The sequence below is a fragment of the Ornithorhynchus anatinus genome, chromosome 17 (assembly GCF_004115215.2).
Source record: "Ornithorhynchus anatinus isolate Pmale09 chromosome 17, mOrnAna1.pri.v4, whole genome shotgun sequence".
Classification (NCBI taxonomy): Eukaryota; Metazoa; Chordata; class Mammalia; order Monotremata; family Ornithorhynchidae; genus Ornithorhynchus; species Ornithorhynchus anatinus.
The window spans coordinates 12,464,655-12,741,233 of NC_041744.1; the positions used below are offsets into that span (position 1 = coordinate 12,464,655).

At 42.9% G+C, this 276,579-nt stretch overlaps 2 protein-coding genes and 1 long non-coding RNA gene across 4 annotated transcripts; 2 read left to right on the forward strand and 1 right to left on the reverse strand.

The window, feature by feature from the left end:
* Positions 1 to 7,056: 7,056 nt before the first annotated feature.
* Positions 7,057 to 48,117, forward strand: INTS2 (integrator complex subunit 2). The gene is made up of 25 exons (XM_029082138.2): positions 7,057 to 7,150; positions 8,654 to 8,960; positions 9,339 to 9,477; positions 15,409 to 15,511; positions 15,815 to 15,928; positions 17,766 to 17,896; positions 18,140 to 18,313; positions 20,362 to 20,588; positions 23,501 to 23,626; positions 25,226 to 25,297; positions 25,382 to 25,496; positions 27,702 to 27,770; positions 31,239 to 31,373; positions 32,803 to 32,979; positions 33,683 to 33,791; positions 35,562 to 35,666; positions 38,318 to 38,482; positions 38,566 to 38,767; positions 39,317 to 39,442; positions 40,801 to 41,002; positions 42,383 to 42,634; positions 42,963 to 43,070; positions 43,227 to 43,332; positions 45,800 to 45,976; positions 46,087 to 48,117. Exons 2-25 carry the CDS (start codon positions 8,659 to 8,661, stop codon positions 46,254 to 46,256), a joined length of 3,606 nt encoding a protein of 1,201 aa, XP_028937971.1. The 5' UTR covers positions 7,057 to 7,150; positions 8,654 to 8,658; the 3' UTR covers positions 46,257 to 48,117.
* Positions 48,118 to 52,152: 4,035 nt separating this feature from the next.
* Positions 52,153 to 165,619, forward strand: BRIP1 (BRCA1 interacting protein C-terminal helicase 1). 2 transcript variants are annotated; one of them, XR_003765703.1, is made up of 21 exons: positions 52,153 to 52,240; positions 54,263 to 54,385; positions 57,556 to 57,667; positions 59,689 to 59,865; positions 60,097 to 60,227; positions 61,915 to 62,034; positions 82,713 to 83,003; positions 90,923 to 91,144; positions 92,415 to 92,614; positions 94,297 to 94,429; positions 95,054 to 95,208; positions 97,659 to 97,824; positions 97,939 to 98,079; positions 100,310 to 100,471; positions 133,393 to 133,552; positions 134,973 to 135,094; positions 153,028 to 153,140; positions 157,307 to 157,389; positions 160,355 to 160,678; positions 161,516 to 162,343; positions 165,251 to 165,619. XR_003765703.1 is itself a non-coding variant. In XM_029082166.2 (20 exons), exons 2-20 carry the CDS (start codon positions 54,293 to 54,295, stop codon positions 162,244 to 162,246), a joined length of 3,636 nt encoding a protein of 1,211 aa, XP_028937999.1. In that variant the 5' UTR covers positions 52,153 to 52,240; positions 54,263 to 54,292; the 3' UTR covers positions 162,247 to 162,468. The 2 variants fall into 2 exon arrangements, 1 of the variants encoding a protein (XP_028937999.1); XM_029082166.2 differs by lacking the exon at positions 165,251 to 165,619 and having other exon boundaries at positions 161,516 to 162,468.
* On the reverse strand, positions 153,138 to 203,311 carry LOC114817890. Its single transcript, XR_005660972.1, has 6 exons — positions 203,081 to 203,311; positions 197,819 to 197,935; positions 175,633 to 175,805; positions 162,717 to 162,869; positions 155,739 to 155,856; positions 153,138 to 153,499 (listed from the first exon to the last, which is right to left on the reverse strand). It is a non-coding gene; the product is annotated as an uncharacterized LOC114817890 (long non-coding RNA).
* Between the last annotated feature and the right edge of the window lie 73,268 nt (positions 203,312 to 276,579).

Genomic DNA, 276,579 nt, shown 5'->3' on the forward strand with positions numbered 1-276,579 from the left:
TTCCTCGAAAAGGTTTGTATTGTTGAATTTGAAAAAAATATGCAATAGACGTTGATGCCTCCTTCCATCTTACATCATTTTAACAGTCAATTTGCACTGCTTCTGATTTGCTACTGCAGTACCATCTTTAAATAAATAAAAACGACTGAACACAATATAAGGCTTCCTCTTTTTGTATTCACTGCTTACACAACCTTTCTGCAATTTTTCGCTTTCAGGAAGCTAACCAAATCTATGCGAACCCGGACCAAGTTGCCAAATGTAAATGCTTTAATAGCTGTGTATAATACTATTGATTGTTGAACTACTGCAGGGACTGCTTTTATTTTGCTTAAACTACTATGGAAAGTTGTTCATAATTGGAGTAGTGTGGTGAGTGTTATTGTGTCTTCAACGAAAAGCAATTTTTCAAATCTGCATGAGATTGCAAAATGAAACCACATAAATCTTACTCTCTGTGAAAGACTGAAGATTAAAAATAAAGTTAACAGGTGGTAGACTACTTTAAAGTGTAATGATCTAATTTGAAATGGACATTTTTCTGGAAGTACTTTGGAAGTGGGACTAATTTTCTGCGTAAGACATTGGAGCCAATATGCTTGCAATGATTATTGTAATGGGGGTGGGGATGGTGAGTTTTTGAAAGGAAATCTGTGTTATCACTTTGTAGGCGTGATGTTATAGGAGGGTACAGGACCCAATACCGACAGTTAAGTTAATAAATAACAATAAATAACTTACTAAGTATCTTAAATGTTTCCTTTTCTGTACCAGTTCTCATTACATTTTCAAATTTAAAAAATGCTTCTTTGGTCAGCAGCCAATCTCCATGGCCATTTCACTTAGAATATTTTCCTCTTTTAATGTTTCCTGATTCTGCATAATTTGACATCTGTGATTCAATTTTTTTTTCTTTTTTAACGAGTGACTTAACACTGACCGCGTCAGGCTACCAAGAGATGCAGGCGAAATGGATTAAGATACTACAGATTATCCAAATAATTTTTGACTGGGTTTTTTTAATTGCCCCCTAGAAATGCCATTAAATCCGTAGGATTACAGCGTGGTAGGTTGAAGAGGAAGGTTGGAACCTGAATGAGTGTTTTGATTGAAAGGGAACTGAGGTAGCTACTAGCAGGATATCAAGGATAGGTAGTGTTTTGTAGCCAGGAATTCAACATTTTGCTCCTCTACCTTCAGAACGTTATAAAAGTCAATGCTGATTCAACCTTAAATGCGTGAAATTCCTAAATACATTTTATGTTTTTCCCTCCAACATTCCTCTACGACACATATACGTGTCGACAACTGTCAGAAATAGCCTGCCTTACGTGGTATTCCTTCCTTTTGTTCATTTTAAAGAAATGTGAATTTATAAGCAATTTTCAGGCTTCTGGGTTATTTTTCTACCTCTGAACCTAAAATTCGTGGATCTCTGGGCAAAAGCTACAATGACTAAAAGTCTGATTTGGGGAAATAAATTCACTTATATCTGCTTTGTTGGTTTAAAATGGATAACTGGGATTTTAGTCTCTTCCTGGTTCTAAATAAATTTTCTTCTCCTTGTTGCACAACTTGTGAAGTATCTTTTCTTTGAATCATGCTTCTGAAGGAGCCAGTTGATGTGTGAGTTTGAAAGGGACCAAAATGGCTGGCAGGTTTCATGCCAATAAGGATGTAAGTGATGTAATTGAGTTGTTACGCTCCAATTTTTATCATTCGATATTAGTACCCCATGGGTTAAAGAGATTAAATCTTCCATTATCTTCATGGAACTGGGTCGTGAAACTATACTAGGAACATCCAGGCCAGAGAGAGGAATAATATGACCACAGAATAATCTTCTTACTGAGATATTAGAACTTTTTTTTCCTTCAGGTTTGGGATCTTTTTCAGGTGGAACAAATAATTTGACAGGTTGGGGCCTCCAGCTTAAGCCATTCCCGGTTACCAAATGGGCAAATATTTTCTTTACAAAGGTTCCAACCTATTAAACTAATAGGCTGCTTCGATTACATAAGTGAAATGTGGAAAACACCATTAATCAAGATGTCTATTGGAAGGGCTTCAGGAAATTCTGTGAGACCCGATATGCTAAAATCCCATCTCCAAGAAACCTTCCCTGGCTAAATCCTCATTTCTCCCCATCGCCCTCCCTTCCATGTCACCTAGACATTTGGATCGGAATCCCCCCAAGCGTGATCTTCATCCCACTTTCAGCCATACGTATCAGATGTATGTCACCATTTTTCCTATGTTGTATTTACATGTTCATCACCCCTGGTAGCTTGTGAGCTCTTCACTCAGAACAGTGCTCTGCACCCAGTAAGCCCTCAATAAATACCACCGTTTTACTGAATTAAATGATGTTTTTGTAACATCAATGCAGTCCTAGATCTTTGACGAGCTTCTCATGGCATCATCATGGTACCAGACTGAGGCTGCGGGGGCCAAGGCCTATTATTTGAGAGGAGGTTTTAGTAGTAAATTCAACAGCCCTCAAGGCCAAGCCAACATTTGCAGAGAGCCCAATCCCAATTCGTGGGACTAAGCAATTGTGAACTTTGAATCTTTTAAAAGTCCTATGGGCCACAGAGTATAGTCTGAATATACTCTGCCTTTATACACTGACTCTGTAAATCTAAACATCTAAAATGTAAATGTCACTAACAAATGCCCTGGCATTTATCAGTGAGAAGAAGCATGGCGTGGTGGGTACAGCATGGGCCTAGGAGTCAGAAGGTCTGCTACGTGTCTGCTGTGAGACCTTGGGCAAGTCACTTCGAGAGAAGCAGCGTGGCTCAGTGGAAAGAGCCCGGGTTTAGGAGTCAGAGGTCATGGGTTCTAATTCCAGCTCTGCCACCTGTCAGCTGTGTGACTTTGGGCAAGTCACTTGACTTGGCGGTGCCTGAGTGACCTCATCTGGAAAATGGGGATGAAGACTGAGCCTCAAGTGGGACAATCTGATTGCCCTGTATCTACCCCAGCGCTTAGAACAGTGCTCGGCACATAGTAAGCGCTTAACAAATACCAACATTATTATTACTTCTCTTTGCCTCAGTTACCCCATCTGGAAAATGGGGATGAAGACCGTGAGCTCCACCTGGGACAGGGAGTGTGCCCAACCCGATTTGCTTGTATCCACCCTAGGATTTAGCAGAGTGCCCGGCACCTAAGAAAGCGCTTAACAAATACCGTAATTATTACTGTTATTATCAAAAGCAGCCATTAAAATATCATACCCATTTGTGGATTTCCATGTAGCCACGGTGTCTGGAACCATTTCTCCTGTTGCCGCCTCTGTCACTTTAAGTAAGATGGTTTGGTTTACAGCCATTGCCCAGAAAAGTCAATAACCTCCCCTTTGAAAAAGATACCTGAGGGGGAGAATGTGGTGGAGGGGAGTAGAGACCCAACTTTCAAAACTACCACACGAGCAAGACATCAGCATGCCGACTCTGATTCGCAACATTTTGTGCTTTTCCAAATCCTAGTCCCCTCCCTCAATTCGGCCACCCTGGTGGTCTTCAGAACAGACCCTCGCCCCTCTGGATGAGAGCAGCATGGAGCTCCCAGGATTCTCTTCCAATAAGCTGCCAGTAATTTGTATTCCTGGCCACATGAAGAAGTGTTAGAGAAATGCAAGTCGTCTGACAGATGCAACTCAGTCCTGAAGTACTAATTTATATATATTTCATATTTATATAAATTTAAATAATAAGTTTATACAATATATATTTGTACATTTGCCCTTAATTGATCAAATAACTAGCCTCCACTCCTAAGAGATAGTCACTGGGATTTAAGAGTGAGACCCCAGCCAAAGGAATAATGTGCTAAAATGTCTGTTATCGAGATTACCCATTCCTTGAGGGGAACAAAATGTTGCTCTCTTGTAAAATGGTGAGTTAGAAAATAAATGGTTTCTATTAACACATTTTGGGATATCAGCTTAACAGAGGTGATAAGGTTATGCTACTGAAAAATTTCATTCTTGTAAAATCAATCCCATGAAATGTATCTCTAGACTCAATTATTGGACCCCATGTTTTCGCTTAGATGAATTGCTTTACTTTGTGACCACTGCAAAGTGTAAATGCTGTCAATTTTGCACAATGGTAATGCTTTCTTTTTTTCCTCATGTTTTGTACAAATGGTAATGCCTTCATCCAACCCTGCTTAGATACAGGATGCATTTCTAATTTCCTTTCCTTTTCTTCCCATCATCTGTCCTCCCTTTCAGTGTTTTTTTCCTGGTGGTCTCACTCCGCCACACCTCCAGTCACTCATACACCTGCTTCTCTCTTCCCTGTTGGAATATTTTTGTCTTAGTCATTATATTTGAGGCCACATTTGTGCCATTTTGTGGTAGTTCTATCAACTGATATTATTTCATTCAATTATTCATTCATTCATTTACTTATTGAGCACTTACAGGGTGCAGAGCACTATATTAAGCACCCTGGAGAGTAAATAAAGCAATAAATGGGCACGTTACCTGCCCACAACGAACTTGCAGTCTTTACTGAGTGCTTACTGGGTGCAGAGCACTCTATTAAGATTTTTGGATTGATTCAGTCGTATTTATTGAGTGCTTACTGTGTGCTGAGCACTGTACTAGGAGAGTACAGTACAACAGGAGGAGCCAAACGAGAGGCTCAGGGCTCCAGTGGCTCCACTTGCAGATGTTCAGAGGTTCTCTCTGTCCATTGCCCCCTCTCTGAGAAAGAAAGACCAAAAACGGCAGTCAGAAGGACCTGGGTTCTAATCCCTGCTCCACCCCATGTCTGCTGTGTGACCTTAGGCTAGTCACTTCACTTCTCTGTGTCTGTTACCTCAACTGTAAAATGGGGATTAGAATTGTGAGTCCCATGTAGGACATGGGCTGTGTCCAACCTGATTAGCTTGTCAACCCTACAGCACTTAAGTACATTATCTTTAAATTATGTATTATGAATTATTTATATTAATGTTTGTCTCCCCCTCTAGACTGTAAGCTCATTATGGGCAGGGAAAGTGCCTGCCAATTCCACTCTATTGTAGCCTAAAGTGCCTGCCAATTCCACTGTATTGTAGTCTCCCAAGTGCTTAGTACAGTGCTCTGCACATAGTAAGCACTCAATAAATACGATTGCTAATAAATACCATAAAAAATGTACATACATAGTACAGGTATAACAATTCACATATTCACTTGTATCTGACATTTCGTAACAGCGTAGACTAGACAGTAAGATCATTATGGGCAGGGAAGGTGTCCACTAATTCTACTGTATTGCACTCTACCAAGTCCACAGTTCAGTGCTCTGCACATAGTAAACACTCAATAAATACCATCGATTGATGGATTGATTGTGTGTTCTCTTACTGTGTGTGGGGCTCACAGTCTTCATCCCCATTTTCCAGATGAGGTAAGTGAGGCCCAGAGAAGTGAAGTGACTTGCCCACAGTCACACAGCTGCCAAGTAGCAGAGTTCAGGATTCGAACCCATGACCTCGTATTTCCAAATCCGGGCTCTTTCCACTGAGCCACGCTTCTTCTCTTAGTGTCAGGCACATAGTAAGCACTGAAAAATGGGGATTGAGACTGTGGGGCACAGGGACTGCGTCCAACCCCATTTGCTTGTGTCCACCGCAGCGCTTAGGACAGTGCCTGGCACATAATAAGCGCTGAACCAATACTCCTCTGGGCCTCAGTTTCCTCATCTGCAAAATGGGGATTGAGACGGTGGGGCACAGGGACTGCCTCTAACCCCATTTGCTTGTGTCCGCCCCAGCGCTTAGGACAGTGCCTGGCACATAATAAGCGCTGAACCTCAATAAATACTATTTATTGAGAAACAAAGCGCTCAATAAATACTATTGAATGAACCAATACTCCTCTGGACCTCAGTTTCTTCATCTGCAAAATGGGGATTGAGACTGTGGGGCACAGGGACTGTCTCCAACCCCATTTGCTTGTATCCGCCGCAGCGCTTAGGACAGGGCCGGGCACATAATAAGCGCTGAACCAATACTCCTCAGGGCCTCAGTTTCCTCATCTGCAAAATGGGGATTGAGACTGTGGGGCACAGGGACTGCCTCCAACCCCATTTGCTTGCGTCTGCCCCAGCGCTTAGGACAGTGCCTGGCACATAAGCGCTGAACCTCAATAAATAGTATTTATTGAGAAATAAAGCGCTCAATAAATACTACTGAATGAACCAATACTCCTCTGGGCCTCAGTTCCCTCACCTGCAAAATGGGTATTGAGACTGTGGGGCACAGGGACTGTCTCCAACCCCATTTGCTTGTATCCGCCGCAGCGCTTAGGACAGGGCCGGGCACATAATAAGCGCTGAACCAATACTCCTCAGGGCCTCAGTTTCCTCATCTGCAAAATGGGGATTGAGACTGTGCGGCACAGGGACTGCCTCCAACCCCATTTGCTTGTGTCCGCCCCAGCGCTTAGGACAGTGCCTGGCACATAATAAGCGCTGCACCTCAATAAATACTATTTATTGAGAAATAAAGCGCTCAATAAATACTATTGAATGAACCAATACTCCTCTGGGCCTCAGTTCCCTCACCTGCAAAATGGGGATTGAGACCGTGGGGGGACAGGGACTGCCTCCAATCCCATTCGCTTGCGTCCGCCCCAGCGCTTAGGACAGTGCCTGGCACATGGTAAGCGCTGACCAAAAGAAAAAACCCGTCATTATTTATGAATTAAAAGCCCCGCCCCCAAATGGCGAGGAAAACTCTGCGAAAAGCGGCTCCTCCTCCTCCTCCTCCTCCTCCTCCTCCTCCTCCTCCTCCTCCTCCCCCTCCTCCTCCTCCCCCCCCCTCAGCCGAGCGATGACGCGCTCTGAAGCCCCGCCCCCCACGGGAGGGGGGAGGAGGCGCGCGGGCACAGAGCCCTGGCGCGCATGCGCCCACTGGAGGGGGGGAAGCGCGCGCAGAGCCCTGGCGCGCATGCGCCCACGGGGGAGGGGGGGGAGCGCGCGCACAGACCCCTGGCGCGCATGCGTCGCCCTCGGGGAGGGGGGAGTAGGAGGGCGCGCACAGAGCCCTGTTGCGCAGGCGCCCCCAAGGTTTCGTTTCTTCGTCCCCGGCCGCCCGTTCCCCCGTACGGTGGCCGAGCGGAGCCCGTCGCCGTGGATGAATGAAGGTGCGGAGCGCCGGCCCATCTCGGCCCCTTCCACGCTCCCCTGTCCCGGCGGCTCGGCTGCCCCGTGCCCGCCTCGTTTGGGTTTTTTTTTTTTTTGGTTTTATTTTTGGCTCCCTTCGTGGGTGACGGGAGCCGGGGGCGCGCGGGGGTGGGGGATCGGCAGCCGCCAACGCCGCCCTAGGCCCGGGCCAGTCCTGCCCTCGGCCTCACCGGCTTTTCCTGGGATTGGGAGGCGGAGGGTTCCCGGGAGACCACCCCCCCCGCCTCATCTCCCCATCCCTTGTTTCCTTTTATTAATAATAATAGTAGTGTGCAGAGCACTGTTCTAAGCGCTGGGGGGAGATCCTGGGTCATCAGGTGGTCCCACGTGAGGCTCACAGTCTTCATCCCCATTTTCCAGATGAGGTAAATGAGGCCCAGTGAAGTGACTCGCCCACAGTCACCCAGCTGACAAGGGGCAGAGCCGGGATTCGAACCCATGACCTCTGACTCCCCAGCCCGGGCTCTTTCCACTGAGCCACGCTGCTTCTCAGCCGCCCCCCCCCCGCCCCCCCCGAAGTAGCATTGTCTCCCCCCGACTCTACCAGTCTGGTCCTCCAGGGAATGTGATGTTATAGTGTCCTCTCCCAAACGCTTAGCCCAGTGCTATGCACCCAGTAAGCGCTCGACAAATAGGATTATTAGAAGTAGTAATAGTAACAATTCAGATGTTTGAACAGCCTCCCTAACGTTTGAAGAAGCGGATAGCGAGGAATAATGATAATGATGGTATTCGTTACACACTTACTATGTGCAAAGCACTGTTTTAAGCGCTGGGAAGGATACAAGGTGATCAGGTTGTGCCCCACGAGGGGCTCACGGCCTTCATCCCCATTTTACAGATGGGGTAACTGAGGCCCAGAGAAGGGAAGTGACTTGCCCAAAGTCACACAGCTGACAAGTGGCTGAGTCGGAATTTGAAACCATGACCTCGGACTCCCAAGCCCGAGCTCTTTCCACTGAGCCACACAGCTCCCCGTAGGCTTAGCCCACACCAACAACTCCCAAACCATAACTTATTTTGGGCAATGCCAAAACCATAACTTATTTTGCTTCCCTTCATTCGTTTCAGTACTTAGAACAGTGCTTGGCACAGAGTAAGCGCTTAAGAAATACCATTATGATTATTCAGGCTGCTCCACGAGGAGGCTTTTTTTTTAACCTCACTCCTCCTGGCCTCTTGGAATACATAATTGTATATTTTCATCCAGGTATACGATGGGTATTTTACAGTGCATGTAATCCCCAGTTTCAGGGAGGGATAGAGATCCACAGAGTAACTGATCTGCCTAAAGCCACTCAACAAATCAGCGGCAGAGTTAAATTTGAACTTCAACAGCCCCAATTTAGGCTCCTCTTCTTTCAGTCTGCTGGCTGCATTTTCTCAGAGACTAGTGGGACGTGAAATTCTTCTTTCGAGTGGTCTAACGCATCGTGCTCTTGCTCGTGTTTGTTTCTCCTTAGGATAAATGGTGATAATGACCGAATGCTCCAGCCTTCAGTTTGTCAGTCCTTTTGCCTTTGAGGCAATGCAAAAGGTGGATGTGGTGCGCCTGGCATCGTTAAGTGATCCCGAATTAAGACTTCTGCTGCCTTGTTTAGTGCGGATGGCCCTGTGTGCCCCAGCTGACCAGAGCCAAAGCTGGGCCCAGGATAAGAAACTGATTCTCCGACTCCTTTCCGGTGTGGAAGCCGTTAACTCCATCGTTGCATTACTGTCCGTGGATTTTCATGCGTTAGAGCAAGATGCTAACAAAGAGCAACAACTTAGGTAAAAGCGTTTTTTATGGTGATTATTGGGGAATTTGGGATTTTTCTAGATGTGCACATGGGGAGGAATGAAGGATTTTTTTTAGGCCTCTGGGATTTTCCAGATTACTTATTTAGCTCCTCTCTGTTGGATGTATTCCAGACCTGGGGTTTGTCAAATACACCATTTTGCTGATGCAAAATTATCAGCTATTGGAGCCAATACTGAAGCATGGAAAAATCTCAGAATTAACAAAGACAACTTAGTTTTTTCTTAAATTCTGTCATTGATTCTAGTAAAAAAAAACCCAACAAACTATTTAAGTTTTTTCCTCTGTCTATAGTTTCCATGATTCTACTTCTTCTCTTACATGATTTTTCCTCATCCATTTACCAATAGGCATAAACTTGGAGGAGGCAGTGGAGAGAGCATCCTGGTGTCCCAGCTTCAGCATGGACTGACTTTGGAATTTGAACACAGTGATTCCCCTCGTCGGTTGCGTCTTGTGCTTAGTGAACTCCTAGCAATTATGAACAAGGTGATTTTTTTCCCCCTGTTTGTTTTTTGAAGATACATATGAATTCTGTGTCTATGAAAATTCAAGTCTGGTAGTGTTAGCGAGAACCAGGCAGGCAATCTGCCTTAATTGTGCTAGTTATCTTCCAGTCTGTCAGTTCTTCATCTTCCAGACTGACCGTGCGTATCCGAACAGCGTTAATAGCCTCTCCTCCTCTTCCTGAAGGGTTCCTAACCTGTTCCGCTTCAGAGATTATTAGTAGGATTTATTAATCCTATAGGAAAAGATTGACCTGTGTTATTTAGTGAATTTTACCACTATTTGGGAGCCTACAAAATATACTGAAAACATTTTCATTCATTCATTCATTCATTCAATAGTATTTATTGAGCGCTTACTATGTGCAGAGCACTGTACTAAGCGCTTGGGATGAACAAATCGGCAACAGATAGAGGCAGTCCCTGCCGTTTGACGGGCTTACAGTCTAATCGGGGGATACGGACAGACAAGAACAATGGCACTAAACAGCGTCAAGGGGAAGAACATCTCGTAAAAACAATGGCAACTAAATAGAATCAAGGCGATGTACAATTCATTAACAAAATAAATAGGGTAACGAAAATATATACAGTTGAGCGGACGAGTACAGTGCTGTGGGGATGGGAAGGGAGAGGTGGAGGAGCAGAGGGAAAAGGGGAAAATGAGGCTTTAGCTGCGGAGAGGTAAAGGGGGGATGGCAGAGGGAGTAGAGGGAGAAGAGGAGCTCAGTCTGGGAAGGCCTCTTGGAGGAGGTGATTTTTAAGTAAGGTTTTGAAGAGGGAAAGAGAATCAGTTTGGCGGAGGTGAGGAGGGAGGGCATTCCAGGACCGCGGGAGGACGTGACCCAGGGGTCGACGGCGGGATAGGCGAGACCGAGGGACGGCGAGGAGGTGGGCGGCAGAGGAGCGGAGCGTGCGGGGTGGGCGGTAGAAAGAGAGAAGGGAGGAGAGGTAGGAAGGGGCAAGGTGATGGAGAGCCTTGAAGCCTAGAGTGAGGAGTTTCCTTTAGCTCAGTCTAGGAAATCAGGTAAGAGCCCTGATTATTAGCAGTAAAAGTTTATGGACTATTAAAACATAATGCCAGTCAGCTCCCTATGTTTTATTTAGTTTTTTTTGTTGGAGAAGTCAGAATCCATTAATGGATGAGTAATGAAGATTATTTTCCAAATATTTTCCCGTGTTTTCCCACAGAAAGTATTTGTAATATAGATTTCTTCAACAGAAACCCATGCGTAACTTGTGTGGTTGTAAATAGGCCATCTTACCACCTTACCATTTTGGGTAATCAGTTTCAATCAAGGACTTTCAAACATTTTATCAATTTTTATGAAAATCCTTTGGAAATAGGATGTCTGTATCCTGTTATTTTAAGATTATTTATGAAGCTCTCAGTAATATTACATGCTTGTGGTGGGGGGAAATGAGAATATAAGTTAAGCAGCAGCAGTATGTCAGGGTGAAATAGCTAACTACCCTGGCCCCTCGGTCTCTTTTACTGACCCTTTGCTTCCCACCTCTTGATTGTGACTCTCCATCAAGATTGAGGTATGGGTCATCTTCTCATTGTATACTCACTTCTGTTGGGGAGCACTTCTGCTTTCATGGCTTCAGCTACTGCTCTGTGCCAAGAAATCTTGAATCTACCTCTCCAGCCCCTATGTCTTCCCTTCACTGCAGTCTTCCGCCTCTGGGACATCTGTACATGGAAGATCTGCCAGCAGCTCAATTGTAACATGTCCAAAACTGAACTCCTCGACTTCCCTCCCAAGTCCTTGCCTTCATCTAATTGTCCCGTCATAGTGCAGAATACGGCAGGCTCTTTGCCTTCAAGGTGTTTGTCTTGGCGCTCTCTTTGACTCCTCCTCTCTTTCAGCCTTCGTATTCAGTCTCGCACCAAATCATGTCAGTTTTTCTTCCACAGCATCTCCAAGATCTGCCTCCTCTTCTCCATCCAAATCACCACCAAGCTGGTCTGGGCTTGTTGTGTTCTATCCTGGCCCGACTACTGCATCAGCCTCCTCACTGATCTCTCTGCCTCCTGTCTTGCTTCTCTCCAGACTCTATATTTCATTCTAGTCTTTGGATTATTTTTTATTACTATTACTACTAATAATTGTGGCATGTGGTAAGATCTACTTTTGTGTCAGACACTGTTTTAAGGACTGGGGAAGATACAAAATAATCAGGTCAAACACAGTCCCTGCCCCATATGGTTCTCCCAGTTTAAGGGGAAGGGAGAATAGATATTGAATCCCCATTTTACAGATGAGATTACTGAGGCTCAGAGAAGTTAAGTGACCCAAGGTAACACAACAGATATGCAGCAGAGCCGGAATTAGAACCCAGGTCTTCCGACTCCCAGGCCCAGGCTCTTTCCAGGAGGCCAAACTGCCCCTCTCAGGATTGCACTTGGGGAGTTTCCAGTACTCTACTAGTCTTGGCTACGGGAGGGAAAGTCAAGCAGAGGCATTTACCCATTACATTCCTAACGTGGGCAGTGGCTAGTGAGTGGAAGGCAATCCGCTATAAGTCAAAACTCACCTGTGCTGGGCAGCAGGGGCACGGGAGAGAGTCGAAGATGGAGACTCAAGTTTACTGCACAGAAGAAGGCAGTGGTGAACCACTTCTGTATTTTTGCCAAGAAAATCCAATGAATATACTACCAGAACAATTGCAGTTGGAGGTGGGATATTCTGGGAGAAATACGTCCATGTGGAGTCGCTATGGGTCATAATTGACTAGATGAGATAAGACGACACTGCTCCTCTAGATTGTGTCATTCTGTATCCATTCTTTATCCATCATTCTGTTTCCCTCTCTTTGCTCCTCTAAAACATCCAGTGGTTATCCATATTTGTATGTATCAAGTCAAAATGCCTCACCCACTTTGAGGCATTTAATCAACTCTCTTCTCCCACTATCAATCACTCAGTGATATTTTTTGAGTGTTTACTATGCACAGAGCACTGTGCTACTCGCAAGGTAGAGTACAGTGCAACAGAATTAGCAGACACGTTCCCTGCCCATGATGAGAGTAGTCTAGAGGGGAAGGCAGACATTAATAGGAATAAATAAGTAATTTATAATATATGATTTAAAGATAAGGGCTTTGGGGTTGGGAGTGAGGTGAATATCAAATGTCCAAAGGTCACAGATCCAACTGGATAGAAGACAAGGAAGGGAGAGCAAGCTGGGGGAAAAGAGGCCTAATTGGGAAGACCTCTTGGAGGAGATGAAACCGTAATAATACTGTGAAGGTGGAGAGTGTGGTGGTCTGGTGTATGTGGAGGAGGAAGATGTGGGAAAGGGATCAGGGTGAGATAGGCAAGATGGGTGCACAGACAGTAAGCTGGCACTAAAGGAGCGGGAGTGTAAGGGCTGGGCTGGAGTAAAAGGTCAGTGAGGTGAGATAGGATGGGGCAAGCTGTTAGAGTGCTTTAAAGCCGATGGTAAAGGTGGTCTGATGCAGAGGTGATTGGCCAGCCATTGGAGGTTCTTGAGGAGTGGGGAGACATGGACTGAACATTGTTGTTGATAAATAATCCATGCAGCAGAGTGAAATATGGGGTGAGGTGTGGAGAGACTACATTACATTCGAGTTCGCAGTCTTGGCTCCTCTCAGGCCAACCTACGTACTGACTTACATTCAACTTATGCCTATCACCAACCTCTTTTCCCTTGCCTGGCACCCTTGTCCCCCTCAAATCTGACACACCAGACCTCTCCCCTTCTTTGGAACTGTTCCCCCCCCCCCCCCCATCACATCTCTTTTAGGATCTCTTCTCTGATGAATTTCTACTCTCCCCAGGTTTTGTTTTCCAACTGCCACTTCAGCACATGTAAACTCAGAGCCTCCTGGAGTACTTATCAACCTACTGTACATACTCCACTTCTTAAGTATTATCTCATGTACCTATCCCGTTTTCTCTTTACTCCTATCTGTAAATTATTTCCGTGTGGGTCGCTCCTGCTGGAACGTAAACCCCTTGAAGGTAGGGATCAGCATATCTAAGAACTCAGTTGCACTCTTCCAGACTCTTAGTACGGTGCTCTGCATGATAAAGGTGTTCAATACGTATTGATTGACATAATTTAAGATACATCTATACATTTATATATATAGTTATTCTTTGTATTAGAAGGCATCACTGTGGTGAAGTTCATCAGTCGCTGATAAGGCCAATTTGGGATCCCCAGTTCTGGCCACATTATGCATACAAAATCATTGTCTCCTGTATGTGTTGTTGTTATCTCTAATCTGTAGTCTATTCACAAATAGTGATGATGGACCTAATATTCATAAATGCTAAAGGTAGTTATTGGGCTGAGGTGTCTTGGGGTGTTTTGAATTAACTGAGAAGTAGAGAAGTAGTGTGGCACAGAGAAGCAGTGTGGCCTAGTGGGTAGAATGCGGGCCTGGGTGTCAGAAAGGCCTGGGTTCTAATCCCGGCTCCTCCACTTGTCTGCTGTGTGATTCTGGACAAGTCACTTAACTTCTTTATGCCTCAGTTACTTCATCTGTAAAATGGGGATTAAGACAGCCCCACGTGGGAGTTGGACTCTCTCCCATCTGATTTGCTTGCATTTATGCCAGTGCTTAATACAGTCATAAATGCTTAACAAATGCCCCCCGCAAAAATCCTAAAAATTGGGAATTTGGTGGGAGTTCCAAGCCAGTAGGACAGTATTCATTTGTCTTTGATATGGAAAACTTTCTAGTTGAGTTGTTAGTTATAATAAAATAGATGATTGGTCATTCTCCAGTTGTGAGCAGTTCCCAAATTTAAAAGTTAAATGATACATGAAAATGGGTGAATGGAAGTAGATAACTATCTGGTAGAATTTGAATATTGAATGGAATTTATAAAGCAATCATTAATGTTTAAAGATAGGGGAGAATGTGTATTGTGGTGCAATTAAGTATCCCAGACGTCTCTTATATGAGAATCTATCTCATTTGCTATTATAAAATTGAACTTGAATTTGATCATCTTTTCATAGGCACCAAATGGGTTTCCACCGTACTTGCCAAGGTTAAAGCCAGCATTTTCTTGGCAAGATGCTCATGGTTTAGTGGATAGAGCGTGGGTTCGGGAGTCAGAAGGTCACAGGTTCTAATCCCCATTCTACCTCTTATCTGCTGTGTGGCCTTGGGCAAGTCACTTCACTGGGCCTCAGTTACCTCTTTTGTAAAATGGGGATTGAGACTATGTGGGACAGGGACTCTGTCCAACCCAATCTGCGTGTATCCACCCAGCACTTAGTACAGTGACTGGCACATAGTAAGCGATTAACAAATGCTATTATTATAATAATTATGTTATTATTAGTAATACTAATAATAAAACCCCTATGTTGGGCATTCCTGGTCAATTGTTTTAACATATCAGAATGTGTTTGTTTTTGTTTTTGTTTTGTTTGCTCCAAATATGTCTCTATACTACATTGCAGTCTTTGAGGATGGTGCAGCCTCAGCTAAACAGTCTTTTGAATTGGTTTGAATCGAATGACTATTTGAAATAAGTTTTAGCAGGACTGAAATTGGTGTTATTCAGATCAGTGTTTCTTTAGAGAAGAAGGGTTGCCTAGTAGAAAGAGAATGGGCTTGGGAGTCAGAAGAACCTGATTCAAATCCTCGCTCTCCCACATGTTTGCTGTCTGACCTCGGGCAAGCCACTTAACTTCTCTGTGCCTCAGTTACCTCAACTGTAAAATGGGATTAAAAGTGTGAGATCCATGTGGGACATGGTCTGTGTCCAACCTCATTAGCTTGTATCTACCCCAATGCTCAGAACAGTGTCTGGCATGTTGTAAGTGCTTAACAAATTCTATGTTTTTAAAAAAAATCTGGCTGAAGGCAACAATACCTTCATTTTAATTTACATTAAGATCGTGAGTCTTTTTTTCTTTGTAGGTGTCTGAGTCAAATGGAGAATTTTTTCTCAAATCTTCTGAGCTGTTTGAGAGTCCAGTCTACTTAGAAGAAGCAGCAGATGTTCTCTGCATTTTACAAGCAGGTGCTGTATACTGAGTTTTAGTAACCATTTCAGAAGTCTTTCATTTTATAACTGAGCCTGAAACGTTGGATTATTTCCAGAATCAACAAATGGGGGAAAAAAATGTTTCGATGTTTAGTTCTGATCATCAAGACAGCTAGATCTTTAGGCATTGAAAGAAAGGCTAATGAATTAAATAAGTTTAGAGTATGACCACATAATGTCAGGAGAGAAATGAGCATTGCAGACAACTCTGCTTAGTATATAATAGTTTAGTATTTCATCAGCTAGTAATTTTGAGACTCTGAAATTGTTTTCTTGCAGAGCTCCCTTCCCTGCTTCCTATAGTTGATGTGGCCGAAGCCTTGTTGCATGTTCGAAACGGAGCCTGGTTCCTGTGTCTCTTGGTGGCCAATGTTCCTGATAGTTTTAATGAAGGTAGGTGATCTTCACTGTTTGATGGCTGAAGCTGCCTCCTCTCTATGAATTATCAGTGGACAAGAAAGGTAGCAAACAATCGATTGGCTGGTAGGGCAAAGGTTTGTTAGCTTTGTTTTTGAGATGTGGGGAAGAGGGGCAGAGGAGTAAGGGAGAAAGAAGAGCTTTGGACCCCCGAGGTTGTCCTAATTGCTACTGCTGCTTAATTTTCAAAGCTCCAGAATAAAATGTCCCTCTCCCCCATTCTTTAAGGAAAGGACAATGACTATAACCTGGCAATCGACACCCTTCTCCCCTCAGAGTGGTTATTTCAGGGTGGCCTAATTCAGGACATCATGAGAATCTTGTTTCCACTAAGGTTTTTAACAGTCTGGATTGAGGTAATGCTGTTTCTTTCAATATGAGAGTCTTTGGGGGCAACTCTACACAGTGGAATTGGTTGTGACATTAAACTCCCTATTCTTCTGTCGTCACTCTGTCCCATCAATTAGTGTGGGTACACTCGGTACACTGGTGTAGGTACAATTGTATGTCTGTATATTTTTAGCATTTGAGGATGCCATTAAGTGCCACACGAACAGGAGTGATTGAAAAGACTTAATGTCTGACTGACAGTCCCTTTCCCCTTGTGAACCCTTAAGGATTATCCCTGGCTGTACCGAAGCTCACGCCACTTGAAGTGCTTTTGGCTTCTTTCAGTTCTGCCTCTACTATTCCAATTTTTTTGCAACCTCTGCCAAAGGAGAGCCATCCCCTCCCGATTGCCATGTGCCAGTCATTTTAGGGGAGGGGTATTCTGGGAGTGGGGAACCGAGGAAGAACTTCAGGAGATTGTATGGTGAAAAAAATTGAAGGATAATGTATGTCAAGGAAGTAGTGAATGTTTATAGAAAACTCAAGCAAGAGGCTGGGAATTTAAAAATGGATGTTTACCAAGGTTTGCATGGATAATAAGGAAGCCAGCTGGCTCAACTAGATAGCTTAACTAGATAAGAAGTCATTTACCTCTATTTCATGCAGGTAATGGCCCGAGAGTTGTTTCTGTGTCACCCAGGCCTCTGTGAAATGAATTGCCCAGTGCAAGTCCCTGCTAGAAAATGAGTCACATTTGGTTGTCATTTGTGACTAAGGTGATCTGTGGTTGAGTTGGGGTTGAGATTATCCACTGAAATGTCTAGTTTCCCTCACTTTCCACTTCATCTCTAGGAAAACCTCATTGTTCTCATTGCCTCCATGTCACTTTGGCTGCCAGTTGCCAGCCACTTAAGAGGCTGGGAAATGAGCCATGAAGATTGAAATGCCTTTCTAATTCTTAGAATAGAGATATAAAATCCAGGGCACACACATCCAACCAATGGAAGGTTACCACATGGAGGTGGTACAGCTTGCAGACCCTGCCCCCAGTATATAAAGGCCTAGTTACACCCCTCGAGAAACATTTTGTAAAATGTTATGTAGTCTAAAGGTAAATTTGAAATTGATCCTGCTGCCATGAAGACAGGGCATCATCTGGTTAGGGCTAGGCAGGGCAGATAGGTTCTGATTGCAAGGATATATTTGGTAAACAAGATCTCCATTCTTTAGGCTCACAGTTCTACGCATTTTCCCAACAACCTATAGTTTAATTGAAATTTTGTGGGATTAAGAATGGGGGAAGTGTGAGGGAACAAATGGACAGCTTGATCAAACCAGGCTTCTACTGAGAGGAAGCAGTATTTTTGTTGCCTGTTTGAAGCTGGATTTAGGGAAGAGCCAACAGTGATTCCCAAAGCTGTATTGTCTCAAGTGATTTACTCGTGAGAGGTTCCAGAATTGATAGAGGCCCTTGAATATTTAGTTTGTAGAGGCCTGATTAAGAATGGTGAACGACAGGACGAAGAAAGCTTTGGAGGACGTCGCAGGACAGATGCACTTCGCTACCTGTGTAAAATGAATCCTTCACAAGCTCTCAAAGTGCGCGGCATGGTGGTAAGAACCTGCTTTTTTTTGGTGGGAGACCAGGTTTGACATCTAAGCCCTCCCCAATCTGAAATGGAGAACCTCTGCCCATGGGGATCTGAGGATGACTTAGGGTGGAGAATATACAATGAAAGTGTCTTGCTTCTCTCTGTCTTTCCAGTGTCCTCTTGTAGGACCTCATTGTTCTTTAAAGCGTCCCTTCTCCTGTGTTCATGGAACCGACTAGGATTTCTTCCCCATGTTCCCTGTTAGGTGGAGGAATGTCACCTGCCTGGTCTTGGAGTGGCTTTGACATTGGATCACACTAAGAATGAGGTTTCTGAAGATGGAGTAAGCGACCTGGTTTGCTTTGTGAGTGGCTTGCTTCTCGGAACAAATGCGAAAGTTCGGACTTGGTTTGGAACGTTCATCCGAAATGGACAACAAGTGAGTGAAAAAAACGGCTGGGGACTTATGAACAGTTAAATAGAAGGGAAAGATAGAGGAGTTCAAATGGTTGAGTTTTTGTAGTGGCTAACACTGTTCATAATAATAGTAGTAATATTATTAATGCAGCACTCATGTTGATTGGTTATCAGAAGCACTTGTCCATATGCTGGAGTTTCTGACCAGCTGACAGCCTGCGCTTAAGACTGGGAGAGAGCTGGGCTCTGAAAGCATCAAGGAAGAGTGGTTCAGGGAACGTTCAGGTCCTTTACCGATCCTTCCGCCTTTTCACTCCCCGCAGGCTTCCCTAGGTCAGCTTTCTCTGCTCATCTTCCATGTCGGTTGTTATTGCTCTTCCTCTCCACCTCCGTCAGATAATGGGGCCAAACACTAGGAAGCATTATTGTTATATTACATTTCTCTTGCATTTTTATACTTACAAAATAGTTTATATTCATTTTTTGTGATTTCTCATAAAAATGGCCCATCAGAATTCAACGCTGAAATATAAATTAAAATGAGTTGCAGTCAGTAAGTGGAGGATTAGGGTTCGCCGTTCTTCCAAACCCCTACAATATTCATTAGGTCACTGAATCACATGGCTTCCTTTTTTTCTTGAATTGTCTTGAATTATTCTGGTTTTGCTAGAATTTTTAAGCCCATTCATTTAATCAAATTGTTTGCTGTGTTAGTGGTTTTCTTGGTACTACACCACGTACAAGGGTGAGCAAACTATACTGCGATGTTGCATTTAAGGTCTGGAATATAGCATATGAGTAATTGGTCCACTTTCACCTTGTCACAGGTCACGTCGTAGTTGCCTATCAACTTAATGTTATTTCATTTGAACCGATATCATGGAACTTGGGTTTTTTGATTTGGTTTAGTGACTCAAGAGATTTATAAAATGAGAGCCTGCAGTTTAACCATTCAGTGGTTCCTTTTCACTTAACACAGTATACAGTAGAATAGTCAAATTTAAAGGGCATTAGGATATTTTCCCAGTGGCCACGGGATTAAGCTATGCACTTTGTTTACTATTCTAGAGGTACCTTGGAAGCAGTGTCACTTCAGAACTGCCTCTAATAATGTCACACAGGATGTCATCAATCTCCAGATGCTCCTTCCAGTGGCTATACTATACTATATTGACCAATAATAATAATTGACCGATAATACAACACTGTATTGACCAATGCCTTCCTCTTGCTTTAGGATGGCATGTTTTCTAGAGGTTTCTGCACATCTGTTTTTTGTTCTTTGATGTCGTTAAATACATAAAAGTCAATTGATATATATATAAAAATATGTGTATTTATAATATATATTTATGTATATATGTGTACACACATACATATATACATCTATATATAAAATCAACCTCAACGAGGTGGGAAAAATAGAGATTGCATGATTTGAACAAATATGATTTCTTTTGCAAGCGAGGAGGCAGAATATGGAAGCCCTTTAGACTTCCTTAAAGGTAATCTAGCTTCTGGGGACCAAGTTGAGGGAAACTTTTACTAATCTTCAGTTTCTTCTCTGGATTTCATTCTCTCTGTCCCACTCACTGTGTTCTCTTTCTTCCTCTCTACTTCTCCACACACACATTCCTGACCATTCTCATTTCTGGAGCGGGCATGTTTAAGGGATGATTGGAATTTGAAGATTCCCATCAGCTTTATGTAATTTGTATTTTTCAGCCAATTAGGTGCTGAGTCACTTGTCCCTGCAACCCTGGTCACCAAGGTTACCACTCCTCTTTAGTCCCAAAGGGTAGTGCCAATGTTGCTGTCGAGTGTGTAGCTTTCAGAAATGATGCTGAATCTGTGGTGAAAGTATATTGCTGCCTATGGGGATGGGGTGGGGTTCTTATTAAAACTGAGAAATGAATTAATCTATAGCTGATCTCTCTCCTTAAAAAAAAAACCCTTTAAAGTCTAATTTAATTGGGACACAGTCAAGTGTTTTGTAAATGAGTCCTTCAAGTGTTTAAAATCTTAAAAAAGGCTCGATGGTTTCCTTCTCTAAATGCATTTTTCTTACAGAGAAAAAGAGAAACGAGCAGTTCCGTCCTTTGGCAGATGAGAAGGCAGCTTCTCCTGGAGCTGATGGGAATTCTACCCACAGTACGAAGCACACGCATTGTGGAAGAAGCTGACGTAGACATGGAGCCCACTGTGTCTGTGTATTCAGGGCTGAAAGAAGAGCATGTTGTGAAAGCCAGTGCATTATTACGTCTCTACTGTGCTTTGATGGGGATCGCTGGACTCAAGTACTCAACCTTTTGATTCTTTCCTTTTAAATTTTGATTCTCTACTTTTTAGCCCTATAAATGTGACAAAAGGCCATCCTCTGAAAGATTTAAATAGCATGTTGTGACTCTCTCCAGGAGTCCTCATTACCTCTGGTGATTTCAGATCATATCTCTTGAGACAGAAATGCAGACTCAGCATATGGATCGCTTGCTTGAGGAATGAAACTAGGACACTTAGTGGACCTTCCACCAGATTTTATGCCAAGACACAGTGTGTAGTAAAACCTGTTGTAGCATGACATATTTTTGAAAAAAAACTTGGTCTTCTGAAATATCAAGTTAGCGAAATGGATTAGGTTTCTTTAATCCATATGAAAGACACGACTCAAGGCCCCAAACCCCTGTTTCCCATTGACTTAATGATTCTAATCCAGAGGAAAAGTAAAGCAAAAAACTTAATCTTGTTATGAAGTCAAAGCCTCAATTCAGAGCAACTTAGAGACGAACAACTGAGGCCAAACAGATCAAAAGGCTAATTAGATCAAGTATGTGGAATTCCAGCAACAGAGTGTTGAATTGTACATGGTGCAACATGTACTAATTAGGGAAAAGCTAATGAGTATGAAATAGCATGAGTTCCAGATTGATATAGTTCTTTGGAGTTCAAAGATTTGGATCCTGGAGGGAATCAGGGAAAATTAAACTTTGAATTTGAGAAAATATGAGGGGGGCAGATTGAACTGTCCATTAGATAGAGAAATAAGGAGAGGTGAAATTCACCATAATGCAAATGTTGCTACATTAATATTAGAAGTCTCAAATATACGGGAAAATTGAAATGCTTGTTGCCTAGTTGAGGGCTGTGATAAAATTGACATTTTGAAAACTTAATGGAGGGAAGAAAACTCAGGGGATAAAGGTGCTTTCAAGTTATAACTGCTAGAGAAATGGCAGGGGTAGGTGCATAAGCAAGGATATGGCACTACAAGTAATAGAAGTGAAAGTAGGTAGTCAGCATTCTCCTCGCATGCAATGCAGCATACTAAGTGCTTGGGAAAGTACCGCCGAAGCATGCGACAGGTTCCCTCACCACAAGGAGCTATCACTCTAACAGGGGAAAGAGACATAGAAGTATTTCCAAATAGAATCATAAAGATAATGGTAATAACAAAAATCTCTCTCCAGTTAGGAATACTGTGGAATCTCATTTGACTAGAAATTGCTCACTTGAAACAAAAGTATTATATCAGGGCTGTTCCCAAGACCACCCTATCAAGAAATGTTAGGTAGGATTGGGGAAGTAAGCGGTAAAAGTAGTCCAGGTAGTAATAATGTGAGACTTCCGTTAACTCTGTTGGGGTTGGTTGAATTTCTCAGAGGGTGAGAAGTTCAGGTAAGATTTCTGGCTAGATTAAATCATTTTTTAGTCCAATTAGTCTTGGGAACTCAAAAGGAAAGTTAATATATTTGATTTAATTCTAGATGGCAAACCAGACCTTAGTTTAGAGCCTGCCGAGGGAAGCGATCACATGTTTTCTGAAAGAGAAATTGAGCTTCACTACTTCTCGAGTTGAAAGGGTCAATATGTATAGAGAGTAGATGAAACAATGGACACAATATATGTAGATTTACAAAGGGCCTTGGCAGGATTCTACTCCTCTTAAAAAAAAAAAAGCACACATAATAATGTATGCGTTAAGTGCTTTCTATGTGCCAGGCACTGTAGTAAGCGCTGGGGTGGAGACAAGCAGTTGGAGATGGACACAATCCCTGAGTAAGCATGGGATTGGAAGAGTGTTCAATCAGAGGTTAAAAAAATGACTGAACTACTGGATGCTAAGGGTAGCAATAAATGGCTGCTTTTCAGAATGGAGGAGTGTACCTAGCGGTGTCCCTCAGGAAAGGGTACCAGAAACTGCCAAGCTCTGAAATGCTTACCTAGAAATCTTGAAACTTCCCAGCAAAAAAAGTTGGAGACTGGGGATTGTGGATGTGAGTAGAAGTTCCTTTACTTCCAGCTGCCGTTCATACAAGATTATCTACACGCTCTGCTTTGCTTCATGGCCGCTGACAGGACAAGCCGTGTGCATGAGGGGGCCACTTTGGGTTCGTAGAAGGAGAGTTAGGGTTTAGGGATGAAAGATCCTAACCCTTCTGGTGGATGTCAAGGTGGGCAGCCGTTGCACTGTTCCTTCAAACATCTGTTTGCCACCGACTGAGACAGAATCCTGGACCTGATGTGTCATTGGCCTGACCCAGTAAATGACATTACTTCTATTCTTAAAATATGCTTTCATAAAGGGGAGTGAAAGATGTAGAATAAATCTCTAGACACCCATTCTGGGGGCTGTAGGGAGTCAGGAGCATCTCTTGAAACCTCCTGGAGGTTGGATCCACAATTTGGATCTTACCTAGAATCCTGCAGCTTTGTTATGCCGGTAGGAAGTGCTGCAAGGGAGCCAGAGTCAAGCTGAATTACATATCTGTCCTTTGGGTCACCATAAGAGTTCAGATCTGCCACCTCCCTCCAGAAATAAGATACAGTATTTTCCAGGAACTGCAGGCAACTGCAGTTTACAGAACAATATGTATTTTAGCTTCTACGTAGAGTTAAAGTAAATTTGTTTTGCTTAGTTCTTCCCCGAGAGGCTCTTGTGGTATTAACCGTTGATTATAATTAGTTTTGTTTCGTGCCTGATGACTAAAAATGTAAGTGGCGGGGTTCTTCTTTAACTACTCACCCCTTTTCATTTTAATATATGCAGTTCATATATGCTTTTTAAGGTGGAACACATTTTGGGTTTAAAATATAAGAGTTTCACATTTGGTTTTGTGTAAACAGTTCTTGAAATCCAGTTTTTGTAGTTGAACAGGCTTTCTTGGCTAGGGTAATTGGTTGCCAAAGCACTTATGATTTTATTCTCATTTAGACCTACTGATGAAGAAGCTGAACAGTTGCTACAGTTAATGACAAGTCGTCCTCCTGCCACACCAGCTGGAGTTCGCTTTGTTTCTCTTTCCTTCTGTATGCTGCTGGCCTTTTCTACACTTGTCAGGTATCTTGGTTTGAGACTGGGTTTCTTTAACTGACTTAGTGGTTACAGCCCCTGTGAGTTGCAAATGGCTTGAGCTTTTGGTCATCCATATAAAATGCAAGTTTTTAGCACTTAACGTGTATCCTGGGGATGCTCTGACTCCTTGCACATTCATTCATTCATGTCGATCATATTTACTAGGCACTTACTGTATGCAGAGCACTGTACTAAGAGCTTGGGAGAACACAAAATAACAATGAACACATTTCCCGCCCACATCGAGCTTACAGTCTCGAGCACATCTGATCAGTGTAAGGTTGCTCTGGCTAGAAATATGAATTCTGACCATTGATTCAACCTCTTCCTTCTCCCAGAGAGGACTAGTCTTCTTTGCGTAGTCAGATTCATGCAGTTTCCTCTCAGTTGATGTTTGGTCTGTAGTTTTGTCTTCATCAGTGTGGGTTAAAGCAGATGCCCTCTGGCTGGTTTATACTTCCTGGGACATAACTATTGAGGCTTAGGGGACAGACCTGGGTTCTAATCCCAGCTCTGCCACTTGTGCGCTGTGTGACCTTGGGCATGTCACTTCTCTGTGCCTCAGTTTCCTCATCTGTAAAATGTGGATTCAATACCCATTCTTCACTTTATTTAGACTGGGAGCCCCATGTGGGACAGGGACTATGTCCACACCTGATTAACCTGTATCTACCCCAGCATTTAGAAGAGTGCTTGACATGTAGTGAGCAATTCAATAAAAATAAGAGAGTAGTTTCTAATCCCCTAAAAGATTCTTACTTTGGTATTGTAGGTACTACCAACCAGATGGGAAGTCATGTTAAAAGCAAAATAATAAAATGTAAGGGGTGAAGAGGAGAGTTTTATCATAGGATCCCAAAAGCCCAATCAGTCAGTCAACGGTATTTATTGACCACTTACTATGTGCAGAGCACTGTACTAAGCACTTAAGAGAGTACAGTGCAATAGGGTTAGTGGACACAGTCCCTGCCCTCAATGATGTGTGACCTTGGGCAAGTCACCTTAATTTATCTGGGCCTCAGTTCCCTCCTCTGTAAAATGGGGATTAAGACTATGAGCCCTTTGTGGGATCAGGTCTGTGTCCAGCTTGACTGTCTTCTATCTACCCCTGAGCTTAGAACAGTGCCTGGCACTTAGAAAGCACTTAACAAATACCATAATAATAATAAGGAGTGTACAGTCCAGTGGCGTGAGACTGGCCTTAAAAGAAATTAGAGGGAGGAGAAACAGCGGAGTTTAAGGATATGATCCTAAGTACTGTGGGGCTGGGGGTGGAGCCCCTCGACATCAACTCCATTTAAAAGAGGAAAGTGGGACTCTGAGCAGTGACTCCTCGAACTTCATACAGTAATCCAAGGGCGGAGGCTATCTGTAATTGCTTCTTCGGCACCTTAGGCAGTTTGTCTCTCCATTACCAACAACTAAAATTCAAGACTTTTTATTTAGCTGTCAATATTGGATGAGTGAAAGGGAAGATCATTATGACCCACTTCTATAGAGCTGTGTGTCCTTTTCAGAATGCTGTCTTTAGAGTGACATACATTTTCTCAGTTAAATGTTCAGAGGCTGTTCTATGTTTTTCAGTACACCTGAGCAGGAGCAGCTAATGGTGATGTGGCTAAGTTGGATGATAAAAGAAGAAGCCTATTTTGAAAGGTAAGACTGCTTAATTTTCCAACTAGGTGATCGTGTCTATTTCTCTTGCTTTGAAAAGTCATTATCATTTTTCTGTTCTTACAGTACTTCTGGAGTTTCTGCCTCCTTTGGAGAGATGCTATTATTGGTAGCTATGTATTTCCATAGCAACCAGCTTAGTGCCATTATTGATTTAGTCTGTTCAACTTTGGGAATGAAGGTAATTTCTCTTTTACTTCCTAACAGAAAGTATGTGTATGTGGGCCTTTTTTTAATAATGTTAAGTAACAAAACTTGGCCCTGGAGTTTGTCATGTTCTGTCTTAAATATTTATTGAGCACTCATTATGCTAGGCTCTTACGAAACACATTTACCCTGAGTTATCTGCTCTCAAGGAGCCAGTGTTCTAAGACACCGTGGTTCACGTCCTTCATATAGTGTTCATTCATTCAGTTGTATTTATTGAACACTTACTGTTTGCGAAGCATTGTACTGAGCACTTGGGAGAGTACAAAATAACGATAAACGGACACATTCCATGCACCCTAGGAGCTTAAAGTCTAGATAATCGCACCTGTCACAGTCTCTGTCCCACATGATGCTCACAGTTTAGGAAGGAGGGTGAAGTAGTATTTTGACCCATTCTACTGATGAGGAACCTGAGATACAGAGATGTTAAGTAACATGAGGAAACTGAGGCACAGAGATGCCCAAAGTCATCCAACAGGCAAGTGTTAGAGCCGGGACTAGAACCCAGGTCCCTTGCTCTTTCTGCTAGGCCGGGCTGCCTTTGAACCTTGTAGGCCTACCAACTCTGCCGTGATGTACTCTCCCAAGCGCTCAGCACATATTACCTGGTACATACTACGACATATGAGTATTATCATTCAGTACATATATCAACGTATAAATGCCAAGTAGCTATATACGAGGTGAAGCAAAAGTCACTTGCAGTTGCACAAAGATAACTTCAGTAGAAAGATTTTGATATTTGAATTGACTATGACAGTGAAAAAAATATGACAAAGTCAAATATCTCTTTTAGAAGAGTACAATTTATTTAAGGGCATCTCTAATAGTGATTTGCCTTACTGTGCGTATCACTTCTTAATTTTCCACTTTACATAATTTTTATTTTTCTGTTTTGCTTAAGAGTTTTTACAAAAATAATTCTTTAATGCTTTTTTAGGAGTAACATTGGTGAAGCATTTACCAGGTGCCACGCGCTGGGGCAAGTAGAAAATAATCAGGGCATACGCACTCCCTCTCCCATGCGCAACTCACGCTTTAAGAGGGAGGGAGAACAGGTATTTTATCTCCATTTGCAGATGAGGAAACTGAGGCACAAAGATGCAGAGTGACTGCCCAAAGTCACACACCAGGCAAATGGCATGCTTGAAAAATTACTATATATTCTTCATGGAGCCTCGATGACCAAGACAGATGCTTATCATAGTCTTTATAGTTTATGCCATCTCTCCCTTACTTAAGGGAGGTTAGTCAAGAAATGCAAAATGAAGTTTGGGTTTTACTATCCACATGGCATTAATCATTATTTGCCTGGTCATATCCCAATTCACAAAAGCGAGAAAGTATGAATAGTCACCAGAAGATCTAGTTGAAAGAGACCTCAAGTATAAGCATATCTGTATATTAAATAGGAGGAGTAGTTGTAATATTTATATTTAATATTTATTATTAGATGCAATGCATTTTATTAAGCATTTGGGAGAGTACAACAGAAACATAAGACACATTTCCTGCCCCTAAGGAACTCTCAGTCTATATCTGTCAAGTCAGTGTGTGCAGAGCACTGTACTTAACATGTAGGAGAGTTCAGTTCAGTCGAATTGGTATGCACAATCCCTGCCCATAAAGAGCTTAACTATAAGCAGGGGTTTGTAATGTGAAGCAGAGGGAAACAGGATGGTCTAGTGGAAAGAGGCAGGCCTGGGAGTCAGAGGACCTGGATTCTAATCCTGGCTCCACCACTTACCTGCTGCATGACCTTGGGCAAGTCACTTAACTTCTCTGGGTGTCAGTTCCCTCTACTGTAAAATGAAGATTAAGACTGTGAGCCCACGTAGGACAACCTAATTACCTTGTACCTTCCCCAGTGCCTAGAATGGTGCTTGGCACATAGTAAGCGCTTAACAAATACCATCATTATTATTATTCATTTCTCTGTGCCTTAAATCCCTCATCTGGAGAATGGGTATTCAATACCAGTTCTCCCTCCTACTTAGGCTGTGAATGCAACTTGATGATGTTATATCTACCCCAGCACTTAGTAAAGTGCTTGGTGCATAGTAAGCACTTAACAAATACCACAGTTACTGTCATTGTTGTAATATTTTTAATATGAACAAGTTATATAGCATGACACCTGAGCTTGATTGCAGAACTCTGTCATTTTATATTTCAGATTGTAATTAAACCAAGCTCCCTGAGTAGGATGAAGACCATTTTTACACAGGAGATTTTTACTGAACAGGTACTCTCCTTTATTCTTGAGTATCTCTTTTACCCTTTTACAGTACTATGTGGCTTGTTTGGTCGATATTGGTGGTAATTTTCTGTTGGGCCATATTGACCGCAAGTCGGGAATCTTGATTGATTTGAACTGGAATATGAAACACTTCATTGAAATTTTACTGCAGAATTTCATAAAATAAAATGTCAACTCCAAAATCATCGTTTGGAATGGTTTTTCATTTTGCCTTTTATATAGACAAAATGGCAAAATAAAATTGGGAATCTATCAAAATAGAATATTGATAACTGAAGTTGATTACTGAAATGCTTGGAAAAAGAAATCATTCAGCCATTTGGCAGGAGGTGGGGGGTAATATTTCATAGTTGCTTGAATTCGATGGACTGTCTTATTAGAGGCCTGTTAACTCTTTTTAAGGAAAATCAACACTTGAATGAAAGAAAATGCCTTCCTGAATGTTCTATCATTCTTTTTTTAATCACACTCCATCTGATTTTCTGATTTCTCTGAAACTTAGGTGGTTTGCTTCATTGTTTCATCTCTTGGAAAGAATATTCTATTTAAAGTAGACCTCATGTAAAGCCACATTATGCATCCCAGGGTCGGTTTTAAATGGGCCACTTTCCCATTATGTGGAACTGCAAGGGGTGACCCTGATGTCAGGTTAAACAAAGTTGACAGATTTTTCTGTTTTTATTGATGGTAAAATGCCCTGTTTTGTTAGCTGGCTAATGATAGGGGTCTTGGCACCTAGCACTTTTAGTAGCAAATAAGTCCATTAGGAATGGATAATGTCCCCAAAGAGAGAAGGTAAAATTGCTGTGGAATTGTTTCCTCATGTATGCGTTCTGCCTGGCCTGTGGCCATGCATGATTTACAGCAGTTACCTTGGGTTGCAAATGGGCTCCATTCATTCAGTCGTATTTATTGAGACTTACTTTGTGCAGAGCACCATACTAAGTGCCTGGAAAGTACAATTCGGCAACAGTTCTCCACTCTCTAAGCAGTTTTCCTAGACTTGGGGGATTCTGTAAAGCCAAAGAGAAAGGCCGAAGGTTTGGGGTTTGTAGGGTTAGAGTTTATGGAAAAGTCTGATGTGACCTCTGATAATCAATTTTGCCTCCTGGCATGAGGGTTATTATTATTAATAATGATAATGGTACATGTTAAGCGCTCATTATGTGCCAAGCACTGTTGTAAGCACTGGGTAGATACACATTAAGTGGTTTGGACACAGGTTCATCCTGATGTGGTGCTACCCATGTTGCACCCTTAATTTAGAAGACCCTGGGTTCTAATTCTGTCTCTGCCACTTGTCTACTGTGTGACCTTGGATAAGTCACTCACCTCTGTGCCTCACTTACCTCATCTGTAAAATGGAGATTAAGACCAAACCCTGTGTGGGACATGGACTGTGTTCAACCTGATTAACATGTATCTATCCCAGTGCTTAGATCAGGGCGTGACACACAGTAAGCACTTAGCAGATGCCATTAATAAGAAAAAGGAAAAAAAAAGTTGGCAGTGCATCATGGAGAAGCAGCATGGCTCAGTGGAAAGAGCCCAGGCCTGGGAGTCGGGGACCTGGGTTCTAATCCCCGCTCTACTACCTGTCTGCCGAGTGATCTTGGGCAAGTCACAGTTCAATTCTCCGTGCCTGAGATCCGTCATCTAAAAAATGGGGATTCAATACCTGGTCTACCACCTACTGAAACTGTGAACCCCATGTGGGACCTGTTGATCTTTTATTTATCCCAGGGCTTAGAGGGCTACTTGACACTTAACCTTCATTCATTCATCCAATGATATTGATTGAGCACTTAATGTGTGCAGAGCACTGTACTAAGCTCGTGGGAGAGTACAATATAACAGTAAAGAGATACATTCCTTGCCCATGATGAGTTTACAGTCTAGAGGATGAGCTTACATACAAGTTATTATCATTATTATTATTATCTGATGTTGGCTCTGCTAACATCAGTTTTGTCTTTAGGGTTCATTATAATTACATTGGGAAGGTACTTAGCATAGAGCTATCTTTTGCAGGTATGGAACAAAACAAAAATGTATTTTGCAGAATTCTCTACAAATCATTCTTATCCATGCAGATCTCTCCCCTGAGAGTGTAATCTCAGTTGCTTGTCGACTAACTGGGGAAAGTCACAAAAAGTCATACATTTTCATTTGCATAAAGAATAGCCTACAAGATGCTTGGTTCTTGTTTCTATCTTTTGACCCCATGATTAACAGTTTTGTATATTTCCCACTGAATCATAGATTAAACTTTTAAAAAATCTTGTCTCGCTGTTGTATTTACGTGTGCAGCCTCAGCCTTAATGCCAGTATCTTCAAGGAGATCTTGAGGATCAATTTCCATTATTGATTATCTGTTGCCAAATTATACTTTCCAAGCGCTTAGTACAGTGCTCTGCACACAGTAAGCGCTCAGTAAATGTGATTGAATGAATGAATATTCCTGCCCTTCTTGATTAGGAGAAGCAGGAAAATTAATTTATTGTCAATTCCTTGTTTCCTTTGTAACTGAAGCATTTTTAAGTGTGGGAAATATTAGACATGTCCTAAACTGGAGACCATTCTGCTCATGAAATCTAGGCTTGTAATTTTTCGTGCTTTTGAATGACTCCTTTAGAACAGTTATTGCATTATATATTTAAGTAATCTACAAAATTCTATAGCAATGATAAACACTCTAAGCATTGTTTCCTGCATGTGGACATTTAATTCTTCGGTTAATTCATAGTGACACTTTCTGTCTCATGGGATTGTCAGGTAGTATCATGAAGTTTTGCCAATGGATCCAGGTTTCACGTGCTTCTCTGGTTGTGAACAGAAGACGCCACAGTTACCTGCACCATTCTCAAAGGAGTTTCTAAAATAATATATTTATTTTCATGATTCATTCCTGAAGATCCCATCATACCTGATTTACCTTGGCATTTACTTTCCAACCAGTCAGTCAGTAGAATTGTAATGCACCCGAAGACTCCTGGGCAGTTGGAGAGAGGACAGTAGAGGCCAAAGTTATAATCTCTGCCACCAAGGAATTGATGTTCTAATGGAATCTGAAGTTTGCCTTCCTCCTGTATGGAAAAATCAACTCTAAATGGGAAGGCAGTCATCAGATGTTTCCTAAACACTCTGAGAGTGGCATAGTGGATAGAGCAAGGGCCTGGAAGTCAGAAAGGGTCATGGGTTCTAATCCCAGCTCTGTCACCTGTCTGCTGTGTGACGGTGGGTAAGTCACTTCACTTCTCTGTGCCAGTTCTCTCATCTGTAAAACGAGGTTTGAGACAATGAGTCCCAAGTGGGATAGGGACTATGCCCAACCCAGTTTGCTTGTATCCACCCAAATGCTTAGTTCAGTGCCTGGCAAACAGTAAGCACTTAACAAATGTTACTATTATTTATTTCCCTTGAACGAAAATGATTTGGGACCTTTTCCTTCAGGTTGTCACAGCCCATGCGGTTCGAGTTCCTGTAACGAGCAACTTGAGTGCCAACATCATTGGATTTTTGCCCATTCACTGTATTTACCAACTTCTCAGAAGCCGATCCTTCACCAAGCACAAAGTATCTATAAAGGTATAATTCTGTTTCAGAACTTTGCAAAGCAGTTAAACTTTTGTTCCATCAGTGTTTTCTGCCATTTTAAATTATTCGAGCTTGCCTTATGTACTTCTGCCCAAATACATTTCTTAAATGTCATTGATCAGGTTTGAGATTCATCGGCAAGAAGTCTTAGGCTACGGTAGCGGAAAACATGAGGTATCGGTATGAAGGTGTAGTAGAAAAGTCATTGGGAAAGACTTCCTAGACTCCTTCAGATATTGCACAAGACCATGTGCATTTCTGTCCTTGGTTTTGTAAATAATGGGTTTATAAACCTACTGATTTTTAACTGTCCAGCAGACTAATTATGGGTTTAGTTGCTCTTTGATTTTGAACATTCCATCTGTGAACTAGCATTAAATCATTTTTTCCTTTGTGATAAGAGCGTATAGGAATATTCTCAAAAGTGAAAAATGGTGTCCTCGTGGGTGGGGGTAAATATGTCCTTGTAAAAATGAAGTGAAAAGCAGTTGTAAAAGATTCAGGCACTTGGTTTCTGAGTGAGAGCTCTGTATCTTTTTCGTATTCATTCAACTGTATTTATTGAGCGCTTACTGTGTGCAGCGCACTGTACTGAGCGCTTGGAAAGTACAGTTTGGCAACAGGTAGAGACAATCCCTACCCAGCAATGGGCTCACAGCCACTGCTCGGGCTTACATTGAGATGGTCTTGATTCTAAATGCAGATTGGGGTTAGTATCATAAACATTCCTGGAAACAGAATAAATATACTGTCCTCTGGAAGGATTGGAAATGAAGAAAATATTAGTTTTGGACCTGAGGTACCCCCTCTGGTAGAATAGGATTTGTCATTTTGTTTACATATAGCTGTGAGCTAGCACAGGACCTGGGTTCTAATTCCAGTTGTGCCACTTACCCGCTGTGTGACCTTGGGCAAGTCGCTTCATTTCTCTGTGCCTCAGATGCCTCATTTGTAAAATGGAGATTAAGACTGAAAGTCCCATGTGGGACAGGGATTGTGTCCAACCTGATCTGCTTGTATCCACCCCAGCGCTTAGAGTTCAGTGCTTAGAAGAGTGCTCAGCACATAGTAAGTGCTTAAATACTATAATTGTTATTATTACAGTGCCTGGAACATAGTAAGGGCTTAACAAATACCACAATTAATTATTAAGAAAATTCCTTTGCTCTGTTTTATGATGTTAAAAAAGTACTGAAAGACCAATAATCATCTTTATGAATACCAGGGTTCTTATTTCTAGATTTAGGGTAAAAGGATGATTTTATTCATAAAGCAAGCTGTCTGGACTAATTTTCCCTGAAGAATTCAATTGAGATCTATCCATAAATTTGAAATTAAACAGAAAGTCTGGAATTTTATCACTTTTATTTTTCTTTCTTTTGTGATTTCAATTGACTATGCTTATCACTTGCTTTTTAAGGATTGGATATATAGGCAGCTGTGTGAAACTTCCACTCCACTTCATCCTCAGTTACTTCCTCTTATTGATGTCTACATAAATTCTGTGCTTACTCCTGCATCTAAATCTAACCCAGAAGCCACAAATCAACCAGTCACAGAGCAGGAAATATTGAATGTTTTTCAAGGACTCACTGGAGTAAGACCTGTTTTTGTTTTGTTTTTAATACTAGTCTCTTTAGAAAATGTCTTTTCTCTTTTTCTGGTAACTTCATTTGGAGTACTTTCTTCTTACCTTTTTTTGCTTTGTTTATAGGTGAGGGGGGAAAGGGAGGCTGGGAAGAAGAAGGGGTAACAGTTGGCTTCTGGTGATAGAGAATTCGGTGCACGGAGTAAATTTTCTCTAACTGCCTCTATACTTAGAATGTGGGAGCCAGCCCGCTAAGTAGCTCGGATGTCAGTATCCAAAAACCAAAGCATATTTGTAAGATTTATCAATTATATTAGGAAGTACTAGAGTAATAATTATGGTACATGTTACGTGCTTATGTGTCAAGCACTGTTCTAAGTGCTGGAAGCAGTACGGCTTAGTGGATAGAACCCCGGCCTGGGAGTCAGAAGGACCTGAGTTCTTATACTAGCTCTGCTACATGTCTGCTGTGTGACCTTGGGCAAGTCATTTAATTTATCTGGGCCTCAGTTACCTCATCTTTAAAATGGGGATTAAGAGTGAGAGCCCTATGTGGAACAGGGACTGTGTCCAACCTGATTAACTTTTGTCTACCGTAGCACTTAGAACAGTGCCTGGAACATAGTAAGCGCTTTACAAGTACCATTAATGTTGATATTATTGTTATTAGAGCATAATTTTTGGCGGGGGGGATTTTTGATTTCGCCTACAGGGAGACAGCACTCGCCTCAATCAACGTTACAGTATCACAGCCCAACTTTTGGTACTCTACTATGTTCTGTCTTACGAAGAAGCCCTCCTGGCAAACACAAAGACTCTCGGTATGAACGCGTATTTTGCAAGATGTGCCTTATTATGTTGAAGCTTTTAATGATTAACCACGTGTCTACAGATGTTGAATTTGCTCATCTCAAGCACGAGTAGCATTGTAGAATGGAAATCCTGGGGAAAAAAAATCCCAAAATACAGGAATAAATCTGGTCTTATATCTAGTTCTCTATTTTAAAAAGGCCCTTGGAAGAGGTGCGTTAGTTTTAAAATTCCATTAAATTCACATTTGAATAGGTCTTTTTAGTATTGCCATTTCAAATAACATCAGGGGGTCAAATTTTCCTAGTAGTCGTCAGCACAAATGTAGAATGTTTTTCTGTAACCAAAAAAGAAAGAAATCAATTCACATCTATTTTAGACTGAATGACTAAATGTCTATAATTTTGCATGTCTTTTGAATATTTTAAACTATCAAATGGCTTCATTAAACAGTTACAGGCAGTGAGTTTATCATGCAGGGACATTTCTTTTGGTATTGTTTGAGGGGGAGGGACATGTAGGCACAGCTGAGTGATTTCTTCTTTCTGAAAAGCTGCTAATTTAAATCCATTTTCAGTGTTAGGCCCATCAGCTCTCTTAGTTTCTCTGAAAAATTGCGTTACAAGCATAATGTGAGTTTTGCTGCTGCTGCCTCTTTCTGCAGTAACATCCAGCATTCTCCCGAACACACCTTATACGTGCGAGTGTAGCTGACATAGTGTGATAGCCACATGTCCAAACCAGAACTCCTCATTGCATCCAAAGTCCTCCCTCCCTCTGACTTTCCTATCACTATGGACAGCACCGCCAACCTCCTGGTCTCACAAGCCTGGAACCTTGGCATTATCCTCAAGTCATCTCTCTCATCCAACCCACACATTCAATCTGTCCCGAAATCCTGCCGGTTTTAGCTTCGCAGCATCTCTAGAATCAACCTTTCCTCTCCATTCAGACTGCTACCATGTTGATCAAAGCAGTCGTCATTTTCAACCGTGACTACTGTGTCAGCCTCCTCCATGACCTTCCTACATCCAATCTCTCCCCACTCCAGTCCGTACACTTACTCTCCACACCTAATTCTGCCGCCCAGATCATTTTTCTTGAATAAACATTCAGGCCACGTCTCCCCACTCCTTAAAAACTTCCAACAATTGCCCAGCTGACCACCCCATTCAAGAGAAACTCCTCTTCCTTGGCTTTAAGACACTCAATCAGCTCTCTCTCTCCTTCCCCACCTCACTGCAACCCAACCTGCTCACTCAGTTGCTCTGACACCAACCTGTTCACTGTACATCCATCTCATCTATCTCACCACTGACTCCTTGCCCACCTTCTCCCTTAGGGTTAGAACTCCCTCTCCCTTCATAGCCATCAGGCCTCCACTCTCCCCACCTTTGAATAACCTCTTAAAATCACTTCTCCTTGAGGGGCCTTCCCAAACAAAGCCCCTTATTTTCACTATCCACTGACCCCTCTGCATCAGCTATTAACTCGGTTTTATACCCCTTAAACCTTTTGATACCTCATCCCCACAATACTTGTGTAAATATTCTTCTGCTCTACTATTCCCCCATCCTTAATCAGTTTTAATGTCTGTCTCTCTCTGTAAATTGTAAGCAGCTTGTGGGCAGGGATTGTGTTTACCAACTGTGTTGGACTTTACCAAGGGCCTAGTACAGTGCTCTGAACACTGTAAGCGCTCAATAAATACCATTGATTGATGTTTGGGTGACTGTTTATGGCACTGAGAGTTCCTCTCCATCTTTATCTTTGACTGACAGCTGCCATGCAGAGAAAACCCAAATCGTACTCTTCGTCTCTGATGGACCAGATTCCGATCAAATTTCTTATTAGACAAGCCCAAGGTCTACAGCAGGAGTTGGGAGGTACTGGTTTTATCTTTAACTGTTAACATACGTTTACGCGTAGCTCTAAAGAAAAGCTAGGGGATATTCTGAGGCATTTTATACTTTTTGAATATAATCTAGAGGTTTAATTGAATTCTGTAAAATATGTGCAGTTGAGATCTAAGAGATTTGTATTTGAGCTCCTTTTTCATACACAGTTTTTTCATGTATCAAAGAAGGGAAGAATTTAAAATATGACTCGTGTTTTTTGGTGTTTCACATATTTATCCTTGGAACTCTCGTGTGAGATTAGGAAGCAAATATCCCCAATTCATAGAAGTGGAAATAGACTCAGAGCAGTTATGTGATTTGAATGATGACTGAGTCTCTGAGCCCATACTAAAATTGAGATCTCCTGTCTCCCGTGCTATGGCTTGTTCTTGGAGGACGTGCTACTTCTCTGAGTATTATAACTTAGTAGGGCTTTATTGGAGAAAAGTGATGGATCACTGAAAATAGTGTTTTGGAGTAGGTTGAAAACAGTCCGTTTCGACTGGGACGCGGCATACTAAAATATGGGTCTTAAATTGCTGATGCCTAAATCTGAAAGTGTTAATATCAAACCAGAATTTCTCAAGCAGTAAGATGATTCGATAGCTTATGTAGCTAGAAAGGTTGTCTCCCTGTGTCCATAGCACTGGGCTTAGAGTATAGCAGTTCTCCTATAAACATCCTTGGGCTGTGTTCCCGACGAACCTCGTGTTACAGAAAACTCACCTTTCGGTATTCAGATCATGTCCGATGCTCTGCACGTGCACAGAATGGTTTCTTCTGATACCTCGTTGTGTTGTCGGTAGGACCTGCCGTAATTCCTCAGCAGTGTTTAATTTCAAGCATCATGAAAAATTGGGCCAGCAAGGTGGTGGCTCCCAAGGGGCCTGTTTTCTTTCCACTGTCACTGTAAAAGCGAAGGTCCCTGAGGCAGCCTCATTAGGGTGCAGGCTTGGCAAGAACCAGCATAGGAAGAAGGGAGGACAACAGCTAGGCAGAGGAGTGTGTGTATAATGCATGCATTCTTCCATGCTAATAATAATAAAATAATGATGGTATTTGTTAAGTGCTTACTATGTGTCTAGCACTGGGGTAGATAGAAGCTAATCAGGTTGGACAGAGTCCCTGTCCCACATAGGGCTCACAGTCTTAATCCCCATTTTACAGTTGAGGGAACTGAGGCACAGAGAAATAAAACCACTTGCCCAGAATCACACAGCAGACACGTGACGGAACCAGGATTAGAACCCAGGTCCTTCTGACTCCCAGGCCCGTGCTCTATCCACTAGGCCATGCTGCTTGTACATGCCCCGGAAGGACACATAGCTGTGCGTTCTTCCGGTCGCAACGGTCGGGCGCTTACCATCAGCAGGAAAGAGATTTGGAATCCTCTACCTTCCTCTAGAGAGTCTTACAGCAGTGGCATTTTATCAGGGCGAAACTGCAGGAACCCTCCTTCTCAAATCTGGCCTTTCGGATGCGATGACTGCTAGTTTGGATCAGGGGGAGGAAATGGATACTGGTAGGAGCGGAATACAGTGCCCCTGTGTCCCCTGAGAAAGTTTGAGGGGCAGGAGAGGGAGAGGGATGGGATGAAGCTGAGAGGTGGGCAGAAAGGGAAAGAGGGAAAAGGAAGCAAGAGGACTTGAAGAGAAATGGGGAAATGACAGACAGAAGGGATGGGGAAGTGAATGGGGGAGAGGCTGTGAGGCAGTTAGAAGAGGACAAGAGAAGAACAAAGGATGACAACATTAGATAAAGGCAGGAAGGAATAACAAGTGGAGGAAGAAAAGATAAACAAACAGGGAGAATGAGGAGAGGCACACAGTGGAGAGAAGAGGGATATAGATTGCAAAGAGCCGGCATACAGTCAGAGAGAGCTACTTAAGAGATATACAAAGAAAAGTCCAATAGAAGAGTTAAGGGCTCTGAGGGAGAAGAAAAATGGAAGAGAGGAGGAGAGGGGGAGAGATTTCCAGGGAGAGTGGGGAAAAAAAATGGACAGGGTACTGAAGAGCAAGAAAAGTGCACTCCTTAGAAGTGTTCAAATCAAAGACAAAATATCTGTTACCGTCTCTTACCGCCAAATGACTCCTACATTTTTGTACAGTGCTTACCAGATCGTTGTTTTTTTTTTTAAATGGCATTTAAGTGCTTTCTGTGTACCAAGCACTATACTAAGCACTGGACCAGATACAAGGCAGTCAGGTTGGAACGAACAAGTCGGATATTATTATTATTATTATTATTTATATATTATATTATTATATTATGTAATATAATATTGTTATTGTTATTTTGGAAAAGTGGAAAAAGGATGAGTTTGGAAGTCAGAGGACCTGGATTCTAATACCAGCTCTAATACTTGTTTGCTGCGTGACTTTGGGCAAGTCACTTAACTTCTCCGGGTCTCAGTTTTCTCAACAGGAAAATGGGGATTCAATACTGTTCTCCCTTCGTCTTAAACTGTGAGCCCCAACTGGGACAGGGACTCCATCCAGCCTGATTAACTTGTATCTACCCCAGCGCTAAGAACAGTAAGAGCTTAACAAATACCGTAATTTACTAGTATTCATTATTATTATAAAATCCTGTGTGATTTAAGATATGACAATTCTAATGTATTTTGCTTTTTCAAGGGTTACATTCTGCTTTGTTGCGTCTCCTTGCAACCAACTACCCACATTTGTGTATTGTGGATGACTGGATCTGTGAAGAGGAAATCACAGGGACAGATGCTCTGTTACGGCGGATGCTTCTGACCAACACTACTAAAAACCACTCTCCTAAACAGCTACAAGAAGGTGTAGTAAGGTGGTACCTCCTGTTGTGTTCACTCCAGAAGCCTAGTGAGATTCTGACTTGATTTTTTTTTTCCCCTCTGTAGCATTTGCAGGGCTCCAAGTCAACCATACACAGGTGATGCAGATTTTAGAACATTTGACATTACTCTCTGCCAGTGAGTTGATACCTTATGCAGAGGTATTAACATCAAACATGAATCAGTTGCTGAATTCAGGGGTTCCCCGGAGAATTCTCCAGACCATTAATAAACTTTGGATGGTTCTTAATACTGTGATGCCTAGAAGGTAATTTCATTTGACTTTTACTTTGGTTGTAAGCAGAGTGTTTAAATATTCAGTAGTGGCATTCTGGGTTGCCCAATTCTCACCTTTAATTTTCTTTTCTTAATTTTCTTACTTATCTAAACTAAAATATTATGTGTCCTAAGACTTTATCAATTGATAAGAATAAAATGAACTGTATTATATCACGAGCAGATATTTTAAAAAGGTTATTTGGCATTCAAGAATGGTCCCTAGTTGACATGTATTTATTGCTGATTGCTAAGACTGAATAGTGGATTCACACTGGAGTTAGATTATGTACTTTTTCGTCTATTTTGATGTCTACTGTCAAGATGGTAGCCCATATTTTTTTAAAAAAACGAAAGACAAGTAAGTTTAGAATCCACATTGTTGCACTAACCTATATTGAGATTTTTGAATATTAACCAGGGAGGTAATTTTTTCCTCTACTTAATGAAGGGTTTTAGTATTATTTTTATAGAATGTAGGTTTGGGTTTCTTTTGCTGAGGATGAAGTAATAGAGAGAGTTTGATTTGTTTACCTGACAGGCTTTGGGTGATGACTGTTAATGCACTGCAGCCTTCAGTGAAATTATTACGTCCGCAGAAATACACCCAGAATGACCTTATGATCGATCCTCTCATTGTCCTAAGGTGTGATTCAAGGGTTCACAGGTAAGGTCATGTGGGGTTCATTTCTGTCAAAAGAGTGCTCTCTTATGAAGCATAGGGTGTGGGGTTTTTTCAAGGTTTGAAAAGTTTTAGTTTAGGTCACAGTCCTTATCTGCGTTTTTGGAGAAAAGATAACTTTGACAGCGCTGCCATTTTTAATGTCTCATAGCCTGATACATCTGGGCAAGTTTAGCAGTTGCTAAGCACTTTAGAAGTCAGAAGGAATCCTGAAAAGCCATCAAGCAATCAATAGGGGGTATTTACTGAGCACCTACTGTGTGCAGAATACTGTCGATTTCATCTCGTGTGGTTCTCTGAGAACAGGAAGGCCAAATGGTCATTTCCTTCTTCATTAGAAACCCTTTAGATATTTGAAATCAGCGGGTTGTTTTTCCCCCAGATTTCCCTACTTTTACTCATATGACCTATTTTCTATTCTTTTAATCATGTTTATTGATCACCTCCGGTTCCTCTTCAGTTTCTCATTTTTCTTTTTCCAGTGTACTTGCAATCAATTAATGACATTTATTGAGTGCTTACTGTGTGCAGAGCACTATAGTAAGCGCCTGGAAGAGCACAATACAGTAGTCTATAGTCATGCACCTGCCTACAAGGAGCTTTCACTCCAGTTATCTCATTTTTCCTTGCCACATTCCTCTGACTTTGAAAAAGAGGAGCATCATAGTCTCTTCCTCTGGCTTAGAGTTCCCTTCCCACTTCAAATCTGCAAGACTACTGGTCTCCATATCTTTGAAATCCTTCTGAAATCCCTCCTTCCTTAGGAGGCCTTTGGTGATGATAATATTTACTAAGTTCTTACTATGTGCCAAACATTGTACAAGATAATCAGGTCAGACATGGTCCCTTTCCCACCTGGCCCTCAGCCTAAATAGGAGGGAGAACAGGTGTTGAATCCCCATTTTACAGATGAGGAAGCTGAGACATAGAAAAGTTAAGCGACTTGCCCAAAATCACACATCAGGCAAAAGTGGCAGAGCTGGTTTTAGAACCTACGTCCTCTGACTCCCAGGCCTGTGCTCTTTCCACTAGGCCATGCTGCTTTCTAACATTTATCCATATTTGAATTCTCTTCTTCCTCCTCTCTGGAATTAATTTGGTAACTCTCTCCCTGTTAGATGGGAAGCCTTAAGGGAGTCTCTTGTGTGCCCAGCAGTGTCATGCCACTTGTATTTTCAGTCATTTCTACCTCATCAGTCACCAAATTCAAAAGACAACTTTGTATCATGTACACTGATTAAGGAGTTGTAGTGGGAGAAGCTTCGTTGCCCTGTTGAGCTTTCTCTAATTCTGTCTGTCAGGTTTTTATCTAGTTTATACCCATTTCTTTGTGTGCAATGTAGGTGCCCCCCTCTGATGGACATCACTCTGCACATGCTAAATGGATATCTTCTTGCATCAAAAGCCTACCTCAGTTCCCACCTGAAGGAAACGGCAGAACAGGATATTCGACCATCTCAGAATAATACAGTTGGTTTAGCGGGACAGGCTGATGCCCCAGAAGTTACCAGAGAGGAATTGAAAAATGCACTACTGGCTGCTCAGGTAATTCGGATTCAATGCCCGAGAACTTGAAAGGCATGAATTTAGACTCTGTTTCAATAAGCTATTTTGTTTTCTGCAAAGGCACCAGAGTTGACTTATTCCTTGGGTCAGGTTATATTTAAATGACATGGATATTGATGGTGATGATGGACCCCCTCGTTGTAAATCATGAATGTGTCTTCGTTCGGTTTCAAAGACTTTGGCACTGAGAATCTGTACGAAAGAATTGTTTAGAGCACTGTTGGTTTATGCCGTGCTGTTCGCCCTCTGGGGAAAGGAACCCAAGTAGCAAGTAGGTGGGCAAGGATGCAGCATAATTAGTAGTGCGCAGAATAACTGTCTGGGCAAAAGCCATTTTGGGCCAAAGTGGCCGGAGTTTAGCGTTGATGAAACTCCATTAATATCTGAGACCAGCAGATGGTTGGTTGTGATAGTCTCCATAGCCAGATGTGAATGGCTGAATTCTGTGGTATAGTTTCTATTGAAGGACACAAGCTGGATTCTGCCTAGATTCTCTCTTGCTGGAGAGAACGTGAGCTAATGAGCAGATTGGTTTTTGAAAGGCTCAGAAGGAAGAAGCAGTATGGCAAAAGCTCCATGATTAGTCTCTAAGCAGTAGAAAATCTAACATGTTCTGTGGGCAGAGCAACTTGTTTGAGGCCTTGGAGCAGAGCTTCCAGATGTGGGCCCTGGTGTCATCAGCAAACAGATAAATATTCAGTTCCCTCGAATGTTCCTTTTTTTAAAAAAAAATAAAAATATTTGTTAAGCACTTACCGTGTGCTAAGCACTGTTCTAAACACTGAGATAGACACGTGGTAATCAGGTTGGACCGAGTCCATGACCTTTATGCGGCTCACAGTCGAAATCTCCATTTTACAGATGAGGAAACTGAGGCACAGAGAAGTGAAATTACTTGCCCAAGGCCAAACACAGCAGATAAGTGGCAGAGAGCTGGGAGTAGAACCCAGGTCCTCTGAGTCGCAGGCCCGTGCTCTTTCCCCTAAGCCACGCTGCTTCTCCTCCTGGATTGGTAGTCCACACAGAAGGTGAACGGCCTAGTATGTGGAAATCTCCAAAACGAATGTGGAAGCTTCAAACTCCTGCGTGGAAATTAAGCAGGGGTTCTTCTGCTCCAACTTGGAGATTTATCTTTGGCCAAAGGGAGCCTTCTTGGGCCCCGAAGAGTAGTTTGGCTCTACGGGTTAGAAATGTGCCTCTTAAAAAAATCACATTTCTGTTTCTTCTAACACATAAATATCTCTAGTTCTGGTGAATAACGTTTGCCCGGGTATATAGTGATCAAAAAAAATTCATTGAGATTAAGAATGGTGTTTCATCTTCCTAATACTCTGTTATGTGATTTTTTTTCTTTTGCAGGACAGTGCAGCGGTCCAGATTCTTTTAGAAATTTGCCTACCTACTGAAGAAGAGAAAGCTAAGGGTATCAATCCAGACAGCCTGCTAAAGACTGTTCAAAGTGCTATTGCTAGTAATCCTCAGAATAAGGGGATAGTGGAAGGAGAGGACAGTCTGCTCTGTAATCTTCGAGAAGTTCAGTGCCTCATCTGTTGCCTACTGCACCAGATGTACATTGCCGATCCCAACATTGCTAAACTTGTTCATTTTCAGGTCTGTTTTCAAATGATCGCCTTTATTCTCATTCTTTATTCCAGCTGGAATAGGTAGACGTGGAAAAAGGTGAAGCAGTCTCCCTTTTTAAATCCCTTTCTGGGACTTCATTTGCTCTGTATGGCAAAACCCCAATGCTTTGTAAATACAACCAATCTCTTCTCCTTAATGTAACTGCACTGGAAATGCTTCAATGCATTTAATGGAATGTAATAATCTAAACTGCTTTTAAAAGAAAAAATAGATGCCATATTGGTAGTTAGGCCACCAGTTTTATTGCTTTGATTTTTCTGCATCTGATTTTTCGTTTCCGTCCTTGTCGTAACAGGGTTACCCAAGTGAACTTTTGCCATTGACAGTGGCAGGCATTCCCTCCATGCATATCTGTCTCGATTTCATCCCCGAACTTATTGCTCAGCCTGAACTTGAAAAACAGGTAATGAACATGCTGAAGCTGTGAAGAAATCTGATGAGAATTTTGATTCATCTTCCACCTCTTTGTGGTTAGATTGTTCTCTCCGCTTTAGAATTGCATTTTGCAAATATTTATTGCTCTTTAGATACATTTAATGTTTGGAAATTTGTCTTTCAGATATTTGCTATCCAGTTGCTCTCTTACTTATGTATCCAGTACGCATTACCTAAGTCACTTAGTGTGGCTCGTTTAGCTATCAACGTCATGGGGACGTTGCTAACAGGTACGTAGCCATAAAGAGACAGTATTTAAATATGCAAAGTAAAATTGTGGCCATCCGGGCCACCTCTTCCAAAGAAATTGATGACACTTGCATAAGAGATAAGGAAAAATTGACCATAGGTGTCCATTATCCTATGCACACAGTAAGCACTCAAAAAATACAATTGAATGAATGAATTATCCAAGGAATTGCCAGATTCTTTACAGAATGAGAATGGAAACCCCCTTAACAAAGTTTGTTGCATTTAAAAATGACTAACTCTACAGCCGCAAATGCACATGCATGTCAGATGTATTGACAATTCATCACACAAATGCAGTAACTTCAGTTTTTTGTAATTCTCTTGTTTATTAAGCACTTAATAGTTGCTAAGCACTGGAATAAATCAAAGATAATCAGATCAGACACAGCCTCTATCCCACACAGGGCTCAGAGTCTAGGAGGCATGGCCTTCCTTGATTAATAACAGCAACAATAATAATGATAATAATAATGGTATTTAAGCACCTACTATGTGCATTGTTCTTGTCTGTCTGTCTCCCCCGATTAGACCGTAAGCCCGTCAAACGGCAGGGACTGTCTCTATCTGTTGCCGACTTGTTCATCCCAAGCGCTTAGTACAGTGCTCTGCACATAGTAAGCACTCAATAAATACTATTGAATGAAAATCAGGTAAAACCTGAAAATCTTCTTGCTGTGGCCTACTAACCCCACCATGAATCTTGATATCACTTGACTGATGAATCTGTGAGTTTATGAGCTTCAGCCCTGTCTCCAACCCCTCCTTTTCCTGCTATTCTAGTTGGTTTCAGAAAGTTTCTAGAGTCCAAACAGGCTGGTGTTTGGATAAGGGGGCTACTGCAGCCTCTTTGCATAATAATAATAATGTTGGTATTTGTTAAGCGCTTACTATGTGCCGAGCACTGTTCTAAGCGCTGGGGTAGACACAGGGGAATCAGGATGTCCCACGTGGGGCTCACAGTCTTAATCCCCATTTTACAGATGAGGTAACTGAGGCACAGAGAAGTTAAGTGACTTGCCCATGGTCACACAGCTGACAAGTGGCAGAGCTGGGATTCAAACTCATGAATCCTAGTTGCATGGCCTAGTGAATAGAGCGCAGGCCTGGAAGTCAGGAGGAAAGGGGTTCTAATCCCGGTTTTACCACTTGTCTGCTATGTGACTTCAGGCAAGTCACTTCTCTGGACCTCAGTTACCTCATCTGTAAAATGGGGATTGAGACTGTGAGCCCCTCGTGGAACAGTCCAATTTGCTTATATCCACCCGAGAGCTTAGTTCAGTGCCTGGCATATAGTAAGTAGTTAACAAATGCCGTTATTATCATTATTATTATCTGCAATTGTGCAGTCCCCCACGTCAGGAGGGTTCAGTCAGTTCTCTGATAACCCAGGGGTGGTGTTCCTGCAGAACTTCACGTTCATATAAACTCACTTATTACACCTTGACCGACACCACATTCATATACAGAACTCTTCTGCAAAACCACATCCTTCCTCATACAGTCTGCTGTGTGTTGTGGGAAGGATATTTCCTAATTATTTAACAGCGTTCTAGCCAAAACATGTATAGAATACCCACTTTAAAGAAGAACCGACTGTATGTCCAGGGACATACAGAGAAACAGCAGTTGGTCATCATTATTATTTTCAGGCTTGTGTTAAACTATTAAAATAATGACTAGTAATAAATCCCTCTACTACTTACCTGGGAAATGGAACAGATTTCTGTAGGACTCAAATTAAGAGTGGATTTTGAAAATGTTTTGAACTACCCACTGGTTCTGTCTGGGTTGAATTGGCGGGTTTTTTGAGAAAATTGCATATAGGAAAATGTAGGATTTGTTAGGAATCCCTTTCATGACCTGAAAATGGAACAGGGAGTGATGTTTTCTGTGTACTCTAAGATGACTTTTTATTTACCGTTTCCTCAGTTCAAGTGTGTTGTACAATATCCCCAATTCATGTAATGTAAATTACACTGTATTATGAAAGCAGTGAGTGGCATTCATTTTTTATGGTATTTGTTAAGTGCTTACCTTGGGCCAGACACTGTTCTAAGCACTGGGGTAGATGCAAGATAGGTTGGACACAGTCCATGTCCCACATGGGGCTCATTGTCTCAATTTCACAGCTGAGGTAACTGAGGCACGGAGAAGTGAAATGACTTGTCCAAGGTCACCCAGCAGACAAGTGGCAGAGCTGGGATTAGAACCCAGGTCCTTCTGACTCCTAGGCCCATGCTCCAAAAGGAGATTGACATACTATTGCAGTGACTTTCTAAATACCTGATCTTCTACCCACCATCAAGGACAGTACCTCGAAGGAATAAGGAAGTTCCAATACTGTTTTTCTATTGCCTTTGTTTCAGTCATTAATATCTAGTGCTGGAATAAATAGCGCAGGAACCATTTCTCGTTTAAAAATCTCCATTTGTTTTATGTCACCAGTTTTAACGCAGACTAAGCGGTATGCCTTTTTCATGCCAACTCTGCCAAGTTTGGTGTCCTTCTGCCAAGCATTTCCTCCTCTGTACGAAGACATTATGTCCCTGTTGATACAGATCGGGCAGATCTGTGCCTCTGATGTGGCCACTCAGACGAGAGACATCGATCCCATTATTACACGTGAGCCAGCATAATTTTTTTAAAAATCGATATATGTTACTTCCTAAATCTTAGATGGTATTTATCTGGGTTTCTCTTCCTTGGACTTTTTTCCCCTTGTATTCCTTTAGGTCTTCAACAATTAAAGGAAAAGCCAAGTGGATGGTCTGGACTTTGTAAAGATTCAACTTATAAAAATGGAACTCGAGACATAGGCAGCATGGACCCTGATGTGCAGCTCTGCCAGTGTATTGAAAGTACAATAATTGAAATAATTAACATGAGTTTTAGTGGAGTTTAAAGAAAAGGGATGAAAGCGGAGCGGTCTACAGCATGTACCTAACGTGAATCTGCATACTGCAATAATTGTTCGATTGGATGGGAACAGATCCTGGAATTTCTAAAGACTCATCACAAAACTGTTAAACCCAAGTCTGCAGGGGATCATACTTAGAGAATTCTGCCTACTTTGGAGTGAAAGTTTATATGGCTGTAACTTGCTGGTGTATTTGTCTAGTGGCCGTCGTTTAATTGAGCTCATTTTTACTGAGAGTCTGTCTCAAAACCTGCGGAGCAGAAGTGAGCGCAGCTTTGTTATTTTGTTTTGAAGTAAAGGAGCGTAGACTACTGTCCCCTTCTTTCAGTACTACTTAAAACCCATCATTTCAGCAGCACTGTGTTTTAGCTTTGGACAAAGTACTACAGTGATGACAGAGAGAATGAGGAGTCAAGGGAAAGAGAAGACCTTCAGGGAGAATCGGGTTTAATTTTTTTTTTTTAAAAGAGCAGCAGTAATCCAGACATGTTTATTTTACAAATGAATAAAAGGGGGATATTTAATTTATTAACAATATGGAGAAGATTCAAAAGGATAAATGTTTTATCACTTGTGGTTTCAAATGAAGATTTTAAAGATGCCGAGAATTTGTGTTGACTACTGTTGATGTCTGAAGCCAAATGTCTGAGATGAAATAATTTGGAATCCTATCATATTGAAACGGCTCTTTGCAAAGCAGAATGTGAAAGAATCATGCAGTCTTTTAGAAGTTTATTTTTATAAGATTAAATCACTAAAATCTATAATATATCTAAGCAATAGAGCAATAAAACCCCCTTGAATAAAAAGATGTCTTGATTTTCTTAGGGTGATGATGATTCTTACTTTGACTAGGCCACAGTTTATCCATGATAGGCTCAGGAAAATTGCTGGTGGAAATTCAGCCTTGCTGAGTGATTGCACTCCCTTGTTAAATGGCTGAAAATTTGCATTCAAAATAAGCCCTTACTCCTCTTCATTTTTTATTCAGAGAAAGAATATTACTTTCCCTGTTGTCTTGGTATTGCTGGGTATCATACTTTGCCCCACGGAACTGAACTTTTTACACTCATCGAAGAAAGAATATTAAGCAACCCATATTTACCTTTAGCCTAGCGAAATACATTTAAAAGTAGAATTGGGCTAACGATAGGAGAGGAAAATCAGAAAATTTAATTCTAGCTCTAACACTGTTGAACAGCTACCTAACCTCTCTGTCTCATTTTTCCTTTTTAAATGAGATGATGACCCTACCTCATAGGGACTTTTTAGGAATAGTCTGTAGTATTTTAAGAGCCTATGAAATGCAAAGTAGCTTACTCGCAAATATTTACAACTTTAAGTCGAAGTTACATTTTTAAAAAATAGTTCTTCGGGGGGTGGGTATTTAAATTTTTAAAATTGCCACTCCCAGAGTATTCATATTCTATATTCAGCCAGTACAACGTAGAACTACTGCTGCTATTTGTTTTTTTAAACTATGGCCTTCAAATCGTTCGTTTCTGTATGAAAACTGCCCCCGCCCAGTATTTGGTATTTCATTCTTCTCAGTGAGTTTCAGAAACGAAAGGTAACGCATTACTAAAATAACTCCAACTGAGTAGACGTTTCAGGATCATGTCAGTAGTCGATTGGACCCGACCTTGAAATGTTAATTGCAGGTGCAGTTTTTCATTAGATTGGTGATGTCAGATATTTAAATACAGTGGTAAATTTTCTTCTTTTTTTTTTTTTCAGTTAAGGTAACATTTGAGTCCGTGTATTTTTTTTTTAATTTAAGCAAAACCAGATGTATGGAACTATTTTGAATATTGATTCATAAAGATCCATGTTTTTGGTGAGTGGATTTTGTTGGTTTTTTTCCCTACGGACTGGGCTTTGGGGGCGAGTTCAGGAATCCTACGTCGGAACAGTAGGGGTCAGGGGAGCATTATCGGAGATGGGCCTGCCAAAGAGTGATTATACCTAGGGATTTAATAAAGTAATTAAAAAATGGAGACAGTCCCATCTATTTGATCCTTTTGAAGCAATCTTTTCCCACCTAGCCCTTACTTTCTCTACTGTACCCACTTCAGCTTTTTCTAAACTCCGTATCACAACCACCCATTGCTCCCAAGTTCTCTCGCTTCTCTGTTCTCATCCTATTACAAAGGAAAAAGAATAAGAGATAAGAAGACCTGTTCATCTGAAATGACCTCCTTTTTCCTCTCTGCTCTTGTGAATTTGTCATACGTCTCTTGTTTTTAATCTCTTTTTTGGCCAACCCACTGTCTTTTCTGCCTTTATTCTGTGGGCTTCCGCTCTATCTCACCTCCTCCTCTGGGAAGCCACTGAGTAGAGAGACTGATTCTCGAGTCTTCCGGGCATGCAGGAAGGAGCAAAAGGCCGAGGGCTTGCTTACCTGCCCTCCCAATCCCTCCCCTCAGTTCAGTGGAATTTGGGTAATGAGCGATGTTGCAAAATAAGTTCCAGGAAGAAGCGACCGAGAGGCGGCTCATTCCATCTGGCCAAAGTACCAGTACTGAAGAGAAAGGAAGGGTTGGAAGTCAAGGAGAGGCATGGCAAAAAGTGAGGGTATTTGGTGTCAGACTGAAATAATACTTTCTATGTTTTTATTTCATGTGCTTATCATTATTAACAATAACGGTATTTTTTAAAGCATTTACTTGGTGTCAAGCAGTGTTTTAACCGCCAGGGTAGATACAAGTTAATCAGATTAGACACAGTCCCTGCCCCACGTGGGGCTCATAGATTGTGTTTGAGGGAGTACAGATATTGGAATCCCCATTGTACAGTTGAGGAAACCGAAGCACAGAGAAGTTAAATGATTTGCCCAAGATCTCACAGCAGGCAGTTGCTGGAGCCGAGATTAGAATCCACGTCCTCTGACTCCTGGGTCCATCCTCTTTCTACTATGTTGGTAGTTGTTAAGCGCTTACTATGTGCAGAGCACTGTTCTAAGCGCTGGGGTAGATAGAGGGTAATCAGGTTGTCCCACGTGAGGCTCACAGTTAATCCCCATTTTACAGATGAGGTCACTGAGGCACAGAGAAGTTAAGTGACTTGCCCACAGTCACACAGCTGACAAGTGGCAGAGCCGGGAGTCGAATGAACCCATACTAGGTCATGTTTCATTCCAAATTCTACATACCAATATTCTGTGAAGAACCATTTTTCCCAATTTTTTTCTCATTCAATCTGATAAATCCCCAGAGTATCAGAAATCTTTCATTTTTCTAGTAATTTGACTAAAGGAAAACTATATTGAGAGGTACCGGAAGATGTGGCTATAATGTTCACTTTTGAAAATGTTTTTTTATTTTATAATGACTTTTTTCTGAGAAACTTGGAAAACATGGTCCAAGTGAAAAGTTTATCCTTCCTCTGTTGTTGAAATTGAGGTCTCAAGACAAGGGACTTACTAATTATAGGAGTCTGAGTAGAGGGAGATCTGGGGACAAAATACGCACACATTTTTTTTCCCCTAAGCTTTTGACTCCTTCCATCCCAGGGGTGAGTGGGTCTTTGAGAGGAGTCGCTAACCAATTCTGTCTGAATAAAGGCAGGCGTTGCATGTCAAGGATTCACTCTGTAAACGTTCAAATGTTCTAAGCAATTCCGCCATAGAGGCTTCTGTGGACTGGAGGCTGCTTGAGAGGTCTGGATCTAGCAGGGTGGCGTAAACTTCCCCCTTCTGAATCTCTCAGTCAAACAATCAATCAATCGTATTTATTGAGCACTTGCTTTGTGTACAGCACTTTTCTAAGTGCTTGGAAGAGTACAGTTAAGTTGATAGACTTGATTCTGGCTCTTAAGGAGCTTCCAGTCTAATGAGAGAGGTCTGTTTACTGATATTGATGTCTGCCTCCCCCGCCTCTAGACTGTGAGCTCATTGTGGGCCGGGATTAAGTCTTCATTACTGTTTTTTACTTTCCAAGCGCTTAGTACAGTGCTCTTACACAGTAAGTGCTCAATAAATACGATTGAATGAATAAATTGGATCAGATCTGCGGTTCCTTGGGTGAGGATTCTGGACCAGTCTAGTAATCCCAGGAATGTCGGTCCTAGTTAGGGATTCAGACTTAGTAATGATAATTTATGGTATTTAAGTGCTATGTGCCAGGCACTGTACTGAGCGCTGAGGTGGATTCAAGCAAATCAGATTGGAAACAGTCCCTGTCCCACGTGGGGCTCACAGTCTCGATCCCCATTTTACAGATGAGGTAACTGAGGCACAGAGCAGTTAAGTGATTTGTCCAAGGTCACACAGCAGCCATATGGCTGAGCCAGGATTACAACCCAGGCCCTTCTGACTCCAAGCCAATGCTCTCCCCACTACGACAGAGGAGCAGTGTGGCGGAGGGGAAAGAGCACAAGCCTGGGAGTATGAAGGTCATGGGTTCTAATCCCAACTCTACCACTAAGCCACGTTGCTTCTCTGCCCCTGGGCCTGGGGATGCAGCCAAATCCCACTTGAGAAGCAGCGTGGCTTAATTAATGGAAAGAACCCAGGCTTGGGAGACAGCAGTCTTGGGTTCTAATCCTGCCTCCGCCGTTTGTCAGATGTGTGACCATGGGCAAGTCATTTCACTTCTCTGTGCCTCAGTTCCCTCATCTGTAAAGTGGGGATTAAGACTCTGAGCCCCATGTGGGACAACTGGATTACCCTGTATCTACCCCAGCGCTTAGAACGGTGCTGGGCACATAGTAAGCACTTAACAAATACTAACATATTATTCTAATCCCGGCTCCGCTGCTTGTCTGTGTGACGTTGGGGAAGTCACTTCAATTTTCTGGGCACAGTGTCTTCATCTGTAAAATGGGGATGAAGACTATGAGCCCTAATAATAATAATGTTGGTATTCGTTAAGTGCTTACTATGTGCAGAGCACTGTTCTAAGCGCTGGGGTAGATGCAGGGTAATCAGGTTGTCCCACCTGAGGCTCCCAGTCTTCATCCCCATTTTACAGATGAGGGAACTGAGGCCCAGAGAAGTGAAGTGACTCGCCCACAGTCACAGCTGACAAGTGTCAGAGCCGGGATTTGAACCCATGACCTCTGACTCCCCAGCCCGGGCTCTTTCCACTGAGCCACACTGCTGCTACTTGGGACAACTTGATGACCTTGTAATAATTATGTCGGTATTTGTTAAGCGCTTATTACGTGCAGAGCACTGTTCTAAGCGCTGGGGCAGATACAGGGCAATCAGGTTGGCCCACGTGAGGCTCACGGCTTTCATCCCCATTTTACAGATGAGGGAACTGAGGCCCAGAGAAGTGAAGGGACTCGCCCACAGTCACCCAGCTGACAAGTGGCAGAGCGGGGATTCGAACCCATGACCTCTGACAGCCAAGCCCGGGCTCTTTCCACTGAGCCCCGCTGCTTCCCTGTCCCAGCGCTTACAACAGTGCTTGGCGCATAATAAGCGCTTAAGAAATGCCAAGAGGATTATTATTATTGAAAGAGAATTCGTGCGATGAGTCGCTTTCTGCCATCGCTCCTTAGAGGGGGAAAAGACGGAGAGGCGGCTCGACCGCCAAGCGCCCGCATTGGCCGAGCGGGGCTCCCTTCTCGTCGCTGATTGGCTCCCGCCGCCGCCTCCTCTGCCTGTCCCCGGCCGGGACGCGGATTCCCCGCCTCTGATTGGCCCCGCCCCCCCCTCGGATTTCCCCGCCTCTGATTGGCCCCGCCCCCATCTCGGATTCCCCGCCTCTGATTGGCCCCGCCCCCTCTCGAATTACCCGCCTCTGATTGGCTCCCGCGGCCGGGACGCGGATTCCCCGCCTCTGATTGGCCCCCGCCGCCGTCGTCGTCATCGGTTTCCCGGCCGGCGATTGGCTGCGGGCGGCGTCGCCGCTGATTGGAGCGGGCGCGGCGGGAAAGGCCCGAAGGGGCTTGAGGGGGCGGTGGCCTGAGGGCCCCAGGGCCGGCGCCGCCCGCGCTAAGGCAACGCTGCGGGGGCCGAAGAGGTAACGCGCGGGCCGCGCCGGGTCGGGGGCGGGAGCCCGGGAGGCCGGGGGGCGGGAGGCCGGCGGACCGGGGGACCGGGCCCGGAGCCCCCCAACCGCAGCCCGAGGGCTCCGCGAGCCTCGGGGCGGCCGAGGCGCGCGTAACCTGACGTCGCGTGACGTCACGTGACGTCACGCAACGGCCGCCCGGGGCTGCGGCCTCCTGCGCCCCCTCCATATTTTATTAATAATGATAATCATAATAATGATGATGGCATTTGTTGAGCGCTTCCTTTGTGTCCAGCACCGTTCTAAACGCTGGGGACGGGGGCGGGATACAAGGTCATCAGCACGTGGGGCTCCCAGTCTTCATCCCCATTTTAATAATGGGCGTTTGTTCAGCGCTTACTATGTGCAAAACGCTGTTCGAAGCGCAGGGGGGAGGCAAGGGATCAGGCTGGCCCACGTGGGGCTCCCAGTTTTAACCCCCATTTTAATAATGTGGTATTTGTTCAGCGCTTACTATGTGCAAAGCGCTGTCCTAAGCGCTGGGGGAGGTTACAAGTGATCAGGCTGGCCCACGTGGGGCTCACAGTCTTCATCCCCATTTTACAGAGGAGGGAACTGAGGCCCGGAGAAGTGAAGTGACTGGCCCAAAGTCACCCAGCTGGCAAGCGGCGGAGTCAGGATTCGAACCCGTGACCTCTGACTCCCGAGCCCGGGCTCTTCCGGGCTCTCCCGAGAAGCAGCGTGGCGCAGTGGAAAGAGCACGGGCTTTGGAGTCAGGGCTCATGAGTTCGAATCCCATCTCTGCCACTTGTCAGCTGTGTGACTGTGGGCAAGTCACTTAACTTCTCTGTGCCTCAGTTCCCTCATCTGTAAAATGGGAATTAAGACCGTGAGCCCCACGTGGGACAACCTGATTCCCCTGTGTCTACCCCAGCGCTTAGAACAGTGCTCCGCACATTGTAAGCGCTTAACAAATACCAACATTATTATTATTATTATCTTCCCACTGAGCCACGCTGCTTCTCAATTGCCCTCATTTTACAGATGAGGGAACTGAGGCACAGAGACTAATATTAATGATGACGATGGCATTTAAGTGCTTACTATGTGCCCAGCACTGTTCTAAGCGCTTGGTGGGGGAATACAAGGTCATCAGGCTGTCCCACTTGGGGTTCCCAGTCTTCATCCCCATTTTCCAGTTGAGGGAACTGAGGCACAGAGAAGAATCATAATCATGATGATGATGGCATTGGTTAAGCGCTTACAATGTGCCAAGCACTGGGGTAGATACAAAGTCATCAGGCTGTCCCACGTGGGGCTCACAGTCTTCATCCTCATTTTGCAGATGAGAGAACTGAGGCACAGAGAATAATAATAACGATGACGGCATTTGTTAAGCATTTACTACGTGCCCAGTACTGTTCTAAGAGAAGCAGCGTGGCTCAGTGGAAAGAGCACAGGTTTAGGAGTCGGGGTCATGGGTTCTAATCCAGGCTCCGCCACCTGTCAGCTGTGTGACTTTGGGTAAGTCACTTAACTTCCCTGGGCTTCAGTTACCTTATCTGAAAAATGGAGATTAAGACTGTGGGCTTCATGTGGGACAACCTGATTTCCCTGTATCTACCCAGCACTTAGAACACTGCTTGGCACATAGTAAGCGCTTAACAAATACCAAAATTATTATTATTATTCAGTCATACTTATGGAGTGCCAGCTGTGTGCAGAGCACCGTACTAAGCCCTAGGGAGAGTACACTTCAGCAACAAATAGAGGCAGCAATGCCATGCCTTCCTGCGGGCGATAGTGCACCATCCCTGGCTGCATTTCCTGCCATGGGGGAATAAATGCCAGACCAAATCACGCAACAAACTGTCAAAGTAAATTATTGCAATCAAATCCCAACTGGTTTCTTCTGTATCCTTTCTGCTCTCCTGCCCTTCAATAGTGTTATATATATATATATTAATAATAATATAGACATATGTATATATATATTTTAATGATGGATGTGTTCCCTTTCATTTTATTTTGCAGACCCAAGTCTGAGTTAAACAAGAAAGCAAAATGTCTTCAACACTGTCTGAATACACAATAGGTGGGGTGAAGATTCATTTCCCCTGTAAGGCCTACCCATCACAACTGGCCATGATGAATTCAGTAAGTAGTTTAAAGAACATCAGTTTATTCATGACTTAAGTGAATAGCTCCTGACTCTTCATCATGATTTTTGGTTTTGTTTTATATTTGTTAAGCTCATACTCTATGCCAGACACTGGGCTAGGTGCGGGGGTAAATACAAGTTGATCAGGTTGGACACGGTCCCTGTCCCACCTAAGGCACACAGTCTTAGTCCATATTTTACAAATGAGGGAGCTGAGGCACAAAGAAGTGAAATAACTCACCCAAGGTCACTCAGCAGATAAGTAGCAGAACCGGGATTAGAACCCAGGTCCTCTGACTCCCAGCACTGTCCTCTTTCCACTAGGTCATGCTGCTTCTCTGGGTTATGGTTGTTAGACTATGTGTCCTGACCATTCTGCAAGTAAACCAGGTCTACACCTATCAGCTGAAAAGGAGAAGCGGGAAGGGATATGGTCCAGTGGATTTGAGCATGGGACAGTGAATTAGGATACCTGGGTTCTAGTCTTATCGCAGCAACTTGCCTGCTGTGTAACTTCAGACAAGTCACTTAACTACTCTGTTCCTGTTTCTTCATCAGTAAAATGGAGAGAAAATAGCTGTTCTTTCTCCCTCTTAGCAATTTGATGATCTTGAAGCTTCCCCAAGGCCTGGCACATAGCAAGAGCTTAATATATCTTTTTAAATTATCACTAATAGTATTGTTATTGTTAATTTGTACTTTCCCACCTCCTCCCCCTAGCTTGGAACTCCCTCCCCCTCCATATACACCAAGCCACGACTCTCCGCCATCAAAACATTATGAATGTCACATCTTCTCCACGAGACCTTCCCTGATGAAGCCCTTTTTTTCCCGGTTCTCTTTCCCTTCTGCATCATTTATGCCCTTCAAACTGTGATTCTGGACATTTAATATTTGCCCCACCCCCAATCCCACAACATTTATGTTCATACCCTTATATATTCTAAATTATTCACATTAATGCCTGTCTCCCCCTCTAGGCAGTAAGCTCGTTATGGGCAGGGAACATCTGCTAATTCTATTGTATTATACCCTCTTAAGATCTCAGTACAGTGCTCTGCACATAGCTCAGTAAATATGATTGCTTGGCACAGAAGGAAGTGGGAAAAGAGGAAATGAGGACTTAGTCAGGAAAGGCCTCTTGGAGATGTGCCTTCAGTAAGCCTTTGAAGGTGGGGAGAGTAATTGTCTGTTAGATATGGAAAGGGAGGGTACTCCAGGCCAGAGGCAGGATGCGATTAAGAGGTCAGCAGCGAGATAGCCAGGATCAAGGTACCTTGAGAAGATTAGCATTAGAGGAGCTAAGTGTGCGGACTGGTTTGCAGTAGGAGAGTAGCGAGGAGAGATAGGAGGAGACAAGGTGATGGACTGCTTTAAAGTCTCAGGACCAAGGTTTGTCCATCGTTTTTGTGGGGTGATTCCATCTTGTGAAAAACGGTTTATAAACCGGTGTCAGTCTTGTATTTCCAGCGTAGGCAGTTTCCTGCAAAGTAATGTACTCTGTCACCTACAACATGAGGTACAAAGTTCTAACTGTAATTCAAGCTGGTCAAAGGGACCTTTAAGCCAAAGCAGGCATCACTAGGGTCCCTTTCACCTTCACTCCTTCTCCCGGGAAGCTGCCTAGTCCCCTATAAGCTCACCATACCATCTCGTTTAACGTGAACCGTTCCGGAGTCCTGTAGGCTTCACCAGATAATTTTATAAAAATATTCAGATGTTTTGGAAGTGGGGTTGGCCCAGCTAAACTTCTCAGCCTCCCTCTGTAACCATTCGCTCAAATCCTCTTGCTCATTTTAGATATTTTGATTTTTCACATCTGGAGAACATCCAGTACAGTACATGCTCAGTTTTAGATTCAGGGAATTCTGGGGTTTTTGGTTCAGGTGTCAGAAGGTGCTGGGAAACTAACTCCACATTCTCCTCGCATTCACAGCGAGGCTGAGAGGGAAAGGAGAGGAATATAATCAATCAATCAATGGTATTTATTGAGCGCTTCCGTGTGCAGAGCACTGTACTGAGTGCTTGGGAGAGTACGGTACAAGAGAGTTGAGAAGCCACGTGGCCCGATGGTTAGAGCACGGACCTGAAAGTCAGAAGGACCTAGGTTCTCATCTCGGCTGTGTGCCCTTGGGTAGGCTACTTGATTTCTCTGTGCCTCATTAAGTCTCTGAGCCCTATGAGGGACATGGACTGTGTCCAACTAGATTAGCTTGTATCTACCCGAGCGCTTAGGACAGTGCCTACACATAGGAAGCACTTAACAAATACCATTAAAAAAGACCCCAAAATAGACCCCAAAAGATTCAGTCGTATTTATGGAGCACTTACTGTGTGCAAAGCACTGTAATAAGCGCTAGGAAGAGTACAATGCAACAGCGTAACAGACACAGAGTGTCTTAGTGGAAAGAGCCCGGGCTTGGGAGTGAGAGGTCGTGGGTTCTAATCCTGGCTCCACCACTTATCAGCTGTGTGACTTTGGGCAATTCACTTCACTTCTCTGTGCCTCAGTTACCTCATCTGGAAAATGGAGATGAAGACTGTGAGCCCCATGTGGGGCCACCTGATTACCTTGTATCAACCTCAGCACTTAGAACAGTGCTTTGCACAGAGTAAGCACTTAAATACCATAATTATTATTACATTTGTTCCCTGCCCATGAGTTTAGAATAATATCCTGTTGCTTAAGTTTTCAGCAAAAATCATATTGTCACCTTTCATCCAACTAATTACCATCCTTAGGGAGAGACAAGGAAAGTGAGAAGCCACCTCAGTAACCGTGTGCTGCACCTTAACTCTCCGTGCCTCCTTTCCTTTCCTATGAGCCAAAGAGTAAAGACTTTGGTTCTCTACAAGTCGGAAGAACAGCACGTCATGAATTTATTCCTCCCAATATTTGGAGAAATTTCATTTCCAGGGAGAAAGATGTTTCTTCCTTACTGTCCCATTTCCCTTTCTAGTGGAGAAAAGCAGAGTTAGTACTACAGTGGTTTTTAAGTATTGAAGTGGCACTTTTTGAATTTGCGAAGTTGGTCTCTCTAAATGCTATGTCTGGGAGTGCTTGTTGAAATCTGCTTGAACAAAGTGCATTGTCTTCAGCCACCTGTCAACAAAAGCATGTCGCTGACATTTCCTGATTTTTGTTTTTGTCATTTTTGTACAATAGATTGTTAGAGGATTAAATGGTAGACAACACTGTTTATTGGAGAGCCCCACAGGAAGCGGAAAAAGCTTAGCCTTACTTTGTTCTGCATTGGCGTGGCAGCAGTCTCTGAGTGGTGAGTACCTAGCTGGTATCAAACTAAGATGGCTTGGGGGTTTGTTGGCAGAGATATGGCATTGGAAGAAGCGGTTGCGTGCACGTGTGTGAAGTTGGTTGTGGCATGCCATCAAAGCACTTCCCAGCTTTCTTCCCTCAGCCTTACCGAACCACACTAGGCTTCCGAAACTGTACTGGCCTTAATCTACCGAACCATTCTTGGTGTTTTTGCAACTCACTGTGCTCTTCTTAATGCCGTAAAATAACACATTAATAATAATAATCGTGGGGTTTAGGTGCTTAGTATGTGCCGAGCATTATACTACGTGCTGGGAGAGATACAAGATCATCATGTTGATCACACTCCCTGTTTTCCTTTGACTGTGAGCCCAGTGAGGGAGGGAGAACAGGTATTGAATCCCCATTTTACAGTTGAGGAAACGGGGGCACAGAGAAATTAAGTGATTTGGCCAAGGTAACACAACATGCAGGTGATGGAGCCAGGTTTAGATCCCACATCCTCTGATTTCCAGGTTTGTGCTCTTCCCACTAGGCCATGTTGTTTCCCCGGTGACATTTATAAAAGAACACATTCCTAACAATAATATAGAAATTAATTTTTTGAAAATGTCACACGTCTACCCTTTAGCATATTGAATCCATGGTTCTGTATATAATGTTCCCCAAACATGAGGTTCTGGAGGAATATAACTATAGTGATATAGTACAACTGGCTTTGTTTGAAGGTGGTCGAAACCTGTGAGTTGAAAAGTTCCCTGAGAGAACTGGTACAAAATGAGAAATGTAGAGGGCTTAGAACTGAGCCTTGAGACATTTTCATCTGCAGGGTGAGAAAGGGAAAGAGAGGCAGCAAAGGTAGAGTGGTTAAAGGAAGACTGAAAACCAGAGCCAGGCAGAATTTCTCAAATGAGAGAATGGTCAACCGAGTCACAAGTGCTAGGTTAGAGAAAAGACCATTAAATTTAGCCCGAAAGACATTGGAATCCTTGATGAGCAAAATCTCAGGAGAGTGATGAGGGCAAAATTCAAGCTTGTGTTTGGTTGAGAGAGTTTTTAAGGGGAACTAGAGGCGGAGGGTATAGAGGGCTCATTGGAAGACTTTGGAAAGAGAGACGGCGGAGGTTGTAGTGGAGTCAAGAGAAAAGGATGAAAAATAGGGCATGTTTGCAGGTAGAATGAAAACATCCAGGGGAGAGGTTTGAAGATAGCAATAAGAGAGCGGAGGGGAGTGGGAGTATGCATTTTTCCAGGAGGAGAAGGAATGGAGGCCAAGACATAGGAAGAGAGTTTAAGCTTTAGGAATAAGCAGGACTCTTTTGGGGGGCAAAGGTACCAACTTCTCATTTGAAATGTGGGGGCAGAAGGGACGGGGCAGGAGTTTTAAGGAGGGGGTCAGGACTGGGCGGGGAAAGGCTGAAAAGAGCTAACAGAATAGGACGCTTCTAATTCGTGTCTTTCCAACCGTGATTGGAAGCTCTCAGATCTTATCAGGGAGACAGGAGATGAACAAGTCTGAAAGTTCAGTTCAAATAGCTGGAGGGGCAAATTTTCCCCTCACCCCTGTGGGGGGCGGGAAACCTAAACTTGGGAAGAAGCTAGGAAGAAGGACACTGTGGTTTTGGAGGAAGGAGGAAAAAATAGTAGAAAACTACTGAGTCGAATATGTAGAGGCAGATTATGTGGAAAGTGAAATCGGTAGAGTGGGCTGAAGAACTCATTGATCTGATTCTGCTTTCCAAATAGGAAGCATTTCTGTAGCTACTCCTTGAATTATTTCCCCAGGAGATGGATTTTTGTCTGATTTTTGGTAAGTACTTGCTTAGCAGTGATAGCTCCTTTGCATTGTTTAAACTCATGGTAAGCCTGAAATATTATTTTAGTATTATGGTCTTAATAATTAGAAGCGGACTCTCTGGCTGTTTTCTTTCAACCTTTTTTTTTAATTGTTGGAGTTATAGATGGCTTGGTTTTTTGACTGACATTTGTTGGGGTATATTCTTCATTTTTTTTTTTTTTTAGAGAAGCCAGTGAATGAAGGCTTTGGAAAAAAACCCGAATCACCATTGCCATGCAGCTGTGCCTGCCACTCAGGGAATATTACTCCAGATACCAGCATAAATCAAGGTGCCTCGTGCTCGTTAATCAATTCTTCTAAGCCAGCTTCTCCGAAAAAGGAAACCTCCTCACCTCTCCCAGGTAACTGCTATCTTTTGGCTGAACCGTCAGGCGGTAATGGAGACCGCTGCAGTCATGGGCTTGGGCCGATTGACGTGCCTCCCGCCTTTGAGGGCTGCCTTTCCGAAGAGGTACGGTCATGGTAGGGCTTAGCAAGCCAGCCCTGACCCAACCCGACCCCGCTGGGAGCCGCCTTAATGTTTGCAAATATAGACCGCTCCGGCTAGTTTTGTTTGTGTCTGTCCGGTACAGAAAATGGCCCCAGGAAAACCACATTGGCTGCCAAACTATCTGCAAAGAAGCAAGCGTCTTCAATTAAAGATGAAAACGACGATTTTCAGGCAGAGAGGAAAAGGATTCGTCCCTTAGAAACCGAGCAGCAGGTGAGCCGAGTTTATGGGCAGTGAAATAATCCAGATAGAGTTGAACCTTGCTGTCAAGTATCAATCACCATTTCAGTGTAGGACGGAAAGATTAGTCGGGTCATGCCACAGCCATAAATTAGAGTATTATTTTTTTAAAACCTCATTTATATTGTTACTTTTCACAAAGGGGTCTATTGTTGCCACAGATCATTCACAATAAGATGTCATAAAGACAGATTACTAGTTGCATATGTATAAATAAGGAATTTAAGTATTTTATGGCCCTCCAGCCTCCTCACTAACATTGTCATTCAAATGGCCAAAGTAATGAAATTTGAAGAAGAAAGGATAACTTCTGTGTTTGTGAAAAATTCAAATTGCTGACATACCTGATAGTCCATGAAATTCCCTCATTGCTGAATTTTGATTAGAAATGGAATTGGTTTAATTTCCTTGTCAGGATACTGACTTGAAAACTTGGCATATATTGAGATTAGTAATGCCATGTTCTATGGTTAGTTTGTGCCTGGTAAAAATAAATCATTCAGAACGCTGATTGGAAGAATAATGGCTTGTGCACCTCGTTTTCTTGCAACTCAAGCAGACCCTGCTTCCATTTCATGATGGTAGTTATTACCTGAGTGACAATATGGTGCATTTGGGAACTCAGACTTTTTAAATGAAATTAACATATAAAGCTCTATTTTCACCTTTTGGTTACAGATGTTATAAAATTCAGTGAAATAATATAAAAAAAACTACAAGAAAATTAGCCAGAATTAGGTGATGCAGGGACAGAGCTCTCTATAAAACCTGTTCCCTTGTCCCTCTATTCGCTTTGGTTCCAACATTTTGTCTTAACAGGTAGTAAACAGGAAGGAGTAGCGTGGCCTAGTGGATTGAGCACAGACCCGGGATTCAGAAGGAACTGGGTTCTAATCCTGGCTCTGCCACTTGTCTGCTGTGTGACCTTGGGCAAGTCACCTTGCTTTTCTGTGCCTCAGTTACCTCATCTGGAGAATGAGGACTAAGACTGTGAGCTCCATGAGGGTCATGGACTATGTCCAACCAGATTAGCTTGTGCCCACCCCAGTGCTTAGTACAATGCCAGGCACATAGTGCTTAACAAATACCATTAAAAAAAGTATAATTACAGGTAGGAAATGAGGCCATTGATATTTGTAAAAGGGACTGAAGAAGATGTTGCTTTATATTTTTAAGGGTTTTAAAGAACCTGGCCTAGCTCTCCCTTAGAGACCCAGTCAATATGAAATAATCTTTATTTAAATAAAACCAGAAGCACCCATTTTGAGACATTTAAAAAAAATATCAGTATAGGAAATTCAATTGTAGTAGCTTTGATTCTCTTAATTCATAGTTGAGTAATTTAGATGGGCTCTAAGGTATCAAAAAATATTGATTCATATTGACCATCAGCATTATAACCCATCATGTGCTGAATGTAGCAGTAGTAATAAAATCATTTATTAAGCTCTGTGTGCAGACACTCTGCTAAGCTCTGAGAGAGACTGCACAAGTGGGAATTAGACATGGTCCCTATCCCTTGAGTGAGGGTGAGACGCTCACAATCTACGAGCAGGAAGTCTTGGTAGGACAACTAAAATTCAGAATTGGGTTCTGAGAGAGAGAACTACTCTAGCATCTTCAATATGTTTTGACTTCTGTCCTGGGTGCATTTTTGCAGGTCAGAAAACGTCATTGTTTGGCCAAGGGAGTTCAATGTTTTGACACCAAAGTTCACCAAGAGAAGAACGTAAAGCCCAACTCGCCGATGGAAAAAAAAAGCCTTTTCTCTCCAAAAGTAGTAAGTATTGTGTTTAATACAAAAGTAGACAGTTTGGACATTCCAAGGTCTGTTAAATACAAACTTTCCTTAGTCATGCTGTCTCCTTGAGGAACCCTGAGAAACCATATTTTAATATCATTTAGAAGAAAATGCAAGGCATTTTGATATGAAGAGCCTGTGATGGGGAGAAATGTTCTCATTACTCTCCTTGACTGGGATGATTTTGGTCATATTGAAACTTCACTTTTTTTTCAGTTGAGATAGCTAAAAACTCATGCATACATTCTTTCAAATGCATCTTTTTGCGCATATACTTTTAGCGGGCAATGTTTTTGATAGTATTTTAATTTTAAATGCTGCTTTGTGGTGTGAATGATATTTTCAACTTAAGTTTCTAGGCAAATGAGAAGGTTTTACAATTTGGTGCCATTTCTAATACTTAACTATATTGTTTAATGTTACTTCTGTAGCTCTCCTGTCAATAGTTATTGTTCTTACTAGAACATCGTGCACGTCTATGAAGATGTTGGACATTTTTCCCATAGATTTGTGAAAAATAAAGTCTCAGAAGGATGCTCAGAATGGCTATTTTAAACTTCCATTGCAAGTGAACTTTTAAAACCATCCTAATATGATACTGGGGCACCTGAGTGTTTGTTCACCTGCTGTTAATGGCTTTAAGCAGCTGCACTCAATTGTGCAGAAGGTAGATGTGGTGTAAGACCTCTCACAAAACTTCTATTTGTAGAAGATAATTAAGAGCCTATAGCCAACCCAGTAGAGTACACAAAAATGTCTCTTCCCCCTGGCCCGGGATAGATGGAAAGAATATTTTGTTAGCCAAACTGCTCTACTCCCTTTGTGGTGGGGCAGAGTCCAGGCTTTTAAGGGAGTTGGGGGCAAAGAAGTAAAGCAGTGGCGTGATGTAGTGGAAAGAGCACGGACCCGGAGAGTCAGAGGAACGGGGTTCTAATCCAATCTCTGCCGCTTGTCTGCTCTGTGACCTTGGGTAAGTCATTTCACTTCTCTGTGCCTCAGTATTCTCATCTGCAAAATGGGGAGTCAACCTGACTCTTTCTTTGACTGTGAGCCCCAAGTCTAACCTGAATATCTTATATCCACCCCAAGCACTCAGTGCAGGGCTTGGCTTATAGTAAATGCTTGACAAGTACCATAAAAAAGTTTTGAGGGATACCTGTTCTAGTATTGTTCCCTTCCCTCCTGTGTTACTTGTGTTGGGACAACACTACTTTACTTCCTAATTTTTCTCTTTCTGTGGGTGAGAGCCCAGTCGAATTTTGATCTTTCTTTAACCTGATTAGAGGTAATCTTTGTGTCATGTTTTTCCCTAGGAAAAGGATTCTTTCTTTAAATCAGGGAATTACTTGACCTGGGCACCGAATGAATCCTTCTAAGGTGAAGGAAGAGTAGAGGGGGGGAAAACTGGTTGGATCATTTTCTATTTAGGTCTCTCTTAGGAGGAGGTAGAAGAGACTTTTAAGATAATATTGTTCATGATGTCAAACTTTGTCCTGAGAACCTTGTATATTTATGGGTTCATGGTAAGATGATATGTTCTAGTAAGTGAAATTTCTTATTACTGCAGCCCTAAATATCCGCAAAGTTATTATGACTAAATGAGAATGTGTCAAACTCCAATGAATCTTTCTCATAAAATGTTTAAATCATCTTTTAAAAATGAATGAATGGGCAAAGTGTGTCATGTTTACTCTTTGGTATTAAATACTGTCACAATTTCTTAGATGAAAACTTGGTATTTTTCACAGCCAAGTGACTTATTGCATGTCATAACAATGAAAACATGGGTGTTCGACCATTTCTCTCAATCTTCGAGATTTATTGAACAACCCAAATCCCTCAACTAAATCCAGTAAGCCCAATGATAAACTTTCAGTGCGACACCAAACTTTCTATTTTTATAATGCCTTGAATGATATATGCCACGTTAATTAACACCACCAGCAAATTTATTGGATTAATAAGGTGGCAAGCAGACCAGGGTTCAACTGGTTTCTTGAAAAAACTCTAGTGCATTTCCCACTCACTGCCCGTTGCTGTGTATTGCTGAAGAAATGTCATGTGGTATGAAGGCTTATGGAACTCTGGGCTGTTTTAAAACAAGCAACCAATCTCCCCTTCTTCCCTCCCTTGCAAAATATGCCTGGTTTTAGTCAATTTTAAGCAGGCAAGGGTATTGTTAAAGGGTATGGGTCTGAAGAAGGAAGTAGTTAAAACAAAAATATAATCAATCAATCCAAAAATTTACTTGGAATGAAGTGAAATGGAAGTCACAAGAGAAGGCTGTGTAGAGAATAAAATTTCACTCATATTGCATTTTTTTGGGAAGACTTGAAAAAAGATTTGAAGCCATTTAGATGAAATTTTTAAGATGGGGTAAAACTACAGCTCTTTTTAGTAAAATTTATATTATTTGGAGAAGTTAAGATTCTATTCCTCTAGAGAACCTAAACTTAAAAAAAACCTCCCCCAAAACCTTCCACTTTTTGAAATGAACTGATTGCCATGTTAGGTGAAAGAAGTCATCATGGACACCAGGGAATTGGAAGAGGAAATTTATTAAATTCAGGGGTTTTCTGGAACCCAGAAGAATTGGTTTGCCTGGCTGCATAACTCCCTCTGGAGTTGCTCATTTTGGTTTCTGTTGGATCTTGTCCTCTATTTTTGAAGTGGTGTGGTGTCATTTTCCTGGGTTATTTGAGATTACCAGAAAATTCGCATTACACAAGTGAGATCATTGAGAAGCATTGTATTTTTTGAGTTCTCCCTGGAAAATTAATGTGATATTTATTGTTCAGTAGTATCTTTTTATCAAATTCGGATTTGTATCTCCAGGGAAAGCCTGTGGAGAAAAGGCATTTTGCATCTCCAACTCATTCTTCAGGGTTCTTTTGAGGTGCAGGGACCATCTTCAGCCGTGTTGGTTTTTTAATGATGTATTCACTGACATAATATCTGTAAGCTCGTGGTGGGCAGGAAACGTGTCTGCTTATTGTTGTTCTCTCCCGAGCGCTTAGTATAGTGCTCTGTACACAGTAAGCACTCAATAAATACTACTGAATGAATAATGAGGTGTTTCTCCCCAGCAGAGACACCAGAAGCAACAGGGCTTCTTTGGCTGTGAAACAGAAGCAGGAGGAAGGTACGCGGGGTGGAGAAGGTGGCAGCCGGATCAGACAGGAAGCCCTTGCCCTTACTGACATTCATTCATTCAATCAGTCATATTTATTGAGTGCTTACTGTGTGCAGAGCACTGTACTAAGCGTTTGGGTGAGTACAATATAACAATAAATAGACACATTCCCTGCCCACAACGAGCTTACTGCCGCACCCCAATTCTTGCTTACTCTGGCTGAATTGGAGAAATCGTCTCAGCTGTTCCCTTATCCTATGCCTTTTTTTTTTAATGGTATATATTAAGTGCTTACTTGGCGCCAGGCACTGTACTAAGTACTAGGGTGGTTACAAGCAAACAGGGTTGAACCCTACTGCTTTCCAATCTGCCCACAATTGCCCAGCCACTGCCAAAGAGGCTCTTTGGTGGCTTGAGCCTTCACAAGTGCAGCCAGACTGAGCATACTTTCAGATAACCCCTTGGCAGGTATTGTGCCATTCCTCTTTCGCCGCAATCACCTCCAGCCCGGAATCATCTCCCTGTTCCCATTCGAAGCCCCACCTCTCATTCCCAGTCCCAGCTGTGAGACTGGAGGTGGGAATAGATCGGGGCAGAATGGGAGCAAAGCCTGTATGGTCTGCCAAAAGCAATGCTGACCTCCCCCTTTCCCTTCTCCTTCCTGGCAGCAGGGGTGGGGAAAGATTGGGGTGATGGAAAAAAAAAATTGGAGTGTTGGGGTGAGAAGAGTGGAAGGTGGTGCAGAGGGGCGAATTTGAGAAGTAGCAGAACAGGAGTCTCTGGGAACAAAGAAAGGGAAGGGATGTAGTGAAATTCTTTTAGGACCCACTTTTCACGTCAGGGTGGTACTGAAAGAGAACCCAAACAGTTGCATTTGTAGATGGGAATCATGCCCCTCAGTACAGCTGTTCGTGATTCAGCCACACTTTTGAGAAACATAACATGAGGTATACCTGTATATATTTCTCTTAGACTTTATAAGGTACATTTTTAATAGGGATTTCTTATTTACATCATGTCTTTTCATTTGTGTACAGTATTTGAGAGGTCAAAACACTTTCCAAGGTGTTTGATTAATGATAATAAATGAGGTAGTCGTTAAGCAGGCTCAGTGGAAAGAGCACAGGCTTGGGAGTCAGAGGTCGTGGGTTTGAATCCCGGCTCTGCCACTCATCAGCTGTGTGACTATGGGCAAGTCACTTAACTTCTTGGTGCCTCAGTTCCCTCATCTGTAAAATGGGGATTAAGATTGTGAGCCTCACGTGGGACAACCTGATGACCTTGTATCTCTCCCAGTGCTTAGAACAGTGCTCTGCACATAGTAAGCGCTTAAATACCAATATTATTATTATTATTATATGCCAAACATTGTAATAACCCCATGGATAGTTACAAGGCAGTCTGGCCAGACACCATCCCTGTCTCTTATGGGATTTACAATCCCATAAACTAAGCTAAGAACAACATAAGCTAAGAACAACACAAATTTAATCCTCATTTTACAGATGAGGAAACTGAGGTACAGAGAAGTTAAGTGACTGGCACAGAGTCATGCTATTGCCAGGGCTGAGAGTAAATCCTAGTTGTTCTGATTCTCAAGTCTGTGGTCATTCCTTTAGGTCACGCTGCTTTTATTTATTGGTTATATTTTGGAAGTCGGGGAGGATATTGTACTCAAGTGCTTAGTACAGTATTTTGCACACAGTAAGCACTCAGTAAATATGACAGTGAATGAATGAGTATGGTATGTATGAATTTAATAATGTAACATATGCACTTTTTGTTGTTGTTCAGGTCATTGGTTAGGTTTTACTATGGATTTATTTTCCCTTCCTGCCCCTCATCCCCTCCCTGGGAAGATTTTAAATGCCTATTCACCTTCTGTTTTCTTGATTCAGTAGAGGCCAGCAGAGTGTGCTGTTGATGTTTGGTAAAGATCTCTCTTGTTCTTTTGCCTTTGAAAAGGATTTATAGCTTTTTGTTGTATTCTGAGTTTTTCAATCTTTCCTTAAAAAAAAAAAAATATAGGAGTTTAACAAATCAAACTTGAATTTTAGAATTTCTAGGGAAAACTATAAACTAGGAGATTGCAAGGTGAGATTCTCCCTTATGCAGTACTTTATATCATTTTTAGTTTTCTCATTTCAGTAAAAGGGGAGTGCTTTTTGCGCTTATCATATCATGCTCTCTAATAGTGTTGCTTGTTCAAAATCACACCATTCAATGCATTTTGTCTTTAAATTCAGATGTTTTTAAGTAGGCTCTGCTTATGTAAACTGTTTTACATTGCTTATTCCTCTCACCCAAGGGTCCTTAGTAAGAAGAATAACACTATTGTTAAACAAGTGACTTGAAAATGAATGGAACGTGCCCTTCTTTTGCTCCTGTCCCTGCCACCCCTAAAGTAATTTAAAATCCAGCATGGTGGCAGTGTTGCTCATTTTTCCCATTTAATGAAAAACCTATTCAAGCTATGTTGTCCAAAAAAGTAATTTCATGCACAAGAAGTGTATTCTTGAACTTGTGTAGACCCAAATGTCTACACAACTTGGGTAGAAATACCTTGTGAATACATTTTGGAACTTAGAATTATATAGGGAGAAGAGATGCTCTCTAAATGGTTTTATTGGTAGGTAAATTTTAAAGCTAGTGTTGCACCAGATGTACAAAACTGTGTAATGACTGAACTATTCTGTGAGAGCTTATGGGATACAAATGGATATTTAGACCAGCTGTGAAGGAATGGTTGAAAGCCAGGCAGTCACACAGGAGTGGGTAAATAAAAAGGAAGAATGTTAGGTTTTAGAAAATATATTTGGTTTGCCATCTTACATGGCAAGAAAAATCTTATTGTAAAGCATTTCTCTATTCAGTGGAAAGCTCCGGCATAGCTTGTGCATTTCGGAAAAGGTTTGCCTCTTTCATCTATTTGAAAAGCAAAAGGTACTTTGACCTCCTTTTGAGAGTTTCAGCTCTGCGTTTTCAGTCTTAAGAATCCTGAATTTAAAGGAGGATCAGATTTGGTGGCATTGAAAGAACTAACATTGAATGTAATCCAGTTTACAATCGCCTCCTTAGCATATTTTTGTTCGGTTTTATAAAGAAGTAGAAGAAAACTCAAAAGGTTGAATTGTGTTGACATAGGATAATTGAGAAAGTATCAACAATGCTAAAACTGTGAAATGAGGTTGTTACCTTGAAAAATAAGACGAGAAGCTAAATAATATTGTGCTGGTGAAAGTAGTAATGGAGGCTGAAATAATCTTCCCTTAAGAGTATTTTTAGCGGATATTTATTGGAAGAAGTCAATTCCTTTTTCTCCACATGGTTCTTATGTATTTGCTAAAGTCTCGGAACTAAAGTCAGAAGTAAAAATAATTCCGCAAACTTTTTTTCTCTTCAGAGTCTGTGGGCAAGTTTTGCTTTTTCTAATCTGCATTACAATTCCCTCCTACAGCACTGGAGTCAAAAGATATCATTATATGACATTTTGTTCTTGAACATTTTGCTAAATCCTGAGTTATTTTTCACCAGAATCTAATCAATAGGTCAACTTACACCTGGAGTTAACTCCATAGGAATGAAGGGGACTCTTGCCCCAGTGGGTCACCAACTGAATGGTCAAAGCATTCTGTTCCCATCTCCACAGACTTTTGAGCTGGACTCACAGCGTCTTCCCTGACCAGCCCCAAGACCTCTTAGCGAATGAGCTAAGAAGACCCCAAATTGGAACTTCTTCCAAACTCACCCGACTAGGACTCAGTCAGCTTGTAATAATAATAATTATGGTATTTAAGTACTTACTATGTGCCAAGCACTGTTCTAAGTACTGGGGTAGATACAAGGTAATCAGGTTGTCCACGTGGGACTCAGAGTCTTAATCCCCATTTTACAGATAAGGGAACTGAGGCACCGAGTAGTTAAACAGCTTGCCCAAGGTCACACAGCAGACAAGTGGCAGAGCTGGGATTAGAACCCACATCCTCTGACTCCCAAGCCCCTGCTCTTTCCACTAAACCATGCTGAAGCATCCCCTGCCATTCCTTTATGAGGAATAGAGAATAGAGAATAGCTATAAATAATAAACATGAGTAGTTAAAGCAATAATAAGTATTCAAATGGAAAGAGGAACGAATGATAAAGTGGCTGAGGAGATGGCATGACTGGAAAGCTGGATAGATTAATTGGGGAATGCTTCTGGGAGGGGGGAACTATTCAGGAGAACTTTGGAGGAGAAGAGGGACATGATGTTAAGTTGGTTGGGGAGGATATTCCAGATAGGGGGAAGGGCACAAGCAAAATGGGTCAGATAGAATTTAAGAATGAACTATAGTTAGGTTTTCAAAAATAACATTCTATAAGTTATACAACTCCACAATTGCTAAGTGGGGTTGGTTTTTCACAGCTATTTCACAAGACAGATCATGTCATAAAGTATAGTTTGTTCATTCATGATTTTTGAGGGTTTTTTTATGGTATTCGATAAATGCTTACTCTGTGCCAGGCACTGTACTGAACACTGGGGTAAATTCAATTCAACTAAATTCAGCTAATTAAGTTGGATACTGTCCTTGTCCCACATGGGGCTCACAATCAGTCCCCATTTTACAGATGAGGTAACAGGCACAGAGAAGTGACTTGATTTGCCTAAGGTCACACAACAGATAAGTGGCAGTGCTGGGATTAGAACTCAGGGCCCTCTGACTTAGTTCATCTGATCCTCCTCTATCACTCAGCTGCCTTGAACACTGTTGACCACCCCTTCTCCTTGAAACACTGTCTAACCTTGGCTTCCCTGACACTGTCCTCTTCTGGTCCTCCTCCTATCTCTCTAGTCACTCATTTTCAGTCTCATTCACAGGCTTGTCCTCTGCCTCCCAGCCTCTAACGGTGGGAGTCACTCAAGGTTCACTTCTGGGCCCCTTTCTATTCTTCATCTACATTCACTCCCCTGGAGAACTCCTCGGTCCCATGGCTTCCACTACCATCTACATGGGTATGATTCCCAAATCTTCCTTTCCAGCACTGTTCTCTCCCCTTCTGTGCAGTCTCACAGTTCCTCCTGCCTTCAGGATGTCCAAACCATCACCTCAAATTTAAGAGGTTCAAAATAGAACTCTTTCCACCCAAACCCTGTCCTCCCCCTGTCTTTCCCATTACTATCCTCCCTGTCTCATAAGTGACTTGGCATTATCCTGACCCATCTCTCTCACTCACCCATATATCAATCAATGGTATTTACTGAATACTTACTGTATACAGAGCACTGTACTAAGCATTCAATAAAAGAGTTGGTAGACATGTTCCCTGCCTATAAATTTACCTTCTCTGTGCCACAGTTACCTCATCTGATTAATCTGAGTAATCTCATAGTGATTAAATCTGTGAGCCCCACCTGAAACAACCTGATTGCCTTGTATCCACCCCAGCATTTAGAACAGTGTTTGGCACATAGTAAGTGCTTAACAAATACCATCATCATTATTATTATTACATGTGCCGTTTGTCACCAAATCTTTGTTTACTTTGACAATATTGCCAAAATCCTCCCTTCGTCTTCATCTAAACTGCTATTATGTTGATCCAAGGACTCATCCCATTCCGCCTTGACTACTACATCTTCCTCCCCTCTCACTGGCCTCCCGTCTCTCCCCACTTGAATCCATATTTCACTCTTTTGCCTGGCTCATTTTTTAAAAAAAAAAGTTTAGTCCACACCTCCCCACTTCTCAAGAGTCTCCAGGGGTTACCCACTAACCTCCTCTTCAACAGAAACCACTTACCACTGGCTCGATCAACTCACTCCTGTCTACCATACCTTGCTAATTTCGTACTAAATCCAACATGCTCATTTCACTCCTATAAGACCACCTTCCTCACTGTTCCTCAGTCTCATCTATCTCACCGTGCCCACATCCTCCTCTGGACAGGAACTCCCTCCTTCTCCAAATATGATAGACCACCATGCTTCTTACCTTCAAAGCCATATTACCAATCTTGTAACACCTAAGAAGCCTTCCCAGAATAAGTCCTCATTTTCCCTACTCGCTTTTCTTTCTGCATCACATATGCACCTGGATCTGGACCATTTAAGCACCTGATATTCACCCCTCAGCCGCACAGCACTTTATTTACATACCTATAATTTATTTATTTGTCTTAATGTCAGTCTCCCCCTCTAGACTGTAAGTTCCTTGTGGGCGGGGAAACTGCCACTTCAGCTGTATTATACTTTCCGAAGTGCTTAGTATAGTGCTCTGCACCCAGTAAGCGTTCAGTAAATACCGTGGATTGATTGATAAACTCAGTTTCCTTGAAGTCATTCACATTCAGAAAAACCAAAGAAACAGTAATAAACACTTCAGAAAGCTCGTTTGACCTCATCTGGCTCTTTTGGTTGAGATGCCACTTCAGCTGTACCTGCAGTAATTGAAACATGCTGTGTGGTTCAGGGAAACATGAGAATCTGTATTTCAGTGAAATAAACGTGTTTTTCAAAAATATTCCTCAACTTGTAGATTTGCTTTAAATCTACAGAGCACACTTTCGAGACCTAAATTTTTTCCATTCATGATTTTCTTTTTATTGTGGTCTCATTTCTACTATGTCACCATGATCTATCCACCTTGGCTAAAGAGCTGCTGGGAAATGGCTTTCCTTACTGGCATTAGGGTGAAAATTGCCCTACATCCAAAAAACCTTAGTAAGGATGTGGCAGGTATAGGAGAGACAACTCTTTCTCAATGCGTTTGTGCTGCTGGTCTAGCAAAAAAAGAATAAAGGTTTAGAGTAGGCATAATTCTTTATCCTTTTTTCTAAATTTCAGATTTACACTAAAGTTCCACAAAAATTTCAGTCTGTCACTGAGCATGCTCAAATGTTTTCTGCCTAAAGTTGGCACCATTACAGATTAGGGGCCTAACTCGTTAATTACTTTTTGATTGTTGTTATTAAAAAAGAGCAAAAACATTACCTTGATTCTCAAACTGTTTAATGTTTCCAGTTTTGTTATTTTTTAATAATAATAAAGAGCCCTAAATTGGAAAGGAGTCTAGTCTGCTGTGATACTTTTGGCCATATGGAAGGCAGTGAAAATCAAGAGATGTGGAGGTCTACAGCTGTCAGCTTTAAATGTATGCCAACGAACGCTTTTGCTGTGGCCAAGAAGGCTTGTTACTTTCTAATAATAAATGAAAGTGTATCAAACCAGGAAAATTAAGCCGCCCTCAATTTGATTTTATAACTTAATAGCAAAAACAATGTTAAATCCTACAGAGGTGTCTGTTACTTCAGCAGCAGTGGAGAGAGAGTGAAAGGGAAAATACAGCTGCAGATAACAAGGACCAAATTAAAAAATAGTTTTTCAAATGTAACTCGGCTGAAAATGATTTCTTTAATTTGTTAAAATGAATCTATCCCCCAAAGGGGTAAAGAGGCAAGTCAAAATTGCCAGTTGGGAAAAGAAAGTGAGAGTAGGGATTTTTCAGACCAGCAAAGGAAGGAATTCTGCCCTCAGAGGCCTTCTATGGAAAACTTCGTACCTTTAATTTCACCCCCTTTCAGACCTGGGCTGTGTAAACAAGATCTAACAATAACAAATTACATTCCAGAAAAAGCCCGGAGGAGCTCACGGGAAGCAGTATGGTCTTGTGGATAGAGCACGGGTCTGGGATGCTGAAGGGCCTGGGCTCTGATCCTGGCTCCACCACTTATCTGCTGTGTGAACTTGGGCAAGTCACTTTAACTTTTCTGTGCCTCAGTTACCTCATCTGGAAAATGAGGATTAAGATAGTGAGCCCCATGTGCAACAGGTACGGTGCCTGGCACATAGTGCTTAAAAAATACCATAAAAATCAAGAAGCCCAAGGTAAGACCCTTTAAGAGAAGTGTTTGCATATGAACTATTGTCTAAAGTCTTTCCGCTGTATTTAACCCTGTTAGTACATTGAATTTCCAGGTATGTCCTCTTATATTGTGAGCCCCATGTGCGACAGGGACTTTGTCCAACCTAATTACCTCCTATCTACACCAGTGCTTAGTACAGTGCTTGGCACATAGTAAGTTCTTAAGTGCTAAAATTACCATTATTCAGAGAGCAGTGTAGTCAAGGTTTAAAGGGTTAATGCCTGTTGGAATATTCAGGGGCAGAATTAGATTCTAAGAATAAAAATGAAATATGGCTATCAAGAATTACATTTTCAGTGAATACATAGGGTGGGAATTTTTCTGAAAACAGGTGTAGTATGTTTCTCCTATCTTACTCCACTCAGTAGCCAAGAAGCCTCATTCTTCATGAAGCCTCATCTTCTAAGTAGTCTCTTTTAAGAGCGGGCCCCAAAAGTGAGAAAATCATGAACGACTCCGGAGGAAGGCTCTGTCACTTGTCTACCGTGTGCCCCCCGGCATTTCACTTCACTGCTCTGTGTCTCAGTTCCCTCATTTGTAAAATGGGGGTTAAGACCGTGAGCCTCAGGTGGGGCACAGACTGCCTCCAACCCAATAAGCTTGTCATCTACCGTGGCCCTCACTACAATGGCGGCACATTATAGTAAGTGCTTAATAAAGCCCATAAAAAAGGGTAGGAGGGGAACCATAACTCAGTCCAATGCATTTGATAGGCTAATTCCTTTAACCTAATTTTTAAACTCTGTTCTCCATCAAGAGCTCTGGTCTATTGCTCTTATATTCAATTATTAATGTGCCGAAGGCTGCCGTGTGAAAGTGGAGCAGAAGGGAGCTGGAGCACTGCAACTAGAATTCAGACCATTTGACTTCCCTTCCTCCCCTAAACCTCCTCCCCCAGTTGATGAAGGCACTATCTAGTGAGCCATTCCTTAGGGAGGCATATTCAGAGGGCCTCCAAAACAGAGGCCTTCTCTCAAAAGAAGATAGGTGATCTCTCTGACAGGTTTAACTTCCTTCGACCTAGAGTTTGGGAACTAGGGTTTGTTCTCGAGCCGAGGATTCTTGCAGAGGAAGACTGTCCTTGTCAAAATCTAGACGCCAATTATACCCCTGTGGTTTTCTCTTGGTGAATTCTTCTAAAGCTTAGCCTTTCAGAAACTGGGGCAGCCGTGTTAAGGAATCCCCATTTACACTGGGTAAGAAAGTAAACAGTAAATGGAGAGTAGTGTAACAAACACTTGCGGTATCGAAAAACAACAGTGAAAAGAATCTGTCTTAATGTGCTAGCCCATTGCAGTTTAACATATTGCTTACAACCCTCACAATAGAGTTTGAGTGACTTCAAGTTACACATTCCAGGAGATTGGCAGTCTGTTACAATCAGAGTCCCAACTCTAAAGCGGGCTAATTTTCAGCAATGGGATGAAGAAAGTTGCGGATTTGTGTTACACACTCTCACCTGACACCGTATCCGATCCTTTACCTGCTGATTGACATCTTGAATGAGCTCTTTGAAGCAAGTCCCAGCTTAATTAAAACGTTTGCTTGGTTAGCAGTGATCTGTGAAAGCCTGTGATAAATATTGAATCGGGTTCACCTGCTGGTTACTGTGAGTGGATAAACAGCTGCTTTGTGCAGTTTAATCATGAGACTGTGGCCGCAGAGCCCCTACTCCTGTTTAAAGAGTTTTTAAAAAAGAATACTTGAAAAGCTATAGTTATGTCACTTCTGATATCTTACCAGAGTGTGCTTGTGTGAGATTTCACACACCAGGCATTCAGCACTCTATCATTCAGATGGCTTAGTAACCAGGGAAAGGTAGATAAAGATAACAATAAGCCCTTTTTCTTATGCCTCAAAGATCATAGTGCCTATCGATGTAGTCAGCTCCTTTCCCTTAAACTCTCTGTGCCTCTGACTTTTTTTTTTTTTGAAAAAGGGGACATTTTGCATTTTTACATGTTCATGAATAGCTAAAGGAGAGCTGTTCTTACTGAAGAGAGCCTGGACTCCTTAGATACTTGGTTTTGAGTTCTAGATTCTCCATTTAGTTCGATAGGCGATTAGCTTTTCTCCGCTTTACTTTCTCCTTTTGTAGGTGGAATTCAACTTGACATTCAGATGTAACACCTAACTCTAAAAATGCTGAATTTGCCATGCCCATAGCTCTGGGCTGCACTGACTAATAAATATCATTGAGCTCCATATCTGCCGAAGAGGCAGGTGGGACATAAGCCTGTCTTGAAAGTAAGCTGCAATATCTCTTCCACTCTGTAGTGAGAGTGTCATTGTCATTTATTTTCAGGTTCATATCCCCCTCTAGACCTTAAGTAAGCTTTGTAGGCAGGGAAAGTGTTGTATTATGTTCTCCAAAATGCTTAGTACAGTCCTCTGCACACAGTAAGTACTCAATAAATATCATGGATTGGTGGTTCATCAGTGGTATTTATTGAGTGCCTACTGCGTGTAAAACACTGTACTCAGCATTTTGGGAAAGTACAATTGAAGAAAGACAAATAATCACTGTCCCTCAGGAGCTTACTATCTAATGGGGCAGACAAAAATGGGAGCAGGAGGAAGATCAACGATATTCCATGAGAAATTACAAGTGTATTGGGATGAAAATAGCTAAGTTATGGTATATATCAGTATATATACACAAATGATATATGTATTTTCATTCATTCATCAATCATTTATTGAGCGCTTACAGTGTGCAGAGCACTGTACTAAGCACTTGGAAAGTACAATTTGGGAACAAATAGAGACAATCCCTACCCAACAACGGGCTCAGTATTTAGAGGTGTGCTGATGGTAGGAAGGAAATCTATAAATGCTAAGGGCAGTGTTGGTTGATATTACGGGGGATTTTTTAAGAGCGGAGCTGATAGGTAACGCTCATGATTTGAGGAACTACAAAAAGAAATCCTTTTGTTATGTGTTGTAGTAGTGTTAAAATGGTAAGGAAATAAAAATTTTTCTAGTTCCGTCGCAACATGCATTTTATTTGGTTCTTTACAATGTGTAAGATTACAGAACCATTATAGTTACAGAGTCAGGTTCCTGCATTCAGAGTTTCAGCTAGCTTATGATGTCCCTAAGCAGCATCTTAAAATATAAAAAACTGAAATGTGGTTCTTAATTCAGTCTTGAAGGATTAGGGAATATAGGCCATATGTATTTAAGCTTATTTGACACCATAGAGGTTGACTGTAGGCTTTTTTTTAAAAAGGTACTTAAGTGCTTACTCTGCCAGGCCCTGTACGAAACACTGGGGTAGACAAGATAATCAGTTTGTACACAGTCCATGTCACACATGGGGCTCACAGTCTCAATCCCCATTTTACAGATCAGGCAACTGAGGCACAGAGAAGTTAAGCAATTTGCCCAAGGTCCCAAAGCAGACAAATAGAGGAACAGGAATTAGAACCCAGGTCCTCTGACTCACAGGCCTGTGCCCTTTCCACTAGGCCATGCTGCTTGTGGACAAGGAATGGATCTACCAATTCTGTTGCATTGCACTCTCCCAAGGGCTTAGTGCACAGTAAGCGCTCACAAAATAAGATTGATCGACACCTACATTTAGAAGCCGGGGTTCTATTCGTGCTATAACTAATTCAAGCCTTGCAAGCTTGAAACAGTATGTTCTGAATAACATCTTTTAGGGAGTTAGCTGGTTCTAGATCATATACTTTATGCTACAGAATATGTTGGAAATACCAGTTGTCTATAATAGGAACTCTTAGGAAATAGACTATTCAAAAATTACAAATAGAAAATATCTACTGGAGCACTGCTTAATTGTCTAAAATATTTTTGAAGGTTTAACTTCAATGTATTCCCTTCAGGGTTTGGTATTGGCAGAATGGAGCTAATTAAGTGTAACTGCAGAATCGAGTAGTATCTTTGACATGATGCAGTACTCATGGGAAGCTGTGTCCATTATCCTTTGAATTGGAGATCTCTTCTTTTGAGCAGAAAGAGATGAGACCCACTTATCAGATAATTGCTCTCCATCGGAAAATGTTTGTTATAGTAAAACCTCACTAGTTCAGGCTGAAGGAGGGGAAAGCCAATCTGAACTGTAAAAAATCTGAGTATCTTTAGGATGCTTTTAATAAGCACTGTGGGTATCCCTGAATGTGGCCAAGTTTGGGATTAATTTTTGATGTTTATACTGGTCTGGTTTCCTCTGTCTTTTTAACTCAGTTTAGGAAAGATGGGGAAGTTGAAGAATTAGGATATTTATCTCCCCTCTCCTCTTCCCTACTGCTGCCTCCTCCTACCCCACTTTCCAGCTGTCCTATCCTATTCCTCTTTGCGTGTTTCATAATATTTGCACCCAATTTAGTGTTTTGTTAACTTCAGTAGAGCTCAAACATTTCCTTCTTTAGATCAATATAGAGTAATAATAATTATGGTATTTGTTAAGCCCTTACTATGTGCCAAGCACTGTTCTAAGCGCTGGGATAGATACAAGGTATTCAGGTTGTCCCATGTGGGCCTCACAGTCTTATTCCCCATTTTACAGATGAGATAACTGAGGCGCAGGGAAGTTAAGTGAATTGTCCAAGGTCACACAGCAGACAAAAGGCAGAGCCAGGATTAGAACCCACATCCTCGGACTCCCAAGCCTCTGCTCTTTCCACTAAGCCGTGCTGCTTATAATTATTATTATTATTATCAATATAGAAAAGCAGTGTGCCTCAGTGGTTAGAACTCGGGCCTGGAAGTCAGAAGGACCTGGGTTCTAATCCTGGCCCCACCCCTTGTCTGCTTTGTGGCCTTGGGCAAGTCATTTCACTTCTCTGTGCCTCAGTTCCCTCATCTGAAAAATGGGAATTGAGACTCGGAGCCATATGTAGGACAGGGACTTTGACCAATCTGATTTGTTTGTATCCGCCCCAGTGGTTAGTACAGTTCGTAGCTCATAGTAAACACTTAAATACCATTATTATTGTTGTTGTTATTATCAAAACCTACTTTTAGGAAGAGAAGAGCAGGCGAGGGAGGAAACAGGTGGTCGAATGGTGACAAATTCAGAACCAGTGAAACCCAAATAAATGGGATTCCATTATGTAAGCAGATGTAAGCAGATTTCCCTAAAAATAGCCTTCTGAGAGAAGCCAAGAACAATGTGTCTACTGGTACTTATGTATATAGCAATATATGTAATCAGTAGTGTATAGGTGTCCATTGGTGTCGTCAAGTGGATGTGGTAGAGAAGACTGTTGCATGATCAAAAATCTGTTCTCTCTCATTCCCGCTACATAGCGGTTTTGAATTTCTACCCCTCTAGACTGTAAACTCTTTATGGGCAGGTAATGTGTCTACCAACTCTATTCTACTCTCCCAATCAATCACTCGTACTTAGTGAATGCTTACTGTGTGCAGGGTGCTGTACTAAGCGCCTGTGAGACTGCAGTACAACAGAGTTGGTAGATGTAGTCCCTGCTTACAATGAGCTTACAGTCTAGAAGGGGAGACATTAATATAAATAATTTACAGATGCGTACAGAAATGCTCTGTGGAGTGAGTATAGTACTCTTAGTTTGTATGTATACACAAATATGTATATAGTATCTGTTATAGTGCACAGTATATTGCTCTGAAACTGTGCTTAATATATGTCATTGATTGAAGGATTATCCCAAGTGTTTTCATATTAATTCTCATAATTTATCATCTTGACTTCCCTGTGAGGTAAGAAGAGGGAGACATTTTATCCTCATATTGATAGGGAACCAGAAGCCGAGAGGTGAAGTGATTTGCCCAAGGACCCCTAGTAGACTGACAGCAGGACTGGACCAGCATCCAGGTCTCCTGACTCCTACACATGCCTCCCCACACATGCCTCCCTCCTTGTGTTGGTGTCTTTGCGCCTTCCAGTCAACTTCTAGCATTGTTAGATTTTTGTGCCTCCTTTTCCTTCCTCCAGCCTTAGCTACAAACCTCTGTATAATCATTTTTAGTAATGAGGAGAGGTCCTGATGATGACCAGTCATATAAGGAGTGATCTTAATTCCTGAGAAGCTTCTTAAAGGAGTCAGACTTGTTGAATAATTGCCAAAAATTAAGTCTGCAGATGGTAGAACTCTTCCAGCGTTTGTGTAGAACATGACTTTAGGAAATATATAGTAGAAGTCAAAAATATTAGTCCCTGCTCTTGAGGTGAGAACCCTACAGGCAAGGGGGAGTCAAAACACACATCATCAACACCCAAAGGTAAAAGAATAAGAACAAAGAAATGATCAAGATGAAAGTAAAGAGGCATTATACCATTGTTTGCCAAGAGTGACTGAGGGCATGAAACAGTCGGGGAAAGTGGGAATAATTGGGGGCTACCTTTTAGAAGAAGTGAATTTTTATAGGTGGGCTTTGAAGGTGGTAGAGATGCATGCCTTTGGTGGATTTGAGAGGGGAGAGTGTTCCACACTGTGGGAAAGATGTGAGCAAAGACCTAGAGATGGAAGAGCTAAGAGGTAGACTGTGAGCTCATAGTGGGCAGGGAACTTGTCTACCAACTCTGGTACTGTACTCTCCCAAGCGCTTAGAAGAGCGTTCTGCACACAGGAAACGCTCAGTAAATCTGACTGATTGGGAGGGAGGCAAAATTAGAAGGTGAGGGTGGTAGGAGTGAAGAGTTTGAACTGTGGTGAAGAGGGAGAAGAGAATAGATAGACAAGAAGGAGACACCATATAGAGAGCCTTAAATCACACATCTTGGATGCAAAATGGATAGCCACTGGTGGTACATGAGGAAGGGAGTGATGCGTTCAGGGTATTATTTTTAGAAGATGATGCAAGCAGCTCTATGAAGGATAGGTTGAAGAGGGGAGAGGCTTGAGGCAATCAGTCAGTCGTATTTATTGAGCACTTACTATGTGCAGCGAAGACCAAGACACATTTTGGACATAGGGAAATAAGTAAGGAGTGATGATGGAAGAAGTATTAGTGCCCAAGCTGGCAATGGCAGTCCGACATAAGGCCCCTACTATATTGGGAATATAACCACTGGATTGTGGGAGAAGCAGTGTGGCCTAGTGGGTAGAACCTGGGCCTGAGAGTCAGAAGGACCCAAGTTCTAATCCTGACCCTGCCACTTGTCTGATTTGTGGCTTCAGGCAAGTCACTTCATTTCTCTGTGTCTCAGTTACCTCAACTGTTAAATGGGGATTGAGACTGGTGAGCCCCTTGTGGGTCAGGGACTGTTTCCAAGTGGATTAATTTGTATCTGCCTCAGCCCTTAGAACAGTGTTTGAAACATAGTAAGCACTTACCAAATACTATTATTATTATCATTATGAGAGAAGGGAGCATATAAATAGAACAGTTACTGTGGTGGACAGAATTCTTTGAGAATCAATCCAGCCTTTTAAGAATTCCCTCTGTAGCCACCTGCCAAACACCTAAAGTAACATTACCGTTTCATGAGTGCAAAAGTGTCTGAGTACATCACTTCTTTTTTTTTTTAATGTTTGAATTGAAAAGCAGAAGATTTATCATTTCAGTTCAGCCTTAGGGTAGCCTGAGAACTGGAATTGCGATTTTCTATAATTTTAGTAGTGAAAGTGGGCAGATTTTTCCATGCCTTGGGGAAACCCTGCTGCAATGGATTACTCTTGTGTTTAGAAGCAGTATTTACACTTAGCCCTTAATGAAATATCGAGGCCTAGCCATGAAGGCTTAATTTTACTGCATCGCCGAGAAGAGAAAGAGCCCAATTAAGTGCAACTTTTGAGTCTGGATTTAGAAGTCTGTCGTCGGAAAACGTAAACTGATTCTGTAGCTTATGGGCACATTAATTCTTTTAGTATGTTAATTAGTGTGATCATTTCAAAGACCCAAAAAGAATCGAGACAGAAATATCATGATATAATTTGCATTCCAGTTTTCCGTGCACCCATAAGCTGAGTCGGATATTGCCACATATGTAACGTATACCACATGTCAGCTGTTTCCTGCCTCACTGCTGACAAGAGCCCCATTCATAACTCTTCTTTTTATCCTTTCAGTGAATAAGTAATTATTCAATATAGAAGGCAGGATATTTGGAACCGGCTATTTAATGTGGCAGCATACCGTAATGAAATCTGCTGGTCCTGGCAACCTGAGAGGGGAATGTAACAATTCCAGTATGGCTGTAACTTTATCTGCTTTGACGGGCTGTTTATTTGGCACATCAGTGCACCTTTTATCCTAGTGAGTGACAGCTCCAGAAGGGTCACATTTACATCCCTTCTATCGCGTATTGTAATATTTAATGGTGGACAAGGTTGAGTGGGACTGGGGGTAATTTGAACTTGCTTTTCCACAGAGTAGAGGCCGAGACAGCTCGATTCCCCCAGCATTGTGGTGTAAGACATGCCACAGCTTCGCATTTGTTTATGAAGTATAATCTTACTGATTACGATTTGAAAAAAAAAGTCTCCGAGCCGTCAAGTACGGTATATTTCTCTGTGTGCCATTAAACAAAAACCTTCCACTACAACCTTTTTCCGCCTCGTATACAGTTTAGCTTTTTCGCTCCAGTGGCCGCTTCTACAAACAGTTGAGTTTTTCACAGGCTGTGTTTATTGTTTCAACTTTACATCTCCTTCATGGAATATTTATTCTTGAACCTTCTTTTTAGCTCCTTTCAGCAAGCTGGGACAGAAGAGGATGCTCTCCTTATTAAGGGCCAGTGGGGAAAATTCAATTGTGCCCTCTATTAGGAAAGTTTTTCAGGATTCAGTTTCTATTAACTAGAGGCCATCGTTAGGGAAGAAGTAGGGGCATAAACTGGAGTGTTCATTATTTTACTTTCTGAGGAACATAATTGGAATTTCAATGAAATTGAACTTAAAAGTGAAACATGAAGCTTCAGTGTTTTCATCATTAGCAAAGCATTTTCATGGCTGGCAATTCAGTTTCTCATGGAAATGACAATTAAGCAATTGGCTTCATTAAATATTGACATTTCCTTGCACTGAACTTCTTTTTCTAATAATGGACCATACTAAAATTGTCAGATTTTTGTAGTGTCATTGAGAATTTTAATACCAGCTGCTACCCAAATATTTTTTATGAATTTTTAAAGAAAGCATTTTTAGATTTGGTTTACCTGATGCCATGATAAAACCTGCTTCACTGTTTCCCACAGTGAACAGGAAATAGAAAAGGCTACATGTTAACATTTAATTTAAATGGATGCTAGAACGGTATCTTATTTTTAAATGTAAAACCAATTATGAGTCATATGAGGACTCATGCCTTTCATTTTCATCAAAACTAAGAAGTTGGTACCCCACCCCAGAAAAAGTCCTAAAATGTGCAGTTCTTATTGGGACAGATGATTCAGCATATTCAAAGACCCGGGAAATCTGGAAGATCCGTTTTTAAACTTTTTTATTTGATGTGTGGGGAGAGTGTGCACGAGGGGAAGCAGTCTTAAGCCTCATCAAGTTCATGATCATCAACTTAATTTCAACATAGAGGCTTGAGACACTGTGATATATTCGAAATAGCGTTTAATTGTGAAATTGGAACTGTCAAGTAATGAAATGCTTGGAGAAATCGTAGGAAAATAGCGGCTATTTTTGCTGTACGTGACTCAGCCTTTCTTGTCTTTTTGTTACAGACTTCTGGCCCTTGTACTAGATGTGCCTGTTCAATTAAAAAAGAAAAGAGCAAGGATGGTCCTGGTACACCGAAGAAAGAACATGGAGGAAAATCCAGGATACCCAAAATATTTTTTGGAACTCGCACACACAAACAGATAGCTCAGATTACTAGGGAGCTACGGAGAACTGCGTACTCCGGGGTCCGGATGACCATTCTTTCTAGCCGGGATCATACTTGTATACATCCTGAAGTAGTCGGTAATTTCCACAGAAATGAAAAGTGTATGGAGTTGATGGATGGGAAAAATGTGAGTAAATTTCACTTAAGGAACAAAAAGCATTTGTTTTAACTTTGCATATGCGTGTAGGTGGGAATGTGTGTATGTGCACTAAAGTACCTGAGTAGCATCTTAATTCCCTGTGGCCAGCGTAGTTGGAAAACCAGGAATGGCATGTTTTTCAGTGATTCATTAATTTTCATAAACTCTTTATTCTCAGCATTCTCTTTTCAAATTTTGCTATCCAAGACTAAAACCAACTCCGTGATACTTTTTTTAGCTTATAGTGGTAATAAAGCTTTTCCTTAAATGCTAGTTCCTCTTTATAAGAAAATACTAAATGTATTCATACTTTGGTGAATGGAATTATTTAAATGAAATTAAAGTACATGCTACTGTTTTTAAAATTTTTAAATCTAAATTAAGGACATCAAGTCACTATTTGTAAAGTATTTTTGCCTATTTTAATTGACCAGGAAATTTTGCGACAATTTCATTTAAAGTAAACTATTAGTTCTATGAGAATTTTTGAGGCAAATAGGGTAGATGAGTGCTGCAAAAAAGATTATTGAGCTCTTTCCTATCAACTAATATATTATTTCACCAGATCGTCTAATAATATCAAGGAACCTGCAAATGGTGCAATTACTAGTTAGATAAAGACCTTTCAGAAAAGGAATTACACCTTGAAACAGTTGGTGTAGGCTCAGAAGTTGATAGGGGGGTCATCCAAACTTTCATTTAAGCATTGCACTTACAAATGAAGGCAAAGCAGGTTTGGTAGCTCACAAGAGCCATAGTCAAGACCCCAAAAGTCCAATATCCTTCCTCTGTCAATCTCTTACTGTGGGAATTGGGACAAATTGCTCTACCACTCTATCTCCATTTCTGTGTTTATTAGAAGGATAGAACAAAATGGACCTACTTTAATAGATATATTTAGAAGACTCTTTGGTGATTATAAAGCACTTTGAAAAAATTTGGTACTTTACTCTGTTAATCCTTTGGAGGGATCTAAATACTTGAGAAATTTCAATGCCTTGGTTAAAGACGCAGAGCAAAATATGTAAAAGAAAAGGGAATAGAAGTTGGAATTCCAAGTCCAGAATGATTCTCCAATGAAGCTACAGTAATTTTTACAAACTATTTCTATAAATTCAAAGTTATTTTTATTTTTATTAACAATATATTCCCCTTTAGGCAAAAGAAAGAACTCACATGAGTACAATAGATTTTAAAAATCAGTATCAAAAAGTAGAGGAAGAGGTCTCCCTCTGGCAGAGGTTTGCAAGCTTCCCACAATTCTAAATAGAAGTTTGCTTCATTACCCAAAACTTTGAAAATTTGCTTTGTGGAATCTATACATGTAGGTGTAATGCAGATCTGTTCTTTGTGTTTTATTAATGCTAAACATATTGTATAATTTGCCTACTCCTCTGTCCCATCGGTTGAGTTATGATCTACCCTTCGGTAGGTCATAAACTTGTTTTTAAAACGTTAGTATTCCTATTTTCCCTAATCGTATAACAACCCAGCCAACTTAGTTTTTATTTAATTTTTAGTCATTTTTAATCTTTGATAATGAATAACAAAATCATCATTTTCTCCTAAGATATGGACTCTTTAGTCTCAAAGTTAATGTTTACTAAATGTTTGCTTTTGTGAAGCAGCATGGCCTAATGGATAAAGCCTGAGCCTGGGAGTCAGAAGGACCTGAGTTCTAATTCTGGCTCCGCTGCTTTTCTGCTGTGTGACCTTGGGCAGTTCTCTTCCCTTCTTTGTGCCTCAGTTACCTCCTCTGTAAAATGGGGACTAAGACTGTGCCCCATATGGGGCAGGGATCGTGCCTAACCCGATTAGCTCGTATCTACCCCAGCGCTTAGAACAGTTCTTCACACATAGTAAGCACTTACCAAATAATATCATTATTTTTAATATTAATAGTAAGAACTGTGATTAAGTGATAACATAAACTGTATGAAGGTTGCCTTCTTGCAGTCATGGCTCATCAGTAAATATTGAGTGAGTTACACATGAGTCAGTGGAATATATGCTTTTAATTGCCAAGTTGTTTCCATTGGTGCCATGAATGTAAGCGAGCATTTGCTTTTCTTGTTCTCAAGCCCTTGGGGTAACTTGGTATTGTAATGACGGCCAATTACAATGTCACTGGAGGTGTCTGCATTTACTAAAGCAACACTACCAAAGTGAGATGATAAATAGATACCTGACAGTTTGAGTGAAAAGAGCCTAAAGCGTGATAACACTTCAATTGACAGTCTCCCTTTAGGGTTGTGTTACACTGGTAAAATGGCTGAGCCTTTTCGGGTTTTCCTATCAGTCTGTGCATGAGTGTCATTTAAATGCCCTGCAAGTGGTAAACTTTCTGATTTTTGGCTCCGATCACAAAGGGACATGTGTTTTGTTGGCTGTTTCCTTTGCTCAAGTACTCTTCATCCTGGAAAGAGAAGGTAATTGACCTTTAAAATTAGTTTGAGTTTTGTTTAAGGAAACTTACACTATTTCAAATGGAATCCAGATATAGAAACAGAATTTACTGTTTTCTATACAAGCGCATTCACACATTTACAGTGAACATATCAGTGGCATGTGGTGGATTTGAAAGATATGTAAGAAGAAAATTGTCCTATGATCTAAAAAAAAAAAATACAATTTTTTAGTATAATGTGGAACTTGAGTTTGTGAACAACCTCTAACTGTGAGAAAATTACTTTCTAGTAACCACTAAATGGGAATTCATGGGTGAGAGGTAGAGAAGCAGCGTGGCCTCAGTGGAAAGAGCACGGGCCTTGGGAGTCATAGGTCTATGGGTTCAAATCCTGGCTGCGGCCTCTTGTCAGCTGTGTGACTCTGGGCAAGTCACTTATCTTCTCTGTGCCTCAGTTACCTCATCTGTAAAAATGGGGATTTAGGACTGTGAGGCCTCACTGGGACAACCTGATTATCCTGTATCTACCCCAGCGCTTAGAAACAGTGCTTTGCACATAGTAAGCGCCTTAACAAATGCCAACATTATTATTATTAAATGGTTCAAAGATATCATCATGACGGGGAGGCTTGATGAAAATTCTATAATATAATTTAAGGGCACCTCCAGCAGTATGCTTTGCCCTTTTGCACTCGTTTTGCAATTTCACTGTAAAAATCCTATAAGATGGCAAAAATGCAGAGGCCGGGCATTTTAGCAACGTACGCTTTGACCGATGCCATGCAAGCGAACCTGGTTTCTGCTACACTGAATCTACTCCACGCCCACTTGTGGATATCATAATAATGATGGAATCTGTTAAGCGCCTTACTATGTGTCAAGCACTGTTCTATATCATGCCATACCCAAAGCAGTGGGAATGAACATTCACCAGCTTCTCCCCACTGTCATACCCAAATTGGGAAATAAAGAAGGGCAATAGAGTTGAACTGTCTACGCCGGGGATTTTCCCAACTTTCCTGTGGCATTCTTTAGTAGAGAATTAAACGGTCATTACTGTTGCTGTTTGAACTAATGGTAATGGCTATGTCTGCTGACCCTCTAGATTCACTCCCGATTGGTCTTCCTGCTGCCTCTTCCCGATTCTCAACACCGCCCACTAGAACACCAGGCCATCTCTGCCTTAATCATCAACCCCTTCACTCCTTGGCCCTGTATTACTTCACAATTTCCTCCTCAGGCCCTTAGCTATTTTAGCACATCATGACTTGAGGTCTGTTTTTAAGACTTTCCTTCTAGCCTCATATGCCTTAATATTGTTCAGCTATGTTAGAATCTCTTCCACCAGGTACAGAGTATTCAAGGACAGCTGTTTTTGGTAACAGCTGGTAGAATTAGTAGTTATACTATTTATCGTGCAACCTGCCTGGGTATGGTACACGTATACTATGAGCTTGGGAAACTACAAAAGGCAGAAAGAGATCTGTTCTCTGCCATCTAGGAGCTTGGATTCAGATGAATATATGGTGCTGATTTAATGATCCTGTCCTATACTTTTTCCCGGAAGTGACTGGCCCAAGGTCACAAAGTAAACAAGTAGTAGACAAGTTAGGATTAGGACCCAGGTCCTCTGACTGCCAGACCCATGTTCTTTCCACAAGGCTGAACTATTTCCCTCGAGGATGGAGATTGGAACTCTAGCAGCCAGGGCAAAAGAGCAATAAACTGGGGCCCAGCAGCAGCAAGAGAAAGTAACAGGAATAACAGCTCGGCTTGCTGCTGGCTTGCCCTGAGTTTCTAGTCTCAGCTGCCACTGGTGGTGGCTTCATTCTGCTGTAGTTGGTAAGAGAGTTAGGAGAGGGCGGTTCCCAGACTTGCTTTGTGATTTGTGGGCAGAATGACACAACCACAATTTCTCTAATCACCCATCTGTGCCTTCTCCCAGACCCTTAAAAATATTCACATTCATTTCACACTTTTATCCCCACAAATACATTACGTTATTCCCGCCCACACATGTATACGTTAACCAAATACATATGCTCATGTCTACAAAATTTTCTTCCCGCAAACATATATAGGATATTCATGTAGAATGCATAAGTCCATGCTTCTGCACCAAGTCAGAGCCGCACAATTAAAACTGAAGGGCACATACAGAGAAACTCACATGGCCATAAAGGCAAGATGCCAAATATATACCCTCATACGAAGATAAGACGGACCAAGGAAGAGTTCAGGGAGGTCGAGTCCCAGAGAATGAGAAAATATAGGAGAAAATTAAAGGGAGAGAGTAGAGAAGCAGTGTGGTCAGGTGAAAAAGAGCCATGTCCTGGGGTCAGAGGACCTGAGTTTTAATCCCAGCTCTCCACTTGTCTGCTATCTGGCCTTGAGGAACAGAGAAGTTAAGTGACTTCCCCAGTTTCCTCATCTGTAAAAGGGGGGATTTAGAAACTGTGACCCCAATGTGGACAACCTGATTCCCTTTACCTCAATGCTTAGAACAGTGCTTGGCATATAGTAAGCGCTTAAACAAATACCATTGTTATTATTATTTCTAACTCCCAGGGCCCCATGCTGCTGTCTCTCTGTCCAAACCAAAGACTGAGGTATTTCTGGTAGTACAGTATTGAGAGGCAGGGCAACCCCAAATGAGAACATGTACAGCTCATTGGAAGGAAAAAGTCACACTGAAGTACTCACTCCTAAATGCAGTTTCTTCAATAGTGGTAGCACATCGAGGCCAAACAGGGCTCACTTTGTCAGAAGAAGGTTCCTTAATTCCCTAATTGTGTGCCTATTGGAAAACACGTGTTATGGCAGGGACATTAAGTGTAACATATTGTCAGTTGATCTGTGTAGAAGGGCTGGCGGAGATTACTAGGATGATTGATGTTAGTGAAGGCAGATGGGGTTAATTTGAGACCATTCATGTTTTAAATGGTGAGTTTTCAGTAATTCTGATGAGCCAATCCTAGGATGACTAACTTCATTTCTTTGGCTGCTCAAATAATTTTTCTAAAACATCATTCTACTCCAGTCTCCCTGTTTCCTCAAAAACCTCCAATAATTGCATCAAACAGGAAAACCCTAACCAGTTGCTTAAGGTACACAGAGAGCTTCTCTCCTTTGTCCTACTCACTCTATTCTTTATTCCACAGTTCTCCCCATCTCCCAAGCCTTTCTGAAATCTCCCCCAGGAGGCCTTTCCTAAATTAATTCTCTCCCCAGTTAATCTGCCTAGCACCCACATTTTGCATCCCCCAACTGCCATTTCAAAACTTCAGCCTCCTGTTAGCATATATTTAAATGTCTTTATACCCCGTAACCCCCATCCCTCCCTCATCATATCAGACAATTACTCTGCCCCACTTGGAAGCCTTATTGAAGGCACATCTCTTCCAAGAAGCCTTCCCTAACTAAGCTCTCCTCTCCTCTTCTCCCATTCCCTTCTACGTTGCCCTGACTTGCTCCCTTCATTCATCCTCTCTCCCAGCCCCACAGCACTTATGTACATATCTATAATTTATTTATTTATCTGTGTATATTAATGTCTGTCTCCCCTTCTAGATTGTGAGCTCATTGTGGGCAGGGAATGTGTCTGTTATATTGTACTGTCCCAAGTGCTTAGTATAGAGCTTTGCACACAGTAAGCACTCAGTAAATACAATCGAACAGATAAATTGAATGAATTAATTTTGTATCTTAATGGTGGTGTTCATTAAGCATTTACTTAAGTACTCCTTGGCACATAGTACTCACAACCTCCTGTAGCATTTATTTAAATGTCTTTATACCCTGTTCCCCCCATCCCTATACCCTGGAGCACAGCTTGTTCTAATTTGCCAAGCCCTTCAGAAATCACATCTCGAGGAGGCTATCAATTAATCAGTGGTATGTATTGAGTGCTTACTGTGTGCCGAGCCTTGTACTTAGTGTTTGGGAGAGTATATTATAAAAGAGAGCATATAGACAGTCCCTGCTTAGAGACTAGGTGGGGAGACAGACATTAAAATCAATTCCAGATGGATATGCATGGTAAGTATTGAAGGGCTGGGCACTGAAGGGGAACAAGTGCTTAGGCAAGGAAGGGGGTGGGCTAATCAATCAATTGTATTTATCGAGCACTTACTATGTGTGACTGTGGGCAAGTCACTTAACTTCTCTGTGCCTCAGTTACCTCATCTGTAAAATGGGGATTAAGACTGTGAGCCCCACGTGGGACAACCTGATTCCCCTGTGTCTACCCCAGCGCTTAGAACAGTGTTCTGCACATAGTAAGCGCTTAACAAATACCAACATTATTATTATTATTATTATGTGCAGAACACGGTACTAAGTGCTTGGGAGAGTACAGTCTTATCCAACCCAATTTACTTGTGTCCACCCCAGCGCTTAGTACAGCGGCTGGTACATAGTAAGCGCTTAACAAATACCAGTGTTGTTTTTATTACAACAGAATTAGCCGACACATTCCCTGCCCATAACAAGCTTACAGTCTAGAGGCTTAGTGGGGGGAGTCCTCTTGGAAGAGATTTGATTTTAGTAAGACTTTGGAGATGTGGAGTAATCACCACCTCCAATCGCACTGATGATTTTATCTTGTAAGCACCTTGTGAGTAAGGATCATGTCTATTAACTATTGTACTTTTTCAAGTGCTTAGGACAGTGCTGTGCACACGGTAAATATTCAAATACCAGTGATTGATTCCATACCGTATTACTTAAGCACTAATGTGCATTTACTTCCCTTTTCCTTTAGTGTTTGTCTCCCCTGGTAGATTTCAAACTCCTTGAGAACTGGAATTAGGCATTCCATTTTTGTTGGCCTCACCTAAGTGCTTAGTACAGTGCTCTCCACTTAGATGATGAATAAATACTTTCATCATCATCTTCATCAGTGGTATTATTGAGGACTTACTATGTGCAGAGCACTGTGCAGAGCACTTAGGAGAATGCGACAAAAGAGTTAGGAGACACGTTCCGTACTCGGAGCAGAAAGTCGCTCTTGAGCACTACTGTGAATAGTGCTCTCCACCAAATGTTTAGAAGAGTATAATTAAAGCAAAAGACATGGTCCCTGCCCTCAAGGAATTCACAGTAAGCAGGTTTTCTAGGGCAGAGTGGAAAATATAAGTCTGGTTTATCCGGAGACTAGGACACTTAAGATGAAGGCTTTACAGTTTGTTAGGATTTGGAAATAAACGTAGGCTTTGAAGACGGGAGAGCAGTGGGGATGGAATGATTCTTGATAGAAACGACCCTTGCCGTAGTCTAAAGGGTGGCTGATGGGCAACAGGCTGAAGCGTGGACGATGTTAGGATCTTGTTAAAGTTATCCGAGGCATGTGGTAGTAATCAAAAAATGATGTAGTAGAAATAAGAACTATGAGGAATAAGAAAATCGTTTGGTGATTCTAGGAGTTGATAAAGAAAACAAGCACTAAATTTCTCTTATTCTAATATTGGTTCATGTTTCAGTCATTCATATTTACTTTTAGGGCAGATCCTGTCATTACTACCACGGGGTGCATAAGATTTGTGAACAGCATGCTCTACAGACTGTCCGAGGAATGTGCAGAGCTTGGGATATAGAAGAACTCGTGAGCCTGGGGAAAAAATTGCGTTCCTGCCCTTATTATGCAGCTCGAGAACTTATGCTAGATGCCGACATTGTGTTTTGCCCATACAACTATCTCCTAGATTCACAAATAAGAGAAACTGTAAGTATGTATGTAAGGATTGCTGAAACCATTGTTTTAACTGTAATTTGAGGGAGTAAAAACCTTTTAACTATTTTTCATTATAGCATTTGCGTCTCTTTCTTTTATAAAGAAATGAGAATATTGAATTTCAGTGGTAAAAATGATCATTTTTAATATTAAGGTAAAAAATAAATTGTGGAGCTAGGGTCTGAAAAAGAGGAAAAAACTCTCCTTCCTAGTAATATTATTCCACCAGTGTAATCTGAAATAAAAATGACCATTTTGATGACATTTTTAAGTTTGCATTCTGTGAGAAACCTTTTATTCAGCTTTATTTTTAGAATTCTCTTTTAAGGCAAATCAAGTATAAATGAAGGAAAGCATTTCCCAAGAGACTATTGAATATTGTTTGTGGGAAGGAATATATCCGGAAAACTTCGCACATGCTTTCATTCATTCCTAACATTTATTGAATGCTTAGTTTGTGCATAGAAACTTGGGAGTATACTTGGGAGAGGGAGAACAGGTATTGAATCCCCATTTTAAAGATGAGGAAACTGAGGCACAGAGAAGTGTACGTGACTTGCCCGAGATAATATGGCATGCAGGAGGCAGAGCTCGGGTTAGAACCCAGATCCTTCTGACTCCCAGGCCTGTACTCTACACTAGGCCACATGGCTTCTCCAGGTATTAGGAAGTCACGTCAGCTAATTGGTTCCCCGAGAGCTCCTCGCTGACTGATGGACTTTTTGGGGGCAGGCCTAGCCCAAACCATCACCAAGGAAGAGTCTGGGGCCTGAACCTGCCTGGCACGGTGTAGGGGTGAGAGTCAGGATTGTGCAGGTGTGTTGCTCAGGCACAAGCATTTATCCCTTTATACAGCTAGGATATGTAAAACCCCTGTTAGAGCACATAGTCCGTGCAAAACCAGTAAGTGCCGGCCTCCTGTCGTGGGCTGACCTCATCTTGTCAAGCCGAGGACAAGGACACAAGAGTCCTGTTTCCAAACCTGGAACAGGATCAGAAACAGGACTCAGCAGCCCCCATACTCAATGTCTGCATTTAGTGGCCGAACATCCAGCTCATCTCTCTCACAACTGACCCCCTCATCCACGTCCTGTCTCTGGCCTGGAACGCCCTCCCTCTCCCTGTCCGACAGATGATCGCTCTCCCCACCCTCAAAGCCTTATGAAAAGCACATTCCCTCCGAGAGGCCTTTCCCCGATTAAGCCTAATCATGTGGTCCGCTTCATCGTAATTTTGACAGGAATATTGTTTTCTTTTGTAGATGGCTATCAGTCTGAAGGAGCAGGTCGTCATTTTAGACGAGGCTCATAATATTGAAGACTGTGCCCGGGAATCAGCCAGTTACAGTGTTACAGAAACTCAACTGAGGTTTGCTCGAGATGAACTGGATAGCATGATAAACCACAATATAAGGAAAAAAGACCATGAACCATTGCGAGCTGTTTGCTACAGCCTCATCAAGTAAGGAAATGGGCCTGGCAATACCCACCATCCCTTTTTAGGAGAATCTGTAGTGACTCTTTCAGTTTCAACGTTCGACAGTTCTATCCTTCCATCGACACTCTGTATGTCGCGTTAATGCTAATGTACATTGTGTGCTTGTTGAGCAATGAGCATTTTTCCTCTTAATTTTTCTTTTCTTTCCAACATCCTCAGTTTTCTTTCTGAAGATTTTTAATATAGCCAACTATTTCTTAAATGACACTGCCACTCTGGATTATTTAAATAATACTATATTATATAAATAGCAAAGACTCCAACGTTTTCGAGTGCACAGATACTTGGCGGGGGGAGATAGCTTGTTGTGGGCAGGGAACGTGTCTGCCAACTCTCTCGTATTTACTCCTAGTGCTTAGTACAGTGCTCTGCACATAGTAAGCACTCATTAAAAACCATTGATGATGATAAATTAACTGGGGATGACTTTGTGGAGGAAATGCGAATTCAAAAGAGTTTAGAAGATGGGGAGAGCTGTGATTTAGGGGCCCTGAGGAGGAGGAGAAAAGGTGAGAGCAAGAGATCAGAGGCAGTAGACACATAAACGAGGTAGGAACGGCGAGTAGGTTAGCTTGAGAGGAATGAGTGAAGGTTTTTGATGAGAAGGGAAAGTAGGGGATATGAGATTTATTTACAACAGAAACTGCCATTTTCCCATGGTGTCCCCTGCTGGTGGACTGAGATGGAAGAATTGGCATCTTTAGAGGTCGTTTTCATTTTAGGAAGAAAAAAAATGATTTTTCGGTGCTTATCTTAGGTTTAAAATTTTAGGAAGAGGTCACGTTTTTCTGAAATCAAATCCAAATGTCTAGTTAAGTAACTACTTAGAATCTGATTGCAAGGCAATTGAACAATTATAGCAAGCACATTTTCTTAAAACTGTGGTGGTTGATCAATCAATAGTATTTATTGAGCACTTACTTTGTGCAGAGCTCTGGACTAAGCTCTTGAGAGAGTATAACATAGCAATGTAACAGACCCATTCCCTGCCCACAACGAGCTTATAGTCTAGGGGGGGAGACAAACATTAATATAAATAAATTGATTATGGATTACAAAGTATGCTGTAGGGCTGGGGTGGGTAGTGATAAGTAAAGGAAGCAAGTCAGGAAAATGCAAAACGAAAAGGGAAAAGAGTAGAGGAGGGTTTAGATAGGGAAGGCCTGTTGGAGGAGATGTGCCTTCAATAAGGCTTTGAAGGTGGAGAGAGTCGAATTGAAGAGGGAGGGTGTTCCAGGCCAGTGGCTGGACGTGGGCGAGAGGTCGGCAGTGAAATGGATGAGATCGAGGTACAGTGAGAACGTTGGCTTTAGAGGACCAAAGTGTGCAGGCTGTGTAGTAGTAGGAGAATAGTGAGGTGACATAGGTCGCCAGGTGATTGACCGCTTTAAAGGAGTTTCTCTTTGATGTGGAGGTAGATGGACAACCACTGGAGGTTTTTGAGGAGTGGGGAAGCATGGACTGAAGGTTTTTGTAGAAAAATAACCTGGGCAGGTTGAGCCTGTGTAACCTCATCAGAGGAATTTGGGATGCTATACAACGGTCATGAATCACTCTGCTTAGCTCCTCCCAAAATAACACATTCAGGAAGATTGAAACGACCCTTCAAAATTGAAAGTAGGATTATTGTTTTGCATCCTTTGTAGTTGGCTACAAGAAAATTCCGAACATCTCGTGGAAAGAGACTATGAAAAGGCTTGTAAAGTCTGGAGTGGAAAGGAAATGCTCTCTCACTTGCATAAAATGGGGATAACAACGGTTACATTTCCTATTTTACAGGTAAGATTTTCTAAATATCTCTAGTGAAGCATTAGAGATTTAGGAGAATTTGTACCTAAGTTAAAAAAAATATATTTTTGAATTAAAAAGGTGTTAAGAACAATGCTGGGAGTTGTATAGAACCCATCCCTTTTGAGCTCAGAGTGTTTTGAATCTTCTTTATATGTTTAAAATGTTTGTGATAGTGGATTTCAAATGTATAGATTTTATGGAAAAGGCTTTTTGTATTAAAAGATGAAATACCCAAGACAAAATAGTTAAAAACTGGCCTTTGAACAATTTGGCTGGGGTGTATTCTGCAGTAATGTGCCTTTACTTATTTTTTTTCGTATTCTGGCTAATTAGAGCTTTTCGAAACTACATTATTAGTCTTTTATGCTATTGGTATGTAATTATAGTAATGTTAGAGAATATTTGAAGCAATTTAATTTTGAGAACACCTCCCCCTCTAGTCTATAGTAAACTCGTTATGGGAGGGGGACATATCTGCTAATTCTGCTGTAGTATACTTTTCTAAGTGCTCAGTACAGTGCTCTGCACATATCAATCAATCCATAAATACCATAGATGGATTGATAGATAAGTGGACTAGGAGATTATTAATGTGATATTTCCCTTTCATAGAAACATTTTGCAGCTGTCCTTGAAAAAGAAGAAAAAGTACCACAACTTCATGGCAAAGAGCAGGTGAGGGAAATACCTATTGTGAGTCCTCCAACCCAGATTATGCTCAAAGGACTGTTTATGGTACTGGACTATCTTTTTAGACAAAATAACAGGTCAGTGGAGAAACTTGATCAATATTTTTATTTCCTTTTTGTAAAGAAGTTACTTCTAAGTACAATGTCATGCACTCTGTAGAAACTCAATAAATTTTAATTGGTGCTGTTGGTAAAATGTGCACATTTTTGGCAGATACTGTTTTGAAAATTCAGTGAGTGTCCATGCTAATATTTTTTTTTAGCATTGAGAGATGTGAAAAAAAAAATCAAGTGAAATTGAAATATTTTTAGAATTTATGGAATTAGGGAACCAATGGGAGCTGGTGGGTTTTGGCCAAGAATTGATTTGCCTACAACACGTCACATTTGCGGCTTGCTGGGAGGCTTTTGAAGTGTGACTGGAGAATTGGCCACAGCAGGGTAATGGAAGGAGGAAGATGCAGCAGAACTGCCTCTTTCTGATGCTACCTTTGTCCTGGCACCTGCTTCCAACTGCTGTGTGCCTTCTTCTCTGAGTTGCAAGACTCGGGGCCCTTTCTGCAGATCAGAAATCCGGGAGGTCAGCAGCAGTAGCCGCCCCTCTGGCCCCGAGCAAGGAGACAAGCTGCTCAGAAGTGATGGGGTTGGGCGGTTTCCACCCTATCTCTCTCTTGCTCTACTATTCCTGCTGCCCAAAGGGGAACCCAGCAGAGTGAGTGAGTGTGTGAGAGAAAGCGAGGGAGTGTTAATGTCTGTCTCCCCCTCCATACTGTAAGCTCATTGTGGGCAGAGAATATTTCTGTTTTATTGTCACATTGTGTTCTCCCAAGCATTTAGTGCAGCGCACAGTAAGCGTTCAATAAATACAACTGGATGAGTGAATGAATTCACTCATCTGGGTCTCTTTGACTCTCAGGATCTATTTCTTGATGTCTCTGTGTGCCACAATCTTTGTGTGGACCTCCTTCTGTTTATCTAGGTCTCTCTGCATCTGTTCATCTCTCTCTTTTCTGCCACCTGCTCCCTAATCTCAGTCCACTCTCCTCATCCCCATGGAATCCCCTTCATTCATTCATTCAATCAATCATATTTATTGAGCACTTACTGTGTGCAGAGCACTGTACTAAGCACTTGGGAGAGTACAATACAACAGTAAACAGACACATTCCCTGCCCACAACCAGCTTACAGTCTAGAGTCGGGGAGGCAGGCATCAATACAAATAAATAAATTACAGATATGTACATAAGTACTGTAGGGCTGGGAGAGGAGAAGAAAATGGGAGCAAGTCAGGGTGACACAGAAGGGATAGGGGATGAGAAAAAAGTGGGGCTTAGTCAGGGAAGGCCCCTTGAAGGATATGTGCCTTCAATAAGGTTTTGAAGTGGGGGAGAGTAATCATTTTGTCGGATTTGAGGAGGGAGGGCGTTCCAGGCCCAGAGAAAGGGGTCAGCAGCGAGGCAGGCAAGATCGAGGCACAGTGAGAAGGTTAGCATTAGAGGAGTGAAGTGTGCCTTCTGGGTTGTAGGAGAGTAGTGAGGTGAGGTAGGAGGGGGCAAGGTGGTGAATTGCTTTTAAGCCAAAGATGCTTTAAAGCCAATGGGGGTGCCCTCCACCTCCCCCCCCCACTGGCATTGTCTCTACAAGAAAGTAATGTAGTTCTTTTTGCTAATTTAGTTTCCTACTGTCCTATTTAATAATAATGGAATCATTTGCTAATCCATACAATAATGGCATTAGTAATTTACTGCATTTTTAAAGTGTAGTCCATTCCTCTTTGCATCAAGCAAAAACCCTTAATCATTGACTTGAAGTCATTTAATCGGCTCTCCCCCTCCTACTTATCCACTCTTCTCCCACTGTACCCCAGCTAGCGTGCTTCATTCTTCCCAAGTCAACCTGTTCACAGTGAAGAAAGTCCAACTTTTCAACGTCTTTTATCTTGCCATGTATCCATACTTTTCCCCAAATTGCTCATCTTCAGTGTTCCTCATCCTTCTCATCTGGGAATCAGACATTATCTGTTGGATTGTTTAGCATGCAGAACACTGTTCTAAGCACTTGGGAGTGGACTGCAGAATCAGAAGACTTGATGCCCGCCCTCAAATCTGCCATGCACCAAGCCCACCTAACTGGTTTCAGCTGAATTCTTCCCTCTCCTGAACTGGTCAGCCCTTGACCCTCTTTCTTCAGGATATGATAAATGACTGAATTTCCAATTTGGAGTTGAACCAGTCTTTACCCCTGATTTTGATACCATTATCACTTTGTGCCATCTCTACATTTCTCTTTCATAGAAGCCTCAACCTGTTTTCTATTTTGTAATTAATTATGTGCTATGTACCAGGTTTTATTCATCACTAGGCCATTTCCAAATTATAGTAAAGTGGAAGCATAATCTTTGTAGTGGATTTTGAGCGGACTTTAAATGTAAACCATTACTATAATAACACCCACTATAAACATATGTGGCAAGCACCTTAAATGTCACCAAGTTTTCCCATTTCAATTTTGGTATTTTTTGTATAGATTTGCCGATGACTACAAGGTTGCTCTACAGCAGTCGTATTCTTGGACAAACCACGCTGATACTCCAGATAAAAACGGCTTCTTTGCTGCCCCTAAAAACAAGAGACAGCTACAGCGCAAAATGGCAGTCCATGTGCTAAATTTTTGGTGCCTTAACCCAGCTGTGGTGAGTTAGACCTAAACAGGAATTCCCGAGCTCACTCAACCTTCCAGTGAATGAAACAGTCTGATTTAAGTGTAATCGTCATTTTGGACGTTAACTCTTTTTTTTCTCCTTCAGGCTTTTTCAGATATAAGTAGCCAAGTTCGGACAATTGTTTTGACATCCGGTACCCTGTCACCAATGAAATCCTTCTCGTCAGAACTTGGTGTAACTTTTGCTATCCAATTGGAAGCTAATCATGTCATTCATAACTCCCAGGTGAGTATTTTGATTTCTGTAACTTGGTGAGCTAGGACATTTCAGATAAATTCTGCCCCATGAAATTTACATTGGGGGGCCCCAGGAAGTTATAGTTGCTCACAAATGTGGCATTGCAATTTACAATAAGAATCCCACCAGTTCCTTGTAAGGTCCTATGAAAGGAAATTCCAGTAAGCTGCTATACTGAAAGCAGTAGGCTGAAAATAGCCATTTTTGGAAAAGATATAAACTGCGATGCTTTTATGGTGATGGTGAGTTGCATTGTTTGCAATCTCAGCATTTTCTTTCTTTCCCTGGGGCTTCAAAATATAGGATGTATCAGCTACCATGAAGCAATGGACTAGATTGGGAAGGTTTACTATGATTTCTAGAATTCCATGATGGGGACTTTTTAAAATGCTACTTTTCGTTTATTTGAATTCTAGTATTTTCATCCTTTTTTTTTCAACACAAAAACAAATGTTTATCTCATAGAAAGTCATTTCCAATTTTCACTTAGTGGTATTTACTAGATACCCACTGTGTGCAGGACACTGAACTAGGAGGCATTGAGAAGATTTACAAGAGTGAAGGAGAAATGGTCCCTGTCCTTGAGGAGATGCAGTCTAGTCTGGAGGCAATACAAATAAACAGAATGGCAGCAACAAATGCACAGTTAACTTTAACATTTCAGAAATTTAGGTGTAAGGACTGAGCGGTCAAGTGTGTAGGAAAGATAGAGAATAGAGACAGAAATTAGAACAATCAGAATGGGGACAGATAGAATTTGTAAAGCCTGCTTTAAAAATCTTCCTCCTCCATCTGCACCTCTGACCCCACAGTCTTTTTCCCCTTCCATAGACACTTGAGCTTACGCTTCTTTCTTCCCTGTCCTCATTCTCTGATTGCTCTTTCAAATGCAGTCACATCTCCCTTTCTCTTTCTCCCTCTTTCTTTCTTTCTTTCTTTCTCTCTCTCTCTCTCTCTCTCTTTTAATGGTATTAAGAGCTTACTATGCTCTGGGCACTGAACTCAGCATTGAGGTAGATGCAAGCTAATCAGGTTGGACACAGTCCACGTCCCACATGGGGCTCACAGTCTTAATCTCCATTTTACAGATATGAGGCCCAGAGAAGTGAAGTGACTTGCCCAAGAACACCCATCAGACAAGTGGCAGAACTGGGATTAGAATCCACGTCCTTTTGACTTCCAGGCCCGTGCTCTGGCTCAGTGGTAAGAGCCCGGGCTTGGGAGTCAGAGGTCATGGGTTCGAATCCTGGCTCCGCCACTTGCCAGCTGTGTAACTCTGGGCAAGTCACTTAACTTCTCTGTGCCTCAGTTACCTCATCTGTAAAATGGGGAATAAAAACTGTGAGCCCCATGCGGGACAACCTGATCACCTTGTATCCCCCCAGCGCTTAGAACAGTGCTTTGCACATAGTAAGCGCTTAACAAATACCACATTATTATAGGCCATGCTGCTTCTCTCCCCTCTCAAAGTCCTATTTCACACAGTTAACTGGATCATTTTTCTAAAATATTCTACCAACATCGCACCACTCCTCAAAACCTTCCAATGGTTGCCCATATCTCTTCTGACCACTGGTTTTAAGACAGTCATCTCTTTTCTTTGTACTTTTCCACTCTCTTCTCACACTGCCCCAGCTCACATTTTTCATTCCTCTCAAGCCCAGTGATTGTAACCTAACTGCTATTTCAGCACTTAGTTGTCACCTAAGCACTAAAGTACTCGCCACCCCCACGGGACTTATATCCATATCTTTTTTTTAATATTTTGCTTTCTCCTGTGTCTATAATCTGCTGCCTCCCCTTCTAGATTATAATCACTTGGAGGATAGGGATCATGTCTACTAAGTCTGTTGTACTCTTTCCAGTGTAAATGTGCAATGTCCTGCACAAAATAGATGCTCAGTAAGAGCACTCTTCATTTATTGGTTAAAAATCATTTTCATTTAAGCACTCACATTACTTCCCACTCCTCCTTACATTGCTAGAGAAATGCAGGCATGCCACTAGAGCCGGGTATCTTCAGAAACTTCCACCATATTCAGATTCCCCTGAAAGCCCAGCTCGATGGTGACAAAAAGAAGCAGATTTTAAAAAATTTATTTCCAGTCCATTGCTTGATTTACTTTTGGGTTAGTCATGTATCTTGGCCCTAGGAGAGTATGCTAGTCAATCTCTCCGGTGTGAGTGTACCTCTAAATCTGAGCTATTCTTGAAATAGGTTTGGGTTGGCACCATAGGATCAGGACCCAAAGGTCGAAATCTGTGTGCCACCTTCCAACACACGGAGACATTTGAGTTCCAAGATGAAGTGGGAGCACTCCTGTTATCAGTGTGTCAAACTGTGAGCCAAGGGATTTTGTGCTTTTTGCCATCTTACAAGGTAAGGAGATACTTATTAATTTGGGGGGCTTTTAAAAATCGTGCTGAATATTCGTATTAAATATCTTGAGACCGAGTTTTGGAAGTAATTTCAGGTTTTTGCTGAGCCATCATTTTGTTTCATTATAAGATGCTTGTTTGATCAATTCATATTTATCGAGCCCATACTCTGTGCCATGCACCGTACTAACGTACTTGAGTTGCTATAATTGAAGTGAAACGCACGTTCCCTTTCTTCAAGGGGCTTAATAATTTAATGGGGGAGAGAGGTGAACTCAGATTGTTTACAAAGATTGGGTATAGGAGAAAGAACCAAGATATCTCTGGCAAGAGTTCGGAAAAGTGAATAGATGAATGAATAAGTGGTTGCTAAGGATAGTGTATAAACATAAGTGGTATGACTATTTGGTTAATGTGTCCTGGAGTGGTGGAAAATTTTTTGGGAGGAGGAGGTGGGATTTCAAGAGGGATATGAAAATGGGGCAAGCTGTGGTCTGTTGGATTTGAAGAGGGAGCAAATTCTAGTTGAGGGAAAGCGGGCAGTTGGAGATAACATAGTGAAGAGCCAGCACAGTAAGGAGGTTAACTTGGGGGAAAGAATGAGCTGAAATGTAGAGGTAAAGAGCAAATATCATGATCTATAGTATTTATTGGGTGTTTACTGTGTGCCGAGCACTTTACTAAACTCTTGGGAGAGTAGGCAGTCTAGAGGGGGAGCTTGACATTAATATAAATAAATATTTTGGAATATGTGATTAATAGACATGAATGGAAGTGTTGTGGGGCTGAGGGTTGTTGAATATCAGATGCCCAAAATATGTAAAGAGAGTACCATTGGAGAAGATCGAAGCTAATTGTCAGGGGTTTCTGCTCGCTACAGAGAAAAGTAGGTAGCTTTGGGAAGTTTTTGAGGAGTGGAGAAATATATGCCAAGCATTCTTTTGAAGAAGGATGGTTCAGGCGGCGGGGCGGCGCGCAGGCGCGGGGGCCCCGAGCCTTGGCAAAAAGATAAATCAACCACATTTATTGAGCACTTACTGCATACAGAGCACTGTACTAAGTACTTGGGAGAGTACAATATAACAAAGTTGGTAGACACACTCCCTGCCCACAAGTTGTGTAGAGTCTACAGAAGGGGAGGCAGACATTAATGTAAATAAGTAAATAAATTACAGATTTGGGCTGAGGGAGAGGTGAATAAAGAGTGCAAATTCAAGTGCAAAGGTAACAGAGAAGAGAATGGGAGAAGAAGAAACGAAGGCCTAGTTGGGGAAGAAGAGGGGAGAAGTCAGAAGCAGAGAGATGAGTGAGGAAGCTAATGTTAAAGTTAATGAAAAAAGTTTAATACCTACACTCCCCACCAAGAAGCCAGGAGCAGGGTAGCTATGATCTTCAGAATTCCCTTTTTTGGGGTCAGGCCTGAAGAAAGATACATAAAAATAGAGTCAACTTACTGCCCTTTTGTTGCCTGGATCCAGTTTGTACAGTGTCAAGCGAGTCTCTCACTTCCAGTATACAAAATATCACCAATCCCAAGGGCTTTGGTTTTGGAGGTGCCAGTTACATAAAGGGAAAAAGTGGGAAAGCCAAACTGAATTTTCAGTGTGTGAATTGAAGTCCTCATGCACTTCTGTGCTTTTGGAACTTCACGCTGTTCTCCGTGTCGGCCTGAAGACATGGAACTGGAGATCCACATTTGTCCAGGATCTCCCACTTTCTTGGTCTATGCTACTGTAGGAGCACAGGGGTCAAAAAGAATAGAGATGGGACTTATCCTCTTGCTGCCTAGTCGCGAGTCTCCTTTGCTCAGCTACATTTGCGCAGCGTGGCTTAGTGGATAGAGCACAGGCCTAGGAATCAGAAGGACCTGGGTTCTATTCCCAGCTCTGCCACATTCATTCATTCAGTCACATTTATTGAGTGCTTACTGTGTGCAGAGCACTGTACTAAGGCCTTGGAATGTACAGTTTGGCAACAGATAGAGACAACCCCTGCCCAACAACGGGCTCACAGTCTAAAAGGGGGAAACAGCAAAACAAAACAAGTAGTCTGGCATCAATACCATCAAAATGGATAAATAGACTCATAGACATGTCTGCTGGGTGACCTTAGGCAAGTCAGTTCTCTTGTCTGGACCTCAGTTCCCTCATCTGTAAAATGGGGATACAGAGTATGAGGCTCATGTGGGACAGGGACTGTATTCAGTCGGATTAATTTATATCTACCCCACAGCTTAGAACAGTGCTTGGCATATAGCATTGTGGGGCAGGGAATGGTGTCTTTTATATTGTACTCTCCCAAGTGCTTAGTACAGGGCTCAATAAATACTATTGAATGAACATAGGATTAGTTTAACAAGTACCATTATTATTATTGTTATTATTATTATTATCTAAGCACACTTGGTGTCATAAGGCCAAAGCCGACCTTTCCCACTCGTAGGTCTCTCTCTGTCTTCAACCCTTATTTCTCTCCTCCAGCTTCTCCTTCACCAGCTGTCTCTGGCTTTCTCTCCCATTACTGCTGTAGCTTTTGTCTCCCCCACCCCCTCTCATTAAATGGGGTCCTTAGACTAATAAATGTGCACCTATTGCTTATAATGCATAGCTTTTTTTGAGTTGAAAGTAAAAATCTATAATGCCTAATGGCACTCCAGACACTCAGTATTAGCTAAGCAAATAATCTCTAGAGAGCCACTCTATTTTAAATATATTTTGCTTAACTCTGATGTTGACAGGTGGCTTTCCGTAACTCTTTTCTCCTAAGATGTTATTCTCCAGAGAGCAGGAGCATAAATAATGCATCTGTTTGGAGAAAAATCTTGGAATCTGGCTTCACGTCTTTTTCATCCACAAACTTCCTCGTCAAGAGATGCATTTAATCAGTCCCAATGTAAATAGATTAATGTACCCTAATCATTTTGGGGAGAAATATGGTTAGTTTGTAATTTATGGCCAAATACTGTTAGCAGAGAAGAGAATTAAACAGCAGAGCATTGTCTTGATAAGTAGCAAGTTCTACCCCACATTGGAACAATGAAAATCCAGTTCCAGAATATGTAAATTAGGATTAAAATAGTCTAAAATGGCTTTTTTGGTACCCAAGTGAGTAATTGGCCCCAGATGACAATGTCTGTGCAAACCTTTAACCTGCAAATCTGGGCACTCCACCCCCTAAGTGTGCTGAAAGAAAGTGATTTGTGAGGGCATTAGAACTCACTTTATTCCCCCAAACAGGTCAGACAACCCTATGCAGACCTGAAGGAGGGAATGAGGCGTTTGTGGAAATGTATCTGGTAACATAGATAGCACGAACAAATTGAAAACATTTTGCTAAGTGCCTAATATAAAGTATACACACTTATAACACATTCTTTACTTGCGCTTAGTGGCTTGAACTATTTTCTTTTCATTCACAGCGTAAGGCTGACCCTAATGGGAAAGTACCTGAACCCACAGACCCGTACTGAAAACAGTCAGCATATGAATGGGATTATTTAATAGAGCACCCAGAATCGCCTTATCTAGTTTTTAAACGACATGCTCCCTCGCCCACCCCTTTAAATAAAACATAGAGAACCATTTTCTTTCTGGGCCTGAAGCATCATAAGGCGGTTTTTCTCCTCTGGCTATCAGTGCAAGAGGCTGTAGGAATTCTTCTCATTTCTCCAGATGTCTGAAAGGGATGAAGTTGCAAAGAATCATTGTTGCAGTTGCTATAATTGACCATTAGGTGACTACATATACCGTGAAATGTGAATTTAGAACAGCCAAATGGTTTACAAGCTCTGTGAATGAATTCACTTGACTGCATAAACCCTAAATAACCAAATGCACAAAGCCAAAAAAATAAAACTTTTCGGAAGTTTGTGGTAGCTTAGTAATTAATCAGAGATTTTAGTTCACGTCCGGTTCGGTTCCTCAAATGTCACCGGGCTACCTTGGGAATACACTCCAAGAAAATGATTTTATATATATATTTTTTCAGGATTTACATGCTCTAATGGCTTTGTGTGGAAAAAATAAACTCTTAAACTGTTCATCTTAATCTTCAGGCCCATTATTATTTCATTGGAAGAATAACCTTGAGAGAGACATCACATAGTAGCTTTAAAGAGGCTCTTTGTTGTTTTGGGAAGGAGCAAAAATATATCAATACGAATCAGGGCGTAGAAGAGTAATTAGTGCGTTCTTAATTGCGCTCTACAAATCTCTGCTTCATTCTTTTATTTGCTGAATGTTTCCAGCATTTCTCAGTGAAGAACACAGAGTCAATCTGGGCCAGTGTAAATTAGTTGGGCTTTCATTACATCAAAAATTGGAGTGCGATTGGTTTTTTGGTTTTTTTATTTTAATGAAAGAAGTCTATCAAATACATTGTTGTGTTAAACACTTTTTATGATTAAAACTGGCTTCATGAGTTAGTAACAAGTGATTAGTGTCAAAAAAGTATGTTTCTCTGGAAAAATGAAAATGTCAGTTGTAAGCCTATTAAGATATTGTCTAAATTTCCCTAGTGGGATTTCTTTTTTTCCGTTTGCTAGAATTCTCAACTATGGAAAAAATTAGGTATTGTTTTGAAAACATTTTCATATATCTTTTGGTGCTTTTTTGTTATCTCAGGTGCTATATTCATCTAGTTTCATTTTTAATTTGGAAGTTACCTAAAATGTAGTTTGTTTCTTCTAAAATACGTATTTAGAAATGACAGTTAAAATTGCCTACTTAGGCATCCTTGTTTCTTTTAACTTAATCTAACATTTTTTAGACCCCAGAAAATTCAGTCAGGATTCAGGTTATGGCACTTAGAGAATTTGTGGAATGTGGATCTCAACAACTATGTGATAAGGTAGAGCTTTATTTATTGACTATGCCCAATCATGTGTTTTTCTCCAGTCAAAAATGTGGGAAAAACAAACCAGTTAGAAACTACTTGTACTTAATATACAAAAAGGACCAGGTTGTGTTTCTACCATCTCCTTTCCCAAGCCTAATAGTATGCAGTATTTTTCCATATTTTCTGTAATGAAACGCTTTGTATAGTCAAAGGAAGCAGTGTGCCCAGAAGACAAACAACTTCAAATTCTCTATCTCAGGAATTTAGTCTCCTACTGTCATTCTTCTGCCAAATTTAGCTGCTTGTGTTTATTATAGGGGTAGGCATGAATACTTCCCTTCCCCCCCACAAAAAGCTTCATTTTAAATAAAACATGAGGTCAAAATTCAGAACCAATTTGAATGGGTTGAACCCTTTTCAAAGGTCTTTATAACACTAGGTATTTAAAGGCTTTCCACTATCATATATATTTGACTTCTCTTTTGAAATGTAATTGCTCTCCAGGATTTGGTTTCTTTGCTGATTTGACATTTTGTTTTGTTTTACCAATGATTTAACACTGACATATTAAGTGGGGAAAAAAACGTGAAAGTGGTGTTGAACTGTGGTATTCTTTTGTCAGCAAGATGCTGTCCATCACTCAATCATTTGACTTGGATTTTCATCAGTCATCTTTTCCTTTAAGGCATTCTTATGTATGTTCTTCTGAATCCTCCTGATTAACTTTCTGACTGGCTCTTTGCTGGAAGCTGATCAATGTCCTCAAATGGGATTCATTTAGTGGAAAGTACAAATGATTAGCTAATTGATTCTTGTTTTTCTAAACAGACTAATCCTCCTTGTTTTGAGTGAGAAGAGAGTTGACTTAGCTTTAACTCTTTCAGGCCCGGCAGGCGTATCTATTAGTGCACTGGAGTAGGGTAATTACCTCGATGGGCCCATTGAAAAAGTCAGTTTTTCTCCTCAAAGCCTTCTTACCTTTCAGGCTACATCACATGTGATGTATCAATTGCCTGCATATGCATGGCTTTGGCACTGAGCCTGATTAAGGCAGGTTAATTGGGAAGCACCGTGGCGTCCTAGGGAAAGAGCAGGGGCCCTGGGAGCTAGAAGGACCTGGGTTCTAATCCCAGCTCTGCCACTTCTCTGCTCTGGGACCTGTGGGCAAGTCCACTTAACGTCTAATACTGTCTGTTACCTCATGTGTAAAATGGGGCATTAAGACAGTGCAGCCCCATGTGGACAGGGACTGTGTCCAATCTGATTAGCTTGTAACTACACCAGAGTTTAGTACAGTGCCTGCCACTTAATAAGCACTTAACAAATGCCATTTAAAGAAAAAAAAAATGGGGCAGTTAAGCTAATTTACAGTTACTCAGGAATTGCTTACTCAGTTTGTGGATTATGTACATATTCTGTTGTTGGCCATCTTTCTCTCTCCTCTAATCTGATTTTTGGACCATTTCCCTGCTCATAAAGTCCTTCTACCAGAGAAGGCAAATTAAAAGGGTGTGATACTCAATTCGGTTCATCTTTGCCTACTTATTAGCAGTTCTGATGTATGGTTTGCCAGGAAGGAGGAGCTAATCATGGACTAAAATATAGATTTCAACAATTCCTCCTGTTTCTGTCTTTTATCATTGATATGGAAGTTTGGCTATTTTTAGAGAGCTTAATTCTCCCATATGTTGAAGCTTGAGTAAATTGAGCCCTGTGGGGTTTAGGGGCCCAAAGGATTTTAAACGTATCCACAACAAAGTAGACAAAGTAGAAAAGCAATGTGGTCTAGTGGATAAAGCTCAGGCATACGAGTCAGAAGGATCTGGGTTCTACTCCCAGCTTGTCATTGGTCTGCTCTGTGACCCTGGGTAAGTCATGTAACTTCTCTGTGCCTTAGTTATCTCATCTGTAAAATGGGGATTCAGATTTACCATTTGCAGAGCAGGATACTAAGCGCTTGGGAGAGTACAGTGTAATGAGTTGGTAGTCATCTTTCCTGCCCACAAGGAGCTCAAACAACAAAGTCAGTTTCTTGGCACTGAAGCTAGTTTCACCTCAGAACAACTCGGCTGGGTGAGTCAAGAAGGGAGAATGAAAGACATTCACTGCTGCTCTCTGGAGCCGAAATTGAGCTGCCCAAAATAAGGGGGTAGGTTGTAAGGATTCAGAACAAGAAAACCCCAGACAATACAGTGCAATTAAGCTGAAATCTGGGAGAAACCTGGCAGAAGCTTGGCAGACTAACCACCATGACACACTGCAATCAAGAAAGAAGCAGCTTTTTTTTACAGTAGAACCATTGAGGAGATCAGGAGGCAGGCAAAAGTGGAAACCGAGTCATGTGCTGCAAACATCAACCCAGCAGCCCAACCAAGGAGTCTTTTTGTAGTACGGACTCTAGATCTAGATCCATCAGCTTTTTCAGCCACGTACATTCACCCCCAAAGGTCAATTTCACCATCTTTAGCACTTTCCATTAGTACCAAAGGTGGCATAGTAAAGCGGAACCTATTATCACTATGTTAGAGAAGCAGTGTGGCTTAGTGGAAAGAGCACGGGCTTGGGAGTAAGAGGTCATGGGTTCTAATCTCTGCTCTGCCGCTTATCAGCTGTGTGACTTTGAGCAAGTCACTTAACTTCTCTGCTCCTCAGTTACCACATCTGGAAAATGGGGACTAAGACTTGTGAGCCCGCACATGGGACAACCTGACTTACCTTGTATCTACTCCAGCATTTAGAACAGTGATTGCCACATAGTAAACGCTAACGAGTACATCACTCATTATTATTATTATTACAATATCATTGTATTATACAGGCACAGAGAGATTTATTTAGTCACCTGTCCAAATAAGGGGGGAAGTGAACTCATCTTTTTCATTTCTTTCCTGCAGTTTTGTGCTTGGTGATAAGATTTCGGAAACCCAATCTGAAGGGCCCATTGCCACTGTGAGCAAAAAGCATCAAATGTTACCCCTTGCTTAAGCAGGAGTTTATTCACCTTTATAGGGCAGCACTTCTATTTCCCCAGGAGCATTTTACTCCCTCAAGATCACCTAGAGTGCCAGCCCTGTGTTGTTTAATTTCTGTCACCTTTCACTGCTACCAAACTGGCTTTCTTACTAGTATCGTCTTTCCTAGTTAATGTGCTTCTAGGATCTCATTGATAAATACTTTGTCCTTCTTTGTTTGTTATGCATTTTGTATGAATAATTCATGTAGATTCAAGATGTCCATCATGATTATTCCCCAGAGGACTATGCTCTCTTTCTCAGTTAGCTGGTATGCTTCTGACCTCTTAAAAGATGGTAGGGTTGACACATGGAAAGGGGGAAAAAATACCCTAAAGGCCAAAATGAGATATTTTAAACAAATTCAAAGGTTTATTATTTGGCTTTGGTCCCAAATTCTGACAGATTGTGAATAAGAGAATGCCCCTCTCTCTTTTTTTCTACATAGAAATATCGAAATCCTAAATAGCTTTGAAATACCACTTAGTTTATGGAAGTTATAATAGAGAATTATGATATTTATTAAGCACTTACTCTGTAAATGCTCAGACACAGTCCTCATCCCACATGGGACTCACAATCTCTGAGACAGGGAGTACAAGCTTCTTAGTTCCCTCACCTGTAACATAGGGGTGAGGCCCAGAGATGTTAAATAACTTGCTCAAGCTCACACAGCAGGCCAGGGGCAGAACTAGAACGACAACTAGAACCCAATCTCCTGACTCCCAGTCTCACTCTCTTTTCACGAAACCACAAAGTCGGTTGGCTTTTTTTGGTGATGCTTTTTTTCAGGACTTTTTGCCTATTCCCTCTGTGCCAATTCGATAGACTGCGATACCTCCTGGGGCCCTTTGCTTTCTGTTGCGGAGTTGCATATTAGGGTTGTATAGTAATTGAAAGAAGCTTCTTAACAAAGCCCAAAGCCATAAGCAACACCTGAAACCCAAGAAGAGGGAAAGTTTTCTGATATCCTGAGACATCCTCTCCTCATTCCTCACTACTTGTCGTCCACCAGCTGTCAAGGGAATTTCTCCCTCCTCCGCTCACCCCCTTTCCCCCCCCCGCCGGCTCCCCAACTAGGCAGACCTGACGCCTCCTTGGTTTTTTCCATCACCTCTTCATGTCGTCCGGCTGCCTTACGAGGGGCTACACTTTCCATTACCCCAAGTGCGAGTCACAGATCGCATTTGCTCACTGTTGTTCTCCACCGCCTCCCACCCAATTCCATTTTAGAGGGGATGCATGTTTTGGAGAGGTTCTTAAAGGATCGTGTAGATTTACTCTAGTGTTGTTAAGTCAGCAGAATTGCAGCTGCAGAGACCAGCGTTAACTGTACCTCTGATCTGTAACCGTCCTGCCTTTCCGTGCCATTAGCCATCTTGCTAATGGTATTTCCCTCTCGTAATCAAGTAATGGAGCGGGGGAAACTTCTTAAGGCGGTTCCAGAGCAAGCCAGTGAAACAGGACAGACTTCCCACCAACCAACCGATGGGGAAAGCCTCAGGAGCCCTGGCTGATGGCAGGCTTGCCAGCCTCACAGCTCTCTGCACTGATAGCAGAGATGGCCAACTTCCTAAAGCCTATACTCTACCCACTATGCTATGCGCTGTGAGCCCCTCGCAGGGCCAGAACTCTGTCTGACTAATTAACCTAATGAACAGTCTTTGACACATAAACAGTAAACATTTAACAAATACCATTTTTAAAAAAATGGACGGCACAAAGACCAATTTGATGATGATGTCTTCCAAGAGCAAAGAGCTATTTTTTTTTGTAATTTGTAAAAACCAAGCTGTGCAATAATTTACAGTTCTCGTGATCGTATCAAAAAGGATGCTTAGCAAAGCGTCCACCCTGGCACGCAGAACAAGCTATTGTGGGCTGATTCACATACACACCACAGCACCTCTGGAGTATAGGTGGACTTACTCTCAGAACAATACCTAATGATCTCTTTGGCACACATTCAAATGACTCAAAAATAGGCAAAGCAGGTAATGGAATCTCAAAAGTCAGCAAGACTATTGGGAGGGTGATGATAATATGCAAAGGATGAACACTTGATCCTGAGACTTCAGAACTGAGACCCTGTGCAGAGGAATTGATTATAGTGTCATGGTTATTTACCCAGGTGTGTGTATCTCTCTCTCTCATTCCTACCCAGTTATGTTTTCCCCTGGAGCATGGAGTGAAATGAATGAGGAGGTGGGGCTGCGGTGGCATCATATTATAAAAAGTGGTAGTATGGTGACTTCAAAGCATTGAGGAACAGAGCAAACAGGTTTAACAATAATAATTTATTATTATGGTTTTTGTTAAGCCGTATGTGCCAGGCACTGTTCTAAGCACTGGGATGGATACAAGCAAGTTGGTTAGGACAGTCCCTGTCCCACATGGGGCTGACAGTCTTAATCCCCATTCTACAGATGAGGGAACTGAGCCCAGAGAAGTGAAGTGACTTGTCCAAGGTTACACAGCAGACAAGCAGTGGAGCTGGGTTTAGAACCCAGGACCTTCTGACTCCCAGGTCCGAGCTCTATCCATTAGGCCGTGCTGCTTCTCTAAAGGTTTAAAGAGGAGACGTATCCATTTATCGTTGCAGTTATGAGTCTTCAGACCGATGGCATGATGATGATGATGATGGTGGAGCCGCCTGTCATGAATATGGAACAAGTGGCAGACTATCAATCAGTCGTATTTACTGAGCACTTGCTGGGTGCAGAGCACTGCACTAAGCACTTGGGAGATTACATTACAACAGAGTCAGTAGATACTTTCCCTACCCCCAGTGAACTTTCAGTGTAGAGGGGAGCTAAAACTTTATAGATACATGTATATGTGTATCAGACCACACTGAAGACATGGCCTAGTAGATAGAGCATGGGCCTGGGAGTCAGAACGACCTGGTTTCTAATCCCAGCTCCACACTCTATCTGCTGTGACCATAGACAAGTCACTTAACTTCTCTGGGCCCTCAGTTACCTCATCTGTAAAATGGGGGGTTAATACTGTTTGCCCCATGTAGGACATGGACTGCGTCCAACCTTATTAGCTTGAATCTACTCCAGCGCTTAGTACAGTAGTAAGCGCTCAATAAATACTACTGAATGACTGAATACAGTAGCTGGCACATAGAATGCCGCTTAACAAATGTCATTAAAAAACAGATTGAGTGCAAGTTTGAAATAATTTATTTTAGTAGCGAAGCCTTGTAAAGTTCTCTGCTAAACTGGGAGCCCAGAGTGGCACAGAGAGTAAGTAGACATGGGTATAAAATGCACGTAAGAAATTTTGTGCGCAAGACCCATAAAGGTCCAAGGCTATCGCAGCATAGTGTTGATGTCAACCTATAGAGCTATAGGCTGGCAAGTGCACTCAGTAGCCATTGCGGTTTTCTCGGGCCCACATCAGCTTGCTAGTTCGAGAGTCCTGTTGAGCCTGTCCTCCACACAAGTTGCCTCAGGTGATTCTTGGGTCAAAACCTCACCACTGGGGGCAAACCCCCAGCAGGTATTTGCCTACTTTGGACTGTTTAACCCAGCTACAGTCCACTGCGGGAGGTGTGTCAGATTTCGTGGGTTGGGAGACAGAATACATCTGTTCTAACTTTGAGTTGTTCTTTCAACCTCATTTACGTCCCATACTTCTCCCCATAAGCCCTCCCCCAAGCTCCTCCCTGCCAAAAAAAAAATATATAAATCAAATCTAAATTTTATGGTCTGCGTAGTAAGAACATCGTATCTTACCCCAGCAGATAAAACAGTGGCCTGGCACATTGTAAGTGCTTAATAAGTATTATTTTAAAAAAAACTCAAATTAAGAATTAACATTCTAACGAGTCCCAATCATTCACCTCAAATTTAGTGAGGTTAATCTTGGGTTAATTCTTTTTTCCATGGGAGTATCATCATCACTGTTTATTAGCCAACATTGCAATGCATTCTGATGCTGTATTAAGTGCTTGGGACTATTCTTGCAGAAATTGAATTAAAGATAGGGTCCATCGGGGGAGGACATCCAACTATGAATAATTTAACATTTTGTACATTTAACCTAGTGCAGCTCAGCAAGATTTCTCTAATCAGCCTGGAATCTCCCTCCCTCTTCCCATTTTCCCCAGTCCAATACATGGAAAATTCACCACCTCTCTATCACCCTGGGAGAGGAGCTGCAGAAGTGGCGGGAGGAGGGGAACGGGCCCAAGGCTCTGAATCCCATCTGGTCGCTGGGATCCTGATCTGTGGTCCATGTTTCAGTGTTTAGAACAGTGCTTGGCACGCAGTAAGCGCTTAACAAATGTCCTAATTACTATTCATACTCCACCCCGGCGGGGAACCTCAGCATCTCACTACTGGCCCATAAATCCACCATTCAAGATTTCAGTAGTTCAGCAAAAAGCATCAGGTGTTTCTTCCTCCTCCTATCCTACCAACTCAGAGAGTGTTCCCGCCAGTGCTACTTCCCGACTTCACCAAGAGGAAATATTATACCAGGGGTAGTAGGGGAGGAGTTTCCAGATCTGAGATCCACTAAGAGCTAGTCCAAATTAAGCCCTACCAAGGTAAGAGGATTGGCTTGTTCATACATAATGACCCCACCTTGGGGCACAGTGTAACTTATTAACATCGTCTGTTTTGACCCCAACTTTAGCTTCACATGGAAAAAATTGAGAATTTTAAAGCCTGCTGTCATGGTTTATTTGAGAGGCCAAGTAATTAGAGTTTAGATCAATAAAGGTCAAATTACTTTGTAGAGAAGTAGGTAATGGAAACGATACAGAGAAGAGAGAAAATGAGACGCAGTATGTGATCGATCATATTCTCAATTAATTAATACAGTTTCCATGCACTGGTATACTCTGAAACTTTAAATCATTCATTTTAAACTTGATTCCATAATAGTCAACTAAAAATATAAATTCATCAACACTTCCTTGTAGAAATACTAACATCCAAAGCACTAAAGTTAATGTCCAGAGATTATAACTTATTGTAAACGGCTACCAAGGAAAGGTCAGGAACTCAATATGATAGATCATCACTAAATTCATAAGCATTAGCATTTTTCTTCTTGCTGGATACTTTGGCTTTGATATGACACATATTGAATGAATCATCCAAGTTGCAGGCACCAAGCTAGATACATCTTAATGCAGACAGGTCGGCGACATGAACCCTAATGGTCCTTATCTTAATCTTGTTTAAAAGCATCTTAGATTTCTGAGTAATCTTTTTGCTTTCTGTTTTTCTCTTTTATAAGGTGCTATTGGTAGACTTGCTACTGATTTTACTGTATGTGCAGGGGGTGGTTTGTAGAATGATATATTCAGTTTGTGTTCCATTCGTTTAAAAGTTTTCTAAAAATAAGAATTATCATTTTTTTAGGGAAAGTGGCATTAAAGTTATCCACCAAGGCACCACTGTTTTATTATGAAAGTTCTGCATAGTTACACATTACAATGATAAATAGTGACCCTATCAAATGGGATGTTTAAAGAAAAAGGGCAGGCACCTTCATGAAAATAATAAGGATCCTGTCAGTACCTCCATATTTAAAATGCTTAAATGATAGTGTAGTGACTGTCCCACTGCAGATGTATATCATGAGTGTTCACTAGATGAGTACCAGGCTAAAGACGTTAAAGTTTTAAACATGAGGTAAGAATGAAATATGCATATGTATGTAAATAAGCCTAAGTGGTGTAAAGAAAAATGTACTTCCAAAATCTAAAAAAAAATTTCCAAAGCTATTAATTTGAGCATAGATGTGGGATTAGCCATAGTTCTTAATTGCCATGTAGGGTGTATAATTTTCCCCTAAACTCTGCCTCGTTATATTTAAATTTGAAATTGCATCCACAAATGTGCCATATTCTGTACAGCAAGAATCATTTCAGAACTCTAATCCTTCATCTTTGCATCCCCATGCCCACCCCGCTACACACACACACACACACACACACACACAAACTATCTTCGTCTTTATGTCAGCTTCCTGCTGGCATACCATCTTGTGTCTTTAAGCTTTAGCTAACTGATATCCTTTCTCCTAGGTAGCAGGGTTTTGGGACGACAGGGCTCATGAAAGATCTGGCAGTGTGGATAAGCTGCATCCACGGACTATCTCTTGTGCCTCATACTACCCCAAAGACAATACTGCTGAGTCGAGACCCACCGTGAAAGCCTTCTGGTCTCGTTTCTCAAAATGGGTTCTTTCACGGTTCCTCTGGGAGTTTTGAGAGTTAGAAGATACTTGGGGAGGTCAGGAGCTGAGGTAAATGGGCTAGTTAAAAAGGCTTATTGTGGTTTAGGGTGAGGCGAGGAGACGCTGTGAACACAAACAACCCCTGAGTGTAGTGCACAGATACAATGTTAAGAAAAACCGAGAGGGGTTTCTCAGGTTTTAGTCAGCTACCGAATGCTTGGGCCAGGCTATGTATTGTTCGAAGCCTCCTTAGTAATTGCTTCCTTCTGAAAAGGAGGAGATCGGAACCAGCTAAGCATTACTTTGAATTCTCTTGCATTCGATATGTACTTGAAGTGAATAAGAGCATCCAGTCCGTAGTGGCGGAACAGAGAAATCTCTAAATTCTTATTTTAATTTACTACTGATGGGCCAGTGATGGAAATGGCAGTGATTTACTCCGGGAACCTTGATTGTATTGCTGGGATGAATGATGTTCTTAATGATGGCCCCAGGAAGGTTTCCATAACTATGATCTCTTATTTTCTCTCCCTTTCCTCCTCTTACTCTCAGCTACTGCCTAAAGATAGATTAGTCTGTGTGGAGAAACAGTAGGGATTTGTCAATCATATTTATTGAGTGCTTACAATGTGCAGAGCACTGACCTAAGTGCTTGGGAGAGTACAGTACAACAGAGATGGTAGACGTGTTCCCTGCCCTCGAGGAGCTTACAGTCTAGACAGGAAGACAGGCATTAATATGAGTAATAAATTACAGCTATGTACTGGGAGAGATGAATTTCAAGTGCCCAAAGGGCACAGATCCAGGTGCAAGGAAGAGGGAATAGGGAAAGCGAAGGCTTAGTCGGGGAAGGATTCTTGGAGGAGATGTGATTTTAATAAGGCTTTGAAGGTGGAGAGAATGAAGGTCTGTCAGATATGAAGGGAGAGGGGGTTCCAGGCCAGAGGCAGGACGTGGGAAGGGGGTTGGCGGCGTGATAGACGAGACTGAAATAAAATGAGTGGGTTGGTGGGTTTTAGTAGCAAGTCAATGAGGTAAGATAGGAGGGAGCTAAATGATTGAGTACTTTAAAGCCAATGGTAAGAATTTCTGTTTGATGCAGAGGTGGATGGGCAACCACTGGAGGTTCTTGAGGAGCGGGGAAACATGGACAGAATGTTTTTGTAGAAAAATGATTTGGGCAGCAGAGTGAAGTATGGGTTGGAGTGGGGAGCTCAGCAAGGAGGCTGATGCAGTAATCAAGGCGGGATAGGGTAAGTGCTAGGATTAACATGTTAACAGTTCAGATGGAGAGGAAAGGGTGGAATTTACCAATGTTGTATGGGTAGAGTCCACAGGATTTGGTGACACTGAATACATGGGTTGAATGAGAGATGAGCTGAGGATAATGCTCAGATTACGGGCTTGTAAAACAGGGAGGATGATGGTGCTGTCTCCAGTGATGGGAAAATCATGGGGGTGGCAGGGTTTGGATGGGAAGATGAGGAGTTCTGTTTAAAGTATGTTAAATTTGGGATTTCAGCTGGACATCCAAGTAGAGATGTCCTGAAGACAGGAGGAAAGATGAGATTTCAGAGGGAGAGAAAGAACAGATGGAGGTGTAGATTTGGAAAATATCCCTGATATTTTATGGTTATTCTAACCATTTCAGCGATACTGTTAGACTTGCAGTTGTAATTGGTTCGATATTTTTATAGTCATGGTATGTACTGTTCAATATCTGCCCTCCCTCTCTCAGTAGATTGTAACTCCTCACAGTGACCATACCGATCGCTCCCCTCAGTGACCATTCATTGAGCCAGATTCTCTTGCCACTGCCTGGACTAATTTAAATCCGTCCTATAACAGCCAAGGCCAGTTTATGCTGGCACGAACGAAGAGCTTCCTTCCAACCACTCACCCATTTATCACACAAAGCCCAAAGTAGGCAGAGGCTACCTCTGGGGAGTACCTTTGGGAAAGAACACAGCCCTGGGAATCAAAGGACCTGCGTTCTCATCCCCGCTCTGCCAACTGCTGTGGGACCTCACTTAACTTCTCTGTTCTTCAGTTTCTCATCTGTAAAATAGGGATTAAATCTTCCTCCCTCCAGTTTAGACTGTGAGCCTTAGGTGGAACAGGGACTGTGTCCAACCCTAGCGCTTAGAGCAGTGCTCAGTACATAGTAAGCGTTTAACATATACCATAAAAACAAGAGGGAAATCACAGAACGTGAGCAAAACCCTCCTATTCTGGTTGCAGCTGCACAGCTGAGTGTGGAGCTCCTGAAATTAGTCACATTTTCCCCAGAGGTGAGCCTTGGTCCAAAGGGAGACTACAGAGTGAAGCATAAGGGTCTTCCATCCATGTGCTCCTGGATGTTACCCATTTCCTGAAAAGAAAGGAAGAACAGAGCCCATTAGCAGTAATAATACTTATTTAAGTCCTTGCTGCACATAGAGCACTGTATTAAGTGCTGGGAAAGAGTATGCGGGGGGGACAGTTAGACACGGATCTTGATCCTCTTGGGGCTCACAACCGATGAAATATTACTTCAGTAAATACTGTTCATTTCGAGGTCTGGATTTGGAAGCCATTACTAAGATGAAGAAGACATTTTCCGAGGGAATTATTGTGGTGTTGTATAGACCTTAAGAACAGATATGGTTTTCTATTCTGTGCTGTCGACAGAAGGATTTTTAACTTTTCAATTTTTGTAGTATTTGTTGAGCGCTAAATACATGGCAGGCACAGTACTAAGCGCTGGGGAAGATGCAAGCTAATCAGGTTGGACACAGTCCATGTCCCAAATGGGGCATCAACGTTTTAATCCCCATTTTACAGATAAGGTATCTGCGTCACAGAGAACTTCAGTCACTTGACCAAGGTCACACAGCAGACGAGTGGCAGAGCTGGGATTAGAACCTAGGTCCTTCTGACTCCCAAGCCTTTACTTTATCCAAAGGCCACACATAAAATTTGTCCATTAGGTAAGTCCAGTTTATATTTTGAAGGTGGACAAATTCAGTGAACCATAATGGACCAAAATCTATCTCTCTTCATTTTTCAACAAGCACAAATCAAAACTACTGAAGTCCCCATCATTCAAATGAAGACTGAGCATTGGTAGCTATACGGCCAATAAAGATCAAGTTGATGATGGGAGTATCCAGGAAAGAGCAACAGGTGACTTTGGTTCTGAGACTTCAGGATTGAAAATTTACTGGAGGAATTGATTTATAGGGTTGGTGGTTTCTGCAGTGCCATTCACACTCTCTCTTCTCTGGCATTTTCCTCCCGGGGCATGGAGCGTAACAATCAAATAGGCTGGCAGGGGTGCAGCTCATGATGACGCACGTGTAAAATTCTTTTATGAAGAAACCAAGATAGTTTAATCTTGAATGCCTTGCTCTCATTTAAAAATAAATGTGATTCCTCTTCCTCTTGGCCCTGCAGTATTTGCCTCTGGTGTTTTAGAGCTCGGTGGGCGAACCCTCGAATAACTAGGAGAAAGTTTGCAAACTTGTCCTTGTGGTTAGAAAGGTTTCCACTAAATCATTTTGCAAAGGAGACTTTCTGTCTGGTGCCAAAGTAGAGTCTTGGATCCTTTTATATATTCAATGGAGATTCTACTTGATTGCCTTTTACACCTTTGTGAGTTTGATGCATAAACCAGATCTCTTGATGGAAAGGTTTGCATCCCCTGCTGAATTTTAGATAATGAACAAAATGCAAACTCCTTCGTCTGCAATGTCTGGTCATGATTTCCATGGAAAAACTGTATGTTAAAAGTCTACTACTGGTAGTTCAGAATATTCATTTTATGTGGTCTCTGCATTATACTCAGTATAGAAAAGCATCTGGATTTCTGAATTGGGACCTGATACCTGTTTTTTTCCCCCAGGGGAATTAAATATTGTTGATTATCCCAGAACCAGTGTGGCACCAAGTGAATGCTAAACAGAATCTTGATGGGTTGAAAGTGCATATATATTTCATACATATATATGTATGAATTTGCATAAGGCATTGTTTAATGGCACTGATGGCAGTTGGATAGGTAACACTTAAGCATTTTTGACTTTTAGTGTAAATCTTCTGTTGGATTTATTCAGTTCATTTGTTGAACAGTAGTTTTTTGTTTTTTTCTGAGGTCTATTTTTAAAGTTCTTGAATGTGTGGTTTTAATGTTGTTGTTCAGTTGGAATTTTTGTGCTTGTTTAACAATAGTGAATCTAAAAGGGACCTACTGAAAGAGAAATATATTGGCATTTGGGGAATGACTTTCTGACAGAGTAGTGCCCAGGGAGTGGCAGTCTGCATCTTGTCATTCCCAGGAAGGGACAAAGTTAGTGGGGATGGGAGCTTTCCAGTTTTGTTTTCAAATTTAATGTTAATTCCCAGAGATTTTCACAGTGAACCACAACCCTGCAGGGACAACCCCTGCAGAGAAAGCAAGCAGCCTCACAGTCGATCAATCTATCAATCAATTCTCAAGAATTCACTTTAAATTTAGACAAAAGCCAAACTTGGCTTCCTCCCAAGTTCACTGTTCCCAGATGATATTGCAATGCCCGAGGAGCTAGAAATAACATGCCTATAGAGAACACATCGTATGGAGTTTTAAAAGATACTAATTTCGACGTTATCGGGATACGACTGTACCTAGTTGTATCGACTGCTAGAGTAACACTGGCATTGAGCAGTCAGAAGTGGAATGGTTCAGTGGGAATCAAAGCTTGGAACCATGTGACAAAGAGGCCGAGCTATAAAGAATGGCAGCTTGAAATGGAACAAATCACAGTTAGCACCCGGAAAGGACAGACTCTATTTCCTCAGTGCGAAAGCCCTGGAGGTCACACATTGTTGTTTATTAACCCTTCCTCCCCCTGCTGAGTGAGCACACTCGTGCTCTGTCTCTCACTCTCTCACACACACACAAACACACACACTCTCATAAAATTGAGACTAGGTTATTTAACAGATTTCTTTGGAGACTCCCACAAAGTGGGTGGTCAAGTGGGTCGATTGGGAGTCTTACGAGTCATATTATCTAGAGTTAAATTTTATTTAACCATAATTCTTTGGGAATTGGTATACATGTGACTGGCCTGTAACTAGAGCTACTTGGGTAGGTGCAATGATTATGGGACTGGCAGTGGTTTTTTATTATTTGTCCCAGAGCTTTTAGACTTTTTTTTTTACTTTCCTGAGAGGGAACTTGCTCCATTGAAAGAGTCCTTTGGGATCTTTCGTGTCCCCCCAAAACACCTCCAACAGGTAGAACAGACCTCATTTTAACCTCAGGCCAGCTCTCTTAAGAGGGTACCATCACATCTGTGTCAAGTACAAGTTTGATCCGGAAACTTAGCTTTTAGGTGTCTAATGCAGTGGAGAATATGCTCCCCACTGAGCTAAACCTGATACAGTAGGCGGAGTTAAGGATGCTGTTTCAACCGAAATGCTCAGACTTCTAGCTTTTGTCAGTTTAAGAAAACCCATAGCTTTGTTTCTGACATGCTTTATGCCTAAAGATAGCAAGGTTCACCAAACTTTCAGCATAGTTGTTTTTATGGGCAATAAAAAGCCATACTGCTTTAAAAAGTCTTCAATGCCGTTTCAAGGGAAAAGTGCTAAATACACCATCTATAGCTACATGTTAACCGTATTTTAAGAAACTGGCCCCTTCAGTTCAAGTGTGAACATATTTTTCAATGATTAGGAAGACAATCCTGAGATCTTCATGTTTCAAAATTTGACAGATTTTACCTGTGAAATAAATTATGCTAATAAGATTTCAGAAGATGGCAAGTCTATTAAAAGCATTAAGATTTGAGCACTGGCTGTTAAAATGAGTAAATGGCCATATTACAAAGTTAAACACATGCCAAAAAACATTTTCCAGAAGACTAGGATTGTAACAATACCATTAATGAGGGCAAAGAGGTCTTAATGCAATTTGCACATTCTAAAGTTTCAAAAAGAGGTTTTGAGTTAGTGCATTATTAATGTGCAGAACATCTGGAACTGTGTAAAAGCTACAGACATTGAGCTAGTGCAGGGTTCCCCTACTAGGTTGCATTTTGACTGATTTTTCTCCCCAGTGAGATGCTTGTTTCAAGTTTGAAACGGTAAAATGACAGTATCCAGATAGGATGTAAACATTCCAGAATGTCTTCATTTTGTGGGATGTGCATCCCCCCCGCCCCCCCAAAAAATCATAAGCCAGAAAAGGTTAAGGAGTCCAAGTGATACGAAAGCCAAACAGTAAATTTACTCGTTCATATCTTAGTTCAGAAGTGCAACTGCAGTGAGGTCTTCTGGTTCGTCTAAAACCAAACAAGCATTCTTTGCCCAGGTTATGAAGGCCCACTGTAAGTATAACACATTTTTAAAAGAAAGACTTTTCTGCAGTAAGGAAGAAGCCATTCACATTTTCACAACTGTGAGTAGTAGTAATAATAATAATGATAATAGTAACATGGTGTTTGTTCAGCACTTAATATGAGTCCAACACTCTTCTAAGTGCTGGGGTCCCTGTCCCACCTAGGGCTCACAGTCTTAATCTCCATTTTACAGATGAGGTCACTGAGGCCCAGAAAATTGAAGTGACTTGACCAAGATCACACAGCAGACAAGGGGCGGAGTCAGAATTAGAACCCAGATCCTTCTGACACCTGGGCTCTATCTACTAGGCCATAGGGGAAATGCAGCTATTTGGGCCTGTCTTTTCTGACCCTGAGCTTGCCTCGGACACCCTCAACGATTCCTGCCCGGTCGGCTCCAAGAGCAGCCCTCTCTCGGGATGGCGGGCTGCATACGGAGCAGATTTGGAATCGGGCAGGAGCTGCTGCAGGCAGAAGTGCAGCTGCTGTATTTGGCAGGTCTGACTGTATCGTGCCCACCCCGGTATATAGCTATGAGTTAACATCCCCAACCAGTGACCTGCTGGGAGTTGTCTGGAATGATTAGAAACCCTGAATCTAAAGTACCTATGGAAGAGTGGAGTGGTTGTTGCTTTTTTTATGGTATTCGTTAAGCACTTACTAGGTGCCAGGCACTGTACTAGCACTGGGATAGATATATACCAATCAGGTTGGACAGAGTTCACGTCCCACATGGGGCTCACAGTCTTAATCCCCATTGTACAGATGAGAGAGCTGAGGCACGGAGAAGCGAAGTGATGTCCCCGAGGTCACACAGCAGACAGATGGTGGAGCTGGAATTAGAACCCAGGTCCTTCTGATTCCCATGCCCGTGCTCTTCCACTAGGTTATGCCCTTTCTATTTGGCCAGAGAGATCGGGGCTGGAGAAATAGACTTGGGAATCATCTACATAGAGTTGGCAATTGAAGCCATAGGAGCGAATGAGTTCTCTAAGGGAGTGGGTATAGATGGAAAATAGATGGGGATCCAGAACTGAGCCTCGAGAGACCCCCCCCCTCCCACAAGCAAAGGGTGGGAGGCTGGGGAGGAACCCACAAAAGAGACTGAGAATGAGCGGCCAGAGAGATAGGAGGAGAACCAGGAGAGGACAGTGTCAGTGAAGCCGAGGTTGGATAACGCTTCCCGGGGAAGGGGATGGTCGACGGTGTCAAAGTCAGCAGAGAGTTTGAGGGCTCATCTGCCACTCTCAACTGGAGGTTTCTACCTTCGCCATGTGGGATATGTATAATGTATGGCAATGTCCAGGTCAAATGTAGTCCTTGGAAGGAATACTGTCCTGGGATTCCTGCATTTTACATCTGGCTCCACCTTCAATTCAGCAGGGACAGATCTAATTACTTATTTAACTTCCAGCAATGTGCCATGTCCAGGTGTAAATGCCATATAATGAGCAAATTCCTACCTTCGTTTCCCTTATTTTGTCTATCCCTGCCTGCCCATCTGTTTGTTGGGCCCCCTGCTCCTGCCGGAAGGGGATGAGTGTACCAAGTGGCTTAGTGGCTACGCAGCGTGGCTTAGTGGATAGAACACGGGGCTGGGAGACAGAAGAACGTAGGGGTGAACTTGAGATGAAGCTCCAAGATGTTCATGGTCATGGCTTCTAAGGTAGGAAGGCCATCCCCCATCTGTAATTTTTTTCACCATCCGCCTCCCCCTTTAGTCTGTAAGCCCCTTGTAGGCGGGGTTCATTTCTACAGACGCAATCGTATTGTACTCTTCCAAGCACTTAGGACAGTGCTCTGCACTCATTAGTTGATTCCCACCACCCCTCACCCTAGTTTTGGGATGGGGCTAAAGAGGCTCAGCCCCCTGAATCACAGCTCCATGTTAGTCTGCCACAAGCCTGATTTGACTACAAAAAGGAGGAGAAATTAGGGGAACTTAAGAACTGACAGAATTGGACTTTCTTTCTCACACTGAATTGAAGATGAGGGCAATAGAGGGAGACTAAAATGACTTGGCTAGAAAGTGAATCTCGGTATATATGGTAGTTAGGAAGTACCACGGCACTGATTTGGTTTTTAAAGAATCCGTTTTAAAACTTGCTGAGGGAGTACATCTAGGGTTTAATTAAGCAGTATCTCAGAATCAGTTTCTCAGAGAAGAGCCTACCAAACTGCTGTAAGTGAATGGCGTTCTGAACAGATTTAGCAAGAGAACTAGCAGAGTTTGATACCTCATTTAGGGAAAACAATATAGATAATCCATGATGAGTGGTTTTTTGTACCAAAGAAATAGTATTCCTAGTCCCTGATCAGATTCCTGGATAAATATCTTCAGGAAAGGCAAAACTGTGTTTAAAAATTGGACTTAATTGCTTTTCAATGACTAGAGTAGATTTTTTTCTTGATAAAGTAAATCTTTTTTTAATCTAAATTGCTACTTTTACTGTAGAAGGGCTATATTAGCTATGTTATTCTATAGGCTTTGGCATGCAAACCATTTTGTTTTTCATTAATGTTGCCACTATTCTGATTTTTCCATTATTTAATGGGGTTTTTGAAAAATTGATGGTATGTTGGTACCAGAGAGACATTCTGGAGGCTTTAGTGTTGATTTATGGTGCATGGAGCACAGTTCAGTGCTTCAGTTTTCTGCTGGCGAGTGGCACTTTGTCATTGTCCCTAAAGAAAAACCATACCAGTGAAATCCCTAATGTTTCTCCAAAGTCGAGTGATGCATACTCTTTCTTCCAAAATGTCAATGAATTATTCACATTTTGTTGTTCCCACTGCAATCATAATCTTGTTCATAATACAGTATTGCATTTTGATCCTATGCAGTGTTTAGTTTAATTTGGTACTTGTGTGGTGTGCACCCTTCACCCAGTTACGTGGGATGTTGTTTCTTTTTTAATAAGTACACTGTATTAAGGTTGGTGTTGCCAGTATAAGTTTAATAGTGAAGCACTGTGATGCAGGCAGATTTCTTTCCTGTAACTCTGACTGGAAGGAACAAGAAAGAGCTGAGATAATATCGCTTAGAACCTGGGTTCTAATCCCAGCTCCGCCACTCTGCTGTGTGACCGTAGGTAAGTTACTTACTTCCCTGTGCCTCAGTTCCTTCATCTGTAAAATGGGGTTTACTATTGTGAGCCCTATGTGGGACATGGACCGTGTCCAACCTGATTACCTTGTATCTACCTCGATGCTTAGATAGTGTCTGGCACATAGTAAGCGCTCAACAAACACCATCAAAAAATACTGCTTACCAAGACTTTTCCTTGCAGAAAGTGGTCAGAGTTTATAGTAGGGGAAAAAAATCAGCTTATAAACGAACCCTGAAACACACAGAGAGGTACCAAACTCACCCAAGCATTGGCTGCGATTTCCTGGCCAATTCCTCCCGCAGGTGCAAACATCTCACTCTGCCAACCTCCACAACTGGCCAAAGTGATTTCCTGTGTAGTGGAATAAGGGAAAGGGGAGCCATCACCCCAGTGGAATCGCCACGGTGGAGGTGAAGCAATTAGTTTCATTGCCCCCCCAGCTTTTTTGGATGGGGAAGACCAATCTCACCTCCTCACCCGTGCATTCCTCGGAGCCTTCTGGGGGCCCCGCCAGGAGCGGGCGGGCCAGGTTGACAGCAGCCCAGCAGAAGAGGCCTGCGGGTGTTCCGGGAAGGAGGAAAGAAGTCTCTTTGGCAGCACCGGTCTAATGACTCCTCTCATTCCCTGCTCAGCTGGGGAGTCTCAAGGCTATCTGACTGGATCCGAACTTAATAATAATAACGATGATGATGGTCTTTGTTAAGCGCTTACTGTGTGCCAAGCGCTGTTCTAAGCACTGGGGTAGATACAGGGCAATCAGGTTGCCCCACGTGGGGCTCACAGGCCTAATCCCCATTTTACAGATGAGGTAACTGTGGCACAGAGAAGTTGAGAGAGAAAACAAAATACACAAAAGAAACTTTATTAGATGCAGTTGTATAGGAAACCGTATTTGCTTTTGTAATGGTAATAGCATTTTTTAATCACTTAGTGTGCAGAGCACACAGAGCGAGAATACCCAGGTGGGAATTAGACGGGGTCCCCCAAGGGACTCACAATCCAAGAATTTTTGTCATTCAGAAAGAGAAATGGGGAGGAAGTTTTAGTTTGGGTGGAATAGCCTTGAAGATGATGCTTGAAGAAGAGGATGTTTTAATTGTGGTTCTAGACAGTTACAGCACTTACGTACATATCTTTAAATTATATAGTATAAATCATTCAAATTAATCTGTCTCCCCCTCTAGACTGTAAGCTTGTGCCTGCTAATTCTGTTGTACAGCGCTAAGTACTTTGTACAGTGTTTTGCACACAGTAAGCGCTCAATAAATACGACTGAATGACATGTACTATCCCAAGCACTTAGAACAATGCTCTGCATATAGTAAGTGCTCAATAAATACATTGATTGATGGATTGTATTGAAGCACGCTAAAAAATCAGATGCATCTGAGACTCTATGTAATTAAAAAAAACTGTTCATTTTCCTTCCATGTATATATAGAGGCTGCCGCGTAGTTGTGAGAAGATACGATTGCACCAAGAACTTTGTCTTTGTCTTGAAGTTTCCATTTTAATGTTTATACTCCTCATCAATAGTACTTGTTGAGAGCATTGTTGAGTATGCATTGACTTTTTCTGAGTACTTGAGGCAAAATGTGTTTCTAAAACATTTTTGGAATGAGTCAATCATTAATATTTATCGAGCGCTTACTGTTTTCAGAGCACTGTACTAAGCATATGGGAGAGTACAGTATAAGAGTTATAGACACTCTCCCTGCCCACAATGAGCATACTATTTTACAAACATATATTACATGGGCCTGTGATCATGCACTTATAAACCATTTTTTTCTGGATTTAATAATTTTCTTGGAAGATGTAGTGAAGAATTGAGAACAATTCATAGTCAGATGTGGATCGTGTCTAATTGTTTACACTTTATAACTGTTGTTCAGAGCATGAGTGTGTGAAAACAGCATGGCAGAGTGGATAGAGCCCAGGCCTGGGAATCAGAAGGTCATGGGTTTTAATCCTGGCTCCACCACTTGTCTGCTGTGTGACCTTGGGCAAGTCACTTCACTTCTCTGTACCTCAGTTACCTCATCTGTAAAATAAGGATTGAGACAGTGTGCCCCATATGGAACAGGAACCATGTCTAACCCAATTTGCTTGTATTCACCCCAGCACTTAGTACAGTGCCTGGCACATAGTAAGCACATAACAAATGCCACAACTATCATTATTATATTTTCTGTATAGCTTTCCAAGCCAATGTATGTGATTTAAAGGTGATGTGCCATATAGTTGCCCTAAATTTACATATGTCAGGAGAAAAACTGAACAGTTTTTCTTTGACTCTTGACTCCATCAGAAGTGCAAGATGATCTTAGTAGAAGGAAAAAAAAGCAAACCACTGGGGAGAAAAAAATGATAGAATGGATTTTTTTTTAATGGTATTTGTTAAGCACTAACTATATACCAAGCACTTTAAGAGCTGGGGTGGATACAACAAATCTGTTTCCTCATCTGTAAAAATGGGGATTCAAGCCTGTTCTCACTCTCCCTTAGCTTGTGAGCCTGATGAGGGGCATGGAGTGTATCTGACAGCACTTGGTACCGTGCTTGGCCCATAGTAAGGGTCTGAAAGTATTATGATGATGATGATGTTGATGATTAAATTGTCTCCCAAGGAGCAGTCAAGATTATTTTGATTCAAACTGCTCAAGGCATTAAATACCTGGTTGGTGCTCTCCACGATGCTGATAAAATGAATTCTAATAAAATCCTGCTTTGTGAAATGCAGACAAATTTTAAAGCAAGGATGAAAAATGTTAGGGTGCCAAGTCTTAAGGGATCGAAAGCAGAGTCCCACAAAACCTCAGACTTGTATACGTCACTAAAGAAACCCTATGGTCCCATACATATCACTTTATCATAGCGAATAAGAGAGAGGGTAGAGGAAGCTTACTTCTAGGCTCTCAGGAGCCTTTGACAGTTCTTTGTAATTAATAGCCCTGCAACTGAAGGTTATATAATTACTTGATTTGCAGCAAAATGAATCGTGCAGGGTAGGGATGGCTGGAATGTACATCTATTTCTTTCTGATCACTCTTTCAGTATGTGGGTTTTTTTTTTATATAGTAAAGTGGAGCAGATAGAATTTGGGTAAAGATAGATCAAAGAAAGTAATATAACAATTTTAGTACCTGCCCTAGATCTTTAGGTTTGGAAATGAATGAAGCTGTAGGAATAATAAGCATTATTATTAATAATTACAATGGGCAGGGAACATTTCTATCAATTCTGTTATATTGTAGTCTCCCAAGTGCTTAATACAGTGTTCTGCACACAGTAATCAATAAATATGATTGATAACTATAAGCTGGATTTATTCAAGTGGAATTTCTGGAACATGATTTCAAGACCCTTTCTTCATGGAGGAGAGAGGTTGCTTCCAGGGGTGACGGAAGCCAGGCTTTCATTTGAGATCTCCAGTGGATAAAAGTTTCAACCCAAAAAGCAAATCTATGTACGCAGCAATTGGAAAATGTGGTAAAGTAACTCGAAATCAAAATACGTAGTATCTAGTATAGGTTTCCTTTCCCAACAACTTGGTTAAGTTTCTCAAAGTATCCATAATACTTGGCAATACCAGAGGGTTGGGGACTTCTCACCTTCATGATGGGTGAGATTCAGGGACATCTGTGGACAACATATAAAAAGGCAATCAAAACCTTTTTCAAGATAAAACCTTGCTGAGGTTTGCATTGTGACTTAAGTTTTTGGCAAAAATCAGTTTGAAACAGTTACCGTTGGGTAATTGCTAGTAAACTATCAATACTGTGGCAGAGAAGCACAGTGCAATCCCACATGCATCAGCCTTTTAATGATAGTGCTGTCCACAGCTGAGGTAAACCTAGGTGATTCAAAACTATATATTGTGAGAGCCAGCATGGGGTTCTGAAAATTGAGGCTGGATCCTCAGAACCACAGTTGGTGAAAGCCATATCAGTCAGTCAGGCGTATTTATTGAGCGCTTACTGCACGCAGAGCACTGTACTAGGCAAGGGAAACATATACATTTAAAAAAATGCTCTGTGGAGTAGCCTTTAAAAAAAAAAGCGATTTTACAAGTCTCAGATTAATAGGTGCCCATTTCACCCTGAGAATTATATGACGAGAAACACACGCACACACACAAAACAGAGGTAGCATAATCCTAAACACGTTATCGGAACAAGCGTCCTGTTTCATATCATCCGACCTTCTCTTGAATAATATATGAAGGCAAGAAAATTATATATATTTTTTCCAAACCACAGCCTAGCCACCAAGGCCTTGGATAAGGAGCATATAATTACTATGCTTTAAAAAAAATTGCAGCAAACAATCATCACTGATAATCGGAACTACATTCTTTGAGCCTGGATTGCCTAGAGCCGCTTGTTTAAGACAGGAGCTTTGAGAAGAGTAAGAGCAGATGTGAAAAATGATGGAAAAAAGGCAAAATGAAGAAAAAAATCATTTTCCCCATTAAAGACTCTGTTTTAAAGGTCGTGTGTGGTTGAAATATGTGGGTTTTGTCTATGTGGGTTTAGGGTTCAGACCAAGTGAAGAGTAGGCTCAGAGATGTTAGATGGAGCAACCACAGTTTATTCTGTCAGTAACTATGATGAGCTACTGAGGGATTCATGGGCTAGCAACAAGTGAAATCTTTTCCTCTGTCCCAACCGCTGTTGGAATAGAAATATCCTTTCAGGTATCTCTTGCCCGTCTCGCCGTATTCATCACGCAATCATCTCATAAGGCCAAAAACAGCTGCAAAAGGGATCCTCCTTACCAACCTTTTTTTTTTTTGTTAATTACATCACTGGTCTCTTCCAAGTCTTCTTCTCGCTACCAGATCAGGGGTGGAAATCTAGCCTGATAATTGATTCTCTGGCCACTGGAACTGATCCAGACTGCCATCTGATAGGCCTAAGGCTCCCCGCTGTTTCCTGCAGCTCCAGAGCTGCTGACTGGCACCACCACAGACCCAGAGACAGTTAAAATTGATTAATCAATGGACGGTATTTATCGATCATTTAAATATTGAGCACTTGGGAGAGCACAGTACAACAGAATTAGGGACCCATTCCTGCCCATAATGAGTTTATGGTCTACAGTTACAATTATAGCTACAATGCTACAATGGCTGTAGAACTGCCTTCCATCGTTCATTGTCATATTTATTGAACGCTTCCTGTGTGCAGAGCACTCTACTAGGCGCTTGGCTGCATCTGCTATCTAAGACTCCCTTTCAACTTCCAAAAAAGTACTGATAATTAGAGGTAGTTTCCAATGCATTTTGTGTAGCTCTGATCTCCTTCCACCACCCAGCCTGCAAATTCCACTCCTTTAGCGACAGCTTACTCACTGTGCGCTGATCCATTAAAACATAGAAGAGCCCATTCCACAATCCACTGGAGCAATTGACAATTTTCCCCCTTTTCAGAAGTTTGATTCAGACTATAGAACTTCTGTTTGACCCTTCTAACTCATTTCCAGCATGTTAAAAGGCTTTTTTTTGAAGCGATGCTTATTCTAAAAGAAAATTCTAGGAGCAAGTGTATGAACACAGAGTAGAAAAAGCTCTTAGATCAATGTTTGTCCCTTGAGAATCCCTGACTTTTTGCAAACAACCATGTCCATTCTGTTCTGTTTACTAAGGAGAGCCTAGAGGCTGATTTTTCCCATGCCAATTTACAGTGAAGTTCTTTACAATCCTTTTTTTATGGTATTTAAGTGCATACTAAGTGTCAAGCACTTTTGTAAATGCTGGGATGGATACAAGTTAATCAGGTTGGACACAGTCCCTGTCTCAACTGGGACTCACAATCTAAGTAGGAGGGAGAACAGGTATTGAACCCCCATTTTACAGTTGAAGAAACTGAGGTACAGAGAAGTTTAAGTGACTTGCCCCAAGTCACCCAGCAGGAAAGTGGTGGAGCTGGGATTAGAATCCAGGTCCTCTTACAACTAGGTCCGTGCTGTTTCCATTAGGTCTTGCTGCTTCCCAGTGTAATAAATTCAACCAAATGTGTTCCATTGATTTTCGAGAGGCTTATTTTATAAGCAAATGTTATGAAGGTGCTGAGGAAATAACAATTCTGCAAATCATGATTAATTTCTCCTCCTTGGGGATTTTTTTAATGGAACAGGTACATACTATGTGCCAGGCGTTGTACTAAGCCCTGGGGTAGATACAAGCTAATCAGGTTGGACACGGTCCCTGTGCCACTCGGAACTCACAGTCAAAGTCGGAAGGAGGAGGATTTAATTCCCACTTTACAGATGAGGTAACTGAGGCACAGAAAGGTTAAGTGATTTACCCAGGTCACCCAGCAGACAGGTAGCAGAACCAGGATTAGAACACCCGGGCCTGTGCTCTTTCCATTGAGCCACACTGATTCGCAATTTTTGGTGGTTTTTAGCCTTTAAACTTATTCTCATTTTGTATTGGCTGGTCCTCATTGCGTACAGATCCTTGACACGTAACTAAAATACGTTTCACTTTAAATCATAACTAGAAAATGCTACTTTGTGTAATTTCTCTTCTGTTTCTGCTTCTAAAATTGATGATGAAAAATGATCTTTGCTTTTCAGTTCTTATTCTGTGTTTGTGTGCCAAATGTCACCGCATTGTGACTAGGAGACTTTATATAGCGATTTTCTAGTTGGCAATCTGTAAGAGTAATGAATCAGTTCCATTCTCCTTCCCTCTGCAAGTAATAACAAATTAGGGGTACTTGCTATCGGTATTTGGTTTTAGTAGTTATAATGGCATCTGTCATTCCAGTTGTTTGTCTTAGGTCTGAATTTAATTCACTTTTGATGAAAAAACTTTAGAGCTGAGCAATTTGATTTTTCAGTCTTCATAACTGAACTCATCTTCCCACCCAAACCCTGTGCTTCCCGTCTTTCCCATCGCGGTAATAATAATGATGGTATTTGTTAAGCGCTTACTATGTGCCGAGCACTGTTCTCGGTACCTCGGTAGGCAACGCCACTATCCTCCCTACCTCACAAGCCCATAACCTTGGTGTCCCCCCAACTCATCTCTCTCATTCCACCCACACATTCAGTCTGTCACCAAATCCTGTCTGTTCCACCTCCACAACACTGCTAAAATCCACCCTTTCCTCTCCATCCAAACTGCTACCATGCTGATCCAAGCACTTATCCTATCCCACCTTAACTACCGCATCTACTCCCTCTCTGACCGTCCGGCCTCCTGTCTCTCCCCCCCTCCTATCCCTACTTCACTCCGCTGCACGAATCATTTATGAACAGAAACATTCAGTTCATGTCGCCCCACTCTTCCAGAACCTCTGCATCAAAGACAAACACCTTACCAAATTGGATTTAAAGGACTCAATCAGATCTCCCTACCACACCTCACTAATCTCCCTACTACAGCCCAGCCCACACAATCCACACCTCTTGCATCAGTTTACTCACTGTTCCCCGATCTCATCTACCTAGCCGCCGACTCCTTTCCCACCTCATCCCTCCATCCCTGTACTCCCTATAGAGTACATATATATACAAATATATAGTACAAATATACTCTCTTTATTTATAGTTATGTGTATATGTGTATAAGGCCACATTGAAGACCTGGCCTAGTGGATAGAGCATGGCCCTGGGAGTCAGAATGACCTGGTTTCTAATCCCAGCTCCACGCTTATCTGCTGTGACCACAGGCAAGTCACTTCACTCTCAGTACCTCAGTTACCTCATCTGTAAAATGGGGATTAAGACTGTGAACCCCCTGTGGGAAAGGGACTGTGTCCAACCCGATTTGCTTGTATCCACCCCAGCGCTTAGTCCAGTGCCTGGCACATAGTAAGCATTTAACAGATACCACAGTTATTATTATTAGGTCCTTCTGACTCCCAAGCCCGTGCTGCGTTCACTAGACTATGCTCCTTCTCAGTTAAAAGGGCCTGCTGCTGCTAGTCCAGTATTAGGGCTGGGGCAGGCTCCAAAGAGAGCAATTTGCATAGCCAGAGGCAAAGAACTGAAACATTAGCTGTCAGGGAGAGGAGGATCTGGAGTGGGTTCATTACAGGCAAAAAAGCCAGTATTCAAACCATAAGAATTTATTACACCATGGAGTTGTTTGAAAACATATGACTCTATTTCCATAAATGATTTAATACCTTTCCTCCATTCCCTGAATCTTTATGTCATTTGAATTTATCTATATGTTTCCATTTTGGTGATTGAAACTTTGACTGGGCACCTTTTGTTAGGAAATAGATCCTGGATGTATCTTGGTTCAGTCTACGCTATTCATTAAGTACCAACTATTTTCCGAGTATCCAACTAGATACTAAGAATAAAGGAGAAGGCCGGTTGCCGTTCTTATGGAGTTTATCATCTCTGATGAAGAGGATAGGACAAATACAGTTGGATCTTTAAGGATCTTTAAATATACAAACCTCAGAAAATATAAACAGAGAGAATTGGATTGGGTTATGTAACACTGTCTTTGTCCAGGGACTGCATTAAAGATGGGACTCCATTGCACTGCAGATCCATGCTTTACTGTCACAACCACAGTCTCTCTCAGGAAATAAATACACAGTTGAACTCATCTCTCTTAGGTCGACACAACTCCAACCTGCCCAGTGCCAGCTTTAGCTCCCATAACCGAACATTACCCTAACAGCGACTGCCACAGAGTTTTACCCTAGGATTGATAGTCATAAACGAAATGGAAGCTTCAGCGGCAGTGAGTGCTGGCCATGGAGGAGGTGGCTTTCTCAAGTCAGTCAGTTGGTGGTATTTATTGAGCTCTTACTATGTGCAGAGCACTGTACTAAGCTCACCTATCTGGTGATCCATGCTAGGTGGAACATGGGGTATCCCAGACCAGTAAGTTTCAATAAAAATTTGGTGGTCCCATGTTACACCGAGCACTAATAATAATTGTTGAATTTAAGTGCTTACTGTGTGCAGGCACTGAATTAAGCGCTGGGATGGATATAAGCAAATCGGGTTGGACACAGTCCCTGTCCCACATGGGGCTCACAGTCTCAATCCCCATTTTACAGATGAGGTAACTGAGGTACAGAGAAGTGAAGTGAAGTGACTTGCCCAGGGTCACATAGACAAGTGGTGGAGCCGGGATTAGAACCCTGGTCCTTCTGACTCCCAGGCCCGTGCTCTATCCACTAGGCCATGCTGCTTCTCTGTGCCACACTGTATTTTATCCAAACATTCAAGTGCTAAGAGTAAACACTAATTGGCGTCAGGCAGGTTTGTCTGGGAAGGCTTTGTGAAAATGGTAATCTACATAAACTCTGTTGGAATAGCACCAGCTTTCCCGGAGTTCGATACCCACCAGAAATGCATAGAGAAAAGTAACTTCCTTGTTCTAAACCACATTTTTCCATTTTTCCACCGTAGTTGTTGGACAAATTAAAAGAACGTTGGCTACACACTGGTTTATGGCAAAATTTGGAGTTGGTTAAGACCGTCATTGCAGAACCTCAAGGAGGAGAAAAAACTGACTTTGATGAATTGCTGCAGGTATATTATGATGCAATCAAGTTCAAAGGAGAGAAAGGTAATTGGAAGCTAATGTCGCAACTGTGAATTATAATATTAAGTATAGAGCATTTAATCAAAATTAAAATATGCTTTGTTTTCTCTCTATGGATGTAATCCTGGGGACTCCTTCAATAGATTGTAAGCCACTACAGAGCTGGGACCACATCTATCAGCTGTTGTATTGTCCCAAGTGCTTAGTACAGTGCTTTGCACCCAGTAAGCGCTCAATAAATTCCATTGCTTGATTGATTATCTAGAGTGTGTAATATATTTGAATGCATTTAATTTAATAGAAAGATTGAACTGAACTTGTTGGTCCCTAGTGAAGACTGAGTAATGTGGAAAAATCCTCCCAGGTATTATGAAGGCTACTGTCATTGTATTTAACCCTGAAGAACAGCCTTTAGTATTCTTTTATTGCATTGCCTTCTGATGGTGATGATGATGACATTTGTTAAATGCTTACTATGTGTCAAGCACTGTTTTCTAAGCGCTTACTATTTGTCAAGTACTGTTCTAAGCGCTGGGGTAGATACAAGGTAAGCAGGTTGGACACAGTCCTTGTTCCTTATGGGGCTCACAGTCTTAATCCCCATTTTACAGATGAAGTAACTGAGGCCCGAGGTCACACGGCAGACAAGCAGAGCAACCGGGATTAGGACCCGGGTCCTTCCGACTCCCAGGACTGTGCTTTATCCACTAGGCCGTGCTGCTTCTCATAGGTAGAAAAGGCTCTAGGTTCCTTAACCAAGGGGTATGAGTGTGATCAACTCATCCATTAAGTATTCTTTTCTGAAATGCCTGAAGAATCGGAGATGCCATGAAAACCTCCGGGGCAGGGCTGCCAGGGAGATCTGAGGTCCACATGGGGGATTCTTCTTTCTTTCCTTTCTTTTCCCTGTCCTCTGCTTCCTCTGTTCCAAATCTCATGCTGGCACAGAGCAGGACATCCCTGGTTGCCCCTTCTGCACGGTTGAATGCCCAAAGGAGCTTCTGAACTCCATACCTGGGTAGAAAGGGGAGTAAGGGGTGATATATTCACCCATCCCCTGTTCCAAATTCCCTCCCAGTCTTCCTCCCCTTAGCCACAGGGGGTTTTGATTTTATAACATCATGATATCCATCATGTTTCAGAGCAGATGAGTCCCGGTGTTGTGAAAAATTTTGAGGTTACCCTAAACCATGTTAAGATAATTCAGACGTTGGCCCGTAATTGTCTTCTGAAAAGAATGTTTTGTTCTAGTTAAATATCTGTGAAAAACTTTCACTTTGTAATCTGAAACTTAAAGCAATATCAGTATAATATGTTACAATATTATATATTACTACACACTCCATGGCTGCTCTAAACTTTGCTTCACACTAAATTATATGCGGAGAATTGGAAATCTAATGTGTATTACTTTGAATAACTGCTTGTTCTGTTTTGTATTAAGATGGAGCCCTCCTTGTAGCAGTTTGCCGGGGAAAAGTGAGCGAAGGTCTGGACTTCTCAGATGATAATGCCCGGGCAGTCATAACTATAGGAATCCCATTTCCAAATGTGAAAGACCTTCAGGTAGGAAATTTTTCTTACAAAGCAATTTTTTCCTCCATTGTACTCTCCCAGGGGCTTAGAACAGTGGCTTCCAGGTAGCAGCTGCTCCATAAATACCATTGGTTTATTGATTGTAGATTCTAGAAAAAAAATCTGATTTTGCTGAAAATTGTTTACTAATAAGGGACTAGAATTAAGAAGCCTGAAATACTGAAGTAAGGTAGGAAAAGCAGGCTATTGTTGGATGTTTTTCTAAGCATGTTGCCACATGTTCAGCTTCCCTTGCAATACAGATCTCCATGGAAAGCGCTGAAAGATTGCCTCTCATCTTGTGGCTAAGAGCTGGGACTTGATGTGCAATTTACTATTTCAGGATTACTGTATTTGCAGAGAATCTAGCATTCGGTGTATCTTTGTGATATTTTTTTTAACGGGATCTGCTAATCACTTACTAGTGCCAGGCACTGTACTAAGAGCTGGGGTAGATACAAGGCAATCAGATTGGACACAGTCCATGTTCTATAAGGGGCTCTTAATCCCCATTTTACAGATTAGGGAACTGAGGCACCGAGAAATGAAGTGACTTGCTTGAGGTCGTACAGCAGACAAGTGGTGTAAACTTGTTCCGGGTAGGGAAAGTGTTTGCTAATTCTGTTGTATTGTACTCTCCCAAGTGCTTAGTATAGTGCACAGAGGCACACAGTGAACACTCAGTAAATAACATTGAATCGTTGACTGAGCCGCTATTAGAACCCAGGTCTTTCTGACTCCAGGGTCTGTGCCCTATCCACTAGGCTATGCTACTTTTCAATACTAAAGTTTTCCAATAAATGAGGGATAAGAAGATGCAACAGATGTTATGGATCCAAGGCTTCATATTATAGACCTAAGATATATGTATTTTTGTTACATAGGTATGACCACAATATACGCCTATATACTTAAAAGGGAAAAAAAGATGGGCACCTCGATAACCCGTGTTGCAGTTCTGGTTTTGCAGTTGTGGCCGCAGGATTTTTTGTGATACTCCTCAACATTTTTCCCCATGTTCAAGACTAATTTTAGGGTGCGGAGCTCAGGGCTTTACTCAGACTGAGCACATCAAAGGTTTTTGGTCAGACTCTTAAGTCTTTCACTCAGCTTTCTGGAGTATTTCATAGGAAAAGTACCCGGACATTTCAACGTTCTTTGGTCTAAACTGCTTCTAACTGACCCAAGGCTTGGACAATTTGCATATGTTTTTTTTGCAAACCTCTTCAGTTCCAGAGAAGAGGAAAAACCGTTATACTTTTTTTCAAAAATCCAGGCTTTAAAGTAGTTCAGAGTATAGTAAAAACTTATCAGTTGCATAACTTTATAGAAATTAGTGGGTTTGGCCATTCCAGCAGGAGAGTTGAAATACGGATTTTTCTGATTTTTAGAATGGTCCTTTTTTTTAGAATGGCTGGAAGGGATTGGGGGGGATTATGGTATTTATTAAGCACTTACTATGTGTCAAACACCATTCTTAGCCCTGGAGTAGATAAAAGTTAATCAGGTCGGACACAGACCTTGTCCCACATAGGGCTCGCAGTCCAAGTAGGAAAGAGAGCAGGTATTGAATTTTGCAATTGAGGAAACCGAGGCACAGAGAAATTAAGCGACTTGCCCAAGGTCATACAGCAGGCAAATAGTGGAACCAGGATTAGAATAGAGGAGCAGCATGGCTTAGTGAAAAGAGCATAGGCCCGCGAGGTAGAGAACCTGGGTTCTAATCCTGGCTTCGCCACGTGCCTGCTGTGTGACCTTGGGGAAGTCATTTAACTTCTCTGTGCCTCAGTTACCTCATCTGTAAAATGGGGATTTGATTGTGAGCCCTATGTGGGACAGGGGCAGTGTCTGACCTGATTTTCCTGTATCTTCCCCAGCGTTTAGAAAAGTGCTTATCACACAGTAAGCACTTAAATCCCTCAGTTATTATTAGGTACTCTGGCTTCCAGGCCCATGCTTTATCCAGTAGACCCGGTGCTTCTGATTACACAGCATCCCACCCTCTCGCCACACCCGGCCACCCATGAAAGCAGAAGGTATCCTTATCTGAGATGAGGATTTTGTGAGACATTTCTAATTAGGGAAGTCAAGTGGTGGGGGTTTTTTGGTTTTGCTTTTTCCAAAAATCTTGACCCTCCTCCACATTATTCTTCCTTCCTCCCCCCACTCCAACCTCATCTACTTTTGGTCCCTGACCCATACAAACTAGGGGAGCAGGATCTTTTTTTTTCATTCTCACCTGCTAACCTCTCCCTCCATCCCTAAAATGGCACTTTGAGCAAGAGCATCAACTCCGCAGAAGCGAAGGAGCGTATTATTCACAGGTACCTGTCCCATTACTCAGAGCTTCCATTCAGCAGGCCGTGTGGGTCCCTAATCTCAGGAGTCAGCAGGAAGTTCAACTGACCCCCGACCAGGCTCTGAGTGGATGGGCCAGGCGTGAGATTCTTAGAATTCTAGGGCCAGGTCAGAGGTGGGGGTTTGGGGTTTTTTTTAATGGTAGTAAGCACTTACTAAGTGCCGGGCACTGTACTATGCTCTGGGATAGATACAAGCTAGTCAGATTGAACAAAGTCCATATCCCACTTGGGGTTCACAGTCTTAATCCCCATTTTACAGATGAGGTCACTGTGGCACCAAGATCTGAAGTGACTTGCCCAAGGTCATACAGCAGACAGGTAGTGGAGCCAGGATTAGAATCCAGGTCCTTCCGATCCCAGGTCAGAGCTCTATCCAGTAGGCAACGCTTCTCTGTACCAGCCTAGGTCCCAGAACCAAGCAGGGACTTTGAATCAAGATCGGGTTTGTTCTTACTCCCCCTGGGCTCCGGGTATCTTATTCTCAAGACCAGGTCAGTGCCTTTCCTTATGCTCACAGGAATCCAGAGGCAACCAGGGTCTTCTTCGGTCCCCCCCGGGCTCTGGGGGCGGCCAGGGGTTTTTTATGCCCCCGACTGGGGACTGGGAGACGGCTAACCAGCCCCCTCAAGACCCCAGCCCAAGGCTTCCTCTACCTTTCAGAAAAGGCTAGTGGTCTAAAGTCAAAATTGAGATGCTGTAAAGATTAAACCAGATGTAAATTTAGAAATGTTTAAGTGCCGTTCTTCATTCCTGAAACTATCTTAAATTCTCTGGATTGGCTTAAAATAAAGTAGTGAATAATATGGATAGCATGGTATTTACTAATTAATACTGTTGGAGATTGGTCAATTGGTTAAAAAAAAAAAAGCAGCAATTCCAAGCATCTAATTTTGGTGGAGGAAAGCACAAATCAAAGAAGGGGCAGGGGTACCAAATTTGTGGTATCTAAAAGCCCCTCAAAGCCCCCAAAATTCAAGATGAGGAAGCCCAAATAAAAAGAAATTTTACTGCACTGACATAAAACTCTGGTATTTTCAATAGCAGGATTTGGCTTTCAGAGAAGCAGGAAAATGTGATTTAGAGCCAAAAAATATGACTTCTTTGGCTGTGACCAGGATTTCCTTTGCCCACCTTAGGGACCAGAAAATAGAGGTAGGAAAATTTGATTTTGGAGCCAAGTGTGACTTGTTTAGTTCAAGTTATAATTTACTGCACTCTACCTCAGGGACCTAAAAATAAAGAAACTCAGTATGAAATGTTGATAATGGGCAGTTCTGAAGTGCAAGTATTAAGCAAACTTTCCCAGAGAGGATTTCTTCACTTCCACCTCTCCCAGATGCTTCTGGTCATTCTACAGTAGAACATATTTAATCGTATAACGTTATAAAAAAAAGCTTCCCTGCACTAAATGAAACAATAGGCCAAGAGAAGGAAAGAGATGTAATAGGAAGAGGATCGAGCCCTTTCAAGTGAATCACCGTATAAAGAAAACCCAACTGCCGACTAAATTTTCTTTGTAATTAAAAATACGGTTATAGCAGAACTGCCATTTTAATTAACATTTAAAGTAAATCCCTTAGCTGGGTTCCATGACCTAAGTATTAACTACAAAAGCCTTTACCTTTATATTCCCGCAAGCACCTCAAATTGGTGCCATGTACAGAATTTGTGAGCCATGACGGGACACATGATTTCATATTTTCAAATCACTTTTCATCTTCACTTGGTATATTTTATTGGTGATTAAATATTTCAGGTCCAAGTCTAAGCGGTCTGATGAAATATTCATAAAACTAGGCAGGTAAATGAAATTTGAAAAGAGAAAACCCAAAAGAGCAGCTTTTCACCCCATTCCAATTTTTCCGTGTTGATCAGTTTTTTCTAAGTTGCTCAAAACGCGGTGTTTTCGTTCTAAAGCTGGGTCGGTACTTGGAATAATTAAAACTCAACCAGGAAAAAAGGATCACTTAAGCTCCATCTATTTTGGTCATTTTTAGCAATGAAGCACGTTTTCAGCTCTGTGAAATAGTCTGGTTCCTCTATTTCAGAGTGGATTTTCCTTGAAAGGCAATTAAAGACAATTCAGGGTGATATTCAGCTGAAGTATATAAATGCCTTAATGATGTTCTATGGTTATATTATTAATTTCAAATTCATTTGCCTTTTCACCTAGGGAAACAGCTTAATTTTTGTACTGGTCTATTTTTGTACTCACACGATTGAAAAATGTAGGTTTCTGTTTTAGCTTTGTTTCCTCTAATGCCAGCCTTATTGGTAACGCATACCGTTGTAAATTTATTGCACACTGAAGGTGTGTGTGGCATTTATAAACCACCTAAAAAGACAGGGTCCTGGCCTCAGAAGGTTTATGGTGTAAATCAGATACAGTAAACAAGAAATGGTGGTTTTGGAGGGGGTGTGGATCCGAACATTGTTAGGTGATCCTTGCAGCAGCATTAGCACTCCCAAAGTAAACAAACGGAGGCTGATTTTTTTTTAGGAATATCTGAGGTATTCTTTCATCTCTACTGCCTTGACAGCTAGTTAATATGAATATTCTTTTGAAAATAAACTAGAGCCGAAATGGAGCTTTCTCCCTTTATCCTGTCAAAAAATGGAAAATAAGCTTGCGGTGTTACCCAGTCCACAACAAACCCAAGAAAGACAATTTTCCTTATTAGGCTGGGAGTAAATGACCAACTTCAGATATTCATTAAGAATGTTTCTTAACCTTTCTTTATCCAGTGTTTTTTAGTGTTTGATCATTCACTTTTAACTCCAAAATGAAGACAGTCTTCTAAATATTTTCTTGTTAGAAGTACTCATCAGTGTTTGAATGTGCCTAATTAGTTGTCCCTGAAAAAGAACCAGGTATGTGGTATTTATCAGGAGTTTATTATCCTCTAATAATAATAATGTTGATATTTGTTAAGCGCTTACTATGTGCAGAGCACTGTTCTAAGCACTGGGGTAGACACAGGGGAATCACGTTGTCCCACGTGGGGCTCACAGTCTTAATCCCCATTTTACAGATGAGGTAACTGAGGCACAGAGAAGTTAAGTGACTTGCCCACAGTCACACAGTTGACAAGGGGCAGAGCTGGGATTTGAACTCATGACCTCTGACTCCAAAGCCCTTGCTCTTTCCACTGAGACACGCTGCTTCTCTAGACCGTAAGACCGTTGTGGGAACGAAACATGTCTACCAACTCTGTTATATTATACTCCCCCAAGCAGTTAGTACAGTGCTCTGCACACAGTAAGCACTGAAATGTGATTGCCCGATTGATTGGTGTGTTACCTACTTGGGTAGATACAAGATAATCAGGGCAGGAACAGTCCTTGTACCACATGGGGCTCACAATCTAAGCAGGAGAGAGAACAGTTATTAACTCCCATTTTACAGAGGAGGAAACTGAGCACAGAGAAGATGAGTGACATGCCCAAGGTCACAAAGCAGGCAAATGGTAGAGCTGGGATTAGAACCCAGGTCTTCTGACTCAGAGGTCTATGCTTTTTCCACTGGGCCAACGCTACTTACTCAGCCTTAACATCACCTTAATTATGCTCCTGAAATATAGAAAAATGACAATAAGTGGATGGCAGGGGTTGAAATTTTTTTTTAACTACACAACTGGTGCATTTCTTTGTTATGGGATTGGAATATTTAAAGTAGCAAATTATCTTGAAAGGTTAGTGGATGACATTTTTGTTTTTGTCGGTCAGATAGTAATGTTATAATGTCGGCCCAGGATAAGCATACCATCTCTAGACGATGTCCTTCAGTCAAGCCTTTGGATATATAAAAATCAGTATGTCAAAACTTCTTTCATAGTGTACTTTTCTGAGTCACACACACATATACATGCACACACAAAAGCTCCAAAGTGATTTTCTTGTGTTTGTCTTGTCCTTAGCAAGTAGCGTTGACCTTTCTGTTTTCCTTTACTGTCAAAGTGAGTCGAAGGCTTTAAAAGTGAAGCCATCTCCCTGCGGATTTGTAAGGATGACTGACACTTACCACTTCACCTTAGACCCGGTGGCACAGAGGGGGCTACAGCGGCATGGTAGCTGAAGGGGAGTTGGTTGATTTGTTTTTTTTCCACTTCTGCTTCGCTGGAAGTGGATTGAATTTGCTCTTCGGAGGGGAGTTTTGGTTGCATTAGATTTTAATCAAGGCCCTTGTTCAGAGTTCCTCAAAGCCTACGAGGTTGAGATGAGTAGATGGGCCTGGGGTGAATGTGCTACATGATTTGTCAAAGTATAAAGCTTCAAGATCTCCGGGAAAGCACCCGCCGTAGTTGACATCACTAAAAGTGTTCGCTGATTTCAACATTATATAAGCCTCTCTTCCCTTTGTCCCTCAGATGAAGAGCGAGACTCCTTAGGCATGAAGTGCTTTCGGCGATAATGCTTTGACGGTCGGAAGTAATAAAGAAATAGGATGTGATCTCGTACGAGACGAATTTTCTTTTTTCACTGCTGCTAGGAAGATGTAGTTGGCGGGGCTAACAGAAACCTGAGTGGTAGTATAAAGGAGATGCGGTACGATCCTTTAGAAGGAAAGCAGGAACCTGCAACTTCTCTTCCCTTCCCTGTGCCTCCCGGGACTCGATTAAGGCTTGCCTATCGTTGTTATTTTAAGAGAACATTTCATCTCCCAAAGCATCTTTCTGCACCTACACATCTGGAATGTCTCGTAGGAGAAGCTCCAGACCTGGAATTGTATGAAGGGTGGTTATTGAGCCGTTGCCGAGCCAAAAATTCGCTTCCAGAAACAATCCAGCCATCGGTGGATAAGCTCTTGGGCACCTACGTTTTCAAAAGACGGTTAGTAGGAAAGGGGTGCCTGGGAAAACTATTGTATAGAAGGAGTGGTTCTAAAAGAACTCAAATATCTTTGAAACAGGTTTGAGTCGGGGTATGGGAGAGGGGGTATTCTTGATGCTGGGCACGATCCTGGGGGAAAAATTGTTGTGGGCAGGGAAGGTGCCTGCCAACGCTGTGCTCTCACAAACACTTAGTACAGTGCTCTGCACACAATAAGTGCTCAATTTCATGTAGTCGGTTGATTGAAAAACTGTATTTCCATTGCCAAACCCTGATCCTCTCGAGACCCTCGATCGTAAAATTCATAGATTCCCCCTAGACTGTAAACTCCCTGTGAGCAGGGAAAATGTCTACCTAGTCAGTTATATTGTAGTCTCCCAAGGGCGTATTACAGTGCTCTGCACCTAGTAAGTGCTTGCTAAATGCCATTGATCGATGGATTATCTTGTGCTTTGACAGAAAAAGTTTTATGTATAATAATAACGGTATTGGTTAAACGCTTACTATGTGCCAGGCACTGTTCTAAGCGCTGGGGAGGATACAAGCGAATTGCGGGTTGGGGACAGTTCCTATCCTACATGGGCCTCACAGTCTCAATCCCCATTTTACAGATGAGGTATCTGAGGCACAGAGAAGTGAAGTGATTTGCTCAAGGGCACCTAGCAGACAAGTGTCAGAGAGGATTAGAACCCATGACCTTAAGACTCCCAGGCCCCTGCTCTATCCACTAGACCACCGCGAGAACACTGAACTGATCCCCCTCAGCCAGGACAGGGGAGCTTCCCAGTCGGCCTCCAGACTACTGAGTTGAACAGGTCTTAGGTAGGGTGAACATACATGCAGTTTTATACCCGGCAGTCCAGTTTTCAGCTGGTCCGGCCCCTGGCTCCTATTGTCTAGGGCATCAGGCACCTTTATCGCCGGATTTTTCTTGTCGGCATCCACCCTCCCTCTACGTCAGCTCTGACCACAGAGTTCCAAAGCTCAGATCAGCATCCATGTTCAGAGGGACCCGGGAAGAGAATACAAACTTTCTGGAACAAGTAGAAGGATTGAAGTCCCCATTCCCCCACCCCCTCCCTCTCACTCTCCCCAAGAAGTGCTCTAGGTTTGGGTGGGCTTTTTTTTAATGGTATTTGTTAAGGCTCTGTATGTGCCAGGTAGTGTTCTAAGGTCTGGAGTAGATAGGTTCGATTCAGTCCATGTGCTACATGGGGCTCACAGTCGTAATTCCCATTTTATAGAGGAGGTAAGTGGCACAGAGAAGTTAAGTAACTTGCTCAAGGTCACACAGCAGACAAGAAGCAGAACTGAAATTGAATCCTGCTTGATCTGCAAAAAAGCAAGGGCCACCAGAGGTCACCTAAATCTTGGTTTGCAAACTTCACTTGCAGGATTGAATGTGCAGTCAGGTGGCCAGCCACAGAGTAAATGGCTCCCCTCGCCCCGAACAGCAAGGATAGAATCAGAAATGGAGGCACGAGAGAGAGATATGAGAGCCCAGCTCGCAATCCTTCTATTAGCATCAGAGTAGTCTGCAGCACACTGCTTGAAAAAGGCAGTCTGAAAGGTGGTTGTTTTTTTAAAACTATCTGAATCGTATCTATATCCTCTAGACTGTAAAGTAGTTTTGAGAAGCAGCACGGCATAGTGGCAAGAGCCTGGGAGTCAGAAGGTCATGGGTTCTAATCCCAGCTCCGTCCCTTGTCTGTTGTGTGTCCTTGGGCAAGTCACTTCACTTATCTGGGCCTCAGTTACCTCATCTGTAAAACGGGGATTGAGATTGTGAGCCCCATGTGGAACAGGGACTGCGTCCAATCTGATTGCTTGTAACCACCCAAGCGCTTAGTACAGTGCCTGGCACATAGTAAGCACCTAGCAAATGCTAATTATTATTATTATTATGGCTAGGGAATGTGACTGCCAATTTTGCTGTATTCTCCCAAGCCCTTAGTACAGTGCTCTGCACATAGTAAGCGCTCAAAAAATGCCATTGATTAATTTTAGCCTGGCGGCCTAATTCATTTGCCACGAAAGGCACGTTAACCTGCTTGAGTTTCTCAAGTCTCAGCCTTCTATGAAGTGAAAATGTCTGTCAAGGATTCACACATGCCCCTAACTTTGTGTTCTTTTCTTCTTTGGAGGAACAAAAACATTCTGCCAAATGGCATGCTCATTTCGTTTCTTGTGTTTTTCTTTCTTCAAAGGAAAATCAGTTGTTTTCCACTCACACATTCGGGTCAGGTGAAACTGAGGGTTCCAAACAGATGTCTGATTGGAGGAAAGATTTCTTTTGCAGCATCCTCCAATTTGAAAATGTTTTTTGACTTCAACTCTGAAGAATACTTAGGGGTTTCTGTCAGCCTTCTGATTCTCAGCACGTCCTGCCTAAGTGCCCACGTGAACCAAATGTGCAAATGACAAGCTTTCTCCACCTTTGGACTTGGGAGTTGCTTTTGCTGGGTGCAGTAGTGTGAGCCGGTCTTTACCTAACAGGGAAAGTAGGTAACAATTGGAAACCCTTTCTCGAAATGCTTTTTTATGTCAAAGGGAGTCTGGCTTGTTAACTTTTGGCAGAAGGCCAACTTTCCTTCCATTTTAGCAAATATCCTATTGTATTTGTTTAAAGTGGTGCCGGAGAAATCTTGAAAATATGCCAGATGAAATAAAATGAACCCTATCCTTTTTATCTATTTAAATTATTCCACATCGAGTCCTTGTAGTCCAGTCAAGCCTCCTAGCCTGTGGAATTTATATTGTGATACTCGCACTGATAAATGTGTTTACACGATAGTGATATTGAGCAGTAAATGCTCTTAATGCACATTCTCTTTCTTCCAGTTTGACTTTGCTATAAACTGTTTAGGTTTCAGGCCCTGTGCTTTGGCTAAAGATAAAACTGGTCTTTGTGAGTGTCTGCCCGAAAATGTGTTTATTTTCAGTGAGGCAAAGTTTTCTTAACTTTTAATTGGTCAGGTTGACTGATTTTGTCCTTATCCTTACTGTAAGGACTGATCTCTTAATTAAGTCCTGCTTACAACCTCAGAATGGTGGTAGAATACTGGTCTTGGGTATTGTTTACAAGAAGGCATTTATAACTGAAATCATGTTAGCTATTTATATGGATGATGATAAAAAGTATTTTGGCTTTTATACTAAAGAAGCCATAAGGTGAAGTGATGTATTTATTGCTCAAAACTCCAACCTGTGAACACTCACTTTTAAAAGAGATGGTGCTGCTATATTTATCACACCGTTTATTTCTCTTTAGAAGCCATTAAACTCATAAATTGCTACTTGTGTAAACAGCTACCGTTAGACATAAAACTCTTGGGTTTTCAAATTGGGGGAGAAAAAAGTCCAGTGTAGGAATCGTGAAATACAGAAATGTATGTTGCTGGCAATGTGAAAACAACTGCTTATTGTTATTTCATTTACCCTTCCCAAATGGCTTTGGAGAAAGTAGGCGGTTGCTGCGCTGCTCCCATTTTGCCAAGGGTAAGTTTAAGGGGTGTGTTGTGACTTTAGGTTTATCAACGGCAGAACCCAAACCCTCTGATTTTTGTCCTGAGCTCTGTCACGTAATAGAGCGTCCCAACACTGAATACACACCTCAATCTTGACCTGCATGGCTTTGGCCTGTCTCCGGGGCCTCGCTCTCATTCACGTCAATCACGTGGGAATTTGAAATGGACACATTCTATGGTCTAGAGACCACCAAATTCAGTTTACTTTTCACCTCTTGCAACTCCCAACTCCCATCACTGGAGCAAACCAGTTGGGTGAATTAATGCCCCTCTTAAATCCTCACACCTTCCCTGCTGTTCCCATACCCTTAAAAAAAAAATCCTTTCAGTAATTTACCTTTTGACCCTAAACCTCATTCTGTAAGATAGGCAATTGATATAACCCCATAATTTGGAAAGTCCATAAAATGTATTTGAAATCTGAGGCTAACTGGCCTAAAAGGTCATCCTTCCGAACTGTAGTTAAACCATTTATAACGTTTACTTTTTGAGGAAATGCAGGAAAAGCTTTCCTAGTTAACTCTCTCTAATAGAGTGTGCATGTCTAATTAAGCATTAAAAAAAACCCAGTGGTTAACAGGTATAATGTTGTTAGACTTCAGCCGATGCGAATCTGACCACGACCTCCCAGACTGATCAAAGACGAATCACTCTGACAGCTGCAAGATGGCAGAACTTGCCACTGGCCTTGTGCTGCTGCTTGCCGAAGCTGTTTGTCTGTAAAGCATGCCCGATAGCTAAGGGTATATTTTTAAGGATGAACAGGTAAAAGTAAAAGGCCGTCTTTTGACATTTTAACTAATCCCTTCTAGACCATGGTCTAACTGCACCTTCAGGGTTCTCGCTAGCAGGAGAGCTTGGCTTTTTCACATATGCAACATGTCATTTTGAATTGGACGTTGACTTTGAGGCCTGATAATGTGTAGTTATACAATGAAATGGATTCTGGGTGCATTAAAATGACGTGTGCCGGCCTTTCGCGTTTGCTCGATGTAAAATGAATTGTTTAACCCCCAAAAAGCTAAGAAGTCACCTCTTTTTGAAACATGATACATTAAAAGAGTTGGCTGTTTGTTTTCTTTATCATCTCATTGTTTATGCAATGGAAAGGATTTCCAGGACTGCCTTTTATGTCCTGCCCGCCTGGTTCAAAATGACAGAGATTTTTAAAGGATTTCATGTTAGTGTCAATTCATGGGAGGAAAAATTCTTCCAAGTAAAATACCGGTGAGGTTTAAATGGGCATTTTGCTATATAAAACATATCTAAAGACATGTAAAAGAAAGAAATAATTCAGTCTGCTAGAAGGGTAGTATATTTTATTAATGAAAAAGAAAAAGCTGCAGAAAAGAAAATTTCTTGATGTGACTCAACGATTGTCACAAAATCTCTGTTTTATAACCATATAATTCCTGCAGCCACTATGGCCATAGAGGAAGAGTGGCCATTGTTATGTATAATATTACAGTTCCGAGCCTATCGGAGTTGCAGGAAACTTCGAAAACCTAAGCTGTTACTTTTGGCATAAGGCCTATTGATTCAAAACTCTTTTGAGGAAAATCCTGTTTGAGAAGCCACTTCAATTACTTCTAGGGGGAAGCAGGAAATGTTTTTAAAAACAACCGCGTGTCACGTTCTCAGTGAGATTTTATCCATCTGGTTAAAATTTGGTCTTTAAAGTATTTTCTCCACCTCTAATCCTCAAAAGATACTCTGTTGTTTCTCTTGGCTGCTGTTTCATATGCAGAGCGTACTCACTAGTCAAGAGAGAAGTTGTGCAGCGTACAGTTCCACAGGCTCATCCATTACCCAGGCTCAAGATCTCTAGCATTTTAAAATAATGAAAGGAGAACTTTCTTATCAGGCAGTCAAATTACTGAGGTCCTCAAATACTAAATATATTAAATCATAGTGAATTTATTTTCAGACTGCACAGCTTAAGTTTGTAAATTCGACAGGAGGATTTAAAGGGCATATGAACATAAAATACAATTTCTTACCCAAATTCAAGTTGAAAGTTACCTGTCAGAAGCAGTTAGGAGCCTTCTGTTTTCTCTCCTGAAGCGTGTCCTTTCACTTGTCAGTTAAAAAGGTTAATAGCAAATAAAAGAGCATTGAAGATCCTTTCTTTTTTCTTGGGCAGCTCTGGGCCTTGTTAAAACAATAAATTCTGTTGATTCGCTTTGAAATTTGAAAAGTTGACCAAGGAAGCAACTCTTCCTTTGTGTCTTCAAATAGGCCATTTCCCAGTGTCCTCTGTGTGTTTAGGATAGCAGGCAAAGGAGGCACTTTAGTAACTGGCAGTAATGGAAGGGAATTAGCCCTTTTTCTCTTCGAGGCTTTAGAAGACCTGGAAGTGAAAGCCCATTTCCCCCCACGGTGATCCAAGGTTGTTTTGCTTTAGGGGATGATCATAGCTTGTTTTGGGAGTGGATTTATGAATGAACGTTTACTTTACAATTTGCATTTATAAAGTAGATAGCTTTCCCACAAGTCCTGCAAATAAGAAATAATACTACTTTTCCCATCTTTCATATGGGGAAACTGAGGCCCAGTTAAGTTAAAAGACTGGCCCACGGTGGCAGATTGGATTGTTTAGAGAGTCACTTTTGATCAGCCCTCTGGACCACGCTGTTTCTATTTGCTTCTGGCCTTCATTTGGTAAATACTTAAAATGACTTTAAAAAAAAACCAAAACAAAAAAAACCTTACTTGGAAGGATGGCAAGACAAATTTGGAGTGGTGCCCTTTATGACTTTTAAAAAACAGTTCAGAGTGTTGGCAGTTGGACGGTCTCTTCTTCTTTTTTTGGATATTCGGTTTAATGATAGGATTCAGATACTACTTTTTAGGTTACCTACAATCTGGATTTTATATCATTAATAGCTATCTCAGTGGGCAGATATCACACTGTACATTATTACAATTATTTTATGGTACTTGTTAGGCACTTCCTATGTGCCAAGCACTAGGGAAGGAACAAGGTCATCAGGTCGTACCTAGTCCCTGTCCAACGTGGGGTTCGTAGTCTAAGCAGGAGCGAATAGGATTTAATCCCCATTGTACTGGTGAGGAAACTGAGGCACAGAGAAATGATTTGCCCAAAGCCTTGCGGCATACAAGTGTCAGAGCAGGGATTAGAACCCAGGTCCTCTGACTCCCAGACCCATGCTCTTCAGCATGATGTTTAAAGATCTCTTGGAAGGAGGGTGATGTACCTGGCATATTGTGTTCTTTGCACAAACTGGTCAAGGATGGATAATGCAATCAATCGGTGGAATTGATTATTTAGACTGTAAGCTCTCTGTGGGCAGAGAACCTATTATATTGTTGTATTGTACTCTCCCAAGCACGTAGTACAGAGTTCTGCACCCAGTAAGTGTTCAATAAATACAATTTTTTTAAAAAGATATTTATTAAGTGCTTACTATGTGCCAGGGACTGTGCTAAGTGCTAAGATTAATTGGTATTTATTGAGTACTTACTATGTGAAGAGCACTGTAACGAGTGCCTATGCAGTTTATTAAATTCATCAAAAGACACTGTGCTCCGGAGGTTCAGGCCCAGTGATCGAAAAGACCACGTTAATTACTAGAGATCTTTTTTTTTTGGCTATCCCTTTTATCCAACAGACCACTGGAATTTTGATTGATTTAGTGAAGACGATGTAAGGCTCTCTAGATATCAGAGGTTAAAGAGGAAGAAATCGAGAGAGATGGGAAAACGTGGGATGAGAGACAGGCTTTGCAATTAGGCTTGATGATGTTGGTATTTGTTAAGCGCTTACTATGTGCCGAGCACTGTTCTAAGCACTGGGGTAGACACAGGGGAATCAGGTTGTCCCACGTGGGGCTCACAGTCTTAATCCCCATTTTACAGACGAGGGAACTGAGGCACAGAGAAGCTAAGTGACTTGCCCACAGTCACACAGCTGACAGGTGGCAGAGCTGGGATTCGAACTCATGAGCCCTGACTCCAAAGCCCGTGTTCTTTCCACTGAGCCACGCTGCTTCTCTAGTAGTGAAGCCCAGAATTGGAATTAACATGAAATGCTGTGGTTTCAGGTGGAAGATTTCATTTGTTTTAGGCCATCAGACGGATGTGATCCCCGAATTTAATCTCTATTTTTATCCGCTTGAACTTTTCCTATAGCCTGGACAAGGTTATTTCGTGTTTAAGGTGGCCCATTAGAAGCACCACGTATAATACAATAAGGCGGTGAATTAGCATCCGTCCATTATAAATCACGTATGCTGTTTTAGAGAACTGTGGAAAAAATATAAGTGTTCATATGTATTTGTAGTGGATTACTGAGTAGGTGTCTCCACATTTTACACGGATTTGGTTCACTGGTATTTTAAATGTAACTAAGGCCTATTCAGATTTATGTTTGGTCTTGTTCACCTAAAAAACTTTGGCCCCATCATTTTTATTTAAGCAAGGCAAGCAAATCTGGCGACCCCACCTATAGCTTTTTATTCCGAGTTCAACGGTTAACTCCTGAAGGTTATGAAAGGCGAGTGATTGCATATCATTCAACTGCTCTGCAATTTGTACTTTAAACATGACTTTTGATTGTTTCCTCAATGTCAGTTTGCCCAGAACTAAGTTTATTTCCTGAAGGCACAACCTTAGATCTCAAACTGTAGGAAATGGTATAAAGTAGGAATTTGGTTATAAGCTTCTCATTTGGCTTTTTTAAATCAACTCACTTGGGCTGTTCTGCAAGTCAGTTGGGAAATCCATCATATCTTAAAGACTTAGTGACTGCATTTCTGTAAAATACAATCTCTATAGGACATTGTACTGGGCCACATGTTATCCCAGTTTAGAGCCACAACACTGCTTTCTGGAAATGTTTGAGTCACTGGGCAAAAAAAACCAGACATGAAGGCTCATTTGTACAGTGGGGACATCAAAAAGCCCTACTGGCTATTGATTTTCTTCCCTGGGGTGTAATGGAAATTTGCTTTTGCATCATGGTAATTTTCAGTAAATAATTTTTCTATACCCAAGCATTGAATCTATAAATAACTGGTATAGATTTTTTTTAAAAAATTGCTTGACTTTCTATTATGGGATTGACTTGTTGCTGTAATGTGGAGAAGCACATTGCTTCATATTTTTGTTGTTGTTGATTTCACACACCCTCCCCACACAACACACACACACACACACACACACACACACTTCATTTATTAAGAAGGGAGAGGGAAAGAAAAAGGGGGAGATTTTGAGTGGAGGCTTATGAGCAGTGACCATGGCTACCAATTCTGTTGTATTGTACTCTCCCAAGTGCTTAGTATAGTGCTCTGCACTCAGTAAGCAAGAGCTTAATAAATACCACTGATTGATTATCTGATCTTGTTAAAAGCTGGTGCGGCTTTGTAAAGTGCCAGGCACTGTGCTTTGCGCAGGGGTAGATATAGGTCAATCAGGTTAGACACAGTCCCTGTCCCACAGAGGGCTCAGAGTTTTAATCCCCATTTTGAGGTAATTGAAGCATCGAGAAATGAAGTGACTTGTCCAAGATGTCACAGCAGACAAGTGGCAGAGCAAGTATTTAGAAACTATGATTTAAGGAAAAGTACAGAAAACTTTACACTTCTTTCATTCATTTTCATTTTGCATGTTGCTATAAAACCAGTTATTTACTGACATCCATTTGCATAATCATACCCCAAGGCTTTAGACGCAGCCCCTAAATTGCTATGAAGCCTGACACCCAAACCAAAGTTTAGGCAAATGAAAGAAGACAAATTATTTTGCTTAAAGTCTCCAATCCTTAGAGTGGACTTTTCTGTGTTTAAAAAGTTTTGTTGTCACTGCTTTTTTTTTTTTTCTTTGACAGCTACAGAGCAGTATTTTCAAATAGCAAGCACATTATTCTACCAGTCTTTCCAATTTGGTTTCAGTTTCTAAAAGGGTTGGTGATTTGTTACATAAAAAGGATGTCTTTAAAATGCTTACTTTTAGGGAAGTTTAAAATCCCTGGACAAGATATTATTATAATGGTATTAGAATTGCATCCGTTGATCGGTAGGTAAGTTTATGGTTTGAGAGGAATATTTGGGGTGCATTTCAAACTGGTATTCTTGGGGTTCTCCAAGAATCAAGATTGAGAAAATGCGATAGAAGAGAGTAGGGAGTAATCTGATACGTGTCCCTCTTACAGCTACAGCTATCTTTGGAGCAAGCTGTTGATTAGATGCAGAGAGTTTTAAAAGAAACAGGCCATCCTTTTTTTTTATCAGTAACAGAACAAGAGCTGGGTGGGCCCCGCACACTGCCGCCTTTTTTCCTTCTTGCTCTTCACCTTGCCCCTTCCCACCTCACTGCTCTCTTACTACAACCCATCCCACACACTTCGCTCCTCTAATGCCAGCCTAACTCACTGTACCTCCATCTCGTCCATCTCACCGCCGACCTCCAGCCCCTGTCCTGCCTCTGGCCTGAAGCGCCCTCCCTTTTCATACCCATCAGAGATCACTCTCCCCACTTTCAAAGCCTCATTAAAAGCACATCTCCTCCAAGAGGCCTTTTCTAAGCCCTCATTTCTTCTCCCACACCCTTCTATGTGGTGTTTGCCCTTGGATTGGTACCCTTTATTCATCCCCAGCCCCATAGCACTTATATACATACCCATAATTTATTGATTTATATTACTGTCTCTATCCCCCTCTAGACTGTAAACTCATTGTGAGCAGGGAAGGTGTCTACCAGCTCTGTTATACTGTACTCCCTCTAGCCCTGCACACCATAAGCGCTCAATAAACGCAACTGATTGACTGATTACAGTACAACAGAGTTGGTAGCCTCTAAGCCAGTTGTGGGCAGGGAACACATATCAAATCCATGGTACTGTACTCCCCCAAGTGCTTAGTATACCACTCTGAACATAGTAAGCTCTCAATAAATAGAACTGATTGCTCTAGGTGATGTAAAAGCAGGATGTCTTTCAGCCCTTGTTTTGTGCAGAGCTTACCGCAGGACTACAGCAGACTCTGTGGGAGTTCACTAAGGTCCCAGTGCATCTGTTTCAAATCGTGATCCCAGAAGCCCGGACACTTTCAGGGCCACCCCACGGGTAGAGTCTTCCCCTCCAGACTGTCAGCTCGCTGTGGGTAGGGAATGTGTCTGTATTTTGTTATATCGTACTCCCTAGCTCATTTATGCTTCTACGCTATTTTCTTTCATGTATCTTTAGGTCGAACTGAAGAGAAAATATAACGACGAGCACTCAAGAGAAAGAGGCCTGCTGCCCGGGCGCCAGTGGTATGAGATTCAAGCTTACAGGGCCCTGAACCAGGCTCTTGGCAGGTAAGGGGAATTATGTGATAAAAGACGCAAGGTTGGTAATAACAAAATTTCCACCTCGAAGATTACCTGCGGACTAGCCTGGTTGGAATTTCATGTGCGGTGATGCTGAAAAGCTCTTGTTCTGTTTTTGTATCTCGAAATGCCTATTCAGAAAATGACCAGATTGTCAGATTGTTCAACTGTGATTATCATCACGCTTTTGTCCTGATTACCTTGTAGTTATTAAGCTGGTAAAGCTTCAGTGAGGTTTTTACAGTCGGGGACAGGTGTGCAGATGATTACTAATCCCTTCTCCTTAGTTCTGTCCAAAAGAGGTGGAAACTAGGCTTCATTGTGGCTTGAAGCGTCACTTACATCACCTGTGAATGAACATATAAACAGTGATAGGCCCTGCCTCTGCCTCCGGGTTGGGAAATGGGCAGTTGGCAGGTCAGGTGTGCTTCACTGTGCCCCAGTGTTCCCCACCTGAGAGCTAGGCTCCCCAGCCAGTATGTTTAAGCCCTGGATGTGTGTATGTGGGGTGTCTAATTTAGCACTATAACCACAGTGCTCCCCTCCTGCCAACCCACGGCTTATTTTAGTGGTGGAGCCAAAATGATTCTCACCCCCAAAAAGCCTTGGTAGCCGGTGGAAGAAGGACCAACAGCCAGTAGCAACAGCCCGCGGTCACTTCTGGTTCTCACTGTGACCACCGAGATCATTTGGTCAGCAGAAAGGGGTGGGTTCCACCTGTATTCTCCCTTGGGACGTTAATTTTGAACTCTTCTGGGGTGGTCAATCATTTTGGTGACAGAAAATAGAAGAGGAACCATACCACATCCTCTTGAATCTGCTAAAATAAATCTGGCCATTGCAGTGTTAAAGGCAATAAGAAGGAAAAGTGGGAGGGAATAGAAAATGGAGAAAACGGTGCAAGATATTTCTTCATTTAATAGTAGTTTCATCTATAGTTTTCCTCTTGCTTCTTGCTGCATGTTCCCTCCATTAGATTGTAAGCAGCTCAGAGTAGGGACCATGTCTTTTCCTCAGCATGGCTCAGTGGAAAGAGCCCAGGCTTGGGAGTCTGAGGTCACGGGTTCAAATCCCGGATCTGCCACTTTTAAGCTGTGTGACTGTGGGCAAGTCACTTAACTTCTCTGTGCCTCAGGTACCTCATCTGTAAAATGGGGATGAAGACTGTGAGCCTCACGTGGGACAACCTGATTACCCTGTATCTACCCCAGCGCTTAGAACAGTGCTTTGCACATAGTAAGCGCTTAAAAAATAACATTATTATTTCCCTCCCAAGCCCCTAGTACAGTGCTCTATAGTAGGCGTGAATGAATAAATGAACCTTATTGAACTTTCCCAAGTGCTTAGCACAGTGCTCAGCCAAGAATAAGCACTCAAAAACTACAATTGAGTGACTGAATGAAGGTATGACTAAAAGAAGGAAGGGGAGTTAGGTGAAACAATTGGGCTGGAAGTTCCTTAAGGGCAGCAGTCACATCTATTTCTTACCGATGTTCCCTGAGCTGGTGCTCAAAAATACCATTGCTTTTTGAGAGAGGGAGCACTAGGCTCATTAGAGGAGGAAAGTTAGAGAAGAAAGGGATCCTGGTCTTGGAGTAAATAGGGGAAGAGAGAAGGGGAAGGAGGAAGGAGAAGATCCAAGGGCACTGACACTGGAATGAGGTTGTCGCAAAGGCAAGGTCAGGAGGGAAAGGTGAAGGGGAAAGCAGAGGATGGTATAGGCACAAAGGAGACAGATGGGGAGATGAGAAAGGACAAGGAACTAGGAAGCAGAGGGAAAGAGTGGGGCAAGGGACCACAATATCCCTTCACAGGAGACTTTGGCAATAGTCAAGATCCTTGGGCCCGGCCCAGGACCATCCTCAGTAAAGGAGACTGTAACCTGCCTGAAGCCCCAGCTGGGCCCAGCCCTATTTCTGGGCGGGAGCGAGCCCGCACGAGCACCAAGGGATGGGTTTGTGCAGTTGTTTCTGAGAGCTGCTGTACCTTACAATCATAGAAAGGGTGGAGGGATTAGAGACAGGATTAGAACCCAAGTCCTCTGACTCCCAGGCCCATGCTCTGTTCACTAGGCCATGCTGCTTCTCTATTTTAATAGACACAGCTAGTGCAAATTGAAGATGAAACCTAGCCTGCTTCCAACTCCATGGAGGGAATCGATTAGGTGACTCAAATTTCAGATTTGGGCATTCCACGGGTTTGCATTTTTCATTGTCCTCTGAACTAGAAGATGCTACTGGTGAAGAAAAAGATTAATGGATGGCCCGCAGCCCCATTCCTATCATTCATGTCCTTTCTACATGGGACAACAGCTACTCCCTGGAAGTCACTGTTAGTAGTAGTAATAGCATTGGGGGAGAATGCATTCAGTATAGGGCACTGTAGTAAGTGCTTAGGAAGTACAGAATAAAGAAGTGACACAGTCCCTGCTCACCAGTAACTTACACCCTAAAGGGGAGGCAAACATAAAAATACTTACAATTAAAGTGGTCAAAATAAATCCACTGATTGGCCATCATTCGCGTGAGTGCTAAGGGGGGGGCGTACAGAAGTGCTGTAAAGTCTTATGATTTTTTCTCTCCTTACCTGAGTCTTTTCCTCAGTTTCTCCTCGGAAGTCACTCTCCTGCTATCCCTCCCGAATCAGCAAAACCTGATATACTCTTGCCTTTTCATTTTCTTGTTCAGCTGTTTTCAGTATTCAGCTGTGAGGACAAAAGGAGATAAATCATATACACGTGTCAGGGGGGTGGGGGGAGGGCGGGGAAGTGCTACAAAGTACAACTTCAAGATATTATTACAGTAGAGCACGGAAAGACGTGACCATTAGTTAATGGTCTCGAAATGTACGTGGATTTGAGATGTTTATTTTTCACTCATCTGATTTTCTTCACTTAATTCCAGTAATGCCTTAAAATCCTTTGACTCTTCTAGGATTCTTGAAGAAATGGAAACTCTTAACAGAGAATCACGTATGCTTTCTTTCAACTCAGTTGTATTGGTGTTTGTTTTATTTCCCTTCTTAAGCTTGAATAAGGCCAGAAGGCCCAGCTTGCCTTTACTTTATCAAATTCGGCCCACGTTTAGGCTTATGAAAATTTAGGACCTCGAAGTTATTTCCAAGTTGATATTCGGCTTAAGGAAACTGACCTGGAAGAGCTGGGTGATGGAGGACATGTTTTTAAAGAGAAAGGGATTTTTTTCTGCATTGCTATAATTCTTAAACCTGGAATGTATGTTGACAAACGCGGAAGCCTCCTCTGAGAAAGAAGTCGAAGGGACTGAAGGAAGCAAAAGCAAGTCAGTTGACAATCTGGCCCTTTTCACCTCCTTTAGGGTTGTTACAGTATATGAAGTAACCTAAGTCTCTGAAATGTAATAACATCCTTTGAGGCTATACCAGATGGTTTTGTGGGCAGGTGACAACGGTCCTGTGAATTTTCTAGCAGGTCTGCATTACTAAAAGTGTAGGCTAGGTCTCCAGTGGCCGTAATTCATTTGAGTGGAGCAGTATTAAAGCCATGGAAAAATGAAAAGGTGAAACCTTTTACCCGGGACTGTTTTGTTAAAGTGTCTTTCTGCCATCGGGGGGGCTTTACAGTTAAACCACCGGAGAAGTAGAGTAGAGTGGCCCTCAGATTTTGCATTACATTTACCCCCTTCCAAAATTAAGGCAGTATGATTGCCATCCCCAGCTTCCTCCCTTCCCATGGTCTGAGGCTTCCGTGGCTGGAAGATGACTTTCAAGTCTGCCTTAGAAAAAAGTAAAAAACACGTAGCTATAAAGGGAAGTGCTTTAGGTTTGGTCAAGTTGTGTGTTAGATCTCTGGGGGAAAAAAAAAAAATCCTGCTCTTTTATCCACTCTTTTTCCTCTTTTTCAGAGAGAATATATTGGGAACATTTGGGATTAGCTTGTACTGATATCAAGAGTTGACAGGAGTAGAGAGTGTTTTTCAGTAGTTCTCGCTGCTGTGCTTTCATCTTCTAGGATAGCGTTTACATTCCTCCTCCAGCAGCCACTTTCAGTTTAGGGCTGTCAAGCTGACGCACGTTTGGGTCTTCTCTGTACCTACAGCTGATTCACTGAAAAGCTGACTCTCGGCTTGGAATGTCATACCTTTTAAAGTGTTTTCTCCTTTCCTATTTTCCCGTAGGTGTATTCGCCACAAAAATGATTGGGGAGCTCTTATTTTAGTTGATGACCGTTTCAGGAGCAATCCTAATCGATATATATCTGGTAAGTTGCTTGATTAAAATAGATTAAAATAGGAATTAGTAGCACATGTAGTGGGTTTTAAAAGATGTCTATTTAAAGAAATTACTCAAGGCCATAGAACTCCCAGAGCTAATGATTCTCAGAATATTATTTTTTGTGGAAATACAGACCCTCAGTCCATCAATCAGAATTATTAATTGAGTATTATTAATTGACCTAAGCGCTTGGGAGAGTACAGTAAAGAGGGAAGACATTGGTCTGTGGAATTTGTCTGAAGAGGGAGACAGATAAAATAGTTTACAGATAGGAGGAAGAAGCGCTCAAATAGAAGAGTAGGTAAATCAATCTGTAGTAAAGATCAGTTAGAGGCCGTGGGTGCAAAAGTACTGAGATGAGAGTTAAGAGGGTGCGACCTGAGAAGCAATACGGCCTAGTCGACAGACCAAGGGCCTGGGAGTCAGAATGACCTGGGTTCTACTTATCCGCTGTGTGACTTTGGGCAAGTCACTTCACTTCTTCGTGTCTCAATTACCTCATCTGTAAATTGGGTGTTAATACTGTGAGCCCTATGTGGGACGGGGACTGTATCCAACCTTAACTTGTATCTACCCCAGCGCTTAGTTTAGTGCCTGGCACATAGTAAGCACTTTAACAAATACTGTTTGAAGAAAAAAAAAATTACTGGGGAAAGCCTCCTGCAGGGGATAGAATTTTTAAAGCACCTTGTGGATGGGTTGTACTGTGGTCTGGTAGATTTGAAGGGAGAGGGAGTTTCAGGAAGACTAAAGGGAGTGTGAGGAAAGGGTCAGAAGTGGGAATCAAGAAGGAGGAGGCCCAGTGAGATGGTGTGCTTAGGAAGAAAAGAAGTGCAAACTTGAGGGTGGCAAGAAAAGAGAGTAGATAGGTAAGAGGGAGAGAGGTGATGTAGTACCCTAAAGCCAATGACCAGGAGTTTGTCTGGAATGTGGCAATAAATGGGTAACCACTGGAAGATTTTGAGGAGCGGTGAACCCTACTTAGAACAATGTTTTAGAAAGATGATCCGAACAGCGAAGAGTGGCATACGAACCGGAGCGGGGAGAGGCAGTAGGAGTTGAAAGAGAGCAAGGTATTAAAAATACGGCCCAGGTCGTGGGCTTGGGAGGCAGGGAGAGTGATGATATTGTTCCTTGTGAACAGGAAATTAGGTGGAGAGGATTCTGGAGGGAAACTGCTGATGCCAGATTTGGACGTATTGAGCTAACGGTACCGATAGGACATCTGAATGTGAAGATGCCTTGGAGGCAAGAGGAAACGTGGGGTTGCAGATGGAGAGAGAGGTTCTGGCCGATCCACGTAGTAGTTGTAGCCGAAGCCATGGGAGCGGATGAGGTCGCCGAGGAATTGAGGATAACGTAATGGGGTCAAACAGAGTCTTCAGGGACACCTCCGGGAGCAGAGGGTGGAAGCACAGCCAGAAGAGAGCCAAGAAAGAGTGGGCAGAGAGGTAGGAAAGCCAGGAGAGAACGTTGGTGGTAAAATCGAGATTAGAAAAGAGCCCAGCCTTTTCCCATCTCCATTTTTGCATTTTCAAATAAAACTGGGATTCGTGAAAAGCGTATTTTTTATGATTGAAGTGGGAAAAATGTTTTTCACTCCGAAAAACTGCCCTTAAAAATGTAAATTGGCAAGTTTTAGATTAATAGCATTCTAATCGAAATGGATTTTTGTGCTTTTTTTTTTTTTTTAAAAAAAAAGTCTTTTAAAAATAGAACTCCCATTACAGTGGGTTCTTGAGCTGCATCTTTCCATTTATCTAACCTTGTTTGTTAAAGCGGGCTTTGTGATTACCACAGACAATATGAGAGGGAGTCTATATTGTTCCTTAAAAGTGAATCTTGACATGTAAGAAAGATATGAGTGGGGTTTTTTTTTAGTTTCTTATCCCCGAATCACGATCACTTTCAGATTGGGGGATAATCAAAAGCAGATAGTGATGTTGTCTAGTCAGCAGGTGGAGCTCCAATTCCTTCGTATGTGCAGTATTAAGCCAAGATGTTCTCTCAACAGATACTTGCATTACAAGCGAAGGATGTGGAAAGGAAAGAGCAGAGTTATTACTCAATTGCTATTGACTCAACAGGACAATTCCTAATTTTGAACCTTGGACACACTTTTCCTTCCAACTAAAGAAATCCTGAGAGAATGGTTAGAAATAAAGATTTTGGGAGGTTTTCTTCTTTACTTAAAATGTAGGAAATGACAGTGGTTTTCACCCTACGGTTCAGTTTTATTATAGGAGAGATTTCATCAGAATTGAGTGGTACAATTTTAATTTTTTTTTCTGGGTTTCTTGTGCTCATACTATTACTAAAACATTTTGTATTGCTTCAGAGGGAACTGTACTGTTTCCCTTTTCCAGCCAACATATTAAAAAACAAAAACAAAAAAACTCTCAGGTCTTATGTTTTTGTTTTGTTCAGAAGTAGCAGTTGTACAACACAGTAACTTTAGATAGAGGAACTCCCCAAGAAAGGAAAGGGAAAAACCTAGTCTGAAATCTGAGGAAAATAGAAAAGATTATTATTGCTACGTTGTTTTCCAAAACAGTGACTGTCAAAGCGGGTTAAGCCAAAATAGCAATTTGGGGGATTTTTTTTCTTCTTTAAACCAATTTTCTGAAGTATACTTTTTGTAAAACAATTGATTGAAACACATTTAGAAGTAAATGGGCATCCAACATTACCTCTGCGAACCAAGAGAAGTCTTTTTTTCTTACCTTGTTGATATGGATGCTTAAGTAATTTTTTTGTCAATTTCTCCACTTTTAAAATGAGGTCATCTTTAGAAATCCTTCAATTAGAGTTCCTAAAGTGAGGCCAACGGGGCATTGCTTTTTGAAACGTGAATAACTTATCCTAACAGTTTCTTCTTCAAGCGAAATCAAAGCATAACGGGATTTCGTTTCATACTTTGGTTTTCTTTATCTGGAATTGTTTTTCCACAGGTTTGTCCAAATGGGTTCGGCAACAAGTGCAGCATCATGCAAGCTTTGGAACTGCACTGCGGTCCTTGGTTGCGTTCTCCAAAAAGCATCGAAAAGTCATTGATATCTCAGGCCAGGGTGAAAGCGAGACCCTCTGTGAAGTGACCTGTGCGAAGGACAGGGGACCAACCTCTTTACTGGAGACAGCAATTCACCTGTCACTAGATATTACTGAAGAAGATGAAAGGACAAGTTCTGATCAAGAACTTTATTCTTCTAAAACAGTAACAGAGAACACCATTCTACCTCATCACTCAAGAAGCATCATCACATTAAAGAAGGAAGGTATGAGAGTTTCCTTTGACTCAAAGGCCACTCGATGATGAGTTAGTGGAAGTTTTGCAGCCAATCTGATGAAATCATTAGACCTATTTTTGGCACTCAAAAATATTTTAAATGCCCTAAGTATATAATAATGTATACTTAATATAGGAAACTGTATACGCTCTGTCTGTAAATTGAAAACAACAGGTTAAAATTTTTAAATAGTCTGCAGAAAGAGCACAGGCCTGGGTGTCAGAGGACCTGAGTTCTAATCCTGGGCTCTGCCACTTGTCTGCTCTGTGACCTCAGGCAAGTCACTTCACTTATCTGTGCCTGAGTTACCCCTTCAGTTACAGTTACCTCTTCTGTAAAATGGGGAGTAAGACTGTGAGCCCCATGTGGGACATAGATTGGGTCCAATTCGATTAGCTAGTATCTACCTCAACACAGTACCTGCCACAGAGTAAGCACTTAACAAATACCATTAAGATACAAATACCTTTATTTTTTAATAAAAATTTTAAAATAAAGTTATTTGTATCTATCTATATATAAAGCTATTTGTATTTTAATGGTATTTGTTAAGGATATATATATATATATATAGTATATGTATATATATATACTAACTATATGCTAATGTCTACTAACATTTTGGTATGAAAATAGATTGTCATACTTCTCTCTATCAAAATCATGACACACAAGAATACCCAAGAAGGTTATCATAGCTTGCTTACAGATACTGTTGGCCATAATACAAGAAGTTATTGGAGTAAAACAAACATCTTTACAATATGGCCAACATACTGTCAGCTAAGGAAGAAAAATAAAATATTCCTGCCTTTATGCCCACAGATGATCCAATACTGGTGGAAGATATTTACCAGGAAATGGAAAGTGACAAATTCCTTGTTTCAAGACCTCCGAGTCCAACCTTCAGAAAACAGCCTAAAAGAAACGATTGGTCTGAGTTTGACTCCGGTAAACTGTGTTTTCCCAATAAATCAGTGACATCAACACCTGTGCCGGGGTTTACAGAGAAATGTGCCTATAGGACTGTTACTTCCAAAAAAGAGAAGAGGGAAAATGAAATCAGTCTACCTGTCACTAGTGAAGAACAATCCTCATCTCTGTCAAGAAGTTCACTATTTGGACCAGAACCACAGTCAAAAAGTATTACTTCATCAGTAAAAAAGACCGATGCTGCAGTTGCCGAGAGACATCCTGCTGAACAACTACTCTGCTCTAATGAAGCCATGGATCAAGACATCGATCTGTCTCCAGTAAGAGCAGCTGAAGTTTCCACGTTAAATGTAACTTCAGGCACAGCGGCAGAAGATGAATCCATCTACTTCACGCCTGAGCTTTATGATGATGAAGAATCAGATGAAGAGAAAAATGAAGTGCCACTTGGAACTAGTGGGGGAAATGAATGGAGGGAGAATCAGGATGGCATTTTAGCTAAGGAATGTTTTGAAGTGGATGTTCCCAAATTAGGGAGCTCAAGCAGAAAAATGAAAAGTAATGATTACACAGGCACAAAAGAGACAAGAGTCATGCATGGTGAAGAATGCAAAAACGATTAAATTCTTAATAATGAAAAATTCTGTAGTGTAGTTGTCAAGAAAGAGCTCCATGAAATGGACATCCAGAAATCTAAGTTTTCTTGTTCAAAAGACAAAGGTGTGTCTTCCTCTGAATTGGGTTAATAGTGCCATGTAACTGTCATGCTAGTGAGTTTTTTTTTTATTCTATAGTTTTAATCATCATTTATATGTCTGATTAAAGAAATGGATGTTTTATTTTAATTTGTGCATTACCTGATAAATGGGGAAATTTGAAGACAGCATCAAAAATTTTAAAATCTGTTCTTTTTTAGCAATGCAAATGATTCTATTCCCCAGTTTTCTTAATGACAAATGCCACATAATTTTTCCCTCCATAACGTCTTCTTGTCTAACTTTCCTATATTTAACAGAGTGAAGCAATTTCTTTGGCAGTTTGAAATTGGTTAGTGTTAGTGCTATTATCTAGTTCTTTTCAGTCATTCTCTTACCTCCATTTCACTTTCTTTAGTTTTTGCCACTCGTTGCCCATAGCCATTTTTTATTCTTCAGACACCAGAGGCTCCGATGCTCGTAGTGTTTTCAGAATGGCTTTAAGAAGGTAGAACTCCACTCACTGCTCTTGTCAGATTCCTTTACCTACCCTTAAAATGGGAGAAAATATAAAATGGCTTGCATGTTTTAAATGCATTTTTAAAATGTGTTTGAAAATAGCAAACTGAAACCCTATCAGTGTATTATGACAAAATAGTGGGATTCTTTTTCTAAGTTTTAATGTATAGCGTCATCATGGTTCAACTAACTGCCGAACACTGTATAGGCTTTGCTTTGTAATGTGATACAAAGCTTTATAGACAACTGGAAAAATAAAGGTTGGTCCAGAGATATGAATACAGTCAAAATGAGTCCTTAAGTGTAAATGAGCCTTTGCACTGATATTTATGGTGCATTTCCATTATGAGTACATTCTGATGAATAAAAATTGCTCCTTTCTTCAAAGTCAGTTATTGAGAATATAGTTCCTCTAATCATTCTGAGAACACATTTTCACTGACTTTCTAAGAACTATCTTTCCCTGGGTAGACTCTTCTGCCTTTAGACCATGGTTTAATTAGAATTGGAAGTGCCTTGTAGGATATTTGTATGTATTTTTCAAACCTCTCCCCGACCCCCAAACTAAAAGAAACACATTTCCTTATTGATTTTCTAAACTACTCTGCTTTATTTTATACAGTTATTTGCTTAAAGAATTATCCCATGTATACATTTTTATAAATTAAAGATTTTAATTGTAAATTTCATTTTCCTATTCTTGGCCAGTAAAACAACACTAACGATAGCTGAAGGGAATTTGGTTGTTTTCCTTATCAGTTACAAAATTTCTCTGACTTGGCTGAAAAAAATTTGGATCCCAAAACAATCACTCTTGGAGCATCAGAGGAAAAGAAGTATATTTAGTTAGAAAACAAATTAGCTCAAACCAAGTTAGGCCATCATGTTGTTAGAATTGAAATTGAATCCAGAGTTCTAGTTGAATTTTGTCCTAAAATGCATAGTAAAGGTTATTGCTACCTTGTCAAAGTGACATTTTGCTAACCTGGACATACCTCATTTGAGTAAAATGACCATTAAGGAATAATCTTGTGAGTGCTTATGCCAACCTCTGGTTCCCATTGTTTAAGCCCCCAAAAAAGCAAGTGTGTCCTGTATATTCTCTTACATATAACTTAAATGTGGATCATTTCCACACTCGATGTGCAAAATAATTACCTAATACTGAATTTGTCCAAGGATTAAAAATAAAAAGGGCATACCAACCAAGAACCAGAAAATATGCTAAAATGGCTTCACTTCTGGATGAAAGGAACATCATAAATAATAGATGTTTAATTTCTCACTTATAAAAACTGAAATATAAGGTAAACCATTCCAAATCATTTTGAAAATATAGATGATTACTCTTCCAAACCCACAAACTGTATATATAATACATATATAGAGAGTTATACATATATATACACATATATAAAGGTTTTTGAACTGATTATAATGATTTCATAAGTTGCATCCATTTAAATATTACATCTTCCTAATAAACTTTTTTATATACAACATGGATTTTTTAGGTGTTCTGTCCAAAAACAATATTACTCTCAGGGAATTTCTCTACATGGATAAATATATTCAAAATCTTCTGAAAAATACTGAGGATTTTTTCATATATCTAGCTGAAATATGCAAGACTTGGGAAGAAGCCTAAAATCATGAGTTTCCTCTCTTCCCACACATACATTTCTTTTTCTTTTCCTGTTACAATTTTCTATTGAATTCCTATCCTCACCCTCACTCCCTTGGATAGCTCTAAGCACCCTTCTCTTGGTGGTTTGGAGCCTCCAATCCAACCCCCTTGTCTTTCTCACCCATGACCGGTGAAAATAGCACAGGCCTGGGAATCAGGACCTGGGTTCTAATCCTAGCTCTGCCACTTTGCCTGTTGTGTGAACTTGGGTGAGCCATTCAACTTCTCAGTGCTTTCAGTTACCTCTTTTTTTAAATGGGAACTAAATACCCATTTTCCCTCCCATTAGGCTGTGAACGCTGTGTGGGATAGGGACTGTGCCTGACCTGAATACCTTTTATCTAACCCAGTATTTAGTACAGTGTGTGGCAGAGAGTAATACCAAGCACTCTATTAACAAATTCCACAATTATTAGTGATAATTACCTCTCATTTCTTGGCCCAGATTCGCCCTCACACGCGTTCCCTTCATCATTTCTCTCCGCTTCTCACCCACCCTCATCTTTCTTGTGTTCACTTGGGGCTACACAAGACCATTAACCACAGTCTCTCCTGCCTGCTTATGTTCAGTTGATTTGAGACAATCTCAGCAAAACTACTTTACCTCTTTAACAAGAGGTATATTATAGTTAACTCCTGATTTAATGATGTTAAGGTAATTGCCTGCCATTTTTCTTGACTGCCACATATTTACTTTTCCTCACGTTCTCGTTTCATTCCCCGCAGTTGGCTAGTGAGTGTGTCACATTCAACAGGAAGAATGTGTCAGAAGATGAAGACTCGGGATTCCAAACTACTCAGTGATGAGGGAGGCAATCTATGGAGATTGTCATGAAGAACCAGAAGCAAACATCTGAGTTTCCATCTTTACAACATGTTTCAAGCCCTCACACTAGCCTCATCAGCTCCTTAGAATTCTGTTTAACCACCTTGGGGGGACGAAGGTTTCTCTGATTTTGTACTTTCCTGAAGTTTAGACATTTCCAAACTGCTAATAGGAAACTTATTCTTACGACTAATAAACTTTTCAGTAGTATCTTGCCTGCTAAAATGTCCTGGTGTTTTATAATCCTGATAATAAAGATCTAATATTTACTCATAGCCTCAATTTTGAGATGTTTTAGGCGACAGGTGGAAATCCTAACTTGTGTGACGATACAATTTCAAATAACCATCAAAATAAGCAAGGGTTAAAATGTCAATTTAAGAAACGATACTGCCAGATTAAAATATTCAATGTGACAGGGTAGCATTTGGAACACCACTACAAGGAGAACCCTCAGAATAAACAAATATTTCCTGATTACTCCCCTCATCAAGTACCGAAAGGTATCATTTGCATATAATTTACGATTAAACTAGATGCTTTATGTCTTTCCTAGGTAATGAGTCATTTTAAAACCAATGTGAGTTTTAAAGCAATTAAATATTGATTCAAATTAACTTATGCTTCCAGCAACATAGATAATTTAAATTTATTTGCAATATTAATTATGGATAGAGCACTGTTTGATGGACTGTTCTTAATTTTAAATTTGTGATTTTCATATTTAGATGTTAAACCAGTACAGATATTAATCTATTTACTTTTGTTTATGTGAAAGGGCAATGTGACTCAATCACTGTTACTTAATGAGCACCTACTATGTTCAGGGCACTGTACTAACTGCTTTTGGGGGGGGGGGGTAGTTCAGTAGAATTAGGAATGTTATCCTCACAACATCCCTGTTGGGTAGAGGGCCATCATTGCCCATTTTACAGATAAACTCTCTGAACCTCAGTTTCCTTCAGAGATTTCTTGAAGTCACAAGGCAGGCCAGTGGCAAAGCTGAACCAGAGCCCAAGAATCCTTACTCCCAACCTTATGCTCTTTCCACTAGACCCCACTGCCTTCCCCAGGGAAAGAAGAAAGGCTTATTCCATTATATTTTGGAAGTTTTAGAACACCATCATTGACCCAGTGAGACCACAGTTGTAAGGTTAGAATTTGTTGGCTTGGGGGAATTGGTTCATCCCAATATCAAACATGAATTAGCTTTTTGAATTTGGTAGCATAAGAACAGTTTATGTAATGATGTTTGATAAAAGAGTAACCAAAGGATGAAAAGGTGTTGGATTACCTAGATTCTAGTCCTGGCCTTGCTACTGAACTTGCTGTGTGGTCTCCACCGAAACTTTCCATTTTATAAACTGGGCGATTTAATGTCTGTCCTCTAGTATCTCCCAGGGATTATTTTTAAAAAGAAATTGTTTCGGAAAGGCTCAACTTATTAGCCGGTCTTACGGAAATTAAAATGTGGCATAATGAAAGGAGATTTAGAGAGAAAGAGCAGAAATAAAGAGATAAAGATCAAAGGTTTAAGAATGAATGAACCACCGTGATATCTGAAGGATAGAGTAATATTAGAACACTAAGATTTCAAAAATTCCTGAGAATAACAGATTTTACGGTCTATGTAGCCTGAATAGATGCTAAAGGCAGCAGATTTATGGAGGTAGTCGATCCATCCATCGGTAGTATTTATCGAGTGCCAACTGCATGCAAAAGCCCCTGTGGTAAATGCATGGGCAAGGGAAATAGAATCATCAGACATGAACCCTACTGTCCCAGAGCTTACTATCTAGCAAGGGAGATGGACACTAAAATATATTACGGACGGAAAAAGGAAATGAGGATCTGCACATGAGTTGACGTTTAAGCAACGGGGAAATAATAATAATGGTGCTTGTTAAGCACTATGTGCCAAGCACTGTTCTAAGCACTAGGGTAGATATAAGCCAATCAGGTTGGACAGCCCCTGTCCCACATGGGGCTCATACTCCCATTTTACAGATGAGGTAATTGAAGCCGAGAGAGGTGAAGTGACTTGCCTGAGGTCACACAGCAGATGTGTGGAGCCAGGATTAGAACCCAGGTCCTTTGGACTCACAGGCCCATGCTCTATCCACTAAGTCACACTGCTTCCCTATGTAAGATACGTACAGAACTGTTACGGGAGGTCGTGGGCACTCGAGGGCTTTGGTGGCACAAGTGCTGAACACACAAAACAATGGGAATATGAAATAGGGAGATTAGGATTCATCTGGGAAGTCCTCCTGGGGCAATGTGATTTCAGAAGGGCTTTGAAAATGGGAAAGCTGTGGCCTGCCTAATTTGAAGAGGAAAAGAAATCCAAACGGGGTGAGGAGGGGATGTAAGCAAAAAATTAGCAGCAGGAGACTAGAACGAGCCAAAGTGAGTAGGTTGGCTTGAAAGAAATGAAATGCGTGAGCTGGGGTGTAAGTGGAGAAGAGAGTGGATAAACGGGAGAATTGACTGGGTGCCTTAAAGCCAGCGTGGTCAGGAGTATCTGCTGGACGTGGAGAGGAATGGAAAACCATTTGAAGATCTGGAGGAGAGGGGAAGTGTGAGCAGAATGATGTTTTAGAAAAATGGCCTGGAGAGGGAGAAGCCTGGAAGCAGGGAGACCAGTGAGGAGACTGGTGCAATAGTTTAGCCAAGATAGGACAAAAACTACTGGACCAGCAGAGTGGACATCTGGATGAAGATGAAACGGTTGACCCAGGAACTGTTGGAGAGGCAGAACCGACAGGATTTGGACCAACTGAATATGGGTATTGAAAGAGGGGAGAGATCAAGAATAAAGGCAAGGTAACAGACCTCACAGATGAGAATGAGGGAAGTGCTGTCAGCTATGATGGGAAAGTTAGGTGGGGAAGCGAATTTGTTGGGAAAGATGAGCTCAGTTTTGGATATATTGAACTTGAGACGCCAGAGAGACATCGATGTAGAGACAGGAAATGTTTCCGCTAATTCTCTTGTAATTAAAATTATTATTATTATTATTATTATTATTATGGTACTTGTTAAGCGCTTACTCTGGGCCAAGCACTGTCCTGAGCTCTGGGATAGATAGAAGTTAATCAGGCTGGACACAGTCCCCGTCCCACACTGGGGCTTACAATTTCAATCTCTATTTTACAGATGACATAACTGAGGCACAGAGAAGTTAAGTGATTTGCCCAAGGTCACACAGTAGACGTGGTGGAGCCAGGATTAGAACCCATTACCTTCTGACACCCGGGTCTGTGCTCTATCCACTACACTATGATGCTTCCTGACTCTCCCAAGCTCTTAATACAGTGCTCCCCACACAGTAAGCACTCTATAAATACCACGGATTGACTGATTGAGATGTCCAGGAGGCAAGAAGAAATGCAGGTTTGTGGAGATGTAGAGAGGCTGGGGCTAGGAGGAGGTGCGTTTAAGGAGCCAAGTGCATATAAGCAGTAGAAGTCATGGGAACAGTGCTCTGCACGCAGTAAGCGCTCAATAAATATGACTGAATGAACTGATGGGCTCCCTAAGGGAATGAGTAGAAATTGAGAAAAGAAATGGGCCCAGAAAACCTCAAGGAATGAACAGCCACAGGGAGTGAAAGGTAGAAAAGGATCTGGTAAAGAAGACTGAGAAGGATTAAATGAAGAGGTAAGAAGAGAATCAGGAGGAAACTCCATCATGAACACCAAAGTTAGATGATGCTTCCAGGAGAAAACAACGATCCACAGGATCCGAGGCACTGCTACTTCTCCTATCTATAATTTAATTTAATGTCTGTCTTCACCACTAGATTGTAAGCTCCTTGATAGCAGGGATCATGTCCACTAGCTCCATTAGTCTAGTGCTCTGTAAGCACTCAGTATTTAGCGATAATATATAGACTGCTTGATGATTAAAGGCAAGAGGTTGAGGGAAATCAATAAGACGTTCTAATGAGCACTTACTGTGTGAGAACATCGTACTGGGCATTTGAGGAAAGTACAGTATCAATCAATTGGTATTTCCTGAGTGTTTACTGTGTGCTGAGCACTGTACAAAGTGTTTGGGAGCATACAATGAAGTAAGTAGATATTATTCCTGCCCTCAAAGAGCATCTGATTATCCTGTATTTACCCCACCACTTAATATGGTTCTTAGCACACAGTAAGCACACAAAAATACCATCATTATTATGATTGTTTCAATCTAGCAGAATTAGTCCCGATCCCTGCCCTCAAAGAGCTTTACAATCGACTGCGGAAGACTGAAACTAAAGTATATTACAGATAGGAAAATGTAGTAGGCCAGGTAAGATTTGTATATAAATAAGTGCTATCAGGAGCTGTGAGTACTTATGAAATTAAGTGCCAAGAAAGTGCTGATGTGGGATATAAAGTGAGATTAGAAATCAAGCAGGGAAGGCTTCCTGGAGGAGGAATGATTTCAGAAGGCTTCTGAAGATGGGAAAAGCTGTGATCCTCTGGACTGTACGCTTGTTGTGGGCAGGGAACGTTTCTACCAACTCTGTTGCACTGTACTCGTCCAAGCGCTTAGTACAGTGTTTTGCACACAGTAAGCACTCAGTGAATACCTTTGATGATGATGGTCTGTCAAATATGAATAAGAAGGGACTTCCAGGCAAATGGGAGGGTGTGAACATGAAGCTGGTGGCAGGGGAGACGAGAATGATGTACGGTGAGTAGGCTAGCCTGAGAGGAATGTAGGAGTGAGTTGAAATGTAGTGGGGCGAACAATCAGGAGCTACAATAGTTCACAGAAAGAATGAAGTTTCAAGAATGTCTAATTGTATAATACCTTTGAAAACAACTGGAAAAGACTGGGAACCCCACTGTCTAAACTATCATGGATTTATCTACCCCTATATCTAGCAGATGGTTTGGCAGAGAAGTGCTTTTAAAAATACTGTAATAATCATAAAAATAAAGAATAAAGTCTCAGGGAATTTTAGTGAGATACACAAAGCGAGTAATGAGATAGCAATGGAAAATGCAAAAGATCGATTCATCAAATAAATTAGTTATGAGTAGACAAGCATCATGGCCTAGAGGAAAAAACACAGGCTTGGGAGTCAGAGGACCATGTGTCTGCCGTGTGGCCTTGGGCAAGTCACTTCACTTACCTGTGCCTCAGTTCAGAGGCACAGATTCAATTCAATCTTACTCCCTTCTACTTAGACTGTGAGCCCCATGTGGAACAGGGACTGTGTCCAACCTGATTAATTTGTATCTTCCCCTAGCGCTTAGAACAGCTCTTAGTACATAGTAAGGGCTTAATAAGTACCCTAATTAAAGAATGCCAAAAGGAATTCCAGTATGTGCAGAATTCCTTGCAATTTGATCTTTAGAGAATAAATAGGATATTGTTTTCTACTGTGTTTATGTCTGGCAAGCTGCATGAGGTAAAACTGTTTCAGTGGAAATCCATGAGGATTAGGAAGGCAGCAGGTCAGATCCTACCAAATGAGTATACGGATTCCTGGGGAAAAGGCATTTTTGGAGATGCCAATCACTCTTTCCTGTCACTGTGATATCTTTGAAGGCAGTGGCAGAGTAATTTAATCATTAGTAGCTTAGAGAACTGAAAGAGTTAACGCATCTTCCAAAGTAATGGAATCTAGCCCAGGTACTGTCAAGCACATCATGCGTCTCAAAAGAAAAGCATTATATAACTCCCAAAAAATGTCATCACTGCTTCATTAAAAAGGATCCCTTATTAAAAAATAAGTTCACTGTGGGTTTTTTAATGTGTTCAAATTTTCAAACGATTCTAGTTTTCTCATGAAACACACCTCGAGTAAATAAACCTGTTTGTTTTTTTGCCTGAATCATGTCTTTTTTTTTTTCTGAGTTGTACCCATCCAATTTGATCGTAGGTGCTCAGTTGAAATAGAAAAATCCATTACCCTATATGTCTTCACAAAACATTGCGGGGCTGCTATTCTCACTTACACATCACGGTGCTTCTGCCCTCCCATTTACCAATTCCTAGACTCAAGAGGCCTTCCTCTTTTCCATGTTCTTTAATCCCTATTCCCCATCAGTATTCCCTGAGTAACACCCAGTCCCGAGTGCTTGGAAAGGTGTACAATAAAAATAGCCTTCTCTTTATCCCAAGCACCTCTCTGTCTCTTGGGCTGAGACTTTCTCTCCTGGTTTTTCCTGTTCCAAAGTAAAACTTATTAACACTGCTCTTTGGCCCTCCTGTTTAGGATTTCCAGTAGCTGTATTGACTCCAGTTTGAAAGGAACAGTGTCTGCAGAAGCATTACTGTTTACATCAATATTTGGGTTTCAGAATTATGCTTAATGCCAATAATTGCTTTTTTAAGAAAACTAGAGGAACCTTGAACCCTCAGTTCAGATGGAGATACATTTGACCCAGTGAGATGTGCCCCAGATGAAAGACCGCTGTTGCTCAGAAGTTCAAATTTTTCCCTCTCGAGGTTCAAAGCTCTCCATGAATGTCCCCGTTTGGGGCTCTCTCCAATATGGTAGCACCATGACATAATGGATAGAGCATGGGCCTGGAAGTCAGAAGGACCAGGGTTCTAATCCCGGCTCTGCAACTTGTCTGCTGTATGACCCTGGGCAAATCATTTAATTTCTCTGTGCCTCAATTACCTCCTCTGTAAATGGGGATTAAGACGTGAGCCCCTCGTGGGACAGGGACCGTGTCCAACCTGATTAGCTTGTATTTACCCCAGGACTTACAACAGTGCACGACACATAGCAAACGCTAAATAAATACCATTATCATCCTTATTCTGCCTTACTGCATTTTAGGTGTGGGGCGACAGGGCATTTTTCAAGTTTACTTAACTCAGGAGAGCAACTCTATGATGGTGGACGCTTCCATAGCTCAAATCGTATTCAGAGTCTCAGGCCAGTTTTATTATAAACTGTTTGAGGATAGAGCCTATTCAGATTGCCTGGGTGAGAGGTTGCTAGTGGAAGGGATCATAATGAGATTGAGTAGGTTAGCTTCAAGAAGTGAAGAATGTGAGCTGGGTTTAGTGGGAGAAGAGTGGATAAGTGGGGGGGGGAAGGGGGGGGAGAGCTGATTGAGTGCCTCAAAGTCAATGATTAGGAGTTTCTGCTTGATGCAGAGAGGAATGAGTAAGGGCTGGAGGTGTGTGAAGGGAAGTGAGGAGACGTGTGCAGAATGAAGAGGAAAATCGATCCAGAAGTAGCCATCTCCCGAATGATGATGATCTCTACAAAAGACTAATTCTCGCCCCTCTTCTAGATGTCGTGATTTTTCTCCGGGGCCATCCCACAAAGTGAACCGTTTGCCGGAAACTAAACGTATACAGTGGTTACTACCTCTCGGCCGAAACTGAGGCCAGATCATCTGGTTCTAATCACTCTCTTCTCTTTACCTCTTTGCAGCTTTAACCAATTTCAGTATTTTTTTTTTCTGGAATTTGGCATTCTCTCTTGTGGGAATGTACTTTCTTTAGCACTTATCAGAAAGTGACTGTGTGGTTTGTAAGAAGTGGTAGCGACTCTTCGATCCAAGGCGGCAGAGAAAATGTAGACGCTGATGTTTTTAAAGAGCTTTACATCAGAATCCTGATGGAGCAGAAGGATTTTTTGAACTGCACCATCAGGACTTTTTTTTTTTTATATGGAACACGATGCTCTTACTAAGTACCACGCAATACACTAAGCACTGGGATTGGTACAAATCAATCAGGTTAGAAACTGTTCTTGTCCTTCATGGGGCTCACAATCTTATTCTCTAATTTACAGATGAGGGAATTGAGGCACAGCAGTTAAGTGACTTCCCCAAGGTCACACAGACTATCGGCACAGCAGGAATTAGAACCCAGGTCCTTCTGGCTCCCAGGCCCGTGCTCTATCCATTTAGGCCACACTGCTTCTCATTAGGGCTTGAAGTGGGCCCTTCCAAACCACCCCATCCAATCAGCCGCCTTCAAAGGTGGAACACAGCGGAAGATTTCAAATCATTACAGCGTAGAGAATTTTGAGAAGAGATCAGCAGGCTCAACCCTTATATCACCGGTGGTCCATACCCCAAGTCCTGTCCTTCCCATTCACGATCCCTGTTACTCCATCTTGCCTCCCACCAAGCCCCCTGTTTGTCCTCAACCCTCTCTGGCACCTCACCGCGACCCTCAACTTACTGCCCTCCTCCCTCTACTCGCCCCCTCCGTTAGAGTCTGTGGAACCCCATTCCATCATGGCCAACTCCCCATCATCCCTGACCTGCTCACAGACTCCTCGCCTTTACTGAAATTTGGTTTTTGCCTGATGATGTTCTCCCCCTAAGCGGACCTGGTTTTCTCCCACTTTCTCCATCTCCCAAGAAAAGGGGAAGGTTTCACCAGCTCCTCTCCTTCCAGTGTTACTTTTACTCTTGCCTTTTCCTTCTCTCTTCTTCTTTGTAACCCACATCATCTGTCCCTGCCATTCTCGCCCTACTAGTTGCCACTATCTCTTGCTCTCCTGGTGCGGCCTTTGCATTTCTTGCTGATTTTCATTCTGTCACTTTAATTTCCTTCTCCCATTCTGATCCTTGAGTTGGCCTCTAAACTGCCAATTTCTTTAGCTCCTCAACTCCCCTGACTTGCTACTCCATACCTCAGCTGCTCACCAAGCTGGACCAATGTTATGGGAAGCAGCGTGGCCTAATGGATAGAGCACGGACCTGGATTCGACATCTAGCTTTGCCATATACCTGCTGTGTGACCTTGGGCAAGTCACTTCACTGCTCTGTGCCTCGGTTCCCTCGTCTGCATGGCTTAAGTGGAAAAAGCACTGGCCTGGAAGTCAGATGACCTGGGTTCTGATCACAGCTCTGCCACTGGCCTGGGGGATGACCCTGGGCAAGTCCCTTGTCTATGTCTCAGTTTCCTCAACTGAAAAACAGTGATTCAATATCTGTTCTACCTCTTACTTAGACTGTGAGCCCCATGTGGGAGAGGCTCTGTGTCCAGCCTGATTAAATTGTATCTTCCCCAGTTCATAGAACAGTGCTTAACGCACAGTACAGACTTAACAAATACCATTTAAAAAACTGGCTATTCCCCAACCCTACGCTCAAATTCCACTCTGTAATTGGCTGGGTTCCAGCAGATATCACTATGGGAATGATTGACAACTTATGCAGATGCACTTTCCCCTAGGGAAGGGTTCTGAAGAGTTTGTAGTTCTCTGCTGTAAAAACTCTTCTCGGCTTTCATCATTTTTCTAGGTACAGGGCTAGCCTGGCTTGACTGTCACAGATTTGCATTAATCTGGTTCTAAATTACCACATTTACTTGCTTAATTGCCCCACTTTTGTGCATAATTTTTGTAACATGAAAATGGATAGGGTTACGATGCAGTGACATACAAGTATGCAGTCTATCAATAAGGAGAGCAGGAGGGAAAAAAAGGAAGAATAAAGGAGAAGGAAAGGAGGGGAGAAGGAAGAGAAAGGTAAGCTTAGTATGAGCAGAAGATGTGTCTATTATATTGTACTCTCTCAAGTGCTTAGTATACTGCTCTGCACACAGTAAGCACTCAATAAATACGATCAATTAATAGGGAATTTGAAACTATGTCTCATTTCTCTTGCGCTCTCCCAAGTATTGCATGCAACAGATATGCTATGAATTAACCCCTCTCCCTTGACCTCTTCCTCTCTCAAAGAAGAATCTTCCATCCCCCAGCACAAACCTGTCTCTGCTGCTATCACGTTCTGACCCTCCTTCCCTTCCTCCCAGGTATGTCCACTATTGCTGCTTAAAATTGTGTGGTCCTAAAAATAATCTTTTACTTCATCCAAGCAAATACAGTAAGTCGCTTCCCCAGTTCAACAAATTCTTTAGGGTCTCTTCTATGCCCTGAAAATCTGACACAAACTGGACAGAGATTTTTCTAAGACCCATTCATTGTTGACTGATTTATCTTATGAACTTTTATCTATCCCACTGCTTAGAACTGTGCTTGACGCATAGAAAGCACTCAACAGACAGAGAAGCAGCAGGAAAAGCATAGGCCTGGAAGTCAGAAGGACCTGGGTTCTAATTCCAGTTCTAATTCCGGCTGAGTGACCTTAGGTAAGTCACTTCACTTCTCTGTGCCTCCATTACTTAATCTGTAAAGTGGGGATGAAAACCGTGAGCCCCATGTGGGACAAGGACTGTGTCCAACATGACTAGCTTGTATCTAACCCAGCGTTTAGGATAGTGCTTGACACATAGTAAGTGCTTCACAAATACTATAAAAAAACAAAAACAAATATAATAATAATTAACTTACTGGTAGCGCTTGGCTGGGCTATGGGTTGTAGCATAGGGAGGCTGTAAACTGAAGTAAGGTTTCCAAAAATTCGGGCAGCTGTGTCCCTGGGTTGCATGTATCGTTGGGTGGCTGTAACCTGGGGTTTGCCCAGAGGGTTCTGTTCATTCCGAAGGCCAGAATTCTTGAAGGGACTGTAGGTATAAATGAAAGACAGATTTTTGCAACTTCCAGTTTCAGAGGTCTTAGCTTGAACACTTGATGTCAGCAATTTCATTGATACTTCCTAAGAATAGATGTCTAGGAAGTGTCAGCGTTTTTTTTTTATTTGTTTGTTTCGTTTTTTAACGCAGGTGCATCATGTATTACTGTGTGATCAGCTGCTACAAGATTTGCACGATTCATCTTTTTACTGCTGCGCAGAGTAAACCAACTCTGAGTTCTTCTCTGCCTTACAGGCCTTAACCTCTCCCTTTTCCCTTTGAACTGTGAGCACACCCATAAATTATGTTTTCATTGCACTTACTGTAGATCTATTTCTTTCTTACCGATGTCTCCTTTCGTCGCTCTTGTTTAGAACTCTCTTTTCAACACGGTTCATCCTAAAAGTAATTGTTTGGCTCCCTGGGTCATCTTAATGATCCTGAGAACATTAAAAAAATTAGGGTAACCTTTAAACTTGTTTCGTATTCTAAGCGCAGTTGAGTTTCGAAGGAAAACATTCTAAGCGTTGCTGAGTTGCGTCCTCGACCTTATAGGGGCAATCACTGGTCTTGTACGACGACCAAGATGACAGTGTTTGGAAATAATCGGAATCGAGACAAAATAAGTTAGGAGGGGGAAGATCAAAGCAGGGTTGACGATCACAACGGGTTGGTTCAGAGATCAGAGGAGACAGTCAGCACGCCGCAGTGGAGGGGGATCACCCAAGGTCTGGCAACAAATAAGAGAAAGTTGTGTCTGGGTTTCGGGGAGAGCAAATGTACTGACCACAATTCAGATAAATATTCCTCAGTTATTCTAGCTCTCTTTTCTAGGAAGTGGAGCCACGGTGAAAAGAAAAAAGATCAGACATGTTCCTATTCCTTTTTGTGCCTGAATAATAAAATAATAATAATAATGATGATGGTATTTAAGTGCTTACTATGTGCCAGTACTGCTCTTATCCCTGGGTTAGATACCAAATAATCAGGTTGGACACAGTCCCTGACCCACATGAGGCTCACAGTCTTCATCCCCATTTTACAGATGAGGTCACTGAGGTGCCGAGAAGTGAAGTGACTTGCCCCAAAATAAAAGGAAATGTAATTTATTTTAATGCTTGTCTCCCTCTGTAGACTGTAAGCTCCTTGTGGGCCGGGATCCAGTCTACCAATTCTATTGTACTGTACTTTCCCAAGCCCTTCATACCGTGTTCAATATACGTTAAGCAATCAATAAATACCTTGATTGATTGACCGAGAAAGATATCATGTTTGTTATCAAGTTCGAGCGCAGCAGCAGCTAGAAATGAATGTCATTTCATAGGTTAACTTTCTCAACACTCAGTTTCTTTGGGTGACAGTGCTCTGAAAACCTTTACAAATCTGCAGAGGCCGCTTGGGAGAAAGGAGGCTTTTTTGCCCACAATTCTGTGAAAATGACTACAGAAACCATTTTGATTTCTTGAGAATGCCAAAGAATGCTATGCTTTTGTGTTAGCCATTCCACACACAATCTGTCAAGATTTTCAGAGGGAAAAGGCCTGAGAAGGCTCCCAAAGTATCCTGGTTTCTTGGAGATCCAGGCTTCCTGAAGAACATGTTTTCTAAAAATAATTAAGCCTGGCCCTTTAGATTATTGGGCTGTGGCCAGAACTGACTGCACTGTTCATCTGTTGAGACAGTAGCTTTTATGTAACCATTTGTGTTTTCCCATTTGGCCAACTTTTATCTTAATGCGCCTTTTGGGAATACCAGTCTGACCTCAATCTGAGTAAAGCCATAGGAGTAATGGCAGGAGGTGGGGGGGTCATTTTTGCAGACTGTATATTTGTTATCGCATGATTATCAGATTTCTTATTCTGTTTAATAAAGATTTCATCTGTCACATGAATGTATAATTGGCTATGTCTGAGTGACCGCCTATTGTCTTGAGCAGATTGCCAAAACTGCATTAAGCACCATTAGACCAAATAGGACAACCTTATTAATTTATCCCTATGTGTTTTCTAGCAGATTGGACCTCATTATTATGCAAATTCAGGATACAGGGCAGGCCCAGAGACAGCTAGTTCATTAATATTTCTTCCCCTTCTTTTATAGGCTTTGTGAAGACTGCATCAAGTACTTGCTAATTATCTGCTTTGTTATACAATGCCTGTCTTCCTATTTTCTTTATCATGTGCTTTTCATACCCATTTTATCATCCATTTTCTTAGCCAAAACTGGGAAAGGGGGAATTAAAGTGGAATATACCTCATTTATTTGTCAGTTCTTCTATTTGAAATAAGACGAATCTATGGTCAACCAAAACTAATGGAAATGATCCCAAGACAAACATGGAGAGTAAAATGACTATAATAAACCACCTATCCCCCGCTACTTAGACTGAGCGCCCTATGAGGGACAGGGACTGTGTCCAACCTGATTAACTTTTATCTACCCCAAAACTTAGAACAGTGTTTGACACGGTGTTAGAACTTAAATTAATAATAATAATAATAATAATAATGATAATTTTCTGTAATGGGAACATATCACCTTAAAACACTAAGTGCAAAGGAAATTAAAGGCTTGAATTTGACCTTCATCCCTGGTCTGATAACTCTGACCTAAAGTGTGTAATTAGTTTAAGCTGGTTGTGCTTCATTTTTATCTACAGGACACCTTCTATAATCTGTCTCTTATTGTAGCTGATAAGACTTGGCCCCAGCTGAATTTTTTGCAGAACCGAGAATTGAAATCTTCACCCATTAAGGGTTTTGGGTGGATTTAGCTTTATAATCTGGTTTAGAAGTTTTGAGTAGGCAGATCTAGGAAGAGACAAACATGGTTTTCAAAAGGGTGCAGTGAAAAATCTTTGGATCGTCTTAGATTTTCTGAGCTTCAAACAGAGTGGTAGAATACCCTAATCACAATATCTTTTTTCATACTTATCTACAGAATACTCTTGACTTCCCTTGATGCCCCTAATTGTAGAAGGGAAAGAGAGGATATTTACGATTTGATAGTTTATCAGTAGACTGGCTTCCCTTCAATTCATGTAGTGCATGTACACTAGGACTGTATCTGCTTTGGCAAGCATTTCTAAATAAAGTATTTATTCTGGCTACTAAATTATTTATTGGATTCCATCTTAGCAGCCAAAATGTTTTGCTTCCAAAAGTGAATGTTTATTTAGATAGTATGTGTTTCCGAAAGAAAACAAATGTCTGTGGTTGCAATTGCAAAATCTCTTCTCTGGCCTAATCATTCTATTTGCTGCTCAGCCCTAGACATCTTGCCTGGTTCTGCTCTCAACCAAACCAATGCATGTCATTCCCATTTTTGTTTTTGTTTGACGGCAATTGTTAAACCATATATTCATTCAATCGTATTTATCGAGCGCTTACTGTGCGCTGAGCATTCTAAGCGCTTGGGAGAGTACAATATGACAATAAACAGTCACAGCCCCTGTCCACGAGGAGCTTACAGTCCCCATTTTAAGCAAGTGAGAGAGCATTTCGTTTCCACTCCAGACTTTACAAGCCTTTTCCTAAGCCCTTTCCACAAGACTTTTGGAGTTTGCTTGTAGTCAACACCCTAAGGATGACTGGCTGTTGAAGTGACCGGACTAGGAGAGGTGGTGAATTGGCATATACTTCCTGGAAGAAGTTTGGAGGAGGCATTTGAAGATGGGGAGGATGGTCATCTGGTGAATTTGAAGAGGGCTGTGTGTGGGGTGAGTGTATGTGTGTTTGGGGGGCAGAGGGGAGTTGCTGAAAGGGGAAAGATTCTGAGCAGTGGATTGGAGGCAAGAAACTCGAGAGCAAAGTACAGTTAGAAAGTCAGTTTGGGAGACACAAAGAGCACAAACTAGGATGTAGTAAGTGAAGAGAGCGGAAATTTAAGTTTGCCAAAGGCATGGATCTCATCGGGTTACCTTCAGTTTTGCTCTCCTTATTTATATCTCACATCTCGTTGAAACAGGAAGTAGATTTCACTGCCTACCGTAGGCATGCCTTCTCGGTTCTAAATGTTGTGCTCATCACACTTAGCGTTATCTGCTTCCTGGGCAACCAACAGGCCAAGTTAAAGCGTGGAGAATGTTATTAAAGAAATCTCATTTGTTTTCCCAACTTCATTGTGCAGGATTTTAGAACTCAGCTGAAGGTAACAGAGTTTTTGTTGCCTGTGCCGACCACTATTCAAATTAATCTTTCAATACCTGCTTGAATAATAAAAAAAGAAGAGCCTCAGAGACAGTACTGAGCAAGATAATTATTAATAATAATTGTGGTATTTGCCAAGTGCCAGGCACTGAACTAAGCACTGGGATGGTTTACAAGCAAATCGGGTTGGACACAGTCCCTGTCCTAAATGAGGCTCACAGTCTCAATTCCCATTTTACAGATGTGGTAAATGAGGCTCAGAAAAGTGAAGTGACTTGCCCAAGGTCACCCAGCAAACAAGTGGCAGAGCTGGGATTAGAACCCATGTCCTTCTGACGCCCAGGCCCGTCCTCTATCCACTAGGCCACGCTACTTTTCATACTTAAGATGGACTTAAAGCATTCAGCAGCAGCTGCTGAGATTAAGAATTAAACATTGGACTTGTTTTATATTCTGAGTAGCCACTGTCACAGGCCAGTATTTTCTACTGATTATGTTGCATGCATACACCCCGTGCAGCTGCCACTGGCCTCTCCATCAGCAACAACAAAAACCTTCTTTGTTAGCAGGATGGGAAATATCTTGCCTGTTTGGGTGTGAATTCCAAACAGAACCACATAACAGGAAAAAAAATAATCAAAAGACAGTTTTGTTTCCTACATTTGGACTTTGACAAGTGTACAGTTGAGTTAAGCTTGAAGCTGTTCAGTTTTTCATTGGAATATAATCTATTTTTAAATGTTTGGCAGCCCTTAAAAGTTGTCAGTTTCTTTTTTTGAAGGTCAAGACACCTAGGGATTGCTTTACGTTCTATCAAGAACCTATCAAAATCCAAACAAAAGTTTGACTCGCCACATGAGAGAAACAAAGTGTTGGTATTTGGGTTGATTATTTTTATGTGATATTCATCAACTACCAAAAAGGCATTTGAAATAATTAGAGAGTTTACCATTGATTTTTATATTATTGTGATTAACAGCTGTAATTTTAAATAAGTGGACGTTTAGATTTACTATTCAATATTTCAATGTTAAAAATCCACAACCTAATGAGATTCAAAATCACAGTAAATTGCAGACTTTATTCAGAAAGGGATTTTTTTAAAATAACAAAAGTACCAAACTTCTTGAGGTTTCAGTGAAGATTGTTATCCCCATGGCCCTAGGAAAGTGGTAATTCTTTGTCCTTGAATCTTGATGGAAGACCCACTTTAAAAATAGTGTCAAATTGATATTGATGTTTAGCACACCCTATGATGATTTTCATATTTTCTAAACTCTTTCTAGCTAGTAGCTGTAAATCCCCATTATGTCTCTATGCAGTAATCCTGATAGGAAAAGAGGGGAAATAAAAGACTAGATAAGTCAAATGCCTTTTCCAGGCTATACAGCAGTTCAGCTGAAGAATCTGTTAGTGATTGAAAGAGGCAGATTTCCTCAGAGAAAAAAAAAGCAGGCACTTCGGGGGAAAAAAAACATTGACTCGTTTAGGTCATTTGAGTGCCACTTATCACTAGATTGTAAACTCCTTGTAGGCAGCGAAGGTGTCTCTATTTTCCCAAGCACTTAATAACAGTGCATCGCTCCCAGAGGGTGCTCAGTAAATACCACCCATTACTACTGCAGTTTCAGCGCATTAACAATAATAATAGTATATGTTAAGCGCTATGTGCCAAGCACTGTTCAATGGGATTGGGATTTTCTTGTCCCAGCTGGGATAACAGTACTTTCATTCATTCAATCATATTTATTCATTCAATCATATTTATTGAGTGCTTACTGTGTGCAGAGCACTGTATTAAGCGCTTGGAAAGTACAATTCAGCAATGAAGAGAGACCGTTCTTGCCCACACGGGACTTACACTGCAGGGGCCCTAGAAGGGGAATTGCAGGATCTCCAGGGTCTCAGTGGGTAGCTGTTGTACTCTGGGAGAAAATGCTCAAGGAATTCATGCCTTCATTCATTCAATCATATTTATTGAGCACTTACTGTGTCCAGAGCACTGTACTAAGCACTTGGGAGAGTACAATGTAACAACACATTTCTTGCTCACAAAGAGCTTTGTCTGAGCTCCCAAAATATTTCCCCAGGCAACATCTTTTCCCCTGCACATTCAAACTACAATTGATCTCTAAGCTATTATTTTTCAAAGCTTGGATAACTTCGGTGACTTTCCACCACTGATAATATGCATGCCAATTAGTAATTTTTGAGAAATCTGGGGGAAGGAAAATATAATACTTCTTTTTGTTTTACTTCATTCCACTAATAAAACAGATGCTATAACTTTAAAAAAAAAAGAAATACCCATTTTGAATACTATTTTGACACTTCAATTATGTTTCTGAAACATCAGCTCCTATTCACACTTACGGAAAACTTCTGTGTCTGATTTTTCCTAACAGCCAGATATGCGGCTGGGGTGCATATTTCTGTTTCAGCTTTCGTTTGAGCAGCTTCCAAAACATCATCCTATAGGTTTTGGGAAGCTGTGCCAAGTTCAGCTCAGATTAAGTTTCTTTGTTAAACTTGCTCTTTTAAGCATCTGGATCAGAAACCGTATACTTGTGCTGGGTAGCAATGAAACATTTGGAAATCATCAGGGAAATCATAATAGAAGATAGTGCTTGGTACTCTTTCTCAGTGGAGGTAAAAAAGCCGGTACGAACCAGGGATTGCTTCACGGCGCTTAGAAAAAGACAACTCAGTATTGTCAAAATGTTTTCCGCCAATGGACAGGTTATGGTCTGTTTTTAAGAAGTGGGGTTAGCCACGACTGCTGAGTCTACAGCTCTTTCTTAGTTGTGCCTTACTTAAAGCATGGTGAAATGGGCCTTGAATGAATTGGAGCTCCCTGCTCTATGAAAAACATCCACTCCACATCGTGGCATATCCGGACTAAGAAGTTTACTCAAGATGAGGAAACGAGATTGAGTCACTCATTTCACCGGGACCAACTTTGCTTGCAGCACTCTCTCCCAATCCTATTTTCCGCGATCCAGATAGGAGCCTTCCTGCCCAGAGGGAGGGACTGGGTGCTACATGGGTTCTGCGGTGTGACCTTGGGCAAGTCACTTCACTTCTCTCTGCCTCAGTTCCCTCATCTGTAAAATGGGGATTGAAACTGTGAGCCTCACGTAGGACAGACTGTGTCTAACCCGATTTGCTTGTCTCCACCCCAGTGCTTAGTACGGTGCCTGGCATATAGTAAGGCTTAATACAGCAATTATCATTATCATTATTACAAACAGAAAGATGGAGAGAGGAGGGTCTCGGTGAAGGGAGAAAGGAGAGGGTGGTCTGTTCTCAAGCCTTCTGCAGTAGCACTTGCCCTCGTAGTTGGAAATTTGGAATTGCTCAATCAATCAGTCAACTTGCACCGAAACCAGTCTAGGACGTGCCTCTCTTTTCACTCAAATGAACTGTACTTTCCAGGGGCTACTGGATTCTAGGCCTCTTGGGATTCCTAAGAAAGATTACTCTTTCCTTTCCACCGGGTAATTTTGGGGGGCAGCTTCATGATGCAGTCATGTGTATGCGCGGAACAGTCAGGACCGTGAGCCAGCCTTCTCGCTCCTGTTCACTCCCCGCCAGGGACGTCGTCTTTGAGCATGAAGGACTGCTATATATGGACTGATGACAGTCTTGGAAAACCTGCAGCCTTTTCTCCTTAAGAGCCTTCAGGGAAACGACTTCCTTTGATGGTCATTAAAGTTGCCTTCTCACTTCTTCCAGCCACCACTGGGACCTAAAGCAGTACGTCTTAGCCTGAAGACATTTTTCTGCAGTTGTCAGAGGTACGTTGGCTCCTTTTCAACAAAGCAGCATCTCTTTAAATAGCCGGCATTATTAAAATTCCTTCTTAGCCTTCATTAGGCCAAATGGTACTCTCATTCCCGATCTGTTTTTGCTATTTTAATATCCTGGCTTTCCATATATAGACATGTTTCAGGAGGGAGCATGCGTGTTAATCCCGTCATTGTTTCATTTGTGTCCACCCATTCAACGTTACCACCTTTGGAATGACAGATGTGCAAACGACCGGACTAGAGTGGCTATTTCAAAATAATAAGCCAATCCATTTAATGCTACGTTGTCACGTCTGGGTCATCTTGCACCCACAGAAGCAATTGTCCAATCAGGTCTTCACGACGCCAATATTTTGAAAGGTGAAGTTTGCCTCCCCCCAACAACAGCTCTTGGTGGATTTCCAGAGGGGAAGGAGCAGAGTTCTACTGGTTTGCTTCCAAAATTTTAAAGGTTTGAGAGGCAGAGGGTCGAGTCATCTCTCACGTCATTCAGGACATTTTCCATCAGAAAAAAAGTACCTCGCTAAGGAATTTGGAAAGGCAAGAGTCTGGTCTTAGAGCAAAGGTTTTAAAAATTATTGGAGAATTGAACAGGGAAAAGGAGAGGTAAGGACTAAGTCCCGTCTTGGCTGGGATCAGGAGAACTCTGGCCCATTCTTGAAGAATGGTAATAATACTAACAATAATAATAATGATGGTATTTGTTAAGTGCTTACCATGTGCCAGACACTGTAGTAAGCGCGAGGGCCTATACAAGCAGGTAGGGATGGGCACAGTCCCTGCCCCCCCGTGGAGCCCACAGTCTCAATCCCCATTTTCCAGATGAGGGAACTGAGGTGCAGAGAGGTGAAGTGACTTGCCCAAGGTCACAGAAGACAAGTGGCAGAGCCGGGATTAGAACCCAGGTCCTTCTGACTCCCAGGCCCGTGCTCTATCCGTTATGCCATGCTGCTAGGATAGAGAGAGGAAGGGACCATGGGCACGGGCAAGGCAGTGGCTACCTTTCTGTGGTCAGAAAGTCTGTAAGAACACATCAGATCACGATCTGCGGCTTGGGTGTTTTAATTTTCACAAAATTGTAGCCTAGTAACCCCTTTGGAGGATGGGCCCAATTTTCCAAGTGTGAAATCCAGTTTTGGGGGTTTGGGCACCCAAGGAAACCTCCTGTCCCACTCTGCTGTGACGGACAACTCTACATCGTCCTTCACAGGGCATTTCATTTGCGCCTGGAAAAACTCGTGAGGCTGTGGATCAAGCGCTGGACCGGAGAATCGAGGAAACTGGGTTCTTTCCATATTGGGCTACTGCGTTGCTCTGAGACTCCGGGGCAGGCATCAGCCTTTTCTGTTCCTCCCAATCCCCCTTGGGAAAAATGGAGGGATTCTCCCATTGTGGACCACAGAGATGTGGGAGGTGAGTAGAGGGCTTGAAGAGAAGGTCTTAGATCAATACAAGTTTGTGCAGTACTTATTTTTGAAGATCTTAGTTGATCTAAATGGTACTCCCTGTACAACAATACATTTGCTATTTTATTACATTTCATTAGGCAAGGGGGCCTTAGAGAAAAGGTAGATTGCCTAGATCCTCTGGGGGAGAAAGGGAATGAGCTTTGCTTCTCTCCATCCTGGCTTAATCTCCTCCTTAAGGACCCAGCTTTAAACAGTGTCTGAAAAATATGCAGCACTGAGCGCTTTTATCGATCGGTAGAAATACGTACGGCTCCGTTCAGCAGAGTACCGCAAGTAGGAGTTGCTGGAGTATGTAATACATTATCTTATTACATTCGTTTTTATGGAAGCTGAGCCTGATGGGACAGTGGTAGGAGAATTCATTCCAGTTTTCTGGAAAAGCGATTAATTCCGCTGCATATGAACTGACCATGCCTTGGATCGCCAGAGCGTGCTGGCACCTCTTCCTCTTTTATTAAGCAAAAATGCAGCCGCCGACCAGAAGTGCAACTCTACCAGGGGAGGGACTTTCATCATGTGGGTGAGACATTCATATTCAGAGTTGATATCATTTCTCTAAAAGCACATTAGCATTTGGAATTTCGGGCCGGGGGAGGAAAGGGGGCGGTGGGGAGGTGGGGGGAATACTTGAGACTGGGAAGAAATCCAATTCAAAGCCATCTATTTTCCCCTACTCTAATGATAATGGGTGGAGGAAGCGTGCTGGGAAGTGTATCGTTAGATTGAATTACCTAAGGAATGATTTTAATTGAAAAGAAAATTATATCTGCTGCTGGGTTTTATCGACTACTTCTGCGCCTCTTTTGCTCAGCCCCTCCTCCTTGCCCTTTTGGTCCCCAAAATTCAGTAAACATGTGCGGCAAATATTTTCGGGGCTATCGGCTAACAAGAGCCAGTGGAAATAGTGGCCAGGGGCTCAGACCGGCCCCTCGTGGCACCTCTCCGAGATTTTCTGTCTGCTTCTCGTCAGCCTCTAAAGTCGGTAATGCTTCGAGACATGTGGCATTCAGCTATGTTTACAGAGATTTTAACTCTCAGCATAGCCTGAGTGCTAAAGGGCCCTCTGAATCGGTAATCCAATCTCTTTTATGGCGGGGCATCTTTTATTGTAAAAACGAAAATTAGCAGAATGCTTTTTATCTAGAATTTAACGTAAATTCTATAAAAAGCAGAATTGACGTTTTATAGTTCAACCAAAGACACTTTACAAAGACATGCATGAAAAAAGTCCAACTGTAATATATTTTATATTTTTAATCTCTCATGTTTCAGGATTTTGGCACCGTATCTCTTCCCTTTCCATTTTTGTAGTCTTTCGGGCCTCACTTTTGACCTCAGTAAAATCCCTGGAATAGAGACCATTAAATATGTAAACTGTCATTTTTATTCTCGTGCTTTTTAGGCTCTGTACCTTGTGCCTATTTACTGCCAGGTAATTTTTGATTATTAGCCCACTTTGAGTCATTGAGTTTTTATATTTAGAATTTTCAAAAGTTATAAATCAGAGAAATTATTAGGATCCACCCAGTCTGCAGAGACAAATCCCAAAGTTTTCAAATCTGCAATTTAAAGTCCATGTGGTAATAGTGATAAAACCCATGCAGATGTGGGAACAAATGATTTAGGTAGAGTTTTACATGCAATAATAATCACTGAACTAACCTCCATTTTACCATGGCTTTCCTAAATTCTGGTGAGATTTGATATTTTTCTATTTCTACCCTGACATCTAGATGGGGGCCGAGATCAGGACTGGCCACTATGGCAAACAGCAGCACCAGAATCGATCCATCAGTCAATCCATCAAGATGGTATTCTCCTTAGCACTTGCTTAGCTCCCCACGGTTTCAGGACCGAGAGTGGGTAACATTTTTTCAACACCCTTAGGGGCACATATGTTGCTACCCATAGTAATCGAAATATTCCTGGTTCCTGTCCATTCAAAAACATGTATGTGTTTATCCGACACAACTTAGTCCACATTAAACCATATGTCAGGGTGCAATACTAAATGCATAAGTTGACACATTGGAGTAAGGGATTTTTCTCTGATCACAATCCTTGATTGTAACGGAAATCAGAATGTGAACACGGAGACTTAATGGCTTTCGCACAGCGCATTAAACATGCAATCTTTCCTTAGCATGGAAGGAAAACCACCTTTGAAAAGTTTTACTGTCCCAGTAAAAGCATTAACGGGTAGCATAAGGATCATGATATTTTGATGTACATAACTCCAAGGCCTTTCACCAATGCCCTCCTTCGTAGCAGTAACATCCCCTCAACAAACAGTAGAGTTATATTTTCTCCATTTTACCAATGGAGAAACTTAAGGGAAGAGAAATGAGACCCACCTTCCCCATCTATCTCCTGTCCAATTCTCAATTCCCTAACTAGGCCTTCACTGCTATATGTAAGATGTGGATTTTCTCCCAAGACAACCTCAGGTTCAACAAGGAAGTGTTATTGAGAAGGAAGCAAGATCAGAGTGCAAGCTCTTTGGGGACAGGGAGAAGGAGAAAGGGAAGAGAGAAAAGTTTATTATTCAACAGGGTGATTCAGGTGTATGCTCTGCATAGAGTAAGTGATCAATAAATACCACTGATTGATTAAGTGGTCAGTAAATACCACTGATTGATTGATTCAGTGAGACAAAGAGAAGACTCCAAGAAAACCAGTTTTAAAATGCCCGGATTTTTTATGCTTCCCAGCTAGTAGTATTTTTTACTCACGCTGCAAAATGATTTACGAGCATACACCTTTTACTTCTGGCCAGAAGCCAAGTCCTAGAAGGACTCTTAAAAGTCTATCCCTCTGGTTTTAAGCAGCACCACATCCGACCCCTTCCAGCAAAATCAATACCCCGCAGAGCAGCTGCCTGCGAGGTACACGGATCTCTGGTCTGAGGTTGAGTGTCTCGGGCCGCTCCCCTGCTCCCAACTCCATTACCTGGCACCATTTTGGGCTCTGTCGGTCTCTCCTCCCCCTTTGGGTTGGCAGCAGGGGGAGGAGGCAGGTGGAGTTCGAAGCCCAGCATGGTTCCCATGTGGCTTCACAACTACAAAAACGACCTGATTTTTCTCCATTCATAGCCTTGATTACAATAGTAAATCATCAGAAGTTCCAAACTGCAAACATAGGGGTCATTTTAACTCAAATGAGAATATTTCCATGGCTTGTTCTAAATTTTTCACCCAATTTTTCACCATTTCAGACAGTGATTTGTTTCATATTCATTCACTCAGTCTTATTTATTGAGTGCTTACTGTGCGCAGAGCACTGTACTAAGTGCTTCCTATCATTAACGGCGGGGCCCAGTAAGTGGAGTGTGAGCCTGGGAGTCAGAAGGACCTGGGTTCTAATCCTGACTCCACCACTTGTCTGCCATGTGACTATGGGTGAGTCTCTTTACTTCTCTGGGCTTCAGTTACTTCATCTGTAAAATGGGGATACAGACTGGGAGCCAGCCCTATGTGGGACAGGAACTGTGAGCAATCCGATTTGATTGTAACCAGTTCAGCACTTAGTACAGTGCCTGGTACATAGTAAGCGCTTAAACACCGCAATCATTATTATTATTATTATCGAACAACTGGAGTTAGCCTTATTGGCAGGTAAAATCTAGATTTTTTAATAACAAAGAAATCCAACCAATGCTGAGTTGGCCTTATGTAAGAATATAAAAAAAGTGACTCAGTTATTCTCATGCCTCTTTACTCCTGTTTCCTTTACTGTGGAAAACTATGGCTGTATTGTGTGCTAAGTTTATTTAATAGTTGGACATTGATGAAAGGTACTGGCTTCAATTTACTGTAAAGACAGTTTCACAGAACTCGGTACAATATACTGAAACTTTTTATAAGTCAAATCGTTACATACAAGCAAGTGTGTCAAAAAGAATCAACGTCACTGAGAAAAAATCCTTGGAGCCCCAGGACGAGAGTTTGGATGCTACATTGAAACTAGTTTTAAATAGCAAATGGTGGTGGCCACAGTCAAGGCTTTTTAATCATGTTTTATATTTACTACTGATTGGAACTTTTCTGTTTACTAACTGGCCAAGACTGATGCTATCCACAAAAGGCATTTTTTCTATGGATCCCTTCACATTCTAATATTGCTTGGGTGTGAAAAAAAATTGGGTACGTTGATATTAATTTACCATTAACTACTGTAGTACAACGTTATTACATGACAGTCCATCTATCAAATGAACATCTCACTTATTTCAATGTTAAGGGGATGAAATGTGTTTTTCAGATTCGCTTTGCATTTGCACCAGGTAATGGAAAGTAAGTACGATATATTATGTGCCAGTGCCCTTAGAGGAAAGTTTTTAACACAAATAATTGAATGCAATAAATCTCACCCTGATCCTCTCATTCCCTCCGGTATGCTTTCTGCGTTCGATCGCTTGGGTTGGTGTTCCCAGCAAACCTGGCTGGGTGGTGACTCTGGACTGTAAACTTGCTGTGGGCAGGGAATGCGCCTGTTTATTACTGCACGGTACTCTCCCAAGTGCTTAGCACCGTGCTCTGCACCCGGTAAGCGCTCAATAAATACGACTGAATGAATCAACGAATACAGGAATGTCCTCCCCTGGCCGTGTGTCACCCGAGCCGAGTCTAGCCACTCCCCACCCGACACTGCGCTGTGCTCCCACCCCGCCTTCACAACCCCTTTCGGTTTTGTTCACGAAGACAATCAGCCGGCCCCACTCCCGGCTCTCCCCCTCTAAGACCAAATCCTGCTCACTCCTAGTGGCTGCGAGGCGACGGTTTTTCAAATGATCAGGAACATCCGCAAGCTAGTAAATCTGTCCCGCAACTTTCCAGTGGACTGTGCGCCTGGGGTGCGTTTAGGCTCAAGCGCATGCAGGGAGACCTGATTTATCAGGTGCTTGAGTTGAGGGAGTTTGTCGCGGATGGCAGTGAGATGATTTGGGAGCGAGCGAGGTGTCATTCACATTTCAAATAATTTCTCCCCTATCACGCTCCGATTTTTCCTCTGCTCTCTTGCCTTTATACGGTGAGTGATTTTTCTTTACTTGGAGATGGTAGCTTCACCTTGTGCGTTATAATCTGACAGCACCTGGTGCTGCTCCCAATGTAGCTTACTCCGGCATCTACTGCACAATGCCTCTGGCTGTCACAAACGGGGAGGCCTTCTTTCAAAAGTCATTACGGCGTTTGATTACCTTTGGGCCGCATTATCCAGAGTGTTCTCGCTGCGCTAAAATGTGGCGATGGGTTGTGTTAAAAGGCTTTGCAAACTATTTAAATGGAATACTTTTCAGCGAGAGATAATGGTACGGCTCAAAATTAATCCAATAAGTATCAATGCAGTCCGGGCTTGCAATTCTAGTTCATCCTGCCAGCCAGGTGTTTGTTTAGTGGGAAGTCATCTTGGAAAGTGATGAGAGATGTATTTCATCTGCAGTGGGTCAGACAAGCCCAATGGCATGGATTTTCCACGTTCAAAGCTGTTGGGTTTTGCTAGGAATCAATGCCTGGAAATGCCTGAAATCATAATTTGGGGCAATCGCTATTGGTGATCTCTCACCCGAAGGAATAGTAAACAAAAACTTAATATAAACAATCAAGACATTTATAGTTCTGGGTGGGATTTGATATTTTTGCACTCCCTACCGGAGTCCCGTAAAACAAATTCCGCATTGATTTCTTTCAATGGCATTTACTGGCTCAAGGTGTTCATTGGATTTTAAAAAAACAAAAAACCACACTCCTTGGATAATCTGGCCTCATGCAAACGGTTAGATTCTGCTGCTTTTCTGATAGGACTTTCAAAAACCTATAGTTACGCTGAAAAAATCAGGTCCTCTACTATGCAAAAAATATTTCCTTGAAACAAATCATTGTTGGAGCCAATTACAAACAGATGGGAAATCCATTTTCTGACTGGACACATGCCTCAGTGGTAAAAATAGAAGCATCCAGACCCAACATAATTCATCTAGAGGCAGTGACCTGGAAGGGTTTGATTGCTATATTGTCTTTTTGATGAAAAAGCCCTGCTCTAGAATACATTCCCTAGGACTGGCGGTTCTTTCTGAAAGATTCATAACCCTGTCCGGCAAGGTTGCCCCTTCAGCTATTCAAAACGCCCTGCCCTGTTCACAGGTGTAAACAGAAAGTAAGAAATTGCCACAAGCCTGAGATGAATCATGTGAAAATCATTCTCCTGGACCTTGCTCCACGGAAACGAATAATAGCCGTAGGTGTCTGACCAGTGTAAATCACACTGGCCCCTGGAAAACCTCCTTGAAAACAAACGCGCTTTATTCTATTAGCCTGGGAAGTTTATGGCTTTAAGAAGTTCGGCTTTGTGTGATGTACTTTAATCTAACGTTGAATACAACACTGGCCCAGATTAATTAAATGAAAACGACTCGCTCACGGCATAGCCGTACACCTGTTGTTCCCTACTGTACTGAAAGTCAACTGCTGCAAAGGATGAAAGTCCTATCGTTGGCAAGTACATCTAACCTCACTTTTAAACACTCATCCCAGAGTTAACACCCATTGTACCACAGGGCTGACCCAAACAGACCTTGTCCAGATTCATGGCAAAACATGCAAAGAAGTTGACAGTAAAACTTTCATTTGTGCCTGGCTAGGCCCGTGTAAATATGATCCTGATGAAGTGTGACTAAATCCCTGGTTTCAGTCTTCGAGTCCCTGAATATGTGTATGCTTGCGGTTGTTATGTAATGCCACGGTGTGTACTAGGAGTAATAGAGCAGTGGCCGACCCTCGGAGGTTCTTGCTGCCCTATGTACTTCTGCTTTTGTAATTCAGTATCCAAAAAAAAAACCCAGTGAGCAAGTGTACCACTTCAGTTCTATTTAGTTTCTTTCTAGCCATAATCCACTTTATTGGCCCTCCGGAGAATTATCTGGTAAGTTCCAAAACAGCATTTTCCCTAACTAAAAGTCTAATGCTTGCATGCTACCGCCTTTCAACACGTTATTTTTCTCCACCAAGCTTGTTTCCCTTTCGGGCAAGCCCAGTTAAAGCAAACACAGCTTTCTGACAGTTGCTGTTGGGGAAACCCGGATGTTGTCAAAAATAACCCCTCCCGTACAGATCTGAAGTCCTTTTATTCCAGGGATCTCAAAAGAACCTTCCCACCAATCCCTTGCTCATTTTCTCAGTTTCCCTCTCCTCTCCCCAGGAGTGAGATCGGGATACATTATTGAATCCTTTTTTCACATGAAGAAAGCAAGTCACCAAGAGGAGGCTTTGCTGAGGCCTTCTCAGTAAAGTGAATATGTGTCGAAGACCAGTCAATGGTATTTGAGTGCTTACTGGTTTGTTTTTATGGAATTTATTCAATCCTTACTATGTGTCAGGCACTATTCTGAGTGCTGGAGTAGATACAACCTAATCAGGTTAGAAACAGTCCCTGTCCTCCATGGGGGCTCTGTCTTAATCCCCATTTTCCTGGTGAGATAACTGAGGCACAGAGAAGTTAAGTGAAATGCCCAAGGTCACACAGCAGACAAGTGGCAGAGCCGGGACTAGAACCCAGGTCCGGGGCTCTATCCACTAGACCACACTGCCTCCCTGGGCAGAGCACTACATTAATAACAGTTAGAAGACACATTCTCTGACCCCAGCGAGCTTACAGACGGGGAAGGTCTGTTGAATTTCCCTCGGTCCAAACCTCCGTGGGACCATTTGCTAAATCAGGCTCAATCCTCCTATCGGGATCTGGGTTTCCTAAGCCTTCTTAGACCGCTGAGTTGGCTGAAGGCCTCTGCTCAGGGCCACCTGCCTTAGCAAGCCCTCTAAGGGTACAATGTAGCTTTACCTCCATTTCAGCTTCCTTTTCAGTCAAAGGCTTGTCGTCGAATGCCTGGTGATAATTAATAATGATAATGCCTAGGATCTCATCCCCTTCACCCCACTTCTTGGCCCCAGCCCCGTCAAGATCCCAGGATTTTGTTCCTCCTAGCCCTGCACGGGTACCAGCAAGACATGCCCGGTGAGGGAGGCAGGGGAATAAAGAAAATAAATAACCAGTAAAATGACGACACTAGAGCATTACTGAAGGGAACGATGCTTTAACCAGCTTCTACTATAATTGCATCAGCAGGTCCATACAGCAGCTGGCTGCTAGCTTTGGTTTTCTCCAGAAAACCCAAATACATCTGGGCCTTGGGCAGCTACAGTGTCTTTTTTGAGGTACTTTTTAAGTACCTACTATGTGCCAGGCACTGTACTAAGCACTAGGTAGATACAACCTTATCAGGTTGGACCCAATCACTGTCCCACATGGGGCGCACGGTCTTAATCCCCATTTTACAGACGAGGCAACGGAGGCACAGAGAAATTGCCTTGCCTAAGGTCACACAGCTGACACACAGTGGAGCCAGAATTAAAACCCAGGTCCTTCTGACTCCCAGGCCCATGGTCCATCCACTAGGCCATACTACTCAGTTATAAGGCTGTCGCTGGGTTGAAATGTGCCAAGGGAGATCATTTTGAAATGACCACTGCTGGGTGAACAGCGGGGTTTAATTACAACTCAAACTGGCTTTCCAGAAGTTCGAAATAAGTTCATCAGGCACATTTTCCATTTCCAGAACCTCGTGGATGGCAGCCAGCAACTGAATCCATCCGATCGCCCAGTTCTCAACACCAACGCGTTCACGGTTCACCTTTCCACATGTGACCCGATGGATCAGGGACAACGGGAAATGGGACACCGTCAAGTCTAACGAGAGGGGCCGGTTTAGAGGTTGACATTCCAAACCTAAATTCGTTTGAGGAGGTTCAGATGTCAGAACTACATGCAGACCCAGGACACCTCTCTCTCCACCAGCCGGCCGTATGAATAACAATAATAATAATACCTGTTAAGCGCTTAGTATGTGTCAAGCACTTTTCTAAACACTGGGGTAGATAAAAGTTAATCAGATTGGACACAGTCCATCCCTCATGGGGCTCACGTACATCTCCATTTTACAGATGAGGTAACTGAGGCCCAGAGAAGTGAAGTGACTTGCCCGAGGTCACACGGCAGACAAGCGGCAGAGCCGGGACTAGAATCCAGGTACTTCTAACTCCCAGGCCCGTGCTCTATGCACTCTTCCATGCTGCTTCCAGGGAAACCACCAGGAACCCTGACACCTTCCCATCCCGCCATCCCGGGCCCTGCCTCGACAAGTCTGGGGCACCTGGTCTGTGGGGACTGAAGCAGCGGCAGCACTGCAGCCTCCGCAAATTTTAGGTCTCTACAGGTCTCCTTTAACAGCGGCCTTGTTGACCGCTCGACTTTTATGTTATTTTGTATTACATTATTTCATTTTTCCTACCATGTCTGTCACCAAAACCCACCCTACCCTGCTTTTAGATTTTGAGGGACAAGGTCTAACCTTCACCTGTATTTTTTTCCAGTGCTTTTCACACAGCATTAAGACTGTGAGCCCCGGGTGGGACAGGGACTCTTGTAACTACCCCATTGCTTAGAACACTGCTTGGCACATAGTAAGCACTTAACAAATACCATAATTATTAAATATGAATACTACTACTCACTACCTGCCTCCTCCTCCTCCTCCTTCTTAATATGCTTACTTAATATGCTTAAATATGCTTAAAGTGCTTACTATGTGTACTATGCACTGGGATGCAGGATAATCATGTTAGACACAATCCCTATCTCACACAGGGCTCACAGTCTTAATCTCCATTTTACAGATGAGGTAACCGAGGCACAGAGAAGTGACTTGGCCAAGGGGACACAGCAGACCAGGGGCAGCGCAGAGATTCGAACCCAGGTCCTCTGACTCCCTGGCCCACACTCTTTCCACTAGACCCACTGGGGATTAAATACCTGTTCTCACACCCTCTTAATACTGCGAGCCCCATGTGAGACAGGAATTGGTGCCTAATCTAATTGTATCTACCCGTCAAAGGGCAGGGACTGTCTCTATCTGTTACCGATTTGTACATTCCAAGCGCTTAGTACAGTCCTCTGCACCGAGTGAGCGCTCGATAAAAACTGTTGAATGAATACCTGACTCAGAGTGAGCCCTTAACAAATACCACAACTATCATTTACATTATCCCCACTCCTTCTATTTTTTATTGGTGAGAAAGAAATCCCCACCCACAAATGGACTCTTCAAGTTGCAGCCTTCTCTTAAAAGACGCCAAACAAGTGAACGCTACCCTTGATATGCTATTAATGGTTAATACGCTAAATGTGGCTTAGTTAAATCACTTAAACCTCATAACGTTTTGTATAATTTTCTGTCTATCATTACCTTAGCTCAGTTGCTAACAACGGATCACAGTAGTTCCCCTAGAACGTGAGCCCTTTAGGGCGGGGGCATTGTCAACTGTCTGTATTGTAGTCTTTCAAGCACTTAGTACAGCGCTCTAAACATAGTGGGCCCCCCTCACCCCCCCAATAAATACTATTTACTGATAAAGGATACCACAGTTACAACAAAGACTCACGCGACCGTTTATCATCCCCGAGGAGCATAACAAAATAATTTCTCTTCCCCTGATGAAAGTGTTTATAGTTAAAAAAAAAAAAAACCAAACTGATGCAGTTTTGAGCTGAAACAAATGGAACCTTCTAATAGTGTAGGAAAAAGAAATAGCTAGTTAGATTTCACAGGTGCCCATCCATACGGACACATAAAGTACTCAACCGTAGAAGCAAAGTGTCCCAGTAGAAGCAGGGTTGCCTAGTGGATAGAGCAAGAACCTGGAAAGGACCTGCGTTTGAATCCGGGCTTCACCACTTCTCTCCCGCGTGACCTTGGGCAAGTCACTTAACTTCTCTGTGCCTCAGTTACCTCATCTGTAAAATGGGGATTAAGACTGTGAGCCCCATGTGGGACAGGGACTGTGTCCAACCTGACTAGCTTGTCCCAAGGTGAACCAGGGTACTCCACCACCTCAAGGTCAAACACTATCTCGTGACTGCCGAGCCAACAGAGTGAAACTCAGAAGCACAGGCTGGACCGCCTCCCCCTGCCCCCGATTGCCTAACGAACCCATCCCCGGGCTACGGATGACACAACCCCAGCGCTTAGTACAGTGCCTGGCACATAGTAAGTGCTTTATAAATAATAAAAAGACAGACAAGACTGTACTCCATTCCTATTCTCCACTGTTCCAAGCAGTTTTCCTTCGGCCTCCAGACCCCAGATTTGAGCTTCCCTCACCTATTTTGCCCCATCCCCACCGAAGAGTGCCCCCCACGGCCCCAAAGGCTGCACATAATCCTGGATTTTTCAACTCCCACATAAGCAATAACAGGAGTCCTAATGAGGGAAGATGTTATTCCAGGCAGCCCGGGAAGCTGGAACCCTAGGGCCCGGCGAGACTCCTGGTATGGGATGTGGCTTTGGGGAGCTGGAGGGAATCTGGCAGGGATCTTGAGAGGCTCTGGGAAGGATTCCTGCTCCGAGAGTCAGGCAGAGCGAACTGGCTTACAAGCTCTCCTCAGGTCTTCCAGCCACCAGGGCAGTTTACTCATTTGGCTCTTGCAGCTAATGGGATTCCATCCTACCCGGTAATTGTCTGCTTTGCTTCATTTGGAGATGGAAGATTTTTAAGTTTTTCCAGGGTTCCTCAATTTCTCATAAAAGGCCAATCGCATTAGGCCCAAACGACAGGAAATTAATCTATAAAAGACATCTGATTTTCAACTAATACTTAAAATTGAAAATTCGATGGCCTAAAATTAGTTTCTCCTGAAGCTCAGGCTGCCAGACAAAGAACACAGAAAGATGACGGGGGCTAACGTTTCCTCTGTCCATCCATCAACCTTTCTTACGTAAACGAACAGGGGTTCCCATCCCACACGCTAATATTTTGGACTCGTTTTCAAAGGCGAAGCATGGCCACTTTCTTCTCCTGTCCCGTGAGGGGTTCATAGTCCAAGTAGGAGGGAGGATACCCGTTTTTAGATGAGGAAACTGAGGCACAGAAAAGTTAAGTGACTTGGCCCGAGTCACCCACCCGACAAGTGGAGGAGCTGGGGTTAAGACTCCTGGCATTACTGTTATTATGGTGTTTGTTAAGTACTTAGATGCCAAGCACTGCTCTATACACTGGGGTAGATACAGGTTAATCAGGTTGGACACAGTCCCTGTCCCACGTGGGACTCACAGTTTAAGTAGAAGGGAGGTTCTTGACTTTACAGATGAGGTAACAGACACAGAGAAGTTCTATGCCTTGCCCAAGGTCACACAGCAGACACGAGGCAGAGCTGGGACTAGAACCCAGAACCTTCTGACTCCCAGACCCAAGCTCCCAGGCCACGACTGACTTCCTGTTCTGTATTCTTTCCACCAGGTCCCACTGCTTCTCCAAAATTGCTCTGCTCAATCAATAGCGGCTCTAGGGCGCTAACTGTGTGCACAGCACTGCGCTAACCATTTCAAGAGTGTGCGGTCGCCTAAGAGATGTGGACCCACGCCCTCCCGGAGCTTAGTGTCTAACGGGGGCAGGTTGACGAGGAAAGTAGGGGGACACGTAGTCCGGCCCGATTAGCCACGGGAACCCAACCCAGGAGCAAGGGCTGTTTACCTGTCTCCTGGTGTGACTTGATCTCCGTGGCCATTTGACTCTCGGTTGGAGGTGATCTCTCTGGAACGCAGAGGTGCAGATGGGCCTTATCCAGATGTTAGTCAATTCTCCCAGCACCTGTAAAGAAGGGAAGCCACAGGGTTTATTTGCACATGGAAAAACCAAGAGCCCACACAGCTCTAAGAACGGAACCTCGGTCTTTTAACCTTTGGCCATTTAAGCAGTTTGGAGGAATGAATCTCCCTCTCCGTGCCCATCCGTCTCTGCCACCCGGGAGCATCGCAAGTGGAAAACCCACAGCAAGAATAGGGCCGGATGTGAGCAGTACCAAGCCAAGGAAAACTCAGATGCCTCCAGAGTTCAAATGGAACGGCAGTGGTTCATTTAAGGCCCAGTTCTTTAAACTGCCCGACACTACAAAAACTTCAGGAAATAGCGTGGGCTGCCAGTACAAGCAGAGTTCAGTAATAAAGGTGCCCAAGTCGTAACGGGGCTCCAAGAAGAGGAGAGAACGCTCCCTAATGAGATGCTTTTTTTCTTGCCACAAACCACATGTACATTTTCTAGGCTCCCTTTGAAAGCAACCCAGTGTAGCTCGATTTAGCGTTTCATTAAAAGGTTCATCTGGGAACCAAGTGTCCTTTGCTTCCCGAGCCTTTGAACCCCACGACAACCTTGTTGCCTCTTTTGGAAGGATGTTGTTTTTTTTTTTAAAACGAGGAAGTGGTAACGAACAGGGCTGTGATGTCGTTTCAGAGACATTTTTCGAGGATGATCTGGAGAGAGGCAAAGGAACCCCATGAAGCACCCTGGGAATTTGCTTAGAGGGGCACCTCGGCCCGTTAAGTCTGCCTGCCCGCTGGTCATTTCAGAAGGGTGGGTCCGGAGCCGAAAGGCCTTTCGCTTTACCCCAAATGTACATCCAAACCAGGGCGAGTTGCAAGAGATTTCCCCTCTCCAGTAGGAGAATCATCTGGTCCTCCATCTGTCCGAACACAAGCTTCTCCGGGTTTGCGGCTGGCTGCTTTACAAACCGGAATTTGGATTCAATTTACAGCTCCAGTGGAAGATTCCTCCCCTAGCTCTGGGCTTTTTCATGACAACATTCACAGAACATGGCTTCGACACAATTGCTTAAAGCTCCTCAATTAGAAATTGCAAGTTAGCTGTCACCATGGGCTAGCAAGACATCTGGCAGAATCTATACGTGTATCCGATTAAAAACCTACGTTAAGGTTTTCCAACTCAAACAGAAGAAGTGGGGATGTAATTCCTTCATCTTATTTAAAAAAAGCAAACCCCAATATAGAAGACATCATAGAGGCATTATGGTCAGGAAGCAGGCAAAAAGAGTCTCATTTTCATAAGAATGAAGCTTTGCCGCAGCTTTAAAGGAGTACAAAAGAAATGTCAAGGGAGTCGTAACTACAGCTTTCTCCAAGAGAAAAGTGCTCTGATTTTCCCCACCTGGTAAACATCTCCAAGACCGAGAGAGTTACAACAGTTGCAAGAGAGACTTTGAAATCTAAAGACTGGTAATATGTCATGTAATTCTCTAGAATGACTACGTTACACAATTTGCTGGGGCGAGCGTGCCTTGGGACAAGAATTTTTTTCAGGGGAAAGGTTTTTGGGCCCCAATTTTAGCCGGTTAATCACATTTACTGAGCACTTACTTCGTGCAGTCCACTGTACTAAGTGCTTGGGAGGGTACAGTACAACAGAGTCGGTAGACACAATTCCTGCCCATCATGAGTTTACAGCCCGAAGTTTCACGCAAAGTAGCAGGGGTGGTGACATGGTTTCCTGAGTGCTTACTTGATGTGTACTAGGTGCTTGAGAAGTACAGCATAAAGAAGCAACGCATTCCCCGCCCACAAGGATGGGACCTATTGGATAGAGCACGCGCCTGGGAGTCAGAAGGACTCGGGTTCTAATCCTGGCTTTGCCACTTGTCTGCTTTGTGACCTTGGGCAAGACACTTTGCTTCTCCGAGCCTCAAACACTTAGTACAGTACTCTGCAGACAGCAAGCGCTCAATAAATACAATTGAATGATAATAATAATGTTGGTACTTGTTAAGCGCTTACTATGTGCCGAGCACTGTTCTAAGCGCTGGGGTAGACACAGGGGGATCGGGTTGTCCCACGTGGGCCTCACAGTCTTCATCCCCATTTTACAGATATGGTAACTGAGGCACCGAGAAGTTAAGTGACTTGCCCGAAGTCACACAGCTGACAAGTGGCCGAGCCGGGATTCGAACCCATGACCTCTGACTCCAAAGCCCGTGCTCTTTCCACTGAGCCACGCCGCTTACCTCATCCCTAAAATGGGGACTTGAGACTTTGAGCCCCACGGGCGACAGGGACTGTGATCAACCCTAGTTGCTCGTGTCCCCTCCGGGGCTTAGTACAGTGCCTGATGCGTAGTAAGCGCCTAACAAATACCATAATTACTATTGCTAAAAGTAATAATAATAATAATGATAATGAGCTTACACTGTAATAGAGAAGCATCCACTGTTAGGTGAGATGGAGCCAAATGGACAAAATGAACATTACAGAGTCACGTTATGCTTGGTTCTTCCTTGAGTGGCCATAATGGCCATTCTCCAGATTGATAGCCTGTTTTCATTTTCCCCCACCCCTCACCCAGCTGCCGGCCCAGGTGGCTGAGGGCTGCCCTGACCACAAGCTCCTAGTCTCAAATCAGACTGCGGGCTACAGGAAACCCTTTGACAGATGCGGGGCCCACCCACCCCTTGGAAAGCGGGCCTGGGGCAGCGTGGCTCAGTGGAAAGAGCCCGGGCTTGGGGGTCAGCGGTCATGAGTTCGACTCCCGGCTCTGCCACTTGTCAGCTGTGTGACTGGGGGCAAGTCACTTCACTTCTCTGGGCCTCAGTTACCTCATCTGGAAAATGGGGATTAACTGTGAGCCTCACGTGGGACAGCCTGATTACCCCGTATCTATCCCAGCGCTTAGAACAGTGCTCTGCACATAGGAAGCACTTAACACATACCAACATATTATTGTTCCTTCTGCAGAGAGGACAGAGGCCCCTCATCCTCTGATCCTCCCGCCCCAGTGTCCTGGCTGCTTTTCTAGTTGGTGTTGGAGAATCTTATTAGACCACCGCAGCTCTCCATACTTCAAACCCTTCTGAAAACCCAACTTTTCAGGAGGCTTTCCCTGATGGAGCGCCATCTTTCCAGATCACGTCTAGGCAGCCCACGCAGCACACACAAGGAAGCAACACCCCAGCGACCCTGCCCTGTCTGCTCGAACCCAATCTGACCTTTTCCAGTCCAGTGGCTAGTTGCCGAGCCTCTCTCTGTTCACTTCCTAAACCACCAGATCACGTTAGCACTTAAATAGGCAGAATCCCCAACTTTTCTCGACCCGCTGCCGTGCTCTCTCTGGTGGAGCCAATTTTCAGTTCCTAGATACAGCGGAGGCAGAAAGGGAAAGGGCATGTTCCTCTCTCGCCAGCAGCCTGAAAGGGATCTCCATCCTTAAAGGAAAGCCCCAGGGCCCTTGAAGGTAGGAGGAAAACCGACTCCACTCGGTTTTATCTGGACAAAGCAGCTGAAAGTATGAATCACCCAGAAAAATGCACGGGCGAGTGGAGAGCAGCAAGTCAAAGCCGTTTATTCTGACTGACACACTGAGAAAAGGCAGTCAGTCCATTTACCCAATCAAATTGAATTGGAGAGCTAATAACTTGTGAATCCTGGGACTACCAGGAGAGAGGATGGTGACCATCTGGATCTGAGATACTCCTCGTTCATGTAATTACAGTGTTGACATCATTCACGAGTGGCAGAACATCTGTCTTTCGCTCCAAATGGTGGTTTATTTCATTTATAAACCAACTGCGGGTGATGAGGGGTTAATTCGGAATCCAATGGAGAATGTTGTTGGGGTTTTGTGTTTTTTTTTAAAGCGCAGGGAGGGTTGGATAACACTAGTCAGGAGATGGCTCCCTTCCCCTCCAGTACGCGAGCCACAGATAGATGCTCAGCCACTCTGGCTGACGCACCGAATTCAGGCAAAGCCAATGCCCTCTTCCAGATGGCAGACACACAACCGGTCCGGAGAAAGCTGTTCGGAATACCTTGCCCGGGTTCATCCCCTGCAACAGCAGGGGTGTCATAGGAGCCCCCCGGCAGAGTAGCGTGCATCTTTAGAGTTGCAACCACGGCAACGCAGAGCCAAACCTATCTGCTGCATGACGCAAATTCGTGAAGCGTTCCGTATTTTTTTGTTTTTACCGATTTGTCCATTCCAAGCGCTTAGTCCAGTGCTCTGCGCGTAGTAAGCGCTCAATAAATACTATTGAATGAATGAACGAGCCCCATCCTTTGGATTTAATAATAATGTTGGTATTCGTTAAGCGCTATGTGCCGAGCACTGTTCTAAGCGCTGGGGTAGATACAGGGGAATCAGGTTGTCCCACAGTTAATCCCCATTTTACAGATGAGGTAACAGGCACAGAGAAGTTAAGTGACTTGCCCGCAGTCACACAGCTGACAAGTGGCCGAGCCGGGATTCGAACCCATGACCTCTGACTCCCAAGACCGGACTCTTTCCACTGAGCCACGCTGCTTCTCATTGTGTGTCCCACAGTTCCCCTGGCTTTCCCCCTTCCTTTGACCTCCTGGTAGAGCAAAACGGCAGCCGCTTGTTTTTTCCAGTGTCCAACTGGACTGTCTCTGTTGCCGATTTGTACATTCCAAGCGCTTAGTTCAGGGCTCTGCACACAGTAAGCGCTCAATAAATACTACTGAATGAATGTTGAGCACTTCCTATGTGTCAAGCACTGTTCTAAGCGCTAGGGTAGATACAAGCAAACCGGGTCAGACGCAGTCCCTCATGGGGCTCACGATCTTAATCCCCATTTTACAGATGAGTTCACTGAGGCACAGAGAAGTTAAGTGACTTCCCCAAGGACACCCAGCAGACAAGTAGCAGAGCAAAGATTAATAATAACGTTGGTATTTGTTCAGCGCTTACTATGTGCAGAGCACTGAAACTGGGTCCTTGACTCTCAGGTCCGTGCTCTATCCACTAGGCCACGCTGCTTCCCCTAGATGTTCGGGGACACAAAACATTCTCCTGGGGCACATACGGCTCTGAACTCAAAAGAAAAAAAAAAACACCCACAATAACGGCCCAAATGGCTTCCTATCACCCACCTCTTCTTTACACTCTCCATGTAACTTTTTAAAGACTAAAGTTACAGGAACACCAGCAACCAGTTACCTCTAACCATTTCCAAATGCGCACGCTGGGCCGCGACACAGCGTGCCAGGACGAGAGCAGCCAGTCGGTACTCTTTCCTCCTCCTGCAGGAACAGTTTCTAGCCCAGGAGAGTGGCTATTTATAGACCGTTGATCGGTGCTACTTGAATAACTCCATTTGGCTACGGACAGCAGAGCTAAACAAATAACTTCAGTGGTCAAGGCACAGTTTGAAACAGAAATGTTTTCGGTAATGGACCAAACAAACTCCACACCCCCCAACTACTTCCGGTGATGAACAAATGTCACCCCAAGGTCACGTGTTCCCCAGAACTGGCATTACTCCCAACTACATTCTTCTGAAGGAACTTCCACTCTAGCCACGGTTCTACAATAGAGTTGTCCTAGAACACTGTATTAAGCTCTTGGGAAAGTACAGTAGAGCAGAGGAGCAGTGTGGTCTAGTGGAGAGAGCCCGGGTCTGGGAGTTAGAAGGACCAGGGTTCTAATCCTGGCTCTGCTACTTGTCTGCTGTGTGATCTTGGGCAAGTCATTTCACTTTGCCTCAGTTACCTCACCTGTAAAATGGGGGTTAAGACTTTGAGCCCCATGCAGGAAAGGGATTGGGTCCAAACCAAGTTGCTTGTATCCATCCCACTGCTTAATTCAGTGCCTGGAACATAGTAAGCGCTTAAATACCATTGCTATTATTATTGCTATTATTTTTTACAAAGCGCCAAGCATTTGGGTTGTGAAATGTGGCTGCTATCCAGCCACATTTAGGAAGGTCCCCTACCACAAGGCCTGCCTCAAGCCCACGTCATCATCATTCAAACGGTATTTATTGAGTGCTTTCGGTATTAAGCGCTTGGGAGAGTTCAGTACACCCGAGTTGGCAGACACGTTCCCTGCCCACAACGAGCTAACAGTCTAGACGGCTCAGAACACGGCTCAGACCATCAACGGGGTAAACCCAGAACCCACTGCCGGCCAGGATAATTTTGGGGCCGTTTCCAGAGTAAACCTAGGTACAGATCTGGGCCGGTCAAGGGGCCACCCGAGGAAACACGTAGACAGTTCTCCCATCTTGTCTCCCTGCTCCGCCATTTGTCTGCTGCGTGACCTTGGGCAAGTTATGTAACTTCTCTGGGCCACCATTTCCTCATCTGTAAAATGGAGATTAAGACTTTGAGCTCCATGTGGGACACGGACTGATTATTTTATGCTCTATCCACTCTGCCACGCTACGAATCCGACAGACCAACACTCTCCCCATCTTCAAAGCCCTACTGAAATCATATCTCCTCCTGGAAGACTTCCCAGACTAAGCTCTTATCTCTCCACCCTATTTTCCCTCCCTCCCTCCTCTCTCTCCCACGCACTCAGTCCCATCTCCTACGTACTCGGGTGCTCCTCCCAAGGCTCGATCCTTTCCGCCCACCCTCACGGCACTTACGTACCCAAATCCTTACTCAGTTGCCTCCCTTACCGTTGGCTTTAAAGCCTTCGGCTTGTCCCCTCCTACCTTACCTCACTGACCTCCTACTCCAGCCCAGGCTGTACACTTGGCTCCTCTAGCACCAGCTTCCTCCCTGTGCCTCCATCTTGCCGATCCTTTCTGACGGCCTCCCCCTAGCCTGGAACTCCCTCCTCCAGACCACCGCTCTCCCACCTTCACACCTCCTCCAAGAGGCCTTCCCCAACTCCTTCTCCCTGTGGTGTCTTCTACGCACGTTCACCTTTAAGCATTTGATATTCGCCCCATCCTCAACCCCACAGCACTTAGGTACACATCCATAAATTATCTATTATAAATTACTTAACGTCCGTTTCCCGCTCCGGACCGTAAACTCGTGGCTAGGGAACGTGTCTACCAACTCTGTTGTGTGGTGCTCTCTCAAGTGCTTAGTAGTGTTCTGCACATAGTGCTCAATGCCATTGATGATGAGGGAATGAATTACAGATAATGTTCTGCCCAAAGTAAGCACTTCATATTTATTCTTTCAAAATAAAAAATATTTATTTTTTGATTGACATACAACCTCTCCACAGGTGACAGGGTCATAGGTAACGTCAGCTCCTCAGTGCCAGGCTTGACCTCTCACAGCTCACATTTATTTGACCCCGGAAGTCATAGACAAACTAGTAAGATCCCAAAGCCACGAAGATCACCAGTCGCATAGCATGGGGTCAGGAGAGGGAAGGTGTCAGCCCCCTGGGTCTGGAGATTCCCCTCCACAGATTTTTAAAACAATGTGACCTAGTGGGAAGTCAGAGGACCTGGGTTCTAAACCCAGCTTGGCCACTTGCCCGCTGTGAGACCTTGGGCAAGTCATTTAACTTCTCTGGGCTTCAGTTTCCTCGTCTGTTCTTGGACTGTAAGCCCACAGGGGACAGAGACTGTGTACGACCTGATTAATCTGGTACCTACCCCCTAATGCTTAGTACAGTGCTTAGCACATAGTAAAGGCTTAACATGGACTATTATTATTATGATTAGTCTTCCTTCTGTCCCAAGGCCCAGGTGAGGCCAGGCTGAACTGGGAAGACACTGGAGGGAAGCCAAAAAGGCAGGGGGGAGTGCTTAGTACAGTACTGTGTACACAATAAGTGCTCAATAAATGCAATTGAATGAATGAATGAGTGAAAGGGGGTCTCTTAGCAGAGTCAGGCCCCCCTTCTAGACTGCAAGCTCATTGTGAGCAGGGGACGTGTCTGCTGATAGTTACGACATTGCACTCTTTCAACGACTTAGTGTAGTGTTTTGCACACAGTAAGTGCTCAATAAATGCAATTGAATGAATAGGGGCCTGAAAACCCATTGTTCTTGAGCTCCTTTGGGTAATTTGTGCGAGGTACTGTTTCCACGTGGGTGGGGGAGGAGAGGGGAGGGCACAGTCCCTGATCTCCCCGCCTCCTTCCACTGCAGTGCCAGCTCTGCCTCTGCCTTGTGGCCACAGCCACCCAAGAACGGGTAGAGTCTAAAGGAAAATGAGGAGGTGGAAGGGCCAAGTCAGGCCCAAGGATGAGAAGAAGAAGAGGGCAGAAAGAAAATATAAAGAAATCAGATGTACTTGTTGACTGCTGTACGCAGAGCACTTACTAAGCTTGGGAGAGTATAGTAAAATAGAGTTGGTAGAAATAATCCCTTCCCACAGGGAGCTTGCAGTCTAGTGGGAATTATACGTAGATGCCCTGGTAGGGACAAAGGAATCCTAAAACACAGATAAATCAGGTTACTCCTTTTGTAAATATAAGCAAGAGGACTGGCTGCAGCCCTCAGAATGAGCATTATTACGGACATAGATCAGTTCAAAGAGATTTGGATCAGAAATTGAGAGAAGGAAAGAAACGAGGCTACACAGTAGATGGCGTCGGAAAAAAATCATCAGACTATCAAGTCAGCCGGAGAGAACGTCAGGAAGGGCACCGAGGGTGCCAGAGGTGGGCAGTTTGGGGTATCAGGTCTCCGACTACATACAAATCACTGTTATTGGTCCAAGAAGAGAATTTCATCCTCCGTGGGATTCCTGCAATTTGGGGCTGTGGGCAGAAACACGTCTCGGGAGCCTGGGGCAGGGGGCTAAGGGGTAAGGGAAGAGAAGTCCAAGATGCTTCGAACGATCAATCGAGCTGGGGCCCGAAGCTTTGAAATAGGAAGCGACGATGGTGAGCTAGAGATCCAGTGAGGGGAAAACAATCCTTAGCAGGTAAAATGGATTTAGCTCTGTTCCTCAACTTTTTCTAAACCCTCGGCAGCACAGGTGGAGAAATGTAGGAAGCAGATGAGTCTTTGCCTCTCTCGTACCCGCTAAAAATGAGCCCCTTCCATAATCCCTTGTCAGATCAGCCTTAAACCGCCCCCCGCCCCGTCCAAGGGTGGAGACACAGAACCCTCCCTCCCTCCTCCTCCTCCATCGCAGGTTTCATCAATCGGACTGTGGGAGCCGACAAGTGAAGTGGCACGTGGCAGGAGAGCGGGTCCGGCGGGGAGGGGGGGGGGGGGGACACGGGACCCCGGGGGAGCGGGCAAGAGGGGACACAGGAGAGGGGACCCAGGGGATGCAGGACAAGGGACCCAGGCCACCCAGCACAAGGGGGCCCAAGGGGGCAAGAGGGGACCCGGGGGAACCAGAGGGGGACCCGGGGGGGGGGGCCAGAGGGGGACCCGGGGGGGGGCCCAGGGGGGCAAGAGGGGACCCGGGGGGGGCCCCCAGGGGGGCAAGAGGGGACCCGGGGGGTGCAAGAGGGGACCCGGGGGGTGCAAGAGGGGACCCGGGGGGGGACCCCAGGGGGGCAAGAGGGGACCCGGGGGGGGACCCCAGGGGGGCAAGAGGGGACCCGGGGGGGGACCCCAGGGGGGCAAGAGGGGACCCGGGGGGGGACCCCAGGGGGGCAAGAGGGGACCCGGGGGGGGACCCCAGGGGGGCAAGAGGGGACCCGGGGGGGGGGGGGCCAGGGGGGCAAGAGGGGACCCGGGGGGGGGGGCCAGGGGGGCAAGAGGGGACCCGGGGGGGCAAGAGGTGGGACTCAAGAAGGGAAAGAAGAGACCCGGGGGGCAAGAGGGGGGATCCAGGGGGGGACGTAGAGGGGCAAGGACAGGACACCCGGGGGGACAAGAGGGGACCCAGGACCCAGAACACCCAGGACAGGGGACCCAGGAGGGCAAGAGGGGACCCAGGGGATCCAGAAGTGACCCAGGGGAGCAAGAGGGAACAGCCCGCTACTAGTAGTAATAATACTAATAATAATATTGCTATTTGTTAAGCGCTTACTATGTGCCGAGCACTGTCCTAAGCGCTGGGACAGACAGAAGGTCATCGGGTTGTCCCACGTGGGGCTCACAGTGATCCCAGCGAGAGGGGACAGAGAAGGGGGACGGTGGGAGGCAGGACGCCTGGGGGGGCAGCCCAGGGCCGGCGGGACGGAGAGGAACCGGGACGGGACGGGACGGGAAGGGCGGCTGACATTGAAGCCGCCCGGAAACGCAACACACCAAAAATGGCTTCCACCTTCCTCACCTCGGACGCGGCTCCCACTTCTTCTCTAACACCGCCCCTCCCCCCGCCCGCCATATTTGAAAGCCAACCTCGCTCTCGATGACCAATCACCACGCCCCTCTCCCTAGGCCCCACCCCCAGTCCCCGCCCCTCGGCCGCCCCGACCAATCGCCGTGCCCCGCTCCCTCATTTCCCCGCCCCTCGGCCGCCCCGACCAATCGCCGTGCCTCGCTCCCTCATTTCCCCGCCCCTCGGCCGCGATGACCAATCGCCGCGCCCCGCTCTCTCGCGACCCCCCTCTAAGCTCCGCCCCTCAGTCGCAGCGACCAATCGCCGTGCCCCGTTCCCTGGCGAGGCCCCGCCCCTCGAGGTGGGCCCGCGAGCCATCGGCCGGGCTCGGAGCAGCGCGTCGCTGGCGCCGCCTTTCTCGGCGCGGCCGCCGTGCGGTACTGCAGGGCCGAGCGGGAACGTGCAATATCAGAGAGAGGCAGCGGATGAAAAGCAACTAATCAGTCAGGAGTATTTATTGAACGCTTATTGTGTGCAGAGCACTGTATTGAGCGCCCGGGAGCGTACAATATAACAATTAATACACATGCGCTCCCCACAATAAGCTCGAGTCTAGAGGGGGAAACAGACGTTAATATAAATAAATTACAGATATGCACACAATCACATTAGAATCCAGGTCCATACTCTTCCATATAAATAAATTACAGATAGGCACACAATCAGAGATTAGAACCCAGGTCCATACTCTTCCATATAAATAAATTACAGATAGGCACACAATCAGAGATTAGAACCCAGGTCCATACTCTTCCATATAAATAAATTACAGATATGCACACAGAGATAATAAAGTTGGTATTTGTTAAGCGCTTACTATGTACAGAGCACTGTTCTAAGCTCTGGGGTACATAGAGGATGATCAGGTTGTCCAACGTGAGGCTCACAGTTAATCCCCATTTTACAGATTGGGTAACTGAGGCCCAGAGAAGTGAAGAGACTTGCCCACAATCACACAGCTGCCAAGTGGGAGAGCGAGGATTCGAACCCATGACCTCTGACTCCCAAGCCTGGGCTCTACTCTTCCATATGAATAAATTAGATATGCACACAATCTGAGATTAGAACCCTGGTCCTTACTCTTCCATATACATAAATTACATATATGCACACAATCAGAGATGAGAACCCAGGTCCATACTCTTCCATATAAATAAATTACAGATACGCACACAAACTGAGATTAGAACCCAGGTCCATACTCTTTCCACTAGACTATGCTGCTCTTAAAAATAATAATGATAATAACAGTAAGAATTGTGGCATATGTTAAGTGCTTAGTATGTGGCAGTATGCTTATAGAAAAGCAGCGTGGCTTAGTGGAAAAAGCCCGGGTTTGGGAGTCAGAGGTCGTGGGTTCTAATCCAGGCTCCGCCACATCAGCTATGTGACCTTGGGCAAGTCACTTAACTTCTCTGTGCCTCAGTGACCTCATCTGTAAAAGGGGAATGAAGACTGTGAGTCCCACGTGGGGCAACCTGATGACCTTGAATCTACCCTAGCGCTTAGAACAGTGCCTGGCATATAGTAAGCACTAAACAAATACCAACATTATTATTATTATTATAGTAAGCACTGGGGTATATTTATTCATACAATTGTTTTTATTGAGCACTTATTGTGTCCAAAGCACTGTACTAAGCACTTGGAATGTACACTTCGGCAAAAGATAGAGATAATCCCTGTCCAACAACGGGCTCACAGTCTAAAAAGGGGAGACAGCAAAACAAAACAATAGATACATACTAACTGGGTTAGACACAGTTCCTGTCCCACACTGGACTCACAATCTTATTCCCATTTTACAGATGAGGTAACTGAAGCACAGAGAAGTTAAGTGTCTTGCCCAAGGTCACAAAGCAGGCATTTGGCAGAGCAGGGATTAGAACCCAGGTCCTCTGACTCCCAGGCTCATGCTCTTTCCTCTTTTAAGTATTCACAGCTTTGAGTATATACTTTATCCTTCATGGTACTGGGTTTTTGCTGGCCAGAAGAAATGCAAGGAAGTCCAAGACAATGGACCAATTCAGCCACCTCTACTGTTCAAGTTTCAACCCACATTTCCATAAGGGCTCCTTCAGGCAGTTATGCTACATCTGTAAAACTGGATACAAGTTAAACTAAACCTAAGGAGGCTGAGAGCGCTAAGGTCACTCTAAATTTATGACAGAAATAACTAGGAAAACAAAAAACATGAGACTATTGATCCTGGGTTGCTTAGCTGCTAAGATGATTGCATTGTGTAAGTAATATAAGTCAAAATCCTTTCAGAATGTGGCTTCTCCCAACATGTGGCTTAAAACGGCACCTGGCTGGATTCCAGGAAGCTGCCTAGTGTATGTTTGACCTTGTTTTGGCTCCCCAAAAGGTTCTTCCTCTAGATCAAACCAGGTGATCCCAGATCATGAGGAGAAGACTATGGGGGGGTGGGAGGATGGGGGGAATAGTGGCCTCAGGCATTAACTTTGAGTACTCTCCCCCCACCCCCTTACAAATTCTCCATCTAAACCAGAGGCAATCTCACCAGAGCTAAGACAGTAGAGCAGCAGCAACTGGAAAAGAGAACCGAGACGACCAGCTGTCCTCATCTCTCCACAGTTTCACTTCCAAGGATGCAGAGTGACTTATAAAAAATCTGTGGGGTGAACAGGATTGAAGAAACAGGTTTTCTTTCACCTGTTACTCTTCTGCCTCTTTCTGGACTTCCCACACTTCTCACCTCCTCGAGGAGCCCAGGAAGAAGCCGCTCAAGAGAGTCGAAAGCTGTTGCAGCTGGTGCCGCTGCTGAGAGAGGGTTAAGCCCTGTCTTAATTCTTTGAAGTGCTCCTGATTAAAGACCCTGGCATTCCCATTAGTCACTATACCCTCTGGGAGGCTCTGCACAAGGGCCCAAAGCACCAGGCTGTCAGCCACGTTCTGCTTTTGCGATCCCGCTAAGGGAAGCACTCGCATTTTCTCTCTCAGGAAACACCTGCTTGATCGCTACCATGGAGCCACACTCAATCAGTGGCAACTGAAGAATCCAGCACCTGGTCCCAGATAGTTCTTGACCTATGGCAGTTGCTTGTAATTGTGCTCACCTCTCTTTTAACTACCAATTTGAATTCTTTGATACAATTAGTCAGTTTGTCAGTCAACAGTATTTACTGAGGACCCAGTGATTCCAAAACAGTGCACTAGACACCTGGGGAATGTACCGAAAAAGTAAAAGATGTGACTCCTGCCCTCAAAAGAGTTTATACGATCTTTCGGGGAAGGCAAGCAAACATAAATTGACCAATATACAGGTGTCAAAAGGAGTGTGAGAATGGCTATAAATAAAAATTCATTTTTAATTTTTAAAATAAAAAAGAAAAAGAAAATGAATAAATAAATATGTGTTAAAGGGATGGTATAACCAGGCGGGTGTGAAGAGATTAATTAAGGGTTGCCTCCTGGGGAAAGTAGCTTTTTTAGAAAGATATTGAAGGAGAGGAAGGATATAGTCTGGCAAACAGGAATGAAGGCAGTCCAGGCAGAGGGAAAGATGTGAGTAATGACTCGTTATTGGCAGGCAATGTGTCGGTTTATTGTTATATTGTACTCTCCCAAGCACTTAGTACAATGCTCTGCACAGAGTAAGCACTCAATAAATATGATTGAATGATGGGTCCGAGGTGGAAGAGTTTAAGACTACTGCATCAGCCTCCTTGTTGGTCTCCGGACCTCCAGCTTCTCCCCATTTCAACCTATACCACACGCTGTTCAGCCCACATCTCTCCTCTCCTCAAAACCTTCCCCGGCTTCCCGTGTCTCTTTGTACACACGAGTGTCTCTTGTCTCTTGGGACACGTGTGTCCTGGGTCTCTTGTAAACACACACAAGAGAAGCAAGGAGACTTTGTGCCGCTTTTAACAAATAACAAAAACACCTCACATTTGGCTTCAAGGCTCTCTACGCCTTAGGTTCACCTGAGCTATCTGCTCTCTTCCCTTTCTATTCCCCCACTTGCTCTCTTGGTTCTTCCCAAGACAACCTTTAGCTTCATGTCCATCAATCAATTAATCAGATTTAATGAATGCTTACTGTGTGCAGAGCTCTGTACTGAGCACTTGGGAGAGTACAAAATTCACTCATCTGAATCATTGAGCACTTACTGGGTGCAAAGCACTGTATTAAGTGCTTGGAGAGTACAATATAATAATAAACAGACACATTCCCTGCCCACAACGAGCTTATGATCTAGAGGGGGAGACAAATATTAATATAAATAAATAACATTAATTTACAGATACCTACATAAGTACTTTGGGGCTGGGGGCGCCGGTGAAAAAAGGGAGGTGAAGGGAATAGAAGACCAGAGCAAATATATTTATGTTATGAAAAATAACTACCTCTTTGATACTGAATTTATAGGTTAACCCTGGAATAGGAAAACGTGACTTTTATTCAGCTTCCTATAGAGACAGGTCAATAGACACGGACTCCCCGACCACGTCTATCAGCCCAAACCCATAACTGCAGCGGTCTCCATTACCGACTGACGGTCCAGCCAAAAGATGCCCATTACCTGGGAGAACTGAGGAGGTTTCCTTTTTCATAGAAGCTGGCTTAGTAGATTTGATGAACGAGCATAAGGCACCTTGATTTTTGCAAATATCCGAAGTAACATTCCCAGAGTGGCAGACACAGCTTCATGGCATTGGTGATTAGGGTTTTTTCCAAAGCTTTCATACACTGGCTTCTCACTCAGAGACTGCTCAAATTGGCAGACATGAATTCTGCCCTCAGGAGCTTACACTCTCCCACCCCCATCCCCTCACTCACGCTGTTCCCCGGACTAGTAGCAGGCCAGGGGACCTCAGACAGGCCACAGGTCTCCCTAAATTCAAATCCCTCCTAAAATCCCAACTCCCCCAACAAGCTCTCCCTGAATATTTTTCCAGCCCTTGAGCCATATCATCCCTTCAGCCAATTCTAGCACTCAATGCACTTTTTTAAACCCACCTTAGCACTCATGTACATATGTCTGTTCAGTTGATTTATTTTAACACTCTAGTTGTGATGCTTTTTAAGTTTGTAAGTGGGTAAGCTTCTTTTGGGCAGAGAACATGTCACTTTGCTATCTTGCATTTCCCAAGCACTTAGGACAGTGCTCTGCATCAACTGGGTGCTCAATAAATGCTATTACTACTGCTACAGTGCCATCCACGGGGAAGAGTTGTTTAAACTGCAGCCCCAGGCGGGCTGCTGCCTCAACAAAGGCCTGCAACCACCCCTTCCAGAACACCAATAATAACTGTGATATTTGTTAAACATTTACTATGTTCCAAGTAGATAGAAAATACAGTCCTTGTCCCACATGGGACTCACAGTCTAAGAAGGAACGGAAACAGGTTTTGAGTCCAGCGGCTGCCCATCCATCTCCACATCAGACATAAACTGCTGGCCATTGACTTTGAAACACTGTCACCTTGCACTCTCCCACCTTACCTCAATGATTTCCTACTACAATCCAGCACGTTCACGTCTCTCGTCTAACCTACTCTCCATACCTTGATCTCATCTAGCTCGTTGCTGAACACTCACCTACATCCTGATTCTGGCCTGGAACTCCCTCCCCCTTCATATTCAACAGACCAAATTCTCCCCACCTTCAAAATCTTATTAAAACCACATCTCCTCCAAGAGGCCTTCCCCAAGTGTTCATTTCCACTCTCCTTCTCCCTTCCGCATCTTCCAAAAACTTGGATTTGCACCCTTTATTCACCCATCCTCAGTCCCACAGCACATATGTGCATATCTGTAATGTTTTGTAATGTCTCCCCTTCTAGACTGTAAGCTATTTGTGGGAAGGGAACATGACTACCACAAAGTCTGTTATATTGTACTTTCCCAAGCACCTATTACAGTGTTCTGAACACAGTAAGTGCTCAATAAATTTGATTGATTGAATCGCTATTTTACAGATGAGGAATCTGAGGCACAGAAAATTTAAGCACCCTGCTCAAGATCACACAGCAAGCAAGGGGCAGAGTCGTTATTAGAACCCAGGTCTGTGCTCTTTCCATTAAGCAAACTTACTTCCCAGCCACCAAGATGTGTCCTTTCTTTCCAGTGCAGTCTCAGAAGGCCTGGGTGGAAGACTGAGTTATCTCTTTTGGGTTGTTGATTGAAGACTTCCAGTAAGAATGCTGCTAAGATCTAAAAAAACACCTTTGCCTCTCTCTTGTAAGTGGGCTTGTCCACTGAGGATACCCAGGAATCCCTAGGAATAAAAAGGTTCTTCCTGCTGCTATCATTATTATTATGGTATTTGTTAAGAGCTTACTATGTGTCAAGCCCTGTTCTAAGCCCTGGGATAGATACAAGCTTATGGGGTTGGACACAGTCCCTGTCCCACATGAAGCTCAGTCTTCATCCCCATTGTACAGATGAGGTAAGTGAAGCACAAAGAAGTTAAGCGACTTGCCCAAGCTCACACAGCAGATAGGTGGTGGCGCTGGGATAAGAACCCAGGTTCTTTTGACTCTCAGGCCGAGCTCTATCCTCTAGACCACACGGTTTTCCATGCCGCTGCTAATGCTGTTGTTGCGGATGGCAAATAGTTTACATGAGTTGATTTAAGAACAAGGGAGTTACAAGAACTTTCCAACAGGTGATGTAATTCCCAGGGCTAAGATGACAATATTTTTCTACAAGTAGCTTTGGTCCAGGCTTCTGGGATCAGTCGTTTTAAAACCATGGGCTGGGCTGGCTTCTGCCTTTTTGTCAGGAATCTCCCCCAGAAACACTCACATTTCCTACCTTGCTCCCTGGTCTTTTCACTGAATCCCCCTTTTAGCAATCTCATCTACCTAGAACATGAGCCCATGGAGGGACAGGGACTGGTAATGACCTGATTATTTTCTATCTACCCCAGCCCTAAGTACAGTAAATGCTTAACAAAGGCTACAGTTATTATTGTTATTATAATAATACAGACAATATTTATATAGTAATTGGGTAAACTGATTATTTTAGTATAGTATCCATCTATTATATTATTAACAACAATCAATTTTACCTAATCCCTACTCATTCAGGGATTTTAGACATAATATTCTGCTCAAAAGGTCATGATCTTTACGATCCAAATATCTTTAGTGTCACTTTTCCCTGATTATTCTAGGTTTTCAATTTATCGATTTCAAATGTTGAACTTTCAAAAGCTGTTCTGGAGTACATTGCTTGCTCAAGTCCTTACTCTAGAAAAATGCATCCATCGCTCCTTTGTGAGGGCTTCGTTCTTGAAAAATCTCATGTTCAGGAAAACTCAAGATGCAGTGTTCCACCTTTTCCAATACTTTGGGCATGCAGATGTGCAGTTTTTGCTACTGATGCACATGCCGAGCCCAAACAAGCTCACACGGGTGGAAGAACGCTTCCTAAATCCCTTATGGAGTTTTTGCAAAAAGTGCAGTGAAAACACGTGCTATGGCAGAAGTGGGTGTTGGTGGAGAATGGCAGCGTTGGGTAACAAGATCTGTGGGTACTAGACCTTTCGTCCTGAGAGAGGATTAAGGTTGGCATGAGCTCACATAAGGAGCAAGTATGGGTGATAAAAGCAAATGTAAATACTGATAGGTCACCCAATGACAGGTTTAAGTTTGTCTGCTCTGACAACAAAAATGGCATGATGTAATATCCTTGGGAGGGGTCAGGGTGTCCCAGGACAAATTCAGAGCAAAAAACAATGATCTGCATGCCTTCCCAACTGGAGATTATCACAAGGGTTTAGTTTTGTCAGTCTTTTTACCTTAAGGTCATAAGGAACAGTATGTTAAAAAGAAGAAAAAAAGAAACCTGTGTACAGAGAAAAAATCTGATGCTGCTAAATAGTCGGGCAATTCCTATCCAAGCTAAAAATGCACCTTGAGTCACCGAGATGTGTGGTATTGCATGACGGCCAATAAAAAGAAGAAAGCATTATGAATTCAGAAGTATAACGTGTCAAGACTTATAGAGCTTCAACTTGAAATGGTGAATTCATTACCTTTTTAAATTACTGCCCAATAACAGTGTTTAATGCTTTATGACTCTGAAGTGCTATATAAACATCAATCAATTACTGCTCACAGCACCTTCTGTTGTTGGCTGGTCTGATCATCTCCATTTGACAATGAGGAATCAAGGGCAGGGAGGAGCCAAATGAATTGTCCCTGAACCCCCAAAATGAAATAAAACTAAACACTGGGCTACTAAGTCTGGGAGTTTCTGGTAGACATAGACTATGCTATTACTCTCCTCCCCATTCTTGGTCTGATAGGTCGCTTAGAATTCACTGTTCTTTCGAAAGGTGTGCATGCTCATTCATTCAATTCAGTCATATTTTTGAGTGCTTACTGTGCGCAGAGCACTGTATTAAGCTCTTGGGAGAGTACACTATAACAATAAACACATTCCATGCCCACAACGAGCTTGAGCTAACTTTGGCACTCCGTGTAACATTTTCAATTTAGCTGAGCCATGTCAACAAAACTTCCCATGCCTCAGGAGCAACACCGAGTGAGTAGTCAAAGAAGTAGAACAAAAAAACCCAGAAAAAATGGCTTTGGGAAGACGTTTTCTAAGCATGTTACATGAGGGGTCCTGGATTTGAGATGATCCAAATCCATACTTTGGACCTGCAGTTAAGGAGTAAACCCACTGGATTTATTTCTGGGGTAGAAATAAGGTAATTTGAGTCCAGGAGGACCCAGAATTTATCCAGCTGCATCAAAAATCGCAACTTCTTTTAATTGCAGAGGCTGCACAAATTTGCGTTGGAGGAAGATGCGAGCCTGAGTGTGATTGCTCCCAGACCAACACTGTTATTCTATCAAGAATCTGAAATCATCATAATGTTAAAAATCCAGCTTGAATCTGTGTGGGCCTCAGTGGCATTGATCCAGAATGGTTTCCCATTGAGGGTCATGCCAAATATTTGAAACAGTCGGGATGGAGATTGATACCAGTAATTTTCTCTCTGGCATTGAAAATTCAGATCTTTCTCTTTGCTACATTTTGAAGAATAATCACGCAGTGTTTTGGGGTTGGGAGTGAGGAGATGTGAACATTAGACAAGTCAAAAGAAACTGAGAAGTTTCTTGGTAATACTGAGCAGTTCTGACGGGCAACCCAGGCAGATCAATCAATCAATCAATAAATGATATTTATTGAGTACTTATTTTGTTCAAAGTAGCACACTAAATATAACAGATTTGGTAGACGTGTTCCATGCCTTCAGCGAGCTTACAATCCAGAGGGGCTTACAGTTTAGGGAGCAGATGGTTGCTTTCACTTTCACTCCCAAGCGCTTAGTACAGTGCTCTGCACATACTAAATGCTCAGTAAATTTCACTCAGTGATTGATTGAATGGATTTCAAATAGAAGAGTCACAATGCAAAATACTGGTGATACTGCAGGAACTTCACAGGCAGTGGGAGCTGAGGAGAAAGAAGGCTGGGCTTTAAGATCAGTGGCTGAAAACCAGACTGTCTAGAATAAAACTGGATGAATGGCCACCATAGCAATATGATGATAAAAATAACTGGGGTATTTGTCAAGCACTTACTACGTGTCAAGCATTTACTACCTGGGGTAGATAAAAGATGCCTGACACAGTCCCTGTCCTCAGAGAAGTTAAATGACTTACCCAGGGTCACACAGGAGACCAGTAGTGGAGCTGGGATTAGAACCCAGGTCTTTTTCCAAGGTCCATGCTCTTCCTACTAGGCTACGCTAGTTCTTTTTTTGAAATTCCCAACTGAATGCCAGAGCAGTGGCCCAGTTCAAGAGGAAACTTTAGAGACTTTGAGTTCTAATGCTGTGTCAATAGGCAAGGCATCCAGCTCTTAGAACAGTGCTTGGCACACAGTAAGTGCTTAACAAATACAATTATTATTATGATTATTACTATTAATAATGTCTCACTCCTAATAGGAGAGGCTCTTCAAACCCACCTCCCAGGATAGTGGTGAAGAGAAACCAATAATAATAGCTGTAAAACCGTTAGAAGGCAAGCTGCTAGAGGATACTTAATTGCCCTCCTGGAGAAAGTATGTCTAGTAATAAGGTGTAAGAGGTTGGAGCCAATTTTAAACAATGAATAGTATTTATTAAGCAATTTTGGTGTTCCAGGCACTAAATTAAGTGCTTAGGAGAGTCCAACAGAGCACAGGCACATGATTTCTGCCCTCAAGGAGCATACAATTCATTAATTCGTATTCATTGAGCACTTCCTGTGCGTAAATCATGCAATCTAAAGGGGAAAACAGAGGTAGATTATGGGCCTCATAATAGATTGGGGGTACCAGGTATTGAATCCTGATTTTTCAGATGAGGAAACAGAAGCACAAAGAAGTCAAATTCTCACCTGTACATTACTCTTTTCCAGTGCTTAGTACAGTGCTTAGTGATCTGTACACAGTAAGCACTAAAAAAATACTATGGCTACATATAAAAATTATTTAACAGTAGTAGAGCAAAAATAAGAACAAGGATAATAATAATAATAATGTTGGTATTTGTTAAGCGCTTACTATGTGCAAGGCACTGTTCTAAGCGCTGAGGGGATACAAGGTGATCAGGTTGTCCCTCATGGGGCTCACAGTCTTCATCCCCATTTTACAGATGAGGTCACTGAGGCCCAGAGAAGTGAAGTGACTTGCCCAGAGTCACACAGCTGACAAGTTGTGGAGCTGGGAATAGAACCCACGACCTCTGACTCCCAAGCCCGGGTTCTTTCCACAGAGCCACGCTGCTTCTCTAAAAGTAGTAAAAAGGATAAAAGTAGTAGGTAGACTGTGTCAAGATGAAATGTCAGAATAGAGCAAAATAACGAAAATGCATACATAAAATATAATGATAATTCCAAGGAGGGTAGAAATAGAATGATTTGAAAGGAGCTGTTGGATTGATGAGATTTAGAATGTTGGTGATTAATCTGGGAAGGCTTCCTGGAGGAGGTGTTTTTGTTTGGGTTTTTTTTTTTCCCTTGGTTGGCTTTGAAGGTGGGAGAGGCACCTTCCCTGCAGGAAGTCAGACTGATTCCCTCCTGGCTGAGATTCCCCATTGGATCCTGTTCCCCACGCATTTCCAGTGTCTATGTAATAGGTTAAACTCGTATTCTTTTTCTGGGGTAATACCTAAATATTATGTTCATGTTTCTCTCACTATGAAATGTCTTTAAAATTGAATCGATAATATAGCCTTTACCTGACCTTTGACAGCAAAAACAAAAGCAGATGAAATTTTAACGAGGCAGAATTATGCCAAGAATCTTCTAAGAAATAACATTCTGTTCATACCAAATGCCCTCAATTAAGCACTGAAACTTCCATGGGTTTCCTTAGACTGTGAGCCCCATGTGGGACCTGATTATTTTCTATCTACCCCAGTGCTAAATACAGTTCTTGGCACATAACAAAGAACTGAACAGATATTATTGTTATTATTATTATTATAATGTAAGGAAGTTTGTGAGGACAGGATTTAGTTCAGTAACTACAACATGAACGAGACCCCATGTAAACAGCATCAGCTCAACTGAGCAGCAAATACTGATGACTCTGTTTATTTCACTTTGTATAAACTTCCAGATGTGTGCTGGCCAAACAGGCAATCTTTGTCTCCCTTTGGCTTTTCCTCCTTGGATATTTAGTTAGATTATTTCTGAAGTCCTACAATGAAAGGGTCTTGATCGCACACCGATTGCTTCTGTTTATAGGATTTAATTTTCTGTTTAAACAGATTCTTTTCCCCTATGACCTTGCTTCGTTGTAAGGATATGAACGATTCTGAGTAAATTCAATTGTAGGATGGTCTGTTGCTGAGAGGTTTTTAGTTTAATTTGCCACCCTGTCTTATTCCAAGCCCTCCATGGCAATCTTTTGTTTATAGAGGGTAGATAAATGTTGAGTGTTCTTTGCCCAATGATGAAAGATGTATGAGAGGTTGGAAAGAGTTCATTTCATCAGCATGAGTTTGTTCTAAAACCTTCTGGCTCATTAAAAAAAAAAATCTGCATACCTCTAACTTGTGATTCTGAAGGAGAGTTAAATACCACATGTCCCAAGTAAAGGAAAGACACACTCTATCTTTCCTTCAATCTTGGGAGCATTTTTCATAACCTTGACTACATTTACACAGTCTAAGGAGACAGATGATTATTAGCATTTGGGTCTTTGGTATTCCCAGAACAGTTCACAGGATTTATAATTCCTGGATCTTTTCAATTTGGCCCATGTAAAAAAAAATGTAGCTAGTAAACTTTTCTTAAACCATTTGTTCATCACTAACACTAATTCAATGCCTAATTTGTGCATAATGCTGCAAAAGGCCTTTCAAAAATACAAAGAAGGTATAAATTGAAAGCAGTCCCTGCCTAAGAAGAATTTATAATTTAGGAAAGAAAACAAACCCAGAAATAATTAATAATAACTGTGGTATTTGTTAAGTGCTTACTATGTGCCAGGCACCAGGGTAGATACAAGATAGGATGAATGCAATCCCTGTCCTACATGGGGCTCACAATCTGCAGGGGAGGGGAAATTGGTGCTTAATTCTCATTTTAGAGATGAGGAAACCGAGGCACAGAGAAGTTAAGTGATTTGTCCAAGGTCACACAGCAAGTAAGTGGCAGAGTTGTGATTAGAACCAGGTCCCGTGACTCCCAAGCCTCTGCTCTTTCCACTAGGCCTTGCTTCTTTTCAATTAACAATTAAACAAGATTCAGGGTAGCATCTTGATCTCCTGTCTCTTCTCCCTACCCACTTTCCATTCCCAGTTTAATAAATGGAAAATCCTTTCCATTCTATCCAATTACAAAGATTCATTTCACCTGCCCTGAGCTGCACCACACACTTCACTCCTCTAACGTTAATCTTCTCACCATACCACGATCTCATCTATCTCGCCGCCAACCTCTCACCCACATCCTGCCTCTGGCCTAGAAGTTCGTCCATCCTCATATCTGACAATCACTCTTCCCCATCCAAAGATTATTGAAGGCACACCTCCTCCCAGAGGCCTTCCCTAAGCCTCTTTCCCTTTTCTTCAACTCCCTTCTGCACTGCCCTGACGTGCTCCCTTAATTCACCCCTTCTCCCAGCTCCACAGCACTTAGGTAAATATCCGTAATTTATTTATTGATATTAACATCTGTCTCCCCCTTTAGACTGTAAGCTCACTGTGGGCAAAGAATGTGTCTGTTATATTGTACTCTCCCATCCACTTAGTACAGTGTTCTGCACACGGTAAGCACTCAGTGAATATGATTGACTGCCTGACTGACTTCAGCGGGGGCAAGGAGGCTTGGGGGTCGTAGCAGGCAGTGTTCTTTGGAGGGGTGACTGAGGCCTGCATCCCTGAACAATCTAACCCCAAGGAGGAGGAATTGGCCTACACACTTTTGCTTCACTTGCCCTGCTCAGCAACTAGACTGTGAGCCCCTTGAGGGTAGGCATCCTTGCTTTCTAATATTTCTGGACTTTCACAAGTTCTTAGTACGGTGCTCTGTACCCAATAGACACTCAATCAATACTCCTGATTGATTGATTGATTGATTCATGGTGACAAGGATGAGGCATAGGACTTTTCAAAGCACTCACAGTTCTGAGAAAGCTGAATGGATCAGTATTTTATCTGAGGGAAATTTGCTGCTGAAAATTCAAAAATTTAATTCTTTGAGTTGGGAAAGCAAATTTTCTCCAAAGAGCATAAAAACTTTCCAATACATTATCTTGCTTACGTTCTCAGATTTTTTTCCCTTTAATCTTACTGGCTCAATATGAGTTATTTTCACATTATTCCTGAAAATAGGGCAACTCCAGTTCTGTTTAAATAAATGGAGAAAATTTTGTTCACCAAGATTTTAAAAAAATAGATTTACATCCAGGTCATGACCCCAAGACAACCCTGAGAGTCAAGTACTCCTCCTTAGTGCTAATCTCAGCTCTCCCACTGATTCCTTTTGTAACCTTCTGTTGGCCACTTCACCCTCACAAGCTTTCCTCTTCTGTCAAATGAGGATAAATTGAGGATTAGTTACATGCTATCTCAAGTGCTATAAGGCTCACGCGTGCCAGATAAGCATTAAGTAATAGTGCAGTAAAAACTCTTGTTTTTCTGTTAAGATTTTCCAATACAGCCTATATATTCTCTAGATCTTCATTTATCTGCGGACAACTGAAGAACTGCTGACAATGGCTGTGGTTTCAATACATTAAGGGAGGTGAAGTGGAAGATCAAATAGATTTGCACAAAATAATATGCGGCCTGACCATTTTGATTTAGGTAGGCAAGAATGGCTTTATTTTGTTTTTCTCGAAGAGGCATCGGGGCCTGAGAAGTAGAGACATTAGGAAGATTCATCATTCAATCGTATTTATAGAGCACTTACTGTGTGCAGAGCACTGTACTAAGCGCTTGGAAAGTATAATTCGGCAACAAATAGAGGCAATCCCTACCCAACAACGGGCTTGCAGACTACCGTGAAAGAGAAATGAAAAAAGATCGGCATGGCTGTTAATAAGGACTATCCTACCCAAGCAGGCAGAAAACAGTAACTAGGAAAATTGTTAAAAGGTGCAAAAACAAGTGGGTAGTGTTTGCATTTTTGTCTTGAAAAGTGGGTCACATCTAAAAGTTTTCTGCCTTTTCCAGGAGAAATTTTCAGGCCTGATGCTTCTCTGTTGGTGGTTGGCTTAAACACCCACCACTTGTCTGCTATGTGAATTTGGGCAAGGCACTTCACTTCTCTCTGCTTCAGTTACCTCATCTGTAAAATGGGGATTAAGATTGTGAACCCCATGTGGGACAGGGACTGTGTCCAACCTGATTTGCTTGTATCTACTTCCTTCCCCCTCCCCACCCAGGACACTTCTCTGGGATGGGGGGCGTTCTTCATTTTTTCATGCCAAAGACCAAAATATACACTTGAAAAAACTGGTGTGACAGCTCTTTCGAAAGTGAAAAAGAGGACCACTATGAAGCTTTTGGCTGCAATAGAGAAGCGGCATGGCCTAGTGGAAACAGCACAGGACTAGGGGTCAGAGGACCTGGGTTCTAATACCAGTTCTGCCAGTTGCTTGCTGTGTGACCTTGGGCAAGTCAGTTCACTTCTCTGTGCCTCAGTTTCCTCAACTGTAAAATGGGGATTCAAGGCCTGTACTCCATCCTGGTTAGACTATGAGTCCCTCTTCCCCCGACTCTATTTATTGTCATTGTTCTCGTCTGTCTGTCTACCCCGATTGGACTGTAAGCCCATCAAAGGGCGGGGACCGTCTCTATCTGTTACCGATTTGTACATTCCAAGCGCGTTTAGTACAGTGCTCTGTACATAGTAAGCGCTCAATAAATACTATTGAATGAATGAATGAATGAATGAATGAGGGACAGGGACTGTGTCCAACTCAATTAGCACCTTGTCGGTAGAGACTGTGTCTGTTTACTGTTGTAGTGTATTCTCCTAAGTGCTTAATATAGTGCTCTCCACACAGTAGGCGTTTAATAAATATGATTGAATGAATGAATGAACTTGTGCCTACCCCAGCGCTTAGAGCAGTGTTTGACACAGAGTAAGCGCTTAACAAATATCATCCAAATATATAACCTATCAGTCCTGGAGGTGGACGTAAGGGTTAGAGAAGCAGCATGGCCTAGTGGATAGAGCATGGGCCTGGGAATCAGAAGGACCTGGCTCCACCTCTTAAGCTACTTAACTTCTCTATGCCTCAGTTACCTCATCTGTAAAATGGGGATTTAGACTGTGTGCCCCCCGTTGGACAGGGACTGTGTCCAGCCTGATTACCTCGTATCTATCCCAGTGCTTAGAACAGCGTTTGGCACATAGTAATCGCTTAACAAATACCATTAAAAGTTGGGGGGGAGAGGGGAACCTGTGGGGTGTGGGAGGGTCCTGAGCAACAGGACTGAACTTGAATTCAGCTGGGGCCCGCTACCTCTTCACTCCTCCTGGCTTCCCTGAGCCTCTGCAGTAAGAGCTAAGCCCTGAGCTGAGCACTGCTCTCTTGGTTGCTCTTCTTCCTCACTACAGAAGAGAAACAGCGACTTTTGGCTGTAGGTGGCAGCATCAGACTAACTCATCTTTCTCAGTCTCCGATTGCAAAACCCGGCTCCTGGGCGAGTTGGAAGCTGTTACTTGAATTGCCAGTTATTTAACCCCACCAGTGAGCCAGAAGGAGGGAGGACAGTCAAAGTTCTAAACACCCGACTGTCAAGTGATGTGCCAAGACTGAATTCACGGCCATTTGGCTTGTTTTTCTGTTACTTACGGGATTCATTTAGGAGTTGCTATGAGCCGAACGCTGTACTCAGCAGTGAGGTAGGTATGAGATAATGAAATCTCCCACAGTCACTGATCCACAAGGAGCTCATAAACTAAGAGGAAGGAGGGTGGGTATCTTATCCCTATTTTACAGATGAGGGAACTGAGGCCCATGGTAGATCTGGAATTAGAATCCCAATTTCCTGACTCTCTGTCCCACACTGCTTCCAGTTATTACTTGGGGGAGGTTCTAGAGAACAAAAAACAGAAACTCCTTACCACTGGCTTTAAAGCACACAAATCACCTTGCCCCCGCCTATCTTACCTTACCGATTTCCTACTACAACCCAGCACGCTTACGTCTCTCTTCTAAGACTATCATACTCACCGTATCGTGATTTCATCTCTGTAGCCACTGACCCCTCATCCACATCCTGCCTCTGACCTGGAACTCTTTCCCCCTTTATATCCGGCAGACCATCACTCCCCCCATCTTCAAAGCCTTATTAAAATCACATCTCCTCCAAAAGACCTTCCCCCACTAAGCCCCCATTTCCTCCACTCCTCTCTGCTGTGTCTTGCTCTTCAGATGTTTACACGTTATTCACCCCACCTTCAACCCCACAGCATTTACGGACATATCTGTAGATTTATTTTAATGTCTGTCTTCCCCTCTAAGACTTGTGGGCAGGAAAAGTGACTAGCAATTCTTTTATACTGAACTCTCCCAAGAGGTTGGTACAGTGCTCTACACACACAAATGCTCAATAAATACCACTAATCAATTGATTAGAGCCTCGGTGTTTCAATCTGGACTTTGGCGACTCCCTCCGACTTTCTAATAAACCAAGGAACATATTGTTCTTGCACCTTGGAAAATACGGAAGAAGACTGGCCAGAGTTTCACATTTATGGGGTTTGGGTTTTTTACTTTCCTGATGTTTTCAGAAAACTCTATGCCTCCTTGTAAAAAAATTTCAAGTTACTAACTCCAAGCGAAGGTGGGCACTTTTGTTTTTGTTTTGTTGTGGTTTTTTTTTCACAGAATCCATATTTAAAAAGAATTCTCTTGGTGTTCAGCATGGCCCATGGAAAAAGTACTGGCCTGGGAGTCAGAGAACCTGTGTTCTAATCCCGATTCTGCCACTTGCCTGTACAAGTCACTTAACTTCTCTGTGCCTCAATTTCCTCTTCTATAAAATGGAGATTAAACACACCTGTTCTCCCTCCTATCTGGACTGTGTCTGACCCGAATATTTTCTATCTACCCCCGTGCTTAGTAGTGTCTGACATCTAGAATGTGCTTAAGAAATACTACAAATCATCATGATCCTCATCATCATCAATGGTATTTATTGAGCACTTACTATGCTCAGAGTACTGTACTAAGCACTGAGGAGAGTACAACACTACACGAGTTGGTAGACATGATCCCTGCCCACATGAAACTTATCAGTATAATCTTCCTGCAGCTCCTATTGGGTATGCAAGTTAAATTTCTGAAATAGAGTACTTCTTTCCAACTATGTTCAGCTCCTCAGGGAGAGGGAGGGAGGTGCAGAACATTATGATTACAGCTATTACCGTCCAACTGATTAGTGCCACCTTAATATCTGTCATTAAAAATTTCATAGTTCAACTTTTGGGAGGATTCCTGTATGTAGGTGTGAAAGCCAGTTTAAATCCCTTTGGTTCTGGCTGATCTTGTGGGAACCAACCGGAGTCACAGAAGCAGGGATTTCAGTTTTAAACTCATTCATTCATTCATTCATTCATTCATTCATTCATTCATTCATTCATTCAATCGCATTTACTGAGCACTTACTGTGTACAGAGCACTGTACTAAGCGCTTGGGAGAGTACAATATAACAATAAGCAGCATGGTGCAGTGGATAGAGCTCATGCTTGGGCATCAGAAGGTCTTGGGTTCTAATCCCAGCTTTGCCATATGTCTGTTGTGTGACCTTGGACAAGTAACTTCACTTCTCTGTGCCTCTGTTACCTCATCTGGAAAATGGGGATTGAGACTCATAGCCCCACATGGGACAGGGACTATGTCCAACCTGATTTGTTTGTAACAACCTAGCGCTTAGTACAGTCCTTGGCACATAATAAGCACTTAACAAATACCACAATTATTATTATTATTATCATCATTTTTAATAAACAGACCAGAGCATGGATTCCCATGCACATTGCTGCTGGGTAATTTCATTCCTGGAAATGGTCCCCGGGGGTCTTATTTGATTAAGAAAGGACCCTGCCACGGATCATTTCAGAGCTCCGTTCCAAAGGCGGCCCCTAAAGGCCCCCTGTGAGGCAGGAAAGTATATTTGCATGGGGGAAATTTCTTTTGCTGGCTAGGACGGGTAAATCGTGAGAGCATGGGTGGCCTCCTGTTCAGGGGAAAGGCGGGCCCAAGGCAGGGCTACAGAGGGTGGAGACGACTGGGGTGTGCAGGGAAACAGGTCCGCCTCGAGGTGCCTCCCTCATTGTGTGGCTTGAGAGCAGGCAGGTACTTACCTATCCTCCAGGGCCTGGCGGGGATTTGACTTCCTTATTTATGACAATCTGCTTATTCATCTAGTCTTTATCGTAGCATTAGTTTGGAGATCGGGCTCTTTGTGAATACGGCCTCAGGGCTCATGTGGAAAAATAAAATATTACACATGGGCCTGTGTTTTTTGCTTCCCTCCTCTTCCTCCACACACACACACTCTCTCTCTCCCTTTCTCCAGGATGCTCTTCCGTGGGCACCAACGTAGTCTAACTCTCCCTCAACAGGGGCATCCTCCAGAGTCATCTGACCCGTGGTGACCAGGTGGAGAGAAATGCAAGGACCCCATTGGTCATACTCCAACTGTCCAGTGAAGCACACTTGGTGAAGCCAGTGGTAACTACCTACACCCCTGGTCTTGGAGCAAGGATGGGTACCATCAGGAAGCGTCTTGGAGCAAGGATGGGTACCATCAGAAAGCTGGATGCTGGCCCTTCTGATAGCTCCCTTTGCTCAGGCTGCTTATCATCACAGAGGCCTTCTAGATGATGTTCAGCACCCCCGAGCCAGCACCAAGGCAACCGAGATAAAACCACTGTTATGATCACATCTCCTTCAAGAGGCCTTCGCTGATTAAACTATTTTTCCCCTGCTCGCTTTCCCTTCCGCATCGTATATCCTCTTGGATCTGTGACCGTCAGATATTTGGTATTCACCCCAGCCGCAACCCCCAACACTTAGGTCCTGCCTTATGACGTCGAGTCGTCTCCGACCCACAGCGACTCTATGGACACCCACCTCCATCTGCAATTATTCTGGTAGTGTGTCCACAGAGTTGGTACATGTCTTTAAGTTGTATATAATACATTACTGATTCATATTAATGTCTGTCTCCCCCTTTAGACCGTAAGCTCGTTATGGGTAGGAAACTTGACCACTAATTCTGTCATATTGTACTCTCCCAAGCACTTAGTACAGTCCTCTGCACATAGTAAGCACTCAATAAATACCGTTGATTGATTGATTGGAGGTTGCCTTACCAGAAGCCTGGGTGAACTAAAATCTCATGGATATTCTGAGTCTGAAGCCCCTAGTGTGGAAGCATGTAGACTGTCCTGAAAGGGGTGTCTTCTTGTCAAAAGCAAACACGTGACCATGAAGAGTGAGGGGGTGGGATGGTCATGTGAGGAATCTATCCCAGTTAATCTGTCAACCAATGGTATTCAAGGAGTGCTTGGGAGAGTAATAATAATAGTAACAATGATTTTTTTTAAAGCTCTTACTATGTGCCAAGCACTGTTCTACACACGGGCTATATACAAAATAATCAGGTTGGACACAGTCCCTGTCCCACATGGGACTCAGAGTCTAAATCACCATTTTACAGTTGAGGTAACTGAGGCCCACCCAGAGAAGTTATGTGGATTGTCCTAGGTCACACAGCAAACAAGTGGCAAAACCAGTATTAGAACTCAGGACCTTCTGACTCCCAGACCCATGCTCTAGCCACTAGGCCATGCTGCTTCCCTATAGAGTACAATACAGTAGAGTTGATGGCTGTGATTCCTGCCCTCAGGGAGTTTACAGTCTAGTTTGCAATCAGCCCAGTTAAGGGAAGAAACATTGCTTTTGCACTGGCCCAGTCCCCAAAGCACGTGATTTGCAAGGCCTGAAAACTTCCAAGTGATCATAATAATAATAATTGGGGTATTTGTTAAGCACTTACTATGTGCCAAGCACTGTTCTAAGTGCTAGGGTAGAGACAAGGTAATCAGGTTGGACACAGCCCCTGTCTCACATGGGGCTCACAGTCTTAATCCCCATTTTACAGGTGAGGGAACTGAGGCAGAGAGAAGTGAAGTAACTTGCCCAAGGTCACACAGCAGACATGTGGCAGAGCTGGGATTAGAACCCATGACCTTCTGACTTCCAGGCCCACGCTCTATCCACTAGGCCATGCTGCTTCTAAATGATCTGCTTAGACGATCTGCTCCTAAGCAGATAAGTGGCAGAGCCGGGATTAGAACCCATGTCCTCTGACTTTCAAACCTGTGCTCTTGCCATTAGCCCACATTGCTCACCTGTTTACAGGATGGCACCCTTACCGTCCAGGATGGAGGCTTGTCCAACTTTCTTGAAGGGAGACTCCATCTTCCATCCTTTGCTGTCCAGCACAGGGGTTGAGGGAGACGGGCCAGTGCTACGGGCAGGCTAATGGCCACAATTTCTTGGAAATGCTATAGAGAGACTCTTCAGAGTTGCAAGCTCAGCCAACCAATCGCTCAGTCATATTTATTGAGTGCTCACTGTGTGCAGAACACTGTACTGAGCGCTTGAGAGAGTCTATGGTAAGGAGTTTCTGCTTGGTGTGGAAGTGAATGGGCAACCAATGGGCGTTCTTGAGGAGTGGGTAAACATGGGCTGAACGGTGTTGTAAAAAAAAAGATCCAGACAGCAGAGTGAAGTGAGGACTGAAGTGGGGAGAGACAGGAGGCAGGGAGGTTAGCAAGGAGGCTGAGGAAGAACTCATGGCGGGATAAGTGCTTGGATTAACATGGTGGCAATATGAGAAGCAGGATAGGCTAATGCATAGAGCACAGGGCTTGGGAGTCTGAGGATCTGGGTTCTAACTCCGGCTCTGCTACTTGTCTGCTGTGTGTCCTTGGGGAAGTCAATTCACTTTTCTGGTCCTCAGTTCCCTCATCTGTAAAATGGGAATCAAGACCATGAGCCCTCATGTGGGACATGGACTGTGTTGAACTTGATTTGCTTCTTGCACCCCAGCGCTTAATACAGTGCCTGAAACATAGTATTTGCTTAATAAATACCACAGTTATTATTATTACTATTTGGATGGAGATTAACCCCACCTGTGAGAGTTCCATTAGACCTAAATGGCCCAAAGATGACAGAGGCTGGATTCTCCAAACCCTCCAGATTCAGCCAGGAACTGGTCCGGAGCAGAGCAGCCCTTGATCTTCTCTGAGTTCAATGATAAAGTTTCCTCAGGGAGCATATGGGGTGGCAAAGCCAATGAAAGACCGCCAGGTCCCTCCGCAGCACCCACACAAAGATTATCCCTTGTTGTGAGGGCAAAGTAAGTAGCCCTGTATCTTTGTTGTGTCTTTCCTCTACTAAATCACCATTCATCCATTAGACTTTGGAAAGTGTGCAGAATGGGTGGTGCCTGTTGGTCAATTTCAGGAGAGCTTTATTGGGTAGCCCCAGGGGACACACGCTGAATTTAGGAAGTTGCTTCAAGGAGGGGTTGTCTCATCCCACCACAATAAAGGCAGATCATGTCCCTACTCGTCTCCTGCCTATTTCTCAGTTCTCCATCTTACCTCCTAAAAGGGGTCACAGGTTCACCCTTTCCCTGCTTAATGAATGAAGGAATGACGTTTTTCACCTAGGCTTCGCTTCCAGCCCCTTGCTGTCTCCTTCCCCTTCCTACAAGTCTACCAATCAATCAGTCAATCAATCAATGGTATTTATTGAGCACTTACTATGTGTAGAACACTGTACTAAACGCTTGGGAGAGTACAGTACAATAGAAGTGGTAGGCACCCAAGCACTTAGAACACAGAGGGCTCACAGTGTAAGCAGCTGAGGAAACTGAGGGACAGAGAAGTTAAGGCAATTGTCCAAGGTCACACAGCAGGCAGGTGGCAGAGTTGCAATTAGAACCCAGGGCCCCTGGTTCCCAATCCCATGCTTTTTCCACTAGGCCACACTGCTTCCACTCAGGGCAGAGGGCTACAGCATGCTCGAGGATCACAGGGATATGTTAATCTAAGTTGGTCTTTTTTTTAACAGTACTTGTTAAGCATTTACTATGTGCCAGGCACTGTACTAAGCACTGGGGTAGATATAAACTAAGCAGATTGAGCACAGTTTATGTCCCACATGAGGTTCACAGTCTTAATCTCCATTTTACAGATGCAGTACCTGAGGTACAGAAAAGTTAAGTGACTTGTTCAAGGTCACATAGCCGACAAGGGGTGGAGGTGATAGAGCCCAGTCCTTCTGAATCCCAGATCCGAGCTCTATCCACTATGCCATGCTGCTTCCAATTAGGGCAATGAGCTGCAGCAGGCTCAAGGAATATAGAGTCGTGTTCATCTAAGGGCCTCTTCTTGACTGTTTGTCCTGGTACAAAATGCACTGGTGGGTCTAAGTGCAGAGGTTCCTTCTGGGTCGTGTTAAGCTTTGTGTCTTGTGTGAATGGGAATGTGAATAATAATTATGGTACTTGTTAAGTGCTTACTAAGAGCCAAGCACTGTTCTAAGCACTGAGGTAGAAACAAGTTAGGTTGGACACAGTCCCTGTCCCACATAGGGCTCACACTCTTAATCCCCATTTGACAGATGAGGTAACTGAGGCCCCGAGAAATGAAGTAACTTGACCAAGGTCATACAACAGACATGAAGCAGAGCCAGGATTAGGACCCAGGTCCTTCTGACTCCCAGACCCATGTGATCTATCCACTAAACCATGCCCTTCTCCACAGCCATTCTGCTTCTCCACATGGAGCCACCAAAGAGATGTACACAGATGTCTCAAGTATTTTAAAAAGCACAGGACTAAAAGGCAGGAGATTTGACCAACTCTATTATACTATACTCTCCTAAGTGCTTAGTACAGCGCTCTGTACAAAACATTCAATAAATACAACTGATTGACTGACTTGAGTTCTATTCCCAGCTCTGCTCCTTGTCTGTTGTACAACCTTGGGCAAGTCAATTTTCTCTGTGCCTCCATTTCCTCATCTATAAAATGGGGATCAAATTCCTATTCTCTTTCCCCCTTCGACTGAGCCCCAGGTGTCATAGAAACTGTGTCTGAAATGATTGTATTGTATCTGCCCTAGTGCTTTCTGTTGGGCTTGGCACATAGCAAACAATAAATGACACAATTATTATCATTACATATGAAAACCCATCATGAAACACTGGTGATGCAAAGAGGACAGAGTGAAATGTTGCTCCAGATAAAAAATGAATTATTTTAAGAAAAAACAATGTCTGGAACTCTTTTCTAGTGCTTAGTAGAATACAGAATAGTAGAAAATAGTAGAAAATAATACAGCACTTGCAATTAAGATAATACACTGGCTTTTGTGAAGCACTTTTTCCCTAAAAGCTCAAAGTCATTTCGCACATTATCATTTTGTCTTCACAACATTTCTGTGAGGTTGGGAGAGATGAAGATTATTATCTTCGTTTTTCAAATGCCTCTACGCCTTTTACCTTTCACTTTGACTCATTTTTAATCATAGGGGATAAAGCATACAGGAATTATAAGAAATACACATAGCAGCCTAGAACACTGTGTTTTTTTGTTTTGTTTTTTTACCACCCATGCTTGGGGAAATAACAACAAAGTAAAGGTTTCCAGGACCGATTATCGTTGAGTAAGTGCCCGGCAAAATTCCAGCTGAATGCCATGAAAACGGCCCTTTACATAAGATGGGCTGGTCTCACTGCCTAAATCCCAGAGGCCATGATGGGGTAAGGAATGGCTGATATGGATGTGGATTTCCTTTTTAAAGGACACAAAATCCCCAGTTTCAAGTCATAGTGATGGTATTTACTAAATGCCTCTTGAACGCAAATGGGCTACAGTAAGCTCTTCGGAAACTATAACAGAAGCAAAACACGCTGTTCCCTACTCACAAGGAGCTTACAATTTAATGGGGACACAAAATTGTGTGCATAGGATAGGATATAGGAAGAACAATATAGGATAGGAAGAACAAGGCACAGATAGGTAGTAGAATAGATACGGCACAATGAACTATCAGGATGAATCTGAACAAGTAATTAAGTGTTCAATTGAAAATACATATTAATTAATTAATTATGGTATTTGTTACAGTGCCAGAACAGGGTCTGCACACAGAAGAGGAATGTAAGAGGTGGAGGAAGAGTCAGTGAATGAGACTGACAAGGAACAGTCAGAGAGGAAGGAGGACAACCGGGTGAATGCCATGTCAGGGAAACCAAGGTCTAAGATTGCCCCAGGAGAAGGGGTGAGCAGCAGAGTTGAAAGTAGAGAGAGATCCAGGAAGACTAGAACAGGGAAGGGCCAATTAGACTTGTCTATGATGTGTGTTTTTTTATGGTTTTTTTAAGCACTTACCATGTGTGGAGTAGAAATATAGACCATTTCAGGAATTTTCCTTAGCCGTTGGGTTTCCTAATGGTGAATGTGGGCCAGGATTCATATCACCACACTATTGAGAGCTCAGAGAAAGAAAAGTAGAAACTTATGGATGATATCATCATCAATGATAATTATTAAGCGCTTTCGACCTGCAGAGAACTGTACCAAACATTCGGGAGAGTTCACTACAACGCTACAACCCGCAAAGCAGGATTAGAGCTAGGAGTAGAATGCCAAGATCCCTGCCTCTCTGAATTGAACCATGTGGAATAGGTACTGCATCCGAACTAATTATCTTGACTCTACCCCCAGTACTTAGTACAATACCTGGCACATAATTAGTGCTTAACAAATACCACAATTATTATTATTTATATTTCTAACGAGTCAAGGTAATTTAGGTTGGTAGACTACAAAATACATTAGTTCAGGCGCAGCTTTGCACACTTTTGCTGTAAGGATTGCAAAATTTCAGCTTACTGAACTGCTGCCCACAGAGTTCAACCCAGTAAGAGGAAATCCTGGCCGAGAGGTGAATAGTTGGGGCAGTTTCCTAAAATGGAACATCGATTCCAACAATTGGACAGGATTCTCGGCTGGATAAACACCCGGGGTTATCAGCTTAACTTTCTGTAAAACTCAAACTATTCCTCTGATCTAGATGGGCTCGATTGAGAAATTTGAGCACATTCTGCAAGATTAAATGAGGCTCTCTGAGATTAAAATGTCGACAAATGGCCATATAAGGCTAAAACTATGGGGTAGATCATAGCTGTACTGTTTACACTGCACACGGTGTTTGCAAAATCCAGAGCGCTCACTAGATTCAAATGCTACTAGCTGAGTCCTTACACTTTCCTGCAGCCCCAACCTGCTTGAATAATTAGGAGAAGAAAACCATCTCTCTCTATAAATTGACAACCCCGAGGGTTTCAAAAACTAAAGGGAGAAATGGACCCCTCTTTTTGACTCAAAAGGGCGGAATGAAACTTCCTGCCTCAGAGAGACATGGATAGCACTGCTCCTTTCTGCTACTTCCTAAAGTTAGAAGGAACTTCCCTCGAGCTGTTCATATCTTCAACTTCTTCAGATCATGATCTTCTGGAGTTTTTTTCTACAATTGGTGTGCTCTGGCAGAGAAGACATTAGGCTGACTGTTAATTAATGCATCATGCTTGCTAAAAGCTCCCGATGATCTGACTCAATAACAATATTCACTTGGGTGGCATTTTTTGTTGTTGATCCTTTATGCTTGAATTCAGCCTTCTAAATTTCCTCTGTGAATCATTTTTACAGACTTATGTCAATGTAGGTGTGGTTAGGCGGGTACCTAAAGAAACTTTTTTGTTGTAAGAAAGTAGAATAATGGTTGGAAAAGCAGCTATAACATTTCTTACACTTTTTCTTTCCAGAGAGTGAGACAGAGAAAGAGACAGAGAGAAAAGCATATGGAAAGTAAATGTTTGCTTTTTCATGCGAAATATCTTTTTTTTTTCCTCTGAAAGAACAAGGTGCTTAATATCTCTCAGGGAGAATTAGTCACCAGTACTCCTGACGCCTAACAAATTGTACTTTGCCTTTGAACTGTCTGTTGAAATGTTACTTGGCTAATCAGCGTGCAGCTTCATGTTATGGAGATCAACAGGTTTAAAAACCGTGCGAGAAGTCAATCACAGCGTTAATCTGGAGCATTTGATATATCTTTCAGTTTTCACTCAGGGTCCTTTAAATGACTAAACCTCTTAGCGGGTGAAAGAAAATCACTGAGGAAGTTGGAACTTCAGAAGTGAATTCTGTGTAGGGCATTATTATTTTCTGATGTTCCCGCAAATAATAGTTTCCAGTAATAATTGTTCCTAGTGAAAAGAAGTTCAAAGCAAATGGACTTAACATTCTTTGAATAAGCTCAAACAATTTATAGTTTACACAGAATGTGGAAGCTTTGCATTTTATCCTCCCTTACAGAAGAACTGATATTGTTTGATGATTCTTAACATTTTATATAAGAGATCAATGATTGCAGTTTGATAATACCTTGCACATTAAAGGGTGCGTTTGAATGTTTACTTACCTCCTGGTATTAATGTGGTGGAGTCAAAATACACAAAAGGGAAGGTCCATCTTCAGGTTACACCCATTAACACAAAAGTTGTAATGTTTTGGGAGATGCTTTTATATAATTACCAGCTATACTGATCTTTCACAAGTTGCATCAATGGATGAATCACAAAAATTAAAGCCCTCCGATGGGTACGGAGGAACAAAGGCCAAAACAAAAACGAAGCACTGGTCTATGAACAGATGTCGGACTTCCAAGAGGCAGTAATGAAATAACCTTTTGTCAATATCCTTTCTATTGACATGCAGTAAGAAAAATAGCAAAGATCCTGGTTCCCAGTAAACATTAATGGACTGACATTTCAGCAGGTGTGCGTGCTGCTATTCAAAAGACAACACTGAAGAGAGTAATCCTTTGAACATGTCTCTGGAAAGGTTTTCTTCCCCAGGTTGTTACTACTCTTCTTAAAGGCATAGAGACAATTTCTTGGGATTTTTTTTTCCTAATCATGTGTTTGGGGTTTTTTTGCTGCCTTTATTTGGAGGATTCAGAAAGGTGTCCATTTTTGTGATGAGAATTTGGCTTCTATTCTTAGTTTTTTTGCCATTTAAGTAAACTCCCAGTGCAAGGTTAGATAATTATAATAATAATAATCATGGTATTTTGAAGCACTTACTACTTGTCAGACAGAGTTCCAAGTACAGGGATAGTTACAATATAAGATTAGACATAGTCTCTGTCCCATAATGGGTTTACCATCTAAGAGGGAAGGAGAATGGGTATGGGAGGCGGCATGGCTTAGGAAAAAGAGCACAGACCTGGAAGTCAGAGGACCTGGGTTCTAATGACAGCTCTGTCACTTGTCTGCTGTGTGACCTTGGGCAAATCACTTCACCTCTCTGGGTCTCAGTTACCTGATCTGTAAAATAGGAATTGAGAGTGTGAGCCCCATGTGGAACAGGGACTGTGTCCAACCTGATTAACCTTATCTACCTCAGTGCTTAGAACAGCGCTTGGCATATAGTAAGTGCTTAACAAATACCATTATTATTATTATTATTATTATTATCATCATTATGTCACACTGTGCCTCCCATGCCACTAGATTGTAACCCATCAACTCTATTGTATCGTAATTTCCCAAGCACTTAGGTACAGTGCTCTGCACACAGTAGGAACTCAATAAATACCATTAGTTGATTAATTGATTTTCTCTTTGGGCTACCTTAATGGTCAGTTGACTAATAATCAGTTGATTTCAGCATTCCACATGTGTTCATGAAATAATTCCCCAAGTGTCTACAGTAAATACGTTTTGGAAGGCAAAAGGAAGGATCGGATCATAAATGAATCACTTTCAGTCTTGCAAGCTATATAACCTCTAGGGAGGCAAAGGGGGCAGAAATTTAACTTTCTGAATGCATCTGCAAAACCTCCCTTCATACATTGCATGTGTGGAGTTGTTCACTACAGACCCTTGGGATCCAAGGAATCCGATTTCATTTTGAACTGAAGGAAAAATGTTCAACACAGGCCTGCTCCTATTTGCCCACACAGATCCAAACTGCGGGATGGTTGAGTTGAGCCTTAAGCAGTGTTTACCCTCAGATACGATATGATGGGGTTGCAGAGCACATCAAGTGTGGGCCCGGGGAACAAAAATGGCTGCTTCATCTTTCACCAACTAACCGTGTCTTAACCGGAAACCTGGAGTCCCATCCTATCCTCGGAGCCAGGGTGGGGATTTTGACTTTTTGCTCCTGGAGGCTCCGGAAGGAGGCACGGGAAACAGTACTGCTGTTTGAAACACTCTGGGCTCACAGTGTAGCTGGGGACTAGAGACATTCTCTCTGAATCACCTGGTTTTACTTGAGATGAGATTCGAAATCCCAGAGATTTGGTTTTAATGCAGGGTTTTTACCTTTCATTTCCTTTTCTTAAAGTGCCTTGGCCTCTAAGGGGCAAGGCTAATCAAGGGGCCCGAAAGGTCAAGGGTCGGCCCCGGGGCCATCCCCTCAGGAGAATGGCCACCTCCAGAGTCACTGCACCTGCAGGAGGGTTTTGCTGTTCAGGCCGGGAGAGGCCAGGCTTGTTTTTTGTTCCGGTTGGCCCAAGGGACCTGAGGCCCCAGAATTGGGTTAGGTTGGAACCAATCCAAAGCCAGATGGGTTGGGGTAGCTGTAGGCTCATCTAGCCCCTGGCCCCTCTTTGGGCCCCTGTTCCAGGTGGGAAAAGCTGATCACCTGAGAACAGCAGGCACTAAAAAGCACTGTTGCCTAATGGTTAGAACACGTGCCTGGAAGTCAGAAGGACCTGGGTTCAAATCCCAACTCCTCCACATGACTGCTGTGTGACCTTGGGCAAGTCACTTCACTTCTCTGGGCCTCAGTTACCTCATCTACTCCATCACTTAGTACAGTGCTGGGCACATAGTAAGCACTTAATAAAAACATCAGTATTATTACTATAGTTCGGGCATGAGGGTGGGGCAAGGCTTTCCTAGGACTTCTTACTACTACAGCTCCCCCAACTCCTTTCAGGCCACCCACCCTAATAATAATAATAAAAATAACATTTGTTAAGCTCTTACTATGTGCCAAGCACTGTTCTGAGGTCTGGGAAAAATATAAAATAATCAGATTAGTTCCACACAGGGCTCTCACTCTAAGTAGGAGGGGAAACAAGTATTGAATCTCCATTTTACAGATGAGGTAACTGAGGCAGAGACATTAAATGACTTACCTAAGGTCACACACAGCTGGTATGTGGCAGGATCCTCCTCTCCGAAACTCCAGCTCTCCAAACTGCTCTCTAGGCCTCTCAGGTAGAATAGCCTTTGGTCCCAACCACGGAGTCACCCTGGGCTGACCATACTGGAGCAAGACCTGGCTGGAGCTCTTGGAAGACTCTCCTTTAGGCTGAAATGAATATTAGATGTCGATTTTACAAATGGCATTTTGTTCTTTCCATTGTCCAGTTACTTTTGGTCTTAAGCAGAGGCTGCACTGCACTATGAGAGATCCTGCCGTCAGCATGAACACATGACCTCTCCGTCCCTTTCTCTGGGGTCCAGACTGCAGGAGTTTCAGTTGTAGAAACTGAAATCCTTTAATGGCAGAGGTTGGATATTTGGGATCTTAGGAAAATGAATATTTCCCTAAGGAAAGGATTTTACACATCACATGACCTCAGGAACCCTGGGTACATTATCCAAAGCAAATAGAAACTACAAGATAGCTTCATCTTTACTAATTAATAATTAATTATGGTATCTAATAAGGCTTTACTATATGTGAAGCATGATGCTAAGTGCTGGGGAGGATACAAGATAATTAGATCAGATACAGTCCCTGTCCTACTCGGGGCTCACAACCTACGTGGAAGGGAGAGATTATCACCATTTTACAGATGACGAAACTGAGGTCCAGAGAGGTTAAGTGACTTTCCAAAGGAGGGGGACAATTGAATGATTGAAATATGGTAAGCATCTTTTGCCTTGACTCAAAAACATCTGCCTGCATTGATGACAACGATGCTGAATGAAATGGTGAGGTCTAGTGGGTGGCGCATGGGTCTGGGGAGTCTCAGAGGACCTGGGTTAGAATCCTGCTGCTTGACCTTGGGCAAGTCACTTGATTTGTCTTTTCCTCAATTACCTCATCTGGGACATGGGTTGTGTCCAACCTAATTACTACAGTTCCTGGCATAACAAAACTTCTTGTGGGCAGGGAACCTGTCTACGAACTTGGTTGTATTATATTCTCCCAGCGTGAAATAACTAAGATTGAATGAATGAATGAATGAAAGGTAATCTGGTCAGGCACAGGTCCCTGTCCCACGTGAGGCTCACATTCTAAGTGGGATAGAGATGAGGTATTGAATCCCCATTTCACAGATGAGGAAATGGAGGCACAGAGAAGTGAAGTGACTTGTCCAGGCTCACACATTAGACAAGTGACAGAGGCAGGATTTGAACCCAGGTCCTCTGACTCTCGGGTTTGTGCTTTTTTCACTAGGCCACACTGTTTCCAATAGTCTGTTGATACATACACCCCTGTTTAGGCCTCCACACCCCTCTCCTGAGCCCCTCTTGCACTGACACGTCTCGGGTCTCTTGGGTAGCCGGCAACAAGAACCCTCCAATCTAACATGGGACCCATAAATCCACAACCACCACCCCTCCTGTTTGGAGGTTGTTTGGCATTTCTAAAGAAGGAAGCCTGCATACTATCCTCTCTCCAGACCCCACCAAAGCTAGAGGAAGCCCTTCTCCAGCAAACCTCCATCTCTCTCTTTGGGTATTTGTAAATTCTCAGAAATGTGATACATCTTGGGGAAGAGAATGACCTTTGATGTGACAATTTTACTGCAGACTTTTTGCCAGTTACCTTTTTCAACTAAGATTCAACCACTTCCACCTCCAACCTCTCCATTTTTCCCTCCATTCCTCTTCGGAAGAAATGCTGACAGCTCCCCCAGAAGAAGCCGACAGAGTTCTGCTATGTTATGTGAACCTTTATCGGGTATTAAACGCCTGATAACAGAAGCTGATTCTTTGTGAAGTTTTCTCAGGCAAAATCGGCGGAAGGCTGAGTCCACATTGATTTAGGATTGCTAAATTCAGCCTGAGACTTTCCAGACTCAGGAGGGTTCCCGTTTTCTCAGCTTAACTGTAAATCATCTTTCATTTGGAAGATTTAGAAACAGACTGTGGAACTAAATCTTTAAGTTTGTCCTCCTAACTAGTTGAAGCCACTAGATGAGCTTTAATAGGTTGGGGTTTTTTTTCCTAAAGGATTAAGCAAAACAGTTTGATAATGTTCAAGTAGAGCAAACATCATTATCAGGAAAAGTTTCATCCTACCAGCCATTAATGAGAAATTAAGTGTGATTACTGAGCCCTTAGAAGAAATTTAAGTTTAGAATTTCTAATCCAAACTTTCTTAGTGTATTGGACAGTAAATCAAAACCATTGTGGGAGCATGTTGCTTTCTTATAGATTTTGGTTTGTTTGGGGGACTTATTTTGACAGGGTTAGAATGAAACTGTAACGCACTCAAGTTCTATCAACATTAACCTAATTAGGTAAAAAAAATACCATCTTAAAGCTCTTGCTTATGGTTAATTTTGTGCTTTGAAGATTTTATGCAGAATTTTTTTGTGGGAGTGAACATGCTAATCATTATTTCCTCAGTCACGAAGGTGGCTCTTGGGTGTTTCCTTTTTGAAAAGATTTTTCCAGCTGACTTCTCCCCTTGGGTGTTGGGTGTTGAATTGAAAACTCAATTCAGTGAAGATATCCCTCTCCTGGCATTTTCTGTGATCAATCAAACAATCGATCATTGGTGTTCATCGAGCGCTTACTGTGTGCAGACCACAGTACTAAGCACTTGGGAAAGTACAATATAAAATAGCTGATAGATGATCCCCTGAAACCCCAAAATTAGCACATTATGGGTGGTTATGATGTTTCCCTAAATGGAATTGGGTCTCAGGAGACGCTATTTGTATGTTCATTTTTGCAACATTGTATTTCTACAAATATTCTATGTAGAGTTGTCTTCAAATCTGTTCTTTTTTAAAAGAGGTACATGCAAAGATAAGAGCCTCATCAAATACAAAGTAGAAGGCCGGAGTTTAGAAAAATCTCACTTTGATTAATTCTTTTTTTTTCTGTCCAAGGTAAAAACAGTCACCCAAGTCTAAGAATTTCTGTCTCTACTTTTGTTTCTGGGTAAAGCAGTGCAAGGCTGACACAGGCTGAGACCCGGGATGGTCTGAAGAGGGTTCATAAAATAAATTTAAAGGCTGGAGGCCTTTGGGGGACCTGGATTTGAATCAATCAATTTTGAGTAATTTGACTCTCATGTCCAGAGACAAAGATAAAGGAACTGACCTCCTCTCGAAGTGCTACCTTAATGGAGTTGGAGAGCACCGGAGAGTCAGTGTCACCGGGCTGGGGTCTTCTGAACTAAGAATGAACGTGCTCAGATTTCACAGGAGAGGCATAAAAGAACTGCAATGATTCCGTGAACTGATGACTCCCTCCCAGAGCTGGCTTCTTTCTACTCCTACCTTGTCCGATAGGCTCTCTGCTCAATGAAATTCAGACAACAGTGATCCCCTTGGGTGAGGAAGTCCTAGACTTTTTTGAGAAGACCGACGTTCTTTCTTTTGTGTCCTTGGATTCGCCAAATATGCCAATGATTTGAAAGTGGCTTTGGTTTTACTTTCGACAGCCCAGACGGTACGGTTCAGTATTATGAGCTTTGTCCAATTAAGCGCACGAAATGACAAACAAGGTTATCTGGAGCTCATCTTCTTCCTCCGTTAGACAGATAATCACCTCGAGGAAGCTGGATCCAAGGCAGCCATTCTGTCAGTCAGCAATACTCAGAGCCCAGTAAGCTGCATTTATCAAACTAAACACTTGATCTGCAATGGCACATCAGCTGGAGACCAGGTCTAAGACGCAAGATGAAAGTTGCGATCGAAGTTTAGGAGGGCATTTTATTATCTGAGATTTGAAATAGGTTTTCTTAGTTAATCCAAACATCTTTCCACTTTGAAATGTTGACAGCACCCTTCTGCACATGGAATTACTTCAGCTTAAGTGGGAATTGCAGGCTGGATTCCTGGATCCTGCCAAGAGCTAATACTTTGGAGGGAAAGAAACTGGTCAAAGGCAGGGTCCCCTTCCTCAAGTAGGGGTTAGAAGACTGAATGGAAAATCATTGATTTCCTGGAAGGCAGCTGTTCGGGGATTTGAATGAAGCGATTTGGGGGGGCTCTTAACCTGAAGTCACACACTTCCAGAGCTGTTTCTCATCCTGACACAGATCTGGAGGGATCCGGATAAATAGGGGTTGTCTGAAAAGAGACTGGGTGATTAGAAATAGTAAAATGACTTGGAATTTTAGCCTAGGACTTGGAAAATCCCAAATTCTTCACATATGCAGTTTTACCTAGCTCCTTCATTTGATGGGAAAACTGAGGCTAGGCACAGCTAGGAGACTCGCCCACAGTCACCCCGATAATGGCAGAATCAGGTGATAGAACCCAACCTTATGCACTCTCCTAACTTTGAAAAAATGGGGTCGTGGGGAAGTGATCTACTCACCCATTTCACACCCCAATCACTGAGGACCCAAAAGCACATACAGAATAGGAACTGCACAGTATTGCAATGCCATGTTTGCCGGGACTTGTGGAGGAGCATTATGAGGCTAAGGCAAAAACGAAAACAGCAACAGAAGAGGCGAACAGCAAATACTTCAGCTCAACAAGAAGTGATCTATGTGGAGAGGGGGTGTGGTCGGGACTACCAAGCCCTCAGTGCTCTTTTCAACCACACTTACATGTTAGGGTCATCATCTTCAACTGCTGTATCAACAGTAGTTCGCATTTGTGTTATAACTCATTCAGGTGGCATGGCTAGGGTAGTGTCACCCAGTCTGGATGGTAAGCAAACCCTGCCCCCTGCCCTCTGAGAGCATAACTTGCTGGCGTGGAGATCTTTTTGAAGTTGTGTCTTGCAAAAATTAGTAGGGTAGTGTCTGTTATCCTTACTTGCACTTCAAAATGCATATATGGCTGCTTTCTAAATGCCATTTGGGAGCAGTAATTGTATTACCAGGACTGCCTATTATATTTGGGATATTAGCTTCAGTTTTGACCATCTTCTCTCTTGTTCTGGTCATTTGTGATTACCCAGAAATGTTGTCTGAGTCCCAGCCCAAGCTTCAGGGCAGATCTGGAGAAATATCTTCTTCTACAAAAACCCACCCTTTGGCATACATGTGCTTTAGTGTATGTCCATAGGAGATTATTGACTGGATTTCAGTCCATTATTGACTGGATTTCAGTCCACCAGTCTCTATCCACTAGAGAAACAGCATGGCCTAGTGGATAGAACACAGGCCTGGGAGTCAGAAGGACCTAGGTTCTAATCCCAGATCTGACACTTGTCTGCAATGTGACCTTGGGTAAGCCACTTCACTTCTCTGTGCCTAAATTACCTCATCTGTAAAATGGCGATTGGGACAGGGATTGTATCCAACCTGATTAGCTTATATCTACCTGTAAGCCCGTCAAACGGCAGGGACTGTCTCTATCTGTTGCCGACTTGTTCATTCCAAGCGCTCAGTACAGTGCTCTGCACATAGTAAGCACTCAATAAATACTATTGAATGAATACCCCAGTGCTTCGGACAGTGCCTGCTACATAGTAAGTGTTTAGCAAAGATCACTAAATAAAGTATGAATTGTTTTTAAAAAAAAGTTTTAATAAATAATACAGGCCATTTATGCTCTGTGGCAGGAAGGTATAGTTTTGCCTCTATACCTTGGAAAGTATTTTTCCCCCACTACTAAAAAAAACAAAAACCGTCCTATTTCTTATCTTTGCTCCCTTTAGCCTCCAGCTGTTCCTGCTGCCATTACACAACATAAATATTTCTACACTTATAGTCAAAGCTTTCCTTAATGCAGAAACCTTAGCATGGTGCTGTCGGCCCTTTTCCTCTAACGCATCTTTGGTGCACTACTAGATAGATGATGAAGGCAGAGCATTGCCTTCATATCATCACATTAGTGAAACAGCAACTGGAAAATACCCAGGGGTTTGCCCCAGGAAAATATGATTGAATAGCTGATATTCATGAGAAGCAGCAAGGCCCAATAGAGAGAGCACGGACCTGGGAGTCAGAAGGACCTGGGTTCTAATCCCAACTCTGCCAATTGCTTGCTGGGTGACCTTGCGCAAATCACTTTACTTTTCTGTGCCTCAGTTTCCTCAGCTGTAAAATGGGGATTATATACTTCTTCTCCCTCTTACTTAGACTGTGAACCCTATGGGGTCCCAGAACTGTGTCCATCCTAATTAACTTGTACCTACCCCAGAGCTTAGAACAGTGTGTGACACATAGTAAGCTCTTAACAAATAGCGTAAAAACTAAACAAGAAGGAATGACAATTGGCTTAGGGTAAACAGTTACTGCAGACATGGTATGCTGTTCTCTAGGGTGAAGCAGTACCTGGTGACTACCTGGCAGTAGTCACTTTGCTCTCCATGACATTTTGTTGAGGTCAGGGAGTGTGTCTATTTTTGTATCGTACTCTCCCAGGAGCTTAGTACAGTGCACTGCACACAGTAAGCGCTCAATAAATACGATTGAATGAATGAATAAATTTCTCAAGAGCAGGCATAGGGGTAGCAAGACTGCCAATGTATTTATTTCTACCCACCTCCAGAACTTGGGTTTGTATATAAGGTCAGCTGGACAGTCAGTGATCTATTCTGATCATATGTAAATATTTCTCTGTCTGTCTTCCCCGTGAGAGTGGAACCTCCTTGTCTAGGGCCCCCCGGGGCTGGGATGACCATCTTAGGACTGGGCAGCAGCAGCTCCTTACTTTCTGCCCCACCTATCCGCCTGACTTCAAGCCAAGCTGCTGCTGGGAGCCAGGGAGAAGAGGGGAACTGTAAAAGTCAAGAAGCGTTCGTACTCCAAACCCTCCTTTCCCTACTCTCAAGGCTCTTACTGATATATCCCTATCCGGACCTGAGAAACACCCTCCGCAAAAAAAAAAATATCTGCCCCAGGCCACTAGAACCCATAATCTGGCCCTGCCTCCCTGAATTTAAGCGTGACTTTTCCTCTAGTTTCATACTGGACAGTCTGGTTTTCCGTTGATCTGTCTCTTGCCCAGTAGTGACATAACACCGGACACTTTTATGTCCAGTGTTTTTATTTTAAACGGCCAGACTCTGCCAAGGCTCCTAAGTGGCCTCTGCTGTTTATAAACACCTGGGAGGGGGATACGATTGTTTCAGAGAAGAAGATTGTTTTGCCCCCCCCACACACTCCAACAGCATGCTCTAGGTTCTGCAGATTGCCTTATGACATGGTATCATTTCATTATGTTGCCTGTCCTATATAACAAAATATAATGTGTGTCTGTTACTTCTGAGTCAGCAACAGTTCTGCCATTATTTGGGAATGGTTTCAGCGCCCCACCCCGCCCGGCCCAATCCCACAGCAAAGATATTTATCTGAGGGAGATATTATAAAGGACTTGGGTTCTAATCCCTGCTCCACCACTTGTCTGCTATGTCCTAGAGCAAGTCACTTTGCTTCTCTGTGCCCCAGTTGCCTCATCTGGAAAATGGGGATTGAGATTGGGAGCCCCATCTGGGACAGGGACTGTGTCCAATCTGATTAGCTTGTATCTAACCCAGCGCTTAGTTCTGTGCCTGGCACATAGTAAGAGCTTAACAATTTCCATTTTTAAAAAAAGGAACTCAAATGGGCACAGTACCCAGAAGGTTGAGGAGTACATAAAAGAGCCTGGAGATTTGGGATTCAAAGAAGCTTGGTCTATTCCTTACCAAGTCCTCATGAAGGGCTCAGCTGCTTTCTGACTCCAATCTTATTGTACTCTCCCTAGTGTTTAGTACAGTGCTCTGCACACTGAAAGGCTTCAATAAACACCACCAATTGATTGACAGATTGAGCTGTGTCTGTGGTCCTGCTCCAGACCATGCCCCTTTCTGTGAGGTGGAATAGGCTCTTAATTGCAAATAACTTTATTCTACCAAACTTAACTTCCTTTAACCCAGGAGAGTAAGAACCGATAGCTAACGGGTTCTTATGGGGATCGTCAGCCAAATTACGAACCAAGCGCTGTTTGGAAGTTAAGAAGCAGCATGACATAGTGGAACCGTACCTGTGAGTCAGAGGATCTGGGTTCTAATTCTGTCTCTGCCAGTTGCCTGCTGTGTGACCCTAGGCAAGTCACTTAACTTCTCTGTGCCTCAGTTTCCTCATCTGTAAAATGAGGACTTAATTCCTGTTCTCCCTCTGTGAGACAGAGACTGCTTTCAGCCTAATCAAGTGGTACCTACACCAGCATTTAGAACAGTATTTGACACACAGTGTTTTTTTTAATTCATATGATATTTGTTTAGCGCTTACCACGTACCAGGCACTGTATTAAGCACTGGGGAAGATACAAGCTAACCCGGTTGGACACAGCCCATGGCCCACAGGCAGCTCCTAGTATCAATCCCCATTTTTCAGATGAGGTATCTGAGGCACAGAGAAGTGAAGTGACTTGCTCAAGATCACACACGGGATTAGAACCCAATTTCTTCTGTTATTCCCAGGTCCATGCTGTATCCACTAGGCCATGCTACTTAACAAATACCATTATTATTATTATTATTGTTGTTATTATTATTAGATGCGGCGGGTGGAAGGGCCAAGTTCAGCCATCTCTGGGTTTTCCCCGGCCTCTTAACAAATACCATTATTATTATTATTATTGTTGTTATTATTATTAGATGCGGCGGGTGGAAGGGCCAAGTTCAGCCATCTCTGGGTTTTCCCCGGCCTCTTCTAAATTGTTTGAGGTGCATTTTCTGAACAGCAGAGGTCCCCAGTCTCATAGCTCTTCCACCCGGATGCAGAAAAGTTGTCCAGCCTGTAATGGTTTAGCTTTTATCATCACTTGTGGAACTTAAATCAGTTTATGGGTCCAGTTGTCTATTTTTATGCCATTAATAAATGAAAAATTCTTAGCTAAAGTTGTCTGATCTTGGTTTAAGATTTCACAATAATAAACTCTTTCGATCCAATGCTTTTCCCCTTTAGTAACAGCTGAAATAATGTGCTAGAAATGAGTTGACTCAACAGTGGAAGATCTGAAAGGATTTATAAACCATTCTCTAGAAATTTTGGAAGAAAAAGGCTGGGGGTGTGGAATGGTGGAGGGGATTCTAACGTGACTCGAGATTGAGGGAAACAATGATTTTTTTTTTTTTGAGGGGGGGTTAGAAGATAAGTAAACTGGCAGCTTTTAGATCACTATTACATTTCGCACTGATCCGTTCGCTTGGCAAATTATCCTGATTCTCAAGGGTTGGTAAATGAAGTGTAGGGGAAGAGACATGTTTTGAACTTCTGAACCTGCCTAGCAGAGGCATTTAATTTTAATATCTCTGCAGGAATAATGTTAAATTGTTTAACTGTATTGAGCAACTGCTTAAACAGAGATGCACCGTATCATATTAACAAATGGTAAAGCTATGCTTGGAAAATGATTAACTAGGAGGAAGAATGTTACTGTAATCAGGGCCACAGGCGAAGAAGTTTCCTAAGCATTCAATGAGCTTGTTTGTACACCACTATTAAATTGAAATCATTTAGGAGAACAGTTAGACTTTCATTAGAAAAAAGATATTGGTCATGGTCATTAAAAGGTGTAGCAGATGCAATTTGTTCAATCTACTCAAATGAATTCACAGTATTTTATTACCCAAGAAAGCCACAAATTGTAGCTACACACTTTAATGTCCCTAGAGAGTTGCCTGCAAGACTATAGCTGCTAAGCACGTATTACCCATCTAAATTCTTTTGAGACACACCGCACTGCATTCCAATGGGAACAGTACCATTTTGGTTGGTGACTCACAAATTCCCATTGTAAAAATAGCCTTTTCCTTTCAATCAATTAATGATGTTTTTAACCAATCGGGTTTTCTGGAAAGCTTCATGGCGGTTTCTTTGGGAAAGCTCTCTGCAAGAGATTAAGATCTGCCTTAGATTTTTACATGGATTAAGTTTTAAATTAACATAGAAGAATAACAATATGAATCAATTTGATCAAAGAAAAAGTGTCACTAATTATTTAAACAGGACACTTACAACAGGGGTTTAAAGGCGGAGCAGCGGATTTCCCTTGCATGTGGATCAAATCAGAAGTATCCCATAATTGACTCTTTACAAGACCTTGCTGCAGTGTAATGGACTAGATATTAAAGCCTTAAGTATTTAAAGCTAGTTTCCGTCTTTCTCTAAATGGAGGTCTACCACTAAGAGCTATTTTACAAGTCTGACACATTAGCTGCATCATTGGGAAATACATGGGCTCTGGCTTCTACGATCCAAAATTTCAAGTGCTTCCAATAGTTCAATGGTGTGAAAGGGGTAGCATTGAACCTGTGAGAAGCAATGAGTATCCTAAAAAATAAATTCCAGATGGGACTGTTTGGTGGGAAGGGAAAAGGATACCGTGGCAGTGTATTGTTTGGAGGCAGCTGTAACCAAAGACGAACACAGCTTCATGTTTTTAGACATCTTTTGAAGCACGATTGTTTGATTATGTTCAATCGCTCTCTTTCCCTCTGTCTCCTTCGCTCGCTCTTTCTCTCCTTGTCTTTCCTAGTTTAAGAAGACACCACTCTTGGGCAATTCACCTATGGTTATCTGAGGATTACATAAGTGTATATTCAGAGATGAATATATCTCTTCATCCCTCTTCCAACAGCCACAGTTGTGTTTGGAAGACAGCTTGTTACTAGCAAAATTGGGATGGGGAAACTATTGTTTCAACTGGAAATAAAAGGATGAGTTCTTATCCCTTCCATCAAACTCCCGGTAATTCTCATGCATACATGTATTTGTGAACATCCTTGGAAATAAAAGTCAGAACAGTGAAACAATGATTAATTTTAATGGGATAGCAGAATAAAACTGCACCTGATTCAGTGACCACATTTTTATCACTAAAGGCACTTTTCACTACAGTCCCTTTCCCTTTGCAGCTGAAATAAAACAACACCACATTACTACAATTTTTCGTGATTCTTTTTCTTTCGGTTTTTCCTCCTTTTACTTTATCTCCTTCCTAAACCACAATTGAAGCCTCCTGGATAAGCAATTTTTTTGTGTTCAAAAGAGGATCGTTTAAGTGCATAGAAATAGCATAGTGGTAGAATAGTAGGCAAAGTAGGGATGCTTTGTTTGTAAGGGACTACTGTATATAATTGAATATTTGTAATTGGCATCACTTAAGGTCTCAGACTGCTCTTGAAAGAACCAGCACAGAGCTGTAATCCAGGGAGCGCTGATCAACTATCACGAAACAATGAGTAATCATAAGACTAAATAACTTGTCTTGGCTTCGAGGTTTGTAGAGACATTACGAATCCTAATTGACGTACGTAATTGCTCTAAACATCTGGCAAGTTAGAAGCCCCAACCCAACTTTTATTTCCAAAATTCGGGAAGAGGGGTTTGAACCTGGAAGATAATCAGCAGAAATGAAAAACCAAAATTAGACCAGAATGTTAATCGATGACTAAGAGATGACTAGATGCTTCCCCACTCCTTTGCTGGTGTGCACACTTATATCCCAGAAGTAACCCTTCCACTTTCTGGTCCAAAGAGGGATGGGGTTGCCAAATCATCCCAGGAGGAGAATTTCAGAGTTCCTGCTTTTCTGAAGCCATAGACAAAGCCTGTCCAAGATGGCCCAGGATTCCCTGAGAATCCACATCAGCTTGGCTAATAAACAGAGAGGATTTGGCTGCAGCTTGGCAGGGCTGCAATAAGTGAAAGGTGCTGGAGGAGTCAGGATAGGGATCTGGCCCTGACTCTAATTAAAGTTCTCTTCGTGTTTTCATTACCAACTCCTATTTTTACTGTTCAAATCTTGGCTGTGGTAAAGCGCAGATTCAATAGAGGCCTCAGATACACATCTGAAGGCAGCATTTGGCCTTAAGTAGCATTCAAGGCTCCTGCAGATGCATTTTTTGAAATGGGGCATAGAGAGGGCTTAAAGTCAGGCGTCGAGCTGCCCTACAAATCATTTTTACGCAGCTTCCTGGACTTTTGTTTTCAGCAAATCCTTAGCCGGGGAGTTTGACTCATTTGTACATTTCTTCAAAGGGAGGGATTTTGCAGGTAGCTCTTCATGGGGCCTGCTGCCTTCCAAGATTTAGGGGAAATGAGTTTTAAACTAGCGGAGATGTTTTTTAAGTTACCCTTTCCCACCTGTAGTTTTTAGCCCTTTTTAACCAGTCTAACTTCTCAGCTTCTGGGAGTCTCTGGGGCTGTAAATTGCTATTTTCCTCCCCTGTGTGTCAGGGGGATTTAGGACTCAGGACCAAGACAGGGACTGGAATGTTTCAGAATCACACTGGCACATGAAAAATCACCCCAGGGTTTGTCGTGTGACAGTGAAACCTGGCTAGATGCTATGACATTGAACTAATAGCAGCGGTGCCCTTTGGTTTGAAGATGCTGATGCTGATGATGATGTTAAGACTGCATCTAGGAGTTTATAATGAACAGCTAGACACAGTAGTGAGGTAATGTCCATATTCAATTCCATTCCATTCTCTGGAAGAGATATCGATCACTTCTGGCTGGTTATTTTGATAAAGGAGTCATGACATAACATCATCCAACTACCTGCCTTATGGGCAAAGTAGGATTAAATACCAGCAATTCTGAAAGACCAAAAAGGCACTTTAATTTGGATTTTCTTAGGCAGATGGGTAGAGTACCTCCCTCACAAATCAGCCCCTACAGCTAACTCTGGTGGAAATGAAAAAAACCTAGAAATTGGGGAATTCCTCCTTAGGGCTAAGCCACCAGTGGTGAAAGTTTCTGGCAAAAGATCCACCGAGAACACTTTGAGAGGTGGCTAGAACTTGGGCAAATCATTTAATTTACCTGTGCCTCAGTTTTCTCATCTGCAAATTGGGATTTCTTCCTCCTACTTAGACCCTGGGACAGGGACTGTATTCTATTCTTGCACTTGGATTTGCACCCTTTATTCACTCCACCCTCAGCCCCACAGCACTTCTATACGTAGCCATAATTTATTTTAAAGTCTGTTTCCCCCTCTAGCTCCTTGTAAGATCCTTGTGAGAAGGGAACATATCTACCAACTCTGTTATATTGTACTTTCCCAATATGACTGATGGATTGATCGTCTTCTATTTACCTCAGTGCTTCGTACAGTGCTTGGCACAGAGAAAATGTTTAACAAAAACTATTATCATTATTATTAGTTATTAATACCATTGTTATTAAAAATTTTGAAAATATCAGGTACAAGTGGGCAGCGAAGACCATAGCAGCTAGTGAGACAGATCCTTGACAATTGCCAGATAGTCTGTAGTGCTCCTGCCCACAGCAAAAATCAATAAATCAATGGTATTTATCGAGTGCATATCATGTGCAATGAACTGTACTAAATGCTTGGGAGAAAACAATAGCGTGATTATTATTATTATTGTTAGTAATAATAATGATGATGATTGTGATATTTGTTAAGGGCTCACGGTTTAAGTAGGAGGGAGAAGAGCTCCCACAGCTAAGGCACAGAGAAATTACATGACTTGCCCAGTGTCACCCAGTACGCAATGGTGGAGCCAGGATAAGAGCCCAGGTCCTCTGATTCCTAGACCCAGGCTCTTTCCACTAGACCACACTGCTTCTCTAAGTAGACACAATCCCTGCCCTCAGGGAGTATTCAATCTAGCTGACTAAACTGCCATCACTTTGACGTAAATGTCCCCAGAACTCCATCCCTTCCCCTTCCCAGCATATCCCTAATGTAACTTCTCTGGGCTGGGTCCTCGTCCTCTTTTCCCCAAAAGGAGAAGATAATCCCTCCCTCCTTGTAAGGCATGAAATGAGGTGAATGAGATGAACTTTTTAAAAACCATATTTGTTCATCGTTTCCTGTGTGTCAAACACCGGTCTAAGTACTGGGGCATGGTCAAGTTAATTAGGTCAGACACAATCCCTGTCCTGTGTGGGACTCAAAGTCTAAGTAGGAAGGAGAACAGGGAGAACTCCTTGAGAAAGGTGAAGGAGAGGCAGGAGGCATTGGCATCTTCAAAAGCAATATCTGATGTGAAGATGAACCACGAAGTCTGGGGATGTGCTTAGAGTTTTGTTTGCAATTTGTACATCTTCACATTGATCTGGAGCAGCATGTTTGCTGGGGTTCCAAGAATTTTGTGCCTCCGGTCCAATGCTGGTGTTTTACATCCTTCCCAGGACTCTAAGTGCTCTGTGAGGAATGTGTGGTGAATAGAGACAAGAAAGAGATCCAAAATCCCACAGCAAACTCCTGGCCAAAACTTAGGCCTGTTCACTGGCTATGAATATTGGTCTTCAATGGATACATCTTGTTTTTCTGAAAACACCTGTTGACCTGGAACCTGCAAAAGGGGCAAGGTCTAAGAACCTCAACAGGATCCTTAAGGTGGCCACATCAAGAGATGCCTCTGCTCCTCCAAAAGTCATTTCCTAAATCTTCCCTGGTGGATTTCAGCTCAAGGAGCAAAGCCACGCAAGAGCTATCTTCAAAAATTGACTACAGATGGAGACTCCGTACTTCTCTTCAGAACTCCGGATCCTCAACCAAAATCAAATTCTTTTCCAAGGGAATTCACTTTATCCTAGGCAGAGGCAGCACTGCCCAGTGGAAAGAGCAAGGAATTAAGACCTAAGAGACCTGGGTTTTGATCCTAGCTTTGCCAAAGGCAGGCTGTATGACCTTGAAAAAAATAACTTGAAGTCTTTGTCCCTCAAATTTCCTCATCTGTAAAATGGGAATAAGCTCTACCTTCTTAGGTTGTGAGCCCTGTGTGGAAGGGAACTGTATTCAGTCGAATTGCCTTGAATCTACCCCAGTGATTAGTACAGTTCTTTGACACATAGTAAGCCCTTAACAAATACTATAATGAATTAATTGGTTAATTAATTAATTAAATAGCCTAGGGTTTGTGAAAACTGAGAGGCTAGTCCCTGGAAGCTCCTTATGGGCAGGGAACATATCCTCCAACTCGATTATATTATACTCTCTCAAGCGCTTAGTCCAATGCTCTGCAAACAGTAATAGGAATGATTGATTGACTGATTGATCAGAAACTTGTGGTTCCAGCTCAGTTGGATGCTTGATCCACACGAGGGGTTTGGAGCTCTGCTAATTCGTTTGCTGATCTCTGGGTCGGTTGTAAATCAAGACAGAACATTCACTGGAGGACTTTGGACCCCTGATGAATTCCTGGGAGAGTTCTGGCTAGGAATGAATTTCCTTCTCCACCTACTCTTCCATGGCTCTAAAGTTTGGATAACTGAGGAAATTCAGCATTGACTTTAAGGAACTCAAACATCTCTCTTCCTCCTCCCTTACCTCACCAATCTCCTGCTGCAACCCAATCCGCCCCATCTGTTCCTCTAACACCAAACTACTCTCAGTACCTCCATCTCACCTTTCTGGCCGCTGACCCCTTGCCCACCTCCTCTCTCGGGCCTGGAACTCCCTCCCTCTTCATTTCTGACAGTCCACCAGTCTTCTAACCTTCAAAGACCTTCTAAAATCCCATCTCTTCCAAGAAGTCTTCCCTGACTAAGGGCCTCATTTTCCCTATCTGCCCTGCCCTCTGCACTTGGCCACGTACTCCTTAAGCACTTTGATACTGACCACAGACTCACAGCCCTTATATAAATAGTGTAAATAGTGATACTTCTATCTGTAACTTATTTTAATCTCTGTCTCCCCCGTCTAGACTGTGAGCTCCTTGTGGGCAGGGATAGTGTCTACCAACTTTATTTTATTGTACTTTCCCATGTAATTAGTACAGTGCTCTGCACACAGTAAGAGCTCAATAAATGCCCTAATTGATTGATTGATTGATTAATAAGCTTCATTCCCAGATAGTAAGGGGAATGCTGGTCTTGGTTCGGTAATATATCAATCGTATTTATTACACAAAGCGCTGTACTAAGCACTTGGGAGGGTCACAGTGAAACCTTATTAATAATAATAATAATAATAATAATGGTACTTGTTCAGTGTTTACTATGTGCTAAACACTGTTCTAAGCACTAGGGTAGATTCAAGTCAATCAGGTTGGACAGAGTCCCTGTCCCACATGGGGCTCACACTCTTAATCCCCATTATACAGATAAAATAACTGAGGCCCAGAAAATCTAAGTAACTTGCTCAAGGTCACACAGCAGACATGTGGCAGAGCCAGGATTTAGAACCCAGGTCTTTCTGACCCCCACGTCCGAGCTCTCTCTGCTAAGCCATGCTGCTTTCCTTGAATTTTCATAGCACTCATCTATCAAAGTCCTGTCATGAAAGAGCCCATTATCCCCACGGTTTACAGCTGAGACAAATAGAGGGACAGAGGGTAGGTAACATAGTCCAGGGCCATTCAGAAGATCAGGTGCAGAGTCGAGGTTCAAATCCAGTCTTTGCATTTCTAATCCTGTGCTCTCTCCTGTAGGTTATACCATATAGATGTGGCCCTTGATGTCTGGTGATAATTAAGTCAAATAATTCCCCCACAAGGGAGCCGTAATTGCCAGAGAAAAATTAGAGGGGTGAGAGGGGGCTTTTGAAAGAAGTTTCAAGCAGGGAGTCCTGTTGAGGAAGGAGCAGAATCTAGAGCCTGCTGATTTCAGGGTCTGTAGGATTGTATCTACCACAGTGCTTAATACAGTGCTTGACACGTGGGATGCACTTAATACCACTATTATCATTTTTATTAAGTCATTGTGGGCAGGGAATGTGTCTACTAACTGTGTTGTATTGTACCCTCCCAAGCACTTTGTCCAATGCTCTGGACATTGAAAGTACTCGATTAATACCTTGACTGATACTGTGGTTATTATCATTAATAATAATATAATTAATATATTAACAATTAATGATATTATGATAATAGTTATTACAAAGGCAGACATCTCTTTTAATTCTATCACTCACTGTGCCCGGCATTAATTCACTCAGTCATTCATTCGATTGTATTTATTGAGCACTCACTGTGTGCAGAGCACTGTACTAAGCACTTGGGAGAGTACAATACAACAACAGACACATTCCCTGCCCACAACCAGCAGTTCACCCACATCTCTCAGGCGCTTAGTACAGTGCTCTGCACATAGTAAGCCCTCAATAAATACTATTGAATGAATCTCTCGGCTCCTGTGCTCAGCTTGGAACGTGGGCATCAGCAATGGAGCTTCCAATCACATGCTCTAACTGCTCTGATCTACCATGCGCATGGGCCCTAAGCTCTTTCCCCTAGTCCCCCATTACACTCACCGTAAAGGGAAGACCCCAGACCCATCTTCCGTTCCAGGCCCACAGAGGCCTTGTTCCCCTTCGAGCCAGTCCGGAACGGCCATCGGCGTTCGGATGGGAGAGGCCACGCTGCGAACGCCATAGCTTCAGCCCGCAACGGTCAGGCCCACATGGTCAACGTGGTGCTCATGTGGATTCGATCAGTTCTCCAGAGCTTGGACAAGAGGCTGTCTTTTCATTCCAGAGACTCTGTAGGAGGAAAGAGAGGAGGAATAGCCCGGGGAGCATTTCTCCATTGGCGTACGCCTGGCAATTGGGGGTGTCGGTGAAGGGGGTTGTTTAAATGAAAATCAGAGACCAGCGATGGCATCTCTGCAGAAATGAAGACCGGATGACTACTAGCCACGTGACCCCAAACTCCTGGCAGGCTGCATTAGGCCAGAAGTCAGGGTAGGGAGAGCAGAGGTTACGAGGCCTTTGGGAGAAGCTGGGTTAGAGCCAGAGTCACACTTCTGCCAAAGGAACCCTGGCATGTTGTCTCCCAGCACTCTGGCTGAGCAGGGCTGGGACTACCCACAGGAGAAGCACTTTTCACTGGGCAATGCTGCCTCCACCTAGGATAAAGTGAATTCCCCTGGAAAAGCACTTGATTCTGGTTGAGGATCCGGAGTTCTGGGGAGAAGCACGGAGTCTCCTGGAATCTCTATCCAGAACCGCTTCTCCAAGGTAGGTCTTTTGTGGCTTTGCTCCTGGAGCTGAAATCCATTTGAGAAGATTTAGTCACCTGCTTTTGACTTTGGTCTCTTGACTCCCAGGTAACTTCACATCCCAGCATTTAATTCCTGAAGAATGCAGCGAAACTGTGGAGGATCAGGGAAGGGCACAGTAAGAAGCACTGGCTCCCTGAGAGCCTCCGACCCTCTGACTGGGACCCCCATGGGAGCATGCACACACACACACAAACACACACGTATACACCCTCATGCATCCACACAAATAAAACATCAGCCTCACCTTCGGAGCAGAGACAGTTGTCCAGGTTGAGGTGGCCCCAGGCCTTAGGGACAAGAAGGAGTGTGTGAATAATAATAATAATAATAAATGGTATTTGTTAAGTGCTTACTATGTGCCAAACACTGTTCTAAGCATTGGAGTAGATACAAGATAATCAGGTCGGACACAGTCTCTGTCCCACAAGGGGCTCACAGTCTTAATCCCCATTTTACAGATGAGGTAACTGAGGCCAAGAGAAGTGAAGGGACTTTCCCAAGGTCACACAGCAGACTTGTGATGGAGTCAAGATTAGAACCCAAGTCTCTAGGTCTCCAGGTGGAAAGAGTATGGGCCTGGCAGTCACGGGACCTAAGTTCAAATCCCAGCCCGGCCAGTTGCTTGCTGTGTGATCTGGAGTAGGTGACTTACTTTCTCTGTGCCTCAGTTTTCTCATCTGAAAATGGGGATTCACTGCCCCCTACTTAGACTGTGAGCCCCATGTGACACAGGGAATGTGTCTGACCTGATTAATTTGCATTTACCTCAGCACTTAAAACAGTACTTGACATATAGTTAGTGCTTAACAAATACCATAATAATATTAATAATGCTACATAAATACACAATGAATCCTCTGCCCAGGAACATCCCTCCGAACAAACCAAATTCAGATACCAAAGCTTGCCCTGGTTCCATTTTGCTCCGTCCCCCTCCCCGCTCCCGTGCCTGCCCTATAACATAACATAATTCTTGCTGCCACTCCCAGAGATGGGGTCTTTCACCTTCTCCCTTAAAAGAATCTATCAGTCACCGGGTTACATCCAAGGTGCTGGTCTCTCAGCCTTCCGTCCTGTGCTTCTGAGGATTTTATTAGCTGGAGTTTGGACTGGGCTTCTTTCTGTAGTTGTAGTCATTCCTGGGACTCTCCATGTCTCCGGAGAATCTTGTCTAAATCTACAGTGTTATCTAGCAGGGGAAGGTGAGGGGGAGGGTGGAGCTGTCAGTGAGTGCATTCTTGTCTGCAGTGTGTCCTGACTGTTTGATAGCAGTCATGGCTGGGTCCTACTTTATTAGAGCCCTCAGATTGATATGATTAAGATTAATGAGGCTCATTCTCTGTCCTGAACCTATTTAAGGATAAACTTGTAAATCCAGTGAGTTCTGCAGATGAACAGTCCCCACTTACCATTCCACCTTTGGGAGATTTCAGAGATGATTTATAACCTCTTTTTTCCCCCCTCTCCAACATCTTTATAGGGCTGTCATAAAAGACTCTGCTGCTGGAGCCCGTGGATTAATATTCATGAGCTGAGAAGTTTGTGCTGTCTCTTTAAGAAAACTGTGGCTGGGAGATTAGGGAAGGGTCGAGCTGCCCATCTGAGTTTCTATCAGTCAGTCAAATTTACTGAGTGCTTAACCTATCCAGAGCACTGTCTTAGTGCTTGGGAGAGTATGATGTAACAGAGGTGGTAGACGAGTTCCCTCCCTGGGCGGAGGACTAGGAAACTCTTTCTCTGCCGTCAGGATTGTCAGATGAGTGGTGTTGGGTAATAATTATAATTATCTGCTAAGTGCTAATTTTGCACCTAGCATTATACTAAGCACTGGGATACATACCAGTTAATCCTATTGGACACAGTCCCCGCCCCGCATAGAACTCAGCCTACCTAAGAGGGAGAATGGGCATTGAATCTCATTTTACAAATGAGGAAAGCGAGGCACCGAGAAGTTACTAAGTGCTGGGGGAGATACAAGCTAGTCAGGTTGGACCCAGGCCATGTCCCAGATGGGGCTGACATTCTTAATCCCCATTTTGCAGATGAAGGAACTGAGGCACAGAGAAATTAAGTGACTTGCCCAAGTGACAGAGCTGGGATTAGACTCCTTTGACTCCCAGGCCCATGCTATTTCCACTAGGCCATGCTGCTTCTCTCCTATACTAAAAAGTATCTGTGGATCCCACTGTGCTCTCCAGCTTTCACCCAATCTTCCTGCTCCTATTTCTGTCCAAACTCCTCAGGTGGGTTGTGTATAATTGCCACTTCCGCTATCTCCTTTCTTGACATCTACAGACCGATTTCCATTCTTCTGACAACACTGAGACTTCTTTCTCGAGAGTCACCAATGGCCTCTTCCTTGCTAAAGCTGATGGACTCTAGGCTATCCTAATCCTCCTCAACTTCTTGGCTTTCTTTGACACTGTGGACCACTCTCTACTTAATATTACTTATTGAGCCCTTATTGTGAGGAGAGCATCTGGAAGAGTACAGAAGAATTGGTAGACATGATCTCTATCTATAGGAGCTTACATTATAGAGGAGGAGACAGACAAAAAAATTATAGGTAGAGGAAATGGCAGAGTGTAGGGCTATTTATACATAAATGCTGAGGGGCTGAGGGTGGGGATTAAGGGATATGGAATCAAGTGTATAGGCGATGTAGAAGGGGGGAAGGTGAGAGGGGAATTGAGGATTTAGTCAAGGAAGACCTCTTGGAGGAGATGATGTGATTTTAGGAGGGCTTTAAAAGTGGGGAGAGTGGAGCTCTGTCAGCTTTGAAGGGGAGGGAGTTCCAGGCTAGCAGGAGGACATAGGCAAGGGGTCAGTGAGAAACAGTGTGGTGTGGCCTAGTGGATAGAGCACGAGCCTGGGAATCAGAAGGACCTGGATTCTAATCCCGGCTCCTCCACTGCCTGCTGTGTGACCTTGGGTGAGTCACTTAATTTCTATGGGCCTGTTACTTCATCTGTAAAAGGGGGACTAAGACTAAGAAGCAGCATGGCTAGGAGAAGCAGCATGGCTTAGTGGAAAGAGCACAGGCTTGGGAGTCAGAGATTGTGGGTGTGAATCCCAGCTCCACCACTTGTCAGCTGTATGACTTTGGGCAAGTCACTTAACTTCTCTGGGCCTCAGTTACCTCATCTGTAAAATGGGGACTAAGTCTGTAAGCCCCATGTGGGACAACTTGATAACCTTGTCTCTACCCCAGCACTAAGAACAGTGATTGGCACATAATAAGCGCTTAACAAATACCATTATTATTATTATTATTAACCCCCATTTTACAGATGCAGGAACTGAGGCACAAAGAAGTGAAGTGACTTGCCCAAGCAATAACAGACAAATGGAGAAACTGGAATTAGAACCCAGGTCCTTCTGACTCCCAGGCCCATGCTCTATCCACTAGGCCATACTGCTTTTCCATCTCTGAAGTCCACAACCTGAGCATTATCCTCAACTCCCCTTTCTCTTTCAAACCCTATATTCAGGCAGTCACTAAGTCCTATCAGTTGTTCCCTCACAACATTTCCAGGATCCGCCCCTTCCTCTGTATCCAAATGGCCGCTGTCTTTGTCCAAGCACCTGTCTCTTCCCAGTTTGACTACTGGACCTGCCCCTTCACTATTTTCCCTGCCTCCAGAAAGCGGGGGGTTTCCCGAGTGCAATGTAGCTCCATAGTCCATTGCAGGCTCAGTCCGAAGGGACAAGGAGGATGGGAGGGAGGGGCCGTGGAGCCACTCTGTCCTCAAAGCATCTGGCAAAATGCTTCTGTGGCAACTCCTCTGAGAAACTGGAAGAAGGTGAGGCCAGAGACTTCAGACTGCCTGCCCTGAGGTTCACCGAGCCATGTTTGGTTCCAAGAAGAGCCAGATGTGACTCGTGAACCTCAGATAGCCAATCCTGGCTTTAACTGTACCTCGTTCCCTTCTCCAACCACTAGCTCATGCCGTCTCCCCAGCCCATAATTCCCTCCCCCTTCATATCTTCCAGGCAACGGCTCCCCCAATCCTTAAAGCCCTCCCCAAATTCCATCTCTTCCAAGAAGCCTTCCCTGATTATTTCCCCTTCCCCTCAGTCATGTCAGACCAACCTTGGGTTCTTTAATCCGATCTCCAGCACTCATAGATGCGTACATTTTGATTTAGCTATAACATGGCCTAGTGGGTAGAGCCCAGGCGTCACAAGGACCTGGTCTCTATTCCCAGATCCTCCACTTGTCTACTGTGTGACCTTGGGCAAGTCACTTAACTTCTCTATGCCTTAGTTACCTCACCTGTAAAATGGAGATTAAGGTTATGAGCCTTATGTGGAGCAGGTACTGTGACCAACCTGATTAGCTTGTATCTACCTCAGTACTTAGAACAGTGCTTAATACGTAGTAAGCACGTAACAAATACTATTATTATTATTACATTCAAATATTTATTCAGCTGTTTCATCCGGATATGTGTACTGCTTCCTGCTTCATACTTGTCCCTTCTCCAATTTTCCGTACCTGTACATGCTTTTTATGACTGATCTATTGAGGACAGAGAGCGTTATGTCTTGTTAATGCTGAACTCTCCCAAGTGCTAGCATAGAGCCCAGCACTCAGGAGACACTCAATAAATGCCAGTGATTGACTGATTGATGAAATTCCATTATATGCCATATACCACAATGGTAAACATCAATAATCTATTGTTTAATCTTCATTAAAGTAATTCAAAGCATAACACTACAATGCTAAAAAATAAATGAGGAGATGTAATATGGCTGTGAGTCTTTCCAGGAGGCTGCCAAAGAGTGCTAGTGGCTTTTCCAATTTAGTGAAGAATTTATCCAATTTAGGTTGAGTAACAGCTTTCTTTTTTCCTCAAAGTATTTTGTAGCAGGCTTACTCATGAACAGCTCTGCACCCTTTTGAACTTTTCTCTACCTTGAGGTCTCTGTCTTTAACTACTTAACATATTCTTCTGCTTTATTGAAAATAGATTCAAGAATTTTTTAATCCCATATTTTCACTGCTGGTGGAAAAAAGCTTCATTTCTTCTTCTTCTGTTTCTGCATCTTGTAACAGTGCAAGAAACTGTGGAAGTTTGATGAGGTCCTTGTTCGACCACGATTCCTCATAACCGATCAATCTATCCATCCATCCATCAGTGGTATTATTAAGCGTTTCCTGTGTGCAGAGCACAGTGCTAAGCACTTGGGAGAGTACAGTACAAAAGAGTTGGGAGGCACGTTCCCTGCCCACAACGAGCTTACAGTCTAGAGGGGGAGACAGACATTAATATACATAATTTATGGATATGTCCATAAGTGCTGCGGGGAAGAGGATGGAGTGGGTATCAAATGCCCCAAGGATACAAAATCATGAGATGCAATTTCTTTCTGAAACTTGTGAGCAGGTAACGACTCCTCCAACTCAGTTGTGTAGTACTCTCCCAAGCACTCTCCCAAGAATAGGCACTTAATAAATACCATTGATTGATCGATCATTTGTATCATGTGATTGTATTGTATCTACTCCAGCACCCAGTACAGTGCTAGGCACATAGTAAGCACTTAACAAATACCACTATTATTATCATTATCAGACATCCCTATTTAAGTTGCCTTTCCAGTTTACCAAGCTCTCTTTACTGGCTTGAAAATCTGACCCGAACTGGGCAGAGCTTCCTTCAAGACCCGTTCATTGTCGACTGGTTACTCTCTGCCCAGGAGGGAAGGGGTAGAAAGGAATTTAATTACCTGAGATATACCATCAGGGTCACAAATGGGCATACATGTAGGATAAGGTTGATTCTCTGAGATAGTTGAATCATGGAGTGGTTTTAACCTGGGATATGCCTCTACAGATCTCCCACAGTAACATTAACCCCTCTCATCTGCACCCTATATCTTCCATCCCAAACTTGGGCCTCCCCTTCTAGTCCTGCTCCCTGAAGGTTCCTGTCACAGCAACGCAACTCTGATAGCACTTTGGCTTCTTCTCCCTCAGCCTACATCCCAGCCAGCAGCAGCACCCTTGAGAATAGAGGCTTCGTGAGGATTCCCTACCATTCCCTTTAAAAGCTGTCGAGAAACAGCATGGCCCAGTTGAAAGAACACGGGTCTGGGAGCCAGGGGACCCGGATTTTAATCCCAGCTCTGCCACTTACCTGCTGGGTGACCTCAGACAAGTCACTTAACTTCTCAGTGCCTCAGTTGCCTTAACTGTTAAACGGGGATTGAATATCAGTCCTCCCTCTTACTTGGATTGTGAGACCCATGTGGGGCAGGGACCGTGAGCCACCTGATTGACTTGTAATTACCCCGGCTCTTAGAACAGTGTTTACCACGTACATAGTAAGTGTTTAACAAATACCATTTTAAAAAAAAGCTATCATGCTGCAGAGAGCAAAATCCAGTGAGGGACTACTGCACTGAATTGGGCACTGGGTGAGTGATGAAGGGTGACGAAGGAACAATAAGATCCTGTCTCCGAGGAACTTACAACTAAATTGCTAGACAATTTGAACTCCCATGAGGCCTCTGATTAAAAGAACAGAAGGGAATAGAGAGAAGAGACCTCTCAACCCCATGCTGACTTGGTGATCACCTGGCAGCAGAGGGCATTGCCAATTCGTAGAGGCCTTATCCAGTAGGCCCTGGCAAGTTGAGAAATGGCATGTGGATTCTGGGGCTGGACAGGGCCTCGGCCTATGGCTGTGACCAAACTAGGCCTGATGCTGACAAGCTCCAGATGGGTCTTGTTTGGGCTTCCTTTGCCAGCGATTTAAGGAGGAAACTTTGAAGGAGTTCGGGAAGTCAGGGAGAGGCCAGGAAGGAAAGCGAGCTGGGCATAAAGACCGCCTGCCACCACGGAGGCAGCAAGCAGAGAAAGCTGCCTCCATCAGTGCTAACTGTGCTGCTAAGTGCAAAGATTGTGTCAGCATTTCCATTTTAAACCCCTAATTTCATGAGTTTACAGCTCAAGTCATAAAACTTCACTCTGTGCTGAAGGTTGGCACTCAGCCCCTTAGCTGTTTTTAAGCTGTGAGCTCAAAAATAGACGTTGCTGGTTTCGGATACTGTTCTGGGATTCCTATAAACCCCAGAAAAGCTTCATTTTGTAAACCAGATCTGTGAAGCCCAGTGTCCTGATGAGGGCCTGTGAGGAACCCAGGGGAAAATGTTTCAAAAGATCGTGTTGTTCCACCAGAAAATGGCTTCTGGGGGGCCAGTCATCCCAGTTAAAATTCCAGCAGCATCAACTGGCCATGTCCCTCTGCCAACTGCTTCAGAGGAGGGTGCCCTTTCCCCAGGCTTTCTTCAGGGCCTGTTGAGTGCAGAGTTGCTTGGAAAGCACATGCAGAGGTAAAAATTCTGCCCAGGTGTGTTATTCCTGGATCCCAAGATAACTTGGTTGGGGCACCGGACGCTCTCTCTTCCCTTGCTCCCTCTAGAAGTAGCATGTCCTAGTAGGTAGGGCACAGGCCTGGGAATCAGAAGGACCTGGGTTCTAATTCCGACTCCACCATTTGTCTGTTTTGTGACCTTGGGCAAGTCACTTAACTTATCTGGGCCTCACTTATCTCATTTGTAAAATAGGGATTGAGACTGTGAGGCCCATGTGGAAAAGGGACTGTATCCAACCCAATTTGCTGGTAATAATAATAATAATAATGATGGTGGTATTTGTTAAGCACTTACTATGTGCCAAGCATTGTTCTAAGCACTGGGGTAGCTACAAGGTTATCAGATTCGGTTCCGGTTCTGCCCCCTACCTGCTATGTGATCTTGGGCAAGTCACTTGATTTCTCCGTGCCTCGTTTCCCTCAACTTCAAAATGGAGAGTCAATACCTGCTCTCCCTTCAACTTAGATTGTGAACACCATATGGGACCAGATTCTTTTGCATCTGCTCCCGTGCCTAATACAGTTCTTGGCACATAGTAAGTGCTTAAGAAATATCACAGTTATTATTAATTATTATGGGCAAATTACCCTTCATCACTGACCTGTTCCTGGCTTGCTCTTTCCTCCTCCTCTTCCTCCTCCTCACCATTACTGAGATCTGGGTCTCCTGAAGACTTTGTTGCCCTGTCATTCTCTCTCATAAGAAATCTCATTTTCTCCCTCTTCCCCCGCCTCCTGAGGACATAGGGATGAATCAGCCTTTTCCTTTCTCCCCAGTCTCTCTCTTTCGCTTTCTTTCTCTTTCTTTCTCTCTCTCCCTCATCTCCTCCCTCTTTCATCCCTTCCTTCTACCTTTTCCTATTCTCTCTCCTCCATGTGGGACCGGGACTATGTCCAACCTGATTATTTTGGGCCAGTGTGGAGGGAAAGGGGTGGATCCTTGGAGGAAGAATTGGAAAGATTTAACAGTTGCTGGATATAAGGGCTGGAAGATACTGAAGAGTCATGGTTACAAGTGGCAGATGGCCAAGAGATCTAAGGCATCAGCAGCATGAAGACTGAGTTTTCCAAGGATCAGAATAGAAGAGAATGAAAACGGGAAGGAGAAAAAGGCATCAAAATCAGTCAGAAATGCAGAGGTGGGGCCGGCAGGGTGATAGATAACAGTGACTAGCAGCAGCAGAGTGTGGAAGAGTAATAATAATAATAACTGTGGTATTTGTTGAGCACTTACAATGTGCCAACCACTGTACTAAGCGCTTGAGGTAGATACAATGTAAACAAATAGAACACAGTCCCTGCCCCACATGGGGCTCATAGTCAAAGAGGGAATGAGAACAGGTATTTAATTGATGCAAAGAAGTTAAGTGACTTGCCCAAGGTCACACAGCAGGCAAATAGTGGAAACTATAAGGTAGTTGTGGGCAGGGAATGTGTCTGTTTATTGCTAAATTGTACTCTCTCAAGAGCTTAATACAATGTTCTGCACACTGTAAGCTCTCAATAAATACAAATGAATGAGTGAACCTAGATCTCCTGAATCCCATACCCACTAAGCCATGCTGTTCCTATGCCTTCTTTTAATAGTGTTGGTATTTGTTAAGCGCTTACTATGTGCCGAGCACTGTTCTAAGCGCTGGGGTAGACACAGGGGAATCAGGTTGTCCCACGTGGGGCTCACAGTCTTAATCCCCATTTTACAGATGAGGTAACTGAGGCACCGAGAAGTTAAGTGACTTGCCCAAAGTCACACAGCTGACAAGTGGCAGAGCCAGGATTCGAACCCATGACCTCTGACTCCAAAGCCCGTGCTCTTTCCACTGAGCCACGCTGCTTCTTATGCTGTCTTATGCTGCCCCCTCCAACACCCTTCCTGCAACAAAGAATAGGAGCAAATCAATGGTATTTATTATGTGCAGAGCAATGTACAGTTGAGAAAGTAGGCCCATCCCTGCCCTCAAGGAATTTATAATCTTGTGGGGAAGACAGGCATTAAAACAAATTACACAGAGTATAAAGATAAGTAGATAATTCATTCAGTCCTATTTACTTATTCAATCGTATTTACTGAGCAATTACTGTGTGCAGAGCACTATACTAAGCACTTGGGAGAGTACATACAACAATAAAAAGACACATTCCCTGTCCACAACAAGCTTACAGTCTAGTCTACAGAAGTGCGGTGTGGGAGCTGGTAGGGTGGGAGGATACATTCCCTGGGCCTCAATTACCTCTTATGTAAAATGGGGATTAAGAGTGTGAGCCCCATGTGGGACAGGGACTGTGTCTAACCTGATTAATTTGTATCTACCCCAGTGCTTAGAACGGTGCTTGGCACATAGTAAGCGCTTAAATACCATCATTATTATTATTATAATACATCACACTCTCCAGCCCCTCGTCCCAAGCTTTGTCTTATAACCTGGCCGAACCTTCTCCTGTTCTCCGAAGACAGAAAGTGCCAACAGAGAAAGTGGACCATGCCAAAGGTTCAGACTTCATAAATTCTCTTCCGTTTGTCTTCACTGCACAGTTTACGGGGCTACCTTAGAGGGCTACCCCCACCTGACCGCTTCTCCCCACCCACTCGGCTGCTTTTCAGAGAAGAAACCGCGCCAGCTACCAGCGTGATTCAGCTGCCGGTGAATTTGCCGGGGGGAGGGGAGAGTGGGAGAACATCTTCTAGTCTCTTCCTGGGCGTGTTCTGCATCTGAGGTGGGTGAGCACTTACTACCCTCAAGACTGTAAGCTCATTGTGGGCAGGGAATGTATCTGTTTATTGTTATATTGTGCCCTCCCAAAAGCTTAGTACGGTGCTTTGCACACAGTAAGCGCTTAATAAATAATAATAATGTTGGTATTTGTTAAGCACTTACTATGTGCAGAGCACTGTTCTAAGTGCTGGGGTAGATACAGGGTAATCAGGTTGTCCCACGTGAAGCTCACAGTCTTCATCCCCATTTTACAGATGAGGTAAGTGAGGCACAAAGAAGTTAAGTGACTTGCCCACAGTCACACAGCTGACAAGTGGCAGAGCTGGGATATAATTGAATGAATGCATGAATGAATGTACTAGGTACTTGGGAGAGTACAACACAAATAGCAGACACTTTCCCTGACCGCAACAAGTCTGCAGACCAGAGATGGCCATAATATTGCGTTTATCCAGGAAAAAAGTCCCTCAATTTGATTCATTTTAAGATTTTTAAGCATTGGGCAGCGGGAGAGGAGGGATAGGGGTGCATCTTAATAACTTTAGCCCGGCTTGAGGGGGAAAAAAAGGTGAATTTCTTTCCTACGTGAACTCCAGGAATATTTTTTCCTCGATGCCATCTCAGAGGGCTGCCCCTCTGGAGGATTGCCCCTTGTGGGTAATGAGCCCAGGCAGAGAGATCAGTCTTTGCATAAACAGGAGGAGGAAGCATGCGTTTCACTGCAATTTTGGCTGCATTAAGATCATTTTCGAGCTGGTGGAACCCTATTTGTCTTAGGAAATCTTGAAAACTTTTTATAGGGAATTCGGAAAATATTTTTGGCCGACAGGAAAGATAAAATCCCACTGCATGAAGTACAGACACGGGCCTCGAACCTGAACAGACAGACTGCTGTAAAAGCCCCATTTAATAAGGCATTAAAATGCCATCGACCTGGACACATTAAAAAAAAAAGCTATGAAAACAAATGCCATTCAAATAATTAGGGTCTTAATGCCTGTGCTCGGTCTGAGTTGTAAGCGGAAGGTTTTCTGCAAGAGCCAGGGCAGAATCTGATCAACTAAGGAAGGAGTTAGCAGGATGGAAACAGGTTTCTGCTTCCCTTGACTAATGCAAATGACTGCACCTTTGAGAGGGTTCCTACCAAGTGTAGGGCCCCCTTATTTCTATCTTTGACCTCCAGATTTTTCTCTTTTTTTTTTTCTGTCCTCCACCTGGCATTTCTGATGTCTCTGGGGAAAAAGCTGGGTCAGTCTCTAATTTGGGGTTTGGGGAAGAAGAGAAGGGAAAAGAATCGATGAGAGACTATGCAGTAGGGTAAATATTCTCCAAACAGGAGTTTAGAATTGGAGAGTGCTGGCAAACATTTAAACCCGGGAAGGTGGGGAAGCAAAATGCCTACCTGGAGAAGCGGCAGGTGTGAAAGGCAGGACACGAAAGACACTCGAGTCGACTTTCCCGTCACTTGCTCTCTTCGGAAAGGCCCTCTGGGAACAAGTGCTAAATTCATTCATTCATTCATTTAATCGTATTTATTGAGTGCTTACTGTGTGCAAACCACTGTACTGAGCGCTTGGGAGAGTACAATATAGCAATAAACAGACACATTCCCTGCCCTCAATCATTTTGAAGTCTACAGGTGAGCTAAGTGGAGACTCCCAATTCCCAGTGGGATAAGGTCTAAAATAATAAAATAGAAGTTTTTCTGCCAACAATCTGAACAAGAGGCTTTGGATGTTGACTGGCCAGGAACTATAGCTGATGCAGGTTCAGACTTCTGGGTTTTTTTGAGGAACAGACTTGAAGCAAGAGATCCATCTTTGTAATAACAAAGAAACAGTTAAATTGAGACCCTCAGATTCTAACCTCCATCAACCACTTTCCTTAGACTGGACTTTTGCAGGCACGGTAGGTTTCAGAAAGGCATGAAAAATGCCATTACAGAGACCTTCTGTGGACGGCAAGCTCACCTCTTGGATGCGACTCACGTTTCATCAATAGCTGCCTGGGCTGTAAAGTTTGGGCGGGATATTTAAGGGCCACTGAACTTGTTCTTTGAGCTTGTGTGCCATTTGGCCAGGAGTACATCCCAATTAGCAACAGTTCTATTGAGAGCAGTAGCAACCTGAGAAAAAAAGGGTGTGTGTGTTTGCCGAGTGTGTCGTAAATGATTAGTCCAAAGGAGTAGCATAAAGCGTAGGACTGGTCCCCCCCGCAGGAGTCGGCTGGAGGAAATTAAAGGATCAACTGCATAAGAGGAGCATTGTGGGGGGATTGTTCCAGGATACAGCCAGAGGCTCCCGCTTCCCGGCCTGCCTGCCCGCCTGCCCAGCAGCTGGAAATTGACCCCATCAAAAAGCTGAGGATGAAGACAGCTGAGGATGAAGGCACAGAGACAAGGATGAGAAGGCTCACCGATGCTCCCAAGTCAATCAAGTCACAGAGTAGGGAAGTTGGGAAAATTCCTTTTCCCCTCCAAGAGGCGACATGTCACTGCCATGTGGAAATGAACCAGGAATTGGGAATCATTTGCTCTGCAGCAGTTCAACACCGGCAACTCAGAAGTTGGTCTTTGGGGCCCGAGTGATGGATGATGGAATCCAATAGAGGTTTCCACGAAATTTCTGATGGCTGAGGTGAGACCTGGCACCAGAGGGAAAGAGCCAGGGGTGCTGGGATAAGGGAGAGGGAGTGATGTCTTGGAAGCCTAAGGATTCCCACTGCTGGGGAGAAGGGCAGTATGGCCTAATGGGAAGAGAATGGGCCTGGGATTCAGAGTAGCTGGGTTTTAATTCTACCGCTGCCACTTTCTTGCTGTGTCACGATGGGTAGGTAACTTAACTTCTCTGGGCCTCAGTTTCCTCATCCTTAAAACAATGATTCAGTACCTCTTCTCCCTCCCTCTTATACTGTGAGCCCCATGTGGGTCAAGGACTTTGTCCAACCTGATTATCTGATGTCTACTCCAAGGTTTTGTTCGGTACTTGGCACGTATTAAGTGCTTAACAAATATCATTATTATTTTTATTAGGGGAGGAAGGCATCTCCTGGGTCTCAGACTGTGCTGAAAATCCCCTTCCAGAGTCGGGGCTGAGGGGGCAGGGAACATGAGGGTGTGGAGGTCTGAGAGCCAAGATCCCCAGCCGGGGCTGGCTACAAGAATGCCGTCAAGTACGTGTGCTTGGGCCTTGGCATCTGATGAGGGAGGCTTAACGGTGAGACAGGAGAAGTAATAAAGCTCTGAGAAACAATAAAGGAATTTTCCAAGAAAAAACCCACATCTTTTAACCATCTAAAATGAAACATCTGCAGGCTGGCACGGGCCAGAGCCATAGAACAGAGCTGAATAATATCGATAGCGATGAAAAGAGATAACCCGGAGAATGACTGGTTCTGGCAATTGCAGGACGCACATCCACAGTGGGTTTCTCCGTGCAGAACAGATCCCTTCCCCACGTAAGAGCCCTTCTCCTAATGGGGCATCTCTTGCAGATGCAATTGACTTCCTGTATTCAGTCTTAAATATTTCAGCGCTGCAGCAGGCGACTTTGCTGGCTAGACAGTTGGAGTAGGAGCTGATGGGAAGGAGGATTTAAAACTATAAAAGCAACTCACAGTTTCCAGCGTTAGCCAGGCCCTATGGCACTGCCCCCCTTCCAGTTGAATTCACAGTAGGCTGTGAAGTCAGCTCTCCTCTGAGGTGATGCCAACGTAGGTATGGTCATCATCATCCTTTACCCCGCACAGAAAGTACTAGGCTGTTTCTCTGGGGGTCTTACCCAGCGAAGGGCTGGATCAATTACCTGGCTAATTCGGGAGGGGAAAAGGAGCACTTTCAAGTGACGACTCGCCAGGAGGAAGGTCCTGGTCTGGATTATAATCCAGGTAAATTGCCTCACTTCTCTGCTTGGGGTAAGTTCCCAAGGCTTGGAGGGAGAGGGATTCATTCATTTAATTGTATTTATTGAGTGCTCACTGTGTGTGGAGCCCTGTATTAAGCATTCAGGAGAGTACAATACAGCAATAAACAGACATTCCCTGTGGTGCGAGGTCATACCTAGCCAAAATGGCTTCTAAACCTCCAGTTCCAGTTGGGGTGGTGGTCATTTATCTAGTTTTGTCCCAGACGGTTTCAGTTTGCCTGATTGGTTCAGATATGGCACCAGATGCCTTTACATTTAGTATTTTTATTTTAAACACCAGCCTCCTGGCACCTCGACTCCCGCCACCGGGTTCTGGAGCATGGAATCAGTGTCTGAGTTTACAGGTACCTGGGAGGGGAACCCTGTTGCTCTGGGGTATGGAATGCACTAAGCACTCAGAACAGTGCTCTGCATACAGTAAACACTTATCTATAAAACGTGAATTAAATCCTCCCACTGCTCCTTCTGACTTAGACTATGAGCCCCATCCTGGGCAGAGACAGTGTCTAACCTGATTATTTTAGGTATCTTACCTCAGGCCTAGTACGTGCCTGGCACATAGTAAGCACTTAAAATACCGTTATTATTATTATGATTCGCAAGCAGTAACTTCTCCAGTAATGGGACTCTCTCTAGAGAGCAAACCACCTGCTAGCAGCCAGGCAATGAATGGCCTGCTGCCCACCTCCCAGAATCCCCTGCTCCAGGAGCGTGCTACAGCAGTGAAGTGTTCATGCGGTTCTAGCCCCAAGCCAAGGCTTATGGCATATGCATGAATCCCCAAGTTATATGGATGAAAGGAGGAAAGAACCTCACAGTTACTCCACCATACAGTTGGTGTCCATCATCAAACTTCTCATCTTGAGAAGCACTTGGGTGGGCAACTCCTGGAGATCACAGCCCAGGTATAAAGTGCTCAGTATTGACCTGCTTGCAAATCATAATAATAATAATGGGTTTTTTCAGCACTTACTATGTGTCAGGCACCATACTAAGCACTGGGGTGGATACAAGCAAATCGGGTTGGACACAGCCCCTGTCCCATACGGAGCCCACATTCTCAATCCCCATTTTGCAGATGAGTTAACTGAGGCCCAGAGAAGTGAAACATCTTGCCTAAGGTCACACAGCAGACAAGCGGCAGAGCTGGGATTAGAGCCCCGACCTGATTCTCAGGCCCATGGTCTATCCACTATGCCACTCTGCTTCTTAAACATAAGACTTGAAGCACTAGGTGATGAAAATATTCTTTAATATCCAAATGCCCTTCAAACCTTTTCAGCGGAGTCTTGCCCAGGTGCTTTGGTGCAATTCACTGTTGATGTGAGGGCCTGGTATTGTGCTGTTCCCCATCGGCTGGCCGGACTGGTTCTTGGCTGGGCCTCTGGATCCAGCTGAAATCACCACAGAGCATCTCCTCCTGTCTCTGGAAGGAAATTTGCTGCTGCCACATGCTTGTTGGGCTCTTGTCTGGTTGCAGTCTAATGTGTCATTGCCCAAGGTGCTGTTCCTGGACTCGGGGTGATCCTAGCCCCACTGAGAAGCAGCCTGGCTTAGTGGATAGAGCATGGGCCCGGGAGTCAGAAGGACCTGGCTTCTAATTCTGGCTCTGCCACATGTCTGCTGTGTGATCTTGGGCAAGTCACTTCTCTGTGTCTCAGTTACCTCATCTGTAAAAATCAGGATAAGATTTTGAGCCCCGGACTGTGTCCAACCTGATTAATTTATATTTATACCAGTGGAATGCCATGCCTCCTCACCTCCACCAAACTAACTCTTTTCCCCTCTTCAAAGCCCTACTGAGAGCTCACCTCCTCCAAGAGGCCTTCCTATCCCTCAACTCCTCCCCCTCTCCCTTCCCCTCCCCTCAGCACTGTGCTCATCTGCTCATTTGTATATTTTTATTACTCTATTTATTTTGTTAATGAAACGTACATCCCCTTGATTCTATTTATTGCTATTGTTTTTGTCTGCGTCTCCCCCAGTTAAACTGTAAGCCCATCAATGGGCAGGGATTGTCTCTATCTGTTGCCAAATTGTATATTCCAAGCACTTAGTACAGTGCTCTACACATAGTAAGCACTCAATGAATACTATTGAATGAATTGAATGCATAGAACAGTGCTTGGCACATATTAAGTGCTTAACAAGTACCATAATATTCACTATAAAACACTTGCAGACACAGCTTTGTCAACCTCCACCCATGCAGAGTACCGGGGCGGAGGACAGACCAACTGAAAACTGGACTGCCCAATATAATGCCACACAAATGGGCAGCTCAATCTCAGTGGTTGTTGGGTTCAGTTGCCAAGGGCCCTAGAGCAAGAGGTAACTCTGTAGGGACTCAAGTTACATGGAAAAACTGGGGGTGAGAGAACCCCTCCCTCACTCTTTCCTTCTCCTTTCCTTATGTCTAATTTCACCCATTTCTTTGACCCTGAAACAAGTGAAAACTAGAGGCTTAGAACCCTAAGTAAGCACAAAATTATGTGGGCTCTTCCCTCACTCCTCCACCCTCAAACCTGTGAATGGCAGTTTGATCCCTTCCCTTCCTCCCTGCCCCCATCCTACAACTTGTTCAAAGTGCTCCCTTGCCCATAGATATAGGTTTCCCATTACCCTCTGCCTGAACCTCCCCACCCTACCCCTTTCCCCTCTCCAGCTGAGAACAATTCTCTTCATTTGAGTGCTCTCTCCCTTTCTCTGGCTACATATTCAAAACTGTCTTCCTCCCCTGCTCCCGTGCCTCCCCACGCCCTTAAGAAGAAAGGAAATAAGAGGGAACAAATGTAGGATCCAGAATAGCTGGGCAAATTCCCAGGGCACCAGCTGGGAAAGCCCATTATGGCAAAGGTTCTTCCCTGGACCCCCACTGACATAATCATTCCCAGGGCCCTCAAATGATTGGTTTGCCCCTTTACTCCAGGGTGTTACTCTGCTGCCCTGGCCATTCTTTAATTTCATAAATGGTGTCAATTTTGTGAAAACAGGGAAATTTCTCTCCCCCACCACCACCCAAAGCAATGTTTTCTCAATTTCCACACACTTGGGGAATGTTTGCCCTTGTTAGCTCCTAGGGAAGGGAAAATGTAGAAAATCTACAGGCCCCCAAAATAATGGTCACAAGCATGTGTGCAGTTTTAGCTGTAAAATGTGAATCTGGTCCTTCTTAGTGATACTTTGCAGAAATCCCACTGGACATTTTTCTGCTTCTGCCCTGTCTACTTTCTTTCATAATGATAAATGGCTGAAAAAGAAAACTATCTAATCTCCTAAGTGGCTGCTATGTTTTCCCTCCTTTTGCAGGAAAAGTAGGAAGAATCTTGAATCAAGACAAACAGAATCCTCGACATCCAGCTCCATCCCCACATTTTTTCACATTTAGCTCCCGCTGCCTGTTTCTGATCTGCAACGGGCCCTGCATCGAAACCCTCAAGAGCATGGTTTAATCAGCTCAGACAGACGCTGCAGTTCCTCGGGTCTCCCATTGAAATTGAATTGATTACCGACCCCCATTTCCATTTTGTCTGCGTGCGATTGCTTAATAGCTGTCACCTTTGCTTTCCATCTAGGTAACCGTTTCCTGCTGACTGGTGCACGTTACGCAGGATGGCCAGTGCAAGTTCATCACCTTTGCAGGATGCCTCGTGATTGATTCCTTATGCCGTGGAGACCTGTAATATATTCTCATTTTAGAAAAAGTAAAGTCTCCCTTGCCTGGAGAGTTCCCAGATTTGGGGAGAGGATCTTCCCAAGGAAGCCACTGTCTGATGCTTTCTGGAGCCTGCTATAATGTACTCTCCCAAGCGCTTAGTACAGTGCTATGCACACAGTAAGTGCTCAATAAAATGACTGATTTGGGATGCAGTGACCTCTGGGGAAGACACTTTCAATTTGTGACATGGTTGCCTTGGGAATTTAGAGAGGACACAACAGTCAGGTGGGCTTCCCAGTTGGCCAAGCTGGGCCCTAAGTCCCCCTGGTCAGGACCAGCAGTCCAGAAGGGAGGTTGGGTCAACTGGGGTTGGTACAGGCCCACAACCTCGGAGCCCAGCTTAGCCTGCCGCCTCTGACCACGCTGACTGGGCTTTCAAGCGAAATCCCTCAAGCCGGAAACTGCTTCAATTAGACAGCTGAGGGGGGAGGGCTGAGGGGGACGCTAACGTGCCCTTCGGCCTTTTAAGTGGGTTTTAATTTTATGTTGTAAGATAAGACACACAGCCCTGGTGCTGCTGCTCCTCTGGAGGGTTCCATTAAGAGGGGCGGGCCCGAGGCCTCTTGACCCTCTGAGGCCCAGGCTGGGTGGGTTAGAGTTTGTTTTCCAACAATTTGTCAGTCTGCCCCGGGTCCTCACTTCCTCATTTCTCCGACCCTAACCACCACTCCCCTGGGGGAACTATCCTTGCTCTTACCTTGCCCTGCCCTTCCTCCCCTCCATCCTCTGCCCCCAGGCCCAGAGAGGCAGTTTGACGATGGGTTTCACACTCCCTCACTTTTTCTGTCTCTGGGACCAAATTTTAGCCATTTAGAACCTTGAGTTGGGATACGGGTTCAGTTTGAATGGTCTCCGTTGTTCCTGGTTTTCTCCTGCTGCTCCTTTCTAAGACTGGTCACTGTGGAAGGGATCCTGCAAATCCACTCGTATCCCCATCCTAACCAGCCCAAGGATGGGAGGGGAAGGAAAACCCTGATCATGCGCCTTGGGGGATAATGAGAACGATGATATTTATTAAGTGCTTATTATATGTCAAGCACTGTTCTAAGCGCTGGGGTAGTTACAAACTAATCAGGTTGGACAAATTCCATGTCCCACCTGGGCTCACACTCTTATCCCCACTTTATAGATGAGGTAACTGAGGCCCAGAGAAGTGAAGTGATTTGTCCAAGGTCACACAGAAGACAAGTGCCAGAGCCAGGATTAGAACCCATGTCTTTTTGACTCCCAAGCTTGTGCTCTATCCACTAAGTTACAACAAGACCTAAGCCTGCTCTCTTGGTCCCTCCACAAGCTGAATTCCCCTTTCTAATCCTAGCTGCTGGAAGATAGAGATTCTTCAAAGCCTTATTAAGATCACATCTCCTCCATGAGGCCTTCCCTGATTAAGCCCTCTTTTCTCTGACTCCCTCTCTCGTCATCTATGAACTTGGATCTGTGACCTTTGGGCTTTCGGTATTTGCCCCACCCTCCGTATTTATGAACATAGCTTAAAATTATATATATATATTATACAATATTCATACTTATGCCCATCTCCCCCTCCAGACTGTAAGCTCACTGTGGGCAAGGAATGTGTCTACCAACTCTGCAATATCATACTCTCCCAAGCACTTAATACAGTGCTCTCCACAAAGTACTCAATAAATACCACTGATTGATTTATTGACTGAATGACCCTCCAGCAGCTCAGAACATGGATTCTCCACTAAGCATAGTTCCGTCTCTTCCACTTGTCCCAGTCAAGGCTGGGTTTTTCCCCTTAGGAAACCGGGTTATTTAACTGTCTGTTCCCTATTTTGGCTCCAGTCTTGCCAGAAGGGAGCTGGCACAAGTGAGTAGGACACTGTTGGCACTGATCAGGTTGTAGGGTGGCGGGGAGTGGGGGTGGGGAGGGGCTGCCAGAACAAGTTCAGGGGCCAGGCTGGGACTTTGGCTCTGGAATGGAGATTCCCAGAGGCCAACACTTTGGACCCTAACCAGAAGCTGCCTTGGGAACAAGAAGTTTTGAGTTTTTGTTTTGCTTTGTTTCATTTTTAATGGTACTTGTTAAGTGCCTATCATATGACAAGCACAGTACTAAGTGCTAGGATAGATACCAGAAAATCAGTTCCTGTCCCACATGGGGTTCACATCTAATTCAGAGTGAGGAGGATTTAATCCCCATGTTACAGATGAGGTAACTGAGGCACAGAGAAGTTAAGTGATTTGCCCAAGGTCATGATACCATAGCCAAGATCACATACAAGTGTCAGAACTGGGATTAGAACCCAAGTCCTCTGACTCTCAGATCCATGGGAGGTTCTAAAGCAACGGCTGTGGGACACAGGTTTTAGGGAAAGGCAGTTGTTGAGTGAAGGTGCTGGGGAGAAATGGGGACCCTGCCTTAAATCTGACCAGCCCTTCTGCGAGAGGAAGATGAGGTCTGGGCAGTGGCTCCCAGGTTAGCGTGTTCGTTGGGGGTGTGCAGGGAGAGAGGAGGGTGGAGTGAGGATGGAGGGGTGCAGGAAGGGGGAGGGGAAGTAAAGCTAAGCATCCAGATGAGGAATTCAAAGCCTGGATGGGATGTGAGGAGTAAAGCAACATCCCTCCCCTCTTCTTCGGTCCCAAACTAGGAATCAGATGCCCATAATCAGTTACCTTGTTGGGTCAACTGCTGTGGCCCTCGACTGCGAGACTCCTCTCCTCTCTCGCCTTCATGGCTGAGCAGAGAAGAGAAAGGGCGGGGGAGGTGGGGAGGGATTTTGCCAGGCACTGACTCATTCTCCCTAGGGTGAAGTTAGCTCAGCTGAGCTAACCCGTCTGTGTCGCTGCTCCAGGCTGCCCCGGGCTTTGTCTCTAATCTTTTTTTCTCTCTCTCTCTCTCTCACTCCCTTCTTTTCTCCCTTCCTGTCCTGGTTTAACAGCTCCACAAACCTCCCCAAGAATTCCCCCAGGGAGCGGACACCTCCATGTATCTGGGCCAGCTTCTCCCAAGCTGTAGCGACTTCACCGCAAAAGGAGCGGAGCCCCTGCCCAGTGGTTGCC

Excerpts from the sequence above, each read along its gene's own strand:
- INTS2 (XM_029082138.2), top strand. The coding sequence starts at position 8,659 with ATGGTGATAATGACCGAATGCTCCAGCCTTCAGTTTGTCAGTCCTTTT. Across the intron at positions 33,792-35,561 it reads GGCAAACACAAAGACTCTCG|CTGCCATGCAGAGAAAACCC; the intron begins GTATGAACGCGT and ends TTTGACTGACAG. Across the intron at positions 41,003-42,382 it reads ATGCACTACTGGCTGCTCAG|GACAGTGCAGCGGTCCAGAT; the intron begins GTAATTCGGATT and ends TTTCTTTTGCAG.
- BRIP1 (XM_029082166.2), top strand. The coding sequence starts at position 54,293 with ATGTCTTCAACACTGTCTGAATACACAATAGGTGGGGTGAAGATTCAT. Across the intron at positions 91,145-92,414 it reads ATTCACAAATAAGAGAAACT|ATGGCTATCAGTCTGAAGGA; the intron begins GTAAGTATGTAT and ends TTTCTTTTGTAG. Across the intron at positions 160,679-161,515 it reads CATCACATTAAAGAAGGAAG|ATGATCCAATACTGGTGGAA; the intron begins GTATGAGAGTTT and ends TTATGCCCACAG.